The sequence below is a fragment of the Marmota monax genome, unplaced genomic scaffold (assembly GCF_021218885.2).
Source record: "Marmota monax isolate L192 unplaced genomic scaffold, Marmota_monax_Labrador192_F-V1.1 WCK01_AAM20220418_F8-fsc00007, whole genome shotgun sequence".
In the NCBI taxonomy this organism is placed as follows: Eukaryota; Metazoa; Chordata; class Mammalia; order Rodentia; family Sciuridae; genus Marmota; species Marmota monax.
Window position 1 is genome coordinate 23727725 of NW_026692781.1, and position 288358 is coordinate 24016082.

General features: G+C 36.9%; 3 protein-coding genes across 6 annotated transcripts; 1 reads left to right on the top strand and 2 right to left on the bottom strand.

The window, feature by feature from the left end:
- The first annotated feature begins 6571 nt into the window (after nt 1-6571).
- On the top strand, nt 6572-83824 carry Gls (glutaminase). Of its 3 annotated transcripts, XM_046447268.2 has the most exons (18): nt 6573-7201; nt 20005-20101; nt 20460-20581; nt 25127-25256; nt 26500-26579; nt 28334-28497; nt 34041-34099; nt 41980-42012; nt 42100-42158; nt 43911-43977; nt 44929-44979; nt 48289-48465; nt 50094-50225; nt 51565-51657; nt 77141-77202; nt 78078-78154; nt 78255-78318; nt 81087-83824. In XM_046447268.2, the coding sequence occupies exons 1-18, from the start codon at nt 6816-6818 to the stop codon at nt 81241-81243; spliced, it is 2010 nt and encodes a 669-aa protein (XP_046303224.1). In that variant the 5' UTR covers nt 6573-6815; the 3' UTR covers nt 81244-83824. The 3 variants fall into 3 exon arrangements, with proteins under 3 accessions (XP_046303225.1, XP_046303226.1, XP_046303224.1); XM_046447269.2 differs by lacking the exons at nt 77141-77202; nt 78078-78154; nt 78255-78318; nt 81087-83824 and adding an exon at nt 52664-55219 and having other exon boundaries at nt 6572-7201; XM_046447270.2 differs by lacking the exons at nt 77141-77202; nt 78078-78154; nt 78255-78318; nt 81087-83824 and adding an exon at nt 52605-52742 and having other exon boundaries at nt 6572-7201.
- A 2501-nt stretch (nt 83825-86325) lies between these two features.
- Stat1 (signal transducer and activator of transcription 1) lies at nt 86326-123784 on the bottom strand. Its single transcript, XM_046447267.2, has 25 exons — nt 123621-123784; nt 123129-123280; nt 120594-120722; nt 118832-118976; nt 117127-117225; nt 114105-114194; nt 112638-112716; nt 111550-111641; nt 111182-111333; nt 108813-108971; nt 107154-107246; nt 105597-105656; nt 102977-103006; nt 102789-102882; nt 101721-101762; nt 100339-100422; nt 99816-99914; nt 98574-98709; nt 97154-97203; nt 96334-96428; nt 95442-95587; nt 93084-93269; nt 92078-92153; nt 91082-91184; nt 86326-87460 (listed from the first exon to the last, which is right to left on the bottom strand). The coding sequence occupies exons 3-25, from the start codon at nt 120719-120721 to the stop codon at nt 87446-87448; spliced, it is 2253 nt and encodes a 750-aa protein (XP_046303223.1). The 5' UTR covers nt 120722; nt 123129-123280; nt 123621-123784; the 3' UTR covers nt 86326-87445.
- Nucleotides 123785-134696: 10912 nt separating this feature from the next.
- Stat4 (signal transducer and activator of transcription 4) lies at nt 134697-239099 on the bottom strand. 2 transcript variants are annotated; one of them, XM_058580334.1, is made up of 24 exons: nt 238828-239099; nt 235967-236095; nt 234221-234365; nt 185871-185969; nt 183729-183821; nt 180121-180199; nt 177326-177411; nt 174535-174686; nt 172520-172678; nt 164227-164319; nt 161094-161153; nt 160787-160804; nt 160604-160697; nt 159622-159666; nt 147000-147083; nt 143953-144051; nt 141582-141717; nt 140000-140049; nt 139665-139759; nt 139087-139223; nt 138568-138759; nt 136511-136577; nt 136010-136118; nt 134697-134948 (listed from the first exon to the last, which is right to left on the bottom strand). In XM_058580334.1, exons 2-24 carry the CDS (start codon nt 236092-236094, stop codon nt 134922-134924), a joined length of 2247 nt encoding a protein of 748 aa, XP_058436317.1. In that variant the 5' UTR covers nt 236095; nt 238828-239099; the 3' UTR covers nt 134697-134921. The 2 variants fall into 2 exon arrangements, with proteins under 2 accessions (XP_058436317.1, XP_046303482.1); XM_046447526.1 differs by lacking the exon at nt 238828-239099 and adding an exon at nt 238443-238568.
- Nucleotides 239100-288358: the final 49259 nt, after the last annotated feature.

Here is a 288358-nt window from a genome sequence, read left to right on the forward strand (position 1 = left end):
GAAGAATACAAAGGTCTAGCTAATTATGCCTGCATTTTCAGGTAAAATCGGCTGGAGTGGATTAGTTATTGCACGTTTTGGACACAGTGTTCAAACTCCAATTTACTGTAACCTCATTCTTCTTTAATATATTATACCCAAACTTTTCTCAGTTTATGTATCCAGTCCCACGTTTGGGGAAATTACTCCTAAAAAAATGAGTTTTTAAATATCATACCATAAAGAGCCCTTGGTTGTTTTTGCACATATAAACATGTCTGGTGAGGCCTACCTCTGATGGTTAAAAAAATGAGGGCAAGGGCTAGATTGAGCTCCCAGGTATATCTTTACCAACTCTATTATTAATTATCGGTGTGACCTTATTAACTTATAATTTCTCTAGCCATAAAACTTAGCAATTGACACCTGTGCCTAACAGGAATGTGATAAACAGCTTCTTTAATCTCAAAGGAAGGAAGGATTTTAAATTCATATTTTATTAGTCAAGGAATTGCTTTTGTATTTATGTTCAAGATAGCCAAGAACAAAACAATGTGCTCCATAAGGTTTTCAGTTAAATATAAGCCATTTCTGTATCTTTTGTAAAATCTTTAGTTCAAGGATAATGTCTGTGGATTGTCCTCTTGGAAAATTTTTATGAGGTAGCCCTATTATTTACTAATTGTATCATCCAGCATTGGTTAAGCAAATTAAATAAAGCTTAAAAAGAGCCATTAAAAACTTTGCATTGGATTTTTAATATTTTCTACACTTACAATAATTGTTAGAGAGCAGGACTGGCTTTCAAAATTGAAATGAAGCTTATTTTCTTTTTAATCACAAAATATTTCAAACAGAAGAAAGGAGAGAATATATAGCAAATCATATATCCCATATTTGCTTCATCAAAAAATTTATTTTAATAAATCAAACATTGCAGGTGCAGTTAATGCTTTTTGTGTATGACTCTTTAATCCTATTCCCAATTATATATGCTTAGAGCTAACAGGCACTATACTGTATTTGATGTGCATTATTCATTCGCACATTTTAAACTTTTAAACCACATATGTATGAATCCATAAATAATAAATTGTATTGCATATTTTAAAATTTTATAATCACAGTAATATATATATGTGTGTGTGCACGTATATATATATATATATATATATATATATATATGCACACACACATATATGTAACCTTCTCCATCCATCCATCTGTAACTTATTTTATTCAGCATTGTTCTTATGACTTAACCACTTTAATAGGTGGGAATCGTTAATTTTAAATTATATATGTTACTCTGTTATTTGGAAAGCTATGTTATTTAAGTGCATTTTCCTATTAATAAACACTTTCTGCAGAGAATTTAAAATATCACACTGCTTGTTATACTATCTAGGGTGCATATTAATAAAGTTATCTCTATAAGAAGTAGCTTAGTAACAAATCAATCCTTAGATTTTGTAGAGTTGTTTTTTTGTGTCATGGAATTGGACAGAGGGAACCAGATGCTTATTGTAAATGTCAGATGCTTAAAAAGTGAAGATATAATTTGAAAGAACCAGTGATTTCTAGAGGACCAATATTGATTCCTTTTTACCGTGGTACATCAAAATGCATTGTGAACTCTGATTTTTGAATTTAGCTCCATAAATAATGATTTCCCAAGGTGTTTGGTAATTTGTTTCTGAATTGGTAATATGATCTTACCAGTGGATGAGCATAAATAGATAAAAGTTCTGGCTCATTTATTTTTCCAGGGCTTAGAAAATGTGATAAGTTTCAGAGGTTGAACCAACATTAGATTTCATAACCTAAAATTGACCGTAACATAATTGATATGGGGCTCATATTTCAGACGAGATCAGGTGCACTGAAGGTGGTATTGCTGTAGACTGGGACTCATATTTCAGACCATGTTAATTTTCTCCACATAAAATGCCTAAATACATATGGCATATTGAGATATCAATCAAATATCTCTTTTTTGGACACTAGTTTTAATTGTCTCTAGATGAGAACGCTATTCTGACAGGCAGTCTTATTCAATGGTTCTAGTTTCAATTGCTCTGTAAATCTACCACTTATCTTTAAGCATTCTCATATATTCTTCATAATCCATATTGGTTTCCTGGTTGCCTCATCTTTTTCATTCAAATTAGATAATAAATCAGTCAATATAAGCTAAATCACGCTATGGCAATAACTCTCAAATCTAAATGACTTAAACCAAGGTTATCTCTCTTCCTTATATTTGTCAATCATAGTTATCTTCAGTTGTGACCCATCATTCTGGGTCCGAGGTAAAGTATCATCTGCTCTGTGAGATACACCATTCTTGTCCCAAAGGAAAAAACATGACAGAGCCAAGTGATGACTCACAGTTTCTGTTCAGCCATGGTCCACTACTTTCACATTTCATTGAACAAATCAAGGTCAAGCCTGCTATTGAATAAGGTGTGGAGGTAAACTCCTGCCAGTGGGAGGGACAAAAATATTTGGGAACAATAATACAATCTACTTCAGAGGTTGTTTTCCTGTCAAGCAAGTATCAATTTGTCTAATTTTTGGACTTTTTATGAAATCAAAATTTAAAGAATTTGTTAATATACAAGTAAAACTTCTTATTTCTGGGATGCAGTTTAGTTGATTTTTATTTTCTTTCGCAGTGCTGAGAATAGGACATAGGGTGATATACCACTGAGCTATATCCCCTGTCCTTTCCTTATGTTTTATTTTGCAATAGGGTCTTGCTAGGTTGCCAAAGTTGGCCTTGAGCTTGCAATCCTCCTGCCTCAGCCTCCAGAATAATCGGGACCAGAGGAGTGTACTGTAGTGGTTGGCTTAAGTTGACTAGTTGACCTTTCTATGAGTCCACAGAACAAAAAGAATTAAAATCACTTTGAAAAATCAATAAATATCTAGAGGTCCCATCATTATGGTTAAGTCTAAGAAAAAACAGCATCAGCTTACAAATTCACCTAACTGAAATGCTCTGCATGAAGAAAAGTGACTTATTTCCACTCTACCCATTCCAGCCATCAGGGTACCCTAAGGAGAATTTCATATAGTATTTTAAGCCAGACCATCCAAATATGCTGCTCAAATTTGATGAAAATCTTGTCATTTTTGTGTGATATCACAATAAACATATTTAATTTCATTAACATAGATAACAGATTTGAGAAATCTAATGAAAAGGCTAAAAATCAGATTTTTGAATTTAATTGCTCTGTTAGGATATTTGTATATGAAATGTACAATCAAAACCTGCTTTTTTATTATCACCTCCCAGTGATGCTTCCTTCTTTATAGTACTTCTTTTTTTATATATAATTTTAAGACTTTTTTTAACATATATTTTTTAGTTGTATGTGGACACAATATCTTTATTTTATTTTTATGTGGTGCTGAGGATCAAACCCAGTGCCTCATGTGCTCTAGGCAAGCACTCTACCACTGAGCCTCAATCCCACCCCTAGAGTACTTCTTTTTTAGTTATTTGTAAATAACTGGTACCTTGGGCACTGAGCCCAGCTTTCCTTAAGTTATCTTTATAGTAATCCCTATTTTAAGAAACTTTGGAAATTATTGGTTGGTTTTCTAAAAATGACTAAATAAATGATCTGATTTCAGGGTACTAGCTACTCCATAAGTGATATTTTGTGACGAGATGGTTTAAAACAATTCCCATTTTAGCTTTTCAGTAATGGTCATGACATCTGATCACATTGCACAGCAAAATTTATTCACTCACATGATGATAATTTTAATAACTAACCCAGAATGCCATTGCTGCTGCTCATTTGATCCTCACAACCTTATAAGGCTTATAAGTTTCAATCTTATCCACGTTTTAATAGAGGAGGGATTTATCATATTTGCCTGAATATGGTTCTAAATTCAGTATTGGAAAAATATATTATGTTTGGCTGGGTTTATCAGCAAGGTCCAAGTTGGTCAGTTAAAGCAGGAACCCAGCAGAAGAAAGGGAAGTGTAGTAGCAGAAGCTTATTCAGAAGTTTCCTGAATCTACTCTTCACATAGAAGAATTTCAAACAAAAACAAAAAAGGCTTAGGCAATTCTTTTAAGCCATTAGTCAAAGGAAAATTACTTTCTGTTTATCTCTAGGTCAACAAATAATAATTTTTCAGTTTTTTTGTGAAGGGAAATATCTGAAGTGCATATAGAGGTTATATTATGTTCTTGAAACACTGGCCTTCCTTGTGTAATCTTCAAAAGAATATAGAAGCTCAGGAACATAGAACTCAGGAACCATTCTCAAGTTGGAATAGAAACAAAGTTCACAAATTGTAATTTTTCCTTTTGATGGTTGATTACATCACAATGGCTATGGGGCCATAACCCATTCTTTGCAGGGTAGCTGCACTTAGCAGTAACAAAGAGGAAGTCTAAGAGCAACCCTGACAACCAAGCCACATGTTAATCTTCTTCAACTGTAAACAAGTTGGCCGCTTATTTTTGTGGATAAAATGCTTTGGTAATGATAGAATGTTTTATATAATGATACAATTAAATTAAACATAATTGAAACTCCAGCTCATGCTTCAAATGTTATGACTAAAATATCATTAAATGCAAAGTTATAAAGATGAAGAAAAGAATCAAATCAAAGTATTGAGTCATATTTATTCTATTTATAATAGTTTCAATTTGCTCTCTGTAACCTTTTCATTGGCTTTTGCAAATTCTTAGTTCTTCTAAATGTTAGAAGTAACATCTGTCCTTTCTCACTAGCTAATCCTTAAAAGCAGAAATTCTAGAAAACATCTTCTATTACAAGGTAAACTTTCTATATTTGGTAAGTATACTATAAAGCTTTTAAACCATTAAACATCAGGAAAAAATTCATAGAAAAACTAGACAAACTAAGAAAAATTGGAGAAAAACATAACTGGATTCGTCAGATTGGATGTGCTTGAGAAAAAGGTGGTCAAAATGGGTAACTAGTGGTATCTAAGAGATTGGGGAACATTAAGGTTTGCAAGACATTGATGTTGATGTTCCTTTTATTGAATATATCATTACTTTGATTAATCAATGTTTTTATGACAAGTAACATTAAGCTGTAATAAAAGCCATCCAAAATAATTTGCAAGTATCTTAACTGCACTTCTTTTAAAAAATGTGATTAAATATTTTACACATGATCACTCTGTCCATGTTAAAGAACACTGGGAAAAAAAAAAAACTTAAACATGGCAAGGCTACCATATGCCAAAGGTCACAGAATGTGTAGTACACACAGGTTCCCTAGTAACTATCTAGTGCAAAATTCCAAGATTCAATAGATTACTAAATCTGGTAATCAGTTAATGTACCTAACATATGACCCTTTCCAAATATATAAAAATTATTCTTATTAACCATTGGGGATCTATACATTTAAATCTAATCGTTTCAGGCAATTGTCTAAAAACAGTTTCTTTTTAATTCTGGAGTGAAGCGTATGTGTAGGTTCAGAGATTATATGATCCTTGGCTCCTTTGCCACAGTTCCCAAAGAATAAGTGGATAAAGTGATACTGGATTGAAAGGTTTAGAACCAGCATTTGGATGCTTGTATTTTAAAACAAAGCAAATTTTAAAATAGTGAAATATCTACAATTTTACTTTCAAGTAAATTAGCGTTAATGGAATCATTGCTGTTCAAAATATTTTTGAAGTAGTGATATGCACTTTTTTTAGAAAAATATTTTTTAATAGGAAAAGCGTTGTATTCTGGGAATTCTCCCTCTTTATTTATTTATTTTTAGATGTTAATGGACCTTTATTTTATTCGTTTATTTATATGTGCTGCTGAGGATGGACCACAGTGCCTCACACATGCTAGGCAAGTGTTCTACCACCGAGCCACAACTTCAGCCCTAATTTCTCCCTCTTTTTACCCTACCCACACACCCTAACTTTCTAAATGGCTTAAGCCGCATAGCTGAAAGGATTTTGCTCATTTTTTCCAAAACACTTCACATCTGGGTAGCAGCCAACCATGGAAAGTTTCAAGCAAATTTAGGAGAGGGATGAAGCTGGTCTGGGGCCTTCACAGGACAGGGGCCCTGGGAGTCACTTCACGCCGGGATCGTATAGGTAGGGGCCAGCAGTACCAGCCGAACTTCCACGGCCCCGCCAGAGGCCAGTCTCTGCCAACCTGCTGACCGCCAAGCGCTTGGCTGCAGGGGCTTGTGCCCACTGGTCTTCACAACAGCTAGCGGCTCCAGATTCCAGAAGGAATCCACCCGCTTCATAAATGGTGAGACCTTTTAAGCCCCCAGTCAGCAAGCCGGTAGCCCCGGGACCCACGAGGTAAGGAGCTACCCTGGGCCTGAATCCCCAGCCTCACACGTCAGTTTGATTCCTCTCCCTGTCGCCCCCCTCCCCCCGTTAGGCTCCGCCCCCCGTCAGTCCCCGCCCGACTTTCTGCGCACCGGGCGCCGGGAGAAATTTGACTGCGTCTATCACCAATGAGAAGAGAGGTCGAAGGTTTGAGCCAATCGGAGCAGGAGAGGGGGGCGGGCCTCTGATGTCCTCCCGCCCTCGGGTGGGTGAGCGCGGAATGTCTCCGGCCCTCCCCTGCGCGTCAGCCTCAGTGCGGAGCCCTTGGCGGTGTGAGGAGAAGCGTCCACCGGTATCCTCCTGAGCAGCTACAGCGTCTCCAGCTGCAGGAGCCGTAGCCGAAACCACACCCACGTCGCTGACCTTTCTTCGTCTGTCTTCTTGCTGCCCAGCGGTAGACCGCGTTCCAGTAGGAAAGCGGCCGCCCACGCCCGGAGCATCCTTGTCGAGCGGCCGCTTACGGACCCAGAGGCATGATGCGACTGCGAGGCTCGGCGATGCTGCGGGATCTACTCCTCCGACCGCCGGCCGCTGTCAGCGCGGCTCTGAGGCGGGCTCAGCCCCTAGCCACCCTGTGCCGGCACCCCCGGGGCGGGCGCTGGCCGGCCGCGGGCCCGGCGACCGCTGCGAGACTCCACCCGTGGTGGGGTGGGGGCGGTCGGCCCTTGGGGCCCTTCGCGGGGCGCCTGTCCAGCTCACCTTCGGAGATCTTGCAGGAGCTGGGCAAGGGGGGCACGCAGCCGCAGTCCGGGGCGTCGCCGCCCGCAGCCCCGCCGGCGGCTGGCCCCAAGGACAGCCCCGGGGAGACGGACTCGTTCGGCAACAGCGAGGGCAAAGAGCTGGTGGCCGCGGGCGAAAAGTGAGTGTCTCCGCGAGACTGAGGAGGCCTCCTCCCGCTCTGGGCTCGGGCCCGGGGGCGGGGGTGGGTGCTGCGGTCGGGTGGGATGGGGGCAGAGGTTCGAGAAAGAGAAAGAAAAGAGATGCCGGTCGGCCCTGCGTCGTCTGCGCCACGTGATTAGGCCCGGCCCCGCCCGCGCCTTCCCCGCCCGCGCCCCTATGCCCGGCTCCCACTTCCCTTCCCCGCCCCCGGCGCGGGTCGCGCGGGTGGATACGCAGTGGGTCTGGAGTGGCTGGCCTGGCTTGCACCCAGCCCGGAGAGGCCGCTGCCGCGTGCCTGGCGCCCGAGCTGGCTCGCGGCTGCACCACCTGGCCGCCCGCCCAGCCCTTCGTGGGTGATGCCACACGAATATCTCCACGGAGTGACATTCAAGAGTCGTGTGTTGAGCAGAGCCTGTACCTTCCTGACTCGTCGCTTTTCCAGGCTCGAATTTTCACCCTGCCTGCCCTCCTTTGGTCTCTACCATCCTACTGTAAGCCAGATGTGGCAGTGTTCTTAATACTTCTGGGGCGACTCCTTCAGGCATTTGTAGAGCCATCTGGGCCACCGGAAATAATGTTTCAGAAATGAGATTAGAAGGAATAGGGTCACGTGGCGGAGAAGATGAGGCATGCAGCACAGACCACCTGTTTGCACTGTGGACCAACTTTGTCCTGTCTGGTCTCTTGATGGGATGGACAGATTTTTCTTTCTCTTTCCCTTTTTTTTTTTTTTTAAATAGTTGAATAGCCAAGATGAAATGTGACGTAAAACACTTACCAGTGAAAAATCTAAATAGGTTTTGTGATTTAATTGTGATAGGATATTGACTCATCTTTTATGTTTATAGCAGCGATTTAATGAATTAATTTTTCTTAATATGAGAAGCAGTTTCCTGAATACCTTTATCATGTAATATAAATTGAGACCCCAGAGGGTAAACGTTTACTTGTTTGCTTTCTTTATACCCTACTATTTTTTTTTTACTTTATCCTGACAGAATATGTACTGGTCTTGCCTCCCTTTTTACTTCTTTTACTGTTTCCAGCCCCCAGAGTACCTTAAATCAAACTGAAAGTGTGATTCTTATAATTTCAGTCTCAGGCCTGTTTAATGTTTCCTGTAATTGAAGTTGACACCTCCCTAAAACATTCCTGGTTGAAGTTGTTTTCCCAGGCTGAAAATGTTGTTAAAAACCAACCAACAAACAAAAAAGCACTTGGTGATGGCTAAAATTTGTGGAATATTCAGTGATAATGTTTTTGTGCCACAAAGGAGTCTTATGCCCTTAGATACATTATTTAATGTGTTGGGTTAGATGGCTCAAATTCCTTTGTAAAAAGACTAGACTTTTGTTAAATTTGCACCTCTCTTATGTTTTAAAGACTAAAATAGGTGTGCTTAATCTCATCTGGGATTCAATTTTATTTTTAACATCAGATTTATCAGGCATGTAATAAGAGTTTAAATACATGTGCCCAAACTTCAGAGAAATGTAAAATGCAGCTAGCTTTAAAAGTTATCCGTAAAGACTGCAGGATGGGAACTACTATTAAAAATATATCTTTGGTTCTGTCCCTCTTCAGTGACTTTAGTGTCCTTTATTTTCCTTTGTCAGGACATTGAACCATTTTTTTGGTTTGTTTCCCAAAAGTTTCTAGTTTCATTGTCTTTTAATAAGAAATCATCTCATAGTGCTAACTTTGAAAACACTATTTTGTCTAACTTGCTGTCCTGTTCTTCCTCTCCCTTCTCAAAAAAGAGAAAGTCAGTCTATGGCGGGAATTCTCAGGCTCAGATGCCCTGGGAGAATTGTGCCAGTAAGATAACCTTGTTTACCATATATCAAGGGGAAGTTCATGAATGGAGAATATGTTATGTCCCACCAAAAGAGCTAGTCAGGAGTAATTCAGGTATATGATAATCCTCAAAGCTTTCAATCAAGGATTTCGTTCAAGAGTGAATGCCAGCTGTCTTAAATGTGAAGAGCACTGGTCTCAAGGTTGTCAGGAAACCTTTTAATTTGGTTTAAATTTCTATTTCTTGAATGGTCTTGTTTCCAAATGTAGCTTTCTTCTTTTGATTCCTTTCATTTTGCCTTTATGTGACAAACGTATCTCTTATTCTGGAGGTAAGCTTCCATTTGATCCTGTTATCTTTTCTCATGCTCAGCCTCAATTAGCAGTCCACCTGGAACGCCAGCTCTCTCTCAGGACTCTGTCAGATTTTGTAGTGTTATTAACAGAAAGAACCATGTGAAAATGAAATGAGTTACCATCTTGTAAAAGACTTAGAACAATGTTTGACATATATTAAAAGTTGTATAAGAGTTTATTCACTAAATGAGAATAAAATTTCTTCATTTATTGTAATACCTGTCAAGGACATTGGCCTTTGAATTTCAGGCTCATACATGAGAACTTTTGTTTTTAGTTTCCAGAAAAAGTTTCCCTTGAAAATTTATTAGACATCTCAAATTACATGATCTGTGTTGTTTACCTTTTTGCCTTGCTGGTAAATAAGGTTGAAGTGAATTCAGTAGTACTTAACCATAGCAATTTCATTGTTCATATAACTGGAGCAAGTTATTCTTACCTTGGTTCTGACTTTACATTATATTAATTTTATTTATACTGTGGAAGGTGTCAGAATGTAAGCAGGTTATCTAATTATCTTTTTTCCACAAACTCTTTGAACTGATGTGAACTCTAGACTGTACCATTTCCTTCACACACCTTTAATCTGATTTAAGTTAAAATTATATAACTAACATCTTAGTATCATATAGAATAGTGTAGTGATCTTTGCTCAGTTTTCCCTGCAGGTATCTCATTTAATTTTGTTACCACCATTCATTCTATCCTTAAAAAAAATATTGCTTGGCTGTTTTCATTTTTAAAAAAGTTATTGTGGCCCTTCACAGTGTTATCGACTTGTGATTCCACTGATGCAGGAAACAGGCAGCAGGATCGAAAGTTCAACCAGCCCCAACAACTTAGCAAGTCCCTAAACAATTTAGCAAGATCTTGTCTCAAAATAAAAATTTAAAAAAGGACTGGGGATATAGCTCAGTGGTAAAACGCCCATGAGTTCAGTCCCTAGAAACTTGGGGGACTCGGGGAGAAAAAGGTTGTTATGTCTGCTTTCTTGGCTCCTCACTGGATAGAGGCTGAGGCCTTTTTGCTCCTTTACCACATATCTAAATTCTAAACAGCACATCCCTTTTTTTCAGCTTAGACTCTCATCTTTGCGTGGATAATACCTCAGCTTTTAATCCAATCTGTGTTCTCACATGTATCTCCACATATCTGATGGCATCAGATTTAAAATGTGTAACCTCATATCCATCCTTGTTCTAATTCAATCTATTTGACATACTTTTGTGAGGTTAATTTTAGAGTTTTAATTTAAAATACATTCTTCCAGAAAAACAACATGGATTGGAAGAAACATTATAGCAAACTCACAAACTAAGTTATAACATTCAGAAGCTTTGATTAACCTGCATGGATTTTTTTTTTTCTTAATAATGCTCGCATCTTCTCTGTCAAGCAGGCCATGCTTAATTCCTGTAAATCCTTGAAGTATATGTTCTTTCTTAGTGAAGGATACTTGGGAAGGGCCAGAGGAAGGGGGATGAAGGGGCATTGTTAGATTACCTTTCCTTTGAACATTTTATTTTTTAATTAGAAAAAGTGATGTATAAGAGAGTAATTAGGCTGGAAAAATATTAGTATATGTATACTCATTACAAAATAGGTAAAACTGATGACGATGCCAATTTTTCCCCTGTAAGATTTTCAGATCTTAAGTAATCCCAAAGAGGTGGGAAATAAGACCTCTTGCATTGCTGGTAGAATTATAAATTAGATCATTTATTTTAAGGGCAGTTTGATAGTATCTGTTAAAAAAAATACATTCCTATTATGCAGTACTTGTTTTTGCATATCTGTTCAAAGTCTTGGTATTTGAAAAGTGTATTTCTAATTGTGCCAATAAGCGTAATGCAAAATCTTGATTTTGGTTGGCTTCATATAGTATGGCTTTTATATTTTGATAGTTCATATCCTTAATAAATGGAAAGTGCAGGCAAAAGAAAATCATTGTTGTGAGAAATGAATTCTAGACTTAGATTTAATACTAAAACATTTCAGTAAACTTTGGATTGTGTCCATTTGACAGTACTGATAGTGAAGTTGATATGGATATTGGTAGATACAGGATAATATAGTTGGGAAATGAAAGAAAGAACCTCTTTTGAAATAGGTGGCAAATGCTTTGTGATCCTTATAGCAGTGTTTAATATGTAAAGGTAAGCATTCTTGCAGTTCACTTAAAATAAAATCAAGTTGAAAGTTCATCTGATTATTTCTGGTCTTCTTAACCCTTCAGTTATTTTATTTGTGATTTCCTCAATATTATTTTTTTTCTAAGTCATGGTTATTAGTCCCCCCCCCCCCCCCACCCCCAGTGTTCAGGATTGAACCTAGGACTTTGCCACATGCTAAGCTCATGTCTACCACTGAGTTATATACCCAGCCCTTTAGTTTTGTTTTAATGGCACATGAAAATGTATAAATAACTATAATATTATTTTGCAGTCCAATATTTACATTGCTTCTATTGGCCATTGATAATTGTATGCATGATCTGTAATTAAGAAACTACATGCCACTAATTGTATTAATATTTGGATGAAGTTCACTGAAAGAGCAAAATTAGTTTCTGCATTTTAGCTTCTTGTTTTTAGACTTTTTATTATTTTATATAGAAGTTTGTCTTTCCCCAAATCAGCTAACTCAGGAAATGACTTCCAAATAGAACTTAACCTTTTTGATGAGACAGTAATGTATGGGCAAAGGGGGGTGGGTATGTTGTAGTCTGGAAAAGGCAAATGTTACCTTGAAAATTTTTCTGAAGATATTTGTAGATTTCTTTGGTTTTGAAGAATGATTAGAAAGAAATCAATAAAAAGCTATCCTTGTGATATTTGAAGTGAAGCATTGTGACTATAGAAACTGAAAGTCAAATTGTAGGATTTGCATTCTTGAAGGAACTCAGTAATATTAAATCCTATATAGATGAAGATTATAGTTATCTGTGCCTTTTACCTGCTAGTAAAAGGAATGCTTAAGAAAACTGAGGGAACAGAGATATTTCTAAATACAGTTACTAAATATGAGCATCTCTTAGGTACATAACTTTTAGGTAGAGACACAGTTATTCCAGTTTTACCCTGGAATCTATTCAGGTATAAAATTGCTTTGGTTATGAAATAGCGCATATGACTGATGACTACACTTGACAATTTTCTGACTACCTACAACAAAGTAGAAGTAAAAATGTTAATGTGCCTTGGCTTCCTTTGGGAAGTATCTATGCTTGGTGTATGACATTATTATTGCTCACTGATTTCTGAAGAAATGTTGGTAGTGAAAGAACTGTTGATTTTGCATAACAAATAGAAAGTTGATAGCTTTAAGGACTTGGAAATACATTTTGGTCTAATTTCTAATTAGGTTTCTAAAGATATTAAACATAATAATATTTTGAGTGACATGTATTTCCTTTGATTTTTTTGGGAGGAGTTATTAAAAGAGTAAAAGCTTTCTGAAGAGCAATTTTTTAGTTGTATGAAGAAGTTATAAATTATTCAGACCTTTTAGGAATTTAGGCTAACAAAATAAGCTCAAGTGTAAAAAAAAGGTTTTATTCCCTAAAATTTTTGGTACAGTGTTCTGCATTTTGGAGAAAAATGGGGGAAAAATTATGTTCAACATTAATGGGATGGTTAAGTAAATTATGGTACATTCTTTTAAAAGTCTCCCATTTAACTATTTTTTTCAAATGTATACAGATAGGTTTGAGGGATATAAATAAATGGAATATTAAGCCAAATGTTAGAATGCAAAATTTTCTATGAAGTATGCTCTCAAGTGACATTAAGCTTAAAAAAAAAGTTAAAGAACAAAATAAGCCAAAATGACATTAATAGTTGAAGTTTGTGGAAATGGACACTTTATTTCCTGCCTCCTTGTAGTTAACTCTTAAGATTTCCCATTATGAGTGGGAAACTTCTAAAATAGTGGAAAAGATGCAACTTCTAAAATCTGAGGAACCTCATATATGAAATTCTAAACTTGTAAATCTACTCTGTTGTCTAGTTTGCTGACCTAATATCCTGTTTCTGGTTGTATAAGAATAGTAAGCCCCATTACGTTGGAAAAAATTGTGTCACAAATTATGAATGGATTTGTACAACTTCTGCTTATCATTATCCAATCATTCACTATTATCCTCAAACCTTAGACTTCTAAAATTCAAAACTGTACTTGTTTCCTTAGAAAATGATGCGTATTTGTCTGCCATTAAAACATAGAGTTTAACATTTCTTGTTCAACTTACATTTACTATAAGGAAACATTACTATATTATGTTTATCTGTGACAGGCCAAATAGTTGATACATGCAGCTTTGTGGGCTCTATGGTTTCTTTTACAACCACTAAGGTACAAAGCAGCCGTCAATATAAGTAAATAAAGAATGTAGTTGTCTTTCTATGAAACTTCATTTACAGATGGGTGGTGGTAATTCCTGCTCTAATTGTTCATTCCTGCACTACTCTATATTAAGTTGTAAGGAATTGTCTCCTATTCTGATTGGTCCTGTTTTGATTAAGCTTATTCTCATGTGAATTTTCTGTCTTGTATTAGGAACTGCATCTTTTTCCTGCCCTTCATTGTTTCCAATTTAGCAGTCCTTCCTCATTCTCACCTTCCATTCCTAATTATTAGCTTTTTATTTAAACAAAAGTGTGATAAAATATATGTGACATAAAATTGACCATCTTAACCATTTTTAAGGGTATGGTGGCATTCAATACTTACCTTAGGTTTTGAATTATGAACCTAGATGATTAAGTTTACATGTAAAATAAAGGTACATAAGTCCAGCGTGACTTAAGTTTATGATCTTACTTTATCAAAGAAATTTATGAAGACATCCATTTTTAAACTCAACAAACTGAGGATCAGATTTGGAAGTGACTTTAAAGAACATCTAATTCTACCCCACTTTACATGTTTTATAAGACTCAAAGACATTAAATTACCCAATCAAATTCGTACAGTAATAGATCTTTCCCCCCTACCCCTTTTTCATGTATAGGCAGTTTAACAAAATACATTGAAGTAACTACCGTTTTGAGTTCAGGATTGGAAGAGACCTTAAAAGCCCATCTTCCTAGCTGCTTTTTAAATTTTTCCTCTTTTCTTACACAGGTTTTTACTTATTGAATACTTCCCTAACAAGAGTCCACTCCTATAGAAGGCAGCCCATTTCATTTTCAGAGCTGCTTTATCTTTCCTTGTGTGTAGCTGAAATTTGCCTTCTATTAACTTCTTATATTTTTTAGTTATTCTGAATAAGTCATAAATAATGGTATCAAAGCGATTGCAGGACAGAATTCACATAATGTTTGTACTTTTGAAGGATACTTGGTTGAAGAAATTTCTAATTGGTCTAGGTGTGGTGGCACACACCTGTAATCCCAGATTGGAGGCTGAGGGAGGAGGATCACAAGTTTGAGGCTAGATTCAGCAATTTAGAGACCCTGTCTCAAAATAAAAAGGATGGAGGATGTCACTCAGTGGTAAAGTGCCCTGTGTTTGATCCTCGGCATCCTATCCCCCAAGATTTTCTTATTGGAAAGACTGTAGAGCAGGACACTAATGGAACTGATTTGCCCAGGTCCTAGTCTTCCCACTTGAAATAGGTGGACTGCTTTCTGGATTAAACTTCTAAACTTGTGCCCATCTGAACAAATTGCTATTGCTATTATGGAAATCCTGACCACTCCCTCATGTCAAGCTAGTTTTTGTGGCCTGCTATTGAATAAATTTCTTCAGTAAAGTTCAATCTAAACAAAACTTTTATTTAAAATAATCTCATCCTTGCTTTGTATAGGATGTGATTTTAACAGGGCAGAACAATAATTCAGTCATTTAACCTAAGTAAATCCCCTATTTGCATTTTGGTTAGATAATTTTCAGTAAGTAAAGACCCTTGTCTTTAATATTCTTAAAGAACTCCAAGTATGCCTATTAAAATGGAGTGTTGACAACTGAGAATAGTTGGTATGGTAGAACATCTGGAGTCTGGGACTAGGAACAAACCAGCTTTCTAGGACTACTTCTGGTTTAGCTCCTTAAGAGTTGTATGACATTGGACATGTTGCTTGACTTTGAGACTCTGTTTTTACTTGTGACCCATGGACAATAACCCACCTTAATTTACCTGGTAGGGTTTAGAGATAAAAAAGTAAAAGTCCATTTTTTTTTTTTAAAGTAAAGTCATAGAAGATATGAGTTGTATTTTTAAATTCAATCAGTGATTAGCTTTAGGGCAAAATGACTTGGCTGAAAAACATAATTTGTCACTTTGTCATGAATTCATTCTGATGTACAGTAGTATTATATGGCCAGCCATTATCAATTCAGCTTTTAACTGGCAGGTTTAATCTGCTAACTTGCTGATGGTTGATGGATATTTGTTACCAATCAGATCACTCTAAACTCAATGATAAACTGATTTAAAGACAACCCCAAATATCTTTTAAAAAATATTTTTTAATAATTTTTTTTTTTTTTTTTTTTTAGTTTTTGATGGACTTTTATTTCATTTTTATGTGGTGCTGCTTAGAATTGAACCCAGTGCCCCACATGTGCTAGGCAAGTGCTCTATCACTGAGCTACAATCCCAGCCCCCAAATGTCTTTTTAAGGGTCATAATTTTTAAATGAAGATAAGATCAGCATTCTTTTTGGTATTCAGTTAGTAGACCTCATTTTCAAGATTCCAGTTGAAAAAAATTGATCTTTTTTGATCATTTAACACATTATAATATTTATGGTAGACTGCTTTAAGAGTTCTGTGGGATTGCAAAAGAAAAAGACCCAGAAAAAATTTTGCTTTAATCTACAAGATTTTGAACTGATGGTTGATTTTGTAATATTGTTCTAATAATAAATTAGGAACTTTCTTTTATACCCCTTCACCAGTCAAACCAAAATTAAAGGCATCTCCTGTACTGCCAGTGTTATATTTCTACCACAGTACTTGTCACATTACTTATCTCTCTAGACAGTAACCTTACTAGGCTCATCCTTCCCTCCCTCCTCTCTTTCATTCTTTGTGTGCATGTGTGTGTGGGAGACACACGCAACGCACACACACACTGAGAGAGAGAGAAAGAGACACTATGGATTGAACCCAGGAGCACTTCACCACTGAACTACACTCTCAGCCCTTTTTAGTGTTTGCTTTTGAGGCAAGGTCTCACTAAGTTGCCCAGGCTGGCCTGAGACTTGCCATCCTCCTGTCTCAGTCTCCTAAGTTTTTGGGACTACAGGATTGTGCCACTGTGCTCAGATAGGCTGTGGGTTTTTTTAGGCTAATGGAGGGGAAGGATAGGTAAAAGAGGGAACAATGTGATGGTGAAAGGATCTTAAAGGCAGAAACTAACAAATAAGAAAGAACAAAAGAGGAATGAAAACGTGTGAAACAGGATTTTTTTCATTGAATTTACTTGTCTTGTGTATATTCTATTTTAATTATTAAGTGTCATGGCCATTTTATGTTATGACATGAACAGAATCCTATAGGGCACATTGGACTCATCAGTTATTTTTGATGATAGAGTTTCAAAGCCCGCTGTAATCTATTTTTTGTCATTAAAACTTAAATACGCTGGGTGCGGTTGTACATATCTGTAATCTCAATGGCTTGGAAGGCTGAGGCAGAAGGATTAAGGCAGAAGCCTCAGCAACTTTTAGTGAGACTCTGAGAAATTCAGTGAGACCCTGTCTCAAAATTTAAAAAAGGACTGGGGATGTGGCTCAGTGATTAAGCATCCCTGGGTTCAATCCCCAGAAACACCCACCTCCCCTCAAAAAAAAAAAAAAAATACTTCTGAGAGATTTCCTAATTACTGCACAGTGTCTAGAAGCTATGGTTTTAGCCTTTGAATTTTAAAAGTTAAATACATGAATTGTGAAGACATAAAGACATTAAATTTGGGGAGAGGAAAAAGGAGTAAAACAAGAAAGATTTTTAAAAGTTAGCGGCAATATTTGCATTCTACTTGTTTACCAGACTATTGAAGCTAACTCATTCTCAGATCAGAGTCTTACCTTTAAAATGCTGAGATAGGCATTAATTTATTTTTATCAGTTTTGAAGTTTATTTGGTGAGCATTTGTTTTTAGGCATGGCTTAAATTTTTTCTCCTATGTATAAAAATTGGTTTCTTGACCAAAAGCAGGTAAATATTTACCTTTTTTTGTAGCTATGGCAATAATATGGTCATTTTATTTTTTTATTTTTATTTTTTGCACTATGTACCATAGGCTAAAGAAGTGTATATTTTCTTATTTACATAGCTTTTAGGCAAAGCAAATACCATTTACTGGTGTGATAAATATGTAGAAAGCTTATTCTGCAGTTTTTTGAGGTGATAAACTTCCACTATCTATAAAGTTTATCTGCCAACCCATTATCTGTAAATAATTAGTTTGTTATTATCCACTGAGTTTTGGACAGCTAATTCGATTTTTTCTTTAAATATTAGGTCATCAGTATTATTGCACTCCGTTTAATGGCATTAGATCAGTGCAAGACTCAGAAAACTTGTTTGTACCCTTTAAACATAATAACAGTTTAATGAGAGAACCAGTATAGTGTATTGGTAAACAGTTTGGACTCTGAATTCAGAGAAACAGAGGTTTTTAAATTCATCTCTGCTGCAGTAAAACCTTGGGGAAGTTTTCTCACGTCTCTGAGGTTGTTTCTTCCATCTGTGAACTGGAGATATAGCTACTCATTTCTTCAACAAATTATAAGTGTATTGAGTTTGTACTAGTAACTGTGCTGTATTTTGTATAATATATAATAATATCTCCACCATAAGATCATTGGAGGATTAAAGTACACAATATCTAGAACATAAAGGATCAATTAATTTTAGTTATTAAAATATTTCAGATGTACTTTTTAAAGTTGTCTAAGAGCAAAAATTGTTTCAGGGTTTATTTTCAGGCACATCATTAAATTTTTAAAATGATAATCCTATGTGTTAGTTTTTTTAAAAATATGGGGTGAAATTCATATATTTTGTGGTTAACTTCAAAAATGAAAGTTGATGTAGCAGTTTTGAAAACAAGTATTAATGATATTAATGCCAATATTAATATTTCTTTTAGGAGAAATTATATATGTGTTTGTGTGTACAAAGTATTATGTTTCTTGAACTAATTCTATTTCCCATCATCTTTTAAAATAGAAATATATGGACCTCTAATAGTATTCTGCCAAGTAATTCTATTATGAAATAATTAAATATGTATGGTCTTATAAAGTATATGACTAGTGTAGACTCTTTAAGTAATCTAGAAAATATTTAGACATCTGGAAAAGCTTTTTTCAACAGTACAAAAACATAATCTTGACAGTATTTATGCTGCGTGACAGTTTTTTTTTAAAAACAAAAATAATGCACATAATTTTCCTATAAAACTTGCCATGATTTCTGTGATTAGACTGAAGTTGACTGTATTATATTCTAAATTTAAGAAAGTGAATATTCTCTTTTCTTTCTCATATTCTCTCCCACTTTCTTGAAATACAGGTAATGTTCTTTCCCAAAATATTTTATTCATAGACATATTGTACATGTATTTCCCCCAGACATTTTAATAACTCATGATAGGTGGGGAGGGGATTGGTCTACCTTAGATCTGTTATCCTTTAATAGTACTATAATATTTATGATAATCATTGATGTTCAGAATAATGAAATATGTTTTCAGTTTCTTAGCCAAGAAGAGAAAACATTAAATAGGTTCATTATAATTTGCTTACTTGAAAGCTTTTCAATGGATAAGAAAATTTTCTTTCCTATTTAAAAGTTTGCTTAATCTTATTATCTTATTATAATGCTAGTTTAGTTAATTAAGATTTTAATGTATTTATGGCAGTTTTTTCTGATAATCTTTATGATTGTGGAATTTGATTTGTTATATGCAAACCTACATTACTTTAGAAATAATAACTATAGCTGCCATCAATTCAGTACTTACTCTGTCAGGTAGTGTTCTACAGGTATTAAATGTACTGAGGCAATTGATCCTCAAAACAGCCCTCTCTCTCATATGAGGAAACTGAATCACAGATACACAGATAACACTAAGGTTACATAGCTATAATTACTGCCAGGATTCAAGAACTTGTGCACTTGATCTTAAGTTACTATCCAATTCTTAATTGCTGTCTCTCCCAGATTTCACAATCAGGTTCACTATTTGAATAATAAAGATATAGTTGTCACATTAAAAAGAGTAACTAACCAAAGTGTTGACTCTTAATTGGACATTTACTGAACTCTGTAATTAGTATTGGGTGATTGTACTGGACTACAATCCAGTACAATAATACTAGGTATTATTACCTTAACAGATGGGTAGTTATTAGCACACTAGAGTTGGTTATCAGGATTTCAAAACCTGAGATTAAAAAAAAAAATTTGTGTATTAATGAATCATTTTTATTTTGTTTTCAGTATGATTTCTAGTGCTACTTATTTGAGTTTGGTAAATCAGTGTTTATTATGACTGTAGTCTTAAAAATATATCAGCTATAGTCTGGTTTAATGATTATTTAATAGCATACTTAGTTAAAATCCATTAGAATGTTCACACAAGGATTAATTTTGTATTTTTTCCTCCCCTTTTAGTAAAATAAAACAGGGTCTGTTACCTAGCTTGGAAGATTTGCTGTTTTATACAATTGCGGAAGGACAAGAAAAAATACCTGTTCATAAATTTATTACAGTAAGTTTTTATATTTTTCTATCTTAACTTTTTAAGAAGTTAGTAGTACTAAATTAGTAATAGAGTAATACTGAAATGTAGTCTTAAAGGTCATATGACATATAGATTCTCATTGACACTGTTTCTCTTATTATGTTTTCGAATTTTTATCATGCTTGTTTCAAGGTAATCAGTGAAAGAAAAAGAAAGAAACTATGAGAAACTTGTCCAGAAAGTGGGTAATAGTGACACAAATGCCACATACATTTTCAAGTCTTGAATAGAAGTTTTTATGTACAGGAATAAAAACTTGTAGTTGGAATAAGCATATACATTATTTGCACTATATATTTACAAGCTCTTGTTTTTTTAAAAACAGGCACTCAAATCTACAGGATTGCGAACGTCTGATCCCAGGTTGAAAGAGTGTATGGATATGTTAAGATTAACTCTTCAAACAACATCAGATGGTGTCATGCTAGACAAAGATCTTTTTAAAAAGTAAAAATTTCTGCCAAACCTTTAATGGTGATTTGCTATGCTATATGGTGATTTTGCTTTTAAAACAAAATTGCATCTCTGAAGGCCAGTGCTGCTTCCTGTGTAACTGAAAAAGGGGGTTTAGAACATCATTTGTTTGAAGAACAGTGATGGTATACATTAAGGTTCTATATAATACACTGGGTAAAAAACAAACTTTCTTTAAATCTATTGTAAGAAATTTAGCCATGGATATTTCCAATATATCTTACCTAGAGATTGCATTTAGTTTGAATAGAACACATCCTTTGTCCTGTTGTTGCTTATGTTGATCTCCAGTTCATCTACATGCCTTGCAGGCTTTCTCAGCATAATTTCTAGTTCTTTCCATGAGATGATTTAGATGACATCATAAAATGAGAGGGCTTCAGACAGCCCTGTATTCCTTAGTTGTACATATGTGCATTGTCTGCTTCCCTCCTTTCTTCAGATGTATTAATGCATAGGTTTTTGGCAATTTTCATTTTCCTTGAATCAGTTAAGAACTAAAGACAGCTTTGGAGCTTAAGATCTTGACTAAGTATTGGAAGTTAAGTCTTGAAAATAATTTGGCATTCTATATTGTATATCTTTATTATTTATCTTGATTTATGTGTTCCTATTAGTTTAATTATTGAAGATATAACGGACAACATGTTTGTAATGGATACTAAAGAGTCAGATAGTATTTTAAACTATTAATAGTTGAGTGGAAGCTAGCATAAAGCTGAAAGTATTTATATAAGATGTAGGTTTTGGTAGAGATGGATCTGAAGAATTTCTGCATCTACTTTGAAAGTTTATTTGGGGAACTGGATGATTTGTCCAAGATAATCTCCTGGGAATATCCTGGAATATTAACTAATCTAAAGGGATAAGTATTTAACTAGGGTTCTCTGAAATGTCCTGACATGCTGGGAAGTGCTGCTGACAGTTTTGGATTCTTTTCTTTTCCCTGGGAGGTTCTTGGTTCTGTTAGCTCAGCTGACCTTTATACACATCGACTTTATATAGGTCCACTTTGCAATTGATGTTAGAAATTTTTGAGTCTACAGAAGAAATTTGTGGAGACAAGAAATTTATTTCTAGATATATTTGTACCTTTGCGTTAAGACATATTATTGTTAGTGTTCATGAGTTGTCTCTGTAAAGTACTCTTGATTAGGGTGCCTTTTAGGAAGTTATTTTGGCTTATTCTGAGCATAGTTATTCAAGAGATATAAGTAGATCTGTGGATATCATGGGAAACTGGCTTTGGAATTTAAAATGGAAGCAGTATTTTACACATTTAATACTGTTTAAATGTTTTGTGTCTTATAAACATGTTGGTATGCTTAAATATGAAATTTAAAGCAATTTCATATTCTGATTATGAAGCCAGGAAACCACAATCATTTAGTTTTCTATCTGTTATTACATTAGAAGATAATAATTACCATAATTTAAAGTAATATGGGCAGTTCCCAACTTGGCAGTTGCTTAGTGGCATATATAAGCAAGCCATAGGCATAAGATTTTTTTTTTCATTCCTACAATGAAGTGACTGTACCTCTGAATAGTAACCTTTACAGGCCACCTGGAAGGGTGATATTTCCAGAGAAATTCCTTTTCTGTTTTCAATCATAAGTAGTTACCTAGCTAGTGTAGCTAGAAATAAACTATCTCACCTCTCTGTAGTTGGGGAAGAGATGTTAAAACATGGAATTCATTTTCCCAGAGAAATAACATTTATAAAGGTGGGAAAGTTTGGTTGAAGTCAAAAGTGTAGGGACTTTACTTAAAATGCATTGTAGGTTAATGTATTTAGTCTTTGTATGTAATCTTTTTTTTTTTTTAAACGGGGAAAATGACTTCTAAAATACCTTTTTTAGAATATAATCTATTTGAAAGTTGGAGACTGCCTGTACCCATCTATGTAGTCAATTGTCTTTAATGCTAATAATTCTTAAAACTAATAGAAGTAGAAATTTTTGTGTTGAAAATGAATTCTTTATTTGTTCATGCATTTTTTTAACCTTCTAGATATTGGAATTATTCTTATATATGATAGTAATTATTTGGTCTTTTTGGATTTTGGAAAAAGTGAATGAACGGTTTTTGCATTTTGTATATTTTATAGTTTTCTAAAAAAGTTTATTATTATGTTATTTTACTAAAGAAAAATTTTGTGAGAAGTGTTTTGTAGGACATTGATACACATTATAGTTGTTAAACATAAATATTTAAGTAAAGCGGGAAATAAAGTGACTATTCCCAGTTCACAGATAAGAAAATTGAATAAAGCAGAGAGAAAGATATCACTTTCTGAAAGGCATAAACAGCTCTTCTTCGGCACTCATCTTACATGACTTCTAATTTTTTGGATAGGTTGATGAAATCTATATTGAAATAACCGACAAGAAAAACCTTAATATTTGGAAACTCATCAGTATACAGTTAGGTACTCTTGTGAGAGGTAAAATTTGTTGGTCATATACTAGGGAAGGCTGTTTCTACAGCTTTGTCAGCACCACCTGCTAGAGGAAAAAAACAAAAACCAAAGTAGGTGTCTCTGACTATTAATTATAAATCCTCCTGTTGAAGGTACTGATTAGTTTAAAATTGTAGTAGGTTAATAATTTAAATTTGCTTGATACTTCCCATACTTGCTTATTTATAACTTCTTGAGAAGTGACACATATATATGATTTGACATGGAGGTAATTTAAGATCAGAAATTATCTTAGTGTTTTTCTCTGAGAAAGTTGTTCTTTGGTATATATATCCTTTGCAGTTTTGATATTTGCAAGTTGAATTTTAGAAACTATATGAAACATTTTAAATATTAAATACTAGTAAGTTATGGTAATATATCTTAGGTTAACATTTAAAGCTGGAAGGAAACTATCAATTTATATAAGTAGTAAATATTTGTCAACTCTGGATGTCAACAAATATACCCATAGGTTAATAGTAGAATTTATAATTATAATTTTTTTAATGTTTATAATAGGGAGATTCTTGTCAATGAAACAATAGCCTTTTGCATTAAGATTTTATTTTACAGTTATATGTTAATTTTATGTTGACTAGCTGAATATATATTCTGAGTTTTATTAATAATTAAAATATGAAACTTGGTTTTTAATTTTAATTTGATGTTTCATCTAGAACAGCTTGAATTAAAATATTGAGATTTTAAAATTTCTCAGTTATCAAACTTGAAAAATATTGAGGATTTCTACTTTATTTCTCCATTTGTGATTAGGGCATTATTCACCCTCTTGGAATCTCATTTTCTTATCTTGGAAGTGGGGAAATTCTTTACAAAGTGTTGATGTTTTGAGGACTAAACAAGATGACTAGTACTTGCAATTTGGTTGTTTTTTTACAAAAGGCAATTTTTTCTTTTCCTCAAAGAAGCTGCTATTATCATTACTCATCCCTGAGGAATACAGTTAAATGAATAACTTCTCATATTAATGGTTTGACTTTAATATTTCCTTATAAAGGTTTATCCTGAAGATTTATCACAGTTGGTATTATGGCTTGACATCCACGTATAGCAAGTCTTCCTTTTTCAATTAAGAAATTCTATTATTGAGTTAGTGAGACTTAGAAAACTTAAGAAGAGTATCTTAAGCTCAGAGTAATCTATTTACAAAACTCTTAAGTTTACATTAACATACAGACTTTCTGGCTTAAATCCTTTTTAGATCAAAGCAGAATATTGGTTCAAATAACTAGATTTTATGACCTTCCATCCACATGGTTTACCATGGCTTTAAAAGAGTTTTTAATGGTGAAACATTTTTACTCTACAGTGTAGTACAAATTTTACATTGAGTAGAATAATGTAATTAGCATTTTTTGTGATTTAAATAATATAAAATTGTATGATTTTATGTGAAATTTTATTTAAAATTATACTTTTATAAGAATTTTAACAAATATTTCATTGAAGAATTAATTTATTAATCTAATTCAAATATGTTTTATCTCCAACTCTTAAACTAGAAATAAAAGTTTTTCAAAATGTAATTTGGAAAAAGAATGTTAAAATACAAAATATTTAATTTTTTTTGGTGAAATACTAGGGCTAGTTATACAGGAACTAAGCTATTATGTCTGAAGTTCCTTAATTGAAAAATAAATAGGATCTTATCCGTAATATTTTAAAGTCTTATTTCTGTTAACCAGATACCATACTGAATGTTTATCTATTCTGGTAAAATAAGAAACTTGTTTCAGATGGTCCTTGTACTTAGACCTGTTAGAATGCTCTGTCATGTTGTCTTTGACGCATTTTTTAGTCACATCTAATTTATTTCTAACCTGTTCATCTTACAAGCAACTACATGAAAGACTTCTAGAAGGAAAGAAAATTATGTAGAAAGACTATAATTTGTAGAATTTAGTTGTATAAAATGATGGATTTGTGTCTTCTTAAAATATGGGGTTAATATTCTCCTAATTAATGCTGTTATTACCAAATATTAATAATTGAAAGGCACTCAGTCTATTAATTTTTTTCCTCACATTCTACAGATGTGTTCAAAGCAACATTGTCTTGCTGACACAAGCCTTTAGAAGAAAATTTGTCATTCCTGACTTTATGTCTTTTACCTCACACATCGACGAATTATATGAAAGTGCTAAAAAGCAGTCTGGAGGAAAGGTAATATTTTTGGTGTGGATATTTTCCTAATCCAGTCATTTAATTAATACTTTCAGCTCAATTTGAGGTATAGAGAATAAAATTGTAGTTGTCTTTTGCTAATTAAGAAATTTAAGTTAAATCAAGCTGCTGGATTTAATGTTTGTTTGTTTGTTTGTTTTCAGTTGTAGTTGGACACAGTACCTTTATTTTTATTTATTTTTGTGTGGTGCTGAGGGTTGAATCTAGTGCCTCCCTCGTGCACTGAGCCACAACCCCAACCCCTTAATGTTTTTAAATATTTAAAAGGTTTAACTTTGCTATTCTTGCGAAAAAGGAGCCTAAGTTTAGGAATTCTTTTATTTTCTAATGAGATGCCTTTTAAATTTTTAATTAAGTAAACAAAAACCTTATTGGGAATTTCTGCAGATCTGGTATCTTTGAACATTAAGTAGAATGTTTCTAGTTTTAAAAAATCTTCTAGAAGCCAGGCAAGGTGGCACACCAGGAGGCTGAGGCAGGAGGATCATAAATTCGAGGCAAGCCTTGGCAATTTAGCAAGACCCTGTCTCAAAATAAGATATAAAAGAGAGCTGGGGGGTGGAGCTTAGTGGTAGAGTGCCCCTGGGTTCAATCCCCATCACCACAAAAAAGTAAAAGGAAAAATCCTCTAGAGGCAGCAGGTACAGCTCAGAAACAGAGCATTTGCCTCCCTTGTACAAGGCCCTGGATTGGATCCCCAGCACTGTTAATAAGTACATTAAAATGAATAAATCCTCTAAATAATAATAGAGGCTATTTTATTTAATTTCCATATTGAAAGGTTTTATTTTGTTTTAGTTTTGGGTAGCTTTTTTTGTAATATAACTTCTTGATAATAATTCAGTGTAATTGCCATTACTTATTTTTATTTGTTTGATTCCTAATTTGTTAGATAATGAAACTCTACATGCATCCATGATTGTAATTAATATAGGTAGTTTATTTAAGAAAAGAAATTTTTTCTTCTTTCTTTAAACCTAGTCCAAGTTTTTCTTTGAGAGTATCTTGCTTTTAGGAAGAAAAAGCATTAGAAAACATAGGGAGTAATAGCCTAAGAGAAGGCACTTGATTTCACCCTAATTCTCAAGTCTATCGTGCCCTTAGTTTTTAGGAATATTGTTATAAAAGATAGATTACAAAGCTTCTGAGTGTTATACAATAGCTAAATGAGATTAGACAGTTTTTATTATACCTGTTAATTTCTTTCCAATATTTTTCATAGGTTGCAGACTATATTCCTCAACTGGCCAAATTCAGTCCTGACCTGTGGGGTGTGTCTGTTTGTACAGTAGATGGACAGAGGTGCGTTTATTTCAAATCTATGAAAACCAACTTTAAGCCTTAACTTTTGAGTAACAATGAGCATGATGTAGAGAGGACCATCTTGTATAATAGATAATAATTCTGAGAACAATTTCAAGAAGATAAATAAGTTTATATTATAATGTAAAAAAACTGAGCTGAAACAGTAATTTTATGTTAAAATTTTGAGGTATTTTTTCCTTCTTATTGACAGCTATAGTCTTATTTGAGTTTTATTCAAGTATCTACAGTTACCTATTCAAGAAATGTAGTCTTGTCAAAACCTGACATTGTTCTTTAATGAACTGACAACTAATAAAATTAGCATATTATTGGTTACTCACCCACCACTATCTTTTTTCCTGATATGGCTGGCATAAGAGTTAAGACCGTACAGCATAGCATATCCCATTATCTATCACTCATTTACAGAGTGAAAAGTCTGTTGCAAAATATGGAGGATTTCATGAAGTTCATGAAAGCCATGTTTGGGAAATGTCTTATTGCAGGCAAAGCTGCTGACAGAATTATAAGAAGGATAGTGATGTGATGAAGGCATTTTTAAAGAAAATGATTTTATTTAAAAAAGAATTAAGAGAGGCCCTGGAAAAAATGATGAAGTTCTGGAATATTTTTTCAAGAATGACCCTTTTTTATTGTGCTTAAAGTTAGACATAAAGATTTATTATCAAGTTGTAACTTGATTTTATCAGAAAAATTATTCCATAAAAGAAAAATCGATATTTTCTCACTCATTTAAAGACTTAGAGATGCAATCTTTTAGTTTTTAGGTTTGTTCTTTTTTATTAAAATATAGCCGAAATAAAAGGTATACAACTTATAAGTGTGTATAGAGCTTGATGAGTTTATATCAGAGAGATTATTTTACCCTAAATTTTGTTAAGACAAGTCATATAATTCTAAAAGTTTAGATTTTATTTTTTAAGATAATGTTCCATTTAAATTTTTTTCCCTTTACTTGTAAATTTTGATCTCTTTGGTGCATTCATTTTAAGTTTTTTTTTTTTTTAAATTTTTGAGTGGTTATCTTAAACTATTTGCAATAAAAAGTGTATGGTTTAGCCTATTTACTTTGAAAATTAGGAATCTGAGGCCCATGGTTGACATGATATTGGCAAAGGTGAAACAAGAACCTAGGTCTCTTAACTTCTAATCCATTTTTTCCATTGTTATAGGCTTTTATCCTAAATTGGGTCCATAAAATGTACAGATTACTCATGGTATTGTAACTTAGTGTTAGATTTATAAGGTTTATAAAACCAATGCTGTTTTTTCTAATGGGAATTGGAAGTAGATGTGATTCACAAGATGAGGCATTTATTGATAAGGTGTCAGATACTAGTATTCAGTCTACACTGAGTGCTGTTTAATTCTTAAACTAAACATGTTTTAACCAAGATGAATACCGTCTAAAAGGACTAGTTCACTTTGTGACTGAATACAGGTAGGAGTAATTAGGGAAGTACCTTCTTTCCTTCAAAGGAAAATTTCCACATTACTTATTAATTTCCTAATTCAGAACTATTATTTTACCACTTGAATATAAGCTTTTGCCTTTTTTTTTGCGGTATCACTTTTAAAATAAAAATATTTATTCTTTAATACCAAAGTGAACTTTGTGTTGAATTATGCTTTATAAATTGGAATTAACATGTATAAAAAATAACTCTAGTTATGCAGTTATTTTTTTCCCCATTTGATGTTAATTATCTCTAAAATTTACTTTTACACAGGCATTCTATTGGAGATACCAAAGTTCCCTTTTGTCTTCAGTCCTGTGTAAAACCTTTGAAATATGCCATTGCTGTTAATGATCTTGGAACTGAATATGTGCATCGATATGTTGGGAAAGAGCCAAGTGGATTAAGATTTAACAAACTGTTTTTAAATGAAGATGGTAAGAATTACCTACAAGTTGGTTGAAAAATAAATATTTCACTTTTTAAAGTAAATCTAAGTAATTAAATTTTTTTTTTGCAGAAATTAAAAATAGTCCCACATTGTTTTCTACTCATAATAAAATTTCTGTGAAATCCATAGAGAGTTTAATCGCCTACTTTTTAAATTTTTAGGCATTTCCTACTACTGGAGAATATGCTAGGGAGAAGATGGGGTAAGGAGTAAGAATTGTACTTACAAGAACCTGTAGGGATATATCTTGTAGAAAAATTTCAAAATTTCTAGAATTTGCTTAAAAATCATTCAACGGAGGCAGGTGGGAATACTAGGTATGATTATTACTATGTTGGTAATTATTGCTGCTAAATAATTCTATTTGGCAAAGATGAAACAAACACCTAGGTTTTTTAGTTGGTTTTTCTTTCATTGTTTCAGGCTTTTGTCCTCATTTTATACCTGTAAAATGTGCAAAGAGTTAACTGTGCGATTGAATTAAATGTTGGGTGCCATGAAAGCACATAAGGAAATGAGATGACATGGCTTTATCCCATGTAGCAAATTGGTATACCACACTGGTGTTCATCCGTCACTCAGGGGAAGGGTCTATATTGAACTGAATATAAATTTGAGGGTATATAATGTTCATATACTATTTACTTTTGAATATAGTACATATTTAAAAACTTCCATCATAAAAAGTTTAAATGGAAACCATTGAGATAGTGGCTGAATTTGTTATTGTGTGTGTGTATTTGGTCTTTCTCTTTCATAACTTTTAATTATTTGAAAGATATGTCTGATTAAATAAAGATATGTCTGATTAAACAAGACATTATTTTGCAGGAATTGTAAAGATAAGAGAGGACAAAGGTAGTTAGTACTTTAATCTGATAGTAATTTTAAAACTAAACGTCAAACTGTTGTAAGCTAGATTATACTTTATTCCTATGAGTTGGTATCTGTTTTTTAATCTTTCAAGCATATGTGAGGTTCCTGATTGATAAGATATGGAATAAAGTAAGACTGAAGAAAGTAAGAACTTAAGATTGCAATAACTGTTGTAAGAAATATACTTTTATATTTTTTTCTTTGTGCTGGATAAAAAATGAAATGTGTCTTTCTCTTTTGTTTTTTATTTTGAGACAGGGTCTTGCCAAGTTGCTTAGAACCTCATTAGGTTTTTGAGGCTGGTCTCATACTCAAAATCCTCCTGCCTCAGCCTTCTAAACAGCTGGGATTATAAAAGTGCACCAATTTGTGTGTGTGTGGGGATGGATACCAGGGATTGAACTCAGGGGCACTCAACCACTGAGCCACATCCCTGTTTTGTATTTTGTTTAGAGACAGGGTCTCACTTAGCTAGCTGCTGAGTGCCTTGCTTTTGCTGAATCTGCCTTTGAACTTGCAATCCTCCTGCCTTAGCCTCCTGAGCTGCTGGGATTATAAGAGGTGGCGCCTGGCTTGTTTTGTTGTTGTTGTTATTATTATTATTTTTTTCGGTACTGAGGATTGAACCCAGGGCCTTGTGCATACCAGGCAAGCACTCTACCAACTGAGCTATATCCTTAGCCCTGTTTTATTATTTTTTAAAATGAAGCTATGACTTATAGTTTCTTATTTCTCTTCCAATTTTTTATAGGAATTTCATTACCTCACTTTTTTTTAACTTTTTTTTTCAAATTAGTTTTACATGACAGCAGAATGCATTTCATTTCATTGTACACAAATGTAGCACAACTTTTTATTTCTCTAGTTGTACACAATGTAGAGTCGCACCATTTGTGCTTCTTCCAGTTTTTTAGAGCAATTATGTTCTCTTATCAATTTTACCCTAAACTTTTTACCTGATTCAATGCAGATTTGTGTAAATTATCATCTTCAGTAATGGTGGCATACAGAAGCAGTTTATTTATTAAACTCATTGACATCCAGGTTTAATATTGAAAATTTAATACTTTTACTCTAATAAGATAAAATGTTTTATAAAAAATTGTACTCTTGTATGAAAAGCAAAGGAGAATAGTTTAGGTGATTCTGGTGAATTGATTAATTTTGAGAGACATATTTAAAGAGCAGAAAATAACAAATGTAGGAATTTGAATGTTTTAAGTATTTCAGAAACAAAATAAAATAGGACTTGGGGTAATGTATTTAAGATTTTAAGTAAGTTTTTTTGGCATGTACATGTATGGTTTTAGAAATATGATTTATTGATACTATAATTTATATAAGAAAAAAATCATGAAAAGAACTTGGGATTTTAGCACTGGTTTACAGTAAAAACTGCAATATAAAGTTTAATGAGGTTTTACCTTGGTATTCCTAGACTTTTTCTAAACTTGAGTTAATACCAGGAGTTTTGAAAATAATGCTAAAATAAAGGCCTCACTAAGCCAGTCCTTCCTGATTTCTATATTGTTTCTGTACTCTTGAGTCTTGGTTTAGATCAGCCCAAGCAAGACACAATTTGAAGATCTTATTTACATTTAAAATTTCAAGGGTAGATTCGTGGTGAAACGACATACTGTATGAATTCATTTGTGTCTGTGTATCTAGCATTATTAAAATTTAAAAAATAAATTTGGTAATAATGCCCTAATTTTATGATTGGGACAATAAACTAAGATTAATCTGAATATAATGAATAGATAAAGAAATTATGGTTGTTATTCTTTTTTTAAAATATTATTTTTAGTGATGAACACAGCATATTTATTTATTTGAATTTTTTTAGCTGTAGATGTACACAAACCTTTATTTTGTTTATTTATTTTTCACGTGGTGCTGAGGATTAAACCCAATGCCTTACACTTATTAGACAAGTGCTCTACCAGTGAGCCACAATCCCAGACCCTATTTATTTATTTTTATGCAGTGCTGAGGATCGAACCCAGTGCCTCACATGTGCGATTCAAGCGCTCCACCACTGAGCCACAACCTCAGCTGGGTACACACAGCCATGCTAACTACCGTTCTAATCTCTGCTTCTGAGTTCAACTTTTTAAAATTCCATATACAAATGAGATCATGCAGAATTTGTTTTTCTGTGCCTAGTTTATTTCACATAATATCCTCCAGATTTAACCATGTTATTGTAAATGATTATTTCCTTATTTTTTAAGGGTTAATAATATTCCATTGTGTATACATATCTCATTTTTATTATTCATTCATCCATTGATAGACATTTAGTTTGATTCCATATCTCAGCTGTTGTGAATAGTGTTTTAGTGAATATGGTAGGGCATATCTCTCTTCAGTATCAGGATTGGATTATAAATACACCCAGTGGTGGGATGGCAAGGTCCAAAATGCACAATTTTAAAAGCATAACTACCAAATCACAGTGAAAGAAACTAGGCTGTAATTTATTCATTGTTATGATCTCTTGAATTTTTTTAATTAAAAAAATGTCTGCTACATCGATGTTCATAGCAGCACAATTCACAATTGCTAGACTGTGGAACCAACCCAGATGCCCTTCAATAGATGAATGGATAAAAAAAATGTGGCATTTATACACCATGGAGTATTACGCAGCACTAAAAAATGACAAAATCATAGAATTTGCAGGGAAATGGATGGCACTAGAGCAGATTATGCTTAGTGAAGCTAGCCAATCCCTAAAAAACAAATACCAAATGTCTTCTTTGATATAATGAGAGCAACTAAGAACAGAGCAGGGAGGAAGAGCAGGAAGAAAAGATTAACATTAAACAGATACATGAGGTGGGATGGAAAGGGAGAGAAAAGGGAAATTGCATGGTAATGGAGGGAGACCCTCATTGTTATACAAAATTACATATAAGAGGTTGTGAGGGGAATGGGAAAATAAACAAGGAGAGATATGAATTACAGTGGATGTGGTAGAGAGAGAAGATGGGAGGGGAGGGAGGGGGGATGGTAGAGGATAGGAAAGGTAGCAGAATACAACAGTTACTAATAGGGCATTATGTAAAAATGTGGATGTGTAACCGATGTGATTCTGCAATCTGTATTTGGGGTAAAATTGGGAGTTCATAACCAACTTGAATCTAATGTATGAAATATGATATGTCAAGAGCTTTATAATGTTTTGAACAACCAATAAAAAAAATTAAAAAAAAATGTGTGACAGTTTTAATGAGATAAATTACATATAACACAACTCACCCATTTAAAGTATACAGTTCATTGGCTTTTACTGTATTCACAGAGTTGTGCAATCATTATTACTATTATCCATTTTAGAGCACTTCCATCACTCCCTAAAGAAATCTCTTACCCTTTAGCCATTATTCCTCATTCTCTTCTACTCCAGGAAACTAGTAATCTACTTTCTGTTCTTATAGATTTATCTGTTTGGGAAATTTCATATAAATGCAGTCATATAATATTTGCTCTTTTATGACTGGCTTTTTAAAATGATGTTTTAAGATTTATCCATGGCATAGCTTTATTCCTTTTTTCTAATATTCCATTGTATCTATTTGTTTATCCACTTTTCAGCTGATGGAGCATCTGAGTTGTTTTCATTTTTTAAAATTTTATTAGTAATGTTTCTGTCAACATTTGTATACAAGTTTTTGTATGGACACATTTTAATTTCTCTTGGTGTTATACCCAGGAGTGGAATTGCTTTATATGTTAACTCTGTTTAACGGGACTAGTAATATAGAGATAACTTATATACTGTGCTAGCTTTGTCAAGTTAGATAAGGACTTGTTCCTTAAGAAATAAATCACTGCTGCAAACAGATAAATTAGGAATAATGCTTACAAATAGATATTTTCACTGCTCTCAAGAATTTTGTGTTTGACATTTTTGCTGTGCAATAATTGAGGATGTAATCAGTTGAGATTTGAAAATTCTCCTTATTGTAAGAAGTAGAATAGATAACATTTTGGTTGAACTTAAAATTTTAAGTAACTTTTAAAAAACTGTGCAAGAGAACATCCTTATGTCCAGAAGTATAGGAAACGATATGATTTACATACACTGTAATCTTACTCTCTTATGTGTATCACTTGTGTTTCTTTTGTTCTGTGTAGGTATGTATTTATACATAGGCACAAGAATAAAATACTTTTTTTTAAAAGCAAAATTGGGATCACACCACATGTGTTTTTCAAGATTATTTTTAATATATTGAGTGCTTTGGTGGGTATCAAACATTTTCTGAGCATCTCATGTGTTTTAGAGTTATAAGTTCCTATTATTACCTTGTTCACAAAGGAGAAAATTGAGATGGGATTCGTTTACTTGCCTAGGGACTGAGGGCCACATAACTGGTGAATGTGAGTTAGGAAATTTGGATATATTTTTATATTATTACTTCCTGAATCTGTATATGAATCCTTGCTTGACTATATGACTATTAGAACAAAGTCCTAAAAATAAAGCACTGGTTTGATATGTAACTGATTTCAAAATATGAACTTCCTCCAAGAAAACAGCTACTATATAATAGACTTATGTTTAAAAGAGTTAATGTTTATGAGAAGTACATCAAAGAAAATAGTACTATAGTGAAATGCCATTATTGCTTTTATATTTTACAGATAAACCACACAATCCTATGGTAAATGCTGGAGCAATTGTTGTGACTTCATTAATAAAGGTAAGATGTTGATGTTTCTTTTAATCTAGTAAACTTTTTGTAATAACTAAGGCATAAAGATGAATCTTGGATTGTTTAGGTAGGGCTATGAAAATTTTTCTCTTAGTGTTAAAAAATTAATATTGTGGTACAGGGTTAGAATTTTGATTTATTCCAAAATAAATAATGTCATAATTTAAAGGCAAAATTTAAAGCAGATGACTCATTGTAAATCCCAAGAATTAGTTACCTCTTGACTTGAAGATCTGGCAAAGATTTAAAAAGTCTGCTGAACAATAAGCACAGAGGTTTTTGTTCTTAAATTTTTCGTATTTTTTTAAATTTCTCTTCCTTTTGGCTCTTCTAGAATGAACAGGTGTTAGAATTAAATCATTTTATTGCCTAATGTTTATTATTAGCATATGTAAGAACAAATGTTCTAATAGTTTGTGTTTAAGACAAAGTACATTTACTATTGAATATTCTCAAGTGTTTCATACTCTCATGAGCTGGAATCACAGTTTTCATTTGAAATTGTTTCATTTGCTTTACTTAAACCATGCCATAATTAAGATAAGCAAGGCTTATTCCAATTATTAAGTTATGTTATTTTTCTTATGCCTTGACATTTACATTGTTTGTTTTTTTTTTCTTTTTTTAGTGTTTGGTTTGCCTTAATAATTGGAAGCTGTGATGTTTTTAAATGTTTAAAGTGTTTGAAAATGGTTCAATTGTATGATAGATTTTTTCTATCACACAATTTTAGATTTTGATTTTTAATTCTAGTTATAAATTCTACTTATTGAAATAAATTTTATTTGTGTTTGGAACATTTATATACTTTCTTTAGTAACTGTGTATTTATTTCAAGTTAGAATAAAAACATAATGGCTTTGTAAATACATTATTATGGATGGAGGTACGTTGGTTGAATAAGCAATGTGCAAGGATAAATGATACCCTTGGCCCAGTTCACAAATTCATCTTAATTTGTATACAAGAAACTCTATCTTAACTCTCATGAGTTTTATAACTTTATGAGGAAAAAATTTTAAAATAGAAGACTACTATCTTAAGAATATATGTGTTTAGTTGCTATTATGGGGGCAAATGCTTTATTAAGATTGACATATTTAATTCTTAAAATTTTAATGAAGTAGATATTATAGTCAAATATTTTTAAATGTAACTAATTTTCATAGGTTGTGGAAATTTGTCACTTCCTTCATTACATATAGGTGTTGATGGCTATTTTACTAAGAAAGTTTTCATTCTGAGGTGAAAGAAACTATAGAAAATGGCAATGCAATTATGTGCAAGGTATAATTATGCCTTTAGGTAGCTTACATTGTAGTATGGAGTATACACAAGTAAATGGGCCCTTATAATTAAATTCAGTAAATGTTATGATAAGCAAGTCTCAGTAATAATTTATATTTGAACAAGTAATTCAAAAGTAAGGAAAATTATTATAGTATAATGTGTGTGTTAGTGCTTGATTTTAAAAACATTAGCATGGTTCTCAACCACTTCTGGTCTTTTCCAGAAAACTGTCCACATATTATGATTTTACGTAGATTTTAGGGGGTTCACAGATCATTGGAAGACCCAGCTTCTCCTCTAACACTGAAGAAAGAATAACATAGCACACCAATAGCATTTTCAAGAAAGGGCATATGTGAATGATTAATGGAATACTTCCTTAACTGCATGCAGTCAAAAATCGTTTTGTTTAATGATTCATGGGTTTAGTCCACTGAACTGAAATGCTGCATGTGGTAATTGCATGTCTGGTCATATCATGCCATCACTTCATTAGTTTCACTATCCATGTTCAGTTATAAATGATAAGCTAAACATTGAACCACATTATTACAATTAGAAACATGGAGCAATCAGAAACAGTTAAATACACACACCCCTAACATAATTGTGGTTAAGTGATCAGTAGTGCAAAAGTTTAACTGAGTCATCCTAAATTTGCAAATTTGATCAGTGATTTTAAATTATAAAAATTAAAATTTACTGACAAAGTCAGAAATTAGCTTTTGAGATATGGATCACTTTCTTTGAGTTTTTTTTTTGTTGTTGTTGTTGTTTGTTTGTTTTAGAATGTGTATCAAAGTGTTATTTTTTTTTAACCAAAGTTTATATAAATCTTGGAGTGTACAGCCTGAGTACAATCCTGTGTAAAAACCAACTGCCCTTTTAAAGGTCCCTGACCTTTTATATATTTAAAATTTTTTTGTAGTTGTAGATGGACAGAATGACTTTATTTTGTTTATTTTTTTTGTGGTGGTAAGGATTGAACGCAGTGCCTCACACTTGCTAGGCAAGCACTCTGCCACTGAGATATAGCCCCAGCACCCTGACTGGGACCTTTTAAAGAAATAATTTGATATTTTATATAAATACCTGTATGTGATCTCTACAAGCTAAATGATCACATTATATTTACCAATTGGTAATGGTTGGAAATTCAAGTAGTAAACCATAGCCAAAAGCCCCTTAGAAGTTGTCAAGCCTAGTCCTCTTTGTATACCTCAGGAAACAAGAGTGACAGGTTTCACCGACAGTAGAATGGGCTTTCGACTAAATCTCTCAATATTCTGTTTATTATTGGAATTTACTGTGCCATTTTTAACATAGGTGTTTGTTGTTTCACTTGATGACATTTGACTTGAACTAGTATAGTTTACACTGTCCAGAAAAAGCAGAAATATGACTTTCTTAATCTGTTACTTATACAGAAGATACTGATTGTTGACTTAAAAAATGCATCTGTTTTTTAGGGGGTATATGTAGTTATAGAATATAAGTCAGTTCCTGCTCTCTGTAAGGAAATAGGACCTTCCCAAGGACCTTGTATTTTAGGGCCTTGTAAAGTATGGATATTTTATCATGGCTACTAAGTTGCAAATTCTATTTTTATCTCTTTTAGTTGACTTTAGGGTTGTTTGTGATCTTTTTTTTCATTCAAAATTCAGGGCTTTATTATTGTGTCATTGAAACATTTGTCCTAATGTTACTCCCCTCCCAAAACTTAAAAAAAAGAAAGAAAACAAATTAAGTAGAGTCTTTCGTGAGACTCTTTATTTCATAATTTTGTAGTATTGATATTTTTTCCTTGTAGGATTGGTGGTGATCCTCAGGAAATGGGGGAAGAGGCAGAACAAATGTTCAAAAGGATTAGCAGATTGTGGAAAAAAGGAGAATTTGGACAGAAGGAACCTGTTGCATAAATTCTTAACTACTAAGCTTATAGGAAAACTCCAATATTTAAAATTTTAAACAAAGCTGTATAGGTAAATACCTTTTTAAAAACAAATGTCATTTTATACTTAAAATGCACATAATTTTAAAAAAAATAAGGGTTACAATACGTCCTCACTTATTCTCTATGGTAGCTACTAACATTAAAGGAATACTTTTTGTTGCAGTCTGTTTTATTTGATGATGTTGATAATGTATGATTGCTTGATTTAAAGAAAAGAATAAAATAAATTTGAAAGGAATATAGATAATGTCTAGGAGAAATAGTGGTATCTTTATTGTAATTTTTTATCTTTTCACTGGTAAAAGTTTCACCTAGTTTTAGTTTAAAAGTTAGTCTGATAACTTAAGGGTTAGAGTGGGAAGATGAGGGCAACATACTGCGAAATAATTGTTACACTTTTGTTTTTTTTTAAATTTTAGAAATAGAGTAAGATACATTATCTTCCATGTTTATATGACTATTCTAGTGGTAGTTTCCAGTTTTTATCATTTGAAGAACTTTATTTTTCTTAAAAATCAGAAATGTTTTTGAATTTAAAAAATTGAGTTATTTTTCTCTTTAAACAATTTAATCATCTCTATGAAATATCAAGACAAGTTTAGCTAATGTATATATAATCCTCCATTTGGTCATGATTGGATTTGTGTATTGGCCACATTTTTAGGGAGGTTTGTGACTCTAGAGAGTAATGGATGATATCTTGAACTTGGTAACATTTGGAAGACAAGATTTTATATATATGTGTATATATATATATTTTTTTTCTTTTAAACTTCAGTTTATGTTAGTGACACTTTTGAGAATAAAATACAAGAGAATTTTACCAACTGAATCCACTATTTTTTTTTATTTTTAGGGCTAATCTATGAAAACACTAGAGCTAGAACAATTTTTTTTTTTTTTTTTTACCTGTAACATCTGTTTTTAATTCACCTAGTACAGTTGAACTTTAAAGCATTTTCTGTGGCAAGAGTAAATCAAGCATATTTTATAAAATCCTTTTCAGTTATCTCTTTGCCTTTTTCCTCTACGATCTCTAATTTTAGTTGATTTTCACCACCCTACTTTATGAATGTAATCTAGTTTATTATAAAATAACTCTGATTAATGTATTGACTTTAGTTGAGCCAATTCTTATATTAAATTTCTGGGAGATGTCTTTGTTAATAGTGATATGAATTAATTGTTGAATACATTGTGAAAAAACAGTGTAAAAAAACCCTCTCCAATATAATTATATAATTCTTCTCATAGATATTATTGAAGTTCAGTGCCTCTTTATTAAATTTTCACTCATAATTTTCTTTAAAGAATGTAAATTCTGTAAATTGATAGGTATACTTAAAGAAAAATAACTTTGTATAATTTTCTGGTATCAGGATCTGATTACCCTTTTTACGCAAACCACATGATTTGCTTTTAAAAGGCATGTGATAAATTGATTAGAAATTTTAGTAAATATATATATATTTTGGGCGGGGTGTGGGTACCAGGGATTGAACTCAGGGGCACTTAACTACTGAACCGAGTCCCCAGCCCTATTTTGTATTTTATTTAGAGACAGGGTCTCACCGAGTTGCTAAGTGCCTTGCTTTTGGTGAGCTGATTTTGAACTTTTGGTCTTCTTGCCTCAGCCTCCTGAGCCCCTGGGATTACAGGTGTGTGCCACTGCACCCAGCCAGTAAATATATTTTGCCCAATTTAAATGTTCCTACTATATTTACTACAGATTATTGTAACTTTTTCAAAATTAAATTAACACAGTATCTAATAATGCTTGTGTTGTGATCTTCAAACTGGTATAAATATATCCCTGGATACATGAAGGAAAAAAGTACATGGATAATTTAAGATAATTAGTTTCCAGTATATTTCCATATGTACCTTTCTTAAAATTAATTTGTCTATGATCTAGGTGTCATCCTGTTCTCAAAAACAGTCATACTCATGTGTCCTAAATTTTATTATGGTGCACTGCTTTGGTTTATTAAAAACCTCTTGGATACCATAAGAGGGAACATTTTGAAATACCGAAGTCAGTGGTATTGAGTATGTGAATCAGAGTAATGATTGATACGTCCTATTGTATTTCCAGTTCTTTGTTTCCAATCAAACTGAATGAGGATTTAAGTGAATTGTCAGGTAATAGGAGTAGTGTAATTTTTGAGGATAAGTTATTGTGTGAATTCTGTTGTGATGAGGTAGGTGACTTTTGACTTGGTGAGATAACAGGTGTATAAAGAAATGGGTGACATTACCAGAAACAAACCTTTTTCTATTTTAGTCTGCTCATGTATTTTAAGCTTGGTTTTTCAACTCACATATCTGTAAAAATTAAAAATAAGAAGGAAATCAGTTCCCATCTTACTTTATCAGTAGAAAATATTGATGTATGAATTAAAAATCAATGACTATTTCAAAGGGGAAAGAAAATACTCAAGAACAATCTTGTAAAATAGTATAGATTGTTATTGATTCAATTTTTTCCCTTTAACTTTTAACTAAAAGAATTCAAACATATACAACATAACAGAATAATATGACCAGCCACATTGTACCTACTCTTAGCCTAAGGGTAGGCACATGAAATCTTTCTAAGAGATACAGAGGCATATGTATTTTATTGACTTCAGTTAAATGCAATTTCCAGGTAGATAATAATGGTAAATGTTAATCAAATGTCTTTACACTTAAGTGGAGAAATTTGGAGGAGAAACATTACTTTAGTCTACATAATCATTCATTATTCTATTTTGCCCTATCTACATACTCTACCCAGGGCATTTTGAGTAGTTTATTAAAAGTATTGTATAATGATAGATATTGGTTAATAGTCATTGTTTCTTAAAAACAACATAAAAGCAAACCTTAAGTGTACTTTAACTGAGTAAGCCACGAACTTGACCAAGTATGTGATATGTGACCACAGTCTAGAATTGAAATGGTTTTCTATTAAACATGAGAGCTCAATAAGGAAAACTTGTATTACATTTTCATAGTGTACAGTTTAGGTCAGAGAATGAAAGTTCAATATAACTTGTTTACTTTATATTGATTAATTGTATAACCAGTAATTATCCATGTGACATCCCAGTGCAAATGCTGACATCCTTTTCCAATCAAAGAGTTGTTTTTTTTTTTCTTTCTTTTTTTTTTTGTGCTTTTTCTAAGGTTAAAAAGGTTTTTGTGGCTTAAATGTTGTTACATATTTTACAGCATTAGGACTATGGAATATTTTGACAACTGCAACAGTTCAATGAAGTTGGTAATTTCTTCTTTTAATTATTTTTCATTGAACAGCTTTGGAGTACATTTCTTCATTTAATTTCTGCTATTTTATAAGGAGAGAAAGCTTAAAATATATCAAAGGATGCTTTACATTAAATATGTAGATAGGGATTACAATCTGACTGTTGCTAAATTACCTTATCTTAAATTTTGTTAATGCCTAATTTTGATGCAGTATTGTGGTGTTCTTTCCAATTATTGATTGTATATGTGTGATTGCACTTCTTTCTTATGTAAGTTGATTTGTAGGGTTTCACATATTATCAGCCATACCCTCATCTTCTCGTAAGTGGAGAATGAATCTGGCTTTATTTAATTAAACAGTACTCTGGAACACGTTTTCTTCCCATAATAGGACTTGAAAATATATGTTTTGGATTTTTTGAGGGTAAATATGTTTTAAAAACTAGTTGTCAAATTATTTTATTTTAAGCCTGTTTTAGAAATTAGAGATGTATTGTTTCTCTTGGGTGCATATCACCAATTAATACGTTTGATTTCAGATCTACAACTTACTGCTTTGTAAACTTCGCCGAGGTAAAATGAAACCATTTGGCTCCTTGAACTGATCTACATTACATAGGTTTTTCCTAATGACCTAATGACATTTGCAGTAGATAACTGTCAGAAATAGAAGTGATGAAACAATACATCTTCCACACTCTCAATTGGCATAATGTGAAATACAATTATGGCTAATTTTTAGAGACTATGAAATATAGTTTTTTAAGTTCAAGTATTATTATAAAAAATGAAAAAAATATTAAGGGTAGAGCTTTTTCCACACTACTAAATGTATCCAGAATGTTTACATATTGTAGAATTATAAGAGATTAGTCAGTTTTGCAACATAACTCATTTTTTCTAATTCAATTAATATTGGTTTAAGGTTTTTAAAAAATATAAATAGATTATTCTTAATTGAAATTATTGTTTATATATGCTTAAATCTTTTTAAGGTGAAACTTTATTTTAAGTTTTTTAAAATATGAAATTAAATAACAAACAGTTTGTCAGATTATGTACTGTCATGACAGATAAGGGAATTTCAGGATAACTTGGGTATAAAATTCTGTAAATTGGGTTGAGTAAAGATATACTTAAAATAAAGCATTCCCTTTGTAATTTTGATTTTTTTTCTCTCAACATATGGGTGTTAAAGAACATGTAAAAATGTTTAAATATTAAATTACTTTAGAAGTATTTCCTAGTTTTAAAAGTACTAATGCATTGTATTAATTATAATGGTAGCTATTTGAAATTTTATATTATGTTAGCTTGAAACTTAACTCTGGTGGTGTGTATATTAACATATTTATATCTTGTTTCTTCACAGCAAGGAGTAAATAATGCTGAAAAATTTGATTATGTAAGTGCATTATAAAATTCCATTTTCATTCTACATTCTTTATATATTTGTTTTTGGTTACTAATACGTCCTAATTTTGGTTTATAGGTGATGCAGTTTTTGAATAAGATGGCTGGTAATGAATATGTTGGATTCAGTAATGCAACGTGAGTCTGATTTGTGGCTTAGGATTTTATAGTTGGTCAGGCCTCTTTAACAAAATAATCCAGATTATAGAATTTTATTTTTAATACTGCTTTGTTAACTTCTCCTATATACATTATGTTTATATACAGTAGTATTTTTAGAATTAATGTGCTCTTGATCCTGGGACTTACTTTAGTAAATAAATAATTAAAATTTAATCATAGAAGGAAATAAATGATTTCTAAATTATATGACAGGAACATTTAAAAACGCTTTAAATGGTTTTAATAAATTTCTTATACATAGCCATAGAATCAGGAGGTACCCCAAGTTTACCTCAAATTACTGGCACTTATTCAATTTTCTCTTTGCCTATAATACCTGTCTCACCTCTTTTATCTCTCTGTGCCTAGCTAATGTTATTTTTACTCCAATTTGTTGTTTTGAAATTTTCAGCCTACAAAAAAGTTGTATTTCACTTATACTTATTCTCTGATTAATATTTTGTCTCCTTTTTTCTTACTATTTCTTTTTAGATAGTTAAAAATATGTGCATGTTTAGTGTCCCTCTATTTCTGTCACCACTGCTTAAATTCAACTTTCTGCACTTCTCATTTCTTGATATATCACTCATCTTTTCGTTTTTCCAGTTTCCCAAACAGATGTCACAGTGATCTATTTTATAGAATGTAGATCTAACTAAGTAACTTGTTTGAAAGCCTTCAGGCGCGCCTCTCTCTCTCTCTCTCTCTCTCTCTCTCTCTCTCTCTCTCTGTGTGTGTGTGTGTGTTTAATCAGTTCTAATCAGTTATACATGACAGAATGCTCTTTAATTCATTGTAAACAAATGGAGCACAATTTTTTATTTCTCTGGTTGTACAAGAAGTAGGGTCACACCATTTGTGCCATCATACATGTACCTATGGTAACGATGTCCATCTCATTCCACCATCTATCCTACCCCCATACCCCCTCCCCTCCCACCCCTTTGCCCAATTCAGAGTTCATCCTCTCATCCCATGCCCCACCCCCAACCCCCACCATAAGCATCCACTTATTAGAGAAAACATTTGGCCTTTGGTTTTGGGGGATTGGCTTACTTCACTTAACATGATAGTCTCCAGCTTCAGATTATGTTTTGTGCACAGTCAAGAGTCATTACACTTTTTGGCATTCACTAGTCTTAATAATATGGTCCAATTTCCTTTTCTAGTTTTATGTTTTTCATTCTTCTTCCTATACCACTTCCCAGATACATCAAAATGTTTTTTACTCAATGAAGTTCTGTCTTTTGTACTTTTATAACTTTGTTTTTGCTGCATGGAATTTGCTACTGCCTAGACTTCCCCCTGAAATCTGATAGTCCTGTAGGAGATCCATTTTATCTGTTCTTCTCTCCGTGAAACTTCTGTGGATTTGCTCAGTTGGAATTAACTATTGTACTCTTGGGAAAAGCCGGATTCTATAATTTTCAGTGTATTTTAATGATGGCATGTTTGAGAATTTTAAAATTAGCCTCTTTGTTCATAAAATATGAATATCAGAAAGGACATGAGTTAATTTCTGTCCTTTTATAGCTGAGAAAACTAAGACTGAAAGATTAGCACTTAAGACCTTCTCAAGACCAAATAACAAGCCTGTTGACAGTATTAAAACTAGATAGCTCAAATAGTTCTGAGTCTTAGTTCAGTGTTATTCATACTGTACTTTTCTATACAAAGTAAAGAACATGCGTATTTTTACAGAAAGTAAATAAATGTTTTTTCTTCTAGGTTTCAGTCAGAAAGAGAAAGTGGAGATCGAAATTTTGCAATAGGATACTACTTAAAAGAAAAAAAGGTTTTTAAATTTTTGTTTCTACTTTAGATTGTACTTTTGTTCAATAAAATATGACCACACATGCTAAGAACTCTACAATATCCTTTAAATAAATTCTTATTATTTAAAGTACAGAAGTAGCTGGGTTATGGTAGTAGCCCATGCCTGTAATTCCAGCTATTTGGGAAGACTGAGACAGGATAATCACAAGTTAGAGGCCAGCCTAAGCAACTTAGTGAGACCCTCTCTCAAAATAAAAAATAAAAGAGGCTGGGGATGTAGCTCAGTGGTAGAGAGCCCCTAGGTTCAATACCCAGTGCCTTAAAAAACAAACAAAGCAAAAAACCAATTTTTTGCAATCAAGTTAGTGTTACCAAATTGTTAATGTTATTATTAAATTTTATTTATATTTGGCAGTGTTCAAACATTTGACTAGTTACAGTAATGCAAATTCTGCTTGAGGTTTAGTCCATTGTTTTAAAGTACATTGCCTGATTAGTTGATTATCCTTGATTATTATTATTATTTTTGTGGGGGGGGATTGAACTCAAAGGTGCTTAACCACTGAGCCACGCCCCAGCCCTTTTTTATATCTTATTTAGAGACAGCGTCTTGCTAATGTGCTGAGACTGGCTTTGAACTCAAGATCTTCCTGCCTCAGCCTCCCAAGCCACTGGGATTACAGGCATGTACAACCACGCCTGCTACACTTGAGTTTTAAAAGATTTAAAGTCTTACGTCTAATAACTTGATTTAAGACTCATCAATCAGTTTATCATTGTCAGTTAAACTAGTATCTAGAAATTTATATGATGTTATGTAATGCTACATTGTTTATAGGTTACATACTATTTTGTTCTCAGTTAAAATGAAACTTGTACATTTTAAACTCAATCATGACATACTCCTGTTTTTATATACATGTTTGTTTTTCTGAGTGTTTATGTTTCTAATTGCCTTTCTGTTTTTCAGTGTTTTCCAGAAGGCACAGACATGGTTGGTATACTAGACTTCTATTTCCAGGTAATTTACTGTGATTATATGAACTGTATATATAAATAGATATGACAAGTTTTGTAAATATAACATTTTGCAGATAATCTTTGAAATCTTGATTCTCAGCCATGAAAAATTTCATTTTCCATTGACTTTCCAAAAAAAAAAAAAAAAATTCCTCACAAAAGATAGTCTCATGTTAATATCTCCTAAAAATACATGCTTCAGAATGGAATAGGGAAACATTCTTTCAAAAACTTAAGAAGTGATATGCAATCTTAGAAATTGTATTCCCTTGGTTGTAAGAAGCTATTTATCAGAATGCTGGTATCCAGTGATTTAAAATGTCTGTTTTAGCTGACTTGCTGTCTTTCGTAATCTTTGTTACTACTTTGTTCTGGTTTAATTGGTGCTCAAAGAATAATTGTTTAACTCACTTCCGCAGTGTCACAATTAGTTTTTTCTAAGTTAGAGTAGCTCTCAGTATTCATAGGGTAGCAAGGAGCAGAGACCATGCACATAATCTGATGTGGTATGGTCCTCAATTTAGTATAGTCTTGCTATAATATGAAGCTACATAGTAGACTGTTATTTTTGATATCTAGTTTACCTTACTTTACTTTTGAAGGTACTTTAATCTTAACCGTTTAGTGGTTTTATAGAATCTATATTAGGGAAGTTGATAATGTATCAGGTTTTTATTTGTTCTTTTTAGATATACAGATCAGTATATTTTGACATATTTATATAAATATGAAGTGCATCTTACTCTAGTCAGGATCCCAGTCTTGTAGTGATGTTCATAAAATATGAACAGAATGCTCTGTGGTATATTCATATATATTTCCTTTTCATAGGAAAATTATATCAGATTCATTCCACTTTTTCCTATTCCTGTTCCCTCTCCATTCCCTTCATTCCCCTTTGTATAATCCACTGAACTTCTATTCTCCGCCTCCCCCTTATAGTGTATTAGCATCTGCATATCAGAGAGAACATTCAACCTTTGGTTTCTTAGGATTAGCTTATTTTGCTTAGCATAATACTCTACAGATCCATCCATTTACCAGCAAAAGTCATAGTCATTCTTTTTTTTTTTTAAATGACTGAGTCATACTCCATTGTGTATATATACCACATTTTCTTTATACATTCATCTGTTGAAAGGCACCTAGGTTGGTTGCATAGCTTAGCTTTTGTGAATTGAGCTGCTATAAACATTGATGTGGCTGCGTTACTGTAGTATGCTGATCTTAAGTCCTTTGGATATATACTGGGGAGTAGGATAACTGGGTCAAATAGTGTTTCCACTCCATTTTTTCCTGAGGAATCGCCATACTGCTTTCTGTAGTGATTGTACCAATTTGCAGTCTCACCATCAATGTTTGAGTATACCCTTTTCCCCACATTCTCACCAACATTTATTGGTACATGTATTCTTGATTGTTGCTGTTTTGATGGGAGTGAGATGAAATATCGGTGTAATTTTAATTTGCATTTCTCTAATTGCTAGATTTTGATGGAAGTACAGGTCTTCCTTTGTCATCTGCCCAATGTGAAATGCCATGAATTGAGAATCCAGAATCAATATAAAATTCAAGGTCTATCTTGACTTTGTTAGTCATATAATTCAGTTTCAGTTACTGGGTCCTCATTTCATTTTCTAACATATTCCTGACCTAAATATATTGAAGATAACATAGGATGATAAGGGTGAAATGCCTTTGAAACTTATAAAGTCTTATGTGAAATATAGTATCACTCTTTTCATTTATTTATTTATTTACATGCAGTGCTGAGAATTGAACCCATGAACCTAGAATTACACATGCTAGGCAAGCACTGTACCACTGATCCACAATCCCAGCCCATTATTTTTATTCTTATCCAATAATCTTTACTTTTTTCCCAGCCCATATAAATTTTTTCCATTAGTTAATGTTTCTTTTCCTTTAGAATATATATTTGATTTTTGGATATTATAGCTTAGGTGCTAGTAATCTACTGTGAAATTTCTATACTTAGGGCAAAAATCCAGAGATAATCATAGAAGACTAACTGTTTTAGAAAAGTGATGCATTTGATTAAGTGAACATCCATCAAGTTATCAGGAGAATATTCTCAAATTGGCATTTGTCAAATTAGGGGAATGCCACTTTACAACAAACAATTCCAGTTAATACTAAGTATAAATTAGAAAATGATCATTGAAACTTGAATCTTATTTCACTTAGAAAGCCTTTTATAATTAATCAACCTGCAGTTTTTTTCTAGGGCAATGTAGTAAGTAGATTTTGTAGTTTTGGAGAAATAGGGAAATTGTGTTAATATTAAAGGGAGAAAGTAAAAGTTGATCAAAAAGTGATTCTCAGTCAGAGCTATACAAACTGTGTTCCAATTCACTGTAATTAATTTTATTTCTTGCTGTTTCCAAGCTCCTTTTTACTTCTTGTAGATCTTGCAGTATGCCTGAGGAAAGTTTTAGAATTTGAGGATCCAATCTTCTCTTCCTTCTTGTCTTTCCACTTTCTCCCACAATCTTGATTGTTATCATTAAAAAATAAAACATTGAGGAATGTACTATTTTAGTTATGGGTAAATTTGGGTTTGATGTAATAAACTATTTTTATTAGATTATATTTAAATGCAAAAAAAATTGTCCAGATGTACTTGGCTTTCTCTTTTTTCATTCATCACAATATATCTATCTCCCATAGTAAATATCAAATAAATATAAGTGATCTAAAGATAACATTATAGTTTAGGCTCACAGAGCATTCATGCTAGAGCTCTCAAATATTCTTCCTTTTGGTCCTTTGCATGTTGCTGTATAAATGGGGATGTTGAGCTTTCTTGTGTAGATGAAATGTCAGGCAGTTTTGCATTTTTTCCCCTCAAAGTAGTAATTTCTCATGTAGAGGTTGTTTGTCATAATATTGTTGTATATTGCTTTTTCTTAAAAATGTTAACTTGGCTTATTTTTTCCTATTGTGTTAAAAATAATTATGCTTACATAATCCATTACATAATTAATAGTGAATATATTTGAATCTTACATAAGACAACAATAAATCTTAGTGTTTAGGAACAGACCCCTTCTAACCTTGTTCTGCCATTAAAACTCTGAATAACTTTGGGCAAATCAGGATATATCTTAAAGGGGCTAGAACTTTAGTCAGTTAAAATCTTTGGAATATCAATAGGTTACATTAAAGTTATCCCTTTGAAAGAAATATTTCAGAGATGTATGAAATACCAGATAAAATAGATGATCTTAGAAAATAAAAATAGTAATAGCCTAAATATTCAGAATTCTTTTTTGTTTGTTTGTTTTAGCTGTGCTCTATAGAAGTGACTTGTGAATCCGCCAGTGTGATGGCTGCAACACTGGCTAATGGTGGTTTCTGCCCAATTACTGGTGAAAGAGTACTGAGTCCTGAAGCAGTTCGAAATACACTGAGTTTAATGCATTCCTGTGGCATGTATGATTTCTCAGGGCAATTTGCTTTCCATGTGAGTAGTTGTTTATTAATTTTCTCCAGCAAGAATCTAGTCTGGAATTTTTTTTAAGCAGTTTGAACTTTGCTTCTAAAGCTGTATATTAATTTTTGAAAGAGAGGCTTATTTTCAAGGTTAATTTGTTACAAATTGGTAAGAAATAGAGTTAAAATAGCCTATCAGATGTTCTTAAGAACTTGGAAGTTTAATTTAAAGAACCTCATTGCTTCTGCTTGTAAAGCATTTCTACATTTAAGGTTAGTACAGACTTTCTTTACTTTTATTTGTCATTGTTTAGCATTATAGTGACTGGGATGTTTAACCTCTTTTGTTACAGCCATAGATGTTTTAAAGGGCTTAAAGTATATTAAAATTAAAGCTTAAAAATATACTCCTTTAAGTTCTATTGTGCATTTGCCAGTGTGAAACATATGGACCTTTCTTATTTCATCTTGCTTATATTATGTCGTAATGCAGTCCTAAAAAAATTTTTTTTGGGGGGGAATTTCAAGTATGCTAAAATAGAGAAATGGATTTAATGTTACCTATCATTCACCTTAAGTAATTATAAATACATGACTAATCTTGTTTCATCTGTGTACATATCTACTTTCCCATCCTAATTATATTCCAGTATATAAATTCAAATAATAAAGACCCTTAATAAAATATATGAGTACCATTAGGGGGCTGGGGTTGTAGCTCAGTGGTAGAGTGAGTGCCTGCCTTACATGTGTGAGGCCCTGGGTCAATCCTCAGCACCACATAAAAATAAATAAATAAAGATATTATGTCCCCCCAAAAGAGTTTTATTTTTTTTTAAATACTATTATTACATATTTAAAAACTTAAATATTACATATAAAAACATTATCTTTAATCAGTATTAAATTTAATATCAAGATATTTAGTTTTCAGATTTCCTGGATTATTTTATATATTATGACTATATTATTTTACAATTTGTTTGACTTGGGATGCAAATAATGACCATATATTGTGATTGGTTGTGTGGCCATTTATTTTCTTTTAATCTATAAGTCTCTCCATGATCTCTCTTTTTCTCATTATTTTTGGTTGGGTCATTTATCCTGTACAGCCTTTCTTGGTCTAGATTTTATTCATTACATATGTTCCATTGTGCTTTGTAGTTTCTGTGAATTGTTTTATCCAATTCAGATGGTTTCCATTGGCTTGTTTTATTTGGTTTTGTGCAAGATTATCTCATTAGTATAATTTTATCAAGAAGTGCTTAATGTCTGAATGTTAGTAAGCCATTAATAAATGCTGCACTGATGAAACTAATTTTTCTTTTATCATAATTGTTGTCAAGTTTTGCATAAACAATAAGAAAATCGTGAAGAAGAATAAAATTAAAACCTGTGGATCATAGTTTATATGTAACCACTTTAACTCCTTAGACTATGTCTTTCAAAATTTTTTCTATATTTTAATGTATCCCAAACTTTTTTATAGTTTGTCATTTATTTGCTGTATTTACAAACATGTTGATCAATGTTTATCTATGATATTTTAAGTGTTGAAATTCTCTTGTATGGACATATGCCATATTTTTTTTAAATCAGTTCCTTTATTATTGAACATAACATTTCTTATTTTCAAATGTTTACATGAATTTTTAGGTTGGTCTTCCTGCAAAATCTGGAGTTGCTGGGGGCATTCTTTTAGTTGTCCCCAATGTCATGGGCATGATGTGCTGGTCTCCTCCTCTGGACAAGATGGGCAACAGTGTTAAAGGAATTCACTTCTGTCATGTAAGCATTCTTAATGAAAATAATGACCATACAAGTTAAGCTACCCAGTGATTTTATTTTTTACCTATTTTCCATAGTTTTCACTTTTGGTATTCTGCCTGCCTATGTGACAGTTGCTGGGTCGCCATGGAAATACTCACGGAGGAGCTTCAAGTTGCACTACTAGACAGCTCCTTTTTAATTATTCTCACAAAAAAATTACAGTTGATTGATGCTTATGTTTTAATTTTCTTGGTTATAATTGTTTTTCCAAAACTCAGAAAATATACAGAGAAGTAGTTTAAAACCAAAGATTTTAATTAAAATTTATTGTATCATTAATACACATAGTTGACTTACTTATTACCTACCTTTGTTGGTTTTTTTTAAGAAATAAGCACTGCAAATTAAAATTAAGATAAATTTTTAAAAGTTGTACTACTTTTGATTAGTTCAGTATTTTATTGTCACCTAATTCTCATTATTATTTCATGTTATTATTTTACTTACATATATTACTTTCTAGAGTCCATGTTAAGTACAATAATTTTTGTTTTTTATTTGCAGATTTTTTTCTCAATTAAAATTCTGGTTTGTTTTTTAGTCTTTTATATTTTACATGACCTAGAGAATGACCTTGGGTTATATATAAAATGAATTATAATAAATTATAACCAGAATTCTGACATATTTTTATGGTACTTTACAGTTATTTCATTGAAGAATGTTTTCATGTGGCCTCTTATATAAACCCTGTTTTATACAAGATGAAAGTTAGACAATTTGAGTGATTGAGTACTAGGGTCATGCTATAGTAAGAGTGTTCTCAGGACTTGTATCTTTATTCTGATTTCATTTCTCTTCCATAAACAAACAATAGCATGCATTGTTTGTTTGTTTATGGTATGGGGAGTAAACCAGAGGGCCTCTACCATTGAGCTGTATCCCAATGCTTGTTTTTTTTGGAGGTAAGATCTCTCTAAATTGCCAGTGTTGGCCTCGAACTTGGGATTCTCCTTTCTTAGCCTCCCTACTTGCTGGGATTACAAGCGTGTGCTGCCTATGCTACCCAGCTGCAGTGGTGGTTTCTATAAGATCGTAGTTAAGCCAGACAGTATATGTACGGTTTGTTAAAATGTGAATAAACATAGCTAGTGAACAACCAATTTCTTTTTTAAAATTCTTTTTACTTACACATGACAATAGAATCTATTTTGATGTAAACATGGAGTATATCTTATTCTAATTAGGATCCCAGTCTTGTGGATGTACACAATGTTGAGATTCACTGTGTTGTAGTCATATATCAACATATATGTCATATTCATTACTTATACCTATTCTGTATAACTCTTTACAGGATCTTGTTTCTCTGTGTAATTTCCATAACTATGACAATTTGAGACACTTTGCAAAAAAACTTGATCCTCGAAGAGAAGGTGGAGATCAGAGGGTAAGCCAAAGTCTTTCTTAGATCATTCTATAATATTCTTTTAAGAGAGAGAAATTGAGATTCGTCTGTTTAAAACTTAAGTTTGTTAGTAGTCTCATGTTTTTCCCAATCACAAATGAATGCAAACAAATTGCTGATGTTTTTATCTTGGATCACTAGTACATAGATATTAAATATTGCTTTCATTATTTAAATTGGAATTCATTAGCCTAAGAGTTGGCTTGTTTTCTGCTATTTTAAGAGTTTTAGAATTGATTCTGTTTTAAAAAAACATTGGAAGAAATGCTACATGCTATTAATCTAAAAAGAAAGTCTTTTTTACTCTTAATATTTGTCCTAGTTCTGAATTAAAGTGTATTTCAGTTCCTTACCTACTTTGTGGATAAATATGTAAATGAAAAGGTATTACGATATTAGTGGGAGACCTTTCGAAGCCTCTTAAGTTTTATAAGCCACTGTAGATGAAATATTTTTTTCTACAATGAGTGTTTGATGGAATATCCTCATGCCCTTAAAGTCCTGTTTATTATTGCAGTGTTTGGCTTCGTATTATCCATTTCTATTTTAGAGCTGGTATTAGAATCAGGACTTAAACTTTTTTAATCTATATGTAGTTTTTACTGGGCCAAGGGACTTATATTGAGAATTTTAATTCAGTACCTTTGCATCCCATATGAAAAATTTTTATAGTAAAATTACCTATTAGACTGTGAAGCTCTTGTAAACAATTTTAGTATATACCAAATAAATTTTGTTAGTGCCACATTAAATTTTTGTTAGTTGCAATCAAAGTAACTTCTTATAATATTTGAGAATTTTGCCAAGTTAACAGAGTAGAAACTTTATTGGGAGTCGACATGAGTAACATGAAGTAAAAATGTCAGATGGTGGTGGGTGAAAATGTTAACAGATTTTAATAACGTTCATTGAAAAATACCATTTTATAGCTTGGACCTTTCTTCACTCAAGTACACTAATAAATTATGTATGTTGCTTGAACAACTAGCATTCCTTTGGACCATTGGACTATGAAAGTCTCCAACAAGAACTTGCTTTAAAAGAGACAGTGTGGAAAAAAGTGTCACCTGAGTCAAATGAGGACATCTCTACAACTGTAGTATATAGAATGGAAAGTCTGGGAGAGAAAAGCTAAAGAAATGGGTTCTAGTTTCAGAATGTTTCTTCATTTAACCTTTCAAACATCTTTAGCTTTTTTGCAAACTATAAATATTTATTTGAATTTTTTGTGTTCTCAACCTTAGGTGCTGGAGCCATAAGCTTTTTAATTTTTTTTTTTTTTTTTTTTTTTTTTGCTTATAATCTTTGTAAAAAGATAATAGTTAAAAAGTGGATTTGTTGGTCTTTAAAAAGTAAATAAAGCAAATTTGCTTTATTTTTTAAAAATACAAAAAAGAAATTAAAAAAAAATCTTGATTTAATTAAAAATTTTGCCTGTATAGCCAGATAATCCTACTAAGGTGTCATTTCTCAGTTCTAAAATCTACAAATTGAATTAATAAATTATTGCATTTAGTTTTTTATTTTCTATTTTTAAAACTGACATGATGTTGATAGTAGCAATGGAAAGTACTTCTATGCTAAATACGAAACTAAAAATTCAAAGTAACGAATTCCAAATTACTTTATTTATAATAGCAGTAGATTATAATATTATTTTAAGTTTACATGAATGCCATTTTTAGCTATAGATTGGTGTTAAATTTTTAAAAATTCGTCAAAACTTTGGCAAACACTTTAAAATATATCTCATTACTTTGTTACTGTGCAACTCCTGAGTTCTGTTCTGAGAACTATCTTGTACAGGAGTGTCTTTACATATTGAACCTTTCCAGCCAAAGAATTTCATTGTTAAAAAGCTATAATGGTTACTCAGAAGGAGAGATAGTGTGTGTCTTCAATATGAATTTTATTTTCATATTACCCACATAACTTTTTCTGTTATAATTACATATGAATGGCAGATTTTGATTTTAGCTTTTAATAATTTTATTATTCTAATAATTTCATAAGTGCTAATGAATATTTCTTTTGTGATAAATTATAACATCTTATAAAGTTTGTTTTATTTGAATTCTCTTGGAGTACTTAGGAATTGAATTTAGTCTAAAGGTAGTAAGTATGCTACTAAAATATCTGTTTAGATCTGAATCTTTTTGTTCAGTTATAAAAATGCAATATTGAGAATCAAAACTTGTTTTTAAGAGAAGAATTAGGTTCTTTGTAACCTGATTTCAAATAATTATGCACAGTATTTTAAAGTCTGTCTTGGCAAAGTATAAAATTCTGTAAGGCCTATTCACACTTCCTCCTTCTTCCATATACCTCTGTGGTTTTCCCCATAGTTTCAAGTTTGGTTTTTTGAAATTTATGTCTAAACCAGTAAATTTGGAGGGAGAGGTTTGAGAAGGAAACCTTTATGGCTTCTTAGAATGATGGCATTTATGTGATATGGCAAAGTCTGTAAAAGTATTATAGTATAGCAAAAGAGATTTTACTGAGTAATTTAGATATCTTATACAATTTAAGAAATCTTGGTCATATGATGTCTTGAGTTTGAGAACTATATTATTAGGGGAAGAAGTTTCCTCCCAGAGGTGCTGGTCAAAAGCCTTTTGGGCTTAGGTGTTAAATTTAAGTAATTATATATGAAATTTTACAGAGTTTTACTAAGAATTTTACGGTTACTTGAATGTTCCTGTGATATTCAGATATTTATACTAACTGGATGCTTCTCAAGGCCTTGCCACTGCCGAACCTATGGACAGTGTCACATTTGTGTTAGTTCTACCATGGCTATTTGTGATTCAGGTAACTGAATGTCTTAATTGGCATGAAGGCTTTATTTTTTTTTCCCCTTCTCTGATCTAAATTATTACATTTTCCCATTTTGCTCATAGGTTGGTTTTACTTTATAAAATTATAGTTGTTTTCATATTGTGTACATATTTGTATAGATTTCAAAATTAGGTTGTTAATTTGTGGCACTTTATATAATGTTGGTAAGGCCTAACTGTACACTTAAAAATGAAGTAGGGTTATCCAAGCTACTCTGTTTAGAGACTTTTTAAGAACAAGCATCCAGAAATTTTTATAGGAGGTATGAGTGGAAGAAGAAGTAAGATGCTGTGAATAGGCCCACAAACTTTTAAAAAGAAAAGCTTTGCCAGTGTAAGTACATATTTTGATTCTTTCAGTATTCTTAATATCTTTTCAAATAAAGTTCTTGAAAAGTACCCAGTATTGTTGGGTTTAATGTTTTGTGCCATTATTGATTCTTGATATTCAAGCATTTACAAGATAGCATATTTGTTTTTCTTTTTTTCCTCCTTTTTGTTGGCATCATTAACATTTCATTTGAAATGCATATTCTTCTTGATATATTTGGTTTTTAGCATAAATGTTGTGCATTTTATCTTAGTGTTTGGATTAAAACATTTGTGTTGTTTAGCTTTCTTTCATTTGCTTTGTATATTTAATAATGTACCTTTATTTTCCGGTATGCCTACTTTTTGTATTGTACAATAAATTTATTTTAAGCTGATTTTATTGTTTTTTTTTAATATATAAAAGCAACTATAACATTTTTAAGTACAACAAATGGGATTTTAACTTAGGGAAAAATTATCCTTATGAAGATACTATTTGAAATGTTTATTTTCCTGAGACTGCCTCAAAGTGAAACTAGAAATACTTAAAGGGCTTTATTTGATTTAATTTTTTTTTTAATACAGTATAGTGTTGGTGGGCTTTTAGGGGAAGAGGATGTTTCCTATTGGTTGTACTAGAATTATTTGAATTAGGACCTTTCTCATAGTCCCCTGCCCTCCTTGATTAAAAAAAAAAAAAAAATAGCCCTATTTGCAGAATTTTCCTGCTCTCTGAGGAAGAATGTGATTGGTGTTATTCAATATGTAACTTTCATTTTATCTGTTGTGTCTAAAGAGTAGGAAAAATTGCTAACTGAAATGACGAGTATCATAGTGTTGTATTACAATAAAACTATTTTTCTTAGTTGACTTAATAATATTTTGAGTAGAATAACTATAATATAGAAATTCACCTCGGCTTCTTTCTTAAGGGATTTAATTTTCAGAAGAAATATTTGTATGTTTCCATAACATAATCCAAGTTATAGACTGCATATATTGTAGGTCATGTACTTTTAACATTTCTCTATTTGACTAAAACTGCCATACAACTAAAGATTTCCCAAGCATATTGTATAAATTTTAAAACTTGCTTGCTTAATTTGCATTAATATGTGGGATTTTTTTTCCAAATATTTCTCTTTGGACTAATTACTAAGGAATTTCAGTATGCTATATTCAACATATATAACCGTATATGATTAACTTGTTTCTAAAGGTAAATTTTCTTTAACTCATTTGAAGCGAAGGCAAAAGAAATTCAAAATGCTTGTGGTCTTTATCTGACAGTGTAGAATTTCATAGGTATATATGTATGTGGAAAGAGCTGTTAACATGTTGATAATTTATATATAATGTGTGTATATGTTGTATATGTATGTGTTTGTATATTTATTTCATCTCCCTGTTTAAATCTATTTATATTCTGAAGATGACCAATAGTTCTTTCCATATAGTATATTATGTATAAATGGTTCATTGATCTGTATTCCTTTTGTGGTGGCACACGCCTCTAATCCCAGCATATTGGCAGGCGGAGGCAGGAGGATCACAAGTTCAAGGCCAGCCTCAGCAACTTAACCAGGCTTTAAGCAACTTAGCGAGTCCCTGTCTGAAAATAAAATATAAAAAAAGGGCTGGGAATGTAGCACAGTGGTAAGTGCTCCTGGATTCAATCCCTGGTACCAAAACCAAAAAAATAAAATAAAATTTTTGCTGCCCCTAAATTTATAAAGTGTAACATATTCTACTTATTAAACTTGGCTTTGTGGTTTCTGTTGTTACTCTTCTCGTTCACTACCAGTACTGTCAGGGTAAAAGAGTAACTAACAATATTGGGGAACTCCAGCACAGGGAAGACGTTTGACTTTGAGCTCTTCCCAACATTTATTATAAAGAATTGGCCAAGCAGTGTGGTGCACACCTGAAATCCCAGTGGCTCAGGAGGTTGAGGTAGGAGGATTGCAAATTCAAAGCTACCCTCAGCAATTTAATGAGGCTGTAAGCAACTTGATGAGACCCTGTCTTAAAAAAGGCTAGGGATGTAGCTCAGTGGCTAAGTGTCCCTGGGTTCAATCCCTGGTACCCTCTCCCCATCCCATCCCCCCAAAAGGATTCTGTTCAGTTTAAATAATGTACTTTTCAGGTTGACAGTGTATGGAATGATTTTATTTAGTTTACTATATACAATTTTTATGTTTAAAAAATCTGCTTTACTATTCATTTGTAGAATTTTGAATTTTCTACTGGATGACCTTGAAAATGCTAGAATGCATTTTTCAAAAGATTTATGATCCGTCTATTTAATATGTGATTTCTTCTCAATTCCTATTGTGCCATTTATAGTAAGTATTGTATTTATAAATGTATAATAAAACCAAAACTAGATGTCAGAGATTTGGTATATATGGAAGTTTATTACCAGATACTATGGCCCTAGATTTCATTTAGATTTATTCAGAATGGACTTTACTTTAATTAGTCTGTTCTGTGTCATGGAGTCCAAGGGCAAAATTATATGTGAACATACATTCAAGAATATCTAAGTTAAGCAATATTTCTTTTATTTCAAAATAACACAGTTAAAATATTTGTTTCTTACATTGCTTAGAAATACAAGAAATTTATTTGGATTGGGAGAGGTTCTTTTATTTCCCTCCCAATCCAATAGTTTATTACTGTAAATACCTAAAAATGTACATGATTTGTTGAATAAATGTAGAAAATTATGAGGACATTTGAGGCCAAATCTACCCTATGTAAAACAGAATTGGCAAAACTTGATATTTCTTAGAGTTCTTAATTTTCATAAGGAGTAAGAGAAATACTTATTTCTGAAACAGGAAGACTGATAATAAATCTTTAAGTAATTCTGTTACTGTGGTATTCAAACTTTATTTTCTATTTATATTTTGTGAGCATATCAAAATAAGGAAATTTTAGATTGACTTTGTTTACCATTTCTGTTGTATAGATGATTGTATTTCTATTTTAGTAATTTTTATAAGTTTTGGGTAATAGAGATTTTTTTATATACTATATGCCATATGTATAAAGCTTGACTTTTATAAGGATTTCCTGACTTCCTGATTCCTTCTAAGTAATTATCACTTTGATGCATTGCTTTTTTGGTGGTATATGTGGTATTTTTTTTTATAGATCATACCCAACAATAAATTATAAAACACTTATTATTGGAAAATGGTCATATATTACCTTAATTTTTAAAACATGAATTATGATGGACTCATAAAGCTCATATTAGAGGTCTTGGGTTGTAAGCTTAGTGGTAGAGTATGTACTTAACATGCTAGAGGTCCTGGGTTGTATATCCAGCACCAGAAAAAAACAAATAAAAAGAAAAACTTCATATTAGAATAAGTACCTAATGTTTACTACTTCTGGCAACTGGTTTCATAACACTGTTAGTCAACTTTTTTTTTTTTTTTCTTTTTCCCCCAGCACTAGGGATTAAATACAGAGCAAGGCAGGCACTCTACTACTGATCTGTATCCCTGGCCCCTGGTTATTCAACTTTGGTTTTTTTTTGGTACTAGGCATTGAATCTAGGGACACTTAACCACTGAGCACATCTCCAGCCCTTTTAAGCAAATTTTTAATATCTGAGGATATGGTTTTTCTAGACACAGTATTAAAATAATAGCCTTTGTTTCTCTAAAATATTTATCTTTCTTAAATACTTTTAATTCAGATACCTCAGATGATTGAAATTATCTAGTTGTAATACTTATCTTTTGGAAGGAAAAATTTTTACCTGAAATAGTCTTAAAATTTTTGTTTTCACATTGCATTTCTGGTGATTTTTATTTATATAACAATATACTCTGCCCTGAAATTATACTCGAAACCCTGAGCTATAATTAAATTTATATTTTTTAAACAGCTGAAGAATTTTTTTTTTAAAACGTAGTTCAGCCTTTCTGGATCTTTGTACTTTCATTTACCATAATCTTGTATTTTTTTAGAATCACAGAATTGAGCTTGCAAGTATTCCTAAAGTTTGTAACTCCCACTCCACCCAGCCCCCTTTCCAGATTTTTTAGCACTTTGTTTTCTCTATTAACATATTTACATTTTTTAAATGTTTTTATGTAGTTGTTCTGTTGTATGTTTTGTTTCAACAGACTTTTAAATTTATTTTTAATGATCATAATTGGCATTAGCTAATGTGACTATAGGTTATTTTGCAGTCTGATTGTATCATCAGCATTTATTAAAACTATTTAATTATATTTTCCAGTAAAAAACAATGTGCTGTAATTAATCAAATCTATCAAAGTTAGAAATGAATGTTGTAATTATACAGTAGTTCTAAAAATAAAACATTACTCCGGAACCTTTGAAAGAAAGTGAGTGTAGCAGAAATGTAACTCTAAAAATAAACGTTGCACTGTTGGCTTTTTAAAGTAAATTCCTTTGGGGTTAGATTAAATATATAAGTAAAAAAGATTGTACATAAGCAAAAGCTACTCGAGTTCTAAACAAATGTTAACAGAAGAAACATAACACTTTTCTTTACGTATTAACTTTTCCCAGAAATGTGCAAGATAACTGCCTGCTTCCCTTGTTGTATTTTAAACATTTGAATCAGTAAGTGTCCTCAGAACAAGTTTTCTGATTTTTAATTTATTCTGTTTATAGAACATATTGTCTTCAGTATCAATTTCATAATAGGTGGATTTTTATTTTTTATTTATAAAGAAAAATGTGTATTGTGTTCTTGAAATGTATTAATTTTTTAAAGGCCTTGTTGACTTGTAAAATGTTAAGACTTAAATATTGTTACTCTCAAGAGAATATTATTCTCTGAAATTCAGGTGTACTTCATTGGTAGAGTGTATGCATAGCATGTGTAAGGTCCTGGGTCTAATCACCAGCACCAAAAACAACTGATTTTTTAATTCTCAGAATTTAAACTTGCCTGGTTAGCCCTTCTATGAGTTTATAAAAGTGAAAAACCTTAACTTTTAAGAATTGGGCCCTTATTTAATGTAAATTCTGTTTGCTTTTACACAATGTGTACTAAAATAAGAATGTGCTGAAATATTAATGTCAACTATAATTGTAACTAACTACTCATACTTGAACCATTTCATTGTAAATTTCAAATTGAAATCTTGATCTTCAATCTCTTATTAAACTTCTCTTTAGTTCGAGGTCAGAATGAACAGTTTTTATTATTTTGTATGTATCACTAGGGACAACATAAAACTTAATCCTTAAGTTCTGACCTTCTTCCACTAAATGAGATTAATGATGTTATATAAAACCATGGTATAAATTATTAACTGAACTCTTCCCATAGTCTATTGTTTTATTCTTTCTCCTAGTCACTGAAAATTAAAGATTATAATGAGAAAATTCAATATATTATCTTAATTTAAGTATTATACTTTCTTTTTCATTCTTTTATATCATTATTTGTCTTTGGCTGAAAAATGAGATAATTTTAAAAATTATAGTTACTCGTGAATAGGTTTTCATTTCTGAATATTCATGTTGTTTATATTTTCACTTCCAGATCTTTTTAGTATTGTTGACATTTGACAAAGTTAAAGAAAATATATACCTGAAATGTACAAGTCGAAACTTCTTTTCTTCAGTATAGTATAGCTTTATTCTTTAGTATTTTGCATAAAGCCTGGATACATGCATCTTACACACAATTTATAACCTGAATAAGGAAATAGACCAAATAATAGTTTTTGAGATGAGTATTTGAATTGATATGAATGAACATTTTCTATACAATGAAATTTCATTGACCTCTTGATGAAATTATAGGACAATTGATTTTGTTAAAGTTCTGTGGTAACTAATACCATTAGCTCTCTTTAATCATACCATAGAATATGTCTCTTTTATCATCCCTTTTTACTTGAAAGAGAAACTTTAGAGAATGGGACTGAGGAAGAGGGGGAATAGAGCCTAACTTTCTATTTACCTGTTAGTGAAGTTTTTCAACTAAAATATGCTATTTCAACAAGACTTGGAGACTATCTTTTTTTTTTTTTTCTGAAGGAGAACAAAGGAGAAAGAATTAGTTTGCTGTGTTTTTAACTAAGTAATAAAGACTTAAGAAGCTGTAATTTTTATTCAGTCTCTAGTGTGTAATTTTATTTTATATCTTCATACTTGCTTACTACAGAACCAGCACTGTTGTTTATTTGGTATGCCTTGTGTTGGGTTTTGTCATGTTATTGTCTACTTATTCATTTGTTAGTATATTTACTTGTTTGGAGGAGCTCTGGTTAGAGGAGAATTTACATATTATGTTCTGTAGTATTTGCTTTGCAAAAAGTTTTAATGAGTACCATTGTGAAACAGGGTATTTTTTGTTAAAAATTTAGGATCTCCTGCAAAAATTTCTTAATACATTAAAACTTTCAGTGTACCTTATGCTTTTATGACTTACATGGCATCAATGACTGCTGCATGAGTATTTTAGGACCTGAGTAGGCTGTCCATTAGGCATATACTTCCATGTCTTGTGCATTTTGCTCCACTTTATAATGCCTGTTTTAGTTTTTTTTTTTAATCCTTGTGCATTTTGCTCCACTTTATAATGCCTGTTTTAGTTTTTTTTAACACAATTTTTACTAGTTCTGTGACTAAATTTTTTTTCTCAGTCCTTGAGTGAAATTGACTCATGAAGAAGTACTGAATTTATCATATTTCTCATTCATGCACAGTAGTGATCACACATTTGAAATAACCCTGTGTACCTAAAATTGGCAGAAATTGAAAATGGAAAGAAATGCCCCATTCATACCTATTCCTTATGCCAAAGACCTTGGAAGTCAGAATTCCTTTTGTCAGATGCCTATCACAGGAAGCTTAGTAGTGTACATATCAGAGCTAATTATAATTATATCAGTCCTTACTTGGGTCTAAACACATCAACAGAAACCTATGAATATCAAATTTTGAATAGTTGAATAGCATGGCTTCTAGGATCATTGGTAATAACTAATATTTATTGTGATTTAGTATGGGTCAATCATCTACATAATAACACATGTTTTAAGAGTTCTTAAATCCTAATAAAAACTATGAAGTAGGTAAATACTAGGAAGAGGTATTTTATTACATCTATAGGTTCTGATTATATTTTATGTAAATTCCCTAAGGTTGCACACTTTTACAGCCAAGATTTACACACAGATGATTTTGGTTTCAGGGCTCATCCCTTTTGACAACAGACTATGCTTCTCCCATTATGAAATGTAATGAGTGGCTGGGCATGATGGCACTTACCTGTAATCCCAGGCTGAGGCAGGAGGATTGCAACCAACCTCAGCAACTTAGCCAGACCCAGTCTCAAAATAAAAAATAAAAGGGGTTGGGAATGTGGCTCAGGGTTAAACACCCTGCATTCAATCTCTGGTACTGGAGGGAAAAAGTAGTGAGGAATTTGTGTGTTACCTTATTAATAACATTGGAATAGTTCATGAAAATTAAAAGACTAACAATGTCAAAATCCCCATAGACCAAGATTTTAGGGAGAGTTCGTATTAAAGTTACTCTGTTTAATCTGCAATGATTATATTTTTGTTCTAAAGTATATAGATGGGAAAATTAAATCCAAAATTATTTCATTTAGAGAAGGTCAGTCCTAAATCCTACCATTAAAACCATCCTTTATTTCATTTTTTTATGTAAGTGCTTTAAAAATGTTCTTGTTATGTACTTCTACAGTATTAAATGCAAATTAGTATGTTAGCACTAATAATTGGTGTTTATCTAACTCTTACAAATTATTTTAGAAAATGCATTTAAAAATTTTTTTGTTTGTTGCCTCTAGATGTCTGTTAGTTAAATTTAATTTAACAATCTTAATCAACCTTTGTCCCTTAGTGCTTTTTATAGAATTCCAAGTATAATTTTCATTTGTCCTATTTACATATAACAGTTCATGATATGATCCAAGAATGAATTGATCTTTGTTCACATCTGTGCTTGTTTTTAGGAAATGCTTTCTTTTTTCTTTTTTAAACCAGCAACACTAGAATGATTCAGTGATGAAGATCAAATTCCTATATTTGTCTAGATCCATTTATAATTGTCTTTGTATATGTGTTTTGGTTTTAATGATAATGTTAAATCTAAGCACAGTCACAACACAGGTATATGCAATATATACTGTACTGTGAAGAAACAATTTTGCTGATTAAATTATACTTAAAACCCAACCTATTCCAATCCCTTTACTCTGGAAAATTGGTGGTTTTGTTAATGTACCCATTTTACACTTAAATTGCTCTTTTTAAAATCGCTTTTGTAATAAATGTACTGTGGTACAAGAGTGGTCAGATAATGCTCATTCCTTTTATGAAGTTGTATTCCAATCTTATATGACTATAAGAAAGTGGCTGAAGGAACAGGCTCCTTTGGTTTCAGGCTTCCATTTTAGGGTTCTGGACCCTTATTTTACTTAGTTACCAAATTTTCATCCTTTCTGTGTAGCAGTAATTATTTTCTGCTTGTGTTTTCTCCTCTTCATTTTGGCAGTATGTATAAGTCTTGCTAATATACAAGATTCGATTCTTCTATATATAATAAAAAGTGTATAAACTTTAAAATTATTTTCTTTTCTTTAGGTCTTTTTTTTTTCTACCAAGTGAAAAACAAAAGGAATTATTACCCCCTCTCTTTGCATTTCACTAGTTTTTCTTTAAATAGTACACAAACAGAAGTAATTCAGGATGTTTGGCTAATTTAATTTGATGGAGTAGTCTATATAATTTAATCTTAGCATTATTACAATTCATCTGTATACATTAGCCCTAGCATTATTCATTCATTGGTTCATTCTTCATTAAACCAGTATTTATATTTTGCCTGTGTGCCAGAAACTGCAAGGTAATGCAAATGATATGATCTAGCTCATGATGTTTGCAATCTAGGAGACAGTTATTGAATAAATAATTACTAAAATAATTTAAATGGTCATAAGTGATTTACTACTGATGTATATAGATGTAGTTCATTTTAGCCATTATAAAGGAAGTGAATTGCCAAATAGTATCTCTTATAGTGACATTTTTATACATCTGTAACAAACTTTGAGACACAGGGATACAGTGAAGCTACAAGTGTAAGAACATGAATGCCAGTATTCAGAGAAGGCTTACTTGTGTGTGGGGGGAGTAGTTGCAGACAAAAATGCCATCTGTCTCTTTAATGTTTTATTTATTTAAAAAAATTGTTAAGTAATGCAACAATAAGTAAGTAATAGAAACCTAAAGAGTGCTAAGTGAGGATATAACAAAACCTCATTTACTCTCGGTGGTTGGGTATGGTTGGTTTTTCCCTGAAAGATAATACTTAAGTTTTAAGAGTCAGAGGAAGAGTGGAATAGGACTGATAGATTAATCTGGCTTGAAGGTCCCAAAACAGAAAGGAGTTTAGCACATTTGAGAAGGTAAAATACAAACAACAAGGAAGAGTGAGTTGAAGGGGATGTAAGATTGGTCCTGGATGACTTTAGAGATAGGACCATATTATGCAGAGTGGGTGAACTGTCTTGTATTTCAATGTGCATCAGAATTGTTAGGATGTCCAAATTTTAAAATGCAGCTTCCTAGGGGCACAATCCCATAGCTTGATTCAATCATCTACATTTTTAATGTGTACTCTAGGTGCTTCTGCCAAAGATAGTTCTGTGGACCAGTCTCGGAAACATTTTTACAGGGTTTAAGATTCCACATTAAGAGTTGTGGATTTTATTTCAAGTACAACATGAAACTTGTAAGCTTTTGAGAAGAATGATGTGACTTGATTTTTAAGCATCATTCTGTAGAAAACAGACTAGAGAGAGACAAAAGTTGAGGAGAGGGACATAAGATGTGAGGATGGCTTAGACTAGATATCCTATCCTATTTCACACATATCCTATGTGTGAAAGAGAATGAAATATCTAGTTGGATGCCCAATTTTTAGTGTGAACAATAGGGCTGAAGCTGATGCATCTACTATGATGGAGACCATTGGTGAAGCAAACCTTAGGAGTATGGAAAAAGTAGTTTAATTTAGGCTATTATAACTGTTAAAGGATCTGATTACAAATAAAAGGGGGTTGGTTAACAGTTAACTAACAAGTAGGTGATTATGTTTCTAAAATAACAAAACATCTAAGGGGAAAACAGTCTAGGACTTTTAACTTTAATAAGGTAAACTGCTCTGCCAGGCTTAGTGGTGGAATGTATGTTGGCCTCATGCCTGTCACCTTGTAGTTGCATGCTGGCCATCCCACTTTTAGCCTCACCTGAATGGCAAAAGTGGAAGAAGAAAGGAGAGAAATGAGTAATACCTAAATCAGGAAAAATCTTTTCCAGAAATCCACCAGACCCTGGCCAAACTAGTGACAAGGGACTCCAGGAAAGTGTCTTTTAATTGGGCACATTGCTACCACTATTAAGTAGAGATTCTGTTAGAATGGAATGGGTGAGAAGTGGATAATTGGTAGGCAATTAGTAGTGTGAAAACTAACTTCCCTTTGAAATATTTGGATTTGTAAGATATTTAAGTAATGATGATGGGAAAGAAGTCAGTTATGGGCCCAAACTTAAGAGAATGGTATAAGCTGGAGATGCAATTTTGTGTGTCCAGTGTGAGATTGTAGTATTTGGAGCATTGGTGGAATGTGAGATTACCGAAATAGATAGTGTGGAGTAAGGAGAACTCTACATAATTTTCCTATGAACACATATGAAAATAACTAAGTGAACCCAACCATCGTGCCCACCCACAAGAATGGGGTCCTAATTAGAATAAGATATATACTATGCTTCTATAATTTTATCAAAATGGATTCTACTATCATGTATAACTAAGAAGAATCAATAAAATCCAATAAAATAAATCTTTTCAAAAGAAAGAGCACACTTTGCATTGAAATTTTTAAAAAGGTGTGGGGAGATCAAAGATTGCATTCTAAGGAACTCTCTTTTTAAAAGTAGGGTAGCAGAGAAGGCAATTCCACTAGGGCAAAGTAGACAGGAGAAAAAATCCAGGATAATGTATCAGGTAGTCAAGGAAAAGAACATTTCAAGGAGTTTGGAACCAGAGAAAGTAAAAATAAAATTAAGATGAGGGTTTTTCATTTATATGATAACCATTCTGGTTTTCTTGTATTAAAATGATTAGTTTGAAAAATAAAAATAGTAGATAGCATGGCCATTTTTTATTGTTTGGTAACCTGCCTTCTCCTTTTCAAAACGTCTTTATTGTATTTGGGATGTAAAGGTCAGAGAACTTTTGGACTAGAGAACGTTTGATCATTTAAAAAAAGAAAAAGATGCAGTAAAGTTAGGCATGATGATGCACCAGGAATCCCAACTGAGACTAAGGTAGGAGAATCACAAGTTCAAGACTGGTGTGGGCAACTTAGTGAGTGCCTGTCTCAGTATTTTAAAATAAATAAATAAAAAGGGCTGGGGATATAGCTCAGTTATAGAGTGCCCCTGGGTTCAATCTCTAGTACCACAGAATTTTGAAAAGGAAGTTGGGGGAAAGGAGAAGGAGATCTGTAAAAAATGAGAGCTTAAAGTAGACACAAGACAGGCATTGGCCAAAAAAGTGAGGTCCCTGGAAAAAAATGGGGTCACAGTTTTGGTGGCAGGAAGGGCACCTCCTCCAATAAAATAGGACACAGAAAGGCAGAGAGGTTTACAGACACAGCTGGGTTAAGGGGGTATCAGCTTTCTTTTCCTGAAGAGTATGAAGGAAGGCTTTCTTTTGAAAATGGGTTGGGAAGATGTGTGAAGTTTCAGAGAGTAGGGAAGATAGGAAATGTTTGCTGTAAAGTAGGAGAGAAAGCTGAAGGAAACCTAGCAGTGTTTTCAGAATACCAGTGAGGTTGGTGACCCTGGATTTTTAGCAATGGCAAATACCATCTTGTTACTCTTAGTATGCTGTGACTGTGTCCTGAATTTGAATTTAGGCAGGTAGGAACTACAGAAGATCAGACAGAGTATTTTAGGGCATTTACCAGATACCAATTTTAACGACAGGCTTTGGAATCTATTTTGAACCCTTCCTACATAAAAGATTTGCATTTAGAGGATTATTTTTTTTTTCCTTTTAGAATTTGGTTTGTCTTACTTACAACTAATACAGATTACATGAACAAGTGAATTCTGTGTGTAACTGTGCCATGCCTCACCTCACAGAATAAAATATTACTAAGAATTGTAAATACTAAAATATAGATAGATGCTAAACAATCTAGTGATTAAGACCTGAAAAATGGTGCTAGAGTGATTTTATATGCACAGAGAGCAATGTAAAGTTAGACACACACAGATACATATCAAACTTTAAATGGCTTATTTTTGAGGTTCTTAAAAACATCCTTTTCTCGCAGCTTCCTGTGTAATGTGTTGGCACAGCTTGATATTGTAACTTGCGTAGTTATCAAATAAGAAAGGCTGTGAAACTGCTTTGATTAAGCAGTAGAGAAGCATTGTTACATTTCTTTGTGTGTGGTTCATAAAGTACACACACTGGACCCTTCATAATAGAGCTCTGAAGTAAACATGAAAGATACAGAGTTAAGTGTGTTTCTCTAAAGACACATGGAAGTAAGGGATTTTTTTTTTCTCCTTAATATCAAGGCAGTCAGTTAAGAATATTTGGTGGCTGGAGTAACTAGAGTAAACCTATGTCCCTATGCCTTGCTTTTTATAGTATCTAGGGCATGCTAAAAGAGATGGATCTTTAAACTCGAGTTGAAGACATAATTCTGCCTATATCACTGCCAAAACTTACTTTTTTTTTTTCAGCAGACATAGAGCCCCATCTTTTTAGCAATCTGATTTATATTTGTATTTATTTAATTTTAATTTACACAAGATGGAGTCTTTGTAAAAATCTTTTGATTCCAATAACCCTGATTTTATTTTTCTTTGAAGTAATATGTGTAAGTATTTGGTGACCAATTTTATTTCCTGTGTTATTTTGCTTTTAGGTTCTTCATCTCTTTGGGGTTTTATGTACTTATTTTTTAGTTATAATAAAAATTATTAATAAAACAACATCTATTCTAGAAGTGTGGCATCTTGTCTTCTGTCTAAACACATAATATGATATAAACTAATCTTCATGAAGTTTTACAAATATTTGTATTAGACAGGAAGAGGTTGGGAAGAAAGTAAATGAGAACTTTGTCAGGGGAGTGCATATGCTCTTTGGGGTTGTCACATGGGAAAGGCAGTTTTGTTTTCAAAGGAATAGCTGCCTTTGACCTTGCTCAAATTTCTATTTTTCTTCTACTTGCTACTACTTAATTAGGAGTACTGTTTTTCAAACCACACAAAGGTATATTGTTAGCTACTTTTATAATCAAGTATAAAAGGAGAGATGCTTGAGTTCATTGGTATCTTTTTAGACCATTCATTGACATTTACCCAAATAATATGAGCCACTGAGATAAGAAGCTGTTAATTTGTTGCCAATGCTATAGTATTCATATTTGCTTTTATTCACATTAATCTAAAACACTTTTCATTTTTAGAGGTTTAAATACAAAGAATAAAGATAATGTCTTTAACATTTTTCCATTTGATGTTTGTGGTATTGACATATCAAACTGAATTATTTATTTTGTTCCCCCGTTTTCCCATTTATAAAAAACACCTTTGGTTAGCACCTCAGTATAAAATTAGTGTCTCTGATATCCCTATAAATTCCTTAGTTGGTATTTTCTGATTTCCTATCACAACCTATTTTTATTTTAGTTTTGCATTGTCAAGGAAGTCTCAGGTATTGCTAGGAAATCTGTTGGCCTAACATATAGTTAGCAGTTGCAAGCACTGGCCCTGGTATCAGTCATTTTGGGCCCAACTCCCTATCGGCCACTTAAAACTCTGATGTCCTGTTCAAGTTGTTTAAATATTTTAGCCTTCAGTTTTCTGTCAGCTGAATAAGAACAGGAATAATAATACTTCAAGTACTTGCCTCAGTCAAGAAAGAGATGTTTCATCTTAACATTTTGTTGTGAAGATGTAATTTAACATTTTGCTTCATGATGTGTCTTCTTAGCTTACCAATAAGTGAAATTATTTCTGCTAATCTACTCATTGATAGATTGAAATGGTTTGCTTAAAAGAGTTTATTATTTAGCTTAACCAAGAGCAAAATGCTTTGGAGCTGTTGTTTTGAATATGTGTGTGTGTGTATGTGTGTGTTTATGTTTATACACACACACACACACATATGTTTTTATTTATTACATATATTTCTCATTAATTAATTAATTTGGTACCAGGGATTAAACCCAGGGGCGACTACCCCTGAGCAACACTCCAAGCTCTTTTTATTTTTTATTTTGAAACAGGGTCTTGCTAAGTTGGTGAGGGCCTGGCTCAGTTGCTTAGGGCTGAATTTGCTATCCTCCTGCCTCAGCCTCCTGAGTTGTTGGGATTACAAATGTGCACTACTGCACCTAGCTGACCTTATATTTTTTAAGTGAAATTTCTGTAAGATAGAAATTTCCTTTAGAATAAAATTTGCTGTATGATTTATTTCTCTCTTTTGAAATTACCATATGAGAACTTCCTGTATTTGTGTACAAATTTAGAAACACGGTCATGAAATGGGTGCATTGCTTTTCCCATAAAGGATTGATTCTGATTCTCTGATCTTGTCATTTGGATTAGTGTTGTCTATATATAGTATATTAATATCTTTGAATAAATCATTGGAAAGCTTAGGAACATGTAGCATCATACCTTAGACTATCCAATCATAAAAGTATTATAATTTTGTTTTAAACATCCTTACCAATGTTAAATAAGCTTAGTAGTAAAGAAAGAGGAAATATCTTTGATCACATATACATTGTATAGATATATTTACCTTTGCCTTTGAGGCGTTTAATTTATATCTGTTGGCAACTTAAAATTTTCTTTTAGCTATACTATAATAGGTTCATATGTGTTTACATGACCTTAAGAAAAATATTTATGAAATAAGTCCGGAAGCTTATCTTCATTTAAAGGCTATAAACAGCCAACTTGGAGTGAAGCTTTTAAAACAAAACTGGATCTGCAGGCATGATGGTTTATTTAACAGATGAAGAGAGTATCTATTCCATGACAATAGATACTGTGATGAACTGGAAATGAGAACTCAGTTTACGTCAAACTAGACATGATAGAAACAGAAGGGTGGTTTTTCAGTTACCTGCTGTATTCTTTTCATTAAAGCCACTCCAAAAGACCTAAGTAGTCTTTGTATGAAGACAGAAACTAGGATGAAAACCAAGGGAAATGTTAGTTTTGCAGTTGCTAATAGAGTTGACATAAAGTAGTTGGAAGTAAAGTGTAAAACTGACAAACCAACCTTTCCACTCTCTGTCCCTTTCTTCCTCCTCCTTTTCTTTCCATTCCCCCTTCCTTTCAATATTTAGCAAAGGACCTTTATGAATTAGAGCTAAATTGCTATTTAATCTTTTGATTGCCTTCTGTCCTTTGGATAAGTAGATCTCTTAAGGACAATGCATTGTCAAGGTCAAATCCTACAGAACTGAGAATGCAGATGTCTGAGTTTTGTACCAGCTGTACCACTAGTTCACATGTTAAATGAACTTGAGCCAAGCCTCAGAATCTCAGTGGTGGTAATAAATACAATATATCCACCAAGGAATTCTACCTCCAGCTTGTCAGGGATTTTTTAAAAAAATATTTTTAGTTCTAGATGGGCACAGTACCTTTACTTATTCATTTTTATGTGGTGCTGGGGATCAAACCCATTGCTTCACATGTGCCAGCACTCTACCACTGAACCACAACTGCAGCCCGTGTCAGGGATTTTTAAAAAGCAGTTAAAACTGTTCAAATGTTGAATTTTTTTAGGGTCATCCATTATATAGGTACAAAGTGATATGATTACTTATAAGTACAGAGTTATCAGGAAATTCGGAAGGAGGAGATAAAAGTCAAACAATTCACTTCTAAACAAGTCCAAAATAAATAGGAGAACGATAGGAGTGATGACCTAAGAACATCTCGTGACCGGTAAAATTGATTGAACCCTCTACCTTCTTCCAGCTTTGTGGGAAGAGTGAGGTTTTGGTACGCCAGGCATGCGGTGTCAAGTGAACTCATGTGAACTGGAACATTTTTGTCCCACTGTTGTGGTGACTTTGTACAAATAAACTAAGATAAGGTTGTCTGGTTCTGAGAAGCAGATTTGATAAGGAAAATGTAGTAGTACTGGAAAAATCTACAAGACGAAGGGAAAACTGTTAACATGGAATTTATGACTTTTTAATGACTCTCTACCCAAGTGGAATTTCTCTTTCCTCTGGGGAGGAATATGTCAAACATCTTGAGCCCTTAATTTATAGAGCTATAGTTGCTTCTATGTTATTGAAGAATGATTCATGGTGAATGATTCATCAAAATACAGCTTCCATGCCACTGACGGTTACTGTTAACCCATTATTTTCTGGACTTTAGCTATGTAGACAGGTGTTTTAAAGTGAACACAACTCAGATATGCTGTGGGAAATTAGGGAATGAACCTCCATCAAAGGATAGCACACCTACGTTTTTCGCAAGAGTTGTTGGAGGTGAATGAGTGAACTTCTGGGGAGCCTACGCCTTCAGGTTGTTGGCTGTAGTAGGCCTTCTAAAGGTGTGTCAGTTTAGTTGGGAATATTGGTGAAATTCTTTTAGCAGAGCAGGAAATGGACTGTCCCTAATTGAACTAACAATCCATTTGTTGTCTTAAAACTTAGTTTCATTTTCTTTCTTGACTTTCCACCCATAGCTCATGATTTATGCAGACTTAAAATCTAGGGGGCTGTTTGCTGGAATGAAGAGGTGTTTGTGGTTTGACTTTTAAATGGGGCCTGTGCATATGCTGCCTTCTAGAGCTTTCCTGTTTTGGGAAAAGTGACATTCATTTGGGGATCAGACTCCAGTTTTCTGGTTTGGACTAAATTTATCCCTGAAGTTAGCTTTTTATTTTCATGGGAAAAACAACAAACTTCCATGCTAATTTTTTTAAATATTTTATTAGCTGTTGATGGACCTTTATTTGTTTGTATGTTGTGCTGAGAATCTAACCCAGTGCCTCACACATGCTAGGCAGGCACTCTACCACTGAGCCACAACCCCAACCCCCTATATTACTTTTTAATAATTTTTTTAGGGCAAGCTAATGCCCCCCACATTTGTCTGAAAGCCTTTGTACATTGAAGTTTTCTCCTTTACTCTCATATTTATTTCTGAGATGAAATATGCTTGAAAATAAACTGTTAACATACTTTGAATAAACTAATTATATTCTAAAATAATTCTTCAATGGACTTTATTTATAAGAAACGTTCTTTTAGAACTTTTAAAACATTGAATAATTGACTAAGCTTATATATGTAATATCTCTTCAAAGTAGTTTGGTCCAAATTCAGAATTTAAAAAGAAACGTAGTTCATATATACAGTCACTGAAATAAATGAGGATTTATTGCTTAGAAGAGCAAATATATTTTAAGGAGAACTATGGGTAATTAATAATGTACACAAGTAAATGTCCCACATGGTCATTTGTGATGTAGTATGGCAAATGTGGGAGAAGATTATATTATTTTTACATTAACACATTAATTGTACAATTTCATTATGACAGTTCTATACGTGCATATATTGTGTATTGATCAGGTCTACCTGCCCCAATTTTAACTTCTCTCATCCTCCTCTTCCTTTCCCTGGCCTCCTTCCTTATCCTTAATAGTCCCTCTTCTACTTTCAGTTCTCCCCCACACCCCTATACAAGAGAAAACACAAGATACTTGTCTTTCTGTGTCTGGCTTTTTTCAGTTAGCTTGATGACTTCTTGTTTCATTCCTTTTCCTACAAACAACAGGATTTTATTCTTCCTTATGAAGACTGATGATACTCTGAATAATACTTCATTGTGTATATGTACCATTTTCTCTCTCTCCATTCATCTGTGGATGAGCACCTAGACCAATCCCATATTTTGGCCATTGTAAATAGTGTCACAATAAACACTGGTGTGCAGGTGTCTCTTTTGTATGCCTATTTCATTTCCTTTGGATATATACCCAGGAGTGGTGTAGCTGGATTCTGTGGTAGTTCTATTTTTAAAATATTGAGTCACCTCTATACTGTTTTTATTCCCCCTCTGTACTGTTTTCCATGATGGTTGTACTGATTAACATTCCTATCAAAGGAGATTACTTCTGATTTAAGAGATTAGCATTCACAGAGTTGGGATAAGAATAACATTTCATTGAGAAATGAGGAGAGAAAGGATGCTTTCGGGGAATAGCATGATTATCTGGCTTAAAAGGGGCAGAAGTTATATTCAGGGTTGTGGTGGGACAGGAGTGCCTAATTGATGACTCTACCCTGACGTGCTGTCAGGGCACTGTGTGGGCAACTGGCAATAAGCTATATGGAAAATGAATGCTGGGATGATTTGGTCTGGGGAGGTGTGGCAGCAAGAAAGGGCATTTCGTGCTAGCCTTGGAGGGTAGGTAAGAATTTGGGAATCTGGGAGTTTTTAAAGGGAGAGAAGAGTGCAGACATCAAGACACAACAAGGGCAGTAAGACCTATTTTACTCTGTCAAGGTTAAGAGAAAAAAAAATTAGCCTGAAGAAACTTGAATGCAAGACTAAAGAATTTAAATTGTGTCACAAATGATTTTGAGTTTTCTTGACACTCCCCTACTTAGAAACCTTCTGTGATCAAAGCAATGCTTTGAGAAGATGATTAGAAATATGTGAAAGCTTTTGGGAAGTGGAAGGATTAGAGAAGCAGAGGCATCAGGTAGAAGGATTGAATAAATCTGGTAATATAATACATGAAGATGGAGAAGTTGAAGTGATTGATAATGATTATACTCTTAATACCCAAAAGGTGGTAACAAACTGAATATTTGATACTTTGGGAGAGAATGGTCACTTAATTAGTCTACAGATATTTAATGGTCATGTACTACATGTGGAAGGCACTGGGATTACGGTGGAGAAAGAATAGACAATCTCTGCCCACATGGAGCTTATATTTAATGAGAAAGATAAGAGCTTATATTTAATGAACAAGAGAGAATATTATGTGACAATTTCCATGGAGAGAGTTAACAAAGTAAGGGATAAGGAGTGAGGAAAGCGGGTGTTTCAGTCTGCAGGATAACGTTGGATAAAACCTGAATGGAGGGATTTGATACCACCTATGTGCTGAGGACCTGAAGCCCAGCAAGAAGAAGTGGTAGGGAACCAGATGTGCAGTGTAACTGGGGAGCAGAGCATTTGGATATGCAAGCCATGCTTGAGAGTTGGAATTTGATTCTTGGTCTGATAGATTCTTAGTCTTTGATTCTTGGTCTGATAGATTCTTTGTCTGATAAACAGCAAGTACCTCGATGTTTTCATGAGATTCCTATGTTAGCAGTTAAATAGGAGGAACAGTTGGGAGGCTGTCCCATCCCTCTAGGTGAAGCAAGCTTGTAGCTCAGATAGACCTACAGCAGTAGAGAGAGGTAGTAAGAAGTGGTGGGAGGATTTGTTGATGAGCTACTTGTGGTTATGAGAGAAGGAACACAAGGAGTATTCTCAGGGTCTGTGTGGTGGACTTGTGTGAATTAGTAATTGTTTCTGGGCAGAAGCAGATCTGCTCCTTATCTCTGAGTGAAGAAGGCTTCCTTCTTCCCTGGGTACCTTGGTGGGAAGAAGCTGGCTGGGTACCCCTAAATGGCTGTGGAGGACTTAAATGCAGCAGTCTTGGGTGACTTCTGGGGCATTAGAATGAGCAACTGCATGAATTAGTGTCATCCCTAAATGGGAGATTCTGGAAGAGCTGACTGGAAGTCAGGGAAGGCAAAACAAATCAAGTTCTGAGACACCCCTGAAATACCTGAAGGTAATGTCAAGTAGACAGGTAGATGCAGACTTCTGGAGCGAGAGTGGGCAGCTGTCAATATTGTTACTGTTTTTGAGTTTGAAGTTTCAGTGTGGCAATCAAGTAGAGCTATAGGGTTGGTGTTTAGGTACAGTGATTAAAGATATAGATTGAAAAGTCATTCTGCCCAGAGGTACATATGAAACATTCGAGGGACGTTATGTTGAAAACCAAGAAAGATGGAGACTGACTTGAAGTATAATTAGACAGTGGAAAGTGGGCAGGGGATGTGCAAAGGAGCCAGCAGGAGGAGCAGTGTCTTGGGAGAAAAGTCCTGAGAGAGTGGGGAGTGTGAGGAGGACAAGAGGAATCAGGACTTAGGAAGCTGCTAGAACTTCTTAGAGTACTGTTCAGAGGCAACAGTGAATACGAAGATAATTTTCAGGGAATTCAAAAGTATAAAATACTTGCAAAAATATGCACTGATAAAGGGAATAAGAGGGTCAAGTGGTAGTTTTTCAAAATGGGATGCTGTGTCTGCATTAAGGCAGACATAAGGGAACCAGTGAAGAAAGAGGTCGGAGAAGCTAGAAACAAAGGTGTTAAGGGAGCGCAGTTAGGAGGTCTGGAAGACTGTGTGAAGGAACGGGTAAAGAAGCAGATCTTGGCAGTGAGGAAGGATGGATAACTTTTTGGTTTGAGGCACAGAGGGAAAAAGAATAGGTATTAAGTAAGTACTCTGCATAAAAATGAGGGGAGAGATGAGAGGTGTTTTTTTCCCCCAATCAAGTATTCAGGGTCATCACTGTTTTATGAGTGGCCTCTGGTGTTAAAGACCTGAATAAAGTATAAAGGACACTAATTAAAAAATAATTGTGAACTAGCAATGAGAGACCAGTGGGAAGTATGAATGGTCTCTGGTAGTTAAGCAGCATTCTGTAGCTAAAGAGCACAAGGGGAATTCTGAGAAAGGATTTAGAACCGATACCACTAAAAAAGATGCCAAGAGCACCTAAAAAAAAAAATAGAAAAAAAAATGGTGCATAACCCAAAAGAGCATATCAGAGTTACCCAGACTTTAAAAAAGGCTATGTGCATGTTTACCTCCTTTCCCTAAAATGTATCAATTTGAGGTATAAGAGTTAGATGACTAGAAATGGGATGGTGGGGGATGCTTATATATTAAAGAGTATTCTGGATGTAACTTTCTCCCACCTCCATACAGAACATTGTCTGGACTGTTCAGAGGGACTGACTTCAGGGGACAGGATGGGCAGCAGTAGTAAAGAATGGCAGGAAGGGAAGTTAATGGACTGAAGGAGTATTAGCTTTTTAAAGGATACCAACACTAATGGCCGGTAGTGTTATTTTGGAGGTATACAGCTCAGGTAGTTCCTGTATTCAGAACTCTGCAAGGCCTCTCATATGTTCATGAATCTCCCAAGGAGATTTAATATTTTAAGGACATATCTGATCACAGGACCCTTATTTTCATGGAGCATCTTGCAGACTATAGTTTTGCTACAAAACAGGCTTAGAAAATACTGGTCAGTTTGTTAGTTTTTAAAAATTCACAGGTTGTGGGGGGCCATAACACAAACAGAATGTCCAGTTTAAGATCTTGAAGCACAGCTCCAGAACTAGGTTGTTTGTGGAGAACTAGGTTACTTTCCATCCCTCCCATTGAGTTTTCATTTCCTACCATTGCGTCTAATGTTAGTTGGGTCATGAATATGAATGTTGAGGTTATAAAGCACAAGACAAACTGGAAATTTATAAAATATTTACCAACAAATTGTATGATCAGTAGTGTAGTTTTTCATCAACATTGCTGGGTTGATCCACCTTTTAAGCAGTTTTATGGGTTCTCTAAATGCTCTAATTTGTACCTGATGGGCAGGGAAACAAAAACTCCAGTGAAGTACAGCCCTATTCCTAAGTTTAAGATGATAAATACTGAGTTTTGTCTTTAAGATTTGCAAGGAATCCAGTTAGTGGAGAGGAATGTTATTGCTGGCAGGGATTAGATACTTAAAATAGCATGATTTAGTTTTTAATCATGTGATGACTTTTATCAGTATACACACTTGCTCACAGAACTGAGACATGCTAAATGAGAAGAGTGCTAAAGCATTTTCAGTTGCCCCAAATAGCAGATTGTGAGCTTCCACTCTTGTGCCAACTGGTATCATTCCATTCCTTCTCTCATGAACCTTATCTTTATTATTGAATCTTCCTTCATAATACTGTTAAAAGAAGCAAATACCACACATGTGTATATTTGGTTATAGAAGTGTACTTGATAAGCTTTTGCGAGTGATCCAGCTGAAGTATTCCAAGCACATGGAAATAACCAGTGACAATTGAACACTGTGGGTTTGTCTTTTCCTGTGAATGTCTGAACTTTCTTTTCTTCACAGGTAAAATCAGTGATAAACCTTTTGTTTGCTGCATACACTGGAGATGTATCTGCCCTTCGAAGGTATGTTGTCTGGGTGGATTAGCATGTGGTTTTCCATTATTGTGAAGTTGACGCTAGGTTAGCAGCCTAGCATCAAGGCTAAGGTCTCACTTTCATTTCCCTCTAATAAAAACAACCCAAACAAAATTTTTATTAAACCCCCATGTTCAATGCTTTGGGCCTGCAGCCCAGTCTTGTTCTTTTCCACCTTTTAGAAAAGCCTAGATATCTGCATTCCCAAATGGTAACTTATCCAACTAACCTGGCTAATTAATATTAGGGGTTTACCATTATTGGACAGTACCTCCCCATTCCACATTCACTCCCCATCTCTGGTGGGGGGATGGGACGGGAATCTGGTGTCCTGTAAATCATCAGGATCGGAAAGGCCATCTACTACCAAATACTTAATATAAAGTCTCTTGTATAGAGTTGCAACTGACCTTTAAATGGAAAGATGTATAGGCTTAATGTCTACATTTGTTTCAAAGTCCAGTCAGTACTCATAAATTGTAGAATGTAAAGTATCAAATTAAAGAATGGGAATCTCTGTGAAGACATACAACTTTACTATTAGCTTCTTGCCCTGTTGAGACATAAAATTTGGTATAGGTGTGTCTTTCTTCTGGAGTTTGAATAATAGCGTGATAAAACTTAATTCTGTGAGAGATGGTTAATATTTCATCCTACCCCCAAATAGCAAAGATAAGGATGAGGTGAGGTGGCATTTCCCAGGACACCTGGGTACTGAGTGAACAGGGACTCTAGTTAACATTAATGAGCCTGGCAAAGGATGGCGCCTGACAGGCCCTGAGGTTAAATTTATAGAGTGAATGTTACAGTGTGAACTGAATTTGTTTTATATATACTGAATAGCTATGCTTATGAATTTTCAGATTTGCTTTGTCAGCCATGGATATGGAACAGCGGGATTATGATTCCAGAACAGCACTTCATGTAGCTGCTGCAGAGGGTAATACATAAACCAGTCATTTATTATTATTTTCCCCAGAGTTAACTTCTACTAAATACTAATATCTGTTTTTTTTTTTTTTTTTTTGGGGGGGGGGTAGGTCATGTTGAAGTCGTTAAATTTTTGCTGGAAGCTTGCAAAGTAAATCCCTTCCCCAAGGACAGGTAAGCACTTACATACCTTTTACCATAATGGGCAAGTCAGTATTTGATTATACAGGACTACAGTATTTAAGTGATGGTATATGTAAAGTCACTAAGGCATTTGAATCTGCTGTGGTGTCTTTCCAGAGGCAACAAACAAAACCTTGTTTCTGCTAGATGGGTTATCTGATCTCCCATATCCTATTTCTTATCTAAGAATGGTATTCTTATTAGAAAATTTCAGCCTTGACTATCAGTCCACACACTACATGAAAAAGAAAGTTCTTTGTGTTTGGAAAGAGAAAATAGAAATTCTGTCCTCACAGGGCTTTTAACTACACAGGGGAGATAGGATAAACATATAAGAATGCAGAAGTAAAAGAGCCCATCTTGAGGGGCATATGAAGAATGTGTAAGAAAGCTTCTGAAAAAGAACTCTATAATGAATACACTGGAGTTTGCTGAAAGTCCGAGATTTGGGTAGAAAGCTTTATCAGGCTTTGTAGAAGTTGAATTCTAGCCAGTTATTTTGGTGGAAAGATCAGCGTTCAATCTATAGTAGGAAGAATTTGCCTGGGATGTTTTCTGGTCCTGTCCTCTCCCTCCTGGTCCACATGGCAAACTGCTACCCTTCCTGTGGCAAATGCTGTCCACAAAGTGAGCAATGCAGGGATAAGAGCCCAGGGCATGACCATGTATAGTAAATTGTGCACTCACAATACTTGATGTTATTTATTGAAGAAGAGCAGATGAGTCCGTGAGTATTGAGAATAAAGGGTTAGAATAACATGAGTAAGAAATATTTGATTTAGAGTTTTGCTATGTATAAGGACTGTGGATTTGATGTCTGAGGAATGGGAGTTACTGTATTAAGTTTAGAGCAAGTTGATTACTCTCTAGGTATTAAATGTGTTTACTAAGCTATATCTACTTTTTAAAAATTAGGGCCTAGATCTCATTGGTTCAGCTTGTAAGAAATGAGAAGTTATGTTAGTGTCTGAACAGTGTGGTAACACATCTGCTTATCTAACTTTACTCCTATAATTATTTAAATAACACGAGGACTATTTGTGGCAGTATTCCAAAACCTCAAGTTAGGGTGACAATTCTCCCATTTATCCCCAAATGTAATACCCTTCTCAGCTCTTTATAGAGGAAGAAACCAAAAGAATATTTCCCCTGTGTTTATAATTCCTAGTAAACACTAGTATGTGCTAGAAATATTTACTGTGTTTTTATATATTTGAACCCCTCCCCAAGTTGGCCTCTAAGAATGCAGAAGTAAAAGAGCCCGTCTTGAGGGGCAAGTTAGCTAAGTTAACTATTCAGCCTAACCCCACCCCTCAAAAACTAACAGATTTTAGGATGGAAGCTATAGACCCAAAACAATTATTTTTCTTCATTTCCTAAGAATCAGTATCATCTAAAATTATAAACTAGGCTTGAGTGAAATTAGTATATTCTTTGAAGTTGATTATTCTTCATTGTTTCATGGGAAAAGAGTTATAAAAAGGTAACTTATGGTGGCATTCAATTCTTAGAAAGCCCACATAACCACATGCTGTTGAAGATGACTGAAAAGTCCCTCTGTAGAGCCACTGTCTCCCTCAACTAAGGAAGGCCTGTACAGAAATAAAAAACCATTAGTCCAGCTGTTTTTTGAGAAACACAAAAGATACTTCTAAAGTGTTACTTACCTGATTTAAAAAATTAAGAATAGGGTTGGGGTTGTGACTCAGTGGCTTTCCCTCTGGCGGGGAAAGTTGAGTGCTCACACGTATGAGGCACTGGGTTCAATCCTCAGCACCACATAAAAATAAATAAACAAAATAAAGATATTGTGTCCATGTATAACTAAAAAAGTATTTTAAAATATTTAAGAACAGGTTACCAAAAATGTTTAAAAATGAGACAGTTTTAAACACTTTTGGTTTCATAATGTGACCAGTAATACAGCAAAGGAAAGAAGGAAACAGAAGCAAAGTGGAGAGAGTGGCCCATGAGCCCACAGAGCAGGACACTGGCAGCCTCTGAGAAGTTCTTGACACAAGTAGAGAGGGAAGGAGAGGGCCTTCTCACTTGTGCAGTATCTGGAACTCAGACTCATCCCTGCCCTGTGCTGCGGTGTGAGCCTCACAGTGCTGTCTCTGCCGATTAGGCAGTGCTATCCCTTCTTCATTTCTTCATATCCTGGAATCTTTATCTACCTTGCTCTTAACAGCGCAGCCCCAGCACACTTAATAAGGAAGGGAAACTGAGTCTTCTGTGTGAGTAGAGGTGTAGGTGAGCCCACACTTCCCATCCTACTGAAGGTGATGGAAATGTCACTTTCTCTGGGTCAGTCTTGTTCCTCCAATACATGGTTAAGCCCTCATAGAGTTATGGTTATTTCTAGACTTCTGAGATTTATTGTGATGTTTGAATTGACTGGAACATTTATTTAAAAATAAATCCTTTGGACTTTTCAGGAACCTTTGAGGTATCTATTTTGTCTGTCAAAACTAGGACTTTCCTTATAAAGGTCCCTCCATAAGCACTTGGATATGTAAACCGGTTCCTATCATAGAGATATTTTTCTCTTCATCCTCATATCCCAAATTGTCTGTGAGATCAGTTTTTAAATTATAAATTCCTTTCTGCATTTCTGCTAACGATTTTTACCTATAATATTGCTAAAGTGATTAAACCTGGGTGGCTGTTTAACCTATATTAAAACCTAGGGATGTTGGATGATCATCTTCATGCAGAAATTACCTAATGACCCTGTCCATACTGTGCCACTTGTTTAGGTGGAATAACACTCCCATGGATGAAGCACTGCACTTTGGACACCACGATGTATTCAAAATCCTCCAGGAATACCAAGTCCAGTACACACCTCAAGGAGACTCCGACAATGGAAAAGAAAACCAAACAGTCCATAAGAATCTTGATGGATTGTTATAATGGTCTTAAATCCCAAGATTTAAATCACTTACCTATTTAATTGTGGAAAATGATTATGAAGAACATGTGTATTTCTATCTGGTAGTGATGTATATTTTACATTTGTCATTTCAGTGTTACCGGAGTTTTCTTCATTGTGCGCACAGGACAAATCTGATCTCTTTGGGAAAAAATAGAAATAAAACAATCTCCCTCCATAATGTGAGCAATATTTACCTCGTGCACTGTATAATTTGATGTAAAAGAAATAGTTACCAATGCTAGCTTAAGTGTGTGGTCTTCATGATTCATTTGTGTGTTTTGTGAACTTTCAATTCATGGTGATGATTTGCTGATACACACTTATACATTAAGCTCTGTTGTACAGTCTGTCCAAAGGGGTCAAGGCTGTCTTCAGAAGCAAACAGTGTGACTTTGAAGACTTCAAATATAGATTTAGTTTTGAGTGTTGAACAACAATTATGCAACAATATGGTTGAGTGTTTAAAATGTCTCCCATCACCCTCGCTTCATGATGTGACTCTAAAATAGTTAACAGCTGTTAGTAGGATAGGCCAATTCTGATTAGACTGTATCAGGGAATCTGTTTAAAAATATGTTTGGTGACCAAAACATATGTGTGAATATAATTATAATACTTTTGAACATTTTTTCTTTTTTGATATCCCCTTAGTTCAGCCTCTCTTCTCAGACTTTAGCTGTCTGCCTCTTCCCTCTGGCTGGGAAAGTGAGTGCTGGCATACTATGCAGTTTTCATGTTTCCACAGTAAGTCAGAAAATGCCTCACATTTCTGGCATCAGAGCTAGTACTTTGCCATTTGTATAGAGGATGCACCAGAAACAAATTACTAAGGATAAATTAGTCCAATTCATTTGTTCTGAAAAAAAACAAAGGCATGTGCCGCTACAGCTCTTTAAAAAGTTATTTTTCAGCTCCTAGACAAAGACAAATTCAGAAATGCTCTAAGTTACCAAAGTTATTCTGACTGTAAGGGAACTGCTACAAATAACATTTGTTTTTAAATCTGCCATTCAAAGTCTGCATCAAGATATTTGTCCTCTTCGGGAAGACCACTGGATCACTCCCAATTTTTTCTCATTCTCTCCCGTATAATTTTTTGTGGGTTCTATAGTTCAATAATGAGAAAAAGCCAATCCATTTTAAATTGATACCCATCATTTTGTCTTAGGGAGTTAATTCACGATTCATTTAGAAAGTAGGTAAAAGGGGCTTCAGAACTGAAGAACAATTTTCTAGTAAATGCACATACATTGTATCTTATCATAACCTCAAAGAAATAAAGAGGTATGTCAGTGAGGATTTCTGACATTAAGCATACTGTCCATACATGTGTATACATGGACTTCTTTGAAGCTATTTAGTGAAATGAGCAGAATTCTCAACTACATGAATGCTAGTTGTTACCACATTAATGTGGCAATTCCCCCCCGCCTCCCAATCAGCATAGACTGCTGCTTCCAAGCTTTATTATGCCCAATGGCACTGTTACTCACTCCAGCAGTCCCCTGGTGCTTTGACTTTTGCTTTTAGTCTAAGTCAGTAGCTTTTGCCACTGCCCTCCCAATCCCTAGATGGCACCTCCCTTGGTGAAACCACGCCAGTGTTCCTTAGCTGCTCAGTTACAAAGGCGGCTCCTGTGTTCCAGCATCTGTGGGGAGAAAGGAAGGTGGGCACCACTGTGTTCCTGCCCCATGGATCTTATCAAGCCATTCAAACAGGTTGTATTTGCAAGACGCTGTACAGGAGCAGCATTATCCCCACAGGTATTGGGGTAGACATATTTTAATTGAAATCAACAAGGATAACTGCCTAAATAGCAGCTTGCTTTCTGTGATTAAAATGAAACATTAAGGTGGTTCAGTTGTGTGTTTTAAGATTACCAATGAGTGATTTTGAGGCTTTTATCTAATAATGAAGTTCTAACTATTATTTGGGAACAAAGAGAGTTTTCTTCCTTTCTCAGATCCAAACTGCTTTGTAAAATTCTTTGTGGTTAAGTGTGCCATTATTTCCCCAAGATGTTATCTAAGACTTTGTGCCAGGTGCTCTGGCTGTTTGCTACCGGCTGGTGATAATGAGTACATTTTATTTAAATGCTTGTTGAATGCTTGTTTACTGCTGCCATCAGTAAACTCCAAAGATCTTTTTGTTTTAGCTTTAGGATCATATGTGCTTTTTCTGTATCCTGGGAGCTTTGGATGGTCGTGTTAATATAAAGCTTTGTATACATTGTCGTTTTTATTGGTCTTGGTTCTAATGGTCTCATCTTTGGTGATATGCTGTCCCCACTGCTGCCCCACACTGCCTGTAGCTGCCGAGTTGGATTCGCTTTTGCTTCTGTGGTCTGTCTGGCAGGGAAATGAATGAGCTGTTAACGGATTTGGATTCTTCCTGGAGATTACACAGCTATGAATGTATTTGCTTTCAATATCTCCCAAAGTGGATCTAATCTTCAAAGTATAAATTGTTAAGTATTCTGAAATTGGGAAACATTTTATTTTAAATGAAATCAGATAGTGTTGCTTTTTACAGCATAATAAATACATGTATGATAAAAAAGTGTGAAAATGGATTTTCTTAAAACAACTAAGGTTTTTCTCTTACGACCCTGGGTTGAACACTTTACTGAGTGTAGGGATCATGTCCAGTTGGTCAGATCCATTGCTAATGCCTACTATGAACCAGGTAGTATGCATGGTGTCAGGTGGGGCTATCACAATGACAAAGCCAAGGAGTTCATCCTCAAAGATGTGGGAATGGGGAAGCACATTCTATCCTCTAGAATTTAACACTACCCTTTCATTGTTACAAAGTGCTCAGTAAATACTTGTTGAACTGAACCATTGAACATATTCTTGAATGAGAGGACAGGTTATTTTTATTTATAAAACCTTAATCTACTTGGAGAGTTGAACCTGGTGCTACCACACTAGGATCTGAGTTGGACCAGTTGGCAAAGCTAAGCTCCTGCCTAATTTGTTATATGTAGGAATGGCATTCACTTCCAGTGCCAGAAACCCTGGTCCTTGGAGCACTCTTTCCCTTCAGGTTTAAGGTTTGTGTCTGGTTCATGGTAGACATGAGCACCAGGGCCAATACATTTTCATCTATCAAAGTCATTTATCACAGACTAAATTGTTTGGCTATAGAAGCCACGGTATTTTACCATCTTCATTATTGATATTTTAGAAATGCAGGAGACATCAGAAATTCTCTAATCTAATCCATTCTTTTATTGATGAAGCTGGGACTCAAGAGAGGCTCATGATACAGAACTTAGTCCCATACTCTTTTCCTATAGCCTATAATAAGGTCCTACTGACTATGGACAGAATTTGCATTTAAACTTATTTATATTAAATAATTCACATCAGCTAAGGCTTCTCTGCTATGGAATTTTAAGGTCAGGCATAGCTGCTATAAAGTTAAGCTCTGTAACATATAGGCAACTTCACCTACACCTATCAGTGCAGATGTACAGATAATCCCAAGGGAGAAACTTTATATTTGTTGTTGTATAACAAGATCATTTTATTTTTGTGTGGCTATTTTAGGGGTTGGGTTAATCTTCATAGTAAAATGAGTAAATTCGTAAATCATAGACTGAATGGTTCAAGGAAGCCCCCTATGTATGTTAAAAGGTGGCACTTGAAAAAAAACTTTTGCAGAAAGGGGAATTTTATAGTTATGTATGGAGTGGATGTGATTTATTAGATTATAGAAGGTCCAGCTCAGATCCTAGTGAGATAGGAAGGTTATATGATCCAGATCCTAGAACATCTTAGGTTTATCATGGTTTTGTTCACCAATATTTCCCAAACATCTAGACTAGAGCCTGGCTCATGGCAAATACTGAATACATACTTGATGAATTAATAAATTAATGAATCTTAGCCAACCAAAAGATGCCACTTGAATAAATACCCCTTACTTGGGGAACAATATCTGAGTTCAAAGACTAGGTACAAGAATTTCCAAAACACTTTCTAGCTTTTTCCCTGGAGCAGTCAGATGTGACAGAGGACTATTTTGTTCATTAAGACCTGCCTTCATATTCCACTTTAGTTTGTAGGCAGTAAAAACATCTTGCTCATTTAGTGCCATCTCTGAAAATAATTCTCTTTTCTTGAAAATAATAAATTTATCCTAAGTGGTACATATATGCTCTATGCTTAGAAAACACCTACCAAATTTACAAGTGTCATATAAACACTATCCAAGATATACTTAAAACACAAACATAGCTTAATCCATGATTTACTCAGCAATATTTTAGTGGTCAATTAAATGAGACTACAAATTGATCTCTTCCACTGACCTATCTTAATCTGCCATTTAAATTCTGGTTACAAGCATGGTGAGTAAGGAGAATATTTAAGAAAGTAGTGTTATTAATCTTATTGTAAAATAAGGACTGATACGTAAATGAGGTAAATATTAAACCAGTTCATAATGCCAGCATTATTAAAACCTTATACTAAAGATTGGCTGGTACAGTAAAATGAAACTATGCCAATCATTCTTAAAGGACAAAAGTTTAACAAGTAGTTAAATCCTAGGAATTAGGGACAATATTCACAAAAATGTGGTCATGTTTCTTGATTTTTTCAGTTTGAAGATTCAACCAAAACCCAGCCAGGTTCATACTATCCTATGTAAAAACTGAGAAGAGGCCTCAATTTGTGTAGTAATAAGAAAAATAAAAAAATACTGTGTGCATATTATATTTAATGTAATATATATACTTTAGCTTTAATTATAAAGTAGATGTCAAGAAAATTTTATCTCCACCAAAGAATAACACAGCATTTCTGTAATCACATAGTTGTGGTGGTGGAAATGGAGAGAGGAGAGCGGCCACGCAGACAAGCAGTCTGTGAAAGTTATTCAGAAGAACCCTGTGGACTCATCCCTTATCACTGCTCTGTGTCCACACTAATGAAAGAAGACCATATAAACAAAACAAAACAAAAAAATAGTACATTCCAGAAAACATCATCCATTCAAAAAACTATGTGGAAAAACCGCAAGACAGATAATGGAACCATTTGCAAACATAATTGTCAGAAAATCACATTTATCAGTGAAAAATATGCAGTTCTCCATGCAGTTACATAGGATATGAGTTCTGAAATAATTTGATTTTCATGTTATCTATGGTTAATGATAATAGTTGTCAGTAACTACGTTTTCTACTCCTTTCTCAATTTTATGGCTAATAGACTAAATACCAGCTAATAACAGTAAAAACAAATGAACCCATTTAAGAAACATGAATTAAATTCCTGGGTTTATCTCCATCTGCAATTAATTTCAATGTTTTAAAAAATAAAGAGATCTGCCTTAAGAGGGCTGTTGTTAAGAGCTTGGCTCCCTTCATGGAAGGGCAAAGACAATTTCATTCACCAGTGACCAAGATGAAGGTGAAACACACTAAGCTCTGGATATTAAATATTAAACAGAAAACTCTATTTATGAATTTAGAAAATGTACTTCCTTCTATTGATAACAGCCAATATTATTCAGCCATAACCAACACAAAAGCTAATTCTCTTCTAGAAAAAAAGAATTTTTCTCCAGTTTTAAATGGCCAGTGTGGAAGATATAATTAAAATGAAGAGCGCAACTTCTTTTTCTCCTACCCAGATGCAAGAAGGCTACTTTTGATAAAGTATTGATATATAATTTTACATAAACTTGGCTTTGAACTATTTCATTGGCAAAACAATAGACTTTCAGCCATATTTAAAGCAGAATGGAAATTTTCTTTTTCTACATCAAGAGTTCCCAAGTAACCAATATCTATCCAACAACCTGTAACAGCTGGGCACTGATTTCATGCACAGCATTTGCTAAATTGTTGCCGAACTTCTCACCTTTCCCAAAGGTCTCTCATTCTAGTCCTGATGCTTTGGGTGCATATGGATGTTTTTCATTTGCAAAATCCACTCTGTGGAGAGTGCCTTTCAATTTCACCTTCAATAAAATGCATGAAGCCCTTCAGAGTAACATGTTTCTGAATAAGAGAAACATCCACTTGCTATCAATAGGCTGCAGCAAATTTGTTGTCCTCTCTTTCATTTCCCTAGAAACATAGGATGTGAAGGAACAGAGCAGCAGGAAGGAGTCACAGATGGGAAGAGAAAAATGTCGCCAGAGAAGATGAGAAAAATTCATGCTCTATACTGCATTCATCTGTAAGAGATAAAAGATGGTTAAGTTTATCACATTGATCTGGTGACAAGCAAGTTCAGATATTTAACATCACTGTAGAATGTAGTGGAAGGAAGACACTTCTAACAGCAATAACCACCAATGAATTTGAGGACCTTCAACATGACCTACCCATTTTCTGGACTAATCAAGACCTTTTATATCACTTAAGCTGATGGATTATTACTCTACAGCCTGCTGGCTTAATTTTGTGAATCTATCCAGACTGCATAAAGCTTTCTGCTGTTATGCAAGTCTGGGGACAGAGCAATGTGGCAAATCCACTCATGCAAAACAAGGGTGAGGAAATGCTGAGTTATATGCCAGAGGGAGAGAGGGATGTGAGGGAAATGATGAATTTCCCTTAAAGGTCACTCATAGGTAAAATAAATGAATGTTTCAAATACAGGCCAGAGAAGTAGAATTATTAAGATCCCCTACACCTTCCCTACCGGTGCCTTCTGCCCAGTTGCCTTGAACATGGCAACTTGGAGTCAGGAAATTGCTCCTCAGGGAATGGTGACTGTCCTACCGCTGACTCCCTGACTTCTATACTGGTCTTTCGCCTTATATCAGATGTTCTGAGAGACTATTTGGTCCCCTGCAATGTCTAAAGACGTTTCTGACTGCCATGACTGGATGTGGTGGTGTATGGCATCTATCTAGTGGGGAGAGGCCAGAGATACAATGCAGAGGACATAATTCTCCATTCCCAAATGCCTGTAGTACCAAGACTGAGCACTAGACAGTAAAGCCTCTTGAGAGCTTTTCTAAATCTCAAGTGCTCAATAGTGCATGGTACTTGGTGGGGTCTTAGGAAAATCATTTTGGATTGAAAAGCACACTGAAGGTTCTGCCCCTATGCTGCAGCCTGGTCAACAGCACAAAGTTGTAGTTAAGATGGCAGACTTTAGGGGTGTCAGGGAGAGAGAGAGAAAAAAGGAAGCCCAGATTCCAATCTTGTCACTGTGTGATTGGACACATTACTTAACCTCTAAATGTTAAGGTCCTCAGTCAAAGTTGGCTAATAGTACCTAGCAGACAGGTTTATGGAAAGGGTTAAATTAGCATATGTAAACTTTCTATACAGTAGAAGGAAAATAGTAGATAATAAATTATCATAATTTTTTCTTCTTGTTGTTGTTATGAGCTTTGGTCAAAGGCCTCTAGGAAAGTAGGTTGTACTACAGCCCAGAGGGAAAAACTTATCATACAGAAAATCCAGGCTAAACAAACACCCAACTCATGTGGCAAAAAACACTAGTAATTTTGCTATCTTGGATAATTTCCTCAGGAGCTTGTGGTCCTCTTGCCCAGAGGCTGCACTGGGCATCAGTCCCTAGTGTCACCCTAGTCCAGAGCTGCAACCTCCAGACTGGGTGGAAATCAGCCAGCTCTGAGAGAGCTGCTTCCATCTCAGAGCCATGGATGCCGAATGGAAGTCATGGCCAAGACTGAGGACAGAGCAGACCACAGTGGAGCCAATCCAGTTTAAAAACTCATCCAGTTTTTATTTTGAATTTGCATTTGAATTTGCCTAACCAGTGCTGTGTCTCCCTTATAGCCTCTTTTAGCTCTGTACATCTACTGACCTGCCTGGAGTCTTTAATGGTGTGTGTGCATGTGTGTGATGTGTGGGGAGAGGGGTAAAGACAGAGAGATTGACTTTATTCTACAAATGAAATGAATGATATCATTTGGGATGGAATGGCTATAGGAATGTCCAAAGGCCACAAACCATTTCCTGACATTTATTTGCAGTATTTAAACTGCTCTCACAGTATCATTCTGAGAGCATACAGGAGGCAGTCCTACTGCTTACACAGATGGACGGAATTAATCCATCTTCTTTTCACAAGGTCACAGGGATAATGGTGATGATAGAGTTGGAACTCTGCCTGCCAAATCCCAATCACAGGCCTCTCACCCAGAGGCCACACTGCCTTTGTCTTAATAAGCAGAATAAAATGCTCAGTTTGTGCAAACAGCCTCTATGGGATGCACATTTTGAATGAAGCCAAGTCTGGCTGTTTGTGGCAGGTGTTCTAGGATGGTGGACAAGAGCATGCATTCTGGAGACACCAGGTAGATTCAATGTTGGTTCTACTGTTGACTAACTACTGGATCTTAGTCAAGCTCTGTAACTGGGGACAGGGCCCTGCTCTATGTCTGCCAAGATGAGAACAACAATAACACCCAACTTAGAGGCTTTTTATGGGGAAGTGCTTGGGAGGGGGGAGGTGCTAGTAAGTGCCACCCATCAATAGTGATGCGGCTGAGGGACCTTGCTCAGGAACAAAAGAGGTGTAAAAGGGGATTACCCTGCTTTTTGGCTCTATCTATATAGCTTATATTTTCTAAATTGGACTTTAAGAGTACTGCGTTGTTGTGTCAGGCTTATAGAGCACTTTTTAGAGGAGTGTTGGGATGCTACCTTACACAGAGAAAAGGCTCATTTTGCACAGACCAAACTATTTTGCTATCATACTAGCTAAGCATTTTTCTAAATGGCTTTTTTATCCTCAACAATCAGGAAAGTGTAAGAAAGTACAGTCTCTACAGATTTTAGCCCTCCTAAAGTGGAGGAAAAGGCCTTCTTACCCTTAAGAAACGTGACGCTGATCAGGTATTACTGAGGTCACGTGAACACACTCCCTGAATTCATGATGGTTTGTAAGAGACGCCTCACCCCCTCTTTTCCCTCTCCCTCCCTGACTTCCTCTCTCATTTTTGAGAACCTATTTTTGCCAGGCACCAGGTACAAAATGATGAAGAAAAAGCCAGCAGTGACTCAGAGAGGTGTTTTTTTTTTCTTTTTTTTTTTAAAGCACTAAACCAACTTTGAAAAATGAACTGGAGTAGCTCCATGCGAAAAAGAGCTTAAAATTAAACAGCATCAGCAAAAACCCAGCCAACCAAACAAATCTTTAAGAGGAAGGATTTCAGGCTGAAAGGCAAACAATACTGTTTGATATATTGAAAAATATTCTCCCAGAGGAAGATCACCTCTTTTGGAAACAATCATGTTCCTATTTCTATCATGAAACTCACTAACTCTTTCACCCCCTGTGCTGTTTTTTCTGGGCTGGCCTTTTTTCATAGCTTCAGGAGCTAGCAGCACAAATTCCTTCTTAAATAGGAAGCAGAGAAAGCCCTTTCAGGGCTGCTTGCTAAGTGTAAATCTGTAATTACTGCAACTACCCAGCATTAGTCCCTAAAAATAACACCCTTTCCTAAGAATGTCACTGTGGTAAGGCTGTAGGCAGAAAGAAAACATTTTATCAGAAAAATATTAGTTCCTTAATATGTGAAATTCTACAAGGACAGAACTTTTGTACTTCAAAGGGCAGAAGGGGAAACATAAGTATTTGAAATGTCACCTATTTTTTGGAGGATGCCAAGAATAAACATTTTGCTGATGATGTACCTTGTCGAAGCACAGCAGGCTTTTCCTTGTCCCAGCTCATCTGAAAAATGCCCTTTCTTTGGCTCTGCCAGAGGAATCCTTCTTGAGGAAAGTCCCTGGATCTGCTGCAGTGCCCACCCTGCCTCAGAGGGCACCCGCTTACCCAGGTCTGGGAACACCCCTGCAACAGTACTTACCATAGTGTCGAATTCCACATTGCCCACTATCCGGGATACCTCATCAAACTCCTCAGGGGACATGGGGAGCAGGTTGTCTGTGGACTGAAGTCTAGAAGGGTGACTAGAAAGGGGAGGAAGGAAAGGGAAATGTTAACACCTCATGAAAGCCCTACTGCAGACTCAACACATTTTCTTTATCTTTTGTCTGTGACTGAATGACCACTTTATATTTTTATTTTAGGAAAATGTACACGTTTATAAAGCACATCTGAAAATGTATGGATCACCAGCAGTTTCTGTCCCCAGCCCGGCCCCTTGGGAATGTATGTACTGGACTCTAGATGTGAGTGGGTCACAGCCAGACTGGAACCTAGGCCACTTCTGCCTGGTTAAGCCTCGGAATGAGCACGAGCCGTGTGCCACCCTGGGACGGCAGTGCCCCGTGGCTTACCCTAGACAGAAAAGCACCAGAGAAATGTCTGGGGAGTCCCTCATCCCTACCTTGAGATTTGTATGCAGATAAAGCTGCTCCAGAGTGTTTTTACATGAAGGCTACATCCATTCAGCCCAAGACAGTGCTGCAGGCCAAATAACTGACAATGACTTTCCAAACCTTTTTCTACCTTTTATGAAATGAAACAACAGAATAAAAGCAAGCGGAAAATGTATCTCGATGATTACTTTGGCCTTTTCTAGGTTGAAAAGAACTGCTTTCCCACTCTTTGCAATTTTTGTTCATTTTATTTATGCTTTTTCAAAGTATCCGTTTGGGGAGAACTTAAATACCTTACATACAACTTTGGTTTTCCTGTTTTGTTTTGGTTTTTGGTTTTTAAAGGCAGTCAAATGCTGGCAGACAGTGACACCAGGATCTCTAATTAGGATCTTTCCAACAAGTCCAACTGTAATGGCGACAGCAATTACAAAGGAAAAGCAAAATACACTCGCCAGGCCCCAGCCAGGGCCAGGGCTAGTGTGCAGTTTGGAACATGCCAGTCTTCTGTGCTCACTTACACTTCAGACACAGAAATCAACTCAGTCTTGATGTATCCAGTTCCTTTAGGGCCGTCAAGTTCCATTGGTTCTGGTGCTAGAAGCAAACACAGCATGTAACTTTCCATTAGAGAAATTACCAAAGAATATTTTGGGGGATCAAAATTCTACTGTTTTTCTTGGCAGCTCAGAGTCCTGCAATTTTTAAGGGGTTGTGATCTCCCTGCCTGAGTCATCTGAAATTCTGGTGGGCATGAAGAAGCAATTAGCAGAAAAAGAGTGAGTATCTCATTAGCAGCCTAGCTAGGAGCTTTCTCTTCCTCAAGCTGTAATCCCCCAAGATGGCCACATGTGCCAAGTTCTCACTGGTTTAGCTGATGATATACATGCACGTGTTTAATTCCAAAGTGACTGTCCTAATAAATAGTGATACTTCTCATTCTGAAAAGCAATTAGCTTTTCTGGCATGTTCTAAAACTAGAAAAACCTAACTTGAACTTTTTCAAATATGATTCAGTGGTAACTGAGAAGCCTAAGACTGTTATCCTAGACAAAGCCCCCTCTTAATAAAAACTAATAACAATAGGATCTAACAAATAATTGGGCTGATGAAACAGGTTACTTCTCATGGACCTGTTTCCTTAATTTAACATGAGCAGACTGGCACAAATCAGTTGGTCATACTTCCCTTCCTGTTCAAAAAGTGACAATGTAACAGATACACAGACCAGAAATAGACTTTCCCTATACCTGTAAAGTATGAAATTATATAATCATGTCTTGCGTGCTGTATTAGGCCAAATAATGCATCTCATTACCACCACACTGAGTGCATACTGTGTTTTGAAAGCCTGCTTTTACTAATCCATAAGAGAGTAGTGGGTTAAAGACAGCAGGCTGGCCCTGGCTGGCAGGATGGCAAAGGTAAATCCTGTTTTTAAATCTGGTCTGCACACAACACTCGCCTACCAGGAAAGACGGCGCTGGGCTGTGTCTCAGGAGGGCAGTGGTGATTGTTCCCACCTACCTTCCTTTGGCCTGGAGTAGTACTTTCCAAAGGCATGGTCTTTGTCAATATTTGGATACAGATACTTCAGGGGATTCTCTGGAATGTTTTCAGCAGCCATGACTTTGTAATTGCGAATTATATCAGGAAAAGTAACAGCAGAAAGTTCTTTCTTTGTGTAGGGTTCAACCGCATGGAAGTAAGGTTCTAAAAAGGAGAGACGCTCAGTGAGTCCCAGTGAATTCCACAGAATATTCCACAATGACACAGAGAGAAGCAAAACATTGTAGATTATACAGATGTGAGCGAGCTCATGAGAACTAATTATAATCTAGGAGCTGTCACACATACCATGGACTGCTTTATTTCTAAATAAATTACAATCCTGTCTTTAATAGGGAAAAAACAAAGGCAGGTTTTACTCTCAGTAACAATGTGTTTGTCATTATTTGCCTAGATTTATAAATGTGGCTAAAAGAGGTTTGTTAAATTCCTTTAGAAGCCTTCATCTTCAACAAAATGCTGCCCATAGGCAGATAAGTAATTAATTACCAATTGGGTCTCTTGGCTCAAGCCACAGATTAAGTTATTAAAAGATGAGCTCATTTTGTTTTTCTTTTCATATTGAAAAACATAATTATTAAAATAAATGATGATGATCTACAGGAAAAATAAAACTTTTGAAACAAGAAAAGATCTCATATTCTACTTTTTTTTTCCTAATTTTTAATGCAATAAGCCACAGTTTAATTAACTCCTATTCTTATCCCAGACCTGATTCAAAACTTTCTTCCTACTGATGAACCCAGCCTAATTTCATTTTAAGATTGGGAGCCATCTTGTCATGAAAAGTTAATTTCTGTTTTACTATAAATTACTGCGATTTTTAAACTTGTTTGGAATTCCTGCCCGGGCCTTGAACTCACCAATGCCTGGCCTTCCCTGACCAGATAACAACCCTCTCTAAAACCTTAGTGACACCTCATAAATCCTGGCTCCCCCGACCAGATAACAATCCTCTCTGAAACCTCAGCAGTGCCTCATAAATTCTGATGTTGGGATCTGAATTTACTCCCTACCTTTAAATGTCATGCCATGTAGATCATTAACCTACTATCTGCCTTTGTATTATGCTTGTCAAAATTCTGTTATCTGTAAGTTCTCAAGACAGCCCCCCTTTGCAACTTTTTTTGCTATAAAATCTCATTCTTGAAGAGCTGGTGGGCTGGTCTCTAGCCCACATTAGGGGAGACAGTCGCTGATCAGCTCTCTTTGTGTACGCAAATACAAGCTTGCTTTAATTCGATTTAAAATTGGAGTTGGTGGTTTTTTTCTTTGCATCAGGGTTCAACACTATTTTATCCAAAATCCCACTTCTGTGTGCACATATTCCAAAAGGTGCTGAGCAGTGCTTTGGGAGTCCTCTCTAGAACTTCTGCTATGCTATATCCTAAATCTATGTGGCTGGTGCAGCCCTGCTTACACTTTCCTGGTTGACAAGTGTTTTCTTCCTCTTTAATTGGGTCATAGCTCATCTCTGAGCTGCATCAGGAAATGAACTACCCCAGAAAAAAGAAAACAGGTAGGCTTCAACATCTACTGCCTACACCAGGGTCCAATCCCAGTCTTCACACTTTTCATCAGAAGCAAAAATGAACAGAACATCGTTTGCCTCTACACACCAACAACAGGGAAGTCACCACAACAAATCAGTTTTGTTTCCAGCGCTCTAGGCAAACTATAGGTGCCTGTGAAAAGTACTCAGTTTGCCATTATCATTTTTTCATCTGCACTCTTCAGCTTCACCTCCAGAGATCTGCTTCATGATGCCAAGGTTTCTGGAGTCTTTTATCTATGGACTCATTTGGTCAAAGAGAAATCCAATACACCAACAGAGATAAATGAGCAGCTGCTCTATTTGAAGGCAAGGCAGAGAGGACTGCAGCTTATCCTGAGAGCCCTCGCATCCAATCCCAGCTACTGGTATGTGTGGATAAAACCAATAAGGAGGTCTTCTCACAAAGCCAATCCTCGCCTGTGCACTTGACTCTGGAGTTACCCTAAGTGAGTCTGGAACCTTAAACTGTGGCAAAAGTGAGCTCTTCCAAGGAACTGGCTACAGATGATATTGACTCACATCCTATCCTACAGAAAACAAACCTGACTGAAAGGAAGGAACTTGACCTTATCTTTTAAAAGCCATCATTTTCACAAAACATCCTAGGCAGTGATTCATCAATATTCATTTGGGGGAGGGGGTGTATAATAATATCCTATCTGGGGGCCTCAGTTGGGTAAGTCTGGGCTGATCTGCAGTAGTAAAGAGGATGTCAGCCATATGTGGCACCGTGCCCGGGTGCTCCAGTGCCCTTCACTTACCACCTCCATTCTGGGACCGCTCCACCCATGTGAATGTGATGGCCCCTTCCCGGGAGCTCTCGCTGAACCGCAGCAGAAATGTCCCCGGCTGCTGGTCCTTGAGCAGAGCGCGTTCTTGCTCCTTGCTGATAAAGCCCATGATACACCTAGACATGGAGATCACCGGTGTCACTTGTAGTTCAATCATGATTTTAATCTTTATATTAACTTGACAAACCAAGAAAATGACTGCAACATGGTAAGAGAACATATAATAAAAAATCTATAGACTATTTAAAAATATATTTAATTGAAACTTAAGGAAGCATTTCACTTACACATATGTATGCTAAACTAAAAAAAAAAATACATAATGCCAGCAGGATGCTACAGATGTTCACTAAATACTTGCTGGATTAATGGGTCTTTCATCATCATTTGACTTTAAAGGCTATGAAAATATCTGAATTTACACATTTTTTATGCTGAAGAGGAAGATGCAGAAAATATATTTTAGATTCTAGCATCTCTGGTCATTTTAAAGCTTTTGTTGAAGTATCAGCTCATCCTATGAGTGAGTGAGACAAAATTTACCAAGTTGAAATGTCTCCTTTCCTATGGACAATATAGCAGGTGATCAAGAAACACTTGTTGAATGCATGAATGGCACTCAGTTGGTTTTCTTTCTTTCTTTTTATTTTTTAATTTAGTTTTGCATAAATACTAAGGAAGGATAAAGTTTAATTTTCTGAGGTTCCACTCTCATAAAGCCTTGACAGCCGTAAGTATGCATCACTGTGAGGTGCACACAAATCCTGTCCAATAAGGAAGCCCAGCTCAGGCTTTGTCTGAACCTTCAGTAAGGCAGCATGTACTAAAAACGTTTCAAAAATGCATCCATCAGGGTCCTTACCCATCATTCCAGAGAGACAGCAGGTGTTTTTTAATGAGTTCTAGGATGTTTTCAATCCAAAGCCAGAAGGAAAAATTTTTATCATTAATATTTTCCTGAAAATATACCAATGCATACATTAGGATTCAAGAAATTCAAAATAGTGACTCAACATTTTCTCTCCCACTGCTGTATTTTAATTTGCAAAGATACCCCAGCTGCCAAAGTAGAACTGTTCAGCACACAGCAGCAGCAGTCCCTTGTTGGGGAATGTCTCCATTCCTCCCCTCTTATCGGTGTTAGGAACTGGACCTCTCCACTTCCCTGGGCTGGGCTCTGCTTCTCTCTCCAAACAGTAGCAAAACAGCCAGGGGATGACCTCCAGGGCGACTCAAAGAAACAAAAACTGCCCTCAGACTTGCGGAGCCCAGTAGGGTGAGCTGATCAACACTATCTGGTGACCCCATTGGGGTCTAACTGCTGCCTCCAGCTGGTCCCTCTGTTTGATACACTGCAAAGCTCATCAGGCCAGTCAGGCCAAGCTCACGTTTCACATGGACAAGGCCAAAACACTGCTGGGCAGTGGGCTGGTGTGAGGGAACTGAAGACTCATTTCGGATATGAAAGAATGTTATCACTCAGGCAGGTGCTTCCCGTCAGACTCTGGCTTGGAGACTGACCTCCAGAAACCTCCAGCCCTGAAGGAAAGTAAACAACTTGCCTTCAGGGCTCTGTGGGTGAGAGGCAAACATGCCAGAATAAGCAAACAGTTAAGCACCACAGTGAGGAAAAGGAGAACCACCACAGAGAGTGCAGAGGATAGAGCCCCAGTAATACCCACCTTACAAAACCTGGTCCACGGAATAAGACCATCCAGGCCAGCATTAGGACCTAAACAACAACAACAACAACAAAAAAAATAAGCTTTTTCAGTAAACAGAAAATAGTTCTGGTGACTTGATCAGACTTATATTTGCTCTCAAAGAACTAACACCCAAAAGAGTGCATGTACATGGTTGTTAGACTCAGAAATATTAATGCTACATTAATTGAGCAATTATCATCTAGGCTATGAAAGGACAGAACTACAGAACTGAAACAATCCAAAACATGAACAGTTTCATTCATGCTGGTTTGATTTTAATGGCATGAAAGAATTGGTGACAAATTACTGGGCACTATGATTATGAGAGTTTTTAGGGAAAGCGGAAGCATCAAAAAGCCTCACCATCTGCTCCTTTCTCTCCAGCCCCTTTTATCTCTCCCTCTCTTCTGAAGAGGACAAATCTCTTAAATCCTCCACACTATAGTCCCTCCTGAGCTGACTGTCTTTGGCATTAAAGCAAAGCTCCCTTTGGTCCCTCCCTATGCAGGATCATTTCCCACTGCCTCCTGTTACTGCCTCAGCACAGTCTCCTCTCTAAAGACCCTGTGGCATTCTTTGTGGAAGTTCAAACCAAGATCAAGATTACCCTAGGTGAAGAACCTAATTTTGAGGCTTGACTTTCCAAGCTTATTTTTAGACATTGATTACAGATCTCTCTCAGTGCTCCTCCAAATAGGACATGGGCTCAGGGAAGTGGATGCAAATCATAAGCCAAGCAAGAGAAATAAGAGGAAGCCTAGGTATTACTAGAAGCTAAGAGCTAATAACACCAAGTTGTTAAAGTTAACCAGGGAATAAGATGGGGTAAGTCCACTGCTTATGCCGTGACAGGTAGAAAAGATACATTTCTTGACTCTCCACAAATAAGGAAATGGAATAAGATGATTTTATACTTCTTATTAAATAGCAGAAGACTAGCCCCCCATGCTGTCAGTGACACAGCTGGGAGGGAACCGTTGAAGGCCATCTGGTTCAGAAGAGCCCACTGGCGTGGTATATGCAGCCCCGCTGCATAGAAAGCAAATCTGGATAAGAGTTGTTCAAGAATTTTTAAAGGAGTGGTTCAGATGCTTCTGTTCATTGAAAGTACATAATCCAAAAAGCTTTCCCTTCAGATTCTTTCTCAGAAATGTTAATAAGAGGGACAACCAGGAAAGAATTCATGTAACCCTGTTATCAGGTCTACATTTCTCCCCAGGGTGAAGTCCCATTCTCAATTAGCTATCTCAATAAGCTGCAGCTTGAAATGCCAACAGTTTTTAGAAACACTCTCTACCTTCAAAAAAATAGAGAACAAAGAGGATCACAAGAGTCAAAAGAGATATTTTTATGAGTTTATATTTTTTACATAGACAAAAAGTTACTAGGCTCCTACCCAGAAGTTTCTCTCCCAACATGCTCAGCTGGTCCACGTTGAGACCTCTCTTGGTGACGGATGAAAACTGCCAACTCAGTACCTCTGAGAGCTGAGACCATCGTGCACATGGTGGGTTCAAGAAGAAGGACAGATTCTAGAAGAAAAGGACCCAAAGCCAGGGTTGATAAAGAGCCGCCAGTCACTAGTGAGGCACCACCACATGGGCCTGGCCCAAATTTTGGTCTAGTTTATACAATACACATGCATTCCCACAATTAGGGAAGAGAATTCTCATTATTTGACAATTCACATATATGAATTTGTTAACTCATTGTGATTTACTTCTAATTACAGAATCAATTCTCCTGGCACTTTGTGGTCATTTGAAGACAAGCCCATACAGAGAGTACCAAAAACTGTTAGTCCCCTCAACACACATGTTCCCAACTGAACTCTGTTCTCCCAAAGAGAATAATATCCTGACTTCCTATTTCTCACACTATAAACAGGTCTCCTCTGTGTCTTGCTTAGTGCAATGGTTTTTTCATTTTGTGATTCCTGATTGGTGATTTCATTGCTTAAAATCGTGCACAGTGTCATGCTAAAGTGCTGTCTGATGTACCTAAGCACAAGAAGGCTGCCATGTGCCTTATGGGAAAATCCATGCAGTAAAATAGCTTCCTTTAGGCATGAGTTATTGTGCTACTGGCTATAAAGTCCACATCAACAAATTGTCAGATATATTAGATAAGGTGCCTTTAAACAGAAATGCATATAAACAAATTGTGCACTGATGGGGTAACAAACATGTGACCAGAGTCTCACAGGAACAAACCCTGTATTTCCCCTAGGAACAATGATTGAACATTCACTAAATGTTCCTGGTAACTTCCAAGCACTTTGAATAAATAAAGAGAGTCAACTGTGAGTGTGATTGTTGTAAAAATTCAGCACGTTTGCCTAGTAGGTGATACATTAAAAATTTTTTTAAAAAGGCAGTAAAGGACCTCTTCCACAATAAAAGTGGTATGAAATCATCGATTGCCTGAGCTCTCTCATTACATGAAGGAAATCATTATTCTCATTTCTAGTGTCTGTGTAGTTCGCTCTCCCAGAATTACTTAAGATCCTTAGAAATGTCACATGACTTTGTCACTTCTCCCTCAATATCTGGCCATTGGGGGCTATTCTGAAGGTGTGTAACGAGAACATGGGGTCTTTGTTTCACCCTTAGTACAATCGCAACTGTGTTTTCCATACCCTGGGTTCCGCCACCAGCATGTTGTACCACAGGATGGAGGCCCAACCACTAGGGAGCTGGCTGACATTGGAGATCACCACGACGGGCAGCGAGGTCGTCTAAAAGTTGATAAAGACCTTGAAACCATCTGAATCACAGATCTATCACCTTGAAACAACAGCTTAAGCAAATGGGTTATTTGTAATTTTATATACATTTTATATTTGAAAATTTTAAATGTAAGGTTAGATTCTTTTGTTCACAATTTATCTTTGATATATTTTTCAGTTAATATATATGTTCCAAGACTTAATATAAAAAAGTTAACAATGACTATCTCAACTGGAATATTTAGCTTACAGAATTTGAAGGCTAATTCAATTCTCTAGCTTCCTGGACCCTTAGATTAATGTCAAATAGTATTAACTGAAAAAGATCATCACTTTTTATGATTAAGTAAATATCGATAAAACAAAAATTGAGAAACACTAATTAGTTAGAAGTAAAAATAAAGCTTTTACCTTGAGACCCTGGAAATCTTACCTCGAGGTCAATGACCAGGCCAGGCTGGCACAACTGAGTTTCAAAACTAAGGGAGTGAAGCTCTTCAGTGACAACAAGAGGACCCTTGGGAGAGGAAAAAAAGGAGAAAGAGAGAATGTAAACATTCAGTCCCTGATCTTACAAATTTCAAAACTGAATAAACACCAGGTATAGTGGCGCACACCTGTGATCCCAGCAGCTTAGGAGGCTGAGGCAGGAGAACTGCACATTCAAAGCTAGTCTCAGCAATTCAGTGAGATCCTGAGCAAACTCAGTGAGACTGTGTCTCAAAATAAAAAATAAAAAGGGCAGGGGATGTGGCTCAGTGGTTAATCAATCCCTCCAATACAAAAACAAAACAAAACAAAACAAAAAAAACCCTGAATAAACAGGTTACAAGGGTACTAGACCCAATCTGCTGTAACTCAGAAGACTCCAATATTCAATAACTTAAACCAGATTTGATTATTCCAAGCCTCTCAGTGTTCTCTCATGATAAAATGTCTCAAATTATAGCAAGGGATATCAATTCAGAGGAAGAAACATCAGTGGGCAAAAGCAACTTCTTAAGGGTTTTTCATGACTTAAGGCTCTGGGGCTGTACTCTCATGGAATTCAGGGAAAGAATTCACTTTCCAGGCAGATTCCCACTGAGCATGGCAGGTCACAATGTGCTTTGGTATAGGTAGGAACAGATGGTTTTCAAAGCACCTTCACACACATTATGTAACATAAGCGTCACGACAACTTAGAACTAGGGAGGGCAGCTGCTGGACCCAGGAGGTCACAGAGACAGCTTCAGTGCAAACAGACCAGCATGTGTCTCATTGTTCTAGTGACCTCCACTGGTCGTGATGTGGAAGGGCAAAAACAGGCCAAACCAAACATTCCAAACCAGACATTGTGTCCTTGGTCCACAGATCATTTTTGAATGCATCACAAACACAACACAACTCCTCGAGGATCAGGTTGTGAGAAGACACTGTGAAAACACTGCTACTGGGTAGGGGACATGAGGCAGGAGAACCCTCTCAACACCTGGTGTTTGGCATGTAGTCATAAACTGACCTCTCACTCCAGCTGACAGTAGTTCTCAGAAACCCGAGCTAAATCCTACAAGCTTCCTGTGACTCAATTTCCTCAAGATTCGAAGATGAGAAGAATACCGAAGCCCACCATGCCATCCCCCACCCCACTGGGCTGTCTGTGTGGGTCCAATGAGGTCATAAGCAAAATTCTTTGACAACCTTTATAAAGCATGAACGAAGGCCCCATTATCACAGATACACCCAGTTCCCTTTCCTGCCTGGCCACCAGAACCACAGACACACCCCCACTGGAAGACCTGCCTGATCAGGGCCCATACAACCGGAGACCCTCACCTCATTAGTTCTGTTGCCAGCATTTTTCTGCTCTTTCAGTTGCTATAAAACAAGAAACATCACAGTAAACCACATGTTCACCATCAAAGTCCATGTCTTCATTTATAAATCAGATGAAAGTGGGCATCACCAGATTAAAACAGCCCATGGAAGGGCTAGAAAGGACATGACATTATCTCTAGAATTCAGAACAAGAGGCAAAATGGCCCTTGCCTGCGAACAGCATCCTGCTCCTTACCCCAGTAACAATCAGCCAAGTGCCCTCATTGGCTGTTTCATTGTCCCCCAGGCTCTGGAGACAGCTTCCCCTCCTTATTCCCTCAGCAGAGACTTCTAGCTAGAATCTAGTGACGCCAGGCCCAGATAAAACCGCCCTCAAGCAGATTTCAATCCCCAGGTTCCAGTGAGCCAAGTGGGGTCAGTGGACAGCTCTGGACACCCTCATGCTCCCCAGGAGCACCAAGGATCTCACCCAGTGTGCAGTTATCTAGCTATGATACTTGTTGGCTCAGAGGATGGTCGTTAATGAGAAAGCTGCCTCCACCCTCCCTTCAGGCTCAGCCCAGATGTTGGGAGCCTCAGAACATCTGGCAGCTACTCTTTTCACAGACACAGAAAAAAAGGCAGCACCCACTTAAAACAGCCCCCTGAATTTCTATTGCCAGGCTGAAGAAGGGGGGCTCCTTCTCGGAAAAGAAAGTGGTAGAGTCAGGCTGCTGAGGACGTGGAGAGCGGGAGAAGGAGCAGTCAGGAGCCATAACCCTGTGGGAACTGCAGGGGGCCAGAGTGACTGGTCACAGATCTTGGAGCCACAAGAGCCGCTCTAACTTATGTGCACATGTGTTTATAAAATACTTGAACTGAGACCACCGCAGCCTAAAGGAGCATTTCTGAGACAGTCGGGTGGAAAGCAGAGGGAACAACCCTGGACAAGGAGGACAAAGCAGGATGCCCTAAGGGCGGGTGATGAGAAGCCATCACTGCAAAGTGCCACTGAGTGCCACTCCAGTGTCAAGAGTGCTAAAAGATCAGACAGTATTAAGAGGGGAAGCCTGCGGGTCTCCCTACCAGGTGTCGGAATTCAGCCGCCAGACTTCCATTGGTGGATTCCTCCATGTTCATCACTTTCGTGTGTGTCCCCAAAATATTGAATTTCCTAAATCTATACAATACAGGAGAAAAATAATTAAAAGGCTTCAAGCTATTAGACACAAACAAACAAGAGAACAAACTATAGTACAAAATACATCACGTACCCTTTTACAGTGTTTCTCTCATTCACATCTCTGGGGGAAAAAAAGATAGATATATACAAAATTACACCTGGGCATTTAAGACTGAAATAAGTTTTAAAAGAAATACAGAAGTATATATGTAAGTAAAAATAAATTCATGCCCGTGGGTTTGCTGCCCTGTTGACTCATTCACTCCCTTCCTCTACCCACTCGTATACACCAAGCCAAGATCTCAGGCAAAGAAACCACCTGAGCCTCACGTTCCTTGTTTGTCCGACAAGCTAACAGCACCAGCCTTAGGGGACACTGTGAGGAGCCGAGGGGTGAAAAGAGCAGAGGACAACTTCAAGAAACATGAGCCGAGTCCGCGCTTTGCACTGGAGCTCCAGCAGACACACTGCTCTGGTGCCACAGAACCCCGAGGACCTTCCAAGGTGACTGCTTAATTTTATATATATTTTTTCTCTGTTATCTTCAATGCTCTTGTGAAAGTACCAGAACAGTCGATTATTTGGGGAAACAGGCACGTTTCAGTTTGAGTTTAAAATCTTGAAAGATCTTGCACCTCATATAAATTCAGTGAACACTTTGGCAAGCTACAATTGGATACAGTTTGTCCCCAAAAGCTTCCTGTATGGGAGGCCTAGTGCCCAGGGTGGTGATGTTCAGAGGTGAGGCTCAGTGGGAAATGATTAGGTCACTGGGGTGCTGCCCTTAGAAGCCATCAAGGCCTGCCTTGGAGGAGTGGGCTAGGTCTTGTGATACTGCACTGATTACTCCATGAGCCAGTTGTTATGAGGCACAGCTGGCCTTCCCAGATTACTCTTTTGTTTCCTCTCTCACCATGAGTTTCTCACATGCCTGCCATGGGATACCACCCACCACATTGTGCCATAACACGAGACCCTTGCCAGCCGCTGTCACCTGATCTTGAAATTCACAGCCTTCAGAACTGTGAGCTAAATAGACCTATTTTCTTTACATAAAGTACCCAGTTTCAAGTACCTTTAAGGACTTTCTAACAACCTAAAAGGGACTGTCATGTTCGGGCCAAATAATGTATCTGTTGGTGGCATAGATGTAAATGAGAAATCACTAGCTCACTCACAGGAGTTAGCTGCCCTTTCTTTCCTATCTCAGCTAGAATGTCAGTGTGACATTGTGAATAATAATAGTTATAAAAGGGACCTATTTTTCCCTGTTCGAAAAAAAAAAGAATTTAAAATAAAAGTAACAGTATGATTCAAAGTTGCCTTATCAAAAGAAGAAGAAAAAAAAAGAGCTGAACAGACCGAAAAGAAAAAGGGGCACAAACAAGCTGAAAGAACTGAGCAAAAGCAGTGTGGCGAGCTGCCCCTGAGAAGTACTTGCCATCCCTTGTACCTCGGCTGGCCTTGACTTGCTTCTAATGACAGAATGGATGGGACTGACTGCACAAGTTCAAGGCTAGCCTCCACCTGCTGGAAGAACATTGTCGCCATGTGACAGGCTCAGGGTGGCCTCTCAGAGACACATGAAGGAGGACCCTGTTACTCCAGCTGAGACCCCTGATATGTAACAAGGCCACGCTAGACCAGTCATCTCCAGCCAAACGAGCCCAGACCAGAAGGGCCATCTACAACTCACAGCATATGAGAAACAGTAGGTTTTTGGGCATTGAGCTACTAAGTTTAGGGATGGTTTGTTCTGCAGTAAAAGCTAACTGGTTTACAGAGAAGTCGAAGACAATGGCTTGCCCAAAGGGAAGACAAAGGTGCAGGCAGTACTACAAGGAAGATGACTTTTACAGGAGTGAAAAAAGCCAAAAGCCAGAGGAAAATGATCTGAATTCTCATAAATGGTTTGGAAACTTACTAAATCAGTAGATAATACAAGATAACAAAAGCATTAAATACGTGTGGGGGGAGACAGCCTGGCAAGGTAAATGGTGAGTCACTGCCAGTTCAGGTCTGAGGTCTAAGGGCAAAGTGGGGTGGGCTGCTCCATCTGGACCCCCATGAAAGATGCTGCCCATTTTTGGGTCCCCGATAACCCAAAAAGAAAAGGGTGACAGCAGCAGTTTCCATGCATGCTCCCCAATGCCTGTAACCTTACTCTAGAAACGACAGCCTCCCGGCTGGCCACAGTCTTACAGCTGGATCTTCAGCTCTGTTGGATCGAGCGCCATTAATTTAAATCTATTGGATCATTTATAACAATTCTAGTGGATCTGACTAGGATGGATCCTCTGCTCATAGGCAGCAGAGTTAGGACCCTGGGCTCAGCCCTAGGTCCCCAGGGAGGTAGCAAACTTCCTCCCAGTGCAGAGAGGTTGAACAGTTGATGAATCAGCTCATTTAATGGAGGAGTCCATATTTGGTTAATAAAATCAGCACTTCAGCTGGGTATGGTGGCATACACCTATAATCTCAGTGGCTTGAGTGGCTGAGGCAAGAGGATCATGAGTTCAAAGCCAGCCTCAGCAAAAGTGAGGCGCTAAGAAACTCGGTAAGACCCTGTCTATAAATAAAATACAAAGAAGGACTGGGGATGTGGCTTAGTGGTCAAGTGCCCCTGAGTTCAATCCCTGGTACCCCTCTTCCAAAAAAAAATCAGTATTTCAATAGTACATGTATCTTAGATAATATTAAAAATATCTCACTTGTCAAATAAGACTTTGACTTTCAAATTATAATTCAGCTCTTGCAATTTCACCAACAGTCTGGAAAGAAAAATAAAAGACATTATTTTAAAAAAATTATCTATTACAGTTTACTTATTATGCCAATTCCCCATATATGTACATTTATATAAAATATTCCCCCTCCAATTTTTGATTTTTACAAACAATGAAACTGACACGCTTTCATATCTACTTAGCTTTTTCCTAACTGCATTTGTAGGGTTAATTCCTAGCTGTAAAATTGCTGGAGGCAAAATTTAATATTAAATTCTGATGGCACACAGCATTAATTCTACATTCCCATCAAAATTAGTGAGAGTAGCAGCTTCTTCAAATAAACTTGCCAACACAGAGTTCATCAAAGTTTGTACTCTTGGCCAATCTATATGGTGAAAATAGTGAATGTTACTCTATAAAACTTTTATCTGATTTTCTGCCCTCTTGGGAGAAAATAAAAACTATCATCCATAACCAGAAAAATGAGGGTACGGCTTTATCACTCCAGGGAGGTATGGAAAGATGGAAGGCATGAGACTGGGCTGAGACATCACATGCCTCTGCTCCATTAGCTGGGGACTGTGGGGAAGAACGCTCAGGTCTCTGGTCAGCTCTGTTCAGTGGAGCAGAGGCCAGGATCAGATAGATGTCCACTATTCCTGCCCACTGTGAGTTGTGGAACCCATGGGTGCTTATCTGTGCTACTGTAACTGTGCCAGGCAGGGAAGCAGCACCTGTGGACCTGAATCAACAATGGTCAACCCTGAAGGCAAGCCCAGCTCTTCAGGGTCTAACTGCTCAACTCTAGAGGAAAGAGTAAATGAACGTACCTTACCATCCTTTAGAACAGGGCAAAGCTGCATGTTCTCACCCAGACCAGGTCTACCATTATCAACAAGTAGAAAAGCTACAAAATACCACCTGTGTAGAAGCCTAGTTCTAAAAAATGAAATACTATTTGTCCTGAATTTTATGTGCATGTGTGCCTATGTATGAAATATATATGTACATGCATGGATTTACACATATTTGTGTAGACATAGACAAAATTATGGAAAGACAAACACAAGGCTCTGTACTATTGTGGTCCACAGACTTAGATCACAGACCACTTTGGGAAACTGATAAAAGCTATGAGCTCACCAGAAAAATGTATATCATAATCTATGTCTGCATACAATACTTCAGTTTTAGGGGTTCATAAAGCTCAGGTTATGAGCCTCTGCTCAAGGTGTGGCTGGGGAACTTTCTCACTCTTTATCATATGCATTTCTGCAATTCTGTATTCCTTTTTACTATGAATATGCATTACATTTACATTTGGAAAAAATCCCAGGTGTGTATATATTTGCATATACATTGGCTATATTTCTATCCTGAGCATAAAGGATAGAATCTTGGATATTCTAAGTAAGAATTCATATTAAATTATTTCATGAAAAATTATTTCCTCTAAAGTACCTATACAACCATCATGTAAAAGAAAATTAGGGGTACAAACTACAGGACAGATAGCATATGGAAGTACATCTTTATTACCTCAATTTCACAGTGAACTGGACCCCAGTCTTCAAGACCAGTGGCCTCTGAGGATGAGTCGGCATGCATGGCTGTCTCTCCACCACAAATGAACTATAAATACCCAGAAAGAATAGACAAATTAGCATGTCCATCAAGGTTGAGGCAGCAAATGAAGAAATAACTTTCCTTAGGAAACAAATAGAGAACATAACCTAAAAACCAGTCTGCAGGAATCTGACAAATTGTATGGACAAAATAATTCCATTAGTTAGAAGAGAAATCCCCAAACCCAAGCAAGCCTGTAATCCTAGTGGCTCAGGAGGCTGAGGCAGAAAGATCACAAGTTCAAGCCCAGCCTCAGTAACTTAGCAAGGCCCTAAGCAACTTAGTGAAACCTTGTCTCAAATTAAAAAATAAAAAAAAGGGCAGGGGATGTAGCTCAGTGGTTAATTGCCCCCGAGTTCAATCCCTGGTACAAAACAAATAAACAACAACAACAAAAAACAGAGTAATTGTAAAAACTTATGACACTATCCAACAGTGAAGAGTCTAAAATCATTTATGTTCATTTACAAATTTGCATTAAGAATCAAATTTTTCAATAAAAGAATTCAAACGTCCTTAATATTTTCAATGACATGTTAATGTTAAAACAAAAAAAGAAAGAGAAAGAAAGAAAGAGAGAAGGAAGGAAGGAAGGAAGGAAAGAGAGAGAGAAAGAAAGAAAGAAAGAAAGAAAGAAAGAAAGAAAGAAAGAAAGAAAGAAAGAAAGAAAGACACTTGCAATAGGAACTCTACTCTTTTGCTTAGTTTGGAAAAACTATTCTTTACAAGGCAATGTGCTAGCCCCATGGGGGCGGGAGTGGGGAGGAAGGATGACAAAGAACCTTCCCATTTTCAACAAAGATAACAGAAACACATAAGCAGTTTTCTAATCAAAGGCAGAACAGGAGAGGAATAGAGAATGAACTGGGCAGGTCTGCAAGGGAGAGAATATCTGCTTGGGAACTCTGGGAAGGTTTAATGGCGAGGCACAAACTAAAACCTTGAGGGTGATATAATGAGGACAGTAGGTATGACAAGAAGGCTTGAGGTAAAGGAAATAGAGCCGTGGAGAAGAAACTGTACAGCGTGGGCCCAGGAAAGAGCAAGTTGGCATCTGCATGGAAATGGGGTATGTGAAGAAGCTGAGAGGAGCAGCCAGCAGGTCCAGTTTGTGAAAGTGGGCCAGGAATGTCCAGCTGAGGTGCCCCACTTGCTACGTGATGAGACCTCTGTCCTGGGACACCCCTGGGTCTCAGGAGCTAGGGTGCATGGGCTGGAAAAGGGGCCTGGTTGGGAGGCTACTATGTAAGAGTCCAGAAAAGAAGATTTGAGAACCTGAAACACCATGAGGCCAAGGTACAGGAAGGAGAGGATAAACACCCTGGTGGCAGACATGCTAGGTCCTGGCATAGAGTGGCTGAGGGGCAGTAAAAATTAAGGGTGCTGTGGCTTCCAGCCTAGGAAGACTGGAGGACCACTAGCATAAGCAAGGAATTCAGGAAGTCAAATGCCATTAAGAAATGTGTCTAGCCTATTAAATATTAAATCCTTCTAAATTATCTGAATTGCTATAAAGATGTTCCTCTGCATAAATCAACTGCAGTAGATGCAAATAAATCCCCCTGGAGTTACCTCTGAATGAGCTGCTGGAAGAGGCTGAAAGTGCGTTCCCATAACACCTTTTTATTTTTTGTGATAGGGTCGTGATCGTAGGTGTACTTCTGCTCCAGTTCCTCCAGCTTTTTTAGCTGCTGACGAACCTGCTGCAGACTCTCTGCAACTATGGTGAACCTGGGAAGGTACAAGACACAGGTGTCTCAATGAGCAACGGTCTCAAAGCAGCCTGGGTTGAAGAGAATTATAGGAATCCATGAGCTGTTTGGGCAACATATTATTACCCATGTTGTGGACTCCACACTCCAGGGAGAAGTGAAGGAAGGGTGGGGGAGGCGAGGCTTATGTTGTCATTAGGAGCTCAGTTATTTTGGAGGAAAAAAAAATTAACATCCACTGATTGGTTAGGGCCTGGATCAAAAGCTTCTGTACACTCCGGAGACCTACACTAGTGTGCAGAGATGGGTGGGGCAGAGCTTCCAGGTGATCTGTAACTTCAATTGACCTTAAAGGTATCTGGGATTTAAAGAGGGCAAAGAGGAAGGCAGAGTCAGGGGAAATGCAAGGGGATGCCTTCAGGCGGTGCGAGACAGTGAGGCTCCGTGGAAGTTTTACAGCAAGACAGTGACCATGAGCAACCAGCCTTGGTGAGACCTGTCAGAGACACCATGCAAAAGAGAGTCTGGAAGCTGTGGGACCATGCAGGAAGGGGAGGGAAGAACAAAGACCACTGTTTCACTCAAGTGAGAGGAGAAAGTAATAGACTTCACCTAGACTCTAAAATAAGAAGGCAGTGAGAAAACCTAGAGATGGATTTTAGGTTTTCCTTCCTTAGAGTCAGTGCTAATGGTGACATAGCCCCTAAGCCCAGGTGTGCTGTGGAAGGGCCATTTTATTTGCCTGGAGGATGACAGATGAAATCTTTTGAAAACATCTTCCCGCTGAAGAACGTTAACTTTGCTTAGTAGTTTTACTTCTTGAATCCAGTTCCAAGTACTGAGAGCCATTCTCCATCACAAAAATGTGAATACAGGGTGGTGGCTGGTGAGTTCCCAAGGAGATGCTGCCCAGCATCTCCCAGTCCACTTCCAGTCCCAGCCATGGCACACAGGAAACAACCCTACATCTGGGGAACACTGGAACACTTCTGTCTCAGGAAGAAGTGCCTACAGCCTCTGATGACCACTAGGGGGCTCCAGACACCCCAGCACTTCCCTGACCACCTGGAGGGCTCAGGGGGTCAGTATCTAGGCGCCGTCTGGGATGGGAAGCTCTGCTCTAATCCACAAGAAATTTGGAATATGTACAGGCAATTAATTCACAGAATAAAAATAAATGGCTGAATATTAACTGTGATTTTTAACAAATCAGCACTGCAATCTCATGAAAATAACCCCACTAGGTCTCTGGTGCTTGGGTGTTTGGCAATTATCTCAGGCCACCATCCTCTCAGGTTCACTCTGAGATCCCACCTCTTCCATCCCTTTTGGTCCACCCCAAGTTCACCTCTTGGTCCCTTCCCAGGACACAGTAATATGCTAATAGCATCCCAATCAGCCTTTCTGTCTCTATTCTCCAAGCTGCTGCCAGAGTGCCCTTTCTAAATAAAAATCAGAGAAATATAACTCCTGCTTAGGCCAAAAGCCTGCCTTTGCCTTTAGTGCACCCTGAGTAAAGACCCTCATTCTCAGCGTGGAGCTAAGAACCTTCATGACCGAGCTGAGGCATCTTTTGCCTCTATCTCCCTGGCATTTTCCAGCCATCCAGTGTGCCTCTGGGCCTCCGCCTATCTCCTCTCTCTGCTGGGAAGAACTTCTCCTCCCATTCAGAGAGCCAGAGCAGACCACCTCCTCTGCCCTCTTTTTGCTAGAGCATCTGGAACCCTTCACTGTTCAGAAGTATTCCCATATCGTCTTCCCCTCCATACTGGGAAATGAAGGGCAAGGCCCAAGAATCAATCTTCGTGTGCCCAGGTCCCAGCACAGAGCCAGCATTTCATACTTACCAGATGGACGGCTGAGTGGGTGGCCCATGACAAACCACTATTTCATGTAAGCCTAGAAAATGACTCAAGATGTTTTATTTTTAATAAAACATCAGGACTCAAGTTGTTGAATGTGTTACGTTAACAAACACGTCACTGGGGTTTTGGTACAGTCCAATGATACAGCCCATAGTCCAAGAATGCTCCAAATCAAGCAGACTTGGTGACCATGGTGACAGTCACACACAACACTGAACTTTCCAAGAGTTTCCAGGGTAAGAAGAAGCTGGACTATGTCAAACTCTAAACCAAAGTTTTGACAGGGCTCATTTCACTAAAGGTGCTCTTTATGAGTTTCTGTGGTCAGCCAGTCAGCTGCCAGTGTTCCACTCCGGAGACTCACCAGTTCTGCAGCTGATCAAGGCAAGCATTGGGTGGCCCCCCAATACAGGCACTCTGCTGTCTCCGCTTCCACTCCACTAGCTCATCATTAATCAGGGCATTCTGGGTAAGTTCAGTGATATTCAGCAGCTCTCGAATTTTGTGAACTATTTCCTAAAGGGAGAGGAAGAAACCACGTGAAATAAATTCACTTTTAATCAATGAAAAAAAAAAAAGATTTTCTCCAAAGCAAAGCAAATATCCTTTCATTCTCAACTGGGGCTCTAATCCAAGTGGTTATAAAAATAATTTTTCCTCTCTTCTAAACTAACTTCCATTAGTTACAGCCTGTGACAAAAGCAACATGCTGTTCTGGAAAGCAAGGCCTACCTTTCTCTTATGGTCAAGCATTAAAAACATCTTCTGGAGAGAGAGCTCTTCCTGTTTCTGGTCATTCTTTGCTGCACCATTGGTTTCATGTTCTGTGAATTGAAAGACAGTGGACAAATACATATGTGTAAAAAGATAAAAATTAAAGCTAACCGTCACACAGATTTAGGAGAAATATGATATAAACTCAAAGTCTGGCCTTCAACCTTTATTGAAAAGAACAACAACAACAACAAAAAATGCCCTAATGTATAAAACTGGGCACACTGAAATAAAATACTAGTTTTCAGTGACTCATGTAATTGGAAACAGTACTACTATTCTACTTAAATCACTGTCAGAATATTACTTAAGTATAAATGACAAAATTCAAAACTTCAGATAAAAAAGTGTATATGAAATACATCTATGGCTTGGAAAGAGAAAAGGACAACTAGTAGTTGAGGTTTCTTTCTCTCACACTGTTTACCCAAATCATACTGATAATCTCTCCCTAGCAATCAAATGTTCACTAGACAAGGATAAATGTGGTACTCTACCTGTTCTATACAATGCACATTCTGGGGTTATTTTTAGTTGCTACTACTGTTACTAATAAGCAGGAACAACAAAATAAATTGAAACTGCTTTAAAACAGTAAATGAGAAAAATGCTGAACCTATCTGCAGTGTATACACATGAGCTGAAATATTTGAAGCAACATCTACCAGTCTATGCCAATCAGTGGGCTAGATACAACAAACAATAAGGTGTGTTACACATGGTCAGTGGTTATCCACTGGGAGTGAATTTGCCCACCCCACTGGGGACATTCAGCAATGTCTGGGGACAGTTTGGGCTGTCACCACTGGGGGCGGAAGGGTAGTGCTGCTGACATCTGGTGGGAAGAAGTCAGGGATGCTACTGAAAGCCCCATGACAAATAATTATATTGTCTGAAATGTGAAGGTCTGGGTGATCAAGAAGACGAAATCAGTAACTCAGAGCTAGAAAATGCTTGGCAAATGTAAAGGAGTGATTTCCTTTGTTATCTGGTGTTGATAGGAAGGCACAGAGCCCAGGGGCACTACTTTCCTGGTTAACTCTTACCTCTATTCTGCAAGGTCTTGCATTTAAAGTCATATTCATCTTGTAAATCTTCTAGGGTCTTGATTTCATGTTCTATAGACTGCAGATAAAGATATGAACAAGTTTTCCTCTGATTATCAGATTCCAAAGACTTCAGGAAACAGATTATTGCTTCTACAGAATCCAGGAATATATAATTCTAGCTCCCTTCAAGATGAATAAGCCTTGTGAAGCTCTAACTACACAGGTGAAATACTATCATTCTCACTGATAAGAAGGTAATAACATTAAAAAATAATGAAAATATGTAACAATTCTCAAATTGTTATTACCTGGCTCAGGGCCTAAATTTTGACTGTTCCTCATCATTTCTGAGACTACCTCTAAGGTGTGACTTAGCAACTGCATCATGAAGCACACAGCAGGACAAAGCAAGCTCATGGAAAATTTTCTCAGATCTTACAAATGAGGAGGGTGACCATGCACATCTGTTTAACTGGGACAGTCCTGGTTGAGCACCTGCTGTCAAGGTGTAATTATTAACAGGGGCCTCTTATTCAGACACATCTGAATTCGGACAATAAATTGTACATGCGCTTTATAAATAAGCTTCATTTCTTTTGCATTTGGTCATATCTATACACATCCTTCTCTAGATTTCCATAGCTTTTCCAGACCAAGCTTGCTTGGTTTCCACTTTAATGCTGTGTTCCCCTAGGAGATCGCAGGACACTACTGCTCCTGAGTCTGGGGTTTGGAAAAAATGTCATCTAAAATACAGGAGTCCAGGCCATGCTGGTATTACCCAGAGACCCAGGGCAGGACTGGACCTCTCGCTGGAAGGCCTTTCCACAAATGTGGGCCTCATGTGAAGCAGAGCTCCTTAACCTTTCCCCAGGTAACCTCAGTGGAGAAGAATTAACACAGGCCAACAAGGGGGCTGTGGCAGCCCTCTGCTTCCATATGCTATCTTCCAAGTTTTATCTTAAAATTGCTGCCAATTATCTTACTCTAATTAGAAATGTACAGGAATTTCTTTCAATGAAATGGTTTTTTTTGGCTCCTCCTCCAAGTCTTAGTAGAAAAATATCTGCTTGGAAAAAAATAAATTGTGCTTGAGGAAGATAGGCCTTGCTTACCCTAAGGCTCTGTGTGACTCCCAGAACAACCCTGATTTGATTTGAGAGTGTGGATGTTGAAGGACTGTTTAGTGCAGCAGTTTATTGCATAATGGGGCAAAGTCAACATTTACTGCATGATCTTGAAGGCAGAAAAATAAACTGGATGTTTGGAAGTTATGATAGGACTATAAAAAGTCTAGCTGTTCGCTGGCTTTACTGATTTGTTTACTTCTGGTTTAAACCTGCAGCAAAAATTTTCTTCTCAACTACTCAAAAGACTCCTTCTTAGGTTTGCACTCAGGGCAACTGAAATCATTTTCCCCTATAAACAGTTACAGAATAAATGCACGTTTCTCTCCATACTCACCATAACCTGATCCTTCACATTTCTAACTTTGTTGTCAAGCTCCTTCTGTTTGTCTAGCATCACGGTGTTCTGAATATTCCCTGCCTGAGCCTGTAATGGGAAGTGCATAGTTAGCAGCCATCATCTTCTGATGCATTTACTCACTGGCTACACTCCAAAGTCAAGTTCACACCTTGAGCCCCACCTACCTCCAGACCTTCCAAAACTTACTACAAGTTTCCCACATGTGTGTCAATAAGAAACAGCTCAGTTCCTGAGGCCCTGGAAAATGCTGGCAAACTGTTAAAAGGCTATAGAAAGCCTAGGCTCAGTTCTTGCTTAAAATAAATAGTGTTTCTAGAAGTTTCCATCAATTTTTAGAGTCAAATGGTATCACACAGGCATTATTTAAGGGTTTTTCAAATTCTGTACATTTTATGTATATTCATTAACATTATCCATATTAATCCTGTCATTATTTATTTTAAAGCCCTGTGATTCAAAATTCAGTTCCCAGACCAGCAGCATCTTATATCACTTGGGAGCTTTTGGAATGTGTAAACTCTGGTCCTAATCTGATTGCTAAACCAGAACCCCATTTTAACACCATCCCAAAGGATTCAGAGGTATAATGAAATTGGAAAGTATTTCTTTAAGAACTTCAGTGAAAATCTGCTATTACAAAACCAATAGATATAAACCCAGACTTGCCTGGGAGTCTTCAGTTCTACCAGGAAATCAGACCTGGGTGTCTGTTTATCACAGAAGGTATACCCTGTCAGTGCACACTCACTAGGTACTAAGTAAATGTCAGCCAACCTTGTAGGCCCAGGCATTAAGTGGTAAACAGGATGGCCCCTATTTTCATGGAGATTAGATTCTAGAAAGATGTTACTTTTGTTTAAAGGCTCCACACAGCAAAAACTGTGACTGTCAACCTTTCTTACAGTGTCCTTCATAGTACATTCTATGTGGGATTTTTTATGTATTCAAGGTAGTCAGTCTAATCTTTCCTTAATACCTAGATTGCTCATATTAGTGACCTCATATTAGAAAGTCTTTCCCTACTCAAAGAATATAAAGGAATCCATCCATTTTTTTCCCTAGCACTTGCATAGTTTCATGTCTTACTTTTATTTTTTAATTATATATATTATATATATATGTTTTATTTTTTAGTTGTAGTTGGACACAATACCTTTATTTCACTTATTTATTTTTATGTGGTGCTGAGGATCGAACCCAGGGTCTCACATGTGCGAGGCGAGCACTCTACCGCTGAGCCACCACCCCAGCCCTTTAATTTTATATTTTGCATTTTAAAAATTTTATCTTCTTTTAGTTGATACATAAAATACAAAAATTGTACATAATAATGTGAAAATTCAGCATATGTACATACTGTATAATGTTTAAATTGGGATAAACATATCTCCTCAATCATGAGTCATTTCTTCATGGTGAAGAAATATCCTTTCTCCTAGCTTTCTGAAATATGTAGCACATAATTGTTATCTGCAGTCAGCCTACTGTGAAATATCACAGCAGAGCTTTTAATTATTTATTTGGATTTCTGAAATGTATGATGCTTGTTCCTATGTTCCATGTGAAGCACAGGTCCAAGTTTAACTTTTTGCAATTGGCTGTCTTAACTACATTTAGTGGAAAGTCCCTATTTTCCCCAGGGCTTTGAACTGCCACCTGTACATATAAACTTCCATATGCACCTGGATTTATTTCTAGATTTTTCTTCCTCTTCCCATTGGTCTCTATATAAGCCTGAACCTTTGAACCACATTTAATGATAGAAAATTTTTAGAACGTCTGATAGGGCTGGTCCCATTTCATTGCTATATTTTTTCAGGAGTTTTCTTGTTATTCATGTGTGTGTATTTTTCATATGAATTTCAGAATTCATCGGTACAGCTTTAGAAAACAACTTGTTGCTGTTCTTATTGGCATCACAAAATTATTAGTTAACTCAGGAGAGCTCATACTTTTTTATGTTGTTTTTAATTCTTATGCTTCTAGTGACTTTTTTCTTATCTAATTACATTAGCCAATATCAACAATGTAATGTTAAATAGCAAAATAGTGAACATCCTTGTCATGTGTTTCTAACTTGAGTTTTCTGAGTGAATTACTGTCTCTAGAACTGAGAGATGTATATTTTAGTATGTTTAAGAAGTATGCATCAATTCCTATCTTATGGCACATTTTAATCAGGAATGGGCATTGGATTTTGTCAGACCTGCTCAGCATCTATGAAGAGAAGAAAATGTTTTTTCTCCTTGCACTATTAACATAATTAATTACAATGGATTTCCTAAGCAGGGGCTACCCTGGTAACATGTAATAAGTCCTACTTGGTCATAATGCATTATTTTCTTAATCTAGCATTTAATTCTGGTCCCTGATATTTTGTTTAGGATTTACATTGATATTTATAAATAAACTTGGTCTATAACTTTGTTTTTTGCTCTGTTTTTAGTGGCTTTAGGCATTCCCTCAAAATTAATTATGAATTCATAGATATTCTTGTTTTATTTGTATTCTCCTCTGGCCCCCAAACTGGATTATTTTGAAGCATCATCCGATGCATACATACTTTGGTATGAATAGAAAATATATCGATGCAACAGTTACTTCAGCAAGAGGGGAAAAAGAAATGTTTCTGTACTGCGCAGCCAGGGGAAAGCTGGAGTACTGTGGAAAGGAGGCTCCTGTTGTGCCTCTTTACTGTCCCTGACACCCCCAGACACCAGGACCTTCCCTCAAGCCATAAAAGCCTTTATTAAGGTGTTCAAAGACTCAGGTGTTCTCTGAGAAGCTCAAAACAAACCTGTCCCCAGATAACAATCTTTTGGATTAGGATCCTTTGTAAAGCCAGGTTCCATAAAATCTCTCAACCTGACTTTCCCTGCTTCTTGCTATAAAATCAGAAGGATGTTCACCACTGCCTTGATCTGGGCCTGGATAATATTTGTGAAATGAATGAATGAATTTTCATTATAATTGTTGGTGTTCAATTAGAAAAAAGTACCTGATTAAATCTCTGGGCATTTTCCAAAATCTTCCTTTCTTCCTTCAGACAGTTACAGATGATCATAGACATCTGTATTGGGTCTTCTTGAAAATTATCCTAGATATAGATGGTGATAATAAGAAACAAAGTTAGAATGTTTAAGCCATTATGTATTAGAAATAGATATGAACTTGCTTATATTCCTTGGGAAACCTCATACCTCATTTATTAAATTCTCATAAGCTATTTTTGTGGAAATCAAAATATTCCTTTCACAAATTAGGACAGAAATTGCTTTCACTTACTAAGTAATTACAGATATCTAAAATACTTCTTGATTTCAAAACAAAGAATTTTCACACATGATTCATGTAATATTTTTTCCAGTGCTGAGAGTGAACCCAGGGCCTCACACATGTTAACCACACATTCTACCACTGAGGCACACCTTCAAGTCCTTCATATAATGCTTTTACTTTAATATCATTATCTATTTCTTGAGGCTATTTATTGTCTGTTAGGATCTAAAGACAATGCAAATGATGTAAGAACTATCTATGATATTCTTCAATTAATCTGGCTGTTGGCTTATACTTTGAATTACAACCAAAGATATTCATTTCACTTTTTCTGTTACCGTTGTCAAAGCTAGTTTGAAAAATACTGTCAATTGTGGATGGTTCTTTATAACAGGTACATTCAAACAAAGTCTGAAAGGGAGCAAACTTATGTAAAGTTAATCTGATTTCCCCGCTCACTGGAATTGAGAAAGTTTCAATTACCTAAGGTGAAAAGTTTAGTCATGTTGCATGAAATAAGAAAGTGATAGCTTTTGCCTTTATTAAAACATAAAAGTTGCACTAATACAGAATAAATGTGGCATACTGGGAGTACATCTGAAGAACTCCCAAAATTCTGTAGCACATTTTCTCACATTTGGATGGTCCTTTGGTCACCTCTTCCAACAAATGGCAACTCCCCCAGAAGGAAGGTAAGGTGGAGTCTAACCAAGTGACCAACTTACTACAGGGCCTGTGGGAGGTCAAACCTTCCCATTTTCAGACTTATTCCTCATCTGCACCCCAAGGACTAAGATCACTAAAGTTCCTTGGAGATTACTGTATGACTATGAAGACATGAATTGGTGTGAATATACTGTGTATACAACCAGAGATATGAAAAATTGTGCTCTATATGTGTAATAAGAATTGTAATGCATTCCACTATCATATATAAATAAAAAAATTAAATCTGAAAAAAATTTCAAGTCCTGAAAGAGAACTGTAAAGCTACCTATCTTCCTGTCATGCAATAAATAATTTCAAGTTAAAAAACAGATCTATCTATCTATCTATCTATATATATATATATATATATATATATATATAGAGAGAGAGAGAGAGAGAGAGAGAGAGAGAGAGAGCCTTTTCTTTGATTTCAATATCCACAATTTTTAGCAAAATAGGTTACAGTATCATGGTTCTCCCAGAATTACTGACACCTAACAGGTGATACACTTAAACTTGAAAATTCCTTGTGTGCTTATAAAATGAATCAGGATTTTATTTTACTTATACTAAACATACTAGCCACATAAAGGGAGTGGATGTACATCTCTACAACTTCTCTAAATACCAGTGAGTGTATGGTCAGTACTATTTGCTGAATATATCTTGGGTAAACATGGGAGCACTTGAACTAACACATGAAAACCAGGTCATACCTGAAGATTACGCTTGCTTTTCCTTATGTTATGCTGCAACAAAAAATTATTCTCCAAAGAAAAGCGACTGTATTGATCATCTAGCTGTGACAGGAGGTCATGGAAACGGATGGTGGCAAATGAAACATCATTGGCAGCATGCTCCCTAGGAGATATAAAATTTACACACTTCACTCTAGATACTATTTAACACGGACAAAAGAAACATTGCTTTCTTTATTGAAATTATTTTAAAATAACTTTTAAGTGTTTCTTAGGTTTTATGGTCTTCTTTTTGAGCTGATATTGTTCTTAGCAGCAGTTTATACATAGTTTCTATTATATGCAATTAGCATGAAAAATTATAGAGTGCTTAAAAGATTTTGCTGAAACTATTCATAGTGATCTCTGAAAGGGAAAAAATCAACGGGACCTTCACTTTTTATGTCAAATACTTTCAGAATGTTTAAAGTTTTTGCAATCAGCAAGCAATGAATTGTAAAATAGAACACACCACTTTAAATGGATACCCCTTAATTTATTACCATCTTCATATTTCTAGTCAATATTTTACCATAATCTGGCTTTAGTTATTTCTTTTTTAAAAAATATTTTTAGTTATAGATGGACACAATACCTTTATTTTATTTATATTTTATGTGGTGCTGAGGATCAAACCCAGTTGCCTCACACATGCTAGGCAAATGCTCTACCAGTGAGCCACAACCACAGCCCTACTTATTTCTTTTAAATTATTTCTTCCTTTATACTTTCCCTGAGTTTTGGAGAAGTTATTATTTAACTTTTCCAAAGCATTTGGGAGAACACAAATTAAATCTGACAAAACTACTTAAAAGTGCTAATGACTGCTGAATTTGATGTTGTAGAAATGTGAATTTTTTAAATTTTTATTTGTTCTTTTCAGTTATACATGACAGTAGAATATATTTTGACATATCATACATACATGCAGTATAACTTCCCATTCTTGTGGTTGTACATGATGTGGAGTTACATTGGTCACATATTCATATAAGAACATAGGAAAATTATGTCTAATTCATTCTACTGTTTTTCCCATTCCCATTTTCCCCCCTCCTTCCCTTCATTCCCCTTTGTCTAATCCAGTGAACTTCTATTCTCCCCCACACGCCAACCGCTGCTTATTGTGAGTCAGCATCTGCATATCAGAGAGAACATTGGGCCTTTGGTTTTTGGGGATTGGCTTATTTCATTTATCATGATAGTCTCCAGTTTCACCCATTTGCCAGCAAATGCAAAAATTTCATTTCTCTTTATGGTTGAGTAAAACTCCATTGTGTATATATACCACATTTTCTTTATGCATTCATCTGTTCAAGGACACCTAGGTTTGTTCCATAGCTTAGCTATTGTGAATTGAGCTGCTATAAATATGGATGTGGCAGCATCGCTATAGTATGCTGATTTTTTATTTGTTCTAATTTGTTATACATGACAGCAGAATGCATTTCAGTTCATAGTGTATGAATGGAGTACAATTTTTCATTTCTCCGATTGTACACAAAGTAGAGTAACACCATTCATGTCTTCATACATGAGTCTAGGATAATGATGTCCACCATCTTTCCTAACCCTCAAGCCCCCTCCTTGAGATGTGCATTTTTTAAATCAAACTTTCCTGCAACAGATAATCTCTACGGCCACTGATGAGATTCATCTTTCAGCAAACATGGCTCCAAGTCACTCATCAATAAATATTCTTAAAGTGTAGATAAACTTCTCTCCAGTGAGTTTTCCTTACCAGTCTTGCTTTTCTAGCCACTGGGCCAGGTACTGTCTGATTTCCATGGGAAAACTGTCATCATAAAGCTGGTGAACTTGCTCCAGGAATTTGGAGTCAAGCTGCTGAAGTTCATACCACTGAGACATCCTATGGAAAAAAAGAACATACACCGTGAGGGAATCCCACAGCTCTAAGGAAGGTTCTAGCAGCATGTCTGTTGACTCATTTTGCTTAGCAGTGAGGGCACAGCTCAGTGGTAGAGTCTGTGCTTAACAAGTGCAAGGCTCTGGATTCAATTGCCAGAACCAAATAAACATCTTGCTTAGATCAAGACATAATTTGTCTCAAATACATTATTTAAATAGTAATGATATTCTACAGCCTATTTATTAATTTTAAGGGAAACATTTTTCCTTCTCCAGGAAACACATATTTGTTCAAATATTAGCATATCAGATCTGCCTTCTCTGGCCACCTTATTTAAATTGCAACCAGCTCCTACACTGGAAATCACTCTCTCTCTTCCCTGATGCATTTTCTTCATAGCACTTAACCACTGTCTGACCTACCATATATTTTCTCTCTTTTTTAATTTTGATTGTCGTCTGTTTTTGTCACATGAATAGAAGGATTAAGGAGAATTCTTTTCATTGCTATATTCCCAGAACATTGTCAGGCATATACTAGGTAACCAATAAATATGCCTTTAAAATAAATCCGCACTTTTTTCAAATAAATAAATTAAAAACATTATTTAAATTTAAGACAAATCACAAAATCTCTCCAAATATTGCTCTCCTACAAATTATAGTATATTCTTAATTTAATTAAAAATTTTTAATTGGTATATTTTATGAGTCATAGGGTAAAGTCAACCATAAATGTGGCACAAAGGAGTCTTAAATCTCAGCAATATTTTTAAAGATTGAACCAACATTCTCAAATGTAATTTGAAAGTAATATTTATGTCTTTGGGTAACTATTAATTTGTATATAGTAGCCATGAAAATTAAAAACTTCAATAAAATGCCAATTTTAGAAAGCCAAATTAGGGAAACAAAGTGCCTCCCATGACCATCTGATAACTTAGATTTATATCAGCACACATGGTACAGACAGCTGGCAACATTTGGGGTGGTGTCAGTGAATCCTGTCCTGCCAGACTTCTGAGAAAGGGTCTGGATTTTCAAGCAGGGTATAGAAGAATGTGGGATGCATGCCTGTTGTCAAGCATACATGTGCAGGCATGTCTACTCCAGATATATCCTTCTGAGATAGAGGAAATGTCTTAACTGTAAAGCTGGTTGCCATTTCAAATACCAGTAAAAATATATGTAAGTGCACTCTCCTTGGCATACCTGCCATAGCAATTTGATTTTTCACTTCACACTTACTTTACCTGAGAAGAACATTCCAAATCTGAAGGTTTCTCCCTTCTGCTAGAAATGTGCCTAAAGCAACTTTGCTGCACCATCAGCCAGTAGGGGTGACAAGGCCTCTTAACAGCCAAGTGAACTTAGGCCACTTACTCTCTCAGTCAACAAGGTGGTTGTTAAGACTGAATGAACTAATACACACATAGCAGCTGGCACAAAGCAGGTTGATCAATACATTCATATTAACAAATCAAGAATCACTCTCATATTTTCACAAAACCTGTTACTCACTCAGGCATGACCATACCCCAATAACCTAGCTCATACTCCAACTTTAAACCTTCCTCTCCAATCTCAAGACTGGCTGCCTCCCTCCCTCAGTACTATCCTTCCAATCCAGCCTCAGCAGCACTTTGGTAGGGCCATGTCACTACGGTGCGCAAAAATGCCTGATTTCCACTCCTCCCCATCTTCATCCGTCAACAAAGCAATCCAGACACCAAACTATTTACTGGATGCAACATTTCTGCTTTTCTGCAGTTGCCACTCATCTTGGCAAACAGTCTTCCTACAAATTTCTACCTCTCTAAATCCCACCAACAATTAAAACCAGGTATAAATGCCGTTCTTCAAAGCTGTCTGAGACTTACTCAGAGACAATGAAGCTTCTTTGACCTGTGTCTCCTTGTATTCTGGCATTAGTTCCAATCTTCCTTGTAAAGCTCTATGATGTCTTTCATATAAGGTATAAATTCCAGAGAAGGAGATTTGGGAAAGTATCCTGCATATAGTTTGTGTTCAATAACAATCTAGTCAACTGAAGTCTTGCATATTTCAGATAGAATTGGAAAGCAAAAGACACAACCCTATTATAATTCCACAAGTTTGAGTCCCAGTATCCTCATTAAGCAATAATGCACTAGGGGTTCAAGTCTTATTTCTGTTCCATATAAACAACTCCTTCTCTAACCCATAAAAACAACATTTAAAGCACAATCTATATACCTATCCCAGAACTCTTCAGTACTAGTCAGAATTTATTTTAAAAAGAGTAATTATATTGTTCGGAGGTTTTCTGGAGCTAAATATCACTTACATTCCAGGAGGACATTAATCTCCTCGACCTTAAATATAATTAAGATTCCAAATTCATTTATTTCCATGAACATTTACTGACCTGTCACCTTATGCTCAAGGAGAGGTTGGGAATTCAATCAAAGAAGCAGCTACACACAGCACCTTTGGTGACAAGACAACTGGAGTTGCATGCAGAGTGCCACTGTCTAATGTAGACAGCTCTGGAGGATGGCACAGGGCAAATGAAACTTTCTGCGAAAAGAAGAAAATGTCACTAGGTGGAAAAAGGCAAGAAGTAAGACAAGTGAGGATAAATGGGAAGGTGCAGTGCAGGAGCCGGGTGTGGGGGGGGGGGCGGTATTCTGTTGCACAACTCAACTTTACAATCAGAGCACGACTGACAGGGGCAACGTGCCAGACAGTGCCATGGCACTGCTCGCACTTGGGTACTCGGGATCTTTTCTTTCTTTGGGATGACGAATTCACCGGTCAGCTGTGAAAAGCCACGCTCACCAGGCATCCAGCTGCTCTGTCCAGAGGGCCCTTGTGGGCACGTCCCACCCCAGGCACCCGGAACCTCACGCCCACTCACTCTGCACGCCGGAGCCAGCACCGGTGAGCAGGAGCAAGGCAGGGCAGCCTCTCTGGAGCGCGCTGAGCCCCCTCCGCTGGGTCTGCGTGTCTGACAGGTGCCGTCCTCCGACACAGCAGGGTCCCTCCGCAGACTCTGCGCCGGAAAACGAAAGTACCCCACTGGAGAAAAGGCAGATCGGACCGCCCAGCCTTCGTCCTCCTCGGCCAATCACAGTGGCAGCCGCACTCAGCCAACCCGACACGGCTGTTCCGCGAGCGGAGACGCCACCCGCCGTGGGACCCGTCGTGGGATCCGGTGTTTCCTCTGTCTTTGGGCTGGCCTCGGTCACGGAAGAAGTGGAGCGCAGGAATGTGTGGCAATGCCACAGACAGAAAGTTCTGTTTACACATTTCAGAGAACTAAAAGGAAGTTCTATGTTTGCATAGACCCGAAAACTAGGAGATCTCTACTTTTGCCCAAGAATGAGAACCCAGGTAGAGGACACAGTGAAGGACTTGTCGTTTTCCTGTTGCTAAACCCAGAAGATGCTTTTTGATGTTCGTTTACTTGACCGTTCAGAAATGTTTGGCACAGTTGACGTCTCCATTAAAACACTTTCTTCTTTGGTCACGATGAAAATACATGGTGCTTCTTCGTGCCACTCTGGGGGTTCTTTCTCTAATGTCTCCATCACCACTACCAAACCATTGAAAGTGAAATGTTGTCAGGTTCCGGACCCGGACCCGGTCTGTTCTTTCACGACATTTCTCCTCACACTGGGCTGTGATGTCGTTCTAGATGGAGGACACCTAAATGTATGTCCTGTCTACACTGCTTTTGGGAACTCTTCCCCATTGAAAGCCTCCACTTGACTCTACTTCCATATCCAATGATCTTTGCAAACTAATTCAGAACCAAAGTCTTTTTAATAAAATCTTAGGAATGGTACATGCCAAATAGCTAGAAGTCATCCTTAACATTGCCACACCTGGTCCTCAAGCCTTATTGATTTTTGTTCCTAATTATATCTCATATCTCCTTTACTTCTTTCCATCTCTTCTGCCATTCCCTTTTCTCTCATCTGGATTATTTGAGCACCTCCCCCCTCCAGGCCAGATGGAATCATCAGGAGATCTTATGATGGTTTTTCTTGCTTATAAAATTGTTTCTTAATACAGCCCATAAGACTTTGGTTCCCCTATCACTCTCTCTAACCCCATCTGTGTCACTCTTTCTTATGCTTACTTCAACAATTTTGTTTTTCAAATAAGCCAAACTCTTTCCTCGAACTGAGGGCCTTCTCACTAGTAGTTCTCTCTTTGGAAATCCCCTTGAGCCATTATCCCCTTTCCTCAACTTCTTTGTTGGCTTATTCATCTTTCAGGTCTTAGCTTAAAATCTTAGCGTCTACACCAGTTCCCCAGGTACATATATCTCTAAGGCCAGATGAGATCGTCTTGCAATATATGTTCATAAAACCTATTAATTCCTTCAAGTGGAAGGGATTTGAATCAAACCCTAAATAATAAAGCAACTTTGGGTAGAAGGTTCTAAATGATTTCCCAGGGATGTGCATATATGTCTGTGTATTATAGCTTTTTGCCCTTTCCATACCTACATACTCTGTTTTCTTTTCACACATGTGTCTTTGCAAAGTCAGGAATGAGATGATGCCTAGTCTGGATCCTCCACAAATGTTCCTACCTTTCTTTCCAGCCTTGTCTCTCATTTTCTAATTACTCCACTAAACTTCTGTATGTCCTGCCCTCCCTCTATACCCTTAATTTTAACCCTCCCTTATTATGATGCTTTTTAAAGTGTCCAAATCTTATCCCTTTAAGATTCTAATTTTCCAAAGGACAAACTAAATTTGTTTTGTAAGTGTGACTATTTAATATATTGGCTCTTTTAAAAGTGACTAAGCAAAAAACAAACAAAATTAAAAAAAACTAGTGATCCAGAAATTGCCAGATCCAAATACATGATGACTGTCTGACAACAGTCAGCTTGGGAAGTTCTATCATTATATCAACAATATCAAATTTGCAACATATAAAAAATTTTTAAAATAGCTAATTCCAATTTACCACATCTGGTAAATTGAATAACTTTCAATTTTTTTTCTTTCCTTTCCTACCCTTGTCACAGGTTTTCTGAAGGTAGAGTATTCATCTTTGTGGCCTGATTCTGGTTTTGGCCATGTGGCTTGCTCTGGCTAAAGGAATGATAGCAGTTGTCATATACATACATTATGATTTGACTTGAAACTTTGCATGTTTTTTGTAATCAAGTTGTCTTTGTGTGATCTTTTCCTGTGCCAGGAGATAGCACACTTCAAGTAGCTGCTACTTCCATAGACTGAGTGAGGAAGAAGATGTGCATGAATTCCCTTAAATCTGCCTCCTGGAGCAGAATGACTGAAGCTGATCTCCAGGTCCATGAGTAATAAGTGTGTGTTTGTTGTAATTGTGTTTAATTGAGATTCTCTGCTCTCTCCCGTGAAATCAGCTACTGATGACAAAATGAACATTCTAAATTATCTTAATAGGCTAGAATTCTGCTGGTCAAAACCAATTGGACAAAATTCAGAACAAATGCAAAGATTTGCATTGGATTTAAAAGAAAGAGGCAGCAAACAAGATTTATCCTTGTTACTTATAATCAGCCAGAAATAAATGGGAAGATGAAATTTATGATTAGTTATCCTTGAGGTGGTGTCTGTGTATTATAGTCAAATGACAGTGGAGGATGGTCAGGAATCTAAAGACCACAGTAGGTATCCAGGAAGACACTGGAGTGACACTACAGGCCTCCCATTTGGAAGAAATTTATTTTTGGTTGAAGATAAGAAGACAGTACCATTCCTATTCTTTATTCACCCCTTCTTGTATATCCCAATCACCCAGTTGTATTTAATTAGTTTTTCTGCCTTGTTGCACAAAGCATTTAAAGAAATTTATAACAGAAATTTTATAATAGCTAGAAATATAAAGAATGCAATGCAGTCTACAGGCTAAGGCAAAAAGCTTTCATCAGATACATCATTCTCATTATACCAAATTGCAAAGGGTCTCCTGGTAGATTATTTTCAATCAGCCACATCATTCTGTCTCTTATCTGTCATTGGCATTCCTTTGCAATGTGACTCTAATTCTTTTCAGAAAGAGGTAAGGACTATTTCCCCAAACATTAAATCTGGGCTGGCTTGTGACTTGTTTTGACCAATATCATGCAGCAGTAGTAAGCTGGTGTTTTATTGAACCTAGCCTTACATACTCTCAGAGCCCAGCCCAGCCTCCATGACAAGTCAGGTGAGGCCTCAGTTATGTTGGTGCAGTTGCCTAAGCTTAGATCTCAGGTGTAAGAGCCCAGGAAGATCAGATGGCCCTGGCTGGGTGGACCAGAACTGCCCCACCTACCCTATATTCCCAAGCAATAATAAATGGTTGTTTTACCTCTCTGAGTTTGGGGAATAATTTGGTTTGTTTTGTAGCAATATGTATTATGTATCAGATCACTCACTGAGGTCTTATGGGGGGGAAGCAGAACATCCTACAGTAGAATTCTAAAACAAAACTTCTCATGTGGAACAGGCCTATTGCCCATCCCCAACTGATGGTTTCGTATCCTCAAGGATTACCTTATCCTTTGTATCCTTATGATACCTCCATCAAAAGCTTACTAGTTTTCTGCTCTTTGTTTACAGACTTGATCTTTTTTAACTGCTTCAGAATGGTAGCTACAAATCCGATGAACAAACCTAAATGAAATGTTTAGAATTTCCCTCTCCTCTCAGGTACCATATTGTATCTTAGCAGTATTTTCCCAATGTTTGTAGTATTATAACTCAAATATCTAACAATAGGAATTTCCAAAAATGCAGGTCAATGTCTCCTCACCCCTCCTTCTTTCCAATCATAAACCTTGCTACTATGCAATCCTAAAAATGTCAATTAGTGGAAGCTCTATTGATAATATGTAACAAAATGGAATTGAAATAAAAGATTTCTAAAATTTCTTTAGTTCTCGGATTTGAGTTTTGTACAGTCACTTGGTTGTCTGGGTATGTGTATTTTCTTCCCAATCGGTAAGTGCAAATCCACAGATAAACTCCCATATAGCAGCTTATTAAAATGCAGGGGTACAAATCAGGGTTTGAACCATATTTTTCTATGTACATAAAATTATTTCATCCCAATATTGTGGAAAGCCATGAAAACTTTTAGGAAAATATCTATATATGAACAAACCATGCACTTTCCATTAATAGCAAGTGACACATCATACTAAATATCTTTAAAGATTATACTGTTGAAAACACAATCACTTTTCATAAGTTTTTACAGTATTCTTGGGCTCACAGAATAATCTACTATAAGGAAATCACCAGATATGGGTGAACATTTTGTCATAAAGGCTGTTTATTGCAACTTCACTTATAGTTAGAAAAAAATATCAGGAAAAAATGGTTTATTTTTCAACTGACAAGGCAAATTCATATGATAGAATATAAAAGCTATTCTTTCAAAGACCAAAGTACATTAAAAAATACCCTCTTATAAAAAGTTAAGTGGAAAAGAACAGAAAATAAAGCATCATCCTATATAAGAACATAGAAATGTAAATAAATGGAAATACACACAGAAAACATTTAAAAATATTAATGTCTTAGGTGGTGGATCACGTTTATGTAATTTTTTAGGTTGTCTACAATGAGCACTCTTACATTCCTAGTCAAAACCGGCTCCCAGACAGTGGAGTCTAGGGCTTTCAGAACACAGAAGCGCAGCCCCAGAGAGGCGGGACTGCGCGCTGCACTCCGAGATGTTTCGGCGGGAGGGACGCTACAGCTCAGAAGAGCCACCCCACTTGCTTTCCGGGAAACCGGTCGGGGACGAGAAGCAGCGCCGCAGAGAAGAAACCGAAAGCCAGCGCTGGGCAGCACGCAGGCGCAGCCCGGGGCTTTCCGCCGACCGCCCGCACTCTGGGGCGGGGAGGAGGGGGGCCGCGCGCAGAAACCTGGCGCACGAAGGGCGGAGGGCGGGTGGGTGCCATTAACAGAGCGAGGGAAGGAGAGTTTCTTGATTACCCCCACCCCCACCCCCGGTGCTGGAAACCATTCCATTTGCGCCTTTTCTTCCCCCGGCCCTCGCTCCCTGTGCTATCTACATGGTCTGCAGTGCGCTCAGAGCTTGTCGCAATTGGGTTTTGACCCACATCCTGCTGGGGCAGCTGGCCTTAAACCAGGGATGCCGGTTTAGGGGTGGAGGGGCTGGCTGCTAAAGTGTCCTTTTGCTAAATTGGCGAGAGACTTTCTTTCCTGGAGTCTTCACCCACCCCACCCTTTCTCAGTTACGGTGATTATACCAGACATGTAATGGAGAAGAGCTTAGTCACTGGACAGTGCCGGACAGGCCGATCAAGGAAAAAGAGTTTGGGCTCTTCCTGCTATTTTTGTGACTTATTGAATCTGGGAGGCAGGAACCTAGTTTCTTTAGGCTCTGCTCAACTACTTTTAAGGGCTCTACTTACTTAGGGTGAACATGGCACCTAACTAGTACCTCCTGGGTGTGAGAGGACCTACCTTATTGGTCCATACCATGCAGCCTCTTGTGCATCCCATGTCTGCATGACCTCTAATGTGCAGCTTACATGAATCCCATGGCACAGATGAATGTTTATTTTCCCCCTTTAGAAAAGCACTGGATAAGGTATATAACTTGCAGTGCCCAGGGCAAAATGAAAATGTGGAACCCTGTACTCAAAACTTACTGAAACTTAAGAAGGCAACAGTAGAGGATGAAACCAAATATGGGAGTCCTTCCATGCCCTGCCCCAAGGAAGTCATCCCTAGGAGTGCAATTAGGGGCTATTCTTCTGTAGAAACCTTGTTAGATGCCTATAGATTTCTTTCCATCAGTTCTGTCTGATGTTCCAGTGTTGGGTAGGACTTTTGTTGGGGGAAGGAGCAGTGATAGTCCTAAGTTTAATGAAGGGGGAATTAAGGGGTAATTTCAGGAGCACATGGTTCATCTGTGGATGGCAGATGTCAAGGATGTTAGATATGCATGAGAGGATACCTAAATCAAAGGAAAATTAAGGTAACCTAGAGAACAGTATAATTCTAGACTATTTTTACAGAGTTTGAAAATTAAGGTGAGGTGAAATAGGAGGTCCTCTCTGGGCTGTGTCAAAAGCAAACATGTGGTTACTCAAGGTGAAATATAACAGGAAGATTGGCTCATGAGTTTGGAGGCATTATAAAGAGAATTCTAGTCTGCTCTTACAGGCCGGCCAAGGAACAAAGGAAAGGAAGAACCTTACCATTGTTCTCTGTGTGTTCCAACACTAAATCATTAATAAATATTAAGAGCCAGATTGTGTTAGATGTTGGTGATATAACTGTGAACAAGGCTATCTTGGTCCCTATACATACAGAGCTTGCTGAGAGTCTGATGAAGAAATGATGTGCATTGACAACAAAGTGACAAGCACTGCACTGGGGGAGCTAGAGGATGCCATGGAGGGGAGGGCATGGTGTGTGGGCATAATTACAGCCATCTTCTTTTCCCACCCCCACTTTATGAATACTGTTTTTATTATCAAGAAATAGACACTAGCCTAAGATAACACTTCCCTGTCTGGAGACGTGACAGTCTCTTTGTTCTCTCATTGATTGGAGATAACTTACCAGACCCTGAGATGGGGGTTTCTCTGTTCTCTCCTTGAGAGAGAAAGAGACCTGCTGGTTTTCCGGGTCCCCCCCCCCTTTTTGGTACTGGGAATTGAACTCAGGGTCACTCAACCACTGAGCCACATCCCCAGCACTATTTTGTATTTTATTTAGAGACAGGGTCTTACTGAATTACTTAGCGCCTTGCTTTTTGCTGAGACTGACGTTGAACTCTCGATCCTCCTGCCTCAGCCTCCCGAGCCACTGGGATTACAGGCAAACCCCATCACATCCAGCTCCCTGATCCTGCTTTGATAGGAAAACTGTCCTTCTCTGTTCCCAAAAAACAAACTTTCCTTCCACAAAATCAGGGGATGATTTCTATGCCAGTCACAAAGACTAAACCCACCCCTAACAGGCGGCCATGATTCTATCATATAAAAGGAAACATTCAAGGCGGGGTTGCTGCTCTCCCTTGCTTGCTGTGGCTCTCCCTCTCTCTCTGCCCAGAGCAGCCTTGTCAGGCTCCTGACAATAATCCCACTTCTTATCCCAAGTGTGCATTTGATCAGTCCTGTGCCACTTTTTTTTATTGGTGCCATATTGCCAACAGTGTGACAGAGCTCTTCTCACACACGTGCATGTGCGAGTGTGTGCATTTGGCAGGAAGACAACCCAGAGCTCAAAGGGTGGGAAAATATTATTCATGTGAAAAGGTAGATATGATAGGGTTGTTGAATTAAGAGCCTGTAGCAGAGGGAGGTAAGAGAGAGCATGAACCATCAAAGAAACTGAAAGTAGTTCAGGCAATCTTATGTGTTTTGGAGGATGAAAAGCCTTTGGGGAGAAGTGATGAGATGACAGTTGAAAACTTTAAGAGACACAATAGTGTAAGACTTTGGAAGGATTTGTTGAGAATTATCGTCTTTACCATCTTTATCCAGAGCTGGATAAGGATTTTAACTATTTTTTTTATGCCACCCATGGCACCTTTGGCAGTCAGATGAAACCTATGAACTCTGAAGAATTAATGTTTTTATTAAATAAAATGCATAAGATTTAAGAAGAAAACCAATAATATTGAAATAGAGATATTAAACCAACTTTGTGATATATTAAAATCATATTGAAACCACCTTTGTAGCAAAAATAAGCACTTCTTTATTAATGCCATTAAATAAGATCTTGCATTGGGTCCTATTGATGCATTTTTCAAATTGTGCTTAGCATAAATAATATTTTGAGTTATGTGAAACACTGCCTTTATTCAAAACTGATAGAAATTCTAAACTTCAGTTAGAAGGTAGTGGAAATAAAATTGTTAATGATTGTCATTCAAATTTATGGGCCCCTGAATTCTATCCACATACTCCAGGTAAGAATTACTAATGTAGAGTGTCAGGAGCCATTCAAAAATTTCTAATAGGGAGTGATATGATCCAGTTTATTTTAAACAGAGCATATTGTCTACATAAGAAGCCACATGGAATTGTATTTACTGCAAGGAAGTTATAGAAAATGCCCTCCACTATATTTTTATCACATCCTCATTGTGAGGATGCTGGTAGAAATACTCCTATGTCTTACAGTGGTGGTTGTAAAACTATATGGGTTTGTTAGAATTCATAGACTGATATAATGAACAAGGGTGAATTTTATTACGTATAAATTTTTAAAAATACAATTAGTCAAATCAATAAATGTTCATGGTCAATTTGCAAAAGGTCTTTATTCTGTGTCAGAAACAGCAGCATGTGTGCACAGAGGCCAGTTGGCCACGTGTAGGGTTTGTTGCTAGGGCAAAGCGCTAGGATGGCTTGAGCCTATATTCTGTGCCTTTTACTACAGGGAGTACATACAACCCCTGAACCTTGTGAGGTAAACACAACAAAACAAAACAAAACAAAAACTTCCCTTGGTTGCTAGGAAGATGTTTGTTCTTTCTGGTTCTTTAAGTGGGGTGGATCCCTTCTGCCTTAGCTACTGGCCAGCTGCCTTCTCTCAGTATTGATTCCACATACAGTCACTGACATTTAGTATAATTGGTTCAAATGATTCTTTATGTTAAAAAGAATTCAAAACAGGATTAACAAAATGCACAGCTGTGATTGGCCTGGAATGAATGTGGGGAGAAGTGAAAATGTGATTAATATTTCAAAACTAGATGTTTTATTTCATTAAATGTTGCTTGTTGCTAGTTTATTATGGACTGAATGTTTGTGTCTCCCCCAAATTTATATATTGAAATCCTAACCCCCAAAGTGATGATTAGATCACAGGGATGAGCCCTTGAGAATGGGAGTAGTTTCCCTTATAAAAGAAACCTAGCTCTTTAGCTCTCCGTTGTGAGATACCATGAGAAGATGAGAAGTTGGCTGTCTGCTACCTGGAAGAGGCTCTCAGCAGAACTGGACCTTGCTGACATCCTGATCTTGGACTTCTAACCTCCAGAACTGTGAGAAATAAATTTCTTTTGTTTAGAAGCCCTCGGATTATGGTACTTTCATACCAATTTCACCTAAGTCATAGTTGGCAGAAAAAATATTCTGGGGTAGGATTTGGAAGAAATATGATCTAAATTCTTTTTCCACTATATTGCCAGCTGATATGGCACATCTTATCTTGAACTAACCGTATCCCCAGAAGTCCCCTGACTACAACCCATTACATTTACAAATATGATTTCTGAAGTGCAAGATTCATACTCTTGGGTAATAACTCTTTACCCTAGGGTCAAAAACATTTGATTCTTAAGAGAATCAAAATAACATAACAAGAATTCTTAGTTATTTAAAAATAACTACTTATTGAATTCTCAAAATGTGGCCTCTGCCTCATTATATCAAGCAAACTATTGAATTACTTATATTTTCTACCCCCAAATGACAAGCAATGATGGCTGTGATCACATAGGAAACAGTGATATTCTGTCACCATACCCTGTTAACAAGCTCCTAAAATTTCTTCTAAAGTAGGTGAGATTCCATGGTACTTTTGAGAAATTCCAAGAATGAGAAACTTCTGCAACCTTTTTTTTTTTTTTAATATCTAAATCCAATTGTTAGAGCCCATCCTGATAAAATTACCTCTTTGAAGGTAAAACTGTAATAATCATGCCCAGCTTTAAGTTATTTCCTTTAGCTTTTGCTGCCAGTTGATGTATATGTCTCAGGAAAGTGGGTTTGTGAAGGGAAGTAGGGACTGGGAGAATGCACCCTGAGAAAGATGCCATCAGACAGACACCTTAACCTTAAGATTTCTCTCAGGAGCTTGCAAAGGAGTAAGGGAAGTAGCCTAAGGGTGGGGGTATAGTTTGTCTCTTAATAACAATCTAGGATCCAGTTGGGCACCTGTGTATGGGTATATAAAGGATAAGAGATTGAATCTCATTAAAGGAAAAAGCAAGTTATAGTAAAACTTTTTTCTCCCTTTGAACTCTTTCCCATCAAACAAGCCTCTGCCTGTTTTATTTGCCTGGAGGACAGGAGATGAGTGGAAAGAATACAGTGGAGCCATATATGGAGGGGGAGTTATCTCTGACTCATAAGTCAGGGCTCATGTTGGAGAACAGCCTTGAAATTATTCTGCAGTTGGTCATGGCAGGTGCTTTGGTAGTAAAACTTTCTCACCTGGCTCAGCAATTTCCATAGGACTCAGCAGACATAGAGAACTCTCCAGATCTTGGGCCTTGGGGGACCCCTCATAATCACTAAGGGCAGTGGCTGAACAGTGGCATCATTAAGCATCCAGTTATGGTGAGGCTAGAACCAAAATAGACTTGCAGCTCATATCAATGCACTGCCATCCAGTAAAGCACCTCCCTTTCCCTCCACCAGGGAAAACCAAAGGAATGGAACTGCATGGGACCAGAGGATGGTAAAACTGGAAAGGTTCATAAAGCCCGTCTCTATTTTAGCCCGTTCTAAAGAATGTGCAACCTGCAGATGAAATCAGTTACTCAAAACCAGAGTTGTTATTTGCCCTGTCTTCATTCTATGAAATTTTTACCCATGTTGTCTGCTTTCAATGCTTGTAATATCAGCACAATTTGCCCAAGATACCATCAGGAATGGTTCTGGATCCCTCTCCCTAATAGGAGAAGTAGCTCTGGCTGTGATATTAGTAGTTGCGAACCCCATATGGACAATGTCCACGTGGCAATCAAGATGTTTCATTATTCACCTGGGGTTCCTGCAAATTAGTGCTGTTAATGCCTCATTTTTATTTCCATCGTGGATCTACTGTGATGATTCTATTTGGCTTTTCCCTCAGGCCTTCCTGCTGCTTTTGATTAATGTAGGATGACTTTGTTGTTCTTGATCTACCCTGAAAAATTCACACTTACACCTTCTAGAACCAAAATCATCAGTAACACCTGAAAAACAAAATCAGAAATAAAACAAACACATAAGACAATAAAGTCGTCTTATCTTGTAAGTTTATCTGAAGTTTGGGGTTTTAGCATTTCATTCACAACATTCCCATTTGTGGTTGTGTTGCCAGAGAGAGAGAGGAGCTTCAGACTTCTACCATTTCCTACAAATCGGTATTTACAAGGCTGAAGAAATTACATGTGGTCTTTAGTGAAGAACTGTCTCTGAACTTTTTCGTTTGCTTCCTTCTTTGGGCTGTCAGAGTTTATACTATCATTCAGCAGAATAAGGAGATTTCATCTGAAATTGAAAATTAAATGCTTGGTAAGAAAAATAGTATTTTGCAAATAAAGTACTATTGGAAGGGGATAGACAATTTTCTGCCTAAATACTCCATAATCTTTCTACCATTTCCTATTAAGTATTCACAAAAACATTTGGGGTTGATTAGTTAGAAATAAAAGGCATCTTTTATTTCCTTTCAGTTGGAAATAAAAGGTAGACTAAAGACCAAGTTGAGAAGAAGCTCGATTCATCACACCAAAGATGCAATGAGGAAATGGGTGCAAAAAGTCGTGAAGGTTCAGTTAGACATGAAAAACTTAGTGAATCAAGCACACCAACATTGAATAAGCTATCAAAGGAGTGTATTTTCCATCTCTGGAAATCTTCAAAAGAAGGACTGAATACCACTTGATTTATAGCCAGCTACAAATGTCTTATGTTCAGGGTCCCTCTGAGATTCTATTCTGATTTATGTTCAATTTCACATAAATGGAGTTTTGAACCCCAGGATGGGAATAAAAACAAATAGAATGCATCGTGAGTAACATTCTTGCGTTATAGATTATGACCCAATTCTCCAAAAGAATATCAGTATGATGCTATTAATTGGTATTCAGAGACTATTTGGAGAGTCTCCAGGAACTAGTAAAGCAAGCAACAATCAAGAAAAAATGGAATTGGTGCTGCTTAAACTGTTAAAAATAGATATTAAATCAGGCTTATGAATATTGACTAAGATGTGTTGTTCACTATAGTGAAGAGAGAGTTGGGGACTGTTGGTGTCAATGGCCACAGCAGAGACAGTGCTTTGGAGTGGTGTATAGGAATATTTTGCCCTTGGTGGTTTTGATGGAAAGAACTCAAAGTAGTCCTAGAAAACTTAGGTGTCTGCCTTCAACAGCTGTAACATTAGCAACGCACAGGACCACACGGATATCCCTTATGCTATGCTCATGAATTTGTACCATTCCATGTTGTTTTCTCCCTGCCCAGGCAGTACATCACCCCCTTGAGGTCACACACCACCTTTGCTCCATTGGAAATGCCCCGGACCAGGAATGGAAAAGGGAACATACTGCAGTTTCAATCGTTGCAGGACTCAGATTTTCTCTCAACACTGCATATACACTTGGAGACATGGGAAGAAGGTCTGATGGAGACTGTGGCTCAGTGGAATCACTTCGGCTTAAAGAGATAAAAGGTTAGCATTATAAGCATTAGAACATAAAAGCCATGGTGATGTACTGCATCTGAGGCTCACTTCTAGGGCTTCATCCGTTTGTGACCCTGAGCTGCCTAATTCATCATTTCACATCAGAGTATTCAATCTGCTATGGAATATATGGCATATAAAAGGGCAGCTTTATAATTCCAGGCATTATAGACTACATAAGTTGCACTCTGAAGACTAGCTTTGTGTGTTAAAGGAAACGAATCATAAAATGCTTCATTGGACATTAAAATGTTTTATTCTCAGTTATATGTACTCTGCTCTACACCCTTGAATCTTTTATAGGAAAGCTTTTTAAAGAATTAATTCAATAATAAATGTTTTACACATGACTAAGATTACTCACATTGTTGAAATGGGGATAAAAACGGAAGGAACATAACCTTTGTCTCCCCTCTCTGTTGGTCTTGCAACTGGAAAAGAAAGGCACAATGTTGGGGAAACATATTAACATTATTGATGAAATTAGAAAAAAAAGACTAGAAAAATGTCAACAATGCTAAAAGGAGAAAGGAGAATGCAACCAAAATGTATTTGAATAGAAAGAATAGCCATCTACACATACAATGTACAAGAAGAGAAAAGCAAGTCTCTTGGAAGGACTTTACATAGTAATGTGTCTAAAAAAGTGTGAGAAAAGTTGAGAATCCTATGTTCTATGTTGCATTTAAATTTGATTATAAGGACCAATTTATTTACATATAGGGCATTCATATCAATCCATTATTATTACACAACTGTTGGAAGCACCAACCTCATCATCCCTAAAAGTGACACCGCACTATACTACTATGAATACTGTTGGAACAGTGGTGTGCAAGCCTTACTTTGGAAACTCATTGAAATTGGACTTGGTCTAATTTTCCAACTGTAATTTGTTGAAGTGACATTTATATTTTATTTTATATAGAATGTTACTTAAAAGTTGCAGTTTTTTTTTTTTTTTGGCTGGGGGAGGTTTTGTTTTCTTTTGTATGTTTTTTTTTTTTTTCCTTTTTCGGTTGTTGTTTGTTTCAGAGAAAATGAAGTCAGGTGTCAGGAAGTTACAAGACAATGTGCAGAGATTTTGTTACTATTGCTGAAGATTTTCCCCTTTTTAATTTTTTATTAGAGACAGGGTCTCGCTGAGTTGCTTAGGGCCCTCACTAAGTTGCCGAGGCTGGGTTTGAACTCAAGATCTTCCTGCCTCAGATTACAGGCGTGTGCCACTGCACCCGGCTAAGATTTTTACAGGTTATATATGCAGTCATCCCTTGGTATCTGTGGAGGATTGGTCCCAGAAATCCCAGAAGACATCAAAAACCTTGGATGCTCATGTTCTTTTTTATGTAAAATTGTATGACATAGGTATATTACCTACACACATCTTCCCATATAGCAGATTGAATGCTCTGATGTTAAATAATTGTTATACTTTATTGTTTAGGAAATAATGACAAGAAAAGGTCTGTATATGTTCAGCACAGATGAAATCTTAAAATACAATTTTGATCCTTGGCTGCAGATGCAGAAACTATGGCAACAGAGGACCAACTGTACTTTCATTAAAGAAGCAGAGTGGTGAACTTGCCTTATAATTATATAGCTAACAGTGAATTTTCTTTCATGTATTCCATAAATATTTACTGAATCTCTGTTTTGGCCAGGTACTATTCTAGGCCCTTAAGCTATGCCTGGAACAGTAGGTTAAGAGAGCAGGGATGAAGCACAGACCCCCATGTTCCCTTGCTGGCATACAAACACTCTCTGTGTTGTAAGATTATAGTAAGGTGAAAAATATAAAATGTATAAGCCCTTGGGTTCCTCTGCAAAAGACTTGCCTTACTTTTTTTTTTTTTTTTTGTACCAGAGATTGAACCCATGGGTATTTTACCACTGAGCCACATTCCCAGCCCTTTTTATGTTTTATTTTGAGACAGGGTCTCGCTAAGTTGTGTGAGGCCTCATTAAATTACTAAGACTGGCTTTGAACTTGCCATCCTCCTGCCTCAGCCTCCTGAGCCTCTGGGATTATAGGTACGCACCATCACACCTGGCTTGCCTTACTTTTAAAAGCTTTTAATCATTACCTCCTCTTCTTTTCCTTTTCCTGTCAGAGAAGGGAAGTTAGTATCATTCCTATTTTATGAAGGAGAAACCCTTAGGAGAGGCTGTGAGAAGCCCTGCGGCAAGGATAGAGTCTGGTTGCAGATACTAGTTACTACTCTGCTAATGTCAGACAGTCTAGCAGACTCTCTTCAGTAATCACTGAAATACCACTTCATTTCTAAGGCTTTGCTCTCCACATGCCCCTTAGATCTTGCAAAGATCAAAATAAACAAAGAAGAGGAACTTCATTTACTTTGTTCTAATATGACATTATTTTCCAAAATTATAAGAAGAAATAAACAGAAAGAACCTCACCCTCGCATGGCTGGGAGCTGTAGTGTTTACCAAAGGCTTTGTCTTTGGGAATGTCAGGATATAGGTACTTCAGAGGGTTTTCTGGAATGTTTTCAGCCATAATAACCTTGTAGTCTCGAAGGATGTCAGCAAATGGCAGAGCAGACAACCGGCCTTTGTTGTAGGGTTCTACAGAGTGAAATCGTACTTCTCCTGAAAAACCAGAGATCAGAGGAATATTCAGGTTACTGCAGATGTTCTTTGTGACAGTTCCTCCTGCTCACATTATCTTCATGGTTGAAATACACACCATGCCTTCTGCAGTTGGGACAGTACAGTTTGTACATGTGATAGAGTGTGACCATACAGGCTTTCAGAATTCATGGTATCTTGTTCTGGGACAACTGCACCAACCAACGTTCAAACTCGATGGACGTTTGATAAACAGAGCAATACACCATGCACTTCTGAGAACTGAAATGCCAATAACCAAACTCAAGAACACTAAATTCACGTGAATCAACTGTAGTGAGTACATACCGTTTTCAGAGTGGTCCACCCAGGTGAAAGTTATTCCTCCAAGATGGCTTTCACTGAATCTTAATAAAAAGGTCCCAGGCATTTTGTCCTTGAGCAGGAGCCGTTCCTTTTCTTTGCTAACGAAGCCCATGACATACCTGAAAACAGAAGAATGCATAGTTTCAACTGATCATTACTGCATTTGCATTTATTTTATTCATAAAGAATAGACCTAAAGTTTGTTTTTTTTAACATTTATTTTTTCAATTGTAGTTGGACACAATACCTTTATTTTATTTATTTATTTTTATGTGGTGCTGAGGATCGAACCCAGGGCCTCACATGTGCTAGGCGAGTGCTCTACCACTGAGCCACAACCCCAGCCCTAAAGTTTGTTTTATGCATAATCAAAAGTCAATTGTACCTGAGATACTCATATTCAGATATGCATATTAATACTCTCTGAAGATGGTAAGAAATTACAAGAATTTTTATTTATGTGGCACAAAACATGCTTGAAAGAGAAAGAAATGGAAACAAAATCAATAAGAATAGAAAAAAGAACTTAACTCATATGGACAATATAGCCCATAGCTCACCCATCAATCCAAAGAGGAAGAATGTGTTTCTTAATCAGGTCCAGTATGGCTTCGAGCCATGTCCAAAAGGTAAATGATTTACCAGGTAAGTGTTCCTATTAAAATAAATAAGCATATTAGGACAATGATTATTGAAACAGTACAGTGACAATGAAATAATAATTCAGGTTCTCATTTTCCAATAAATATTTTCTTTAAACTGGACAACACTTCCTTAAAAAAAATCATATCTAGCAAATCTTCAAATCCCCAGGTTTTATGGAGGCTTAGAGAGAAGCATTACTTTTTTTAAAAAAAAGTATCTAAATGATATTCCCCCCATCCCCAGTTTGTACCTTGCAGAACTTGGCCCAGGTGAGGTGACCATCACTGTAGTTAGATTGGACTAAAATGAAGAAAAAATGATTTTTAAAAAATCAAACAATGAAACTCTTCAATTTTGTGCTCAATTTAGATGTTTTTCCCTCCCTCTCAACATTTCTTCACACCTGCAATGGGTTTACACTTTACAGTTAGGTATGGTACAAATATATCTCCCTCGCTCCTAAGAAATTCATCATTGAGGAAAAAAGATTTTTGATGGAGAAGCTAACAATAAGTTTAAGCATCTCCATGAATGGACCAGAGGGAAGGAAGGAAGCCACTCTAGGAAGTGAAAATAACGTAGGTCAAGGCGTGGTGGACATGAACGTGGCTCAGAGAGAGGACAGGAAGAGCAGCCTAGTGCCAGTGAATGAACTTTATGAAATAAATTTATATAAATTAGAGGTGGCCATATTATCAGAAATCTAGCTTATTAAGATGGAAAAGAACTGTCTAGAAATCCATGAGGCAACAGGCAAGCATCAGTTGTTTTGATCCAGAGCAGTGAAAGGATACCACTTTCTACCTAAATTTTTAAGGAAATTATACTTACAGATAATTTGATAAAGAACTGAAAGGATATGGTTGCTGTCTGTACTACATAAAAATATTATTTACTCATTAACAAATATTTATTGAATGCCTACTATTGCTGTTTAAGAATTAAATAATTCTTAAAGGATGCAAAAAGATATTTGCATTAAATAAATTTTGTACTATTTCCCAAAGTCCTGACTTATTTAAATATCTATTGATAAGATAATAGATGCAAATGGTAACAATCCTGCTTCACATGTCATACTTAAATTTGCTGCTATATCTGTGCATTTTGGGCCCTTCTTCAACTAGAAAGTCATACAGATCCAATTTGAACTCTTTTTTTTTGGTATAAATGTGTTCATTCTTGACTTGTCAAAGTGCAGATATCTTTTAAAATTCTTTTAGACAAAGCTTAGACTATAATCAGTACATGTAATACCAGTGAAGCTATTTTGCCAACTTTAGAAATCTCAGGCAAAGCCGAAACTTTCTCAATATGCAGAATTAAATTATTACTAGGTGTTTCAAATTTTCTATTAAAGTTTCCTGTTCTTGTGAGGGAATCAGTCATTTTCCAGTTGGTTAATGTCAGTTGAGATATTAACATGAAAGATCAAGGCATCATTAAGGCTTCACATCATCTTCAGTAGAAATGGCTTAATAACACTTGGAAACTGGTATGTAAAATGGAAAGGAAAGGCTTTTGAACTGGCCCTTTCCTACCTAAGACTTGACTGTATGTACTAGCCTTGGAGTGTATCAGTCACTTGACCTCTCCTCTGAACTTTGGCATCCTCATCAATATAATGAAAAGAATAATATGGGCCTTGAAGAACTTTTGTGGGAATTAAAGATAATACAGCACTTGTGCCTGGCAATATAGTAGACACTCAATAAACTGTAATAATCATTAGTAGTAGTAGTGGTAGTAATATCATTCTGGTTCTTTAAAATGCTCAAGTGCCAAAAAAAAAAAAAAAAAAAGGCAAAGCATCTGTCTCTACCAGTTCTCACCTGTAAGCTTCTCTGCCAGCATATTGAGTTGATCTGAATTAAGGCCACGACCGACATATGATGAAAACTGCCAGCTCATCACTTCCAGGAGTTGACTCAAAGTGGCAGATGGAGGATTATTAAAGAAAACCAAGTTCTGAAATAGAGTTGTTATGATGATTATAGTTGTTAATTACACTGAACACATTGTAATTCAATACATGGAATTCCTGATTTGAACTCTAGGTCAACTAAGTTAACAATACAGAATGAAATTTTACTTTGTTCTTTTTTTTTTTTTTTAAAGAGTGATCTTGTTTTTTTCCTAAAGGGCTTTTTGTGTAACATTATACAAGAGTTTCATCTTTCCTGAATCATTTGGTATCTCTTAATTTTCCCTGGACTTTCAACTATCAATCATATTAGACAAGTGTTTAACACTGTTCCAACAAATAATTGGACAGATACTCTTTTTAAAATAATCTTAAATGAAATATTTTATATCATGTTTTTAAGTTGGCTCATCATGAGTAGGCACAAGTTATACTTTGACAAGACCAGTCATCCCAAAGTACAAGAAACACCAGAAGTCTCAGGACAAGGAAAGTAATCCTACAATGTGGAGCTCATGATTAACCTCAGACTCCTGTTTTATGGATAGTATAGTAGTCTTTTCTTATTTTGCTCTAGATAGGAGAATATTCTCGATGATCAACTAGTGATGAGGTTGTTTGTGCCCCAAACTGGGTCAACAATAGAACATAAGACCTCATCCCAGATTATGGGAAAGCAGATAGGTGTGAAAGGCAGGTTTTCCAAGAAGAGGAGAAGGGGAAGAATTGAGAACTGTAGTGCACCTGGAGGAGGTCTTAGGTGAACATGAGCTAAACTGGGAAGCAAGGAAAAGATCCAAGAGACTCTAGGAGGTGGTAATGGAAGAAGATACAATATCCAACAAGAAAGGGGGATACGAGGATGGGGAAGGAAGAGAAAGAGTTTCTAGGAAGGCAGTTTCCTTGCACCTGAAAAAATGGACAGAGAGCCAGAATATAATAAAATAAAAGTGTAAGAGTTTAGGTTTCCTAGCAGGCTAGAATTAAGAAATCCAATTTAATTGTTCAGCTGGGTTTGTAAGCAGGCTGTGACTTTGTTGGAGGAGCTATACTCGCCCTCAGTCTCCAGATTCTCAGGCTGAACCGATGTAATCTGGGAGAGTTGGTGGGATGACTGAGGTGGCTTTCAAACAGAGGCCTCTAAGCGAACCAAATGTGTTGCTGTGCTGTGAGGCTAGAGGACAAGAGTTATCCCATCTCTCCTCCTATGCCCTGGAGTTGGAAGAAATGAACTCCTAGAGGGGAAGGCTCTAGTGAGTTCTGGTCCCTTCTCTTCAGAGGAAGGGACCAGAACTCACTAGAGTTGAAGCCATGCATATGGAACTCTCTGCAGCCTTCCTCCGGGCAGTCCATCTGTCTCAGATGATAGCGCACCCAAGGCTCAGGAGGAATAGGGCTGAAGAATTCTCCATATTAGGAACATTGGGTTGAAGGTGAAGAACACTTACAGTGAACCTATTGTGGCTTTGTTCTTATTGCTGGGATCTATTGTGAACAAATCGATTCCTTTGGAGGGAACATTTGCTTTGAATTAAGAAGAAATGTTGTTATTTACATTTGACCTGTTTTCTGTAGATCTTGGTGGTTTCCAGACAACACACTGAGGTTTAGTGAGAGGGGCGCAGGGGAAGTGCTAACTCATCTTTTGTGCCAATGCCTCCTTGGTTTTCTTGAGTCTATAGTGGCGCCTATAACCACCAGATGGCACTAAAACCCAGCTTAAGCCTGGGAAGGATAAAATCTATATAAAATTGACTCAAAAATTTGTGCTGTCAGAGGATAGTTAGGCTAGATTGATGAATATTCTAGGGACTTATTTGGAAACCAATTCTCTAACTTCATAGAAGCGACTGTAGGTAAAAGGTGGGGCCAGAAGACGCTAAGGAGATGAGATAACAAATTCTGACAGCAGTAGGTTGTAAAATTCTAAGGCAAAGGAGCTTCCCTGCAGTCTAGTTAACAAAGCTGTAGGATGGCCTTTGAACTCTGTGATGCATGTTGTTGGGAGAAGACCAGCCTCTCAGAAGTGACCAATACCTGTCTGTCATTTTTGCTAGCCAGAACTCTCTCAGGGTTCAAGTACATCAGCATATATTACTTTAAATATGAAATGAAAGGAACTATGAAACTATAAATGAGCAACTCACAAACACCTGCCTTTGTGGACACATGTGCATGCATGCACATAAACAAATACACCACTTTTAGACAGCTGGGCTTTGTTGACAATAAAACAAATCAAATAGAATGAAATGAGGCAAAAGGAGTGGAAACGCTACCTGGGAATCATTGGTTGACACATTGTACCAAATGATGGATGCCCACGCGTTAGGTAACTGGCTGACATTGGAAATCATCACCACAGGTAATGAGCTGGTCTGGTTAAAAAAAAAAAAGTATTACAGGTGGTCCTACATTACATTGATCTTACACTTGATCCTCCAAAGACCCATCTAGTCCACCCCACTCTCCCAATTCTGATGCTCATGTTGGCTGATCACTAACATGACCCCTGAAGGCAGCAGAACTTTTTTTTTTAATTGGTTGTTCAAAACATTACAAAGCTCATGACATATCATCTTTCATACATTTGATTCAAGTGAGTTATGAACTCCCATTTTTACCCCAAATACAAATTGCAGAATCACATCAGTTACACATTCACAATTTTTACATAATGCCATATTAGTGACTGTTGTATTCTGCTGCCTTTCCTATCCCCTACTATCCCCCCTCCCCTCCCCTCCCATCTTCCCCCTTTACCTCATCTGCTGTTGTTCAATTCTCTCCCTTCCCCCCCCCTTTCCCCTCACAACCTCTTATATGTAATTTTGTGTTACATTGAGGGTCTCCTACCATTTCCATATGCTTTCCCTTCTCTCTCCCTTTCTCTCCCCCCACTTGTCTCTATTTAATGTTAATCTTTTCCTCATGCTCTTCCTCCCTGTTCTGTTCTTAGTTGCTCTCTTTATATCAACGAAGACATTTGGCATTTGTTTTTTAAGGATTGGCTAGCTTCGCTTAGCATAATCTGTACTAATGCCATCCATTTCCCTGCAAATTCTATGATTTTGTCATTTTTTAGTGCTGCGTAATACTCCATTGTGTATAGATGCCACATTTTTTTTTATCCATTCATCTATTGAAGGGCATCTAGGTTGGTTCCACAGTCTACCTATTGTGAATTGTGCTGCTATGATCATTGATGTGGCAGTATCCCTATAGTACCCTCTTTTAAGATCCTCAGAGAATAGTCCGAGAAGGGCGATAGCTGGGTCAAATGGTGGATCCATTCCCAGCTTTCCCAGGAATCTCCATACTGCTTTCCAAATTGGCCTCACCAATTTGCAGTCCCACCAGCAGTGTACAAGTGTACCCTTTTCCCCACATCCTCGCCAACACTTATTGTTGTTTAACTTCATAATGGCTGCCACTCTTACTGGAGTGAGATGGTATCTTAGGGTGGTTTTGATTTGCATTTCTCTGATTGCTAGAGATGGTGAGCATTTTTTCATGTACTTGTTGATTGATTGTATGTCCTCCTCTGAGAAGTGTCTGTTCAGGTCCTTGGCCCATCTGTTGATTGGGTTATTTGTTATCTTATTGCTTAATTTTTTGAGTTCTTTGTATATTCTGGATATTAGGGCTCTATCTGAAGTGTGAGGGGTAGAAATTTGTTCCCAGGATGTAGGCTCTCTATTTGGCAGAACTTTTGAGCATGTATGAGCCAGGGATGCAGGAAGAGCAGGAGTCCTTTCAGAGTGCTTAGGCAGTTTTCCTAACATCTTCCTTGACATCCTATAAATATCTAAACTTTCTCATGTCACTTCTACAACTGCAACTAATTAGAAATTCTATTGATTTAGCACCTGTCCTCTTTCTTGTTGCATTTTAAAATCTGAATTTAAATTTACCTCTGGTGAATCAGTAGATTCAAATTACCATCTAACACCTTATTATCATCAGTACTAGGTGTGGGAGATTTTATTGCACAAGGTTGAGAGGTAAGGTATAATAAGAGCTGGAGCTGCCTGCCTACTGCTGCAGAACTGAATTTAGTTCTATTGGTAATGTGATTTTCTACCTTATGGAATGAGCAGGCCTTCACAGACTAGCCAGAGAGACTAATCAATTTACAGCAATCCCTTCCTAATGACAGACATCATATTCCTATGGGCAGTAAAATACCAGTTGAGGAAATTAATAGTTCATGGAAACAGGTTTAGGGAAAGAGAAGAGGAAGGAGCCTGTGGAAGATTTACAAATGTGTTTGCATTCATTAAATAAAAGAGCAAAGGCAGAATTATCTTACAATACACTCCACCAACCTGATCATATCAGGATGTGTGAAACTGTGCTTGTTCATTCATGTACTAATTTGCTCATTTTATTCAACAAATATTGAGCATCTACCATGTGCTAGGTATTGTGCACTGACTAAGGTGTACAAGCAAGGCTGTGTCCTGCCTTCAAGGGGCTCATAGTCAACCACATTCAATTTAATACCCAAAGTTTTATTAATTGTGTCTTTGGATTCTATGGTCACTGTTAGAAGAGGATCGATCAAAAGCAATGTATTGCCAATGTTTTCTTGTTTTTCTTGTTTACTGTGTTAGAGAAATCTTCCTTCTGAGACATTTTTATATAAAATTAAAAAAAAATATATCACCACATGACATGGTCCAAGGACATGGACTTTGTTTTATGCTTTCCACTTGGTATTTGTGACTCAGAAAAATCCCAGAAAACAAACAAGCAAAAATGCAACGTAGGCAACAAATTATTCAACACATATTAAAACTCATAATCCTATGAAACTTTGTATTTAACCATTTATATTTAACCAGGATAGCATTTTTTAAAAAAATTATTTGTTCTTTTTAGATATACATGACAGAAGAGTACATTTTGACATATTATACATACATGGAGTATAACTTAGAATAAGTTGGATCCCATTCTTGTGGTTGTACATGATGTGGAGTTTCACTGTAGTGTATTCGTATATAAACATAGGAACTTTTTGTCCAATGCATTTCACTATCTTTCCTATTCCCATCACCCCTCCCTTTCCTTCATTGCCCTTTGTCTAATCCAATGAACTTCTGTTCTTCCCTCTTTCCCCTTATTGTGTGTTAGCATCTGCATATCAGAACAGAATAACATGTTAACTATTTAGTGAACATTTGACATATTGCTTTTCTAAAGTAAAACAAAAATAAAAGGGAACTACTAAAACCTAGAAAAGATAGAGCTTTCACCTACAATGCTGAACAATTCCTGCAAATATTACTAGTAAATAGTAGATATTTCTTGAAACACCTACCTCCAAATCGATGGTCAGGCCATAGAGGCAGATCTGTGTCTCAAAGGTTATGGAATGAAGCTCCTCAGTCACCATGTGACAGCCCTTAGGGAAAAACAAATACATTATCTTACAAAGGCATACCTACTAATATTAGACCTATTTCTAAAAAGTAAATAAACTTCAAAGTAAACGTCCCCAAACATTTTCTATTGTTGAACATTCTCTCTTATTGTTTTAAAAGTTATATGCAGAGTTTGAGAAATCTTCATTTCTACAAACAGAATGATTTTAAGTCTCCAAAACAACATAATTTCTGGCTTTTAAAATCCAAGCATATTTTCATCAGTTGAAATACAGACAAGTTGTTCTTTATTTTAATTTTTAAAAATTAGTTCTTTTGATTTACCAAATATTAATAAAAATGTGTGTGTGTGTGTGTGTGTGTGTGTGTGTATAGAGAAGCAACTTCTAGTGTTCTAATGCATTTGTTTCAAAAGAAAGCAAGATTTTCTTCTGGGTTAAACATGCTAGGTGAGATATGTGTGCTATTCTCTGTTTGCTCTGCTAAAATAAGAGTTAGAGTTTTATTCACTTTCTAGTAAAGCAAAATCATAATTTGGATCCCCCAGTGAGAAGTAGGAGAATAAGGAGTGAGGGTGGAAGTAAGAACCCTGGGGTTGGAAGCACTGGCTGCTGAGGCTGCAGATAGAAGAGGCAGAATAGGAAGTGAGTGAAGAGCCCCAGGCCATGTGATGAGGCCTCCATCCCTCTCCAGCCTGGGTTTACCTTATGGAGCAGAACAATCAGGAGAGGCTCTGCAGTCAGGCCAAGCTGTGGACAGGGGTGAGGTACCATGCCCCAAAAGAGGATGATTCTATGAAAGTTCATGGTGAAGCTCTTGCCTACTTCTCTGATATCTGGACTGCTCAGGGTGAGGCTTAAAGCCTCTAGGAAGGACATATTTTAAAGTGGATCAGACCAAGAAAAAATAACTTATCCGTACGGCCCTTTGGGGGGTCCCTCTGCCATGAAACAACCAGGACCCTATATTCACTCTAAAGTCTACAGTTCCCCAAATGCACATAGAACTTTCAGGCAGCCTTTTAGTGCCCTTAATTTTAAACAGCAAGCTAACAATCATCAGACATTTGACAAAGACTGTCACATGAAAAACAGATGAAAAATTTTAAAAAAACTCAGAAGATAATGAAAAAGATAAGAGTTATGGGGGCTGGGGTTGTAGCTCAGTAGTAGAGCACTTGCCTAGCATGTGTGAGGCACTGGGTTTGATCCTCAGCACCACATAAAAATCAATCAACCAATAAAATAAAGGTATTGTGTCCATATACAACTAAAAATATATATTTTAAAAAAGACAAACTATAATAAAAATGAATACTTGGCTCAGTTTCAACAAATAAATGGCAAATCAAACAATTGTAATGGGTAGATATTGCCTGGATACTACTTTGCAAGAACTAATCATAAGAAGGCCTTTTCTTGACACAATGGAGAAATTTGAACAAGCAAGGTCTGATCAAGGAATAATTTTAAGGAATTATTATTATTATTATTACTATATTGTGATAAGGGTACTGTGTTTAAGAACTTTATATACTGCTGATACTTTCTGCTGAAATATCAATGAGTAAGAAGCTATATTACTTGGAATTTAAAGACATATAAAAAATGTTTGTGTATAGGAAAAAAACAGATGAAACAAGATAGCCAAAATGTCAATTATTGCTAAAACTAGATGTTACATAAATGGGAGTTAATTGTATTTTATATTTTTATGTATATTTGAAAATTTTCATGATAAGTTTCTTAAACTGCTTTATAAAATTATGTAACAAATGTCAGTGAAGCAAGAATAGGAAACTATTAAAAGGTACATTCAGAAAATAATAACAAATAATTTAAAATGTAAGAAAAATGAAGATAGTAGAAGAATTAGAAGGGAAAAGAAAGTAAAATAAAAAAATGGAAAAATGAAAAACAGGATAGAAAAGATAATAAAGTCTTGAAGTGATTTTTTTTTAACATTTATTTTTTAGTTGTAGTTGGACACATACCTTTATTTTATTTATTTATTTTTTTGTGGTGCTGAGGATCGAACACACAGCCTCACACGCACTAGTTGAGCACTACCACTGAGCCACAACCACAGCCCATAAAGTCTTAATATATGAACTCCAACAACAAACAGAAGTTCCAGAGAAAGTGGAGTGGAGTAAATATAAAAAACACAGCCAAATGGTAATTATTATACACTATGTATGGAAATTAGTGCAATCACTTTGGAGGGCAATTTCTCAATATATAACAAAATGCAAGATAGACATTACCTACACATATCAATTCTTGTCACATGTACATAACTCAAAGAATTTCTTGTACTCAGCTCAAAAAAGGCATGTAGAGGAATGTTAATTGCAGAATGCTTATAGTAGAATTGTTTACAATGCTAAAAGTTGTTCATCAATGGAATGGCTAAATATGTTGTGTATACTTGTGGAGTAAAAAGCTGAATTGAATGATCTAGCACAACATGAATCAGCTGAGGGAAGGGGTCTCTGAACTGTTGAGCAAGAAAAGCAAATTGCAGTTACTATATATTAAGTTGTCATAATTACAATAAAGAACAATACAAAGTATTTAGGGACATATTCATTTGTAGTTCAGTTTAAAAACATTCTTGGGAATAATAAACACCAACACTGAAGACAATGGCTACCTCTGCATTGGAGCTTGGTGGGGAAGAGAGGCAAAGGGCCACAGAGGAGCACCAGCTCGTTACCTACATTTGCAAAGCTCGACTTTTAAAAGCTAGTTGATGGGTTTTCATTTTATTGTTTTTATATGTTTTGACATGATCTCCATATTCTGTTACAAATAAATAATATAATAAAATTTCTCAACTCAAAAGAAAATGAATATTTAAATTGGAAGAGTCCCAGGAATGTCTAGCACCGCATTGTTGTAAAATTTCAGAAAAACCATAGATAAAAGGAAAACTCTAAAGGGAGTACAGACCAGTTAAAGAATCAGAATGCTAGGGGAGCAGAAGGCAGTGAAAGGGTTTTAAAAATTCTGAGAGAAAATTATTTCTAGCGCAGAATTCTATATCCAGCCAAGCTATCAGGTAAGTGTGAGTGTAAAAAGCTTTTTTAGGAAGCAAGTCCTCAAGAAACTTTGTTCCCAACTACCTTTTCTCTGGAAGCTACTGGGAGAGTAACTTCTCTAATAAAAATTACAGTAAACTAAGGAAAAAAAATTCCATCATGAGAAAGGGGATGATAGTAGTCTCCTTAGGATAGCCATGAAAGGAAATTTAACAACAACAACAACAACAACACACACACACACACACACACACACCAACCCCCACCCCCCCCAAACACCCAAACTATCTACAGCTGTACAACAGAGTTAGAGGGCAACCAGCCAGGACTGGAGCAAGAAGATATGAGGGTCCAAGAGAATATAGCCACGAAAAATAAAACGATACAAGATTGACATGTTTGTACTCTGAGGAGTTGCCTAGTTCTGATGGAAAGTTTGGGGCTACATTAATGACAGGTACATAAAATTACTCAAATAAAAAACCTGAGGCAACTATTAAATCCAGAGAGAATTAGAAGCAATATAAAAGTAGAACTATAATCATTGCAGGCTACATGACTCAGTCATTAACGCTTTTTTATATATTGTAGTTATGTAAACACTGGACATATTAATGAAACCAAAATATGTTATATAAAAATATCATGGAGATGGGGAGAAATTAATACATATTTAGAGTTCTCAGAATTATAGCTTATTCTTTTATAGAAATAATTCAGGAGTTAAAAATGGGAATTTTTTTAAAAATCAAGAAATATCAGAATTAGCATGCATGATATTTACAGCTCAAAAATGAACACCTTTGGGCTGGGGTTGTGGCTCAGCAGTAGAGCACTCGCCTAGCATGTGCAAGGCTCTGGGTTTGGTCCTCAGCACCACATAAAAAAAAATGAAATAAAGGTATTGTTTCCAATTACAACTAAACAAACAAACAAAAAACACCAAACAAACAAACAAAAAAACCCCACTACCACCTCTGAGGGGGGTTTGGATAGGAAGGTGTGGGGGAGAAATCAGAGTTTTTCCCTGATGAAAATCTTACAGAACTTTTCTGTGCCCAGGGCCAGTAGCATTGTCACTATCTAAAAACTAGTTAGAAAAACAGGACCTCTGGCCCAGGCTTAGTGAATCAGATTCTGCATTTTATCAAGATGTTTGAGTGGAATTGGGGAAGTAATTATTCTTGATAAGATGTATCTACATTGTACTTAGTTTTTCAAAAGGGATGTGGGAAAGTTGGAGATAGAAAGCTTAAACAATTTAAAAATAAGCCCTGGAACATGTGAACAAAAGTGAAATTATCTGAAAAAAGTCAGGGTGGAGTTGGAGGTGGCAGGGTCACCTTGGAAGAAAGAGGGTGCTAATACTGAATATGCATCCACAACAAGTCAAGATTCACTTAAATTAACTTTGAAATAATAAACTAGTCAAATATAAGTGACAGTGAAAGATGATATAAGTAACAGTTACGGCAGAGAACTTTATTGATAATGAGAATGTTAACCTTAGGGTTTGTTATTGAATAGTAAGTACAGAATGAAAAACTCTCCTCTCCCTCAGGCCAGATCATGTGGTACACTTTATTGCCTGCAGATAGTTAGACTGAGTACAGTGGAATCGCTTTTTTTCCTACTGGGTAAGTAGAAAGTTATGTATAACGACAACTCTGCTTGAAAAAAATCCCTTAAAACATATTGTTATGTTGTTATATTAGTATATCAACATACCAATATCCTTCCCTTCCTCCTCCCCACACAACATTGAAATAAATTTCTTTCTTTAAGTGAACATGAAATAAAGTAGCTGGTTTGTGTTTAGGCACCAAGTTGACCAACAACAAAACAAAACAAAACAACAAAAGTACCATTTCTTTCTTTTCTTTTTTCCAGTACTAGGGATTGAACCCAGCAGCACTCTACCACTGAGCTATATCCCCAACACTTTTTCAAATTTTGAGACAGGGTCTCAAACTGGTGATTCTCCTGCTTCAGCTTCCAGAGTAGACGGGATTACAGACACACCCCATGTGCCTGGCCACATTTTTAAATAATAGAAAAACCTCCCTACCCTATGGGAAGGGTTGCCTACACCATGCAAAGCACTGAGACACCTGAGGAATCCACAACTTCCATTTTATGTTCACTGATGGGTGGTGGACAGGTGCACAATATTAGAGAGGCTTCAGGCAAGTACACAGATGGAGACTCAGTACCATATGTTTAAATATTTAGCCATTATAAATCAAGTTAACAAACTATTAAAATGAGGTCTAACCTCTCACCTTGACACAGCCTTCACATAACCTAATTGGCCAGTTTTAGCTCTTCAGAGTTCCACTGGAGTATGGCAGCATGGGTAGGGCATGGTCTTTCTTCACCATTGCTCATTGCCTGCTCTTCCACTTGTGTGAAGAGACTCACACAACAAGGGTGGCTTCTAGGCTTCTCCTTTTGCTTTGAAAGTTTGTATTGGTGGTACCATCTGTGCTGGGCAAAGTAGACCTAGAGAGAAAGCCCTTCAGTCCCTCATGGTAGACTTGAGGTTTGGGGAGCAGAGAATGCTGGGGTACTGAACTCTAGGGAAGCATTTTACCTTCACCCCCTTTCAGCTGGAGGAGGACCAAAGGAAACCTTTTTTTGTGTGTGTGTGAGGTCTCATAATATTGTGATATCATATGAAATGTATAGTTAGTCTCTGCTCTAGTTCCTGGGACAGAGTTTCTAAGACCTTTGTAGATAGGGGCGCTAGAAAAATTTTTTGTTCTAATAGTTGGTCTTTGATTCTGATTCCTGAAATAGACCTCATAATTTCCTGAGTATCTGATTCAGAGCTTCTAAATCCTTTGGGATTTTCCTTGAGTGATAGCAGTTTCTTTTCTTCTGATGAAGTATCTCTTGGGAGCTCCTGGATATACCCAGCATGGGAGTTGGATGCCAGGGGAACCAACCATGTGATTAGAGTATTGGAACCTTCAGCCCCACTCCCTAACCTCTGAGGTGGTAAGGGGCTGAAGGCTGTTAATCGACCATGACAATGATGTAATCAATCGTGCCTACTTAATGAAACCTCCTGAAAAACCTCAAAGGACAAGATTCCAATCTGAATTGCTTCTGGATTGCTGAACATGTGGATGTCCTTGGAGGGTGGCAAGGCTGGAGAGGGCATGATGCTCTGTGTCCTCCCCACAGACCTTGTCTACTCATGCCTTCTATCCAACTATTCATCTGAATCCTTTGTAATATCCTTTATAACAAAATGGCAAGTATGAGTGTTTCCCTGAGTTCTTGAGTTCTCTAGCAAATTAACTGAATCTGAGGAGGGAGTCTTGGGAACCCATTTATTGCCTATTGGTCAGAAGTACAGTCACAGCCTGGGACTTGCAATTAGTGTCTAAGTAGGGGGTATTCTTGTGGAATTGAGCCCTTAACCTGTGAAATTGACATGATCTCCAGGCAGACAGTGTCAGAGTTATGTAAAACCTAGGACACCCACTTGGTATCTGCAGGAAACGGAGTTATTGGTGGGGAGAAATCCCCACACACATTATGGTGATTAGAGTCAAGACGTTTTGTACTGAGAGTGAGAGTAGGAAAAACAGAATGATAAGGTTCCTCATTCTAGCCTCTGCAGTCTAATTTGTGTGATTAAATATACATGAGATCATCCATGGTGGGTAATTTCCTCAGCTCTTTGAGTCATGACACCTGTGCGTTCCCCTTCCCAACATCAGGGTCTTGAGGTGTGTGAGACCTCAGGTTTCCACAGACAGCAAAGACACTCAGGGCTGTCTATTGACTTTTGGGAAAGACTTCATGCTTTACAGTCACCTTATTGAACTAAAATGTGGACAATGAGAGTTTTTCTCAGTGATTCAGACTAATTTCTATGTTTACCTGAACCCCTCCCCCTGATATAATTTTGATGCACATTTAGAATAAAATCCAGCAAAGAAGCTGACATTCAACACATATGACTAGACAAAATAAAAGGACGCCTTGTTAATTTTCAAAGCTTCCATGGCCATCAATCATAATTTTCATCATCTTCTCAGTGCAGTCCAAGCCAAAGACACTATTACATTTCACATTCCCAGGTCTATCCCTTACAGATTGGGAAATATCATGCATAAGTTGTACCCACTAATGTCTATATTAAAAGCCATTTGGATCATCTGAGATGATTATAGATTTGAAATATCTGTATTTATGATAATTCTATTATATGGTACTAAATATTATTACTGAATCGACTATGTAGTACTTCTACAGAAAAATACCCATTGTACAATCTACTAAGAAAGTAAAAAATTGGCTCAACGACTTGACCTGGGCTCTACCTGGGGAAAATACACAATCTGATGACAGCTATGCCTAGATTTCACTGTATTCTTTTTTTATTTCTCTGTTCACTGTCACCCTGTAAACCTAGAATGTATAAACAAACATTTAAAAGAAAATCTCCACTAAGAAAAATGCCTTACTCTTTTCTTAACGAGCCATAATCTATATAATGTTGCACATGGGGCTATGTGGTATAGAAAACAATTAATATAATCCATTTATCAAATATTTATTGAGCACCTAGTATGTGCTAGACACTGAGATAGACGCAGGAAAACAACAAGAAAGGGGGAAAAAGTGATACGATCACATGAGAGAGAAATTATAATCATAAAATCACAAGAAATGATTGGAAAATAACTTCTATGCTCAGCCTGTAAAATCATGGTTTTGTAAGGATGATGTTGTACTCTAAAAAGGTTAAGTTTTTTTTTTTTAGTGTTATTCTAGTACCAATTTCTGTCTTAAAGTGTTGCAACTCCTTCAATTAGTTAAGAGAATTCAGCTCCCTGTGAAATGCTTGGGCTGGTTGGGGTGAGTTGTGTCTCTGTGTTTGAGAACACTGAACCTTGAAAGAACATCTGTTTGGCTATTTTGTTAAATGAAACTCAAGTCACCCAGGCTTTACTAATAGCTTCTTTGTGCTTCATGACTTTCCACCACATGAACAAAATCACCTAACACCTCCGTCTGTGGCTAAAACTGTCATTTATCAGTTAAAGCCCACTGACAAAGAGAAAACTGGAGAGACTGCAATCCCAGCTTCCCTATTCAAACAGTTTTCACATTTCAGCAACCACTCTCTAGCCGCTCCCTCTGTGATAAGGACCTCTGGGGGGAAAAGGATGTTTGCTGGGAGTGTTTATTTTACAAGATAGACTAATGGCTTCAAAGTCTGGTCCTTTGCTAGGTGATGGTACTATTTCTTCACTGTAACTCTTCCCAGGAGAAAACAATGGTGGGAGAAAAGGTGGTGATAGCTCACTTTGATTTTGCTATAGGGGTGCTGGGAAATCCTGAAGCAAATTCTTAAAATTAAATCCATTATAACAATCTAAAACTCTATCCTGTGCTGACTGTAGACTCTTAGTCAAAGGGGTTTCAGAGACTGTCTAAACCAAGGGGTCTCAAATGCTTTTTGAATCTTGGAATGTATGCTTGAAAGTAAAGTTCCATCCAGGTTCCCATCTGTAAAATAACGCATAAAATAATAAAATTGCCCCAAGAGAAGCAAAGGTGAGGGTTCCAGAGCTCCCCCATCTCAACCCACAGGTGCGTCCTGAGGCATCTCTTTGGTCTTTCTGAGTCTTCTGGGAACATTATAAGGTTTGGAATGGTGACCCAGGGGAAGTGTCTCACATCTTGGTATGTTCTCAATCATTTAAGTAGCCAATCTGAGCTTTTACACCAGAAGAGCAGAACTGAAGAACCCAAAGTGTGGGTGTGTGTGTGTGGTGGGGCCAGGGGCGGGAGCACGAAGGGAAGTTCAGACACGAAATTTCATAAAGGAAGCACACAGAAACAATGGTCTGAAGTTTTGGGCTCTCGGATCCAGAAGAGGGAAGTGCCCTGAGATCCTTGAAAGGGACCAGGTCTCCAGCCAAGGACGTTGGCAGGTGATCAGAGGAAAATGAAGATCAGCAGCTGTCCGAAGTGCCACCTTTTAGAGCCCAGCTCTCTCTTGGGGAGGGGTAGCGTCTTAAGCAGCAGGGAGGGCAGATCATTCAGAACCACAGCAAACATCTGCCATTTTACCTGGTCTTTACAAAACCCCTAAGAAGTATAAGGTAATCTTAGCCCTGTTCTGAAGAAAAGGAAATGGGGACAGAGAGGGGGTAAGTGACTTGCTCAAAGTCAGACTTCTGGGAAGAGGCAGAGCCCAACTCTGGTGCTGTCTCAACTACCCCACTGAGGTCCCGATGGAAATCCAAATAAACAGAGCCATTAACAACATTTCCTAAACAATGAACTTTTTTTCTAAACCTGGCAAAGGTTATATTATGCAGCAGTTCTGATTTCTAAACTGGTGGGGAAAAAAGGTAGACATATGGTGAGACAGATGGGGTGGGAAAGGCCAAAGAAGGAGTCAAGGGAGGGACAGGAGGGACAGACTGCCATGGCTTGAATTTTGGCCCTGTTACTAATGGCCCCTGTCATCTTGAGTCAACTGATCACCCTGAGTAATGTTGAGTAACCTTGACTACTGTGTGCCTCTGTTTCTATAACTGTAATCAATGTCAGACTAATGGTACCTAATTCACGGTATTGCTGAAGAGTTACATAAGTCAACATTAGGGACACTCTTAGTTCCTAGTATGCAGGAAATGCTATGGAAGATGTGTTAAATGAATTCTTAGCAGGCTCTGTGCTCCTGCTGTGGTGCTCACAGATTAGCAATAGCAATTTTTTGAAACTTGAAAATTAGGTTATGATATCCTAACTTCTTGTTTTCCTGAAATTTGTTCCCACAATCCCTGATCCAATGGCTTTATGAACCCCACTTTATTCCAGCTCCTCCCCTATTTTTTCCTTTGGCCATCTCTGATGACCACTCAAGTCCCTGGTGCTAGTTCATTTCTATCACACATTCTATGACGAGTCATCTATTCCTACAGCACATAAAACAATGTTCAAGCCTGTGACTTATTTTAAATGTACCTTGGAGTCATACTAAAATGCTATCAATAGGGGGAGCTCAAAGAATAGTTTTAAAACACAATGACACTGCTTTAGCAAATCTGAAAAAATAAAAAAGGAAGAAGCAAAATCATTTTACAACTGTACGATTTTGATATTAGTCAAAAAATAAGAGGAAATAAATTTAAAGCAATATAAGTAGACAGTGTTACTAAGGCAGTAGTTAGTTTTTCTCTAATAGAAAATGACTTACTTAGATTTCCATCTCTAGGGAAATCCAAGAAAAGATTTTGATTTTACATTCATGAATAGGACAATGTACTGCAAGAGTTGAGCTATTTAGACATTCCCTTTGGATTTGTTTTGCTTAAGAAAAATTCAGAATAATTGTCTTAGTCTATTTGTGAATAATAAATATTCAGGGATGTCAAGTTGAACGAAATGTTAAAACTTTGGTCAAAATTCAGTGAGGTGTGTGAAATGGACTTTTATTTATAATGTGCTAATGTTTAATTAGGAGGTTTAGATAAAATTTATGGGTTTGAATAAGGTGGGAGGAATGTCTATTATTATTTGTTTCACTAGAATATCTTCAAACTTGGAAGTCTGCTCATGTGGTATCTGTATTGTTAGAGACCTGCTTGGGGCTCTGTCTTAAGCACTGATTCTACTCAGGAGGAAGACTAAGCTCATCTGTGGTGGGGTTGCGATATTTGGGAAGTGATTTTTAAGACACAATTAAGGGAATGAATAATTCTTAGAGGGAAAATGGTGGAGCATTAAACCTTTTGTGATGGATCTTTATGGTTTTGTGGGAGTGTGATAGATTGGATGTCATCAGATGCTGGATTTATGAAGTGCTTTTCTCCCAAATAATTCAAAGGTCTTTCTCACAGGAGCTGTGACTATAAAACCAGGAGATTGGATCTGTACAAACTGCCCCAGAAATAACCCTCACTGCTGTATAACCGCATCATGTAGGTGGTCTTACATATGCAGTATCTGAGCAGGGAACCTTAGGGGCTACTCTCCTGATCTCTTAGAGGAAAAAAAAAATGCAATATTTCTCTACCAGATCATTTTTCAAAGATCACATTTTCAGTCACTGCCAGAGCCTGGATTCAAATGCAAGTTTCCTACTTCCAAATACACAGGCATAGGTACAAGGCCCTAGTTTCTTGGCCAACTCGGCAGATGACTCCAGGGTACCCCTTCCAGTTCAGGATGTGACTGCTCTGTCATCTACAAACTTGAATGTAAGTACTTGGACTACAGCGTTTTCCGCCTTTATTCCATTTATCTTGTGAAATATGAGAGCAAGGTGATAAATACCACAAAGTAATAGGATTGTTTTTCACCTGTGAGTTTTTACATAATATATCATGACTTTTGAGCTTTACCTCACATCTGAGGGAAAACAAATGATTCTAAGATATTCTGCCACAATGGAGGACTGACTAAAATTATGGCACACCCATAAAATGCAATGTGATTGCAACCAATTTAAATCATGTTTCCAAGAGTATTTCAAGTCATGGAAAGCTGTTTACCATATACTGCTATGTCAAATAAAAGGCTATGAAACATTCCCCGGGCTGCGCTGAGAACTTTCTCTTCCTCTTCCCATCTCTACTGCTCCAGGAGCTCACGGTGCAGACATGGCCAAGTCCAAGAACCACACCATACACAACCAATCCAAAAAATGGCACAGAAATGGCATCAAGAAACTCCGATAACAAAGGTATAAATCTCTTAAGGGGGTAGACCCCAAGTACCTGAGAAATATGTATTTTGTCAAGAAGCACAAAAGAAAGGCCTGAAAGAGATGCAGACAAACAACGTCACGGCCATGAGTGTATGTGCCCAGGCTCTCAAGGCCCTGGTAAAGCCCAAGATGCCAAAGGATGCCAGCTGCAAGCTTGCTCGCCTTGCCTTACTTGCCCTTCCCAAGCACAGGAAGCGTGCTCATGCCTCCATGGCCTGGGGTGGTAGGCTCTGCTGGTTAAAGGCCAAAACTCAAGCCCAAGCCAAGAATCAGGCTGCAACTCCAGCTCCAGTATCAACTCTGGCTCTGGGTCTGGCTCCTGCTCCCAAGGGTGCCCAGGTCCTTGTGAAGACTCCACAATAAAAGCCTCTACAAATGTGAGGACAGAAGTACTGGTTTGACCCCTGAGCCTCTGTCTATGAGGACTAGTGTCCTCCTTGCTGTTTGTACAAATAAACCCAGAGACAAGAAAAAAATAAAAGGCTATGAAACCATGTATGTGATATATTTGCACAGTAATATACACACAAACACCGGAATGATATGTACCAAAATATTAATAGTTGTTTTCTTTGGAGAGTGTTATGATCTGCTATTTTTATTTTCTCCTTTCAAAAAAAAAATCCCATATTGTCTGAATTATAACGCTTTATGTTTATAATCAGAGAAACATGGATTTGATTTTACATAATATTAAGGCTTTTAAAGCTTTATAAAAATAAGATATAAGTTTATTTCTTAGAAAAATTCTGTAGGAGGAAATATTTCCTACCTCATTTCCTTTACTTCCAGCACTGGACTTCATTTCCTTTGGTTGCTTTGTAAAAGAAAACAACAGTGTTTAGTTGGAGAAATACCATCAGTTGCATACCCAGTCAGTCAGACTCACTATCATCATTTTTTTGGCCACAGTTTTGACTTCTAGAAGTGTTCTCCAACTCACTGGAACCTGACCTAGCTGCTTAGATTCTACAGAAAGTAACACCAAAAACAAACACCAGTTTAAACTTGTGTATGCAAATATCTTTATGTTAACCTAAATTTTATCTTTCAGAAAGTAGATCTCCTGAGACTGATTCAGTGGGGCCACAACATTCAGGTGAGATCCTCGCTGGATGTTAATAAACCAGAGGAGCAACCCGTTTCTGGCAAGAAAAAAAAAAAATAGGGCCTTTGGGAATCTAAGAAACTCTGCAAAGAATTAGAAAGAAGACAGGAAGAGAACTCTAGGTCAAAAGGAAGTGGTAAAAACAAGAAGCAACAGGATGAGGCTAAGTTGGAGCTTTCTAGACATGCCAAGACAAACCTCATAACTGCTGTACCCAGAGAACAACCTGTTGTCTCAAGCCATTCTTCTAAAATGTAAGTGCTTTTAGCCACACACAGTGTTACTGGATATTGCTTCCTGAGGAGATTTTAAAAATGAAATCAGGAATGCCTACCTGTTTTAACACAGAGTATCTTTGTCATTATCATCCAAAGACACTGAGAAAGTACTATAAATACTCATGTCCACTGTTGAGAACTCAGGCTGTCTGAGACAAGGTTTAGTGATCTTCCTACTGTTTGAATTCTTCCATGTGGCATGTTTTATTTCCCCATGTGGTCCTTAATCTCACCTAAGAAGCACTTAATAAAATACACTGAACCTTAATGCCTATTACTAAAGATGTGTCTAATTTGTGAGGACAAAAAAACCAAACCAAAACAAACAAACAAAAAAACACCCCATGTAATTGTACTGCCAAACTTACCAAATGTCTAAATTCTACTGAGAGACTCCCATTGGAAGATTCTTCAATGGACATGGCTTTGACATGAGTTCCACAAAGGACAAATCTTCGATTGCTAGAAAGGAAATTTTAGTGATTTACATGGTCTCAGGTAAAATATATTTATGAGATGTGAAAAAAAATTCTACAAAGTAAATATCTTACCTTAGAGTTGAAACATTCCTGTAAAACCAAGAAGATTCTTTAAAATGGACTGTTTAGTAGATCTATTCAAAACATGCTAGTATTCTTAAAAGGATAGTACATAGAATTTCATTTTAAGTCTTTATAGCAAAATAATTCTTTATTGGGCTCTATTAAATGTTTAAACTTCAAAGTCAACTATTTAAAGTACATTAATATGTGTTTAGAGAAATTTAAAAGCTCAAAATTGTTGTTTAAAATAAGAGAATTTATTTAAAAAAAAAAACTCTGACATTGTTACATTTTGAAATGAAATTAGAAAACTTACTTGTCAATTGATGCTTTAACCTTTACCTGATAGTTTAGTTCTGGCAATTTTATTAGTAGTCTGAAAAGAGACATCAGTAAAGAAACCAAGATAAAATTTAAAAGTGTTAAAAGCCTTTTTTTATGTTTTAAGAAATAAATACATTTATGGCATATACATACAAATAAAACTTGCATTATCCCCAGTTATATGTAATATATGTGTTTATACATGTTTTCAAACTATAAAAGTTCCTTTCTAGTTTTCCATGTTACTAATGCCAACATCAGCCACTTAACATTTGGAAAATAATTGCATATTGCTTCATTTGGTGTATGCTGAATAATACATTATCCTGGGCAGGCAAATAGTTTCATATTTTGGCTACAGTTCAAACCTGAGTTAAATGTATAGCTACAAGGAAAAAAAATTGCAAGTATGTGGCTCCATTTTATTCTTTTTTAAAAAATATTTATTTTTTAGGTGTAGATGGACACAACACAATACCTTTATTTTTATGTGGTGCTGAGGATTGAACCTGGGTCCCACCTGTGCTAGGCGAGCGCTCCACCATTGAACCACAATCCCAGCCACCCCCCATTTTATTCTTATATTATAAAAAAAAAATTGGTAAACTTAGTAAAACTGTATGTTCTATGGTAACTGTTTTGTGGAGAAAATATTGAGAAAGACCAGGCCTCTTAAATGGATATGGAAAATCCCAATTCAAATACACTTGTAATCTTTAAACACACTATACTTAGGGTGAGGTGCACTATACCTGTGATCCCAGCAGCTTGGGAGGCTGAGATGGGAGGATCACAAGTTCATTGCCAGCCTCAGCAACTTAGTGAGGCCCTAAGCAATACAGCAAGACCCTTTTATATTTTATTCTCAAAATAAAATATGAACAAGGCCTGGGGATGTGGCTCTGTGATTAAGCCCTACTGGGTTCAATCCCCAGTACCAAAGAATAAAAAATAATAATAATAAAATAAAAATGGCTGGGAATATAGCTCTGTGGTAGAGTGCCCTTGGGTTCAATCCATAGTACCAAAAAAATAAATAAACCCCGCCACCAACAACAAAAATACTACACACATTTAAATATACTAAGGAACAGCAAAAATGTTCAAAACTAAAAATGACATAACTTCAAACAAACAAGGAAAGTGTGGAACAACAATTCCTTCAGTTCCTGCTGTTGTCAGACCATGCTTTATTCTTTTACTTCCTCAAATCTTCAGAGTGTGTCCTGTGATCTGATCTATCTGTGGGTTCAGTGCAGCAGCAGAGATATTTATGTCCGTACTCACTCACTCAACCATTCATTCACATGCGCATCCCAAGCCGCTCACTCAACATATTTAAAGTACCCAGTAGAGTTTCAGGTACCTGGAAACTGGTGTAGCAGACTGGGAAAGGGAGAAATATAAACATGGCAATACCAAACCAGAGTCCAGCCAAACAGAGGAAATATAGAGTATAGTGATACCATACCAGCAACAGAGAAATAAAATGGATCACAGACAGCACAAACAAAAGGTGGACTGTAACAAAGGTTCCTTAAATGTCCTGTACAAAGCATAAGACCAGTTTCTGAGTTAGGGGTGTGTTAGATATAAAGTCCTTAGTGGTGGGTGGTGCAGAGGGTGTGTGGTCCCATGAAATCAGGCCAGATTCCTTCCCTCTCCACCTTCCTTTCTTGTCCTGCTTCCGTAAGGATCAGATTCACTCTGATGATGACACTGGAATCCCCAGTTACCCTCACTTTGAAATAGAAGAATACCATGCTATGGTAGAAAGTATAGGATCATTGATCAAGACAATGGGGAGCAGGGTTCAGAGAGAGGCTGAGGGCCCAGTAGTCCAGTAGAAGATGGCAGGACTCCCACACCAGGGCTGATGTTCTGTGCCCCAGGCAGTCACTTCAACCAGAAGGCAAGGTGATGCCCTTGCAGGGGCCTCTCGACTCAGAATGCCTTGCTGGGCAATGCCTACTCTGTCCTCTATGGTCTCAGAGAGCATCTTACACTTACTACACCATCTTGTAGGGGGTGATAAGGTATAAGATGTACACCACTGATCCATCCTATTTCCCTTTATACAGTCTTCTGAGTTACACAGAGATGTGGGGTTGAGGAATGAACAAGTTTTGAGAAGAATAAAATTTTAAAAAGAAGCGTGATGACTGCTTTTTTGTTCTTGGTATTTAGGTCTTGGTGCAAAATTCACACAAAGAAACCGAGAAGTTTAATAATCGCGGTTTTGGAATGCAAATTGAGGACAAGTACCTTCCCTTTATAGATGGTGGTCAGATGTTGGTAATCAGGGACCCTTATTATAGAACCCAAATTTGTACCACAGCTTTACCTTCTCTTGACTTATTAGTCTGTGGTTTCAGCTTTCTAGAGGTGACTTAATAATAAAAAAAAATTTAGAGCTTTAGTTTTTGGAGTTTGAACCATGATGAAAATAAGAACTCAAAACTCATTGTTTTAAGTGTTATTAGGGAAAACTACGTTTTGATTGTGCATGCTTATGGAAAAGATCAAATACACACATTGTTAAAGAAAAACAAAAATAATACAAAGCCCATGTGTCTTTAAATCAGATACACAGTAAGGATATACTGAAAATTATAGTGTTCACAGTTTTTGTGGAAAATCCAATAAGCCAATTACTGGGTAATCACAAGGGAAGAATGTGTTTCCTGCATAGGATATTCAAAGCCTTCCCAATCTGTCCCCCATTTGTCTTCTGCATTCCATCTCTCTTTGCTCCCCACCAATGAAAAAACAGGCTTAGGAAGCCATTGTTTCTATACTCTCACTCTCCTGCAATTCTCCTCCCCTTCTTCATCTCTCCAGTCCCTTCAAGTTAACCTGTCCAGCAGTTAACCCCATTGTGACATTACAATTCCATGCTTTCATGGTAATATCCCTCACTTCCTCATTAATATCCCACATCGTCATGCTCTGGACAAGCAAAGCTTTCATCCCAACATTTCTGCAGGAATTTACCAAAGCTCAGTGCTGGGTACACAGCGGGTACTCAAAAAAGTTGCATGTAAGGTAACATAAGAGAAACTAGCCTTGGTTACATAGTGGCGATGGCTCCCTGAAAAAGAAATGATAGAATGTGTTCTGCCTACCTTAGTTTTACAGTGAACTGAATGAGGGTTTTAAGTACCATCGGCCTCTGAGGGTGGGTTGGCATGCACGGCTGTCGCTCAACCACAAACGAACTAGATGAAAAGGAAATTGAAAAGGAAATAAAGCACACCATTTGAAAACACTGACAATATTGACAGAATGCAAACCACAGAAGGACAGGTTGCTTTCCTGTGCGTATCCTCTCAGTCCAAATATGCTACATCTAGGAGACCTTAAAATCCCATTAAATTCAAATCATTCCAACAACTTCTCATAAATAATTACCACAAGATAGGCAATGCTTAAAGATTGTCCTAATTAACAACAGTAAGTAATTCTTAATTATTATATTTAAATCATTAATAAAGGTCCATTTTATCCTATATTAAACATAGTTAATTTCATGCCACTGAATATTCATGCACATTTACAAATTATCATACTATAATTAGGAGCATACCGGTATTTTTTTTTTTTTTTTTTTTTTTTTAATTTTTTATTGTGGGTTGTTCAAAACATTACAAATTTCTTGACATATCATATTCCACACTTTGATTCTAGTGGGTTATGAACTCCCACCTTCACCCCATACACAGATTGCAGATTCACATCAGTTACACATCCATTGATTTACAAATTGCCATACTAGTGTCTGTTGTGCTCCGCTGCCTTTCCCATCATCCACCCTCCCCCCTCCCCACCTCTCCCCTCCCCTCCCCTCCTCTCTCTCTACCCCCTCCACTGTATAACCCTGAGGGTCTCCTTCCATTACCGTGCAATTTACCTTCTCTCTCCCTTTCCCTCCCACCTCTCATCCCTGTTAAATGTTAATCTTCTTCTCCTGTTCTTCGTCCCTACTCTGTTCTTAGTTACTTTCCTTATATCAAAGAAGACATTTGGCATTTGTTTTTTAGGGATTGGCTAGCTTCACTTAGCATAATCTGCTCTAATGCCATCCATTTCCCTGTAAATTCTATGATTTTGTCATTTTTTAATGCAGAGTAATACTCCATTGTGTATAAATGCCACATTTTTTTTATCCATTCGTCTATTGAAGGGCATCTAGGTTGGTTCCACAGTCTTGCTATTGTGAACTGTGCTGCTATGAACATCGATGTAGCAGTGTCCCTGTAGCATGCTCTTTTTAGGTCTTTAGGGAATAGACCAAGAAGGGGAATAGCTGGGTCAAATGGTGGCTCCATTCCCAGCTTTCCAAGAAATCTCCATACTGCTTTCCAAATTGGCTGCACCAATCTGCAGTCCCACCAGCAATGTACAAGTGTACCCTTTTCCCCACATCCTCGCCAGCACTTGTTGTTGTTTGACTTCCTAATGGCTGCCAATCTTACTGGAGTGAGATGGTATCTTAGGGTGGTTTTGATTTGCATTTCTCTGACAGCTAGAGATGTTGAGCATTTTTTCATGTACTTGTTGATTGACTGTATGTCCTCCTCTGTGAAGTGTCTGTTCAGGTCCTTGGCCCATTTGTTGATTGGGTTGTTTGTTCTCTTATTGTCTAATTTTTTGAGTTCTTTGTATACTCTGGATATTAGGGCTCTATCTGAAGTGTGAGGAGTAAAGATTTGTTCCCAGGATGTAGGGTCCCTATTTACCTCTCTTATTGTTTCTTTTGCTGAGAAAAAACTTCTTAGTTTGAGTAAGTCCCATTTGTTGATTCTAGTTATTAACTTTTGTGCTATGGGTGTCCTATTGAGGAATTTGGAGCCCGACCCCACCGACTGTAGATCGTAGCCAACTTTTTCTTCTATCAGACGGCGCGTCTCTGATTTGATATCAAGTTCCTTGATCCATTTTGAATTCACTTTTGTGCATGGCGAGAGAAAGGGATTCAGTTTCATTTTGTTGCATATGGATTTCCAGTTTTCCCAGCACCATTTGTTGAAGATGCTATCCTTCCTCCATTGCATGCTTTTAGCCCCTTTATCAAATATAAGATAGTTGTAGTTTTGTGGATTGGTTTCTGTGTCCTCTATTCTGTACCATTGGTCCACACGCCTGTTTTGGTACCAGTACCATGCTGTTTTTGTTACTATTGCTCTGTAGTATAGTTTGAAGTCTGGTATCGCTATACCGCCTGATTCACACTTCTTGCTTAGCATTGTTTTTGCTATTCTGGGTCTTTTATTTTTCCATATGAATTTCATGATTGCTTTCTCTATTTCTACAAGAAATACCATTGGGATTTTGATTGGCATTGCATTAAACCTATAGAGAACTTTTGGTAATATCGCCATTTTGATGATGTTAGTTCTGCCTATCCATGAACAGGGTATATTTTTCCATCTTCTAAGATCTTCTTCTATTTCTCTCTTTAGGGTTCTGTAGTTTTCATTGTATAAGTCTTTCACCTCTTTTGTTAGGTTGATTCCCAAGTATTTTATTTTTTTTGAAGATATTTTGAATGGAGTGGTTGTCCTCATTTCCATTTCAGAGGATTTGTCGCTGATATACAGGAATGCCTTTGATTTATGCGTGTTGATTTTAAATCCTGCCACTTTGCTGAATTCATTTATTAGCTCTAATAGTTTCTTTGTAGAGCCTTTTGGGTCTGCTAGATATAGAATCATATCATCTGCAAATAGTGATAATTTAATTTCTTCTTTTCCTATTTTTATGCCTTTAATTTCTTTCGTCTGTCTAATTGCTCTGGCCAGTGTTTCGAGAACTATGTTGAAGAGAAGTGGAGAGAGAGGGCATCCCTGTCTTGTTCCAGATTTTAGAGGGAATGCCTTCAGTTTTTCTCCATTCAGAATAATGCTAGCCTGAGGCTTAGCATAGATTGCTTTTACAATATTGAGGTATGTTCCTGTTATCCCTAGTTTTTCTAGAGTTTTGAACATAAAGGGATGCTGTACTTTGTCAAATGCTTTTTCCGCATCTATCGAGATGATCATATGGTTCTTATTTTTAAGTCTATTGATGTGGTGAATAACATTTATTGATTTCCGTATATTGAACCAGCCTTGCATCCCAGGGATGAATCCTACTTGATCATGGTGTACAATTTTTTTGATATGTTTTTGTATCCGATTCGCCAGAATTTTATTGAGGATTTTTGCATCTAGGTTCATTAGAGATATTGGTCTGTAGTTTTCTTTCTTTGAAGTGTCTTTGTCTGGTTTAGGTATCAGGGTGATGTTGGCCTCATAGAATGAATTTGGAAGTTCTCCCTCCTTTTCTATTTCCTGAAGTAGCTTGAAAAGTATTGGTATTAGTTCTTCTTTAAAGGTTTTGTAAAATTCTGCTGTATACCCATCGGGACCTGGGCTTTTCTTAGTTGGTAGTCTTTTGATGGTTTCTTCTATCTCCTCAATTGATATTGGTCTGTTTAGGTTTTCTATATCCTCCTGACTCAATCTGGGCAGATCATATGACTTAAGAAATTTATCTATGCCTTCACTATCTTCTAATTTATTGGAGTATAAGGATTCAAAATAGTTTTTGATTATCTTCTGTATTTCTGAAGTGTCTGTTGTGATATTGCCTTTTTCATCCCGTATGCTAGTAATTTGAGTTCTCTCTCTTCTTCTCTTCACTAGCATCGCTAAGGGTCTGTCGATTTTGTTTATTTTTTCAAAGAACCAACTTTTAGTTTTGTCAATTTTTTCAATTGTTTCTTTTGTTTCGATTTCATTAATTTCAGCTCTGATTTTAATTATTTCTTGCCTTCTACTTCTTTTGCTGTTGTTTTGCTCTTCTTTTTCAAGGATTTTGAGATGAAGTATGAGATCATTTATTTGTTGGTTTTTTCTTTTTTTAAGGAATGAACTCCAAGCAATGAATTTTCCTCTTAGAACTGCTTTCAATGTGTCCCATAGATTCCGATATGTTGTGTCTGTGTTTTCATTTATCTCTAAGAATTTTTTAATTTCCTCCTTGATGTCTTCTATAACCCATTGATCATTCAGTAACCTATTGTTCATTCTCCAATTGATGTATGCTTTTTCCTTCCTTCTTTTATCGTTGATTTTCAGTTTCATTCCATTATGATCAGATAAGATGCATGGTAATATCTCTACTCCTTTATATTGTCTAAGAGTTGCCCTGTGACATAATATATGATCTATTTTTGAGAAGGATCCATGTGCTGCTGAGAAAAAAGTGTAACTGCTTGATGTTGGGTGGTATACTCTATATATGTCAATTAGGTCTAGGTTATTAATAGTGTTATTGAGTTCTATAGTTTCCTTATTCAACTTTTGTTTGGAAGATCTGTCCAGTGGCGAGAGAGGTGTGTTGAAGTCTCCCATGATTATGGTGTGGTGGTCTATTAGACTCTTGAACTTGAGAAGAGTTTGTTTGACGAACATAGCTGCACCATTGTTTGGGGCATAAATATTTATGATTGTTATGTCTTGTTGGTGTATGGTTCCCTTAAGCAGTATGTAGTGTCCCTCTTTATCTCTTTTGATTAACTTTGGCTTGAAATCTATTTTATTTGATATGAGTATGGACACGCCTGCTTGTTTCCGAAGTCCATATGAGTGATATGATTTTTCCCAACCTTTCACCTTCAGCCTATGTATGTCTTTTCCTATCAAATGCGTCTCCTGTAGGCAGCATATTGTTGGGTCTTGTTTTGTGATCCATTCTACTAGCCTGTGTCTCTTAATTGGTGAGTTTAAGCCATTAACATTTAGGGTTATTATTGAGATATGGGTTGTTCTTCCAGCCATATTTGTTTATTTCTGTTACTAAACATTGTTTGTTTTCCTCTTTGATTGTTTCCCCCCCCCCTTTACTGTCCTACCTCCCACTGTTGGTTTTCATTGTTATTTTCCATTTCCTCTTCCTGTAATACTTTGGCTAGGATGTTTTGAAGAGATGGTTTTCTAGCTGCGAATTCTTTAAACTTTTGTTTATCGTGGAAGGTTTTAATTTCATTCTCCATCCTGAAGCTTAATTTCGCTGGATACACAATTCTTGGTTGGAACCCATTATCTTTCAGTGTTTGAAATATGTTATTCCAGGATCTTCTAGCTTTCAGAGTCTGTGTTGAAAGATCAGCTGTTATCCTGATTGGCTTGCCCCTAAATGTAATCTGCTTCCTTTCTCTTGTAGCTTTTAAAATTCTCTCCTTATTCTGTATGTTGGGCATCTTCATTATAATGTGTCTAGGTGTGGATCTCTTATGATTTTGCACATTCGGCGTCCTGTAGGCTTCTAGGATTTGGGATTCTGTCTCATTCTTCAAGTCTGGGAAGTTTTCTTGTATTATTTCATGGAATAGACTGCTCATTCCTTTGGTTTGGAGCTCTGTACCTTCCTGTATCCCAATGACTCTTAAGTTTGGTCTCTTAATGTTATCCCATATTTCTTGGATGTTCTGCTCATGGTTTCTTAACAGTCTTGCTGAGCTGTCTATGTTCTTTTCCAGTTGAAATACTTTGTCTTCATTGTCTGATGTTCTATCTTCTAAGTGTTCTACTCTGTTGGTAGTATTCTCCATTGAGTTTTTAAGTTGGTTTATTGCTTCCTGCATTTCTAGGATTTCTGATTGCTTGTTTTTTATAACCTCTATCTCCCTGTATAGTTGATCCTTTGCTTCCTGGATTTGTTTGCGTAATTCGTTGTCGAAGTGATCTTTCATTGTCTGATTTTGCTGTTTAATGTCTTCCTTGATACTCCAGATCATCTGAAGCATGTATATCCTGAATTCTTTATCTGACATTCCATCTGCTGCAGCTGTTACCTCTTCTAAAGTTGCGTTGACCTGCATTGCTTGTGGTCCTTTCTTTCCTTGTCTTTTCATACTGCTTGCGTATCTTTCCTGCAGGTGCGGGCGGCGGCTCTGCTCTCTCCTTATTCCAATTGGGGTGTCGTGGCTACCACGCCGGCAGGTCACTGGGCCTGTTCTGGGAGCTGGTGGCGGCTCTGTTCTGTCCCTACTCCAATTGGGGTGACGTGTCTGTCGTACCAGCAGGCCACTGGGCCTGTCCTGCTGGTCGGTCGCAGATCTGCCCACCTTTCGGGCACGAGTGGAGGCTCTGCTTTGCCCCTACTCCAATTGGGGTGTCGTGACTACCCCGCCTGCAGGATGCTGGGTCTGTTCCTGGCAAGGGAGGCGACTCTGCTCTGTCACTACTCCAATTAGGGTGGTGTTTGTACCCCGCCGGCAGGGTCCTGGGCCTGATCTGCCGGTCTGTTGTAGGTCTGCCTACCTTGAAGGCGCGGGCGGCGGATCTGCCCTGCCCCTCCTACCACGCCTGCGGACCCCTGGGCCTGATCTGCAGGTTGATCACTGGTCTGCTCACCCTGCGGGCACGGGTGGCGGTTCCGCTCCACCCCCACTCCAATTGGGGTCACGTGACCACCACACCGGCAGGGCCTGATCCGGGCGTGGGATAAGGATCTGCTCTGCCCCTACTCGAGTTGGGGTGACGTGTGTACCACACTGGCAGGCCACTGGGCCTGACCCGCCAGGCTGTCACAGGTCTGTTTACCTTGCAAGCGCGAAGGGCGGCTCTGCCCTGCCCCTCCTACCACGCCCATGTACTACTGGGTCGTGGGTCTGCCCACCTGGTGGGTGTGGGTGGCGGCTCCGCTCCGCCCCCTCTCCAATTGGGGTCACGCGGTCACCACGCTGGCGAGCCGCTGGGCCTGCTCCGGGGGCTGGCGGCGGCCCGGCTCCTTCCCTCCGGCTCGAGGACAAATTGAGGAGACTCGGGTGACTGAGCCTCACCCCCCTTACCAGAAGACCAACTGCTTATGTCACCGCTGGTATTGATGAAGATCTCTCCTCCACCGCTTTCTGCTGACATCAGATCTCTGCCATGTTGGTATCCTATGCGAATGGCAGCATTTCGTTCCCCTTGCCAGGCAACCCAAGCAATGGGTGAGTCCTGACCTGCCCTCAGCAGGACCCGGACCGAGACACAGTTTCCGCGGGCTCCTAGCCCCGGTCCAGGGAAGTTCCGGGAGCCGGAACTCGGCCGCTCCGTGCTCGGTGTAAGCTCCTATAAGTGTAGGCTCCAAGAAGCAGCCCCCGCGGGCTCAGTTCCGGGAGCCGGAATTCGGCCGCTTAGTGTTTGGTGTATGCTCTGATAGTAGCAGGGTCCAAGAAGCAGCCTCCGCGGGCTCCGCAGCCCTGAGCCAGGGCGGTTCCGGGACGGTTCCGGGAGCCGGAACTCGGCCGCTCTGTGCTCGGTGTAAGCTCCTATAAGTGTAAGCTCCAAGAAGCAGTCCCCGCGGGCTCAGTTCCGGGAGCTGGAATTCGGCTTCTTGGTGTTTCGTGTTTGCTCTGATATTAGCAGGGTCCAAGAAGCAGCCTCCGCAGGCTCCGCAGCCCGGAGCCAGGGCGGTTCCGGGACGGTTCCGGGAGCCGGGACTTGGCCGCCCCGCGCTCCGTGTTCACTCCGATAAGATCAGATTTTAAGAAGCCCCCAGGCGCTGAACCCTAGCAATCTGTCTGCAAGCCGCAGGCGAATTGCAGCCTGAAATTACCTGTTCTATGGCTGAATGAGCTGCGGTCAGTCAAAAACAGGTGTGGTGACGTCAGTTTACCAACATGGTGGCTGCTGGCCTCCTCTGTGGTCTGACCGGTGTGGAGAACCGAGATGGACCGCTTCCTTCCCCGTCTCGAACCCAGAATTCAGCCCTGAGTGCGGTGCTTGCGCGGCTGGCAGAAACTGCAGCGCTGTAACCCTGCGTCTCTATCCCAGCGCGCCTTGCAGACTCTAGCCGCGGGGCGATTTGCTGAATAAGCAGTTTTACCCTCCGTGCGACAAACCTCTCGCGTTTGAGTCCCCGTAGCCGATCCTCATGCGATGGAAATCCTTCCTCCAGGTTCCGGCGCACCCCACTATTGCTGGAAATTCCTAACAAGATATCCTTTAGCCGTCCTGACTTGTCATACTCCCACACAGTGAAGCAGCACACGGGGGTAATGCACTCCCCTCGCCGCCATCTTCCCTCCTATTTTTTTTCTTTAGTGAGCTTATAAACACAAAAATATTCTCCATCCCTCACTTCTTGGATATGCACTGAAGAAAAAAAAAAAAACCTCAAAATCATTTTTAAAATGTGAAAACTCAGCTGAGTGGGTGATATAGCTTAGTTCATGACAAACTGAGTCCACCGGGGAGAAAAGTATTGAAGAATAAATAGTGAAGAGTAGAAACGTGTTTCTGAAACTTTCTAGGGGCTCTATTGGCTTCTTCCTAAGGCCCACTATTCCATATTTCCTGCCACCCCTTCACTGGAAACCGAAGCCTCAGGCAGGGTGTCCTTATAACTTCACAGAACTGAGGAAACTAATAGCACTTCACTTACTTCTTGAAAAGGTTGTAGATCAAGAAGGTCACTCTTTCTAGCAGGTGCATTCTTTGCAGTGGGATAGGGTCACCTTCATATGTCATTTTGGTAGATTGTTCCTCTAACTTCTCCAATTGCCTTCTGAGTTGGAAGAGACTTTCTGCCAATAGGGTAAAGCTATTGAACAGCACATGATAGTTTTTCCACTTAATAATCAAGCATTTTAACAATTGATCATATTTTTGCAAAACTTAAATTAATAAGTAATTATCAAATTAATTAAGTGAATCACGTAATTTCAGTAAGGCTAGTGGAAGTTCTTTATTTTTATTTTCCTAATACATTTCTTCTTGAATATGCATCATCTATGTTAAATATTTTTAGATTCATACTTTAAATTATGGCAATCACTTATGAAATTTCATCAGTATCTGGAATTGCATCCCTTTCAGTTAGCCTTTGTTTAAGCCCATTAAGCATAAATATATCAATATGGCACTCAGTTAAAGGCAAAGAAAGAGCAAAGTTAAAGCTATAAAATGCATGACATGAAGAAAGTTATGTGTAAGAATACTGATGAGAAAAAAAATGTAAAACTGACCTCCCCTCCATGCATGTATATTACAAGTTCCTCTGGCAAAAGGTAAATAGAATTTAAAAATGCTTGCTTCTGATATGTGCTTAGAGTTCTACTCACTATGTGGTGATTTGACCTCAAAAATAGAGATGGGGCTTGGGCCAGAAAAATAGGAAAGATTAAGAACACTTGAAATGGACAAGCAAGAGGCCTCCAGCTAGAGGAGGAGGAACATCTTACCAGACTTCAGAGGTTCACCTGGCCCACAACAGCTCTTTCTAAATACCATGCATGAAAGATTATGGAAGAGCTGTCCAGTCTCTGCTGGGTTTTGGTCTCAGCACCATTACATTTTAAATTCTTTATTACTCCCTTTATTATTTTGTTTTCACAACAACAGAGAGTACTGTGGGTTTAGAGAATCAAAGTAACTCCCCAAGGAAAATAATATGTTTTAAAATGAGCCCAACTCCTTACATTTCTTAAGAAACAGGCCTGGCTGGGCAGAGCTTTTAGTGAGGGGTCCCCAGTTACTTACTATGTGTTTCCATTTGTATTAAAGTGTACTTTAAAAAAGCAACTTGAGATTTTTAACTGTACATTTTTGCTTCTCATCATACTTTCCAATTGTTCTCTCAGACAGTTTTATTTTATATTTATGAGGTGGAAAACCCTATCAACATTTTTATCTTCTAATGAGAGGGTATGCATGTGTGTACACCCAGCTGGTGGATGCCATGCCGTGCTAACCGCTTGACATTTTATAAACTTATTTTTTAATTGAAAAATAAAAATTGCATATGCTTATAGCATATAATATGAAGTTTTGATATATTTACACACTGTGGGAAGGCTAAATTGAAGTTAAATAATATATATTACCTCACCTATTTTGGGGGGTTTGAAAAACCTAAAATCTACTTTCTTAGCAACTTGCAAGTTATAATAAATCATTAACTACCATCTCCACATTGTATAGTAAATATCTTGAACTATTTTTTCCTCTCTACCTGAAATTTTGTATCCTTTGACCAACAAAGAACATTTTCTTAACAAAATAAATGTCTGTTAAAAACACAGAACTCATGTTTAACTCTGGTATCTTAAGACATATTTAAAAAGTTGAGATATCTGTTTTCAGGATTTTGAAGCTAAACATTGATTATATCATTAAAGAAAATGTATTACTGGTTTCCAAATCTCATTTGTGATTGGTATTTTGTTTGTACAAAATAAGCAATTCTTATGCATTCTGCAGATGCTTCATTCTTCCCCCAAAGGAATGAGGATCCAGAGCACTGACAACAATTCCATCTTCATGTCCAACTGTAGGGCTCTCAGCTGCTAATAAGCCAAGCCACCTATAAGCTACATGTCAACCTGCATTCTCCAGCTGGGTGACACTGTTTTCTACTTCCTGTGGTTTTCACTAGAAACTAAAGTCAATTCGCTTTACCAGTTTTGAAGCTGGTCGAGCCCGTTGTGGAGTGGACCTCCTATGCAGGCGATCTGCTGCCGCCTCTTCCAGTCCTGTAGCTCCTCTATCAGCATGCTGTTCATGAGCAAGTCTGTTTCATTTACTATCTGTGTCATCTTGCTGAGTGTTTCCTAAAAACAAAGGTGAGGACCAATAGGCTTTCACAAGAACAACCAGAGTTGCTCACAATTTAGCTTATAAAACAATTGGATCTAGTTAAAAGCCTGGGCAAAGGCTTGGTTAAAATTTTGACCAAACATTTTATTAAATACTAGCTTTTATTTGCTATAGCACTGTCTTTTAAACAACCAAATTATTGCATCTAGAGAACATCATAAGGAAAGAAAAATGACCACAGCTTAACATCCTCCTAAAGACATTTCAGTATAAATATGTTAAATTGGTAACTTCTGTGATAATATTGAATCATGGATTCAGAAACCATATATTTATATTTTAAAGTGAAGTTTATAAGTGTAATTAATTTTTTAAAAATATGATTATCCATTTATTTGCAAATGTACTGGCTAAAATTTGAGTCTTTCTGTGTTAATTTGTATTAGGACTTTATTTGGATCTGGGGAGGCAATGTGGAGAATCATAACTTTCCAAGGCCTAGACTGGGTTAAAAAATGTGAGTTTCTGTCCTGGATTTTCCACAATCTATATGAATTCAGAAAAAGCATTTAATATTTTTGGAACTTGGTCTTCTCATCCATGCAGTCAAGTGAGTGGGTTAAATTATTTCCAATGTTCCCCCCCTTTTCCCTAAAACGTTATTTCTAGAGTAGAATATTTGATGGCATGTATAAAATGTGTAGTATAGACATACAAACTTAGTGCTTTATGCAAATTACACTAAGTTTAACCTTGGATTAACTATATACATGCTTAAAATCTGATGGAGAATTGTTTAAATTTATGATTAATTTAAAGTGAAAATAAATTTTAAACTTTTTAATATCCATGCAAATTTCTGAATAACAAAAAGAAATGGAGCTCAACTTTTAGAAATGAATTATTGATTCATCATTTTATGATTAAATATCAGTTGCATTTTCTTTCAAAAAGAGGTAGAAAGTTGAAATAGAGGTATGTCTCCTCTTGGAAAGTATTTAATTGAATTAGAAAAAAACAGTTTTCTCTTCTTTGCACAGTGATCAGATTGAATATGTCTGGTTGCCAACAAATTATTCTAAAATCTAAGAAATTTCTTAACAGTGTTATATCTCAGAGTAGAAACCAAAACACTTATTTTCCCAATAAAATTTCGGTAGCCATCAAGTAATTGTTTAATTATACATGTGTACTAGAACCCACCTCAGCATATTATGTATAGCCAAAAAAACAACTATGTGTGAAATACTGTAAAAAAAAATTTGAGTAAATTTCCACCTTGAAATTAATGATGCCTACAATAAATGTATCATGGAAAAATAGATAAATGAATAAATAATAAAAATTAAAATATTTTTTAAAAAAAGCCCTAAAGAAGTTCAGCTTTGTAAAATTACTACAGGAAAATGGCCAACAGCTAAGTACTATTCCTAGAAACCCTTTGGTGTTCAGAATGGGAGCAAATTTTTACCACACGCACATCAGATAGAGCACTAATCTCCAGGATATATACAGAATTAAAAAAACTTAACACCAAAACAACAAATAACCCAATCAATAAATGGGCTAAGGAACTAACAGCCACTTCTCAGAAGAAGATATACAATCGATCAGCAAATATATGAAAAAATGTTCAGCATCTCTAGCAATTAGAGAAATGCAAATCAAAGCTACTCTAAGATTTCCTCTCATTCCAGTTAGAATGGCAGTTATTAAGTACAAACAACAAGGGACTGAGGTTGTGGCTCAGCAGTAGAGCACACGCCTAGCAGTGCGAGGCGCTGAGTTCAATCCTCAGCACCACATAAAAATAAAAACAAGTAAAAATAAAGGTATGTGTCCAACTAAAAAATATTTTTAAAAAGAATACAAGCAACAATAAGTGTTGGTGAGAATGTGGGGGAAAAGGCACACTCACATTACTGGCAGGACTGCAAATTGGTGCAACCAATCTGGAAAGCAGTATGGAGATTCCTTAGACCCAGCTATCCCACTCCTTGGTTTATACCCAAAGGACTTAAAAACAGCATTCTATAGTGATGATAGCAATGTTCATAGCAGCACAATTCACAATAGCTAAATTGTGGAAACAACCTAGATGCCCTTCAATAGATGAATGGATAAAGAAATTGTGGTATATATACACAATGGAATATTACTCAGCATTAAAAGAGAATAAAATAATGGTATTTGCAGGTAAATGGATGGAGTTGGAGAGTATCATGCTAAGTGAAGTAAGCCAATCCTCAAAAACCAAAGGCCAGATGTTTTCTTTGATAAGTGGATGCTGATCCATAATTGGTGTGGCAGGGAGCATGGGAGGAATGGAGGAACTTTGGATAGGGCAAAGGGAGGAAGGGGAAGGGGCACAGAGATAGGAAAGATGGTAGAATGAGATGAACATAATTACCCTAGGTACATGCATGAAGACATGAATGGTGTGACTCTACTTTGTGTACAGAGAAATGAAAAATTGTGCTTCCTTTGTGTACTATGAATCAAAGTGCATTCTGCTGTCATGTATAATAAATTAGAACAAATAAATTAATTAATTTTTTAAAAAAGAATCTAAGAGCTCAATTCTTTTCAGTAGGAGTGGGTTTAGGAAAAGGAGAAAAATAGATAAATGGTCAAATTAAAATTCTTCACTAACCTTTCTCTTAAAGTCCAGGCTATTAAGCATTTCTTGCAGCGTCAACACTTCCTGATTCATCAGGGCATTATTTTTGTCACTCTGATCTGCAAAGGCAAAGAGATCAGATTTGGAATTCTCTCCACGGCGAAGCGCTCCACTTCTGAAAGTCCGTCTGCCTCAATCTGCTATCCTAAAGTGGCCTTGGGGAGGAGGAGGGCAGAGACTATTAAAGACTAAATGGGGCCACCAGAGTTGAGCTCCAAAAATTTTAGAAATAAAGAGGAAACTTTTAGAAATGAATTATTCTAAAATTTAGAAATTTCATTTCTAAAATGAAACACTTTATTCTTCATAATGTACATGCATGCAGCACTGAAAAAATATCAAAGTGACTCAAACATAATATATTAAGTTCAAAATAGTTTCATTGTTTAGTGTATTTTGCTCTTGTAAGTCCAAGAGCATGCTAATTTTGCCAGGATAATGACATCCAAGCATGCCTAAGAGGACTCCTTTATCTTCAACTCTTCACTGAATATTCCTTTTTTTTGTTGGTGGCGGGGTGGGAGGGGGGAGATAAAAAATGTTTGTAATGATTTCTTTGTGTGTACCTCTGCATTCAAGATAACCTTGGTTGTGTGATATAAATAAGAAAGGAAGGGAGCTTCTCTTTGTGCCCAGGATTAAATCATATTTTACTCTTTCAGCTCTTTATACATCCCTCTCTTCTCTGCTCTACTTATTCTTGGGAATCAAAAGTTACTGCCTTGGAGAGTAAGTTTTATCTACTGAGTCTCAAAAACTAATAAAACTAATTCTCTGCTTTCCATTTTTCTTGAAAAAAAAAAAAAGGCTGGCCCTTACAATAAAATCAGAAGTGAGACAGAGTGCTAAATTAAGAAAAATGTCTAAAATGAAACAAAACAAAAATGGTGGATCATGGGGAGATGTGCAATAAGCAAACATCATATTACTTAATTTGAACATTAAATTTTATTGATATAACAAATGATTGTTCATACCACCCATTCATGTCCATAAAATGAGGGTTGGGGATACTGATCTGATTTGTGTAATTGTGTAGAACAACATTGTGGCAAATTTCTCAACAAAGGAGCTCCTTTCTGTTCATATTAGTTCACAACTTCTTAGACCTTATATGTAGAAAAATCTTCCATATGCAGCACTTTTCTACTGAAAACTTCATTCAGATCGTCACCATAATTTGTTTCCCTTATATTTAATTTCACTTATAACAGGGTGGGATGAACAAAATAAGTAGTTGTAGATTTGAATGATAAAAATAATCACTTTTTATTTTTCATAATGCACATGAAGCAATGAAAACATTAAAGTGACTCAGATCATAATGTATTAAGTTCAAAATAGTTTAATTGTTTAGCATATTTTGCTATGTGCTAATTCTTAATGTTGGTAGTTTACACATGAAATTTGAGATAAGGTTGTCTTCAGGAAACTTTAATGCTTTGTTAAATTTACAGTGGTTCTAAACCCTTTTAGGAGCATAGATTCCTTTGATAACATATTAAACCCATGTTTGTGCTATTTCTTCTGAGGGGAAAAATAGTATGAACAAATAATCATAGACATTTTGAATGATATTTCATGGAAGTCAAGACTTTCTGAAGATGCTAGGAAGAACACCCAAAATACCTCACCCCACACTTACAAAAAGTTAGACATTTTATCACAATCATCCATACTTCCATCAATATACATCTTAAGATAACATTTTAGTAGTTAAAGGTGATTACAGAAATTAAAGGTTTCTATCTGGTTTATTAACTTTTAAGTTATTTTGAAATAATTTTATAATTATAAAAATGCTACAAAAATATTAGAGTTCCCAGTATCCTACATTGTTGGACATAAGGACAGTAAAATAATCAAAACAAATGAACTAACATGACCGAAATCCCATCAACTAGTCCAGACCTAACTAGAATTTCACCAGTTGTCCTCATAATTGCAGCATACTTTAAACTATCAATCTGTTAGTACTGTTAAATCTTAGCTATTGTGAATAATTTAGTATTTCCTTTCCATTTCTTAAAAAATTTAATTGTAAATAACCTCACTATTTAACAACAGAGCCAAATAATTTCTAGTGTACTTTTATTTTGATATTTATACAATTATTATACTTTCGAATAATTTTTGATATATGGGGAAATAATTTAAAATAAAATGAGTAAAAATACAGTCAGTATACAAAACTATATATATGCAGTCTCATTTTTCGAAAGTCAGTAGACAAGTATGTATACAAACAGAAAAGGCTGCAAGAAAATACATTTCAACAGTTTACCTTTAGATTTTGAAATTTCATGGGATTTTTATTTAATGCATTTGCCTATTTTTCATTTTTCTTAAAAAGCACATTTCTATTTTGTAATTCTAGAAATGATATTTAAAAAATTCACCAGGGATACTAGTCATGCCCTGATCATATTAGGCAATTAATATTTTTATTGCTTGTGATTGGGACATTTTTGATTCTTTAGGAAAATGTTCTTATTTTTGAAAGATGCATGTTGAAAAGTAGGTGTGATTTCTTATGTACTTTATAATTTGCTTTGAATTGATTGGTTAAAAGATCTATATATTTATATGTAGAGAGAAGAAAGAATCAAAAACAAAGAAATACTCATTCCTTGCCTACATTTTGCCTTAAAAGAAAAAAAAAAAAAGGCTTCCCTAGGGAAGTAGATCAACTTTGTTAAGTACAGAAGAAACCTTGTCATTCAGCCTTTATATCCTTAGGTAGAGTTATAGACAAAACAAAAACTTACCCATTGTCTGAATTGTTTTATACCTGTAGTCAAATTCATCTTGAAGGTCTTCTAGGTATTTGGCATCTTGTTCTGTCATCTTTATGCAAAAGAATATATACTCACTCAAAAGAAAGCATTGAAGGATGTTGCAGTGTTTAAGCACATCCAAGAAACAGCATCATAAGTACCTTTAAATATTACACTGGTACTTCCAGTCTCCAACACCATCCAAGGACACTGAACCTATATTTCTGAAAATCTAATTCATGTGAAAGTTGAATAACACTGGAATAACCAGGTCAAATTAGCTCTTCCTACTATTTTATTCCTTACCGCTTATTTGGAAATCTTTTGGTGTCTTATTTCCCATTTCTCAGGTGACACTGCTCCTATCATCTTTTTCTTTTAAACTAGAGAAAATGGGTACTTTGGCTTTTCTATCTCTGGATTAATGTACCAATGATCACTTTTTGCTTAATCTCCTTTCAAATATGCTAAAATAGATGACAATTCAACCTAATTTTAAAAAAATTTCTACCTAAAATATACCTGTGTTTTCTCCAGGATTTTTCTGTCTTTGAGATTTTTGGTTTTATTTTCTTTTAAATTGGTGATGTTTTCTTGCTCCATCATATTGGTTATTAAATGTCAAGATCTGGGATAAAGGCTTTTTGTGTATTATCTAATTTAGACTTCACCTCTCTCATAGGTAGGAAAGGAAGAAGCAGAGGCTTCAAGGTGTAAAAGGTCTCACTTGTCCAAGGTCACATGGCTTCGCTGTGAAGAGTTTTGTGGGAAAGTCTGGCAGTTTGACTCTGGTCCTAACTCAAAACCAGACAACTTGCTTCTTAGATTTAAGACTACTTTCCTTTCTTAGACAGTCAAAAGATTCTACTGCCTACTTATTTCAATTAGTTTTCTCTAAGGAAAGACTCATCTGCCCCCCAAAAGATGCATGTAAACACACATCAGCCTCCATGAATTCCAAATTTTAGTTAATTAAATTATTGGTTAAGAAAAGCATCAATGGGCTGGGGTTGTGGCTCAGAGGTAGAGTGCTCGCCTAGCATGAGTGAGGCACTGGGTTCAATCCTCAGCACCACATAAAAATAAAATAAAGATATTGTGTTCACTTATAACTAAAAATAAAATAAAATAAAAGTATCAAATTTGGGGTCAGAGTCTGAATTTGAGTTGCAACTCCATGATTTATTAACTTGTAAGAACTTCGAGCAAATGTTTTTGCACTTCACTTTCTTCATCTGTAAAATGGGGTGGGGCAGACTAGGGGAGGGAGGAAGGTGAATAACAATAACTACCCTCATGATAATTACGATCACATGAGTAAAATGAGTAATAAGATCACATGAGTTAAACTGCTCATAATAGTGCCATGTTCCAAACAAACGATCTATAAGCTTTAGCCATGATCACTCTTCTCCCTGCTTGTTATCTCACTCTAAAGTGATGTTCTTGACAATTCTAAATCTTAGAAAAGAAACAAAGTCAGAGTTATTGACTACACAGTATATTGTCTACATAACAATAATAGCTAAGACTTTTGGAGTCAACTTGGCTATGCCTCAACCTTATATACATCCTTCTTTCAGCCACAGGCAAAGTAACTTATTTCCACTTTCCTAGGAGGCTGTCCAGGCACAAAAATCATAGTAATAAAGACTCAAGCTAGAATTCAAATCCAGTCTAGTCTAACTTCAAAGTCTTCACTATTTCTTTTCACTACATTTCAATACCACTCTCGGCTTTTAATTTTAGTGTTAAATTTTGGAAGGAGCAACAAACTTTGGAAGGCTGTAGGTTACTAAAAGTCAGGGAACCCACATACTGGGAAAACGTAACAAAATAAAATAGGATAGCTTTAAAGCAGAGGTATATGACAGCTCCATGTTTTGAACTCAAAATTAATTAAAAGCTAAAAGAAGGCAATATCTTTCAGAATCTTCTAATGCAAAGCATATCAAAAGGAATGAAAAGTATATTAAACTATAACTCCAAAAAGTCAATGCTGAGGTAATTAAAAGGCTTTCAGATATTGTCATCGGTGATTGTGAAACCTGAAAACTGCTAGCAATAACCTGCAAAAGCTCTCTTGATGTCTGAGAAGCCTTATAGGAGTATCATGTACCAAAACATTCCACAGAGAGATGGAGTTTCTGGACTAAGTGGGGCAAGTGCATTGATGGGAAAGTACTGCTTTGCCTCTATGTCAGGCAAGTCTTTCTGGGATCAGGATAAGGTACCTGGGATTTATGGAGGGAGTGCTAGGAGAATGGACATGCAGGAGAGGGACAGGGAGGGGCAAGGAGCTAAGAAAGTACATGGTTTTCACTGCAGTCTGGTTTGGTTTTTTCCCATAAGAAAACCAGGAGCATGATCTGCACCATATTCCAATATGAGGCAAGGGGTCCTGGCCTTTCCTCCCTTGTCACTTAGTCATTTCTCAAGGTGGCCCAGAACTCTGTAAAGGCAATTCCAGAGAAGCCCTTAGCAGGGAACACTCACAGCAGCTGGGGATGATGCATGGACCTGGGGAAATGATCTGGTTAGGGCTCCAAAGGGTAGGCCTCTGTTGTACCATGCTTCTCAGGAATTAAAAAGAGTTTGAGGGGCTGAGGATGTAATTCCGTGGTAGAGCACTTGCCTAGCATGCTCAAGGCCCTGGGTTCGATTTCCAGGGTGGATTAAAAAAAAAACAAAGGAAATTGTGTTCTATGCAAAACCTGTCTAAGTACTTGATTAATGTGCTTAAGTATTCTTACTATAATAAAATAATCACTCTCTGCCTTTAATCACTTGTAGAACCAGTAGATACCTTGGTTTTATAATGTGCAAAGGCCTTTTGCCTCAGGTCTATTTTGAGAAACTGATTCCTTCCTGTTATAGTGTAAGAGAAGCTTTTGCAGGCCTGCTTTAATTATGGAGAATCACTAAATCAGAAGTCTAAAAGTAAATGCTTAGAAATACTGTCACTTGACCCCTAGGCTTACTATCAGACAATATATGCATGGGCCAGTTTATCTTTTTTATTTATAGTTTATTTAATTTTATGGAATTCTAATTTTTGAAATAAAAAGAAATGGATGCTATGTTTTAGAAAGGAAAATTAGCATTTTATTTTATATCCAAAATAGTGGAAAGTTAGTCCTATTTAAGATTTTTTTTTCTAGATTAATGAAATTAATAAATCTCTGACAAGACTGATTTGGGGAATAAAAGAAAATACAATTTGTCAGTATCATACCAAGGTGTGACAGCATTATAGATTCTACATATATTCAAAGAATAATAAGGAATCTTATGAACAACTTTATGCCAATAAAGACAATTTAGGTGAAATGGAGATATTTCTTGAAAAGCACAAATTACTCAAGTTTATTCAAGAAGAAACTAGATAATCTGATAGCTCTTTATCAGAGAAATTAAAGGGCTTCCCACAAAGAAATCCTCTCTATATAAACAGAGTATGTAAGGAATATTTATCATATTAATAAACTCTCCTTTGTGCACTGTATATACTAACTTTGGGCCTTCGGGAGGAAGGTGCACAGCTAACTGTGGGAGAAGAGAGGCTGCCCTTTCTAGACGTCTCAAAAGGTCTCACTCACCTGCACACTGTTTTTAATGGCAGACACTTTGTGCTCCACATTCCTCTGTCTTTCTGAAACTGAAGAACTTTGTAAGGATTTCTCCAGAGGTCCCTGGAAAGAGAAAATCTTGGAATTTCACTCATGTTGATAAAGTTGATTTATAATAAATGCCATATATATACTATATACTTTGGGTCAGTTTGATACAGAATATTACCTAGCCACTAAAAACTATGCTCAGGGGCACTGTGCTTAGCACACAGAGGGTCCAGGTTCAATTCCCAGCATAATAACAACAAAAATCATGCTATAAAAATATATTTAATGACAAACAGCATTAAATTTTAAGGAACTGAGCAGATTATAAAACATGAATATGATCTCAATTGCTTATGTTTGTATATAGGTATTATATATGTTTTTATTCACAAATGTATGAATATATGCAAAGATATGTAGACTCAAGTACCTATGATTGGAAGAAGACACACACCAAAATGTTATCAGTGTATTACCTCTGAATACTGAAATTGCAGTTGATTGTATGATTTTTAAAATGTTTCCTAATTTTCTAGAGCAGATCTTCATTCCTTAGATTTTACAAAACCAATACATGTAATTTAAAATCAGTATAGAGAAATTTCATTAAGTTGGACTTAAATTCACAACTGAGGATGTCCAGCCTGCTGTTATGGGATTTAGAACAAAAGGGGTTTACTAAAGAAAATGTAAAAATATGAATCTGGTTAAGCACAAAGATCAAGCAGCTTCTCCAAGCACCACTTCTTAGCCACTCTAGATCTGACACTGAGTATGTTCCTCAGATGGAAAGCTCTATAGGCAGCTAGAAGGGAGAGTGAAACATGCAGGCAGGCCCTTCACTTCCCAGTCCAGTGAGAAACAATGGTTAGGTTGATGACGCCATACCCAAACCCACAGCAAATCAGTGGAGGGACCTCAAGTGCAACCCATGTCCTTGACTCTTGGTCAGGTGCTTTTCACCTACACCACATTCTTCAGCTAGGTAAAGACTTTATAAAATTCTCTTTCTCTCATTTTGGTCTCTATTACTTGTCTACTTAGCTGAAATTTAAAAACTAGTGCTTCTTTCATGGTAGTATATGGTACTGGCAGATTATTTTCAGAGTGACATATATGAGCATTCACTCAAATTTGATATTTGTCATTGAGATGAACAACTCACACACACACACACACACACACACACACACACACACATACACGACTAGAGATTAAAGGGATACAAAAAGGACTGCCAAGAATGTATATGAGAACATCAAGTAGTCATGATGGCTTCTTAATTTTTAATCAAAAGACATTCAATCAAACTGAATGCACTTTAGAAACTTAATACAATGTTTAAATTAAACGAAAATGGCACTATCTTTCATATCTTCTACTAAAGCTATAACTTGACAATAACTAAGCCTGAGAATGGTTAATAGTTAAAAAGATATGTTTATTAGACCTTCAAAAATAAATGTAGTGCTATGATTTATTAAATCGTGAAGAATGTCATTTGGAAAATTGATTATTTATATTTTCTCTCCTTTTTCTAATAATTAACTGAAAAAGTATTTCTTAAAGGCTTCATTTATCCTTCTTCTTTGATGGGGGCTCTGAGGTCATTCAGATAGAGGGATAAAATATAACCTAAATAATACATTGGGGGCAAAGTACATTCAAACAATCAACAAGCAAGTATATTTATGGCATTTCTTTGGGACAAAATTTCTGCTGGTGAACAAGTTTAGATATATGAGGTAGGGAACAGCAAAGTACAGGAGGGTTTTAGTCAAGATCAGTCTGCAAAGATAGATGTAGCTGTGGAAGCAGAGTCCAAACTGTTAATTAGGAATTCAGGTGGTTACTATATTCCTAGATTGCTAGCAGAGTGTGGCTAGTGGAAGCAGAAAAGAATGTCTAGGGAAGATTCTAGAAAGAAACTCTGGAGAGACTTGGTAATTATCTCAACATGGCGGAGAGCAAAGGAATTACTAAAGACTGCGATTGCAAATGATGGAAAAAAAGGTCGGCACCACTCACAGGTGGAAGAAGCTGGTTTAGAAGTTAAAAACTTCCGTTGCACAGAAATTGAGTTCAAGGTGATAGCGGGATCACAAGTTCAGAAAATATTACCTGGACAGGCATGTTGGCTGCAGCCAATATTCTCCTCTCTTCCCTTAAACAGTTTGAAATAACCACAGCTACATGCATTGGATTTCCATGAAATTTTCCCTGAAAAAGAGTGAGCAAAAACAGCACAAGAGCTTAAGTATATTGCACAATAAGGAGATGTCCCTGCTTGAAAATAAACAATAATCTCCCAATAAGCATGTGAAATTAATTGGGATTTGTTCCAGTAATCTATTCCATTACAAAGTTATAGGAACTCATTGCAAAGGTAGACTCTTAACAAGAGTATATTGATCTCTTTGCCTGCAAAAAATCACTTTTATTGATTAATCATTGTTCTTAACCACCTCTTTAGGATAGATCCTAAACACACTCCAAAGGGTCAGTTTATTCTGGGTGTAGGGCATATTTTAAATACAGGAGTTACTTCCCTGTGAATTATCATGAACAAGGGTGGGCCTAGCCATGCACTTGTTAATTCTGTGCTTCATGCTTAAAACATTAATTTTTGTCCTTATTTGGTGGTGTTCATATTGACTAGCTCATAACTATATTAGGATACTCAAGTGAAACTGTAGTCACATTTCAGCAACAACATTTGTATGACATCTAAGCTACCACATCCTTTATTGCCAAGGTTAATGGTGCAGATATTGTTAACTGGCAACCCGTGGGCCTAATTTGGCCATCAGGTACATGTTGTAAATTAAAATACTTGGATCCCTTCAGGGGCATTATGTACCACCCACAATTGCCATAGTGCCCCCAATGAGTGAGCCTAGCACTCATTTATCTTACAAACAAGGCCTCCTCTGAGTTTTCTAGCCTTAATTTACAGAACTAATTGGAATAACACTATTATTTTAGTCATGTTAAACTTCTTTACTCAACTTTTTCCAAGGCAAGATTAGCAGAAGGCATAGCAGACAAATGCACTAATTTAGTTTCCCTCTACCCTCCTCTCTGAAGGTGGTACTAAACCCACGACATGGACAAAGGTCAATAGCAGGAAAAATAAAATAACAATCCACAAAGTGGAAAATTAACAATTAATAAAAAGTAGATTATGCAGACTGGCAAACCAAAGGGTATCTCTATGGGAAAAAATGAGTTTAGTAGTTAAATACACATTTTTATGGTTGTGACTGCTGACACAATTTTATCAGATGATGCATGTTAATTAACACTTCTATTTGTAAAGTGAGGGTAAATACCAACTCTCTGGATTCCTGCTCTTCAATATTCTGCAGTTTTTAAAACTTTTTTTTCTCTATAAACCAGAAATCTTCAAAAGAAAACAACGAAAATGAATTGACTGAAACTCAGAAGTTAAAGAAATGAAAATGATCCTATTTATTAAGCCCAGATTCTATGTCTCTGATTGTTGATGTTGGCAATTTCAGATTCTCTATTAGAATTTATTCCTGTTGTTAATTTTCCCATCTATTGATTTTAATTTCCTAAGAAAAACTGTGTTTTCTCATTTTGATTTCAATTTACTTAAAAAAAAATGGCATCATTAAAAAGAAAGGGCTTTTCCTAGGGTCATTTGGAACTTGAGAACTCATCCTAAGATGGGGAGTTCTCTACCACCTCAAGAATTACCAGTATTGGTCTTTATTTTTCTCACTGCTGTGGAGTATTTCCTTGATCATTCAGATACTATCTTTCAACATTCTCAGCTTTGTTGTACACTTTTCTATTTTCCTCTCTTACTTAAACTTCTTTTACCTTCCTTTTCAGATTCAGTTTCCCCCAGATCTTGAGAGATTAAATGACTCATTTTTTTTTTCCTTTGTTAAGAGCCAGGAATCAACATTGTTTTTATCTAGGATGTCTTTTTCATTTTTTAATTGCATTTTCTTAGTGCCTCACTTAAACATATCTGACAAAACACTTTATGAAAAATTGATCACTGTGGACACAATATCAAATGAGTGCTCTTCCTTTTCTAAATACCAGAGATGTACTCATGTTCACCTTTGAGTAGTTACTAAGTACATGGACCTTCAAACAGCAAGAAAACAAACCCCAAGGTGTGGGCTGGTGGGAAAAAGGAAGAAAAAGGAAGCTGGAGAAAGAGAAACTGCCCCTTTCGGTTGTGTGTGGGTCTCTCAGGCATCTGTTCTGCAGCTGTCTTCCACTCTGTGTCTAGTTCTACACTCTCTTCTTGCCTGAACAGAAATTTTAATTATAGTGAAGTCAATGTAGTCATCTCTTCTTTATCGTAGTGTTTTTTCATGATGTGTTCAAGGAATCTTTCCCTAAGCTGCAGTCATGGAGATTTTTTTCCTATGATATCTAAGTCTTCGTGATTTTGTCATTAATTGTAATTCACTTGGAGCTTGTTAGTAATGAGAAGTTCCTTCACTTTTTTTTTTCTTTCATGTAGATACATAGTTCCACCAACATTTAGTGAACATTCTCTTCTTTCCTCACTGCTTGCTGTGCCTTGGTCAAAAACCAAGTGTCTGTACATGGGTGAGTTTTTTTTCTGGACTCTTTTCCATCTCAGCGTTCTATCTGTGCTTTATCAACAGATTATCTTTATGATTGTACTTTTGTAATAAGTTCTGATGTCAATCAAGTAAAATAGGTTTTATTTGCATTTCCATATTCATTTTAGAATCAGCTTGTTAAGCTACACCCCCCTTCCACACACACACATCCATGTTGAGAATTCAGTATTAAGTCTTTAGACAAATGTGGAGAGAGACTTGGCATGTTTATAATTGTGTTCTAATCCAATTACTTATACATTCTTCAGTATCTCTATTAAACATCGTAATTTTTTTCACATAGAGCTCTTAAATATCTTTTGTTAAGGTTATTTCTATGGAGTGGGGTTTTTCCAACACTGAAATAAATAATATCTTTTCTAATTGTTTGCTGCATATATATAATATATATGTATAAATGATTTTTGTATATTTATTTTTAATTCAGCAAACTTGCTAAACTCTTATTCTAACGATGTATCTCAAATTTTTGCCATTTTTAAAATTTTATCTGTAGATTCTTTTGAATTTTCTGAATACACAAATTATACCTTGTGCAAATATTGATAAAATTTTCCTCCTTTTCAATCATTTAGTTTTCATCAGGATTTCACCTCTATTCTAAGACTTATTTAGAAATGTTAATTTACAAACATGGATATTCCACTTTTTAATAAAAGCTGATTTCTAGCATAATTTAAATTTTTTTTTTACTGCATGTTAATTGTATGGAATAACGGGTTGATCACAATACAGATTCTGAATGACTTCAATCACTTTATATTTGTTGAGACTTGCTTTGTGGCCGAGCACATGGATATTTTATAAAAGTTTTATGTTAACTTGTAAAGAATGTGGATTCAGCTGCTGTTAGGTATGAATATTTTATACAGTTGCATTGAATCAAATTTGTTAATGGTTTTGTTTAAATTTCTACATTCTTATTGATTTGTTTTTGCCTGATCAATTTGATCAATTAATGAAAGGATTATGTTTAAAGCTCCTTTGTGAATTTTTCTCTTTGTGCCTCTGTCAGACACATTTAGTTATGTATTATGGAAGAATAAAATGTTTGAACTGACTTTTATCACTAATAATACATTTTACCTTGAAGCAAAATATGAACTAAGACATATACAGTGTTTTTCCTTACTGAGAGAACTTTTATTTATTTCAAAATGGGTATAGATATTTAATCATATGTCAGTATTGTACATATATTAAAGGGCAAATATACATAAAATAAGTAAGTTAATATATTCCTAAGACTTCTTAGAGTTCAATTTTTCTAAATCTCTTTTAAATTCAGGCTTCCATATTTTTTTCACAAAATACTGTTTTGCAGGCCACCGTGAATGTCAGTGACACATTATTTCTTTAGAGTATGTCCAACAATTGTTCCCATTCTGTAAGTTGTGATGCTGCTACTTTCTTGATCTTACCAGCAGTTCTCAATAGAAGGTTCCAGGTAAGAACCAGGACTCACATTCCTTCTGCAAATGGTTCTTAAATGGTTTGTTGACTGAAACCTTGAAGGTTGTGGTCTAGTAATAGTGTTGTGTTCAGCAGTCATACCACTTTACTTTTACGTGAGATCATTACTTAACTTTCAGATAGATGTCCATGAAATCATTGAGAACTTGAATATATTGTAGTGGCACCACCCCCTCCTCCACAGAAAATCTTAATTAAGCTTCTCCAGAAATCTTCACCATAATTGATTTTTAGGACTATGAGCAGAAGAGTCTCTACAAAAGAGTTCAATGTAGGTAAACTTCCTATTTTCCTGTTGCTCTATCACTTAGCCACTGGCCTGAAAAAAATCAGCACTCCAGGTGCTGAACACCTGTTTTCCTAGTTTTTCACAAACATTTTTCCAGGATAGTAGTTTGTAAAAGTGTGTTTGCAAATGCAAACAGATCCTTTAACAAGGCCTCTGGCCTTGAGCTGAGCTTCACAGAGATGTTTACATGTCTAAGATAAGAGAAGTTACCAATTGGGTTCCATGATAACAGCTGGCAGGGGTTGGAAGAAAGGGGAGAAGAAGCTGTCCCCTTCTCAGGCATTGTCCTTTAAGGGTTAACTTGCTCAGAACAGTGAAAGAGCAGCTGCTTTCATGTGAACTTCTGCAAACTGTGAACTTCTGAGCCCCTCCCCTTACATGCTGGGTATAAAGTTTCTGAAACTACTTCTGAACTTGAGGTTCAGGGGATTAATTGATTACAGCGCAAGCTGTACCCTCTGAACCTGACTGCAGCCAAATAAAACTATTTCCTGCTATCTTCAGTGCCCTGCCTCATCTGTCCCCTACAATAATATAGTAGGGTCCCCAGATGTCAGTTCCAGAAGACTTCTAATCAGTCTTCCATCAGCTCAGCCACCATCCACATGCTATAATGGCTCACTCTTAACACCTTTGAAGAAGGTCTTGTTCTTAGATATTGTTTTAAATTTTAAAATTAAATATAGTAGCAACTCCAGTAGTCAGCAGTCAGACATACAGCCACAGGGGTACACTGCTTCGTAACCCAAACTCACACTCTCATCCCCTAAAGACCTTTCTGCATTGACATGGTAGCTTTAGGTCTTCCAAGGCAAAATGACCTCCCACCTGTCTGCATTACTTGCTGGACTGAGCACATACTTTCATTTTTCCCCAGTGTTGTTATGCTGAAAGTTCAGAACATTTTGTTCATTCAGCAGGATGTTTCAGATGAATTAATGTTGTACATCTTAATGATAATGTTGAGCAATGCATGATTCACGTACTCTAGGTTTTTATTGTGCTGATTTCTTTAACTATTATAAGGACTTGGCAATTTCTGTTGCCACTCTTACTTTGGGCATCCATTTCAGTCATAAAATATGACTTCATCTACTTGTGGGTCAATTTTTTTTTCCATCCTGTAAAGCACTTTATTGTTGCTTTCCAAGAAAATATGAAATTTAAGATCATTCATTGAATGACAAATATTTGTTAAACAGATACCAAATTTGTCCCCTGCTGATTTGTTAACATCCCATTCTGTAAACATGGTGACTATTTGTTTCAACCCTCAATCATAGTGTTCTATTTGGATGACATTCTAAATAGCAATTAAACTCAACATGTGTTATAACAACAGTGCATTTAATTCAACTGCAGTGACAACAACATGAGTAACAACGACCCAATTTCACATCACAGGCAATAACCATTTCACTGTCATTGCCACATGGCAAAAGCAATTAAGAATCTTATTGATTATAGGATGCATTCTGATTTGAGTGATGTTAAAATGCTAGCAAAAAAGATGACTATAATACTACAATCAATATTACTTTATGCTAAATTCCTTGTCTTTCCTTCCAATTTCCTTTCTACCTAATTTCTAAATTTGACTTATCATTAAAGAACAACTAGTATGTCTGCTTTTTTCCTTCAAAAGGTCCAAAGAATATCAGAGAAGTAACAAATGTGAGAAAGTCTACTCAAAATAATCTCCATTTGGGTGGCACAGAGCCTGAGTGCTTTCCCCTTGAAGTGATCCTCTTGAAAATGCAGACACATTGGGAGAGTCTGCACCACACTTAACTAACGTCCTTTGCGTTGTAAGGAATTCATCAGATGTTGCTTTCTGACTGCTATATCTTGACGCTGCTGGATTCAGAAGATCCCCCAAAGCGCAAGGCAATAGTGACCAAAGGAGGATTTTGAAGAGATAAATACCTACTACTGTCTTGGTTTGAGTTCCTCCAGAGACTGACCCTGAGACACGGATTCCAGTGCAAGTAGTTTCAGTGAGAATTTATTCCAAAAAACAGAGGAGTGGACCAGTAAGACAGGAAGAGAAGGCCATGGGTATGCTATCGAGCCATTTGCTAAGATGGGCTGGAAACCCCATGAAATCTATGGAACATGGACTTTGAGTTATCTGCCCAGGGACTTTGGGAACTGGAGTATTTTTACATCAGCTATTATCATATACTACCAGTCCTGAAGAAAAAAATAAAGTGAAGATGCTGGCAATTGGAATTCTATTCCATGGAACTAATATGATGAGGCCAAGAAGATGTGGTCAGGATAGCTGACAATGACTGTCAGATACAACACCCAAAGGCACAGACTGTGAGAGAAAAACTGATTAGGGAAATTTCATTGACATTGAAATTGTCTGCTCTACAACACATTGTTAAAGAATGAAAAGGCAAGTCATAGGCTTGGGGAAAATATTTGTAAGAATATAAAGAACTCTTGTCCAAAACATAAATTTATAAGTCAAAAATAAGAAAACAAACTCAATTTAAAAATGGGTTGAACACAATTTAACTAAACAGACACTTCTCAAAAGAAGTACAAATGGCTAATAATTATATGAAAAAAAAAAGTTCAACATCTTTAGCCATCAGGGGAATGCAAATCAAAACTACACTGGGATTCCATCTCATCCCAGACCAAAAGGCAATCATCAAGAATACAAAAAAATCATAAAAGATTGTGAGGATTTGGGAGAAGAGGAACTCTTATACACGGTAGGAATATCAACTAGTATGGCCACTGTGAAAATTATTAGTATGGAGGTTCCTCAGAAGACTAAAAATAGAACTATACCATATGATCCAACTATACCACTCCTTGGAATATACTGGTAGGAATTAAAGTTAGCACACTATAGAGGTACCTGGCTACCCACGTTTATTTGTGACATAGTTCACAATATCCAAGTTATAGAATCAGCCTAGATGCCTATCCAAGATGAATGGATAAAGAAAGTAGGATATATATTCACGATGGAGTATTATCAGACATGAATCATGTGATTCACAGGAAAATGGATGGAACTGGAGGTCATAAATTTAAGCAAAATAAGGCCAACATAGAAAAACAAGTATCTCACATTTTCCCTCATATGTGAAATTTAAGGGAAAAAATAAAGACAGGAGAGCAGCAAACAGACTATTGGAGAGGAGGAGAAGGAACAAGAGGGTGAGGTAAAATAAGGGTGAAGAAGGGGAATCGGGGGTGGATATGATCAAAGTGTGCTTTTGCATGTACAAAAATGCCACAATGAAACCTATTACTCTATATAACTAAAATGCACTAGAAGTAATTTAAAAGCAATGGGCCAAACACCTTAGCAGACACCTCGCCACAGGAGATGTAGGATGGCAAATAAACATTTGAAAAGATTTTCCAAATCATGTGTTATAAAAGGAAATGTAAATTGAAACGATGAGATAATACTACACATCTATTAGAATAACCAAAATCCAAAACATCAACACCACGAAATGCCAATAAGGATATGAAGCCACACAGTCTCTTATTTGTTGCTGGTGGGAATATAAAATGATGCAGACATCCTGGAGATCAGCTTCACAATTTCTTATAAAACTAAACATACTCTTACCACCATAGGATCCAATAATAACCCTCCTTGGTATTTACCCCAAAAAACTGAAAACTTATTTCCATACAAAAACCTGCACATGAATATTTATAGTAGCTTTATGCATGACTGTTGAAATTTGGGGAGCAGCCAAGATGTCCTTCAGTTGAGGAATGGATAGATGAACTATTGTATATCCAGACAATGTATAATATTATTCAGTGCTAAAGAGAAGTGAGTTATCAAGCCATGGAGACATGGAGGAGACTTAAACGCACATTACTAAGCAAAAGAAGTCAATCTCAAATCATAATGTATTTCAAACATACAATGTTTAGAAAAAGTCAAAACTGTTCAGAAAATTCAAATGTCAGCGGTTGCCAGGGGTTAGGAGAAAAGGAGGGACAAATATGTGGAGCACAGGAGCTTGGTGGGGCATTAAAACTATCTTGTATGATACTATTATAGAATATTCATGATATCATACATGTTAAACCCATAGAAATGTGTAAACCAAAGAGTGAACCCTAATGTAAACAAAACACTTCACTTAATAATAATATTGATTCATCAACTCTAAAAAAAAATCACACCACACTAATATAGATATAGGAGAAACTGGTGGGAGAGGAAGGCTAAGGAAGTACATGGAAACCCTACTTTCTGCTCAATTTTTCAGGAAAATGCTTTAAACAATTAATCTTTGGGCTAGGGATGTAGCTCAGTGGTAGAGCATTTGTTTAACAGGCTCAAGGCCATGGATTCAATTTCCAGGATTGCAAAAAATAAGCAAATAAAAATAAATATTAACTCAGGTGCAGACCTGTAATTCCTACTACTCAAGAGGCTGAGGCAGAAGAATCCCAGGTTCAAGAGCAGTCTCAGCCACTTAGTGAGACCCTGTCTCAAAATGAAGTAAAATATAAAAAAGTACTGGGGAGGTAGCTCAGTGGGAAAAAAAAAACTTAACTAAAATCTTTTAAAAATTATCTTACTAAAGTTACTGTTTTTACTTATCCTCCACACGAATGAATGAATTCAAAGTTACATGCCTCCCTTATGTAAAGTTAGCTTTAAATTCCCTCAACACAATAATGTTTTCTTGACAAAAGAGAAATGAGGCAAAGATTATCAGTGGATATACATTATTGAATGCTGGATCATTTATGCCAGTAATAGTACTTACATCTTAAACTAGCTAAAAATTAGCTTCAGGTATATGTATGTATATCAGCTGATTTTTTTTTTTAAAGAAAGTACTTTATACCATTCCCCCCCCCCCCCAGTACTGGGGATTGAACCCTGGGGTGGCTCCACCATTAAGCTTCACCTGCAGCCCTTTCTCTTTTGCTAAGTTTCCCAGGCTGGCCTTGAACTTGTAATCCTCCTGCCTCAGCCTCCCAAGTCACTGGGATGACAGGTATGCACCACCACTCCTGGTAAGAAATTACTTCTTAAAGGCATCAAGTATTCTTCTGTAAATTCTGAGCATTCCAAGTACAATGTTCTGTCTGTAAAGACTTACCCCTTCATAGACTATTGCTTTGCAAGGAGCTGGAGAGCCCTCTGTGCAAGGTTGGGGGACCTGGTTTTGTGGCTCAGTTACCAGCTGTGCAATTTTAAGTAAGTGACTTCTTAATCTTCATTTCTTTAGTTGCCTATTAGTCGTCAGGATAATAATACTTGTCATTCATCACTGAGTAATGGTGAGGAGCATGCCAGACAATTGAGAAAGAGCCCTGCAACTTGGAAGCACTCTATAAATATGAGGAGTTTTCTGTGTTGCCTCATGGTGGTGTTAGAAGAATTTAAAAGCTGTACGTGGTCAATCAACAAAAAAAAACAGAAGAGAAAATCTTCCCATTAGCTTCACAGAAATGATCAAAATTCATAATAAAGCCATTGGAGTAAGACTGAGTTGTGTTCCAGGAAATATATTTATATGAACATAAAAGAAACTCCAGAAAAAGTAAGACAATGTATTTGGGGATTTTTAAAATGTTAGACAGTGGGGACTTTCCTGGCATTTCTTGAGGACTAACCTGCACATACACACAAATACAATGAAAGCTGCTTTGAAAAAAAATTAACTTGTAAAAGCTCATTAGAAATAATAACACCGATTTCACTGAGACAATTTACATAATCTTTGGAAGAGAATCATTAACACTACACTTTCTTCACAAACTCTCACCAGTGATTGTTTTTGAGTAATGGGATTGGGGAATGGATATTTTCACTTTTTCTTCAATTTTTTTATTGTTAGAATTTCTTTTAAATAATTAACCATGTGCTACTTTTGTGATCAAAAATAAACAGGAGGGTTAAAATACACATATCTTTCTTATTAGATTTCTCTATTTACTCAATTTATACAAAGATTTTTGTAAAAGATAAACACTGGCTTCGAAAATTTGTCACTCCAGGGCAAAGGGAACAGAATTGAACCTGATCAGACCATTGATGACTAAAATTCAATGCTCAGAGAATTTGCAGCATTGTAAGTAAGAGATAAATAAATTACTTAATTCAAAATGACAGGAGAATACAGTGATGCTAACAAGCTCTATTAGCTTCTATGTTTGAACACACCAGTTACAGAACCTGCCTGAGCACCTATTATGTGCAGGGTGTTATAGGTTTTGTTTCTAACCCAACAATAGACTGTGAGGCACATATCAGAAAGCCCGGATGTTGTGTCATTTGGGAAAAGTTATGGAACTAAGAAATCAAGAAACAGGAATGCCTCAAACTAAGCATTCACTTTCCAAATCAATTCTGGCTTCTTAAATTTGATTCTTTCTGGATAGCATCTTCAACAAATGATGCTGGGAAAACTGGAAATCCATATTCAACAAAATGAAATTGAATTTCTTTCTCTCACCATGCACAAAAGTTAACTCAAAATGTATCAAGGATCTAGGAATCAAACCAGAGACTCTGTGTCTAATAGAAGAAAAAGTTGGCCCTAATCTCCATCACATGGGGTCAGGCCCCAAATTCCTTCATAAGACACCTATAGCACAAGAGTTAAAACCAACAATCAACAATGGGATGAATTCAAACTAAAAAGTTTTTCATCAGCAAGAGAAATAATATGTGAGGTGAATAGGGAGCCTACATCCTGGGAACAAATTTTTACCCCTCACACATCAGATAGAGCTCTAATCTCTAGGGTATACAAAGAACTCAAAAAGTTAAATAACAAAAAAACAAATAACCCAATCAACAAATGGGCCAAGGACCTGAACAGACACTTCTCAGAAGAGGATATACAATCTATCAACAAATTCACGAAAAATGCTCACCATCTCTAGCATTCAGAGAAATGCAAATTAAAACTACTCTAAGATACCATCTCACTCCAGTAAGAATGGCAGCCATTATTATGATGTCAAACAACAAGTGCTGGCGAGGCTATGGGGGGAAAAAGGTACACTCATACATTGCTGGTGGGACTGCAAATTGGTGCAGCCAATTTGGAAAGCAGTATGGAGATTCCTTGGAAAGCTGGGAATGGAACCACCATATGACCCAGCTGTTCCTCTTCTCAGACTATACCCAAAAGACCTAAAAAAGCATACTACAGGGACACAGCCACATCAATGTTTATAGCAGCACAATTCACAATAGCTAGACTGTGGAACCAACCTAGATGCCCTTCAATAGATGAATGGATAAAAAAAATGTGGCATGTACACACAATGGAATATTACTTAGCACTAAAAAAATAACAAGATCATGGCATTTGCAGGGAAATGGATGCATTAGAGCAGATTATGCTAAGTGAAGTTAGCCAATCCCTAAAAAACAAATGCCAAATGTCTTCTCTGATATAAGGGAGGGGTGACTCAAAATGGGGTAGGGAGGAAGAGCATGAGAAGAAGATTACCTCTAGATAGGGAAGAGAGGTGGGAGAGAAAGGGTGGGAGACGGGGAATTGCACGGAAGATGGAAAGAGACCCTCATTATTATACAGAATACATGCATGACGAAGTGAGGAAAAAGAAAAAAAAGAAGTGTGTCACATTAGATTGGGTAGAGAGAAGTGATGGGAGGGGAGGGGAGGGGAGGGGAGGGGAAGAGGGGAAAGGAAGGACAGCAGAATAAAATAGACTTTATTATTGCTGTATGTATATATGTGACTGCATGACCAACGTGATTCTGCAACCTGTACATTCAGAAAAATGAGAAACTATACCCCATCTGATTCAAATGTATGATATGTCAAGATCATTGTACTGTCAGGTGTAACTAATTAAAACAAATAAAAAGAAAAAAATTGATTCTTTCTATGTTTAACAGACCCTGTGAGCCACAAGCTGCATTTAATTTTACTTTCCCTAGCTATCATATTATTTTCTATGACAAATCTGTTCATGGTAACCATTATTTGATTATTTGTAGCACCTCAAGGTAGCTACAGTGCTTACACAAATAAACCAATAGAAAATAATCATGTGTTTGACTATAAAATGGCTAAATGACTTTTGCTAAGATGACTTTGGTCTTAATACCCCTGGCAATTCCACTTGCTGTTGGTAAAGGCAATCTTCCAAGGCCAGTAAGTGTCCTTGCATGGTCTTATAAGGTATGCGAAGAATAAAAGGCCCTAGCTATTCGTTACTCTGGCCATTTCTCGGTTGTATTTGCCCCAAGTAACCTTGAAGAATGAGGTAATGTCTCTTCCTATCCAAAGAATGGGCTTGCTTCACTAGTTGTAAAAGGAAAGAAATCCTAAAGTTCATTGTTCCTCTCCTGTGATGCAAATCACTGATGGTGTAGACATCCAGAATGGGCCCACTGTGTCACCTTTGTAGGAGTTGGGGATAGTGAAGAACTTACACAAACAAACATGAACCTCTGACTATGGCTTTTTCTATGAATAATAATGCCTCTCTTCTCTAATCCAGAAGTCTCCTGTCCTTTTCTAGCACTCGTAAAGTTAACTTGTTAGCTTGAGAGGAGAATAAAATCCGAGCCCCAGCACAGTGTTTAATACTTATGTGTTATAAAACTTATCACATAGAATTTGCATTTTCTCTGTCTTGCTGATTGCCATCTAGACTCTGCATTTTTATCTGATTCCTTGTCTAGACTCTACTACATCTTTTTTTTTAAAGAGAGAGAGAGAATTTTAATATTTATTTTTTATTTTATTTTTTTTCAGCCGACACAACATTGTTGTTTGTATGTGGTGCTGAGGATCAAACCCGGGCCGCACACATGCCAGGCGAGCGCGCTACCGCTTGAGCCACATCCCCAGCCCTAGACTCTACTACATCTTTTAAAAGAGGAATCAGTCTTCTTCAAGGTCAATCTTCAAATAGCTATCACCTTATATAAACCTCACAAATGCTTGTTGAGTGATCAAATGAGAGGATGAACAAATTATCATAATCATCTTCTAAGAGGAAAATCGAAAAAAACATATTATTTGATGTTTATGTTGGTAAAGATCTCTGCTTTAAGTTCTTCTTAGTTTTTTTTTTTTTTTTTTTTGTCCCTGGTAGCCATGAAGACATAAAACTAGAGTCTTAAGATTATTTGGAAGAGGACAGCAAGGTATAATGTACCCCTGGAGATGGCAATCTTGCTTCTCAAAGGTCAGATGGGATTCTCACCCTGTTGACCAAAATTACGGGTAGTGAGGCTGCCTGAAGGAGAATGGAACAAGAGGCTTGTCCCTTTAATGGGGATGGTATGCTATCATCTGTGTGCTAATGCAGATCCAGAGGGTAAAGGAATTTGTGTCCTTCACTTATGTCTTGTGGGATCACTCAGTCATTCTTTATCCTTACTCTAGGGATAATGTTGAATTCATCACCATCATCATCATCAGAGTGTTTAGACAGAATTATAAAGATAAGAAAATGGAATATTAAATGTAAATATGATATAATTGTGTATCTAGTGGGAAAAGAATGATAAAATTTAAAGAATGAATATTCAAGATAACCTGGTTTTCTCTTTACTTGTAATAATTATATAGGGCTAGAAATAGGAAATGTTATATTTAAATAAAAGTACAGTTAAAAATAATTTTTAAAAATTTAATAAACCATAAGTAAATGATAAATGATAGAGGAGAGAGATGTGTTTAACTTGACTTAAACATTACACAATGTATACAAGTATAGAAACATCACATGGCACACCATATATACATACAATTTTAATGTTTTATGTATCTATTAATTTGAAAAGTTTAAAACATAAGAATAAGTGTAACAAGAAAGATAAAGGTCTTGTGTGAATTAAACTAGGGTCATAGTGAAAATTTAAAACAAGGTCTGAGAAAGCTTAAATTGAATTCTAGAGTGTAAGATTTAGTATCATAAATATTTTGTCTTGAAATGAGTATGTGTATTTAGGTTAGGCTACCAGGAGTTGCTTTTGGAGGGTTTGGGGTTGAAGGAATGATTCAGTGAAGTGATTTTAAAGTTTACACTGAAGAAGAAATGTCTGAGAATAGCTAAGAAAATTACAAAGACTAATGTTTCAATGCTTGAAATACGTCCAGGAATTTTCTATGTGCTCTGGTTTCATCTAACCTTCACAGCTATTTGTGACAAATGTTGTCATTCAGATTTTACAGATAAGTGAGATGTGAAACAACTTTAAGCCAGGATTCAGTTTTTCTAGAGCGTTGAATTGCCTTTAACCAATCAGCTACCAAGTTCACTGTCTCCATGCGCAGGCGAGGAGGACTTGCTGTAAATGACACTGAAGTATGTGACTAGTAGTACTGTACAGCTAGATTAGCAGAGCATAGTGAACACACGCAAAGGTGGTATTTCAGTTCAGTGAGGAAAAATGCTTATTTTAAAAAAAATCTCTTTGTATAATTGTTTATCAATCTACAAGAAAAAGTTAGGCCTCTATATAAATAATTCCACGTAGATCAACAGATTAGCTTTAAAAAAATGTTAGAACAAAATTCAGGAAAATTTGTGAATAATCTAAGGACTGGAGAGAACTTTTAAACCAAAGTGGGACTCTCAGAAACTATTCAAAAAAGACTCTTCATTACATTTAGATGTTTGTTTTCAGATGGAAAATGATGTTATTAAATCAAAAGACTTATAATAGACTGAGGAAAATATTAATAGCCCATAGGAAAGAATTGTTATAGATGAAAGATATTTTAAAGTCATTACTAATATGCATAAAGAACCCTTGGAAATTTACTATAAGAAAGTGAGTAGGAAAAATCATAAAAAGTACATCCAAATTTGGGAAAGGATGCTCAGCCTTACACATAGTCAGGAAAAAAAACAAACAAATTTATAGTGAAAGATAAATATTTCCCCCAATCACATTGGAATAAATAAAAAAGAATATTATCTACTGTTAATGAAGATACGGAAAAGAGAATCTTCATACATTTTGCTGTTGGAAATATGAATTTTACAATCTCTTAGGAAAGAAATCTTATAATGTCAAAATTTAAAGTGCTTCTACTTTTGACTGAAAATCCATTAAATCCCATGAAAATAGAAGTATGAGCCCATAATATATGTACAAGGTCGGTTCCTGCAATACTGTTTATGGTGAAGAACAACCAGGGGTATAGAGATTGCTTCCTTAACAGGAATGGCTCAGTAAGTTGTAGCACCTCTACACAATAAACCATTTGCTGTTATGAAAATGAAGGGATTTCAGTGATGTAAAATTTGGAAAGCAGAGAAATGAAAAATAAAATTTCCTTTTGGTAAATGACAAAAACTTGATCTTATCATTTATAAAATTTCATAAACATACATATGAAAGTACATGGGCATAAATCATATATTTTCCATTTTATTAATCATAGACATAAGTGTAGACATGAAAGGGTACACATTTTGTTACTAACATTGATGTTTTCAAGGGTTAGGGTGTGGATAGAAGTAAGGAAAAAATAAGAGGAGAGGAAGGAAGTTTGTAATAAAAAGTAATATGTATGATATGATCTACTTTGTGGAAAATGATATATGAATGTTTATGCAATAAAAGTACAAAAAGATGATGATCAAAATGTTAATGGTAGTTATCTTGTTGTGGTGGAATTTCAGGGTTTTTTTCTTTCTTTTTAGGCTTTTCATTATCATTTGAATTTTTACAAAGATTTGCATTATTTAGGCTACTGAAAAATAAAATCATAAAACTATTTTCATCCTAACAAAAATTCCATTGGTAGGGAATTTTTAATTGATTTACATAACTGCAAAACTTAGAAAATTAGAACTCCTAAAGCAATAAGTGGAAAAATCATTCCCATCAGAACAAATAAAACCATTTCTCTGAAGACTGTTGACATTTATGAAGTAACCCTCAAAGTGCCCCTGTACATTTTCCATTGAACAAAATCTGAAATCTTTTTCAACTGTCGTGGAAGAATTAATACCGTTCAACTTCTGAGAGAAATGAAACTGAAGGGATTGCTAATAGTTCATAAATAATGGAAGGAGGTTAGAGCTTAAACAACCCCTAAAGTCAACTGCGAGCACGAGGACAGGACCCAGAACTACCTCTAAAACTGTGAGTCTCGAAGCTGGCTTACAGATATACCCAGAGTGACACTTCAGAGTGGTCTCTGTGGTGGTCTAAAATACAAATCACACTAATGTGTATATTTAAAATGACTTTTTCTCTCCGGGTCACTCTAGACAAGATGCTAACTGGGAGAAAGTTGTTCCTCAAGGGTCAGCCTTTTAAGCTGACTAAATCTGACATCCATGACCACTTCTACTTTGTATTTCCATCAAAATGTACTTGTCTTGTTTCCTCAGAAAACTGAGAAAGATGTATTAAATGCATATGATACTATTTGCTTTATGTATTTATAATTTTTCTTTATATGTTGATTCAATATTACTAGCTGATCCATAAATGCTCATTTGAAATTATCTCTTATAGTATTACAATATTTGTCCTGATGATTGCTTTGGGGCTGAAATTTTATATTAACTAACAAATTGTAGTTATCATGAGCATTTCATGTTCTTAGTATTAAATAAATACTGTTGGCTATATCTCTATTTTATCATATTATTATAACAAAGTATGTAGTGAACATACTTTGCTTTTATATGCTTTAGCTTGATATACCTTTGCTGAGCCTTTTACTTTGAATTCTTCCAAACCTCATATTAGGTGGTTGCTTATAAGCAGCATGGTTGAACTTTGTGTTCTGATTCTAAATGAGAATCCTTTTATTTTTAACAAGAAAGCTTAATAAGCCTGTATCCATTGCCGTATTTAATATATTTTATTTTACTCTGTCACTTAGTTTTCTTTTTTCTTCTTGTTATTTGCTCTATAGTCTATTATTCTTTTACTTTTATTTTCTCCACTACTTTGGGAGGTGCACATGTGATTTATCATGCTTGTAGTAATCACTTATGGAATTTGTCAAAAGCACTTTTGCATCCAATTGTTCACAACCTTCTTTTCACCACAATTCCTAATAGATAAATCTTCACATTCACTATATTCTCCTTTCACTGTGGGCTCCTGGGCTATGGATTGGGCTATGGATTATGCACAAATTCTCACTTACTCCACCTCCAATTTCACAATCCACCGTGAATACGTGACACTTCCATTGAAACCTACATTGTATTGATTGTATGGAGTAAAAGTTAAGGAGTTTTCTATGTCAGGAAATTTAGCATACTTTCATTAAATCTCTCAAGTCTTTATCTACATGGTTCCTTAGTCAACCCCACAAAGTGGCCCTCTAGAATATATTTTCAATTGTCATTTCCATTCTATTTGTTTTTGAGTCTCTAATTATCTGTATTTCTGTAGCTGATCTCCACATTTCATTTTCTTCCACATCACCACATTGTGGGCCTCAAGTGTGACTCCCATATCATCTATTTATTTTCTATAGTGTCCACTATATCCAACATGGATTTAATTTTACTCCTGTTTTTCTATTTCCCACCATGGAATCCTTTTCTGTATTAATCACCCTTTTCTCTCTTTTCATATCATTCTTTTGAATTTTTCATTTCAATATATTTGTTCCTTTCAGATTTCTGCTCCTATTTTATACACGTTTTCCTGCAAGAGTCTTTATATGATGGAGTAGATCATTTTCAGAAGTATATTGCTCTTCTAATACTTCAAGCTGTGATTGTAAATCTCTTGTAGTATTTTTTTCATAGGTCCCAGGCATCTGTCTTTAGGCTGTGCTTTATTAGAAGAAAGCAGTGTTGATTTTTCTGATGTAGTTTTATTGACTGAAACTTGTACAGATTTTACTCACATTCTAGCATTTAGCAGTCCAGTCATCTTATTTTATAATATTGTGTGTGCCTGTCTTTTCCCCCCTCTTAAAGCTTGAAGAGATTTTTATATCAATTATAAACCTGAAGTCCTTGTTACCAAAATCAAGAGGCTGAATCCCAGGCACTGTGGAAGACTAACAAAGAAAGCTAAATATCTTGTAAGTGTCCCTGAAAGCAAAATTAGCCCTAATTCTCTTCTCATAGAATTGGTCCTATTTCAAGTTGAAGCATACTTTGGTCTTAGAATTAAAAAATGATGGTCACCATTGTGTTTACCATGAAAAAACCCACATATTTTAATATATTATTCCTTTTCATTCTTATAAGAATTAAATGAAAAAAAAATCCACAGGTATTTCTCATCCTATGTCCCATTTTCTTCATTTATTTTAACCCTTTTGACTTGAAGAAAATCTAATATATCTTTAATGTCTGTTGTTCTCTCTGTTTCAATTTGAAGGAAGCTTCTCAGACACTGAGACATCTATAGTTTCCCCTTAGCTCGCCTACCTTTATCATCACTCCAATCTTTATAATATATATAGCTTCATTTGCACATCTCTAACAAGCAACCACAATTTGAGATTATGAGTAATAGGTAACTAATTTTTTTTAGGTATAAGAGCCTTTCTATTACTAAAGAAATAACTATATAATCCCCATTTTGTGATAAATAAAATGCATTTGTCAATTAATAATGCCCTTAAAAAGACAAGAAAATGGGCCTGGGAGTGTATCTCAGTGGTCAAGCACTTGTCTAGCACACATGAGGCCCTTGTTTTGATCCCTAGCACTGCAAGAAACAAAAAAGAACCAAAAAAACAACAACAAAAAACCCAACCCCCACCAAAAAAGAGAAATACACTAAAGTATCAACAGTGGCGATATCTGGACGGTATAATTATAGATAATTGTTATTTTCTTCCTTTTTTATTTCCCAAATTTCCTACTATTAATAGCATTACTTATAAAATCAAAGAAAAAAATCACCCTTCTAACAGAACAAAGTTTTGACGATAAAGGAATTAAACCAATGGATTGTTTTTCTCATGTTCAGTTCCAATGAACATTTGTCTTCAGGGAGAGGACGAGAGTATATTGTAGATATAAAGTTTTAGAATTATTGGCCATTTTTAATTTTTTAGAAAGAAAAGTTAAATTCACAACAGTTGTGTATGAAGAAGTTCTTGCCATGTAAATTAATGCTGAATTTTCTAGACTTGGGGATTTAATGTACTGATAACTGCAGTAGAAGTTTATACAACTTTATATCAGTATATATTAAAGGGAGTCCAATTGCCACCACCATATACATTGTCATTATTTCATAAAACATGGACTATTCCTCCCCAAATTATTACAGAGGATGAATATTGTCAAAGCATAAAGAACTATCCTTTAAAAGAAATAATTTTTGACTTTGCAAAAGTGCTTTCTATCATTCTATTATTTTGTTCCCATCTGGTGAAAAATTTATTAAAGATGGGCTGTACTGAGGGAAGGAACCTATCTCAATATCATGAAGGCTATCTATAAAAAACTCATAGTAAATGGGAAACAATTGAAAATATTTCCATTAAAATCTGGAACAAGATAAGGATGTCCACTGTCATCACTCCTATTTAAGATAGTGCTAGAAATCCTAGCTAGAGCAATTAGGTAAGAGAAGGAAATAAAGAGGATAAAAATAAAATAGAAAAAAAACCCAAATTATCACTGTTTTCAGATGATATGATCCTATCTTTAAAAGATTAAAAAGAAAAAAACTCCACCAAAAAACTGCTAGAGCTAATCAACAAATTCAGTTAAGTATCAATTTACAAAATCAACATACAAAAGTAGCTTTTCAATATACCAACAATGAATGTATTAAGAAAGAAATCAAGAAAACAGTTCCATTCACAAATAACCTCAAAAACAAAACAAAACAAAACAAAAAACAAACAAATAAACAAAACCCTAGGAATAAATCTAACCGAAGAAGTGAAAGACCTCTACAATTAGAAGTATAGAACATTAAAGAAAGAAATTGCCAAAGACCTCAGAGGATAAAAACCTCCCATGTTCATGGACAGGCAGAATTAATATTGTTAAAATGGCCATACTACCAAAAGCAATATACAGATGCAATTCAATGTAATCCTCATCAAAATACCAATGACATTCTTCACAGAGCTAGAAAAAACAGTCCTAAAATTTAATTGGAAGAATAAAAGACCCAGAATAACCAAAGCAATCCTTAGCTGAAAAAGTAATGCTGGAGGCATCAATATCTGACTTCAAATTTTACTACAGAGCTGTAGTAATAAAAACTGCATGGTACCGGCATAAAAACAGACCCAGAGACCAATCAGTGGTGCAGAATAGAAGACACAGAAAGACAAACCTACACATCTACAGTCATGTGATCCTTGACAAAGGTGCCAAAAACATACATTGGGAAAAAGAGGCTTTTAAAGAAATGCTACTGGGAACACTGGTTATCTACATGCAGAATAATGAGAGACCTTATCTCTTACCCTGCACAAAAATCAATTCAAAATGGAAACTGTAACTCCTGGAAGAAAATGTAGGGTCAGCATTCCAGCACATAGGCACAGGCAATGACTTTCTCAGTAGGACCCCTACGGCTCAGAAAATAATTCCAAGAGTTCATAAATGAAATGGCATCAAATTAAAAAGCTTCACAGCAAAGGTAACAATTAGGAATTTGACAAAAGAACCTACAGAATGGGAGAAAATCTTTACTAGCTACTCTTCTGACAGAGGATTAATATCTAGAATATATAAAGAACTCAAAAAGTTTAACACCAAAAATTAGTCCAATTAATAAATAGACAAATGAATTAAAAATACACTTCTCAAAAGAAAAACACAAATGGAAAATATAAAAAAAATGTTGAATTCTGTTTGCAATTAGGGAAAATGCAAATCAAAACTGCACTGATATTTCATCTCCCTCCAGTCATCAAGAATACAAATAATATTAAATGCTGGAGAAGATGTGGGAAAAAAGGAACACTTTTACACTGTTGGTGGGATAGTAAATTAGTACGACCACTATGGAAATAAGTGTGGAGGTTTGTCAAAAGACTAGGCATGGAACCACAATATGACTTAGTGATACCACTGCTTGGTATTTATCCTAAAGAATTAAAGTCATCAATCATACTATAGCGATACATGCAAACTCATGTTTATAGCAGCACAATTCACAATAGCCAAAGTATGGAACCAGTCTAGTTGTCCATCAATGGATGAATGGATAAAGAAAACATGATATATATACACAGTGGAGTTTTATTCCACCATAAAGAAAATTGATATTATGTTAATTGCAGGAAAATGGATGGAACTAGAGACCATTGTGTTAAGCAAAATAAGCCAAACTCAAAAGGTCAAGGCTTGTATGTTTTCTCTCATATGTGGAAGCTAGAGAAGAAAAGGAAAAGAAAGATGGGTGGGAGACAGGGACTTCCTTGGTGTGTCTCATGAATATCAGAGGGAGAGCAATAGAAGAAAGGGACCACAGTGTAGGAGGTAAGGCAGGAGAGTGGAAAGGCTGTAGAGTGATATTGGCCAAACCATATTGTTATACTTATTGTGTGCATGTACTAATTTGTAACAACAAATTTCATCCTTATGTGCAACAATAAAAAATGTGGAAAGAGGAAAAAAAAAAAGATGGGCCCTAGTTGTTGTTTGAGAGCACCCTGGACTAAGACTTGGTTCTCCTGAATCTTGCGCAGGAAAAAGTCCCAAAGACTCATCTTATCTGGCTCTGTAGAGATAGGTAAATATTGGACCAGTGTTTGAGAAGGAAACTTAAAATCAGACTTGACATTATTTTCAGGGAGAAGGCCTACTATACCCAATGCTTTTTAAATTAACCACAGATTCTATTGATAAAATATAAAAAGCATAGTTAAATCTCCATGTAATAAACAATATAAGTTGTGGGAAAATTGTTTTCCTGCATAATAATGGATAACTAGCCAGGATCTAATCCTCTTCACAGTCTCTACCCTCCACCCTTGTTTAGCCTGACTTATTACTATCTTCTTCAAACTCAGTTCTCTGCTTTTGCCCTTGACTCACCAAGAGTTCACATAAACACCATAGAAAGACCCTGTTAAACTATAAAAAGATCCTGTTAAACTATTCAAACCTTCCAATGGCTTCTCAGTTCAGAATAAAGTCCAGTCTTTACATTGTCCTGCACAAACCAAAATCTTGCATGGATGCACCAGATGAATGCTTACATGTCCTTTTTGAAAAGGGGATGGTTCTTATAGCCATCAACTTCAGTTGATTCTGAGTACATTGGATTGTTTTAAACAACATTCTTTTTTTCAGTTTACAAAAAAAGTCCATATCCCCATATCCATTGTATAAAATATGGAAAACAGGAAAAACATACAGAAAAAATTTCAAATCATTAATTTTACCCACTGGTAACATTTTAATGTATTTCTTGACCATCTTTAATATTATTGTTTTCCTAATACATATGCACACATAAACACATGCCACATGGACATGTAGATTTGAATGTAGATTTGTATTACATAGTTTTCACTTAATATCTTTCTGTCAGTAAATGGTCTTCAAAAAGATGATGTTAACCAGGGGGAGATAGGATGGAAGGGAAAGAGGAAATACTGGGAAATGATATTGATGAAATTATATCATTATATTGTATACATGTACAAATATGTAAACCCAGCATTACGTACATCTATAATGCACCAATAAAAAGTGTAGAAAAAAAGATGATGTTAAATAAATACCTGATATTGAATTATATCTTTGCTAATGAATAGGAACAGAAAATCAACAACCCCTGATTTCTACAGTGGGACAGGTATTGCCCTCAGCATTGAACCTTGTAAGTGGTGAGTATGTCACTGGGATTTACTAGAAAAACTGCAGGACAAAGAGTAGGGGTAAAGGAGAGATAATGGAGTAGCCTTTTTGTTACTGAATCTGGTTAGGTCATTATGGTGTTGATAGAATCATCAGTGCCATTAAGAGTTGGATTTAATGCTGCTAGAAATCCTGTTCTCTCCTTGTGTTTGTTTTGCTTTTGTCTTTTGCTGTCAACCTGTCTCAGTGCAAAACTAATTAGCCATCCATTAGAACAGAGACATTACAAAAGAACCTCTACCCTTTGAGGTCTCATTTGTGCTATTGTGACTTTTTAAACAAATCACTCGGCACTGGAAACTTCTCCAACTTGGAAGAGCAGAAGACAAATCAAAACACATGCCCAATTCTGTTTAAGTTTCCTGATGTAGTGGCTGCTTAGAAAACGATCAAAATATGTCCAATGTAAGTAGCTTTCTGGAAAAAAAATGTATACCAGTCAACAAATCATTTTAGGAAGAGCAAAAATGCATCCTTGAGGAACAGAGCAAAGGAACATAACTGGAATAGTGCACCTGTGTCCATCATCAGAAGTAGGCCAGATCCTGTTGTTGAGAATATTAAAGTTTACAGAGAAACCTCATTTTCATGAGGGAGTATTTATAGAATCCTCTAAGTAAGAAGATCCTATAAGGCAAACTGAGCAAGGATGTTGAGTTCTCAGGAGATGAGATATTCAGGGCTTTGTGATGAACTCAGTTATTAGCAGAGAAATATTTGGACTTGATAGATGTGTGTATCAAATTCAAGCACTCTACACATTTAATGTCATTAGTAGAAAATTAGGGATGTGTGAAATAAAATATAGGTGTTTCTTATACACTCCAATGAGGCCAGAAAGATGGAAAAAAAAAAAAAGAGTTTCAAAGCTTCAGAGAGATCATTCTTTTTTTTTTTTTTTTTTTGGTGAGATCTTCTGGTGTGATAGTCATCATTTTATGCTGGGGTCAAATCCAGTGTGTTGATATCAGTATGTTCAATGACAGAAACCCACAAGCCTACCCTTTCTTTATCATTTTCCTGCCTATTAACAATCTTAAAGAAACATGTTATCTGCACTCAGTTCTAGATATGATAACATTCATAAAATGATGTTTACTGAGGACTTTGTGAGTACCAGGCATCAGGCCAAGCTCTATACATGAATCATGTCATCTAGTCGTTGTCACAGCCCTATGATAATGAGCACGGTGTGATCACTGTCCCAATTTTATAGGGAAGATATGAGAGCAGGGCTCAAGAGGGTTATGTAACTTGCCGAAAGCCATGTAGCTACTAAATCGGAGCCAGGATTTACACCCAGATAGTCTGACTCACAAACATATGCTATTAAACATTATGTTATTCTTTAAAAATTCTGTTCCACCTTTTGATTTTTAGCAGTGTGGTATTTTGATTTTGGGGTCAGTATGGCTTCAGTTTTCCTGGGCCAAGTAAAAAACAGTCCATAATTTCTTTGTATTTCACCTTAAATCATCATCAGTTCCTGATGTCCTGATGTATAATCACAAGAAGATAATCTCAATGGTAATGCTAGTTTTTCAGCTAGTATTTATTATGTGGGAAGTCTCCGAATTTCTGTAGAATGAAGAGTAAAAGTATCTACAGAACATCTCTTTTGTTAATATTCATATTTTACAAAAAGCAGTACTTTCCATGATCTCTGAAAACTATGTTATCATCATCCATTAAAACACACCAAAGAGGGCTGAGGTTGTGGTCTAGTGGTAGAGTGCTTGCCTAGCATGTGCAAGGCACTGGGTTCGATTCTCAGCACCACAAATGAATAAATGAATAAAATAAAGGTCTATCAACAATTTAAAAATATTTAAAAAATCAGAAACAGGCCTTATCCATTGTTTAATTTATAAAAAATTAATGGATTTAGCAAAAAAAAAAAAAGAAGAAGAAGAAAAAAATAGAATACCATAGATGTACATTTAATGACAGTGATGGTAATGTTCTTTACAGATGAATACCCTTTTGAAAACATTCTCACTTACATGCAATGTTGCTTTGAGAAACAGGTTCAGAAACTGATTTGGGAGCATTCAAGGCAAATACGTCAAATATCAAATATGAAATGAAGAGGGGGAGGCAGTGGGGGAGGAAGAAAAAGAACAGGTAAAAGGCTGCTTATTTCACTTCAGCAATTGATGCGTGCAAGTTACACAATGCTTGAAAGCAGATTTTTTTTTTTTTAACTTAGAAAAGGAAATCTTTTGGTCAACATCAGCAAAATGGGTGATGAATAGGTTAAAAGGAGAAAACAATTTCGTTGCCCTGGGACCATAATTTTGTGGTCAGGCCTGAGAGATTCAAACTAGTCAGTCGAAAGGTCACAGCCCAAAGAAACACCATTCACTCATGGAAACCCCCCTAAATTTCTAAAACTCTGGGTACATGCCTTTCAAAATTTGATAAAGATTCATTAACTAAGTAGATTTTCTTAATTAAATTTTCCATGTTTACTAACCTACCTGAAAAATAAAACTCTTTGCATGACAACCCTTTTTTCCATTGGGCAAAAACAGAAATCTGTTGGTTTCTACTGGAAAATTACCAAATATTAACTTTATTTTCTTTCCTATCTATCAAAGGCACTTGCCAACTGTTTGAACTGTTCAGACACCAACAAGTATTAGCGAGGAATTAGCGTGTTTCTGGTACTGAGAAAAAAAAGCATTTTAGATGCTTGCTGAGCACTTTTGTTGATCTTCTGTGGTTCTCAAAGTGCCACAGGAAGGTAGGTGGAATAATCCCCATTTTACAGATGAAAAACAGAGGTAAAAAAGAAATACTATTAGTTTTGATCAAAATTCTCTTAGCTTATCATGGAAATTTATGAAATGGGATTGAACATTTTTTAAAGAGAGGGAGAAGCTAGAGTGGTGGTTTCTATGTGTTGCTAAGAAGTGGAGGTCTCCTTCAGACATTCATTTGACAAATGTACACTAACACCCTCTATATGCTAGGACCTGTGCTCAGTTTGTTTTTTCCCCACTCTTATACAGTCCTTTGAGTAATTCAGTAATATAAATACCACAAATTATCAGTTCACAGGTAGGAGAACTGAGGATTCATGAAATAAAGTGCCTTCCCTAGGGTCATCATGTACCTTATACGAGGCTGACCTCGAACTCAAACCAGATTTCAAAGGCCTCCCCAGAAGTCCTTCTATGACAGGGTAGAGAGAAGTTTAAATTTTAACAATTCTCTTTTACTATTTAAGTTGGGTTGGATTATTCTCATCCCACTAGTACTTCTCATTCCAACAGTACTTTCATCCTATTATTTTCCATGTGAATCCCTCAAAAACAACCCCCAATCCTATTATTATTATTATTATTATTATTATTATTATTATTATTACACTAGGGATTGAACTCAGGGGCACTTAACCACTGAGTTACATCCCCAGTCTTTTTTATTTTTTATTTTGAGACAGGGTCTCACTAAGTTGCTTGGGGCCTTGTTAAATTTCTGAGACTGGCTTTGAAGTTGAAATCCTCCTTCCTCAGCCTCCCAAGCCACTGGTATTACAGGCATGTGCCACTACACCCAGCCCACTGAAGGTTTTATATAGGCATTTTCTAACTCAATATAGCCAGGTTTCTAAGCACAGAAAGTAGAATAAATCAAACATAACTTTCCTATGTTCATATTTGTATACACCACCAGTGAAACTCCACACCATTTTCAACCACAAGAATGGGATCCTGGGCTAGGGTTGTAGCTCAGTGTGAGAGCGCTTGCCTTGCACTCATGAGGCCCTGGGTTACATCCTCAGCACCACATAAAAATAAATAAATAAAAATAAAGATATTGCGTCCATCTACAATTAAAATTTTTTTAAAAGAATGAGATTCTAATTAGAATGTCATAATCCATATGTGTGTAATATGCCAAAATATACTCTCCTGTCATGTATATCTAAAAAAGCAAAATTTTTAAAAAGGAAAAAATGTACCTGATCATTTCTGTGTAAACTTTTCAACTATGTCTAAAGTTTCAAAAAAAAAAAAAACAACTTAAAAATGGTTCTATTCATATAGAAATAAGCCAATGAAAGCAGCAGAACCTAGAGATATGCATTTGGGGGAGCTCTTATAAAAGACTTTAACATATCCAACTAAAATAAACACATCTATTTTACATTTAAAAAAGAAAGAAAAAAAAAGAAGTCTCATTTGGGTCTCTTGATGGACTCCCTAGCAAATTGTTTGGGTTTTTCACAGTGGCAGGTACATGGCTTACTTACTATCACCTTTGAGGGTGCTTCCAACACTTTAGCTAGTCCAACCACACACCCCCGTCCCCCAATAGGCACTTGCACTTCCCATAGGACTCCATTCATAGAGAACAGCCATGATATGCAAATCTTGTTTTCTAATGTCAGCTCCCACCCAGGACCCAACCACTGCACCCTCTCCAAGGCCCCAAGTCCCTGTGGTACACTGTCCACACAACAGTCTCAATCCCTCAGGGAGATACTCCCCGATGCCCTTAGAGAAGCATGGCCATACAAAACCCCCCTCTGGTTCCTCAGTCTGCACAACCATGGATTTGGTTTGATATTGGTGCTAGGAGGATAAGATGTCCCTCAGGTCTTTATTCAATAAAGCTCAAATGCCAGCTGTGTGCCAGGCTCTGTGTTAGGTGTTGAGAAGTCAAAGAAAAATGCTGTAGCAGGAAGGGGCTAGGTCCTGGGGGTTCAAAAGCCCTTCAGAAAAAAGGGCTTGGGAGGGTCAGGGGTCAAGGAATAACATTTATAAATATATTCTATGTGCCATGAGCTCACAAGTGCCGTTTTACTTAAAACCCAATGCAGTCTTTCAACGTAGCTATTATTGCTATAGGTAGGGAAACTGAGACTCAAGGAAGCTAGACTCTAGCCTCTATGATATTCATGTAATCAAGTCCAATCTGCCAGTCTGAAAATCAGTCATCTGTTTTCCTTTAAAGTATTCTTCTTTTGTGGTATAAATTTATACAAGGTGGGAGAGTTTATTGGCCTTTTACAACTCTACTGCCAAAGAAAACATGTATTAATTTCAACTGATAAAACTGAAGCAATGTATCACTGAGTGAGTCTCTGAAGTTTATATAAGACAAAATTTTAAATGTAGAGCCTTATATATAGAATGCAAAAATATAGACTTTATATGCAATCATGAAATATCAGCTCTCAAAGTTGGTTTTGAAAGACAGGAATGGCATTACATCTGAGAGACAATCCCTTACCTTCCCTCTCATTTCTTCTCCTCTTTCCTATCTTAACTCCTTATCCCATTTTTTTCAACTTAAACATCTATTTAATATTTCAGGGATATATGCATGATAAGTATTAAAATTCATATAGATTAAAGAATAGGATATAATCAAATTTAAAAATCTGATTTACATTTTTACTTCTTCACTGTTCCAGAATACAGAGAATTATTAAATTTATAATAAATAAACAGTGTCATATGTCTGCACAAGGGAATGCTACTCAGCAACAAAAAGGAATGAACTATTGACATGAGCAAAAAATCCAAATTAATCTTAAAATAATTATATGGAGGGAAAGAAGCCATTAAAAGAGAGTGTGTCCTGTGTAGCTCTGTATAAACTCTAGAAAATGCAAACTATAGTGATCAAAAGCAGATTAGTAGTTGTCTAGGCAGGTTGGTAGGGCAGGAAGGATAGGAGAGAGAGATTCTGAAGCATGAGGAAAATCTTAGAGGTCATGGGTGTGTTCATTATCTTGATTGTAGTAACAGCTTCACAAGCTTATCCTTACATTAAAACTTGTCAATTTTTTTTCAAAGAATGTCCTTATGTTCAATTTCATCAAAGTTTATGTGTTCATTATATGTCATTATGCCTCTATAATGTTTTTAAACTACTGTAAGCTATATTTTGATGGAGAAACAAAAAGACAAAATTGGGGGACATTATCTACATACATTGTGGCATAGGTTCTGAATGCAGGAAGAAACAGATTTATCCTAATTCTCTCGCCTCCCAGCTATGTGACCTTGGGCAACTCTCTGAACTTTCTAAGCCTAAATTCCCACACATTTGTAAAATGGGAGAAATAATGGTCAATAACTTCCAGGGTCTTTGTGAGGATTAAAGGAAGTAATAAAAATAGTTATCATCCAGCATAGCAAGCAGCACACCCAGCACATAGTTAGGGTCCACTATCAGTACAAGATGTATGTATGCTTGTGAGTTTGTATGGATTTACATTCACATGCATACATTTTTGTTTAAACAGGTAATATGGCACAGTCTATACATCGTATAGGATTGTGATGAAATCAGAAGCAGCAATGAATCAGTCTATCAAAAAATGAAGGTTTTATTATTACTGATTCCTAATTATTACCCCCATTCTGCAGCTAAGACAAGGGAAGCACAGAAAGGGCAGGTCCCCCTGCTGTGAGTGCTAGATTTCCAAGTGGAGCACAGTCACTCGGTCTTTAAGTCCAGGGCTCTTTTTCTTGAAAGTAATAATCATTCTGTCACTCAGGATTAAATGTAAAATATGCAGTCCTATAGTCAAGCAAATATCAAGAGGCATTAAGAAAAGACTCTTTTAGCTCCACTGCGTTCCCTCTCGTGAAGAGCATCCTCATTGCTCCTCTTCACTCTTATCTCTCTTTAGCCGCTCACGTGTTGGACCATGTATGCCCACAAATCTCCTTAGCCTCTGAATCTTCACATACCTCGTATAGTCCACCCATAACACCAGCTCACACCTTTGTTTATGGATATCCTCTCCACACACCTAACTCCAATACTGGGAGACAACAGACACCATTCATGCATCAATTTGTTCACTCATCTTACTTTGCTGTATAAATTTGTACTGGACAGCAGTTATTGTTGGAGAATGATCTAGGTGTGGAGAAAACTTACATCAAACAAACATCACTTCCTCTCTTTCTCTTCTTTGACCTTCTTTCTTGGTAGCCATATTATAGGGGTTCCTTCACTCCTGGGAAGTAACACTGGGTCAGAGTTCAGGGCTTGGGTCATGGGAAACTAATGCTATTCACAATTTACTCAATCAAATAGAAGGAAAAGTGCTGCACTTGATTAAAACATACCTATATTTGATTTAAATAATGCTCAAAAAAACTTACATGAGGTAGTAAGGTTGAATTGGTTTAAGAGATTCAAAGAAACTTTTGGTCTCAGGAGATGTAAGCAGGCAATTAGTTAGTATTAGGGCCAAATCTGTTTTTGTTGCCTTGTGGACAAGGGATTAAACAGGGTAAAGATGAAATTTAAAGAGTGCTCTGAATTGAAGTTTCAGCAAAAGGCCCAAGGAAATCATATAAAGGAAAATTAACTACAGAAACCAGTACAATAAAAATCTGGAAATTTCTTATTTTTTGAAGTACCTTTTTTTTATATATAAAGGAATTTCTCCTGAGAGCAGCAGAGAATGCTATACAAATGTTACCATTTTTTAAAATAGAGAACTTGATTTATGTCGAGAAAATGTTTTCAAACATATCATTTTTGAGGCGCCTCTCTCCCTTCCGCTCAACCACCACAAACAGGAGTTTCCTCTGGAGTGTATAGCTGATCAAATATGATGTTTAAAATACATTATTTCTGAAGAAAGCTGTGGTCTGAACAAAGGTGTGACATACAGGAAGTTGCTGTTACAACTTGGGCCACAACTGTGTTACAATTTAGGTTCCTTTGTAGACCTCGCTTATCAAATAGAATGGTGATAGAGAGGAATTGTTATTAGTGAAAGTAGTGACAAACTCAAGGCTTGAGTCTTGTTGTATTCAGTGCTGAAATGTGCATATGATTTTTTTAAAAGATGACCAAGACATAAAACATAACCTGAAATCACAGTAAAGTCCTTACATCCACAGAGCATTCTTCTCCTTCAACTTAAGTTGTGCTGGTTATTTGCTCTTGTTTCCAAAAGATCCCTTCCGTATCTAAGATGTTCCTTTTCTTAGATGTTTCTGCATACAGTATGATATGTACAGTCTACATTATACAACACTCTACATTATACAACACTCTACCTTATACAATAGTGGCGAAAGCAAAAGAATTGAGATATCAGAAAAGAAGCATCTAAGCATAGTTTCTCTCTTACTGTTCTCTTCTCACCTCCTCCATAAAATTGAACAGGAAGTCACAACTCTCAGTTGCAATGACTTGTGCTTTCCATTCCGCGTGTTTTTCAGCTGATCATTTATTAGAAATACGAAGTCGGTTGTAGTGAGCATACCATTCATCACAACATCTTATCACGCATGATGTCACTTCTGTTGGCAATCAAAGCTCTGCAAAACTTTTCACCTGCCCCCAGGGACAACACTGCTCAGGTCATGCCTTGTACAGACTACAGAGAGATTAGGGGATTCCTTTGGAGCCAGGGAACAGCAAATATGAAAATGGAAGATGATGGAATTCTGCTTCTAATATAGAGAAAACTGTTTTGTTGGGGCAGTGAAAAGCTATGTTCCCATCATTGCTTACAAAAATTCATGTACTTTTTATGTTTGGCATCATTGCTATTGTTATTTTATTTTCAGGATGTATTTATGTACACTTGTTTGTATGATTAAAAAGATATCTTTATTGATTTTTCTTCTAAGAAGTGCATTTTCTTTAAAGAAATGCATTACTTTTATAAACAAAAAAAATGATTTATCTGTTTTTCAACTCTACTAATACTTTAGATATCTGCTATATGCTACACACTGTGCTAAATATTAGTTATCCAAAATTGAAAGAGATGTAATTCCAGGTCAATTCATCAGAAATCAGTTCATCAAGAGCCCATTTGTCAAAGTGACTCCTGACTGTTCACAAAAATGCACAAGCTAATAGAAACATGGACGTGTGAACATCCAGGAGATGTCTGGTTTATTAGTGGCCTGAGCAAGGCAGTAGCTCAGAGCTCAGGGAAGAGAATCATTCTTTGGTGGTGAGGGATGGATTCATCGAGGGATGATTTGAGCTGGGCTCTGATGGAGGAGTTGGATTTAAATTGTAGTATGTCCTTTAGTTTTTCTTCATGACTTCAGACAGGATGACAGACAGTATTTTTCTAAGGCCAGTCTGTCCTCCAGACTTTATTCCAAACTAACCATGGGAAAGTCTTCCTTTTACTAATATGCTTCCCCCCATGCTTATAAGAATTTTTAAACATATTGGCACAACAGTCTTTTCACCCACACATGACTCACGGAAGTGAAAAGAGCAACTCCTTTCCACAGCTCCAGACCTACTGGCAGAGCCACTTCTCAGATGTGCACACGAAGACTTCATTAATAGACTTCAACAGCCTCTGGAGACCCTGATTTTCTGTACTAGGATTTCCCTTCTGCAGTGCCCTCATCAGCTGGTGGGCCTGTCTTGCAGTTCATATCAGTTACGTTCGTTCAGATGTTTAAAAAACTGGGTGTTTCTCAGCAGAGGACGGGGCAGAACTCACAGTCAGAGGAGATCATGGAGAACCAGGCAGCTGCTAGCTTACATGATGTCTTAATGCAGTTTATTGTAAAACAACCTAGGCACTCTCATACTAAGACACACAGCTTGATGATAAGAAGAATGTAGGCTGGATTTCTTAACCCACCTGTCCCTCTTCCTGATTCATTTGTGCAAAATGTAAGCTGCATCACATTTAAGTACCTTGCAGAATTCCACTATCTTGAAAACATATGCATTATTCTCAAGGCTATCTTGTCAGATTCTCTGAAAGTTTACAGGACATTTCTAATGTATCTCATTTAGTCATTACTCATCTGTGCCCGGCTGGACAAAAAGCTGCAACCACTAGCCTTTTGTGCAAAATCACAATCGCTTATGGCTGCCTATTTCCAATGAAGATCTTAGGTAGCATTTAATATTTTAGAGTCCAGGCTGTTTTATGTCCTCAGTTCTCAGAAACATTGACGACTTACCAATTCACAGAGTGAGTGAAGAAGTTCTTCAGAAACTGTGTAACTTTTTGTATATGTTATGTCAGGATTACATTTATCAACACATATCCATTTTAGGAGATCGAAAAATGTACTCTGATTTTAAATACTAGCTTCCTTGTGGACTGCTTGAGCAGGGATATTTGAAAAGGTCAGATAAGACTATATTGATTATATAGTACTGTTTAATCCTTGCAGGAGTAAGAGATTAGTCAAATGGAGCATTTGACTGAAATCATGGAAAAAATTAGAATGCTGCTGAGTTCTCAGAAAAATTGCATTTGCTTATAATGAACTCTGCTCAAAACATGAAATACCTTGATAGGGATCAATACTGAGTTAATGGTACCCTTCCATTCCTTCCATTGTCAGTGTGAAGTAAATACCACAGGTATCCTGCTGCTGACAAGAGCAAAATGGTTTGATAGTGCCATGCTTCTAGACCTGTGATCTGCTGTGACCTTCTCTACAGGTTTATATCACCTGCTGTATTCCAACCTGGACTCATGCCTTCATCAGCCGGTCTTGTTGCTGTGCAATTACTTTGCAAGCTCAAGTTTAGATAAAAAAAAAAGTCAGTTTTGTTTTAATAAAATATAGCCTAAGGAAAGTTGACCAGTGTTATTTCAATTAAAAAAGAAATACTTCTGAGTGACCTAGAAAATAATCTGCTAATAAAATCAGTATTGATTTATGATAAATTAGGATAATCTTATAAATCTAGAAAAGTTTTTAAAAACTGTATAGCATTTAATTTAGACAAAGGTAATATAGTTGGGGGAGTGGGTCCATGATGGTTGTCTTTCTTGGTTAAATCAGGACACTGTAGAATCCTAAAAGTCTCAGATCCAATGTAATTAATTGCAATTATTTAATTTCTATTCTCTTTGGTAGATTATATGCATCTAAAGGGCAGGCAGGGGACACCTCTGCTTGTTGCCTGTGGCATCTGCAATATCAATAGTGTCTTTGCAGAGAACCTCCTCAAATACATAATTGTTGGATGAATGAATGAATGGAAATAAATTTACTCAAAATTCTCATAAATGACAAGAGGAATGAAGTAGATAGTAAATAAATCCTTGGAAATCCATCACTTCCACTAAAAAGCAATTCAAAATTCCTTCCTTTTGGAGAGACTAAGAATAGTGAAATGAATGGTTTGTTTTGCATTGCTTTGGGAAATGAATCTCAGTCTTGGCCATAATGTGTAATGACCTCCAGAGTTTTTAAAAAATCCCAATTGAAACAATCTCTGCAGAGGGTCTGAGCATGGTTGATTTTTAAACATGAATCTGGGGGTTCTAATAACTAGACAATGTTGAAAACACTGAATAAAGGCCCTTCCTTCCCAAACTTGTCTGATTATAAGAATCATCTGAGCTGCTCAGACCACAACCAACCATATGAAGTAACAAGGGTTTTTAATCTTTTCCAGTTGGGGGATGGGGGAGTGATATCATATCAGCAGAGAAACACTAGCTTCTAATTCTTTAAGTCTTTTCCGATTTCAAATTTCTCCTTCTAGAGAGTGGCCGGTGCTTTTAATTTAGTGCCATCACAAGTGTAATTTATTGTAGGATTATTTCCCAGGCTATCCCTGGGCTTTCTTCTTGTCCTAAAATAATACTTCTACAACTTTCATTAGACTATGTCTTTATTACTGTGAGTCAATTGTCATCTATCTAAAGTAATTGCCACATGTGATTAAGTGTCAGGATGAGTTGTTTGGACACTACAGGCTGTGAGAGAGCAAAGGAGGGAAAAAAATCGATGTGGATTTTAATGGCACACAGAGCAGGACGTGGCCTGGAACCTGATAGATGGTGGAAAGAAAGGGGAACTGTGTCCTGGGCAGAGGTCATGGTAAGAAATGATCAACAGTGTACTCTAGGAATACAAAATACCCATATCCTAAATCCACTATTTGTTTTAATTCTGATGCTCCTGCCCAGGACTCATCTCTCTGAAGATGCAACTTTTCCTACCCATATTTCCAAACCCTACCTACAACCTGCTGGGTCAGAATTCAAAGTGGGAACTGCAAATCTACATTTTAAACTATTATGTACATGATTTTTATAATGACACACTAACTGAAGGAGATGAATCTATCTACACAATTCAATGAGAAGATAGATCGGACAGAATGTCCCCCAAAGAGAACCAAATGCAACAAACCGGCATTTCTGTTGAAATAAATCAGATACACCATTTTTCATTTATCAAACTGGCAAAGATTAAAACACTTTATACCACTCACTGCTGATGATGGAATGAGCTTTTACACACTGCTGGTGGGAATGTGAATTGGTGCATTACTAAAGGACAATTTGGCAATTCTTATCAAAAGCCTTAGCATTTTTCACACCCGTTGACATAGTAATTCCACTTTAAGAAATTTATCCTAAGGCGGTGGTCTCAACCTTGGCAGTTTATCAGAATCACTTGTGAAGGTTTTGTGAATTACAGATTTGGGGGCTCCATTCCCTAGAAATTCTGGGAATAAGGTCTGTGACTCTGTTATTTTTGGTTTTGTTTTTGTTTTTGGTACAGGAATTGAACCTAGAGGCACTTAGCCACTCATCTACATCCCAGCCCTTTTTATTTTTCACTTTGAGACAAGCTCTGGATAAGTTACTTAGAGCTTCACTAAGTTGCTGAGGCTGGCTTTAAACTTGCAATCCTCCTACCTTAGCTTCCTAAACTGCTGGGATTACAGGCATATAACCACTGCATCCGGCTTTGTTTTTTAACATTGGTATAATTTGATTCTTTTTTTAAAGTTCAACTGATGGAAAAGTCAAATATTGGTGGTAATTTCATCTTCTGGTTTCTCTCCCACTACTTGTGGGTGATCACGCTACAGCAGTGTTAATTTTTCACTCAGAAATGTATGCTATGGTCCTCCTTCCTTTGCAGTATATAGTCCTGTGCTGCATCATAACTTTCAGTCAACAGTAGTGCTCCCTTAGGATAACAATGGAGAGGAAAGTTGCTCCTCTGGCCAAGTGACACTGGAGCCATAATAATATCAGTGCACTATGCACAGCCCTGCCAACTGTATAAAAGTATAGCACAAACTATTATGTACAGTACTTGATGCTTGATAATAGAATAAATGATTACATCATTCATTTGTGTATTGCTTTTTATCACTATTTCAGACTGTACTCTTACTTGTATCAAAAAATAATTAACAGTAAAAAACAGTATTGTTCATTATATCAGAAGCAGTCTCAAACACCTCATGTTTATGGTATCTCTTGATGACATCAAAAGACCATGTCAAATGGTTGACCTATACATCTAAGTTTGCCTAAGTGCATGCTGTAATGTTTGCATAATGAGGAAATCACCCAAAGACACATTTCTCAGAATGTGTTCCCATTGTTAAGCAATGTGTGATTGTATTCAGATCTATTTATTTTTTGTTTTATTTGACAATGATATTGCTTTCACTTCATTATACATGAGTCATAACCAGCATTGCCTTGGTTTTGTTGTATTTCTCACAAAGTAAACTGAAGTATGAAATTTTCAGTAAATTCATCAATTTAAAAGAGACTTAGATAAAATTATCATAAGTTAATCCCAGAGACCAAAACCAAACTTTTTCCATTCCAGGATATTGTTATTGTAATTCTGATATTTTCTTAGCACTATTGCATTCATGGAAATACTTCAGTTCAATCACTGTAGAAATTTGTGGATAAACATTCAAGATCATTTTCACATATTTGTTATTATGACAATGTTATTATTAAGTACTGTACATAATAGCATAATGTTATTATGAGTGAACAATCTTATACAGATATCCATCTCTTCACGTGTAAGAATTACTACGGGATACATATCTAGAAATGGACTTGTTTTGTAAAGTTAAACTTGGGCATTGAAAACTGCCTTCCAAAATGGTTTCACCATACATGGTAGGGTTGTGTAACTTTCCGCCCAAATTCATGATTCTTTTTGAATAAGACACTGTAAGACTTGGCAAATATTTGGTGGTAGCCCAGCCAGAGATGACACTTCTTAGCACCCCTGAACTGTGTAGGGGGAATGTAACTAGTTTCCATTAATGAGATACATTTATAACGTGTCATTTCTAAGCCAAGGAATTTCAGGTGTGGCTGCAACTTTATGTTCTCTTTCCCTTCCTGTCCGTCCACAGAGCACCCAGGTCCCTTAAGATAGCTGAGCCACACTATGGGAAGAGCTTAGATCCCTGAATCACCATAAGAAAGCAAGCCAACCACATGCCCACCAGAATAACAAATATCAGACTGTTATGTACGTAAGAATTAAAATCTTATTGTCTGTTAGATGCTATAACTAGTGCTATATTCATTAATATGCCAGTTTAGACTTGTCAGCAATGAAAACCATAACACCACAAATGATTTTGTTGTAGGGAGTTAAAACCCACTGCTCAAAATAATCACAAAAATGAATGACATTATAATCATAGGTGTATATATATATTTCACTTGTTAATATTGGTGAAATACTGGAAATAAAATAATAAATGTTAAGTAAGGGGTAAATAAAAATTATGTTGAAAAAATATTTAAGGGAAAATGTTGTCTAAATGAATAATAAACTTAGGAAATATATATTAAACTTAGGAAAGGAGGCTATGAAACAATATTATTTTTTAAATAAGTTAATATCAGCAGAAAACATACATAGTAGTTACCAGTTAAAATAGTATTACAGATTTTTTTTTCTGCATATGTTTTCTAAGCTTTACTGGATATATATCACCTTTGTAAAAAAAAAAAGGTGTGTTTAAAAATTGGTAGATGGTGATACTAAACTGCAATAGCAAAAAGATAATAACCTGCAGAAACTCAGAGATAAACCCCCGTGTGGCTCAGAATTCATCTAATTTGATGCTCAGTAACTTAAGAGAGTTGGCTATCTTTGAGAGAAGACCTAAAACCAAAGTTGTTCATGTGCTTGTCAAAAGGCCTTTTATTGACAAGTACATGTTTATCAACTCACTATCAAGATTGGAGATGAGGACCTATATATATTCAGCTTTTTAGTAGAGCTAAAAATAATTACAGACATGGGAAGTTAATACTCCTCAAAATACAATTCCTGTCTTCATAATGCATGGAGAACTCTTTTAAAGATGAGATGTTTTCCCATTCACTGATGGGTTCTTTCATTCACTAAGTGAACAATGGGGAAATTTATAGCAGAAGTGACAAAAGGGGGCATTTCCTGGTGAGCATATTGGTAAGGGTTTGGAAAGACCAGAGTCTATTCATGTAATATGTTTCCTAGAGGTTTTGATAACAGGAAAAAGATCAAGTGAGTTCACAGCTGTGGTTTTTAAAAACCAAAGGATGGGACACCTGGGGGTCCTTGGTTATCCTTTGTCTCCTTCCTCATAGATGAGAATGCAGGAAGGAGGACTGGACGGTGTTACACACCAATTACAGGACTTCAAAATGACGATTTAAAATACATCTGAGGATGTTAATTTCATTATAACGAAGATGTATAATAATATATAATAATAAGATATAACAAAGTAAAAAAATGGGAGTAGAATGCTCATTTGCAGAGAATAAGTTATGGTACAGCCATAAGGTGTGAAAGACTTACCTAGAACACTGTGAAGTATTGCTAAGAGAAATCAAAGACCTCAATAAATGGAAGGATGTTTCACATTCATGGACTGAAAGACTCTATATCATTAAGATCTCAATTTTCCTCAAATAGATGTAAGCCCAATGAAAATCCCAGCAGGTTTATTTGTGGAATAAACAAGTTAGTCCTAATATTTATATGAATACTACAAGGATCCAGAAAATTTAAGACAATTCTGAAGAAAGAGAACAAGGTTTCTGGAGTGTTTTTACCACAATATATCAAGACTTATAAATCTATAGTAATTAGCTGTATTGGCACAAGGAAAGATAAGTAGACTAACTTACTAGAGAGCCACTACAGATTCATGACCAAGACACCCCTGCAATTCAATGAGGAAGGATGGTCACTTTAATAAATGGCTCTGGGCCAATCGGTCCTCCATATGGGACAAGCCTTCCTTCTCCCTTGCATATGCCAGACACAAAAGTCAGTTCCAAAGAAATATAGTAGTACCTGAGAAAGGTTAAAACAAGAAAGGTCCCCAAAGAAAACCTCAAGAATATCTTCATGATCCAGGACAAGCAAAGGGAAATTTGGACCTCAGAACTTTTGTTCATCAAATAACACCATTTAGAGGAAGGAAAAAAGAAAGGCACAGTGTAGACCAAGATATTTGCAACATGCATAACCATCAAAGGGCTCACTCAGAATGTATAAAGAACTAAAAAATCAGAAAAACAGACAAAAAATTTTAGTGGGCAAAGACTTCAACAGGAACTTAAAAAAGAAGATATCAAAATGGTCACTGAACATGAGGTTCTCAACATTATTAATCATGAATGCAAGTTAAAATTACAATGAGATGCTACTACACATACTCTAAAATGACCAAAGTGAAAGAAAACTGATGACAATATGCGCTGACAAGGAAACAGAGCAACTGAACTCATACATTTTCGTGGCAGTGCAATTAGTACAACCACTATAGATGGTTGTGCATGCTGTCATCTCCTAAGAACAAACATGTAATACTCTAAGACCGGACAATCTGACCTATGGGAATAAGATCACAAGAAGTGAGTGTATACACCTACTAAGAGACACAAACAAAAGTGCTCAGAACAGTTTTATTCATAAAATACAAAAACTATATATGGTCTAAGTTTCTATCCACAGAAGAATGAATGCTTGTGCTATGTTTAGATAATAGAATACTAATCTATCTATATATATATATATATATTTAGGTGGGGGTGTGGGTCTGGGGATTGAACCTAGGGAAACTTAACCACTGATCCACATCCCCAGCCTTTTTAAAAAAATATTTATTTAGAGACTGAATCTTGCCAAGTTGCTTAGGGCCTAGGTAAATTGCTGAGATTGACTTTGAATTTGTAATCCTCCTGCCTCATCCTCCTGAGCGTGATTATAGGTATGCTTCACAGTGCTTGGCTGTAATTTTTTTTTAAAGGAAAAATACAGGTGCATACAACAACATGGATAAATCTCATAAAAGGTAGAGTAAAAAAAAAATCTAACCCCAGAAACCCATTTCTCAGAATTTCACACAAGGAAGTTCCAGACAGCCCAAATAAATCTTCAATTATGTAAATAAGGACAGTTGTCAACTTGGTGAGTGGAGCCCACTGAGAAGCATGGGAGAGGAAATGCTCTGTCTCTTGATCTGGTGGTAGTTATATGTATACATGTTTTTAAAAAAATTCATTGTACAATAAAGATCTATTGCATTGTACGTATATTTATGTATATTCTACATCCGCAAAAACATTTTTAGAAAGAGATTTGCTTTGCTGTGATAGCATTGTGTTAAAATATGACACAATATTAGACCTCCATCTGCATCTTTCAGTTTGACTATGTAACTTTCTTATGAAAGCAGAGTGAGCAGTGAAAAGAAGAAGGCACAAGCCCTCTCGTACAGTTTCTAAGCAAATCTAATCATCATTTTGTTGTTCTGTGTTTTGTTGTGTGAGATACTTTGCAATCTTCTGTACTTCTTTAGCCTGAAGAGTCTAAGCTCTTGACATAGCTCCTGGGGAGTTGGTAGTAGTTCAGAAAGACCATTTATCCCTTTCCAGGTGAAGGCTAGTTCCAGAACATTTGTCTTTGGCTCCCTTTCACTTCAGGCTCTACTATTCCTCTCCAGAATTAATGCATTTTTTCTCTCAGTTTCCAATGCTCAGTGTCTCTCTCCTTTCTCTAAAAGGTTTCCTCAGCTCTTCCTACTTCTGGTCCCTTCCAGCTTGCCTCCTCTCACAGGTACTATATGTTCTAAATACTCTGCTTTGCAGAGTCAATTCTTTCCATCCTTAGAAACTGCCAGCTTCAGCAAGAAAGACCTTATCATCTAAATTGCTCTCATGGACCCTATCAAAACTGCATTTGCAATAATAATGTGACATTTGCTCCATTAGTTAGGGGTACTCGTTGCAATAAGGCAATAGTTCCATTTTCAATATCAGCTCTACTCTTCATTTATTAAACAGGACACTGAGCCCCTTCAGTATGTGGGGAAGACAAAGACAAACGCACTGGAGGAGCTCAGTCTTCTGGAGGAGACAGGCAAACACTTAGACATGTTAGCTCCAGTTACTTCCTGTTAGCTGCCTATTACATTTCACTTAGGATTTATCAAAATTTATCCTATGCCCCTTCCCAAATCTAACGTCTTCATTATGCACCAACATCCAAGAGACAACCGCAACCAAATGCCTGTCATCTCTTATTTTTCACTCTCACGCACACTTCAAATCCATCCACTCCTTGCATGTCAATTCTTTTAACCAAATGATCTACAGCACATATTTTTCATCCCTATTGCTACTGGCTAGCTCAGCATCCATTTCTTTTTTGTTGAACTATTGTTACAAAGTCCATGCCTGTTGCTCTAACTCCACACAGTTGCCACGAAACTCTCTACCTTTTTCTTGGTCTCTCTTTCTGTGAAGATTTTTTTTTTTATTGTTCAGGGAAAGGAGGAGATAAGGTGAGTTAATGATGTGCTCAGTTACATAAAATCAATGTTCTTGACTCAAGTGGCCAATCAGAAGATTATGGTAATAAATACTGAAGATCAGCCATCTACCAAGTCCTTGATTCTGGGTCCTGATTATTGAAAGGGAGTAACAGATAGAGACAGGTGTCACAACAAAGCAAATCTTTTGTTCCCAAGTCACTTCTAGCCAAGGCAATAATGGAGGTCCCCAAAGCACCTTGTAGCTTTATGAGAAAACCAACTTTTCCCCCAATTCATGAACTTTTTTGTCAGTGACTTAAAATGATAACTTTGAAGAGATGTATCTGGACCAGTTGTTGCTCAACACCTGTGAACTTAAGACATACTAAGTATCTAATTAATCATTACTCATGTAAATAACAACTTTAAAGCTAAACATAATTGGTTTCTAACCAGACTACCAAAATAAAAAAATATATATTTTTTAAAGATACTAGCAAAATGACACAATTCTACTTTTCAGGTGAAAGTGTGCCTAACCTGTTCTTCACATCCCCAGGACACTCCCAGCACATAAAGCCAATGGAGAGTGACAATCAGCCTACGACTATGAACATCTTCATATCCTTTTTCTCAACTGGCATCTGTGTCTCTTCACCTACTTTCTCAGTGGAGCAGTTATTCATTTTCCTAGGGGCAGTGGAAATCTAATTTTCTCCCTGGCCATGGCTGAGCTCTGGAGTTGTCAGTTCCTCTTTAAATTTGATACCAATCATTGGACCCGGAGATTTGCATGCCCCATCAGCATCTGGGGTATCCATGGCAGCTCCTAGATTGTGTGGACTGCTTCTGCAAGGACCGAGGAGGATATACTTACCAAAACCAAGTCTTGTACTTGACTTTTTCTCATATGAATAGTTTATTTTATTTTATTTTTCTTTTAAATACATTACAGTTAGTTTTTGTGTTAAGAGAAACAAAATCCATCCAGTCTCTGGATAAAATGAGGAGAGGGGACAAAGGGCTGAAAATGAGAGAAAAAAACTTTCAACCTTGGAATTCTGCAAAATTCTTTTCCTACAATAGACAAGGGGAAAGTCTTCCTAGAGGAAAAACCAGCACCAAATATGCTTTTAATAAAAACATATATTTGTGTCATGCTTTGGTTTAGAAACTGTTGATAATTCCTCATCACCTAAGCCCAAAGTTCTCAGTGTGGCATTTGAGGATTTCATGTAACCCTTTCAATACTTAAGATGCCTAACTTGTTTGAAGGGGTAGATATTCTCATATTGGTTTGTTGTTGTTGTTTTGGTTTTTGGTACACAAATTGAACCTGGGGCACTTAACCACTGAGCCACATCCTCAGCCCTGTTTTGTATTTTTATTTAGAGATAAGGTCTCACTGAGTTGCTTAGGTCCTCACTAAGTTCTGAGCCTGGCTTTGAAATTATGATTCTCCTGCCTCAGCCTCTGGAGCTACTGGGATTATTGAAATGCCCCACTGCACCTGGCCTCTTGTCATATTCTTGCTCTTGCTTTTCCTTTTCTATAGGATTCCATCTTCTCTCTCACCTCTTCAGAGAGTCCTGAATCATCATTTTAGACCCACCTCAAATGTTCCCAACTCTGCAAATTATGATGGCAGGTACCTCTACCATGGTGCATGCTGCACTACTTCATAAATATTTGTTTGCACTTGGTCTCCATTCCAGATCAAAAAATCTTTAAACACAATAATTTTATATATATCTTCTTCACTTTGTATTTTCAGTGGTCAATAGTAGCCTGATGTTAAAAATTCATGTAATGGAATGAATAACCAATTAACAAGTATCTATGGAGTAGTTACGCAGTATACTTCAAAGCAAATTATATGAGCCCTACTTTTTAAATTTTTTTATTTTTCATTCTAATATGTTATGTATGACAACATAATGCATTACAATTCATATTACACATATAGAGAACAATTTTTCATAATCTCCGGTTGTACACAAAGTAGAGTCATACCACTTATGTTTTCATACATTTTCTTAGGGTAATGATGTCCATCTCACTCCACCATCTTTCCTACCCCCATCCCCCTTTGCTCTATCTAGAGTTCGTCTAATCCACCCATGCTCCCTCCCCAATCCCATTATAAATCAGCATCCTTAAATCAGAGAAAACATTTGTCATTTGGTTTTGGGGGATTGGCTAACTTCATTAGCACTGTATTCTCCAACTCCATCCATTTACCTGCAGATGCCATGATTTTATTCTCTTTTAATGCTGAATAGTATACCATTGTGTATATATACTACATTTTCTTTATCCTTCTACTGAAGGGCATCTAGGTTGGTTCCACAGTTTAGCTATTGTGAATTGTGCTGCTATAAACATTAAAGTGTCTGTGTTCCCTGCAGTATGCTGTTTTTAAGTCATTTGGGTATAAACTGAGGAGTGGGATAGCTGGGTCAAATGGTGGTTCCATTCCCAGTTTTCCAAGCAATCTCCATACTCCTTTTCAGATTGGCTGCACTAATTTGCAATCCCACCAGCAATGTATGAGTGTGCCTTTTCCCCCATATCCTTGCCAACACTTACTGTTGTTTGTATTCTTCATAGCTGCCATTCTGACTGGAGTGAGATTAAATCTTAGAGTAGTCTTGATTTGCATTTCTCTAATTGCTAGAGGTGTTGAACATTTTTTCATATGTTTTATGGTTGGTTGTATGTCCTCTTCTGAGAAGTGTCAGTTCAGTTCCTTGGCCCATTTATTGATTGGGTTATTTAGGTTTTGTTTTTTGGTTTTGTTTTTGTTGTTGTTGTTTGTTTGTTTGTTTTGTTTTGTTTTTGGTGTTAAAAATTTTGAGTTCTTTATGTATCCTAGAGATTAGTTCTCTATCTGATGTGCATGTGGTAAAATTTGCTCCCAAAATGTAGGCTCTCTATTCACCTCACCCATTGTTTCTTTTGCTTAGAAGAAAATTTTTAGTTTGAATCCATTCCATTTATTGATTCTTGGTTTTAATTCTTGTGCTATAGGAGTCTTATAAAGGAAGTTGGTGCCTAATCCCACATGATAGAGATTTGGGCCTACTTTTTCTTCTATTAGGTGCAGTATCTCTGTTTTAATTCCTAGGTCCTTGATCCACTTTGAGTTGAGTTTTGTACATGGTGAAAGATAGGGGTTTAATTTCATTTTGTTGCATATGAATTTCCAGTTTTCCCAGCACCATTTGTTGAAGAGGCTATCTTTTCTCCAATGTATGTTTTTGGCACCTTTGTCTAATATGAGATAACTATAATTATGTGGGTTTGTCTCTGTATCCTCTATTCTGTACCATTGGTCTATCCATCTATTTTGGTGCCAATACCATGCTGTTTTTGTTACTATTGATCTGTAGTTTAGTTTAAGATCTGGTATATTGATGCCACCTACTTCACTCTTCTTGCTAAGGATTGCTTAAGCTATTCTGGGTCTCTTATTTTTTCAGATGAATTTCATGACTTCTTTTTCTATTTATGTGAGGGATTTTCTATTTATGTCATTGGGATTTTGATTGGAATTGCATCAATTCTGTATAGTGCTTTTGGTAGTAAGGTCATTTTGATAATACTAATTCTGCCTATCCAAGAACAAGGTAGGTCTTTCCATATTCTAAGGTCTTCTTTAATTTTTTTCTTTAGCATTCTATAGTTTTCATTGTAGAGGTCTTCACCTGTTTTATTGATTCCCGAGTGTTTTTTTTTTTTTTGGCTATTATAAATGGAGTAGTTTCCCTCATTTCCCTTTCAGAGGATTTCTGACTGATATACAGAAGTGCCTTTTTTTTTTAAATGGGTGTTGATTTTATATCCTGCTACTTTGCTGAATTAATTTGTTAGTTCTAGAAGTTTTCTGGTGGAATTTTTTTGTGTCTTCTAGGTATAGAATCATATCATCAACAAATAGTGCTAACTTGAGTTCTTCTTTTCCTAACCGCATCTGTTTAATTTCTTTCGTCTAATTGCTCCGACTAGTGTTTCAAGAACAATGTTAAATAGAAGTGGTGAAAGAGGGTATACCTGTTCCAGTTTTTAGAGGGAATGCTTTCAATTTTTCTCCATTTAGAATGATGTTGGTCTGGGATAAGCCCTACTTTTAAGAAACCCAGCCAGATGCAGTAGCTCATGCCTGTAATCCCAGTTACTGGGAGACTGAGGCAGAAGAATCACAAGTTTGAGGTCAGCCTGGGCAATTTAGTGAGACACTATGTCAAGATAAAATTTAAAAGGGTCTGGGAAGTGTATGTCAGTGGTAGGCCTGGCAAATGTGAGGTCTTGGGTTCAATCCCCAGTAAGAAAGAGTCAAAGACAAACGAACAGAGAAATCCCAAATATCATTTGGAATAAAAAAAAATCATGTCCCACTATACACAAAGTAATTATTCCATAAAGAAGACCCAGACTCTGGCATAAACTTCTTGGAGAATCAGAATCATTGTGGACTCAGTTACTAAATTGTTAAAGAAGATTTAATGAAAAAGGCAGAGTAACCGAAATAGTCTTGGATAAGATAAAGGTTAAAGGAGTAGGCACAAAACGATTCACAAATGGAATTTCTGTTGATCATATTGGATTGGTACCATGTGCCTGGGATGAAGAATTACGCCACACAATGTCCACCTCTGTTGCTTGTCTCAAATCATACTCCCCCAACGCACAAAATCTTGCCAACTAATTCACATTTCATCTTAAATACATTTCACCTTAAATGGCACACCATGTATATCTCCCAACCTTTGAACTATGAGTTTGCAATATTGGCACCAAGTAATTACTTCAGAGGAATTCGAGTTATGAGGAAATTGGGGAAATAAACTGTGGGTTGATTAACATATTGGCTGCCATCCTGTGCAGCAAAATGGCACCAAAGTCTGAACCCTAGACTCCTCAACTCCAAGCTCCTTCGGAATTACACAAGGCAGCTCCGCGCTCCTTTCAGGTCTCAGGTTATGGTCATTTCTTTATTTCTCTTTGTGTGTGGTGAACAGAGGGGAAGGAAGAGGAGTGAACTGAGAAAGCAGTGTGGGTTAGGGGGTAAGATCTGGCAGGTTCAGAGAGCTCATTATGTAAAGCAATGTGTTTTTTCCTCCTTTGGTATTGCAAAATGTGTTTTTAACCTCCCACCTCATGTAAACAATCTCACTTCACTGAATACTCAGAAACCAGAACAGGAATGTACAGACTGGACCAGAAAGAATCTGCCGTTGGATCCGTTTCAGGGAGCTTTCAGTTATAACACATTTTTATTCACTCACACTAGAACATGGGAGATGTGGGTTACACTTGCACATGTCCCCTCACCCACTGAGTTTCAAACTCTCACAAATGGAGTCATTACCATGGTCTGTGAAGAGTGCTTGTAGGTGGTGGGATTACTAACCACAGAGTTAACAGAGTCAGCACCACAATTAGAAAGGCCTGTTAACTCTGTGGTGTCCTAACTGATAGAAAGTTTTTTCTATTACAAGACAAGATTGCTGTTGCCTGTTTCTCCCCTACTTCACTAACTTTTGAGGAATAGCCATAAAATTTCATAAAAATTTGAAAAACAGGGCTGAGGTTGTGGCTCAGTGGTAGAGCACTTGCCTAGCACATGTGAGTCACTGGGTTCCATCCTCAGCACCACAAAATAAATAAATAAATAAATAAATAAAGATATTGTGTCCACCTACAAATTGGGCTAGAGGAAGGCATAGAGGTCCAAACCAAAGGAATGAACAATCTATTCAATGAAATAATATGGTAAAAAGAATATTAAAAAAGAAAACTTGAAAACCCAAATAGAGGATGTGTGAGCTTTTGGGACTGTAAACATAGCAAGTGCTTATTCAATATTTGTTGGCTGAATAAAAAAACTATATAATATTTATAAAGACATTACTCAGTACTAAATGACATAGTAAGTATACAAATGAAGAGATGGGTTCATTTACAAATTAGCAAATGACAACAAAAAAAACACGCAATAAAACTTTAAGATGAGAAATGGTTAATAGATGGAAAGAAGGATATTATATTAACATTTAAGTTCAATTTGCCAATAGGATATTACCCTGTACCTACACACTCCTTATGACATAATATCAATACATACAAAGTAAAAACTTCAAGTTCAGGAGAGATGGCAATTCTACATAATAGACAAGGACAGGAGGTGATAGGGCAAGGAAACTCTCCGGTAGGATATGGTAATGGTGGGCACGTTGACATTACACATTTCTCGAAACCCAAGGAATTATGCAGCATCAACAGCAAAGCTGAGTGTAATTTTGGACTTTAAGCTAATGATAATGCATCAATATTAGTTCATCAATGGCAACATATACCCATCCTGCTTCCACTTAGCAATGAGAACAACACCAACTCTGTTACAACAGAGACAAAGGCCAGGGGAAAGGCCAGAGAGCAGCCAGGAAACTACTGTTCTTTAAATCTCTATTCCGGTGTTGTTGGACTCCATCACAGCAAGTGAACAAGCCACGTGAGTAACACACACACGCCTTCCCACTTATAGTATATTTGAAATTTCATGAAAAATAAACATTATGTAATAACATATAACTCAGCACAAACTTTTAAATGATAATTCAATTTTTACCCTTAAATCTGATTTGAAAATAATGTAAATAGTACTTATTTTGATTTTTAAATGAATTTAAGACTCATACATCCAAATATTTTGAAAAAGTGGAATACATTCTCACCTGAAGGACTTTCCTGATTCTTTTTAGGTTGTGTATCAAGAGCAGGTTTTTCTCTTTGGAAACACGACCTAACTGATCATCCAGTTGTATCAACAAGTTTTGAAGAAGAATTGTTGCCATGGTTTCATTGTTAGAAGCTGCCTCCCTAAAAATTTTTTTAAAAAAGTGCTTTTATACAACAGGAAACAACTTGGTAAAATATCTACTTTTTTACCGAATGAATTTTAAAGGGATAGATCCAACAGTGATAGTATTAAGAGGTTTTTAAAAATAAATCTGTATACATGAAAAAATGTTCAACATCACTAATCATTGGGGAATTGTAAATCAAAACTATAGTTAAGCTGCCACTTTACATTTATCATGAAAAAAAGAGAAAAGAAGGAAAAAAAAGAAAAAAGCAACAGAAAACAGATAACAAGTGTTGACAAGGATATTGAGAAGTGGAAACCCTTTTGCATTGGTGATAGGAATGTCAAATGTGCAGCCACTGTGGAAGACAGTGTGGCAATTACGCAGAACAGTAAACATAAAATTACCAGATGATCCAACAATACTATATTTGGGAATACACTCAAAAAGAATTGAAAGCAGGGACTTGAACAGATATTTGCATATCAATATTCATAGCAACTTTGTTGGCAATATCCCAAAGGTAGAAACAACATAAATGTCTATTGAAATATGAATTGATCCAACAAAAAGTGATAGATGCATACAAGGCAATATTATTCTGCCTTAAAAATGAAGGAAATTCTGGTACATGCAATAACATGGATGAATCTTGAAAATATTCAGTGAAATAAGTCAGTGGCAAAAAGACAAATATTCTGTTACTGTATTTATGTAAAGTGCCTAGAGAGTCAAATTCACAGAGACAGAAAATAGAATAGCAGTTGCCAGGGCCTGGGAATGGGAGTTATTATTTAGTGAGTGCAGAGTTTCAGTTTGGGGAGATGAAAACATTCTGCAGATGGAGGGAGGGATTTAATGTTACTAAACTCTACACCTAAAAGTGGTAAAAATGATAAATTTTATACTGTATATATTTTGCCATAATAAAAAAAAAGTTGACAGAAGCAAAAGATCAAATCATATAAGGTGAGTATAGTTTTGAAGAATATGAATTGGCCAATTTCATATAAGAGTTGATTTTCTGAAGTCTCAGGGAAGTCTTGGATTTTTAGTTGCTCCAAGTCTAATAGGATACAGGGAGTAAATACTGAGTATTTTATTTGCCTTCAGATTACTCCAAGTCCAATAAGGTAGAGGGAGCAAGGGGCAGGGAAGGAGCTTGTTAAACACACAAATTCATACAGACAGTTGAGGGCAGGTTGGGGGGTGTTTTGGGGAAGGGGAGTGGAGAGGTGGAATAGGAGTTCCTAAAAAGAATATTTACTTCTGTGATGGAAGATTGATAATATTTTTAAATTTTATCAATTTTAGATTCAATTTATCAAATTTAGATTTTTAGATTCACTTCTTATTTTTTTAATAAATAACAAATTGGCGGGGGGCTGGCTTACAGAAAATCAAAACACTAAACCCATTAAATTTTCATCTACAATGGATGAAACCAGAAAGGACATTGGCTCCCCTCCTTTGAGAAGGTCTTTTAAATCCTTAAAGAAACTTGTTACCTGAAAAGAATGTATCTACGAATCAAAAGTGAGCCATAGACTAAATCCACAGAAAGCATAGAGCAACTGTACATCAACTTCTAGGGAAAAAAATGTTTGATCCTACCAGTCTTGATTTTCAATCCACTGGGCCAGCAGATGTCGTATTTCCATAGGAAAGTTGTCATCATAAAATTGATCTACTTGCTCCAAAAACTTAATTTCTAACTGTTGGACTTGATTCCACTGAGTCATGCTGTAAAAGAAGGGATAAAATGGGCATTTTAAAACGTTGATAGTTATGGTCCATGTTTTCTTCTTTCCTTAGGGTTCAATCAGACAATGTGATCCTTTAGTTAAGTAACTGGAAAAAATTGTCTTATAGTCACTCAAAGGCACAAAGAGAGAAAATGCTTTTGAGCCTAACACACAGTAATTCCTCTTAGTGTGTCAAAAGGTATCCCTAACAAGGGAAACAGTCTTCTTCCTCTGCCCTCAAACCACATCCTTTCTTGTTCTATAACATGACCTCCTGTTCTACCTTCTCCCCCTCCCCAAAACACTCCCTGCCCTGCCCCCAGCTTTCTACATGCCTCTGTAGGCTTAGCATATTCCCTGACCCTGCTCCCTGTACAGCATCAGACTCAGTAGAAGTCAGATAACACACTCAAGTCCAAAGGCCTCCTGAGGGTTTATCTGGGAGGAATCCCCTACTCCTTTACATGGAAATGCCCAAAACTTTTTTTTTTTTTCCCAGATGTGTTTGTCTTCTAGAGCCAGTTTTATGTTCCTGATTTCTAGTCTAATTCTGTCATAGCCTCCAAAAGAATGTATATGTTTTTCATAGGTTCAAGCAATTCAGTAAATATTTTTATTTCCAATAAATATTTTTATTTCTCCCTTTGGTGATCACTATGGGTAGGCAAAAGCTTTTAAAGTCCTTTAGTTTGTCTCTGATGTCTATCTGACAGTGGTTAAACCCTCAAGTTACTGAAGGAAGGAGAAACCACACTCGATAAATATTTGGATGCCTGTCATAAAACAAGAGAATGCGTTCCTCCCACATAACTCCACCCTGGTCAATGTAGGAGCTAACTCAGGAAAATTAATATGACATTGTCTCCTTGAAATTACAGTATTTTCGTTTCTTCAGAGTCAGGATTCTTATTATTTGTTCAGTAATATAAGTTCAAAATAATTTAAAAAAAGACTTTACATGATTAATTACTATAGTATTTCAACAAAACATAAAGGTAATTTAAGGTTTCCTTCAGCTTACAGAACATTATGATAATCAATTTCACACAATTCTTCAAGTTTCAAATGGAACCATTCTGAGCACCTTTCCCTTGAGCTCCCAGTAAATGATCAAAACTGTATAGAAAGAAAATTGTTGCAGATGTTTTGATAAAAAGAAATCAAGTGGGAAAGGAAATAATCTTTAACTTGCATATGATTTTATATTTATGAATTCCTTTTTACACATTACAATTCTAGGCATATTGTAAATGCTCAGTAAAATCTTGTTAGATGGAGCGTGAATGGCACTCCTGATATTGCTATCCATTGAATCCGTGAATAGTAAGCATTAACTCCACTTTAAAAATGACAAAAACATGAGAGCTAAGTAGAGGAAATGATGCCTGCCCAAGATTCACATCAACTAAGGATAGACCTGAGGTCTCCCTCTGCCAAATTGTCCAGTTACTGGGTATATATATTCCATACACAATTGGAGCATTTGTTTCCACACTATTATCAACATTGTCCTGCTGTAGCTATCAATTTATTCTATTTAATGATAACCAAGAATACTAGCTGAAAATAACGTTACAATTTTAGTTGCTATCGTATGGTTTAATCCTTACTCTGGTTTAGACAAAAGTCTGTTTTCTAAGAATTAATCTATCTTAAATCACTCCAAAGATCTGAGCCTTCCTTCTGAAGAGCTAAACTGGAGGCTGAAAAGGGGGGAAATAAGACACTTTTCTCAGTTGCAGCAATAATAAAGTGATAAACACCTTTAGACCCCCTTCAGCAACGACCCTTCGCTTTGGCTCTCTCGGGGGTAATTCTTCTGTCCCCAACCGTATACATTGCTTCTAAAAACTGGGTGCCTGTCTGTTTTCTTGGGACATTCTGTTCCACCTGGGAGCTAGTGGTACTGAGTTGACTTTTGAACCCAACCGGAGCTTGCAAAGAAGATGAGTTGCCCTGAAAGATCACTCGCGCTTATCAAAGCCACATTCCCTGGATATCCTAGCTGCAGGCTTTCTTCTGAACCCAGGCATACAAATCTCATGCTAAACATCTCAGCTCTAGACTCTGGCTGGGAAAGTCAAGCAGGACTCATTCTCTGCACCCTGCGCACACATATCTGCGGCAGCCACACTCTCGGAGTCACCGGACCTTGGTGGGGAAAAGCCACGCCAGAGTGCGTCTGTGAATCTCCCAGTGAGACCCTTCTTTTTATAGTCTCACGTCCTCAGATAAATTAAAAATGAAGCAACTGTCAACAAGTGCAAAGCCGGCTCCTCCAGCATCCTGTCTAAGCATTTCCTCCTAGGGAGGGGTCGCACGAAGATAAGGTTGGCCCTGCTTACCTGGCGTGCTCCAGGCCCAGGTCCCGAGCAGTGCTCAAGTCCAAGGTCGGAATCGCCCTTCACAGCCCCCAGGACACACCACTGACGCCATCGTCAGTAGGGGATTTGCATTTCTCCACCCACTTGAGGCTTTCCTGTGCGTCAGTGTTTGAGTCTCTGGGACTTTACTTGGGTTAGTTCCCACCCACTCTCTCCTCTTGAAATGCTAAAAAGCGAAAGAATCGGGTTAAAATCCCTTTGAGGGACATTGTCTTCCCTCTCATCCTTCCCAGCTACCCCTGTGGGGTGCCAGAAGTTTCAAGGTGGAGACTACACGCTCATTCACTCATTCCCTCCTTTCCTCCAGTGGTTTCTTCAGACAGTCCAAGATTCTCTGTAAACTTACCTGGAGCCCAACTCCTTGGCTCTGCTATCTTCCCAGTATCAGACTCCACTCACCCAGGTGAGCCAGCCCTTGGGATGGAACCGATAAGTAGCCAGGATCAACACACCAAACACATAAACCTCACCGAACTAAAATTCCAGCAGAGTCTGCTTAGTTGGAGGAGGTCAGCCTCACCCAGAGGTTTGGGCCAACTCCTGTTTAGGTCACCCGTGTCTACCCTCACTGGACAGCATCCTGAGTAGCCCTGCACGTGGTAGCTACAGTGTGCTCTTCTCCCTTTGTGACATGAGCTGTTCTAGAATCACAGAGCTGGAGGGAGCCTTGGTTCCACCTGGTTCTAAATCCTGTTTCATATCTGAGAGACTTAGGGCCAGAGTGACCCAAGTTATTCAATAAGTCAACTCCTGAGCCCAGATAAGAGTCTAATGTTTTCACTCACATGTCAGTGCTCATCCTCTTAAAATTAAATATTAACCCCTTGGCATATGAGAATTCTATAAATGTTCAATAAAAACAAGAGCAAAGGAAGATAAACAGACCAAAAGAAAGGTAGAAAGCACATGTCTAGAGCAATATAGCAAGAGCAAAAGTCTTGCTTCACCCTCCCTGTGACCAGCCATCATACAGGTATGCCCTCTGGATTGTCCTCCTCTCCCAGGTGATGTTGTGAACATGTGCTTAACTCCCCCTCCCCTAAAGGTCAATTGACCCTGAACTTGGCTTTCCATACCACTCTGAATTTACTGCTCAGGTCAGTCTGGTCCTGGCTGCTTGCCTACTGACTAAGTTTCCAGGAGTTTATATTGCTCTTGTCACCACATGAAGAGAATTCCTAATTCAGGTATTCCAAATCGGCTGGATGACGTCTCATTATCCTTTGGGGAAGTATTACTGTCCTCAGGGGAAAAAGTCCAATTCATGGAACTCAAAGTTTAATTCAGTTTGGCCCCAACCTGTCCAGGAAACTTTTCTCTGTCACAGGAGCCCATAATGCAACCCAGACCAGTCAACTCTGCTGCCTACATTAACCTGTCATCTCACTAATGAGTCTCCCTTCAGCTGGAATTCCTCCCCCAATGTGCCCACTTATTGAAATCCTGCCCTTGGTGAAGACTTCACTGAAGACTCAAATCCATAGCAACTTTTCCCTGTTCTGAATTTCTTTCATACTTCTTGCCCAAACCAGTGTTATTAAAGAGAAATAAAATGCAAACCACATGTATGATTTTTAATTTTCTAAAAGCCACATTAAAATTTTAAAAAGAAGGACAGGTAAAATTAATCTTAATACAATGAATAAACCAATATATACAAGAACATTAACATTTGAGCATATAATGAATATAAAAATTATTAATGATATACTTACATTCTTTATTTCATACTAAGTTTCTGAAGTCTGGTGTGTATGAAGCATTTTTGGTGTGTATGTGACACATTTCACTGTGGACTAGCTACTTTTCAAGTGCTTTGAAGTCACGTGTGGTTAGTGACTGCCATATTGGACAGCACAGATCTAGACCACTCCTTTGGTAATTTTACCTTCCTGCCTGGTAGTATTAGTCACATTGGTTTTTCATGTCCTTAACATCATTTCATTTAATGGTTGCATGACTATAACACAAGGCAGAGGATTTGTTCTCTTTTTTCCTTAAGGGCCTCACATTGGGACTCCCCCAGCTATTTTCAAACTGGTCTCAGGACACCTTCATATTTTTAAAAAATTGTTGACAACTCCTCCAAATTCTTGTGTATTTCTGTCCTGCATGAAATTTTTATTCACTCTATAAAAGCTTAAATCTGAGAAATATTTGACTATTCATTTCAAATTACAATAATATGCCTATCATATATTAAAATAAACATGATTTATTTTAAAAGTATGTCTTCCAACACACAAAAAAATTACAAGAGTGGCATTGATTTACATTTTTAAAAACCGTTTAATATGGCTTGAGAGAACACAGCTGGATTTTCATGTCTGCCTCGGTATTTAATCTGTTGCAAAATAATGCTCTGGTTGAAATGTTTGAGAAAACTCCAGACTGATACAACTATGGAGTTGGAAAAGGAAAGAATATTACAGTGGCCTTTTCAGATAATGTCGTTATTATTCTTTGATATCAGATACACTCAAATTCAACAATTGCTATTTTCTTAAGTGTTGCCTGCATTGTGGAATTTGAAACCTTATCAATAAACTTTATGCATACAGTTACATTAAAATCTATTGGTGTTTCTTGTATTTTGAGTGGAACTTTTGTCCACATATGGCTTTGTGGCACATTGGTCATTTGGAAAATATTGGTCCACTGAATTGTACAGATTTTCTAAGTGCTGTCACATCTCATCATGCAAGAGCAGAAATTCACATTAGTGATATCACCACTGATCTCATTAGAAAAGCATTGTAAGTATTGGGGAGCTGTCAAGCTCATGGTGATGAATACAGGTTTTCTGAGTTCTAATTTTTACTTGAAAGGTCTAATTTTAAGTGATGGGAGGGGAGGGGAGGGGTTGGGGAGATAGGAAGGATAGTAGAATGAAACAGACATTGTGAATGCAGGATCAATGTGATTCTGCAACCTGTATACTCAGAAAAATGAGATATTATATCCCATCTGATTCAAATGTAAAAAAAATAAAGAAAAAGAAAAAGAAAGGTCTAATTTTATTGTTGATAACATGTAGTGCTGGTTCTCCTTAAAGGAATGGGCTCACTGGCAACTCAGATGATCACACAGTGTTTTTTTCCTTGAGGTGCCACATACCGTTATCATGTATACTTTCTTTTTTATCACACAGAATATTAAAAAGCATGTACTCAAGGTCTGAGGTTTAGTGAAAGTGATCTTTTTTACCAGTTCACCAACAATGTTTTGAAGTCAAATTGGCATTTTAAAAAATTTAAGTATGTGATGGTGGAGAGTAACATAACTAGTCTAATTTGGTGTTACTGCCTTGCTTTATGAGAAGCCATCAATGATTTAACACCATTTTTTTTAGTACTACTGGTGGAAATATCAATAGAGTAAAAAGACAAAGTCTTATTAGTATTATTATAAAAAAATTTAACCTTTCAGATTCCCGCCCCCAAAAGATCTTGAGGACCACTCACAGGGATCTGCATATAACAGAACCTCTGCTCTGTTCAACGTATGCCATCCACTGAGGTTTACCCAGAGATGGATGTCACGAAGGAATCTCTGCCCAAGAGACCACGCTTTGTCTTGGTTGGAGCATCTGCTTTGAACCTCTGTCCTTCTGTTTCATGAACTCAGCCAGATTTCTGTGCTTCTCTTTCTTAGAGTGAACTCTGAAGACCTAAGACCTAAATTTCTTGGCCCTACACTGGTCCTCATCAACCAGAACCTGAGTCAAAGACAAAATGGTCCAAAGCAAAACAAACCAGCCCATTGACCAAGTATTAAAATGAATTCCCTGCAAAGTTTCCCTAACTTGAAGTCCCCCAGAGATTGGTCTCTTACCTATAAAATTGTCCCCCAATTCCCTTGGTTATAAATCCTGTGCCTAATTTTTTTGTTGTCATGTCTTAAGAGAAATTCCAGATTATGAACTTCCAGAAAAGCAGATTCTAGCTCTGTTGTGACAATTTCTAACTGTACAAGGTTGGATAAGTTATCTAATTCCCAGCCCAATTGAATTCCCAGCCCATAAAGATGGGGATATTATATACTACATAAAATTTCTGGGATGATCCAAAGATCTAAGGTAAGTAATGAGAGAAGGTAAAATACTCAATCAGTAGTAGCTGTTAGTAATAATAATAATCAAGTTGTGAGAAACTTTGGAGGTTACAAGCTTAACCCTCCACACCTTTTCTTCCCTTCCCTGCTCATTATACAGAGGGACAAGTAGCGATGAAGAGTTCCGGAGAGGGAGGCGGGATCACACTCAAGTAAGTAGCTGAGTGGATTCCAAGGCTGTTCTTCTGACTGCGCTTCCTATGCTGCCCGCCAAGCAGATCTGCTTGTGTTGGAAGCAGAGAGAGAAAGGAGAAGTTGTGGCTCTCACTGTCAGTGAGAGAAGTAAGCCAGCTTCACTTTCTCCCAGTTCTTACACAAAGAGTACAGACATTTGTTGGTTTTCATTTGTGGGGAAGAACCTCTCCCCTCCAGTTGTCCTGGGGAAACCCAGTGAGTTGCACCTGGATGCTGGACAGACAGAAGAAGTTCACACATAAAGAGACACTGAATTCCCCAGGAGTATGTGGCGGTACCAAATGAATGGTACAGCCAAGACTACTGGGACAGGACAGTCTGGGGTGGGTCACATAAGCTCATCTGTGTTCAGATTGCTGAGGCTCCTTCAGAGCAGGGACAGTGTCTTGTACAAAGGGTTTAGGTTCTCAGTTTCCTCCAGGCTAGTTCCCCATGTCTGTGCTCCCTCTACTGCCACCTACAAAACACTGCATTCTTTCAAATAACAGCTATGACACTTCCCTGGGCTCTGCTCAAAGGCAGACTTGTGCTGAAAACTTGACACTCATTGATTTATGGTATCCTCACAGCACTCTGTAGGATTAAGTATTGTTGTTTTCTCCAATAGACAGGAGACGGAGGTTTAGTGAATTTAATGAGGCTAATCATGCATAACGGACGGATTCAGGATTCAAACTCAAGACTGTCTGACTCCAGAAGCAATGCTTTACTAAATATCATATCTGCTCTTATGAGAAAAGCAATAAATTGCTCAGGGAGATTTGGAAGAGGTGAGTTTAATAATTAACACACAATTTCCAAGATAGAGACTCCCTGCATAGCTTATTGTTTAGACATGATGCGTATACTCCAATTCTCCAGCTTGTTTTTTGTTGTAGGGACAGTTGGGCGTGCATTTAAAAGTTCTCAACATATCATGTCACGTTGTCAACAGAGTTTCAAAACATTTGGCAAGTTATGTGGCTCTATAGCATCTGTTTATACTGTTCCAGAAGGAGACGGTTTCTGCTGAGCCACAAATTAGAAAACAGGATTGGAATTTGAATTAAGACAACTCCCCCCCAATTTTGTTTGATCAGTTAAACAGCCCTTAACCGACTTATTAAATTTTATGTATTTATTCATATGTTACTCTTTTTCAGAACTGAATATTTAGAGGGTCAACACTGAATGATATTTTCCTTCATGTGTCAGTGTCCAGATTAGTGCCTGGCATACAGCAGGTGTTCCATAAATGTTTATTGGACAGATGGAAGAACTGATGGAGCATTGTATTATCACAGTCTGTTCTCCCTGGGGAAGGTTTTTAGTGACTTGCCTTGTCCAGGTCCTTTATCCCCAACAACACTATCACTATCTTTGATAATTATATCTTACATTTATACATTTATAAGTAACTAGGCAAAATTGATAGAATTATTACTGACATCAACTGTATCCAAACACTAAGTTAAGGAGAATAGAGGTTATCATTTAATTTCTCTCTCTCTCTCTCTCTCTCTCTCTCTCTCTCTCTCCCTCGCCCATATTTATCTTTCTCTCCCTCATTTTCTCTCTTCCTATCTAATATATTTTGGGAAGATAACTACTTAACTATTAATAAAAAAATATCTTGATTAAGTAGCTTATGACATTAGAAGAAGGTAGGAGAAGGTGAAGAAGAACTAAAGGACTTTGTTTAAAGACATAAATAGATTATTTGGGAGTGAAAAAATTGGAGAGAAAAGAGGTAAGGGAAGGGAAGAAGAAAAGTGGGGAGAAAAGGAGACAGAAAAGAGAGTGACATGAAATTTGTATTTAAAAAGAGGGTTTTATACTCCATGTATGTTTAATATGTCAAAATACATTCTACTTTCATGTATAACTAAAAAGAACAAATAAAAAATTTAAAAACAAAAATAAAATAAAATAAAAAGGGGAGGAGCCAGTGAAAATTTTCTGGTGATGTCTAATGACCCATATCAAGATATTTATGTCTCCCCTGGCTTCATGAATGCCAATGTTGCGTGTGTGTGTGTGTGTGTGTGTGTGTGTGGTATTAAGAAAAATGAAATAAAGGAATATTTTTTAAAGTGTCATCTTTTCATGTATTAAGTCTTAAGAATGAATGAATGTGGGATTTTGTAAAAAAAAAATCAGCATCTGTCAATATAGCCAAATTTTTTTCTGTCTTTGTAAATATAATGAATCACATTGATTTTCAACAGTTAAACTGGTCTTGCATTCCTAGACTAAACTGCACTTGGTTGTGAGTTATTATTCTTTGTACATGTTGCTAGATTTAATTTGCTATTTTTTAAAAGGAGTTTGTTATCTATTTTCATAAGAGATGTTCATATGTAGTTTTTCTTTCTTGTAAGTCTGTAACTTTGTTATAAGGATAATGCTGGTCTCAGAATAAGTTGGGAAGTTATTGTCTGCTTCAGTATCCTGAAAGAAATTGTGTAGGACTGGTGCTATTTCTTCCTTAAATGTTTGAAAGAATTCACCAGCAGAGCCATGTGTCTGGGAATTTGAGAGGGAAATTTTAAACTACAAATTTGTTTTTTCAATTGCATATAAGGATATTTAGATTATCTGCTTTCTCTTGAGTGAGCTTCAATAGTTTGTCTTTCAAAGTATTTATCCATTTCACCTAAGATGTTATTGTAGGCATTAAATTACTTTTTATATTTCCTTTTAATTTTCTAAGATTTGTAAAATTTGTAATACTGTCACCTCTTTCACTCCTGATTTTGGTAATTAATGTCTTTTTTTCCCCCCAGAACAATCTGATTAGAAGTGAGAAGTGGATATTTGAAGTGGATTTCTTGTAAGTAGTATTTGTAACTGGATCTTGCTTTTTTGTCCAATTTGACAACTTTTTTTCAATCCTCATACTCTGGTATGAGGATTAAACCCTGGGGTGCTCTACCACTGAGTAACATCTCCAGAATATTTTTATTTTTATGAGACAAGATCTCACTCAGTTGTGACCCTCAACCTCCTGCCCCAGCCTCCTTAGTAGCTAGCTGAGATTACAGGTGTGCACCTCCGTGCCCAGCTCTCGGTGTGACCATTTCTGCCTTCATCCTATATTATGAGATTTCTCCACTCTGGATGTTGTGAATGTAAACTCTGCCCAGCCTTGTGTGAGCTTCAGAAATTGCTCCACCTGCTCCTTTGAAATGCTCTGCCCTTCCCCAGCTTTAGGTAGCTGCTTCCACACATGCCCCCATCAGTGCTCAGCTGAAGAGCCAAGAGGCTTGCAGTCTCCTTTCTGGTATTCTGCCCTGGGAATTCTAGTCAGCTTGGCCCCCCACATTCTCAACGGTGTCTCCTCAGCTCTGAGACATTTCCAGGCTCTGTTTGGGTTCCCTCTTTCTGTGCTGAAGTTTGGAAATTTTCTTGAAAGCTAGGGCAATCACAATGAATGCCTCGTTTGATCACTTCTCTCTGGGATCATTCTCTTGCTCTGCCTGTTTGACAGTCTCTGAAATTTTCATGTTTCGTTTGTTTAGTTGCTTAAGACAAGAAAGTAGATCCACCTCTGGAATGCTTGCCAGAGTCAGCAAAACAAAACAAGACTCAAAGTTAAATTTGAACATCGGATCAATGATGAATTTTTTTTTACTATGCATAGGATCTATATTTATAGTATATGTCTGAAATTCAACTTTTAAAAAATTTTGTTCTAATTAGTTATACATGACAGCAGAATGCATTTTGATTCATTGTATACAAATGGAGCACAACTTTTCATTTATCTAGTTGTACACGATGTAGCATTGCACCACTTATACAATCATAGATGTACTTAGGGTAATATGTCTGTTTCATTCCACCATCTTTCCTACCCTTATGCTCCCTCCCCTCCTTCACTCCCTTCTGCCCAATCCAAAGGTCCTCCATTCTTTCCTCCCCCCACCCCATTATGGATCAGCATTCCACATATCAGTAGAAACATTTGGCCTTTGGTTTTTTGGAATTGGCTTGTTTCACTTATCATGATATCCTCCAACTCTATCCATTTACCTGCAAATGCCATAATTTTATTCTCTTTTAAAGCTGAGTAATATTTCATCATCATATATATATGTATGTATAAATCATAGTTTCTTTATCAATTCATCTATTGAAGGGCATCTAGACAAAGGCACCAAAAACATACATTGGAGAAAAGATAGCTTCTTCAACAAATGGTGTTGGGAAAACTGAAAACCCACATGCAGCAAAACAAAATTAAACGCCTATCTCTTACCATGCACAAAACTCAAAGTGGATCAAGGACCTAGGAATTAGAACAGAGACCTCGTGCTTAACAGAAGAAAGAGTAGGCCCAAATCTTCATCATGTTGGATTATGACCTGTCTTTCTTAAAAAGATTCTAAAAGTGAATCCAACTTTAAATGGGCTTCTTAGATTTGATCTGCAATCCTAATCCTTGCTCATTCATTATGAATAAAAGAAAGCAGAACTACCCAAAGATGCTTAGGTGCTGGAACAGTATACTTGTTTGGCCATCCATTCAATGCAGTATGAAAGATTTACTGAGCCCCTACATCAGTCTCATCACAAGAGGATGATTCAGGGTTGAACTGGCAAAGAAGCATATAAGCATACAAAGCCAACAAGTTGATCAGATGAATGACGATGCCAAGAATAAATGCCTCCGAAATTCAGAAGATGCACTGTAGTCATGAGAAGCCAGGAGATAAGTTGAACCACAGCAACATCCAAAAGTGAGGGTTAGAAGAACTGTTCTTACATGGGGGAAGACAATGGGTTCCACCTGCTGAAAGAAAGTGAGGCTCTGATGAAAGACTAAACTTGGTATCTGTCCAGACAGTAAGAAAAAGAGCCTGATTACAAGGTGCTGAGGAGGATCACTGAACAAGGTTAGTAGGTACCAAGATCTCTGAGCATGCTTGCTGGGTGTGTTCTCTGAGCGACAATGACTAGTCCAGGGAAAGAATGGAGGCTGAAATCAATGCTGTGTTCCAAATTTTAAGCTGTAAGTCTTGGTCACGGCTGTATCCAATAGAGAAAGGGGTTTTCCCAGTGCTAAGTTTCCTCCTGGGACATAGAGTCTTCTTTCTGAGTAGTCACGGTATGATTGCTTCTGAAACTGACTGGGCTTCTGTCAGCTCTGAGCCATGAGCCTTTCTGTACCGGGCTATTGTGAAATTTGGATGAAATTTGGTTTTAATGGTTGGAGGAAGCAAAGTTGGTGACAGTGAGATGGAAGCCAAAAGGGGTTCAGATGAGTATTTTGATAGAACTATTTCCAAGTTCAGCATAGCATCCTGTGGTCTGAATATCAACAGAAAGTTGTTCGATGAACAGTGGCCTCTAGATCAAACACTGTGGATTCAAAAGTCCTCCTGAGTTAGGAAGGTGATGTGGCCAGTGGAGAATCTAATAGGCAGCTGTAAATCTGAACTTTTAAAGAAAAATGCCTGAATTTCAATTGTTAACATAATTCAAAAACACTTAAAACACACACACATCAAAATATAGTGTACACTTGTACTATATGAACCAAATAATATATCTCTGTGAGGGTCACCGATGCCAATTTTCCTTCTCATCGTAAGTAGGATTTCACAGTCTACTGACTCTACATACTATCTCTCCTATCTACTAGAGATTCTTGAAAGAGGGAAAGAGGGAAAAAGAGGAGAATCAAGCCAAATATTGCCCCTTATAGCAAGAAGGGTGAATATAAATGCTTTGGAGGACAGGAACTGAAATAGCTACCTTCCTCCCTCTTGTCACTCATTGGTTTGATGATTTAAAGGAATGAGGCAACACAGTGCAGACTTAACTGGTTGGGACAATAGTTTGGGGCTTAGTTTTATCATCAAAATTTCAAACAGGATCTTTATCTCTGAAGACAGTGAAGATTGTTGTAACCAATGTAACCAATCTTCACAGAGTAAGGCTTTACCTGGTCATTACCAAACTTGGAATTCCTTGCTATAAGAAATCCCCCCCAAAAATAACCACCTGGAACTCAGACCAAAATTGTGGAAATTCTCCACGAGAAGGGTATAGCATTCTTTCTTCATTGTGTGGAAATGGCCAATGGCTGTGCAATCCAAGAACAAACTAAAAGAAACTGAACTCAATTAAATCGGATGCTGTCACAGAAGACGAACTTATGTCTATAGCTTTCTTGGGTGTTAAAATAATGAATTATCTCTTAAAAATTAAGGTTGATGTCTTCTCTATATATAATTTCTCTAGAATTGTTGATTTTGCAGAGTCAGATCATCACTGAGGAACTGGCATGAACAATGTCTTTTCTACTTAGCCACTGCCTTCCATTGATTTTTCCATGTGGACTCTCAAGTTTTTTATTTTATATGCGAGCTTGAAGAATTGTGGAATATTTTAATGTACAGTTGAAGAATATGGTTTTAAACAGAAAAGTGCCATTTTAGGACCAGTCAGTTCTATAACATAAATCATCAATGAATTGATTTCTTTTCCTTTGCCAGTTCCAATGGCAAGAACACTAACAAGCACCAGAGGGCGCCATTCTCCCATGAAAACCAACTCACAGAGCAACTGGAGATGGAGGCTTCTTTTGTGTTTATACAGAAGTTCCTTTCACATTTAATTCCTTTTGCATTTAAACAAGGTGAGTATTATTCTCTAGCCTTTTGTCATCTGTGATTGTATAATGGCTTGTCCCTGGGACATTACAGGCTCTACAGGTATTAACAAACTAAACCCCAACTAAACCAACTTGCTCTATGGCTATGGCAAATGTATTGATTGTTGTGCACGCAGGCATGCAAGTAGGAGGGAGAAGAGAGGAATGTGAACAATAATGCCTATGTCAAGGATTGTGAGGATTCGTCCTTGGCTTTGTTTAACCTGCATACCTGAATGGTGACATTGGTCAGATTCTTACCGAGGAGAGACCTGAGCCAGGTATTCAGTTGATTTGGATAAAATCTTTGTGTCTGAGAAATTTAGGTATGTCAAGCTTACACAGGGTGGTGATGTCAAATATAGTTCAGGGGTCTCTTGTCTGTCTATAATATCCACCATACTACCCTCCTGAAAAACACACCATCTAAATAAGATAGTGAATTTGCATAGCAAAGGCCCCCCAGATAGCTAACTGCTACTTTTGAGTCCTTTCTTTATGGAGATTCTAGTGTCACCATTACTTGTCTATTGACTGGTTTTTATACAAAACTGTCTTTAATACTCCATTTCAAGTCTAATATAAAGGTATTCGTTTCCTCACTGCTCCAGGGATAGAAAAATCCACAAGGAAATCATATAGGCCTTAGTCATTTTTACAAAGTATTTCTAGGTATATAAAAAGTATATTAATAGAAACCAGTGATACTAAGATCCATAATAATGTACCAAGGAGCTCTGTGATCAGGCTCTTTTTAGAGGGCATTCAGTCTGCAGATTCTCTCAAGGTGGAGAAGCATGTCATGTCTGGCCCTGTCAGAAGCACCCAGTTAATCAGTGGGAATGTGAAACTGACATAACTGACTGAACAGTGGTAACTTGCACTGTGAGTGAATAACCCTCTGGCCGTGCTCTGCAATACGTGGCCCCTTTGTAAACAAGATGTCTGGCTTAACTGGGAGAGCCACCAAAAATATTTAATCTAAAACAGAAACTGGTATCACAGGGGCAGGCTGTGCTCCCTGGGTTTTTATTTCTAACTTCCTGTACCATTCCCAGAAAATTCCACTGGATACTGCCTAATAATTTTAACAATGGGTTATGACACAGAGGTTGACAAGGGGGGAAAACAATGAGGTCATCCAGTCAACTGATTGTGCAAAGGCAGAATCTCCAGGTGGGGAATCTCACACTCCACACAGGCAAAGTGCCAAGCGGGAGGAACTACACTGACTCCACCATCTTCTCTAGCAACACCAAGAGCACCAAATCTGTTTTAGTTGGCTGCACTCAGGCCCTACTTAATTCCTTAAACACAAGCCTTCAGCACAGGGCTGCTCTCTTTGCTTTGGAGATAATCAGCAGACTAGATGCTATCCGGTAGAAGGTAATTACCTCTTGTAAAGGATGCCTGCACAAAACTCAAGGTCAGGTTACCTCTGAGAATACCATCAAGAGACAAGGCCAGTGATGGATTTGGGGGGGTTGGTCATAGAAAGTCCTGTCCAGGGAGTCTTCACCCCTGCTGTGTACCTGAGTACTGAATTGAGTAAGCTGTGGCTCAGAAAGGGCTATTGTTTCAGGTGTATTTACTTTCCTGATGGAGTTTACTCAATAGCACAGCTGGAATGTTTGTTCTCACCCCCAGGCTTTGGTCTTTGTAATACCTGAAGAGCCTCCCTTGTTCCTGGATATATGTTCTCACATTTAAATTACCGTTGGCTCAAATTCCGAACGAGGATTTTATAATATTTAGAGACAGGAAAACTAGTACTCTCTAGAATGACTGCCAGATTCCCACTTTGCTTTGAGTTTTGTTGTCAAGCACATAGAAGTCTCAATCTGGAGACACTTGTTCCTTAGATGTGACCCATGCTTTGGATTCGTGGCGGGACCCTGATGATCCGTCAGGGCGCTCAATCTCTCTGACTCACTCTTTTTTGGAGTTGGGAGAGGTAAGGACCACTTAAGCCTGGAGCTCTCAGTAGCCTCTTCCCATGTGCAAGGAAGATGCTATGGAGTAAAAACAGGTCTCTGGATCTAGTCATATCTAAAGCTTTATATCCCTGGACTTCCTAGTTAACCTAGCAAATGAATACCTTTTTGTTGTTGTTGTTGTTGTTGTCGTTTTCCCCTGAAGCAATTTAGGGTTGCATTTCTGTCACAAGCAACCAGTTATACCCTGATCAGTTTGGTATAAAACTGGGAACTAGAAATAAGAACCCAGAGCCTCAGAAAGAGTCTGACAGCAGATTGTTTATAAAGATGCTATGCAAACTTAGGAGTATGACTTACTTCCCAAAGTACTTGCTGAATTGGTTGAAGTTTTTGCAGGATTACATCTGTTATTCTTTAACATTTCATGGAGGATTGAAGAAGTACCAGCACCCTAGGAAAAGAGCCAACATAAAATGTTTGTGTAATAAAAGGGAAAAGGGGTTAGTGCAAAAATTAAGGACCTGTTAGCTCAACTTTTATAGCAGGGAGAAAAAAAAATTGCCACAGTGAATGAGTAATGTGTACAGAATAAGATACCAACTTTAGAAAAACTTAATCCCCCCCCATCAATGCAATATTTTGATTTCTTGACAAATGATAGGTAAATTGCATCTGTGCATCAGAGCTGGGATCATAAGTACCTTGGGGAACCAGGTACACCACCACACCCAAGAAACCATGGCAAGACTGGAGTCTGAAGGGAGAAGCAAGTGGGGCGGGGATCAGAGAAGGAGATGCACCCAGAACCAAGGGTCTTAAACTAAGGTAACTAAGGTCATCTAAGATGGTATGCCATTCTGTCTTAAAAATGAACTTTCAAGAGTAGCACTCCTCTGTTCTTCATTCCTTGATTCACTCATTCACCACTTATTAGATGTTTTACTCTTGCAGGACAGCTGGCACGGAGTGAAGAGACTAGAAGTGATGGACAGTTGATTAGATATGTCCCCAACGATGGTGTTGGAAACATTTTAATCATGATCTGATTACTACTGCTTTTTCTATAAAAAAATTACTGAAAGAATAATAACTAAGTCCTGATTATCTTTCCCCCTACTTAAAGATTTGAAATAAGCTAGCATGAAAATTAAGAGAAAAGGTAATGTCTTCAATAGTCCTTTTAATCACAACTTGGCTCCTTTTTTGCTTTTTTAAGCTTACTTTTTAAAGTATTATTCCAGCCTTGATTGAAAATCCCAGGTCCCTAAAATACTTCCTACTTGGTGCTTTTTACAGTTTCAATATATTGCTACTAAGCAGTGCCCTGTTCTTTCCAACAAAAAAGTGCTATATTTTATCTGCAACACTGCTTTTGTCCTGGTCGAAAAAAACAGCAACAACAACAAAAAAAGACATAATAAAACATATGGAAAGATTATTTCAGTCTTTTCTTTGTTCACTTCTATTTTCACTTCCCTTTAAAAATCAGTAAAATGCTTTTCTTGAAAGCATGTTTCTACCTCCCTCCCACTTTCAGTGGCTTTCCACTAATGCACATGTTCTTTTGAAAAATAACTCATTAAATAAACTTTATTTGGAGATCTCTCACAATCTACATCTTCACTGAATTCTTGCTTATTACTTACAAACTTTATATAAACCGTCCACTTTGGATACAGTTTCAGGAGTCACAAAACAATTTCCTTACAGCTATGTACAGGTACCTACAAGGTGAGTCAGTGGGTGGTTTATTTATGCATCTCTTCATTCAGCTAATTATGCAAAACCAACACTGAACAATGACCACAGTAGGTTAAAGCCAGGTAAGAAACCAACTCATGCAAGAAGATAATCATGGCTTCAAATTTGATCCTAATTGCTGAAAGAGATAAATCATAATATCAAGACAAAGTAGTTTGTTATTCATAGCAGGTGATTTGAAGAAAGGAAGGAAGCCTGGGTGGAGAAGACGAACCTAACAATGTGGTTAGGAGTTTTGATAAAGTCTGGAGAAGACAGTAGAAGTAAAGAGGGGGACGTGAGTGAGAGCTGTATGGATAGGGAAACGAAGTCAAGCAGGACACATTGGCACAAGCAGAAACTTCATATTGGTGAACAAAAGTGGATAAAGCTTTTGGGTAATGGAAGTGCTGTGGTATTTTAAATGCCAAGTTCATGAATTTGCATTATTTTTATAGCCCAGTTCTCACCCCTTCACCCTATCTTCATTCTCAGCCTCTCTTTTTCAAACCGCTGCCAAAGTAACCCTCCTAAAAGTTAATACATAACTCCAGTGCTGCAGATTTCACAATGGATCTGAGTGGATTTTAGGGGACTGTGACTCCCTAAGGCCACTCGAGTTATGTGTGTCTATTAGAGGATTTGCCATTGAGCATCAGGATACAAGTTCCCTCTGGCTGAGTTAGGCTAGGAGGGTCACTAATGGCCCTGCCTGGCCTTGTAGGGAGCTGGATAAACAAGACCCCTCTTTGGTTCAAGCAACAGTCTCAGATAGAAAAGGAAAAGTAGCACCTGACGACCCAACATGCATGGCACTAATTGAATTCCTAGGACACTTACACAATGGAATTCCATGTTATGGGCTCACTGAAGTCAAGCTGATCTTCATGTAACTCACCTGTTCACGTTGTAGATGTATTTAATTTTAGCAAAACAACCACAACTGTGTTAAATTTATATTTACAACTTGAATTTTACAGATATTATAGATATTTTAGGAGGCAGGAGGATCTTGAGTTCAAAGCCAGCCTCAGCAAAAACAAGGTACTAAGCAACTCACTGAGACCCTGTCTCTACATGAAATACAAAATAGGGCCGGGGATATGGCTCAGTGGTCGAGCACCCCTGGGTTCAATCCCTGGTACCAAAAAAAGAAGAAAAAGAAAAAAGAAAAAAATCTGTGTTGTATATGTTGAAAAGTAGGGAGGTACGTGTTCTATCTTTCTCTCTCCCTCTCTATCTCTAGGATAGATAGATAGATAGAAAAACAGATAGATAGCATTGTCTTAGTTCATCTTAAAATAATCCTTGCAATGAGGAGATGGAAGGTCAGAGGGTTTAAGTAACTTATGAGAGGTCAACCAGCAATTAAATGACAAATTTAGAATTTTAACCCAGTTGCAATTGAGCCCATTTCCTCTGAACATGCAGATTTAGAAGTCACCTTCAAAAATATGAACATGATATTTGTGAAGGACAGTTCTAAGTCACTGAAACAGAAAAGTACAAGGACCTACCATCCCTGTTTCTGGACTACATCACTTCAGACAAAAACTACAAACTATGGTCTTATTAAATCAAAGAGCTATGTTTGGTTGGATGATTTTTTTTCAAATCTCTCTCATCTCCTTGACTCTGTGAGCCCTTATCAGATTTCTACTGCTCTGTAAACATTTCAGATTTCAAAAGTTAAATTGAAACAATGAAGAATTCTTTCCTGTAAAGAAAGACATTTGTTTATTTATTTATTTGTTTGTTTATGGTGGTGCTGGGTATTGAACCCAAGGCCTTGAACAAACTCCCTACCACTGAGATACATGCCCAACCCAGGAAATGTATTTTATGGCTAATAGGTCCCTATTTCCCTAAAACATCAAAAGCCAACTTCAAATACCATTCCCCACTGTTGTTCTTTTTTTTTTTTTTGTCCACACCTCTTTCAAAAATAAATAACAGCAGCAACAAAAATCAACAACATTTGGCCTTGGCCTTCTTGAAGTTGAAGCCAGATCAGTACTTGGTTTCCTAGCCAAACTGGGAGAAGCAGCTAGCTGGTTACAAGTCCTTCAGCGTGTGAAAGAACAATGGAGTGGAGAACTTTGAAATTAAAACCATACGTGTTATAGGAGACGGCTCCAAGTGTTACTTGATTACTAACTAGGCATTCTGCTTCTAACATGATTTGGACAAATACAGGAAACCCTGCAGGCATGGAAAAAGAAATGCCTTCCTTCCAGGAAGAAAAAGAGCAGCAGCATCCAATGTCCTCTCGGTTTCTGGACACCATCACAAGCCAAGTCTTTGGGGGGACCTCATTTTTTATAACCACACAGGAAGCCCTTTTCTTTCCCAGGACTCCTCTCCAGGCGGAGAAGCTTTGTGTAGAATTCTACTGATGTAATAAATGTCAGCGCATTCCCAGCTAGGAATTCTATTCTAATCAAATGAAACTGACCTTCCTGCCCCAGCATGTTCTCCTTGTTCATCACTATGATTAATTTTCAAGAGTGCAGCAATGTGGTCTCTAAATGAACTGCACAGTCCAGTCCAGATGGCAAATACGGTATATACCTCTGGCATCTTCTCACTCTTAGGAGAGGGGTCATGTGCTAGCTCACAAGAGTGAGGATTTTAAAATAGTGGGTTTACAAATTCACTCTGCGTCTTACAAAGTGCTATGCCCCAGACTGGCCCCTCTCCTCGCTGTTGGCAGCAATCTATCCTTTCCAGCTCATTTTCTATATGATACCACCAAATGGGAGCCACAACCAAAATGAAGTCGTTTACCACATCATTCAAGATTTTACAGTATTGTTTTAGCCAATAAGGCCACCAAGATTCATGAGAGTCCTAAAATTGGAATTCAGTAATTTCCAGAGTCATGCTTAGCCACCAGTGATTTCCAAATTAATTGCCCTGATCTGTGCTACTGACCTTCCTCAAGTGACAACAATGTTATTCTATTTGTCATCACTGTCAAAGAGAATGAAATATGCAAAATAAAAGCTGGTCAAAAATTGCTCTTTGTGTGCATTTCTGTATCAGAGTGATTGTTTCAACACTGATAAAACACAAATTTTCCCCCCAAAACTTTGCTGGGGATGTAAATGGTTGAGGTCACAGAAAAGGAGTTAATTAATATTTCCACCTTCTCCCTATTCAAGGCTAAGTTTTTCTTTGTGCTTTTGAGACAGGATCTCTGTATGTTGCTCAGGCTGATCTTAAACTCCTGGCCTCAAGTAATCTTCTTGCCTTAGCCTCCTGAGTAGCTGGGACTACAGGCAAGTGCCACCACACCCAGCAGTTTCAGGGTTTGCTTTTGTTGTTATTGTTTTAATTGAGGCATTTTCTTAAGATTCAAACTAAAAAAAGAAGGAAATTGTTCTCTGCTCCAGGGCAGGCCAAATACTCAGACAAATGGCTACCTCTCTCCATCGACTCTCCTTTGTGGCTCAGAAGTGGTACCTGCAGAAGCCTCTGCTGAGGCTTCCAAGAAACTGTGGGAGAAAAAAAAATGTTTGGAGTCTCCAGAGGATCTGTGGGTGAAGGTTGTTGAAGACAATAAACAGTAAGTCCAGGAGCTGAATCTGGGAGCCAGGAGACAGAATCATAAACAGCGGTATCCTACCCACTAGTAGGGTCCTGCTTCTCAAATTTGGTGCTCCCTTGTTGGCTGCAAGTCTACAGATTCAGTCAATAACAATAGACATTATCTGTGCCCTTGGAATTCAGAGGTAAATAGGAAAAGGCCTCAGCTTTGAGAAGTTCACAGTTGAATGGAGAAGGTAAGGACTTTGTAATCAGCTAACGCTGCCTGGAAGAGGTGAAGAGGTGATTCTCGGAGGTGATCTCGGAGCTAGGTTTTTTTTTTCTTTTTTTTTTTCGGAGCTAGGTTTTGAAGGAGGGGTTGGAGGCTGTCAAACACAGAAGAGAAGGTGGAGGGAATCATTTAGAAAGGCCAGAGCCTGCCCTGCTGTGGCAGAGAGAGGTGTGGAGGAGGCCAGATTTTTTGCAGGAGGTGAGGTAAGGCAGGTCAGACCAGATAGGAATGGACTGACCTTCTGTGAACCCAAGGACAGGGAGGTGTGGCTAGCAACAGCATCGGGGATAGTCTGAGGGAGGGCAGTGTTGAAGGAGAGAGACCAGTTGTGAGGCTGTTGCCACAGTCCCAGTAAGTGCTGGTGAAGGCTGGACTATGGCAGTGACCGCAGAAGCCAGGAGAAAGGTCACATCTCAATGATGATTTTGGGGGTGGAGTTGACAAGGCTGGGTGTGGGTGATGAGTGAGCAGAAGTGTTCAATTTGGGGAATGAAGCTGAAGGTGGCAGTTCTGTAGGAGGTCTCCTCTATCTCTGTTGCTATTGCCCTCTCTTTCTCTATCTCCAGGTAGCTCTCTCTCCCTGTCTGACTATCTCTCAGTCTGGCTGTCTGTCTACTTCTGCTTCTCTCTGTGATGCTCTCCACCTGTGTCTTCATCTCTCACTGCCTTGTGGTTTGCTCCTCTGTACACCGCATTCCTTCCTCCTCCAATGACCAACTCCTTCCCAGCCACACTCTTTCTTCTGCCTGGTAACTTCATCCATATGTGCCTTTGACATCCCATCACCCTCATCCAATTCCATGAAAGTTTCACACTTCCCATTTCACTGTTCATTATAAAATTCATTTTCTGTTTCCTAGTTCAAATTCCCCCCAATAAAGAGAATCTAATAAAGCCACCTCTTCTTCCTATGCTAGTTCAGAGCATCATTCATCCTGGCTACTGATCACAATCACCTGAAGGACTCTTTAAAACTAGCCAGTGCAAGGACTCATCCTATACCTGCTGAATGTGTTGACGGAAAACCTGGCATCTGTTCCTAAGTCCCAGTGGTAACACTAAACCACCAGCAGGACTGAAGCCACAGCTATAGATAATGAGTCTTAGATTGTAGGTCGTAGAGAAGAGCTTGGGCCAGTTGTTCAGACTATTCCACTTAATTTCAGCTGAGAAGAAGGGATGAAGAGCAGGGTTGCCCTGTGCAAGACCTGACCATCTGGGGGCTGAATGGGGAGACTGTCTTACAACAGGCTGTGGTCACTCAAACACCATGAAATATATTTGCTACACTCATTGTGTGAGGAGTAAAATGGTTTTGTATATGTTTACAGTGCCTTACAATAAGTTCTATGGTATAGCACAGAGGAGAGGCCTCTGTGCCCTGGCTGTGGTCTCTGTGTAAGGAGAAATCATTCTGCAGAGATGGCATCTGAGCTGAACCTTGGGGGCAATTTTAATGATTAGTGAGATGGAGAAGAGAAACAGGACGACATGCAGATGAAGACAGCAGAACAGAGCAAAGAAGACTTTGGGGCAGAATGGCATTAGAGGTTCATAGTTCATGCATCCCCTGCCAGACCTCCCCAAACCTCCAGCAGTTCTTCAGAAAACCCTTCAGTTTCTTTACCCTGGAAGTGATGTAAGTACCTGCCAGACACAAAGAGCTATTCAAACCAGAATAAGGTGAACTGAAAGAGGATGGTGAGAGATGAAGAAGCCCAATTATACAGTCCGTTGTTCAATTTACTAGCAGCTATCATTTATTAATCATCTATATGCCAGGCATTTTATGTGAATTATTTCATTTACTCCTCATAGAAGCCAGAAGGTCAATATTATCGTACTCAAGTAATATATAAGGAAACCAAAGTTCCAATAGCTTCAGTTTACACAGTTACAAAGCTAGGAAATGGCAAACCCAGAACTTAAACTTAACAATTAAAGTTCTCATTCCTTAAATTTAAAAAACAGAAAAGAAGGAGTAATTCTTCTTTTTTTTCAAATTTCATTTGAACATGAAAAACAAGGTAAAAACATGTATGTAGTTCAAAATAATGTATAATGGGGTCATTTCAACACTCAAGTAGTTTGAAGTATTCATAATCACATCTATATAGGTAAGTCTTCTTAAGATTCTGTATCCTATATTTTAGTTTGTTTCAAACATTTTAGCAGTAGAAAGAATACTTTCTTTAGGCAAAATTTGTTGTGGATGTCCAATATGTAAGATAAATGAAACAAAGAAAATGTGATTATACACACAATGGAATATTAGTCAGCATTAAGAGAATAAAATCATGGCATTTGCAGGTAAATGGATGGAGTTGGAGAAAATAATGCTAAGTGAAATTAGCCAATCCCAAAAATCCAAATGCTGAATGTCTTCTCTGATATAAGGATGCTGATTCATAATGGGGATGGAGTGGGGGAGCATGGGAGGAATAGACAGACTTTAGATAGGGTGAAGGGGAGGGAGAGGAACGGAGGTAAGAAAGATGGTGGAATGAGATGGACATCATTACCCTAACTGCATGTATGAAAACATGAATGGTATGACTCTACTTTGTGTTCAACCATAGACATGAAAAATTGTGCTCTATTTATGTAATATGAATTGAATTTCTTTCTGCTGTCATATATAACCAATTAGAGTAAAATTTTAAAAAAGAAAAAAAAGAGATAAATGAAACTGGAGCTACTCGGGCCATTAGGAGGTAGGAAGTTCATTGGACATCAGCATTGTCCTCTCTCTTCTCAAACATTTTCCCCCAAACTCAGGGACTACATGTCTCTAATGCATGATCCCAAATAAGTTTTAGAATTCTCGCATTTTTTCTACATACCATTCAAGAGAATGGGTCCAGGAAGCAAACAAATGCCTTATGGGGTGACAGAGGTGTATCTTTGCCCAGATGGAATATTGTGGCCGGACAGGAGGGCTCTGGCCACCTGGAAGACCACTCCTGTGTTGTCATGGGTGCTCCTATGACCTAAAGGAGGACAGAACCAATCATGGACCTGGTTTAATGCCTGCTTCAAGGCCATCACCTCCCTAGAGAGGGCCTGACTTTTGTCCTCAGAGGCCATAGAAGCAAATAGTGATGTCAAAAGTTACTTTGGGGCCAGGCACAGTGGTGCATGCCTGTAATCCCCACAGCTCAGGAGGCTGAGGCAATAGAATCGCAAGTTCAAAGCCAGCCTCAGCAACTTTTTCAGAGGCTCTGGGCAACTTAGGGAGAACCTGTCTCAAAATAAAAAATAAAAAAATAGGCTGGGGATGTTGTTCCGTGGTAAGTGCCCTGGATTCTGTCCCTGGTTGTCGAGACACACAGCTGAATTCACTCCAAGTGAATTTTGGCTGATTAAATAAAGACACAGACTCAGAAAGTACCTTTTTGGGTTCAGTACCTCTCTTCATCCACAGTTCCCATAAGAGGGCAAGGTAGGCAAGAAAGAGAAAGAGCATGCCTCGAACCCAGGTTTTATTGGGAAAAAGCCATTCAAATGAGGGAGGGGGTAGTGTTACAACAAACAAGTGGGTGTAATCCAACCCCATCAGGTGACACCCACTCCTGGAGCTGCACCTCTCTTATCCAAGCGGAGGTAAGGTCCATTGCAATGTTCAATACCTCTTTACTCAGGATTTAAAGGTGTGTTCATAGCTCCTGTCCAGAGCGGCTCCCAACACCTGGTATCAAAAACAAAACAAAAACAAAATTATTTTAGATGGGAGACTGCCAAGACTGTTTTTGATGAATACTCTGATTGACCCTAGCAGATGACAAAGCCACCCAGGACAATGCTTTGTCACTGCTTCTCTGCTTGCTTTAAGAAGACAGAGGGCATCATAAAGTGATTTGATTTATGATCAGATCAAATATGATCTATTTATTGATCTATTTATTGACAGCAATGGCCACTCTTAATCCCCGTTCCTTTTAAAAAGCGGGAAAGTTTTAGCACAGTAAGTTTTGGTAGAACTCTGTTCTGGTTTTCACAGGACTGAGGGGTCCTGAAGACACCAAATTTTTAACAACCTAACATATCACCAACTTCAGTGTGGTAACTGATCTATAACACTGAGAGTCAGATGCTGTTTGGGGGGGTTGGAGAGAGAAAATCATATGTGTGTGTGTGTGTGTATCTATTTATATATATATGTGTGTGTATATATATATATATATATATACATATATATATATATACATATATATATACATATATACATAATATATTTTAAATATATTCTTTATAACCATGTCAAAGCATTGTGTTCTTCCTGTCACAAGTTCACCAAATATTTTTATTGTCTCAATGCAAAAAGAAGTTTAAATCCAGTTAAATATACTTAAATATACATGAAAAATTATTTGCTTATGGTTAATTTTATGTGTCAACCTGGCTAGGCATGGAAACAGATATTGAATCAAAGATCATTCTAGATGTTCTGAAAAGATATTTTAAATTAATTTGACATTTAAATGGTAGACTTTGAATAAAGCAGATTACCCTGCACAATGTAGGTGAGCTTCATCCAATCAGTTAAAGGTCTAAATAGGAAAAAAAGACTGACCTGCCCTCATGAAGAGTGGATTCTGCCTGCAGTCTGCTTTCAGACTGAAACTGCAACTCTTCCCTGTACCTCTACAATCACATAAGCAAATTCTTTAAGATAAATCAACTCTCTGTCTTTCTTCCTATCTATCTTTCTAATCTATGCATCCACCCATATACCTATTCATCATTTACCTCTATATTCATGTATGGAACTAATAAAAAAAATTTTACTAAAAACTAATAACCTGCTACAATTGTTTGGACCTTTGGAAGTTTAGAGGAATTTCCCGAGCATTGCCTATGATTTTGCAAAAATTACTTCTCATTAAGTAAATATTGAGCCTTTCTATACCTGATCACACACTGGCATATTTAGAATACAAAATTGATTTACCACATAAACAGCAACTGTAGGTACATACTATGAAGGAGCATCCTTGATAGATACCCAGATTAGTTAATTCAATCTTAATTTGTCAGATAGTTTGGATCATTCTTGGCTCCTTGGATTCACTATTTTTTTTTTGTTTTGTTTGGGGTTTTTGTTTGTTTAATTGGTTTTTAATTTCTAGGTTCCAATCTCGATTTAGTGACTTCACCAATTCAGAGATTCCAATAATTGACAGAATTCTAGCCTTTCTTTCCTTCCCTTTTACAGTTTATATTTCTTTCTGGAATCTTCCCACTTTGCTTTTCTAGGTTCTTCTGAGAAGGAAAGTTAAAGATTTCTTCCCTTTACCTTTTATCACTGTTGTATGTATATGCACAGTACATGTGCAAGTACACACACGCACACACACTGTTTGAGTTTTTAACACAAAATGTGCAACAGTTTTATTCCTTTTTTTCTTCATTCCATCCACATCCTGATTCTGAGGCAGCTTCCTAGTTCACATAAGTAAATGGTGATTTGTTCTTTCCCCAGTGACTCTGCATTTCTTGGAGGAACCTTGATGAGCAGCTCAGCAGAGTATGCTTTGCTGAGCAAGAGGATTCTAGATTTCCAGACAATTTGCACTCTAGGCCAGCATGAGCAGGCTCTCGTCGTTCCTGGAACTAACGTTGGAATCAAGTTGTGACTCTTGAATCACCCCCCAAGCCCTCGAATCAGAGCTCTCCTGCTGTACTCTTTATCATGACACACTGTTTGGGGACTAGTTTCCCAGAAACATCTTGGTTCTCTCCTTAATGATGTAAGCAACATGGCCTTGCCTGAGGATGGGTGTGATTCTGGCCCCATGACAGCTACCATTTCACAAGCAGTCTGAAGGAAGGAGAAGAAAGGCCTTTCCTAGTCCCTCCCTCCACCACTCAGACCTGATGTCCAGATCATGAAATAATAACTTCTTACTCTTCCCAAAAGGGAAGGCACACGTCCTTTGAGGCAATTGTCATTTGTAATCTCTAAAAGGCTTAAAGAAGATTAGTAAACCAGGCTGCAGTCCCTGCTTCTCTATTGTCTCAGGGCAGCACTGGTTCTCATTCCCTTACCACCTGTTCTGGATCTTCTCACCCTGACCCAACATTTCTGTCTGGTTTTGTCACTCTCCTGGTGTGTGGACACAGACCTTCATCCCTGAGGGATTTCATGTACTTGTTATTTCATAGCTACTAGTGGACACCAAAGAACCAAGAGAAACCCCAGGGAATCCCCTGAGAGCTAGACATGCTCCTCCCTGTGGTGACAACCCTCATTCCTCAAGGGACTCATCACCAATTACACCTGCCAGTGTATAGTAATCCTTTTTCTTCTTCTGATGGTTCACTGATATACAGAACCCAAAGTGACTAGATGATAGTTGTAGCCCCCAGTTCAGTGGAACCCATAGCAGAAGAGTTTCCATCTTGGGAACTGGGCACTCTAATCTGGCAGAGATTACGTTTATGGGGGTCAAAAGCTCAAATTCTGACAGTGTTACTTGAGTCACAGTGGAACAGGATCAGTCCTACATCTTCTATCCATCAAGTGGCTATCTATTTATCTATCTATCCATCCATCCATCCATCTGTCTCTCATCAACCTTGTCAATCACACCATAAAGGACAGCACTCCAATCCTCCAAGGCGCCATGATTTTGCTGGAGTCTTAGCCAAGTCCAGCTGGTTCATGGTTACAGTGAACTCTATGGTCAGGAGCCTAATGTTATGATTCTTCTGTGACTAAATGGGCCCCTTATTCTGAGGAAATGTCATGCATATGATGTTAGTATATCAGGAATTCTGTTGATGCTTAACTGGTGCTGTTGATGGAGATACTATGGACAGAGAAGACAAGCCTTTATCCAGAGTATGATCTCAGGTATGGATGATTCACTGCCCTCACTAAGGTGGATGGGATCTGATGTAACCGATTTGCTACCAGTTGGCTGATAAGCCTTTCCAAAATTGGGACAATAACAGAGGCTCAGCATTGATCTCTGATTCTGGCAGGATGGGAATTCAGCAGCAGCAGTGGCTAAATCAGTCTTAGAGGAAGCCCATGTTGTTTGATGCTATATATGTCCTTCCCATCATAATTTCATAGCCTCATTGTACAAACAACTCAGTAAGAAGCTGACAGACACTCATTATACAGGTCATGCTATCTACTTGTTGTTGACAGCTTTGGATGAATTTGTTGTTTTCTGGTGGGCAGTATTAATATGAGACAAAATGTACGCATGTCTTGGGGCTAGGTATGTGACTCAGTGGTAGAGAACTTGTCTAGCATGTGTAAGGCACTGGGTTCGATCCTCAGCACCACATAAAAACAAAACAAAAATAAAATAAAGGTACTGTGTCCATGTACAACTAAAAAAAAAGTATGCATGTCTCATGTCCACTCCCATAAGTCTTTGTACATACATTTCTGCTAGAAATCCTTGTCCCATGTGCTTGAGTCTTGTTCCTTCTGTCAACCAATGGATCAAGTTATTTTTCACTGTTCAGGAGTCAGTATGCAGTCATGTACTGCATAACATTGTGGTTGACAATAGACCAAAATGCTATGGTGATTCCATAAGATTATATTGCCCAGTGGTACCATCTTTGTCTGTGTAAGTATGTTCTATAATGTTTTCAGTGACAAAATCACCTAATAATGCACTTCTCAGAACATATTCCCATCAAGAAGTAACCCATGTATATCATTTCCTCAGGTTACTTCTCTTTCAATATGAAATGGTCAGCAAAATATTCCCTCAACTCTTTCTTGTGGGAGAATCTCTCTTAACTAGTTTCTTGTCACTCCCCTCCACTCTATTTTATTTTCCCCATCAGTGGTTCTTAGTTATACATGACAGTAGCATCTATTTTGATAAAATTATACAAGTATGAATGTATCTTATTCTAATTAGGACCCCATTCTTGTGGGTGGGCACAATGGTGGGATTGACTTAGGAATTTTCATATGTATACATAGAAAAATTATGTTAGATTTATTCTACTGTCTTTCCTATTCCTATCCCCACCCTCTTCCTTTCATCCCACTTTGTCTAATCCACTGAACTTGTCACTCTTGAGTGGGGCTTTAATGCGACCTCAGTTCATTTCTGGCTAGCACCAACATGTCACACTAATCATTGTGCAAATCAAGCCCAAGTCCTTTCTCCCTCTGCCAGTTGGCCACAGGGAATCCCTGATGATGCCATAGGTATGGACTGAGGGAACCACACTGGAACACAAAAATAGGCAAAATGAGCCTAAGCTACCTGTATATGCAATTTACTCAGCTGGTCAAGACTGACGTCAGTTCCGTCCTGAGTGTACCCCCTCTACTATGTCACGGATTGTTGCCATACCTGCATGGCCTTATGATTTGGTAGATATGATAACATTCAGCATGTGACAAACAGCTCTGGTTTTGAAGTCACTTGATGTTCCATGGTGGGGACAAAATTGTTATCTGTGGCCAGTGTGATGCTGTTTTTCAAATGGGCTTGGTTCTTGGCCACAAAAGATATGGCTTTGTGCCTTAATCCTAAGGATTTGGGCTATTATTCTTCTAATGAGACTTTTTAGAGATTCCACATAACATTCTTACCCACAGATGCTTTTGAAACCTCTCTTGCTCTGGGCTACATTTGAAACTGGCTGCCTGGTGTGTGTGTGTGTGTGTGTGTGTGTGTGTATTAAGGAAAAAGAGAGAACCCAACAGTCTAGTTGTCTGCCTATTCATCTAATTCCTAGCAATGTTGTGATCCCTTACCCATAACCACAATTCCTGTGGGTCAAAGCTACCTTCTGACTAGATTGCTCTGAGATGTGACCATGATTCCTGGCCTGGAGCCAATAAGGTATGATGGCAGTCAGATCTGGAAGAGAACGAGGATCACAATACAGGACTTCAGGTGATGTCCTTGCATAGTCTCCAAGGGAAGTGACTTCATAGCCATGGACATGTGGACTCAAGGTTATCAGATTTGTCTGCTCAGTTGTCTCCATTTCAGGTCTCAGTTTCCTACTCTTTCCTTATCAGGACCTTCATTTTGAGACTGTGCATCTCTCTTCCTTGTAGGTTTGCTATCTTTTAACATGGAATCCTGGATATGATTTTCTATCTCATCTGTCCTGCAGCTGCAGGTGATAAGAGGATTTTAAAGGCTGTCACAGGGGACCGCTTCACTTTCACAGCATGTTATAAGTAGGCAATTAGCTTTCCTGAGCCTGTTATTTATTTTTGCAGATATTTCAATGTCATCAAAGTCAACTGCCACATAATACCATCCTTATAATTATCATTTCCTCTGTACTGATCAGGTGTATCAATTACTTCATCTGCCAACATCTTGCCTTCTACCTCTACCACATACCAATTAAGCCCAGGTGAACATTTTAGCAGTTGTAACATCACTGTATGCCGGGGATTAGGGCTGTCCAGCCATGGTCAGTGAAGAACAAAAGTTCTATCCTGGAGATCTGCTTTCTAAGCGTGCTCCTCATGCCATGTCTTAGCCTGAGTTCTTTAGAAAACAAAACCAGAGGCAAAAATTTTTGGTACTAACACTTTATTGTGTGTTTTTAGAGTGGAATCCCAGGGGAAAAGAGAAATGAACCAGGGAATGAGGGAAGAACAAATATAAGGAGGTACATGATCAAGATAGCTGGAGCTTCACAAAAAACACATCAATTGCTTAGTCTTGCGAAGACATCTCCAGAGACACCATAACAAAATAATGGCCTCTTGGAACAATCTGTTGGGCAAACGTCTGTCTAAAAGGCAAGCAATCTGTGTGCCAGTGTTTTCTCATTTCTTATTTCCCATTGGTCAAAATTCACCTGTTGTGCCCACCTTTCCCGCTCCACCCCTGAGTTGCATCAGCACCATCTCAGCCAGCCTCTGGAGCAAGAACCAGCCCAGGCAATGGATGGCTGCAGTGGTCTCCCTTCCTTGGTTGGTGATGAGCCCAGCAGCAGCAGTAAGGACTCTGAGTGTGCAACAACGGAGTAAACTGTTGCTGGAGTCTTTCTGGTTAGTGAAGAAGGTCAGACACCAAAGCCAGGTTCCAGGGACAATGGGTGAGGAAGAGTGGGCCTGAGTGGCTCAGAAACTGGGCCTAGTATATTGACTTTGTCTTTAAGAGAATAAAGTTCGATGTTAAATTTGAGCCCACCGTGAAAAGTGTAATAAACTGGTGCTCTACCTTTCTTGGTAAGAATCTTTCCTCATTTCAGAATGAGGACAGGAAAGGAAAGTTCTACACACATCTGTTTGTTCAGCCTCCATATTTTTCAGGTGAGAAACCTGAGCTTTGGAAAGTTTCAGTGACACTCTCAAGTCAAACAGGGAACGGGAGGTAAGAATGCGTGTGACTCCATTTCAATCTTCAATCTTCATTCCACGATATCACGCTGATAAAGCTGGTGGGGGCTGGGGGTCATCGGCATTCCACTTTTCCTTTGTCAGTCTTTTGGAGGTGTTAGTTTAGTGAGGTAATGTCTAAAAGCCATCTTAAGAACACTGAAGGAAAGATGTTATGCAATTTTGAAATGCTGTTGTTGGTTTTGGAACAAGAATTCTTTAAACAATACCAGCCTTTCTTGTTGACGAATCAATGTGTTATAAGAATCTTTATTTCCAGAGGTGGAACCATATCTTAAGAAATGAAATAGACGGGGGCGGGGAACGAAATAGAGTATAATACAGAGAAGGAAGTGCACAAGACAAAGCTGAGTATGCTGAAGAAATTTCTGCCCCCCTTTAATTCTAAATCTATTATGTTAATATTTATGTTTTCACGCAAGTTGAAGCTTAGCACAGCTATGGAAGTGACATTTTTAGCTGTCATAAGGATCAATGTGAGAAGAAGCCCTTGTTCCTGGAAAATAACCTCATGGCTGGCAAATCCAGCCTCTTTGCTTGGGGTGGACACATGAACTGCAGCAGCATCTGGAGATTTTTGCCCTCCTGACACAGGTGCTAAATGGTGTAGATACAAACTCCACCTTCTGACATTGTTGATTGCTGAAACTACCAAAGCTGCCTTAGGATGTGCTGCTCTTTCATTTTGTGTTCCAAATAATATCCTAAGAAGAGTTCTTTTCCTTTAATTTTTTTTAGTTGTAGATGGACCAAATACCTTTATTTTATTTATTTTTTTGTGGTGCTGAGCATCAAAACCAGTGTCTCACACGTGCTAAGCAGGTGCTCTACCACGGAGTCACAACCCCAGCCCCAAGGATAATTTTTACTCTATTTCCTGTCTGAGAAAATTAAAAAAAAAAAAATTCTGGCATGCTAAAATCTGTTTCCTATCATCTCTTAAATTAGCCTGGCAACCTAATTGTTTAAATATCTGCCCCAGCTCTGTGGGAGGAAACTGATGAGCTGGCTTTGAATTTCCACCAATAGGTGCCAGCCACTGTGTGCCCTGGCGCTGGTGCAGGGTGCCTTCTGCCAAAGGCAGAGTTTCACTTCTGATTTCATGGTGAAGCAAACCGAGAATGAGAGGAGAACTTACAGACAGGAGGGAAAACACTGTCTCTTCAATCTGTCAGCTCTTCTTCTCATATTCCTCTTCACCACAGAAGGATCCATTGATATGCAACAGGAAAAATGCCCTATAAATGTAATTCACTGAAGTGTGAGGAAAACTCCCAGGTTGTTTCCAGGGAAGACTGACACATCAGCAGTGCAAAAAAAGCATTTGAATTAGTGTTTCCATCGTGAAAAGGATGTTCACTTCCAGGACCTGCCAGGTGCTACTCTAGATGCTAAAAACAGTCTATGCCAGGATGGAGGTCATAGCCCCCCTCTTTGGGTGCTTGTACAATTACCTATTTTATCCCTTTAAGATGGAGCTGACTGTTGCCCTTCTGCAAAACCACGATGCTGAAAACTGAGAAATACACAATCACACACTGCTTTTGTTGTTTCCTGAATTATGCAGAGTGTTCTTTCCAGTGAATTCTACTGTGGAGACTTTCTGAAATGTCAAGATCTATTACCTGCTGTCCAGAAAGATCCATTATAGGCTTGCACAGGTAGAGCCAAAAAATAAGACTTTACCACTAATGGAGACTAGGCAGGGGCTGTAGGGGCTATAGGTGTATTTTGTTGGCTTTTTCTCTTCTTTTTTTTTAAGAGAGAGAATTTTTTAATATTTATTTTTTAGTTTTCAGTGGACACAACATCTTTATTTTATTTTTATGTGGTACTGAGGATCAAACCCAGCACCCTGCTCGTGCCAGGGGAGCGCGGTACCGCTTAAGCCACATCCCTACCCAGCTTTTTCTCTTCTTTATACATTGAGGAAGCTTTGGAAAGGCATATGCTTCTCAAACCCGGAGGTGCCAGGAAATCCAGGAGGAACAATCTCTAAACCTGAACTGGAGGACTTTCTGCTGCTCCTTGAATGTACAACCTTAACAGAGCAATTCAAGTAGCAGCATCAGCTGCTGGTGTATCTGAAATTATAATAGATAATGTCTCTAAGCACTCATTGAGGGCCCTGATCTCCCACATAAATGCAGATGCAAAGTTAGCAATGAAATGGGGCACAGAAGTGTTATGAGGCACTGTTCACTATTATAGAGGAAACATGTTATGAAACATCTTTACAAATGCAGAACTTGGCATACTACCATGGATTTTGACATCAATGCTACCCTTTGACCATATTTTAATGTACATGATGTTGTTATTAATAAAATATAAATTCTTTGTAAAAGAATAGATTTTAAGAAACAAAACCTTAGCTATTTATGAAAGCATTAATTTTAAAACAAAAATAACAAAAGTAAATAAATTAGATTATGGCACATGTCTTATGGCTTGCTGTACAAATTGATGTTGGGTGGTGGGATTCAAGGTGATTTTTATTTTTTTTCCTTATTTTCATTTCTGTGTTCTTTTCAGTTCCTCTCCAATTAAACAGTGCCTGCATAACACAATTTAAAATAGTTTAAAAAAGAAAATTAAAAGTTCTTTGGTGTATGGTATGGACACAGAGTCTAAGAATAAATTAATAGAAATAAAATACAAATATCTAGAATGGCCAGAATTGCCTTTAAAAGGAGTTGGTTTAGTTTGCTGACAGATATTATTGATTTGATTATTATTCCTTCAGTCTAGAACTCTATCAAGCCATATGTATGTATATCTATATACATGCATATGCACATATATGTACATATGTATATATGTTTGTACATATATGTGTGTGTGTATTAAGTTGAGCTAATTATAGAGTTCCACCCAGTTGTAAGAAACTATCCAATTTCTCCCAATGGTAACATTTTGCTAAACTATGGTATAATATCACAAGTAAAATATTGACATTGAAGCTGGGCGCATTGGTGCACACCAATAATCTCAGCAGCTGGGGAGGCTGAGACAGGAGGATTGGGAGTTCAATGCCAGGCTCAGCAATGGCAAGGTGCTAAGCAACTCAGTGAGATCCTGTTTCTAAATAAAATACAAAATAGGGCTGGGGATGTGGCTCAGTGGTCGAGTGCCCTTGAGTTCAGTCCCAGGTATAAAAAAAAAGAATGCTGACTTTGGTATCATCTACTGATCTTATTCAGATTTCCCCAGTTTTATTTGTGTGCATTTGAGTGTGCATGTGCACGTTAAGTTGTATACACTTTTATCAACCATGTAGGTTGGTAATCACCACAGTGAAGACACTGAACAGTGGAACATCAAAATATTCCTTATGTTGTCCTTTTATAATCACACCCACTTCTCTTGTTCCACCCCACTCCACCCCCCATCTCAAATCCCTGGCAACCACTAATCTGTTCTCCATTTCTGAAGTTCTGTCATTTCTAAAATATTATATAAATGGAATTGTGCACTATATAACCTTTGGGGACTGGCTTTTTTTCACTCAGCATAAATCCCTGGAGTTGTGGGTATTGTGTTGATCTGGCTCTTTTCATTGCTGGGCAGTATTCCAGGCCATGTCTGGGCCAGTTTAACCATTCACCTATTGAAAGACATCTGATTCCTGGTTTTGGCTATTAGAAGTAAAGCTGCTGTGAATATTTACATATAGGTTTTTGTGCAACCATACATTTTCATTTTTCTCGAATAATCACCCAAGGAGTACAATTGCTGCTAGGTCATATGATATGTTTATTTCATAAGAAACTTCCAAAATATGTTCCAAAGTGATTGCCTCATTTTACAGTTCCAACAGCAATGTATATGGGATCCAACTACTCCACATGATCCCCAGGACTGGATATTGTCCCTCTTTACCTTTTTGTCAACTGATGCGTGTGTAGTGATAACTCACTGTGGTTTTAGTTTTACCCAGGTCAACTTCACTCACATTATGTTGACATAGAAAATCACATGGCTGCATCTAACTTCAATAGATGGAGGTGGGGAAGCAGTTGTCCCATGGCCCAGCAGAAGAAAACAGGAAACCCTGCCAAGCAGCAGCAATGCCTGTCACAAGTTACCCATTCTTTTGGTCACCTCTTTTTGTAGCTATATTTTTGGGGGAGCTTTATGATCGTAGTCAAGGAAATGAGTGACAAAGCTGAGGTTCACTCTATATTAATCGATTTCTAGATAACGGGGGCCTGTTTTGCTATTTTTCTTGTCCAGAATCTGGGCTTTATTACTTATCAGTCAGAGCACTAAAGGGGCAGAGGGAAAGTGAAGCATAAAATGCAAATTCATCCACTTCCAATGTGTCCTTGGGCCTTGACCACCCCACTGGAAAGCCGCTTCTGAGGGCCCACTGTCAGGTTTGAGTTTGAGAAATTTGCATATTAATATTATCATTGTCTCATTTACACAATCTATTCAGAGTAACCCTTCTTAGGAGGCCATGCCCGGCCCTAGTTGGATACCTGTGTATATTAGAAGTGTGTGTATGTGTGTGTGTGTGTGTGTGTACAGGAATGCATATTAGAAAGCCAGTGTTGTCAACCTTCTCAGTAACCTCATTTACAACTCATTACTGTTTTCCTCTATTTCCTCTTCACATTTTCTCTCCCTTTCTTCCCAATGAAACCTGATGTTTTTTGAAAGTAGAATTAGACTGAAGGGAAGATGAGTGGTGGCATTTTTATTATGTGCAAATAACCATTTCTTCTCCAGAATCATACTTCTTCCAAATTTTGTTGTATCATTCATCCATCCATCCATCCATCCATTCATTTACGCATCCATCCAACATGTACATGAGTATCTACTCTTCCTCAGGACCTGTGTTAATGTAGTAATGGTGATATATAACTGAATAAGAGAGACACAGTCCTCATCCTCATGGAACTAATCACCTTTATGGAAAAGAATTATGGTAATTGATAGGAGGCCTGAAGAATACTGGGAATCAAAGGATTGCAAAAGAGTGTGCAACCAGGTCATCTACCTCCTGAAAGGCAAAGCATTAGGGGAGAGGTATATTTACGTATAGGTTTTTGTGCGACCATACATTTTTCTTGGATAATCACCCAAGGAGTACAACTGCTGCTAGGTCATATGATGTGTTTATTTCATAAGAAACTTCCAAAATATGTTCCAAAGTGGTTGTGTCATTGTGTTACTTTTATCTTTATGAATAAAGATAGTACTAAAGGATGTTATTCAAATGTTTTTCTTCTTTAATCTTTTGCTTCCACTGTTTATTTTTGCTGTCTTCTTTAGCTCTGTTTGGCAAATGGCAAGTGGCCGCTGAGTTTTCAGCAGATTTCCCATTTGTAATAAGTTTCCCACTTATCTGGGTTTGGCTTAAAGATCAAGTTGCCTTCAGGCCTACATCTGAACCTTGCCAGAAAAAGCTGGCTCTTTCTCCACCCAACTGTGTAAAGAAAGCATTGCTCAGGTGAGAGGTTCACATGATTTGAATAAAAAATAAATAAATAAAAACTTTCCAGGAAATAAAGGGAGTAGGAAAAGGATAACTTCTGTCTTTATTTTGTCGTCTCCAAGGTTCAAATCTTTGAGATTTTTATGTTCTCTATTATTTTGTGGTTTTATTTCACTTTGATTATTTTTCTTTTATTGGAAAAATGCATATCTAATTGAAATTCAGACCAAAATGAAATCATTACAATGCTTCAGATTACAAGTATTTTTGAGAAATAATTCTTACATAAGAATCAGCACAATTGTCAAACCAACAAAATCATATTCAGTGAGAATTCATTTATTCTGCAACCAGGAAAAGAAGTGCTATTTCATATTATAGAATTTCCAGAAAATTGCTCCTTTTGCTTTCTCTTTTGGGAAGAACTTTTTAAATGACTAAGGTGTTTGAGTTAAAATACTCCCTTGATATCTCTTAAAGCAAACATAATTTGCTCTATTTTTATGACTTCATCGTTATTAATTCAGGTGATTCTAATTTTCTGTTGAATACTGATGCCCTCAGCACCTACTTAAGAGGAGATGTAGGGCAATGTACCCACATAGGAATAACTAGAAAGTGATGTTTAAAAGGGTTTCCATGGAAACCTATTTGTATGTTTGGTTGTTCTCCGTAGTTTTTTTTTTTTTTCATTTTATTTTATTTTATTTTTGGATGTCTCCTTCATTGTTAAGTTTGTCAGGTATCCTTCCTTCCAGGTATCATCTACCTGTTTCTAGTAACCACAAAACTAACAATTTATTCCTTTTGATTTAAGTCGAGCATATTCATTAGTATAAACTTGGATGCATAGATAGACATCAGAACAAAATTAACAGTGACTAAAACAAAAGAACTTATATCTCTCATGCATGAGAATCCCATACACAGGTAGTGTGACATTAGTAATGGCACATCTTGAGTTTTATAGCGATTCAGGCTACTTCTAGTTTGGTTCCAACATCCTTAAGATATAGCTCTTATCATCAAAGATCAAGATGATTCATAGAGCCAACAAAACCAAGTTCCATGCAGCAGATTGGAAGACAGGAGGGCAGAAGAGCTGGGTCCCACGTTTGTGAGATACTTCTTAGATTTCCCTCATATTTCTGCTTATATCTTGTTGATCGAAAGTTTGTCACACTGAAGGGCTGGGGTTGTGGCACAGTGGTAGAACGTTTGCGTACCATATGTGAGGCACTGGGTTCAATTCTCAGCACCACATATAAATACATGAATAAAATAAAGGTCCATCAATGTCTTAAAAAATATATAAAGTTTGTCACACTGTTGTAAGAAGACTGGGAAATGTAGTTTTTATTTGGGTACATGAGGTGGTTTTGTTTGTTTGTTTTGTACCAGGAATTGAACCAGGGACACTGAGCCATATTCCTTTTTAATTTTTTTTTTTTTTTTAGACAGGGTCTTGCTAAATTGCTTAGAGGCTCACTAAGTTGCTGAGATTGGCATCGAACTTGGGATCCTCCTGCATCAGCCTCCCAAGCCACTGGGATTACAGGTATGGGCCTCCATGCCCAGCATGGTACATGAGTATCTGTAAAATTAAGTTTCTCATACCAAGTAGAAATGGAAGAAGAGCTGCTAGTATCAAAAAGTAGTGGCTTATGCCATATACCAACAGCAAATATCTAAACCTGTTAGAACACTGCATAGAGATTTTGAGTAATGTGGATTTCTCCTAGGATGTTAGATGAATGAATGGCATTGAATGCATAGACTTCCATATTTCAGTTATTACAAGGCCTTTGAAATTTTTCTCCAGATTCTCAGCTGGATTCTGAATGAATTTGCTACATAAATGACATCTCAGCAACTGAGGTGCTATTGTCACTGAAGGGAATACTTATATAATCCTTCAGTAGAATCTAAGAAATTCTAGTTTGACATAGCCCCATGGATGCATTCCAAACATGAGAGTTTCCTCTCAAAGTATGTGCCTCAAGTATGTGCAGGAATTATATGTGGCCTGAACTATTTGGATGGAATCCTTAATTCAGTATACACTCACTCTCTTTATCACGGTTTCTCAGCTCACAGAATTTATGATGGGCCTTCTAGAAATAATTCTTTCACATTACATTACATAATTCCTTGAGTATAAACAAAATCTTGTTTGGAGCATTTTCCTACAATTTTCTAAAACTATTTCTTGCAAATGTTTGAAAGCTTGGAATGAAAAAAGTGTACATAAAAATAAGACAACAATTGGTGCTTAATATATTTCTGTTTGGCAAGGATCACTACGGGCATTATTTCTTTGGTTCCCTGACACTTAGTTTAAAATGAAAAGCAACATTTACATGAGCTGAACACATGTCTGATTTAGAGTTGGATCTTGCACTCTGCCCCGAGTGACTTAATTCTTGTGTAACTCTCATGGTGGCACATATAGTCTTCTGGTAAATTTTATAGACTGGATTTTAACTGTCCTGATCTAGCTGTATCCCACAAATGTGCTTTTGTCTGTGATGCAAATGGGAAGTAGAAATACTTAGCTTACTCCAGAGCTGATGAGCAGCTGTTACACATGAATATAGCTGCACTGGTTGTGTTCAACTGCTCTACCAGGTGTTAGATATTTTGAATATCTACGGGTTAAGGATTGGATAGATCATTTCAGTTATTTGTCCAGAACTCACTGACATAGGTTTCCAGCCTCCTAAGGAGAAAGTCCTCACCACACAACCATCTTCTGCATCTCGAGCTGTCCACTGGAGGAGGAGGCTGGCAATCCCAGCCGAGCATGAGGAGACAGGTGCCTGAGCTGGGACAGACACTGTAAAATTCTTTGTCTTTCACATTTGACATAATAACCTTTATTCACTTTGTTTTGCTCTAGCATCTCAGCCATTCCTTGCCTCAATACATGAGATTTTAGCTGGGGGAAATAGATGATTTCTTGATACACCATTAAAAGTAAATCATGAAACAAGAATGGCACAGGTGCTAGGCATGATGGCATATGTCTGTAATGTCAGCAGCTTAGGAGGCTGAGACAAGAGGACCACAAGTTCAAAGCCAGCCTCGGCAATTTAGCGAGGCCCTGAGCAGTTTAGAGAGACCCTGCCTCAAAGTTTTAAAAAGGCTGGGTCCAGTGCGGTGGTGCACACTTGTAATCCCCGAGGCTCAAGAGGAGGAGGTAGGAGAATCACGAGTTCAAAGCCAGCCTCAGCAAAAGCAAAGCCTCAGCAAAAGTAACTCAGTGAGACACTGTCTCTAGATAAAATACAAAATAGGTCTGGGGATGGGGCTCAGAGGTTGAATGCCTCGGAGTTCAATACCTTAAAAAAAAAAAGTGCCCCCTGCAGGCATCTGCCATCACTGTGCATTCCTTCTGGACTACTGCAGGGAAAGTATCTGCCCTGCGGGTGTTAGAGAGTGGTGGAGACCAAGTTCCTAGCCTTCGGTGCTTAGAATCCTGTGGTTTGAGAGCGGAGAAGGCACAGCAAGGACAACGAGGAACCTTGAGTTGGTCCATTCCCTGCTGTGGAGGAGCTTGTCTTGAAGTAACAATAACCACAACAAAATGCCGACTGGGTGTTTTACATAGCAACACATCATTTTCTCATAGTTCTGGAGACTAGAAGTCCAAGATCAAACCTCTGACTGATTCAGTTTCTGGTGAAGTCTCTCTTCTTGGCTTGCAAACAGCCACCATCTCACTGCAAACTCACAAGCTTCGCATGATGAAGATAGAGCAAGCCTAAGGGTACACTGAACACAGGGACACTAAGTCTTGGGTCAGGGCTCCATTCTTATGATTACATCTAACCTCAATTACTTCTTCATCTCAAAATATAGCCATGTTGGGATTTAGAGTTTCAACATGATGAATTTTGGAGGACGCAAACATTTTAGTTTAGTCCATGTTGTTATGGGCCAGGCTATATGGGCAATGACCAAACAGACTCCATTTTACCCTGAGACTCCATATCATGTAAGAAATGCTTCTCCCATGGGAAAGCCTCACCTCCGTACCCACTAATAGTTGCCTAGCTTAACATACTTAGCAACACAAAATAGTAATTCTCATATAATGTAAAACTATTCTCTTGGCTTTCCATTTTTCTTGGGAAATGTACCTTTTCAGAGATGTATTGTCCAGATGTTAGTCACTTGTACTCAACTAGGGTCATTTTGACCCACTTCCCTTCTGCTTGCTTGCTGCTATACCAACCTGGAAAGTCCTGTGGGAAATACCAATGTACTCATTGCATTGTCTTGCTAACTGCCCAATCCAGCTTCTGTACCTGCTTGCTTACAGCTACATCAACCCAGATGTAGTTTTTGCCTTTAAATATCCTAAAATGCTCAGGCTTGGGGCTGTTCCTTGTAGAGACAAGTTATGGGTCCTGCGCAGAGCAGTCGCCAGCTGGCCAGCTCAATAAAGACTCTTGAATTTGGACAAAACTGGAACTTGATGTGTTTTCTGAGCGACCTGCCCCACAACACATATCAATGAGTTTGAGATGAAACATCTGAAAGAAGCAATGGGTCTCCTAAACTTCACTCCTGTCTAGAAGATTTGTGAAAAAACCAATGATGTGATTATTGGTTTTGAATTATTCCCACTGCTAAGGATGCCCCCACTCCTAGCTCAGATCCTCAGCCTCAGAAACTACTTCCATCTGAAGGGATGGATAATGCTCACACCAGTTCTAGGCTAAGTGACTGCTGCGAGAAGAGAAGGATGGGGACATCCAGGCTGTTCCCCAGGCTGAAATTAAGAATGTCCCCCCATCCATTTTCAGAACTAAAAGCAGGACAGACTTCCGAACTCAAAAAGAATATTTAAAATTGTAACTTCACCAGAACATACACAGTATGTAGTTGCTCTAGGTGGGTGTAGTGGGACATCAGAAGAAATGAGGGCTGTGTAAAGGTAAAGAATTTAGGAATAAAGGAACCCAGCCAGCGTGCAAGATCAATCTTTCATCCATATCTTTAAGAAGCACCTGGGGTTTCTAAGTAGATATGGAGGATGTGTGTGCTCCTGATCTTTGCCCCACCCCCGAATCTCCTCCTTTTTGTGCTTCCCCAAGACAGCTAACAGGATTCACCCAATTAGATTTCTCTTGTATTTTGCACAGTGAATAGATATGGTGGGAATTTCTTTTCCTTCCCATCCCTCCCCTAGGGGGATGTCCAGAGTCAGAGCCTGGGAGCAGAATGAGATGTGGTTAGGGCAGAGCATTGAGCTGAACTTTGGCATCCAGACATGTATCATAATGCTCTCTTGTCCTGGTGCCTGGGGAGAGACTGCTAGAGTTTGTATACTCCAGTACATGTATAGCCCTCTGAACATCTGTCATGTATCACAACTCCAGAGCATGAGATTCCCAAGAAGGTCTACATGAGTGGTGTCCCTGGAGTTGTGCAGTGCACAGCTACTCCCCATTCTAATCACCATCTCTGATTTATGGAACCCAGGCACACATTCTACAAGTGATTAAATGTACAACCAAGCTTTCATGAGCTGGAACATGACTTGGCATACTTAGTTAAGTACATAGATTCACCTCCAAAGATTTTGATTCAGTAGGTCAATGGGCAGTATAGGAATTTATATTTAGCCAATAGTGCAGATGATATTGCAGAAGCTCCATGGACCACTCCACAGGAATACTACTTAGAGCCATAATTGCTTAAAGAACCCTGAAGAAGGTCTGTGCTTACTAGTGGGAAAAAAGAAGAATAGTTTTGACTTAATGTTGCAGAGCAAAAGAGTTCAACAGATAAACTGCATGGAGAAGATAAGGAGGGAGCCCTAGACAGAGGAAGGCTGTGAAGCTACTTCATTATGATGATCCAATCAAACCATAATATTATCTTTATTTACTCTGGGAATTGATGTATTCTCTTAGCAAACAAAATAATGACATAGAGAGACTGATCCAAATAACCCCTTAAATTGTCTGGGAGTATGTTGGGAACTAAGGCATTTTTATTTATTTATTTATTTACATATGACAGCAGAATGCATTACAAGTCTTATTACACATATAGAGCACAATTTTTCATATCTCTGGTTGTATACATGGTATATTCACACCAATTTGTGTCTTCGTATCTGTACTTTGGATAATAATGATCATCACATTCCACCATCATTAATAACCCCATGTCCTCTCCCTTCCCCTCCAACCCCTCTGCTCTATCTCGAGTTCGTCTATTCCTCCCATGCTCCTGCTCCCTATCCCACTATGAATCAGCCTCCTCGGGGTAAAAATGGGAGTTCATAATCCGCTTGAATCAAATGTATGAAATATGATATGTCAAGAGCATTGTAATGTTTTGAACAACTAATAATAAAAAAATTAAAAAAAAGAATCAGCCTCCTTATATCAAAGAAAACATTCGACATTTTTTTTTAGTGGGGGAGATTGGCTAACTTCACTTAGCATTATCTTCTCTAACTCCATCCATTTACCTGCAAATGCCATGATTTATTTTTATTTTCTTTAATGCTGCATAATATTCCATTGTGTATGTATGTATGTGTGTGTATATATATATATCACATTTTCTTTATCCATTCATCTACAGAAGGGCATATATGTTGGTTCCACAGTTTAGCTATTATGAATTGTGCTGCTATAAACATTGATGTGGCTGTGTCCCTGTAGTATGCTGTTTTTAAGTCCTTTGGGTATTGACCAAGAAGAAGGATAGCTGGGTCAAATGGTGGTTCCATTCCCAATTTTCCAAGAAATCTCCATACTGCTTTATATATTGGCTGTACCAATTTGCAGTCCCACCAGCAGTGTGAGTGTAGTATATCCTTTCCCCCACATCCTCGCCAAAACTTATTGTTGTTTGTATGCATAATAGCTGCCATTCTGACTGGATTGAGATGAAATCTTATGAAGTGAATCCATGAACCAAGAATGGGGCAGTAGTGTGAAAACAACACTCACTTTGGAATCAAGCAGACCTGGGTTTGAACCTGGATGTTACCATTTACAAGCTATGTGACCTTGGGAATTATTGATCCCTGTGTTCTGATCTATCAAATGAAGATATTAATACCTACCTTACATGTCTTTTTGAAGATTACCATGAATAGCTGGGCATGGTGGTTTATACCTGTAATCTCAGTGACTTTGGAGGCTGAGGAAGGAGGATCACAAGTTTGAGATCAGCTTCAGCAACTTAGTGAGACCCTTAGAAACATAGTGAAACACTGTCTCCAAAAAAGGAGTTAGGGTCTTGGAATGTAGCTCAGTGGTAAAGCCTACTTGAGTTCAATCTCCATTACCGAGAGGGGTTGGGGGGAGGAAAACATCATCATTAATAGTAGTTGGCACTACTTTGGCTCACAACAAAAAGTAACTGTTGATATCTAAAGTGTTAAAAATTCCATAACCATTAATTAACCATTAACCAACCTGAATCAAATATTCTAATATTTGGACCAGATGTTGCACGGTGGTGGTGACATCCTAAGAAATCCTTTGCATTGACACACAGAATTCACAACAGGCAGAGACATGAAAATTTGCCATTATCTTTAAAATAAAGTAAAAAGAAAAGAAAAGAAAAGAAAAAAACACTAATAATGTATAATCTAAAGAATCTTTTTTTATCTGTACTTAATTAATTTCACCAAACTATTCTCCTGGAGCCTGTTGAGCAAACTATTTGACTATAAAAAGTTAACTTGAGTAAAGAATCTTAAATACTTTCCGGTGTTCTGTGTGTTTAGAAACAGTATACATACATTTGTTACTGCTGTAATACCTAAGATAGATGCAGCTAAAGGGAATTTTAAGTGATTCATGCTATGTTTTCTTTTTCAGGATAGCTTTTTCTAACATTTTTTTTGATAAGCCTACAGAAATAAAAAAAAGGATATGGTAGAGGGAGAGATTAAGAATTAAAAGTAGTGAAATATTTCCAGGAACCACCCAGTTTATTTTTTAAGTTTCAGACGGGAAAGTCTAACCCAACCCTCACGATCCCCTTAGGCAGATGTAGATTCCTCTCAGCCTGAGATCTTAAGCTACTCCCCCCACCAGATAAACGTTTCCTTGGTGGGTTTGGGATGCAACATAGCTGAGTATCACTCCCTTAATAATTACCCTTCATTCACTTAGATGGCAATTGAGTTCTGCTCTATTTTTTTTTCCTGGGAAAAAATCCAGTACCTTTAAACTTGCCTCACAGTCTCTGTTTTCCAACCCTTTATTTATTTTTTTTTAATTTTTTATTGTTGGCTGTTCAAAACATTACATAGTTCTTGATATATCATATTTCACACTTTGATTCAAGTGGGTTATGAGCTCCCATTTTTACCCCATATACAGATTGCAGAATCACATCAGTTACACATCCATTGATTTACATATTGCCATACTAGTGTCTGTTGTGTTCTGCTGCCTTTCCTATCCTCTACTATCCCCCCTCCCCTCCCCTCCCCTCTTCTCTCTCTGCCCCCTCTACTGACATTCATTTGTCCCTCTTGTATTATTTTTCCCTTTCCCCTCACTTCCTCTTTTATGTACTTTTATATAACTCTGAGGGTCTCCTTCCATTTCCATGCAATTTCCCTTCTCTCTCCCTTTCCCTCCCACCTATCATCCCTGTTTAATGTTAATCTTCTTCTCATGCTCTTCGACCCTACTCTGTTCTTAGTTACTCTCCTTATATCAAAGAAGACATTTGGCATTTGTTTTTTAGGGATTGGCTAGCTTCACTTAGCATAATCTGCTCTAATGCCATCCATTTCCCTGTAAATTCTATGATTTTGTCATTTTTTAATGCAGAGTAATACTCCATTGTGTATAAATGCCACATTTTTTTTATCCATTCATCTATTGAAGGGCATCTAGGTTGGTTCCACAGTCTTGTTATTGTGAATTGTGCTGCTATGAACATCGATGTAGCAGTGTCCCTGTAGCATGCTCTTTTTAGGTCTTTAGGGAATAGACCGAGAAGGGGAATAGCTGGGTCAAATGGTGGCTCCATTCCCAGCTTTCCAAGAAATCTCCATACTGCTTTCCAAATTGGCTGCACCAATTTGCAGTCCCACCAGCAATGTACAAGTGTACCCTTTTCCCCACATCCTCGCCAGCACTTGTTGTTTGACTTCATAATGGCTGCCAATCTAACTGGAGTGAGATGGTATCTTAGGGTGGTTTTGATTTGCATTTCTCTGACAGCTAGAGATGGTGAGCATTTTTTCATGTACTTGTTGATTGATTGTATGTCCTCCTCTGAGAAGTGTCTGTTCAGGTCCTTGGCCCATTTGTTGATTGGGTTGTTTGTTCTCTTACTGTCTAATTTTTTTAGTTCTTTGTATACTCTGGATATTAGGGCTCTATCTGAAGTGTGAGGAGTAAAGATTTGTTCCCAGGATGTAGGCTCCCTATTTACCTCTCTTATTGTTTCTTTTGCTGAGAAAAAACTTTTTAGTTTGAGTAAGTCCCATTTGTTGATTCTAGTTATTAACTTTTGTGCTATGGGTGTCCTATTGAGGAATTTGGAGCCCGACCCCACAGTATGTAGATCGTAGCCAACTTTTTCTTCTATCAGACAGCGTGTCTCTGATTTGATATCAAGCTCCTTGATCCGTTTTGAATTCACTTTTGTGCATGGCGAGAGAAAGGGATTCAGTTTCATTTTGTTGCATATGGATTTCCAGTTTTCCCAGCACCATTTGTTGAAGATGCTATCCTTCCTCCATTGCATGCTTTTAGCCCCTTTATCAAATATAAGGTAGTTGTAGTTTTGTGGATTGGTTTCTGTGTCCTCTATTCTGTACCATTGGTCCACCCGCCTGTTTTGGTACCAGTACCATGCTGTTTTTGTTACTATTGCTCTGTAGTATAGTTTGAAGTCTGGTATCGCTTTACTGCCTGATTCACACTTCCTGCTTAGCATTGTTTTTGCTATTCTGGGTCTTTTATTTTTCCATATGAATTTCATGATTGCTTTCTCTATTTCTACAAGAAATGCCGTTGGGATTTTGATTGGCATTGCATTAAACCTATAGAGAACTTTTGGTAATATCGCCATTTTGATGATGTTAGTTCTGCCTATCCATGAACAGGGTATATTTTTCCATCTTCTAAGATCTTCTTCTATTTCTCTCTTTAGGGTTCTGTAGTTTTCATTGTATAAGTCTTTCACCTCTTTTGTTAGGTTGATTCCCAACCCTTTAATCATTGTCCCTTTTGTGTGCCCTGCCCAAGTTCCCTGCTTCTCTTTTCAGCTGTGGCTTTCAGACTGGATCTGGTCCATGAATGAGGACCTGGTGGTGCTGACAGGAATAGGAAAGCCCCCCTCTGTTTCCACGCGGGCTTGTCAGCCAAGAAAGAGGAGAACAGTCATCACAGAGCACCGCCCAGGCATTGTCCTAGAAGATGTGGAAAACTCTGCTGTCCACAGGGCCATGCAGGAATGTAAATGGGATGGGAGAGGATCCTGTCGAAGGAGTGAACGCACACAGCCTAGCCAAAGAAGTCATCTCTACTTGGCTCCGGTGATCTGCCATATCCTGGAGCCCTGAGGTGCATTGCTACCAGGTCTAAGGATTTTTCTAGAAAATTTTAAAATCTGGGCTTGAAAAGCAGCTTCTTCTTCTTCTTCTTCTTCTTCTTCTTCTTCTTCTTCTTCTTCTTCTTCTTCTTCTAATGTTGTCTATCATCTCAAATATATCTGAACATTCTATAGGCAAATAAATCATGTCTGGAGGCTGAATAAAATCCCTCCTAACTTTTATTCCAGTTAATAGAGCACAGTTATGTATGGGTGGGAGCCAGGGGATGGGTTACTGATGGAGACAGATGCACAAACTGATTGTTAGTAAGGAACAACCATAGCAATCAATAGTGACAAACTCATGAGATGAAAGAACTATTAATAAAATATGAAATAATTACCATTTTAAGAAAATAATTACCATTTAACCCAGTGCCTGGACTATAGTGAATGTTCAGTAAATGTTTGCTGAGATAACTACCTTATTTTCAATGCTGTTTTGCCATTTTGAAGCATTCATTACTTCACCGGCTCTTCCAAACAACCCTGAAAAGAATACATTTTTGCCCATTCTTTTTAATTTTTTTTTAAATTTAGGCATTTTTAAATTAATTTTTTAGATATACATCATGATGCTAGAGTGTATTTGGACATATTGTACATACATGGAGTATAACTTCCCATTCTTAGGGTTGTACATGATGTAGAGTTACACTGGTTGTGTATTTGTAAATGAACATAGGAAAATCATGTCCAATTCATTCTACTATCTTTCCTATTCCCATCCCACCTTCCTTTCCATCATTCCCCTTTGTCAACCACTGAACTTCTATTCTCCCTCCCCCTCCCCCCACTTGTGGTGTGTTAGCCTCCCTATATCCGAGAGAACATTCAATCTTTCCGTTTTGGGGACTGACTTATTTCACTTAGCATGATAGTCTCCAGTTCCATCCATTTACCAGCAAAAATCATAAAGTTTTTCATTGTGTATATTATACCACATTTTCTTTATTCATTCATCTGTTGAAAGGCACCTAGCTTGGTTCCATACAGAAGGCATTGTGAATTGAGCTGCTATAAATATTGATGTGGTTGTGTCACTGTAGTATGCTGATTTTTAATCATTTGGGCATATACCATAGAGTGGGGTAACTAGGTCAAATGGTGGTTCCATTCCAAGTGTTCTGAGGAAACTCCATACTGCTTTCCAGAGTGATTGCACCAATTTGCAGTCCTATCAGCAATGTTTGAGTGAACCTTTTCCCACATCCTCACCAACATTTATTATTACTTGTATTCTTCATAATTGCCATTCTGACTGGAGTGAGATGGAATCTCAGTGTAGTTTTAATTTGCATTTCCTAATTGCTAGAGATGTTGAACATTTTTTCAAATAGTTTTTCACCATTTGTATTTCTTCTTCTGTGAAGTGCCTCTTCAGTTCCTTTGAACATTTTTTAATTGGCTTATTTGGTTTTTTGGTGTAAAGTTTTTTGAGTCCTTCATATATCTTGGAGATTAATGTTCTATCTGAGATCAGATGGCCAAGATTTTTCTCCCATTCTGAAGGTTCTCTCTTTGTGTTCTTGATTGTTTCCTTTTAATATGAAGAAGCTTTTTAGTTTGAGACCATCCCATTTATTGATTCTTGGTTTTATTTCTTGAGCTTTAGGAGTCTTGATAAGGAAGTTGGTTTTTAAGCTGACATGATGGGCCTACATTTTCTTTTAGTAGGTACAGGGTCTCTGGTCTAATGCCTAGACCCTTGACCTACTTTGAGTTGAGTTTTGTGCAAGGTGAGAGATAGAGGGTTTAAATTTCATTCTTCTACTTAAGGATTTCCAGTTTTCCCAGCACCATTTGTTGAAGAGGCTCTCTTCTCTCTAATGTATGTTTATGGTGCTTTTGTCTAGTACCAGCTAACTGTATTTATGTGGGTTTGTCTCTCCGTCTTCTATTCTGTTCCATGTCTGCTTCATGTCTGTTTTAGTGCCAATATCATGCTGTTTTTGTTACTATAGCTCTGCAGTATAACTTAAGGTTTAGTATTATGCCTTCTGCTTCACTTTTCTCACTAAAGATTGTTTTGTCTGTTCTAGGACTCTTATTTTTCCGAGTGAATTTTGTGAATGCCTTTCTGTTTCTATGAAGAACAAATTTTAATAAATTGCATTAAATATGTATATCACTATAGTGAATGGGATAGTTTTCCTAATGGGATAGTGTATATGATTGATTAATGGATGTTGATTTCATATCCTGCTACTTTTTAAAATTTATTTATAAGTCCTAGAGGCTTTCTGGTGGAGTTTTTTTTTGGGGGGGTGTCTTCTAAATATAGAATCATGTCCTTGGAAAAATAGGGTAGAATCATGTCATTAGCAAATAGTGATAGTTTGAGTTCTTCTTTTCCTATTTGTATTCTTTTAATTTATTTCTTTTGCCTAATTACTCTGGCTAGAGTTCCAGGGGCAATGTTGAATAGAAGTGGTGAAAGAGAGCACCCCTGTCTTGTTCTGGTTTTTAGAGGGAATGCTTTAAATTTTTCTCCATTTAGAATGATGTTGACCTTGGGCTTAGCATATATAGTTTTTACAATGTTGAGTTATGTCCCGACAATCTCTAATTTTTCTAGTGTTTTAAACAAAACGGATGCTGGATTTTGTCAAATGCCTTTTCTGCATATATTGAGATAATCATGTGATTCTTGCTTTTAAGTCTATTTATGTTTTTGTCTATTCTTAGTTCCCATAGAGATCACTCAACTAAGGAGCGCCAGAACTGGAGCTTCCATGCAGAGACTTTATTCTTAATTATTTCTCCCTCTTAAATCTTGTCTTCCCAAAGTCGAGGCAGGGTATGCATTGTACCTGTGTATGTAGCCAGAACTGATAGCCCTACTTGCTTCCCCATAAAAAATATGCTTCTCTTGTTCAGCACGATGGTATGCACCAGTCATCCCAATCACTCAGAAGGCTGAGGCAGGAGGATCACAAGTTCGAGGCCAGCCTGGGCAACTTAGCAAGATTCTGACTCAAAATTAAAATTTAGGAAGGGCTGGAGAGGTATCTCTGTGGTAGAACATTCCTGGGTTCAAGCCCCAGTGCCTCAAAGACAAAAAAAACAAAAACAAAAACCACTTCTCTTCATATGTGGTTAAAAACAGACAAACAAATGAAAAACCTCAAAGCAAAGCAAGGAATAGACAGTGAAAGAAACACCTTTTACCTTCCACTCTCCCCTAGTCTCCCAATTCTACAATGGGGACACAACTATTACAAACAGCTCATATAAGTTTATAAAAATATTTTAGGTATTTTTGTGTGTCTTTTTACACAAAGAGTAACATTTATAATGCTATTTGCCTTTTTTAAAATTTATGACTAAAATTGGAATGTTTCAATATACATCAATATACACAAAACTGCCCCATTCTTTTTAACCAGATCCCCTTTAGTGGATGTTTAGTTTGTTTCCCATCTTCAACAGTTACAAACAATGCTACAGCAATAGCTTATTTTAATTTTATTTTTTAAACTTTATTTTATTTATTTATTTTTTTATGTGGTGCTGAGGATCGAACCCAGTGCCTCACATGTGCTAGGCAAGCTCTCTACCCCAATCCCCAGCAAATAGCTTTGACTGTATTCATTCAAACATGTGGAAGTAAATCGATGGAATAAATACAAGTTGAATTGTTAGGTCCAAGGCTGTATACATCTTAAATTTTTAAGTGAACATTACTTTCACTGATCTAACCATTGATAATAACAAAGTTATCAAAGATTCGTGACACAGGTAGTCATTACACACACAGCTAATGGTAGAATTTTTCTAAATGGCAATTTTATAATATGTTTTAGAGTATAAAAAAGTGCCAAAGAAGTTCTACTTCTAAGAACTTATCATTGCATTTGCAGGTAAATGGATGGAGTTGGAGAATATTATGCTAAGTGAAATAAGCCAATCCCAAAAAACCAAAGGCTGAATATTTTCTCTGACATGAGGATGCTGACCCATAATGGGGATTGTGGGGGGAGAAATGGAAGAACTTTTAGATAGGGCAAAGAGGAGGGAAGGAAAGGGAGGGGACATAGGGGTAGGAAAGATGGTGGAATGAGACAGACATCATTATCCTAAGTACATGTATGAAGACACGAATGGTGTGACTCTACTTTGTGTACAACCTGAGCCCTAAAAACTTGTGCTTTATATGTGTACTATAAATTGAAATGCATTCTGCTGTCATAACAAATTATAACAAATAAATAAATAAATAAATAAAAATTTTAAAAGAACATTACAAAAGAATGAGAGATGTGCATGAAAAATGTGTGTGTGTGTGTATTTGTGTGAGTGTACATGTAAATAGTATTGTGTTGTTTTTAATGGTCAAGCACTGAAAACAATCTACAACAGAATATTTAAATTCTGATTAAATAAATTACAGTACATTCATGTGTCGCAATACTATGCAGACAAAAAATTTATGTATTTGAAAAATATTCAACAATCTGGGAAAATATCTATATCATTAAGTGAAAAAGCATATAACATAAGCTATATAAAGATGTATTTAAAAAATTTATGCATAAAGAAATAGGCAAACACTATACAATATAGGCTAATGTTTTAAAAGTGGTTTTCTGAATGATAGGTTTGTGATTTCACTTTATTTATGCTTTTCTAAATTCTCAACAATAAATATGTACTTTTAGAGGCTACTAAAATTAATATTAAGAAAAGAAGAAAGAGAGAACAGGGTGAGGAGAGAAGAGAGGAGAGCAAAAATATGGAGCTATGAATCAAGACGACTAAATATGGTCCCAACCTCACCACTGAGGAGACAGGCCAAGTCATTTAATCTCTCTCAAGTTCTCACTCATCAGATGGGAATAATAATATTTACCCTGTCTCGGAATTGTTGTGGATACAAATAATTATATGAGGTACTTTTTGAAAAGCACTGAATATGTATTTTGTAATGTAAATTAGCATTGTTATTCATGTGGAATATGGTTTGATCACAACTACTACGCTTTCTGTAATTTGAATCCTCCAACACATTTTTAGCTTTAAATGATGAA

What these genes read in the sequence shown, in the direction of transcription:
- Gls (XM_046447268.2), top strand. Translation starts at nt 6,816, where the DNA reads ATGATGCGACTGCGAGGCTCGGCGATGCTGCGGGATCTACTCCTCCGA. An exon ending in TGTACAGTAGATGGACAGAG is followed by an intron (nt 26,580 to 28,333) that starts GTGCGTTTATTT and finishes ACTTTTACACAG; the next exon opens with GCATTCTATTGGAGATACCA. An exon ending in TACTAGACTTCTATTTCCAG is followed by an intron (nt 44,980 to 48,288) that starts GTAATTTACTGT and finishes TGTTTGTTTTAG; the next exon opens with CTGTGCTCTATAGAAGTGAC.
- Stat1 (XM_046447267.2), bottom strand. Translation starts at nt 120,721, where the DNA reads ATGTCTCAGTGGTATGAACTTCAGCAGCTTGACTCCAAATTCCTGGAG. An exon ending in TGGCTAGAAAAGCAAGACTG is followed by an intron (nt 118,977 to 120,593) that starts GTAAGGAAAACT and finishes TATATCTCCTAG; the next exon opens with GGAGCATGCTGCCAATGATG. An exon ending in TTGATTTCTGTGTCTGAAGT is followed by an intron (nt 91,185 to 92,077) that starts GTAAGTGAGCAC and finishes TCCCCTTTCTAG; the next exon opens with TCACCCTTCTAGACTTCAGT.
- Stat4 (XM_058580334.1), bottom strand. Translation starts at nt 236,094, where the DNA reads ATGACTCAGTGGAATCAAGTCCAACAGTTAGAAATTAAGTTTTTGGAG. An exon ending in GCCTGACCATCGATTTGGAG is followed by an intron (nt 144,052 to 146,999) that starts GTAGGTGTTTCA and finishes TTTTTTAACCAG; the next exon opens with ACCAGCTCATTACCTGTGGT. An exon ending in GGTGGACCACTCTGAAAACG is followed by an intron (nt 138,760 to 139,086) that starts GTATGTACTCAC and finishes CTGGTTTTTCAG; the next exon opens with GAGAAGTACGATTTCACTCT.